Source organism: Scyliorhinus torazame, chromosome 2, assembly GCF_047496885.1.
Source record: "Scyliorhinus torazame isolate Kashiwa2021f chromosome 2, sScyTor2.1, whole genome shotgun sequence".
NCBI classification, from domain to species: domain Eukaryota; kingdom Metazoa; phylum Chordata; class Chondrichthyes; order Carcharhiniformes; family Scyliorhinidae; genus Scyliorhinus; species Scyliorhinus torazame.
Window position 1 is genome coordinate 360,617,013 of NC_092708.1, and position 288,358 is coordinate 360,905,370.

The 288,358-nt window shown below is 47.8% G+C and overlaps 2 protein-coding genes and 1 long non-coding RNA gene across 5 annotated transcripts in view; 2 read left to right on the plus strand and 1 right to left on the minus strand.

The window, feature by feature from the left end:
- Positions 1-5,651: 5,651 nt before the first annotated feature.
- Positions 5,652-39,314, plus strand: golga5 (golgin A5). The gene is made up of 13 exons (XM_072492402.1): positions 5,652-5,804; positions 7,821-8,435; positions 11,763-11,984; positions 14,866-15,085; positions 20,613-20,736; positions 22,796-22,999; positions 24,622-24,792; positions 27,007-27,135; positions 28,422-28,520; positions 31,147-31,369; positions 32,592-32,697; positions 32,841-32,904; positions 38,932-39,314. The coding sequence occupies exons 2-13, from the start codon at positions 7,859-7,861 to the stop codon at positions 39,016-39,018; spliced, it is 2,226 nt and encodes a 741-aa protein (XP_072348503.1). The 5' UTR covers positions 5,652-5,804; positions 7,821-7,858; the 3' UTR covers positions 39,019-39,314.
- Positions 39,315-45,558: 6,244 nt separating this feature from the next.
- On the minus strand, positions 45,559-139,978 carry LOC140407914 (uncharacterized). 2 transcript variants are annotated; one of them, XR_011939887.1, is made up of 3 exons: positions 139,770-139,978; positions 121,205-121,317; positions 45,559-46,218 (listed from the first exon to the last, which is right to left on the minus strand). It is a non-coding gene; the product is annotated as an uncharacterized lncRNA (long non-coding RNA). The 2 variants fall into 2 exon arrangements; XR_011939886.1 differs by lacking the exon at positions 139,770-139,978 and adding an exon at positions 122,382-122,508.
- Positions 139,979-279,032: 139,054 nt separating this feature from the next.
- chga (chromogranin A) overlaps positions 279,033-288,358 on the plus strand; it is a 20,334-nt gene continuing 11,008 nt past the window's right edge. Inside the window, exons 1-6 of one of the 2 annotated variants that reach the window (XM_072492413.1) lie at positions 279,042-279,364; positions 279,779-279,825; positions 279,962-280,055; positions 280,298-280,366; positions 281,869-281,970; positions 282,436-283,394. In XM_072492413.1, the coding sequence (XP_072348514.1) occupies positions 279,319-279,364; positions 279,779-279,825; positions 279,962-280,055; positions 280,298-280,366; positions 281,869-281,970; positions 282,436-283,394 (1,317 nt within the window). In that variant the 5' untranslated portion in view covers positions 279,042-279,318. Of the gene's footprint in view, positions 279,365-279,778; positions 279,826-279,961; positions 280,056-280,297; positions 280,367-281,868; positions 281,971-282,435; positions 283,395-288,358 lie in introns of both variants that reach the window. The other variant, XM_072492423.1, reaches the window with a different exon arrangement.

Consider the following 288,358-nt stretch of genomic DNA (forward strand, 5'->3'; position numbering starts at 1 on the left):
ATTAGCCACATGGAGAATTTGGGTTGATTCACAGAGCCAGCATGGATTTATAATGTTTAACTAACTTTCTGAAGTTTTTTGAAGCGGTCAGAGACAGGGTCGATGAGGGTAATGCTGTTGATGTGGCGTATGTGGACTTTCAACAGGCATTTGATACACTGTCACACAACAGACTTGTGAGGAAAATTATAGCTCATAGAATAAAAGGCACAGTAGCAATGTGGATACGTAACTCGCTGAGAGTGACGGTCAATGGATATTTTTCAGGCTGGAGAAAGGTTTGTAGTGGAGTTCCCCGGGGTTGGTATTGGGACCCTTGATTTTCCCGATATATATTAATGAGCTAAATCTTTGTTTGTAGGGTGAATTTCGATGTTTGCAGATGATATGAATCTTGGAAGCAGTGTGAACTATGAGGAGAACAGTGTAGAACTTCTAAAGGACATAGACAAGTTGGTGGAATGGGCAGGGAGGTGGTAGATGAAGTTCAATGAAGAGAAGTGTGAGGTGATATATGGAAGACATTATAAAATAAGGGGTAAATTTCTTAAGGGGAACAGGAGCAGAGCGACCGGCGGGACAGATGGAGAGAGTGGTTAATATAGCACAAAGTATCCTGGGCTTTATTATTATGGGGCTTGGAGTACAAGAGCAAGGCGTTTAGGCTGAGTTTATACAAAACACTAGTTTGACCTCTGTATTGCGTACAGTTTTAGGCACCAAAGAATGTGAACTAATTGGATTGATGCAGAAGAGGTTTACAAGAAAGGTTCCAGGGATGAGAAACTTCAGTTACTAGGATAGATTGGAGAGGTTGGGACTGTTCTCCTTGGAGAGAAGGCTGAGAGCAGATTTGTTAGATATTCAAAATCATGAGGGGGCTGGACAGAGTAGATAGACACTCTTCTGCTCATAAAAGGATTGAGAATGAGAGGGCACATATTTAAGGTGATTTGCAAACGAAGCAAATGCGATGTGAGAAAAAACTTTTTCATACAACGAGCGGTTCAGGTCTGGAATGCACTGCCTGGAAGCATGGTGGAGGCAGGTTTAATCGAGGAATCCAGGAGGGCTTCAGATCATTACTTGCATAGAAACAATGTGCAGGGCAATGGGGAAAAGGCAGGAGAATGGCACCAAGTCATGATGCTCATTTGGAGAGCCGGTGCAGATGTGATGGGCCGAATGGCCTCCTTCCGCACCCTAACAATTCTCTGATTCTGCAAAAACCCCTCACAATTCTGAGCAATGTAACATGCTGAATTTCAAGCCCCTCCCCACCCACTCCCCAACTGAAATATTGCAGCGATCATCATTCTTCTGGAGCTTCTCATTCTTCTCATTAACACTACACCCCTGTATGCTTCATCCGATGCCAGTGCTTATGTAGTTACATTGTATACCTTGTGTTGCCCTATTATGTATTTTCTTTTATTCCCTTTTCTTCTCATGTACTTAATGATCTGTTGAGCTGCTTGCAAAAAAACACTTTTCACTGTACCTCGGTACATGTGACAATAAACAAATCCAATCCAATCCAAGGTTCCTGCTTAGGTGGTCACATATAGAGGGAACTTAGCTGATTAAAATATTTCAAATTGGGATTCTATGATGTCAGTTGGAACTCAATGCTGGTTTAGGATCTAACTGCACTTGACCAAAAATTCTTACCTGCACCAAGGCTCTCATTGTCCTTCAATTTTAACTCTTTCTTCTAAATCTCCCACCTCTTTCAGTCTCGGCAAATGCTGCCCTTGGTGTATTTCAAAAACTTTCTAAAGACCTTTTGAATTTTGTCCCCTATTGTCTCCATTTGAATTATTCCTATCACCCCTAAATTTAACAAATGACAGTTTTCCTTTTACTCTGTTAATCTGTTCTTTAGATTTATTTTTCTCTTTGCTCTTGGGATATGGGTGTCGCTGGTTAGGCCAAAGTTTGTTGACCATACCTAATCGTCCTTGAGAAGTGGGTGGTGACTCATTGATTCATTGTAGTTCATGTGTTGTCAGAACACCCACAATGCTAATATGCGATAAAAGCAAATTACTGCGGATGCTGGAATCTGAAACAAAAAGAGAAAATGCTGGAAAATCTCAGCAAGTTTGGCAGCATCTGTAGGGAGAGAAAAGAGCTAATGTTTTGAGTCCAGATGACCCTTTGTCAAAGCTCTGACAAAGATTTGACAAAGGGTCATCTGGACTCGAAAGCTTAGCTCTCTTCTCTCACTACAGATGCTGCCAGGCCTGCTGAGATTTTCCAGCATTTTCACTTTTGGTGCTAATATGCGCCTGGTTATGCTAATGAGTTGTCCTAAGTATATTGAATGTAAGCATCCCACTTCTATTTCATTCATTCAGCCTAAAACTCATGTATAATTGTTTAAAATCCAATAGACACCAAACGTTTTTGGTTGAAGGATCCATTTACAGATGTCCATCGAAATTATATTAGAGATCGTGTAAGTGTTTGCTATCAGATCAATGAAAATGTTTGATAATAATCTTTATTGTCACAAGTAGGCTAACATTAACACTGCAATGAAGTTACTGTGAAAAGCCCCAAGTCGCCACATTCCGGCACCTGTTCGGGTACACAGGAGAATTCAGAATGTCCAATTCACCTCACAACACATCTTTTGGGACTGGTGGGAGGAAACCGGGGCACCCGGAGGAAACCCACGCAGACACAGGGAGACTCCGCAAGGACAATGCCCAAGCCGGGAATCAAACCTGGAACCCTGGCACTGTGAAGCAACAGTGCTAACCACAGTGCTACCGTGCCGATGGACAAGAACCCACCTAGTACTGTGCTCACTGACACTCCAACCCTGTTCAGTGAATACTGTTCTAGTATTCAGCACAGAGGTCAACAAGAATCGGGATGAAATATCCCACATGGGACTTACGGGGTGGGGAAGATCATCTTCCCCTCGGAATACGAGCTACCCCGCTGGAGGGCGGGGGAACTCCAATGAACAATGTATAAAAGGTTGGCCGGTAAGGCACCGACCTGAGAGAGACCCAGTAGGGATCAACCGTATTTGTAAATCAATCAAAGTTCTTTATTTTACTCGGTGTGGACTCCCCGTGTCCTTACTAAACAGGAGATAACCAGGTGGTTTTGTACATTGTAAATCTTGGTGTCGCCCCTTCATGTGCGCTTCCCTCCTCATATACGGTGACCGCACTCTGCTCCTGCCTTGCACCACACCTGCCTCTCCAGCCGCTTCCCATTTTCTTACCCTGTATCACTTTAGGGGTCATTCATTACTGGTCCAGAGACAAAAGCTGGAAAGCCAATTTCCTTGATGTCCCCAAGTTATTTCGAAAAATCCTTTCCTCTCAGAGTCTACGAACCTCATTCTTCAAGTTATTTGGAAGGCCACTGGAAAGTCTCTACAGACCTCCAACACCAGTTTGAGAAGCACGGTTCTAACCTACAGAAAAATGTTATGGGCTTCGTATGATTGAACAAGCAACCCGCGGTATATTTATTCCCCAAATTCATAATTTAACCAAAAGCGATGTCACAGGAAGTACTTTAGTATTGACATATACAATATGCACTTGTGTACATGGTTTATGATGCATCACTGACATCTAGTGGATTCAGGAGAGAATACATTAGCATACTGAAAGCATTACACTAACGTGGATGGAAATATATCGATCTTTGTAAGGAGGTTGAATGCATTCTTGTTGACTTAATGTAATTACTGTTCTGTTTGGTGTAGCAGATGCTGTCTTTTAGGAGTTAGTACCGAAGGCCAAAGAGAATCATAAAATCATTCAGCACAAGGAAGCCATTCAGCCCATTCCTCCCCTGCCAGAAAGCTGTTCCACTGCCTCACTCCTCTGGGTATACATTGGGTGGGGTTTTCAGGCCATTGCCAGAAGATCCCGCTAGCGGTGACACTCCGCCGTGAGTTTCCCGAGGGCGGAGGATGCGCATGACGGGAAACACCGTTGACAGTAGCGGGACCAGGAGAAGGCGAGGTTTCTGGCGGGCTGGCTCATTCAGAGCCCATCCACCAGCATGACATCGTGGGACTCACCTCCGGCCATCAGTAGAGCCAACGGGCTACACACTGCTTTTCCCGTTTGAGCTGGCATTTAGACTGACACATCTAAACTGTCTTACCCGGGCAGCACGGTGGCGCAGTGGATAGCACTGAATGTATGTTGCTTCCAGCAAGTCTAAATAAACCATGTTATTGTAATAGTGTAACAGTATCAAGTCAAACCACAATAAACTATTTTCAGTTGGTGTTCGACTTTTCATGTGGCACACTGTCTCTCCTAGCTTGAAAAGATATCAAGGTTATGAGTTCAACCGATTATCTTAAATTGGTTGGTAGTGTAGCTATATTAGCACAATTAGGATTGTTCAGCAGGTGCTGCCCAATTACGAAACATCTAACAGTAACTGTTTTGTTTTGCAAGCACAGGCTGGCTGAGTAAGATCTGGACTCAATGAACTCTAATGCATTTAGTCTTTTACTGCATTACAAGACAACAGCACTATCTGTAAAGTGTTTTGTGGAGCCTTGAGGTTGTGAAAGGCATGGAACAGAACAGCAAACTGACATTCATTCTGCAGCACTGAGACCATGCGCCATTTGTTAAGCTGCTTGATGTACCTGGGCCAGTGCTGGTCCCTCCCACCTCCAGCAGTTCACAAGGCTCAGCTTTTAATTTGTCCTTTCAACAAAAAAAACTAGAACTTAACATGTGTTTCGAGGTAAACCAGGCATTTTCAAAGCGGGGGTTGCGACCCGGGGTGGGTATTGGGAGGATATCGGGAGGGTCGCGGAGCCATCCACCGCGGTGTCCCCAATCGCGTGAATTCGGACGGAACGGCAGCAGCAACCGGCTTTTAAAAATGCTGGCTGCGAGCGGATTTAAAAATGACAGCCGCGACCGGCTTTAAAATGCTGGCGTGCTGCGCATGCATGCCCACTCATCTGTGTGCACGCCCGGAGCCCAGAGAGAAAAGTGTCTCGTCCTGACGTCAGCGTGCTGACCCAGGAGAAGATTTTTTAAAAATACAATTCAGTCTTCCTGCATCTGTCTTGAATATGCTCAATGGCTGAGCCTGCAGATCTCTCTTTGATAGTGAATTTTAGAGATTAAAAAGATTCACAACACTTTGAGTTAAGTAATTCCTCCTTACCTATGTCTAAAATCGTCGCATTGTAATTTGCCGACTATATCTCCAGGCTGTAAACCACCCATCTGAGGAAAGCTTACATTCTGCATCTGCTCTGTAGAGTCCTGAGAGAATAATGCCTGTTTCAATGAGGTCATTTCTCATTCTTCGCTACTCTAGACTACAGAATATAAGCCCAGGCTCACCTCTCGCAATAAAGGTAAGAGAAAATGGTGGGTCGCAAAGGTCGGCCGGCGTGGGTTGCTAGGGTCGGCCGGCGTGGATCGCGAAGATTGGCCGGTGTGGGTCTGGATAGATGGCCGATTGGTAAAAATGGGCCCCGGGCAAAAAAGTTTGAAAAACACTGAGGTAGACCATTTATAATTGGGGGGATAGGTGGGATGGAAGCTAGGACCTTGCGGCGTCATTTCGATTCTGCTCTGACCCTCTCTCGTGTCAGACGTACATGGTGCTGGTACGTCGGTCGGCTTTTCTGTCAGGCGGGTTGTGCGGCCACCCCGTTGCCGAGGTCCTGACCGGGAGGCTCCGCCTTCAGCTCCACGTCTCCGTCGAGGCGGAGCGTTTAACCAGCGGGAGCGGACCAAGGGTCCTTGCCCCTTCTCCCTCCCCGGGGCTTCGCCGCTGTTGATAGGGTGAGCCCAGCCTCTTGCAAAGCGGGTACGCGTGATGGTGGTCTTCGGGGGTGGGAAGAGTTCAACTCCATCGCCCGATCCCTGAGCCGGGGCCTGTGCTTCAGCTCACCGTTCAGGCCCCTGTCAAAGCGCCGCGCTCGCTCTCCTTTCACGGGCGGCTGCGCCACTTTACAACTCCCCCTGCCATCGTGCATACTGAGCTGTTGTAAGATTTGTATTCAGCAGAGATTCGGCCCTGTCTGTCATATTTTATGCGGGTTAGCTCGTCCTCCCTGTCCATTGTTATTGCAGCAGCCTCGCCCTGTTGTTAGGCATGTAAGGTGCCTGGTTCTGGGTGCTCTGTTTACACTGTACATCCTTGATGCAATATCAAACGTGGCAGGATGTACAGTAACTGCTTTCTGCCCTCACGCATGGCACCACAAAGCCAATCTCCAAACACTCCAGTGTGGCTTCAAAGTGGGGATCCAAGGGTGAGAGACTCGCCAGTGGCAGAAGTCAGAGACAGCAGAAGGTTGTGTCTGCCGCAGACCAATCGTTTCAACCCTGGGACTTGGCTGCAGGGCAGCTTCCTGGGTCCATCTATCGTCCACTGTTTCATCAGTGACTTTTCAGTCGGCATAAGGTCAGAAGTTTGCTGATGATTGCCCAATGAGGTAGTCAATGCCAACATGCAGGCAAAGTAACATTCATATAGAACATAGAACATTACAGCGCAGTACAGGCCTTTTCATGCCGTATAAATACTATGCAATAATATCTCCACTGAAACAGCTTAACAATTTATGTCAATCATATTCTGTTCACCAAACCTGTCACCAACAGCATTTGGCATTGCCATTGAATAATTTTTTAAAAATTTACAGTAAGTCTGCAAACATTGTAAAAAATATTCTATGAGAAAGCTCTTCTACCAAATGGCTATCTGCATAGTTGTATGCAGTGAGAAAATCCTTCATGTGAATAAAATAACTGTCATGTGAATAAAATAACTGCTGTCAAACCTGGTATTTGTGAACTCATTTTATACCATGTGTTTTCAGTAGTAGAACAACCCTGCCATCCAGAAAGCTATTGTCTTGTGATGTTGGACATGGTGCCCCCTGTGCTGTCTGCTGCTTTTGGTTCCTTGCTCTTGTTTGCTTTTCCTTTTAGAATCGGTTTGGATATTTATTCTTTACTGTGGTATTTTGATTTTATTGCAGTATTCTGTTACCAGATAACTGATTTCCATCACTATACCACATTAATTTAGTTGCACTATTTTTATTTTTCCTTGTTTTGAAAGCCCATGTTCAAATTGTCGGATCTTGGCCAGCTTGACTCCGTTTTTAAGTGTCTGGTCAGAAGACTGTTAATACAAATAGAGGTCATGCTCTTTCTTGCCAGTGTTATTGTAATACCATTCTAAAAGCAATATTAAACTAAGGTTCATCAGTCCATTCGGATGGATTCCGTGGTACTCCATTGCCCTGTTCCTCAAGTATCACCACTGGTGGGGAAAAAAATAGATGAACTAATCATTAATCTATGCCTGTTTATGGGATAGTGTTAGTGCAAACTATCTCCCAAAATAAACTTGTGTGAATTGCTTTGCACATTTGGTGAAAAGGTACAATCAATGGTAAGGAGTTCAAACCTTATGTGTGCATCTTTTTTTAAGCAGTACTCAGTTGAATTCGGGGGTCCGCTCTAACGTGCTTCATTATTATGGAGAATGGGTCCGATTGATATTCCCCCCCTTCATCCCAAGAGACTAATCACATTAATACCATAATCATTGTATAGTTTTTATTCTGTAATTTGGTTTTATTTGTATTGATTTAGTAATCAAAATGTTAGCACCCTGCTCACAGTTCATCTGAAGATTTTATAGCCTTGAGAAAGCAGAAATTGGCATGTAATGTTCGGCACTTGTGAAGCCACTGCTAATCTATTGGTTATTTTTATTTGTTTCTGTTAATTGTTTCTTGGTAATTGGATTAAATCTATGCTTTTTTGCTCTTTTGCAAATAGGTCACATTGTAATGCTTCAACTCTAACACCCGTTCAGGATGTCATGGTTGGCTGATCTTGCAGGGAAGGCAGAAGACTTCTTGAATAAAGTGGACCAGGGTGCAGCAGCAGCACTAACCACGTCCATTGACAATGTGGCTGCAACACACGCACTCAATGCTGAAGCCAGTTCTTCCAGGCAATATTCTGCCCTGAATCAGCTGAGCAGTAAACCTGATCACCAAGCCCACTCTGATATTAGTTATGTCTCCTCTGCTGCTGGGAACATTAAGAGACAAAAGGCCACCCTTCTTGCTGGAGCTTCCAATGTTTCCTCATCAGCACGGACCTTTGAATCTCCAGCCGGTGCGCCTGCAAGCTCTTCTCTAGGCAGACCCTCAATGCAGTTTGTAAGACCAAAAAAGATTGAGCCGGACGATGACCAACTCTTTGATTTCTTAAATAGTTCTGAAAAGTCATTAAATGGAAGGGCGGACAACAAACGAGAGACAATAAAGCCTTCCACACCAAAAAGTCATTCCCGAACTTCCAGTCTCAGTTCCATATCTGCTTCCACCGTTAATATGAAAACAACTGAAGAGAGCATTGTTAAGGAAGACTTTGCTGATGGACCTGGTATGGAATAGTCTGAATAAATCATTGAGTTTCTCTTTACTGATAACTTGCAATTTTCTGTACATAAGCAGTATTATAAACATGTTAAGTGTTTGGACTTCCTGTGATCGCACTGCACTGTAATTATGCTATTTTGCTAAATTTTGAAACTCGAAAATTGCATGCATTGTTGGCGAGTAACCTGGATGGTGTTATTAGTTTGCACATTGTCTTTTTAAAGGAATCTAACCAAATCCAATACAAAACCAATTGAATGAAATCCTCTTTCTGGTTAGTTGAACAGTTCTTACCTAAATTAGTTCAGACAGTCTCAACCAATTTCCACTTTGCATAGCGTAAAACTGCAATATTTAATCTGACACGGGTACCTATAGGCAGAGTTTGGAAATTAAGGCAGGCATGATCAAAAGTAGGGATTAATGCATTCTTGAAGCAAATTGTTGCTCTCTCTGTGCCTAAACTGGGTGAATGTTTGCAAGTGACAACAGTGGAAAGGCATTCCATTCCCCAAACTTTTAGAAGAAATAAAGCAAATTTAACTATTTTTGAGAACCTCCGAGAAAAAGGGCTCTTGAGTGTGTGTAGAGTTTGCACGTTCTCCCTGTGCTCCGGTTTTCTCCCACAGTCCAAAGAAGTGCAAGTTAGGTGGATTGGCCATGTTAAATTACCCCTAGGTGGGACAGGGTCAGGCCTTGGTAGGATGCTCTTTCAGAGGGTCGATGCAGACTCAATATGCCAAATGGCCTCCTTCTGCACTGTAGGATTCTATGACTGGAGATACTGCTTCACATTAGTCTTATTTTTGTCCCATGTTCCCTTGGAAAGAGGAAAAATTGATGAATATTAGTTCCATTTTAACCAGATTGCCTTGTCTGTTAGCTCTTGCCATCGTATCTTTTGCCTTCCGACCAGTATTCTCTGAATCAGCAAACTATTACCTATAATTTGGGTTGCATGATGATGAAGATACATTAGATCTTTCTTCCCCTCCCTGGCCTGGCCTACATGTGACACCAGGTCCACACTAATGTGGTTCACCCTTAATTGCCCTCTGAAAAGACGTAACAAGCCACACAGTTCAAGGCCAATTAGGGTTGGCCAACAAATGCTGACCTTGCCAGCAACATCCCATGACAGAACAAAATAAAACTTGGAATTTCAAAAAAGACAGTTAATATTATTAGGCACAAATCCTTTACGTATCTGTTTTGTCCACAATCTAATTATTTTTGTATGCCATTTTCATTACGAGATGACTTGAATATAATCCTTGTTGTATACCGAGAACTAAAAGCCTCTGCTTTCATTGGTAATCAGGAGAATAGTGCAATTAACCCAATTATTTACTAATTTAGTGGTCTACTCCTGTCTGTTGTATAATTCCTGCTGTTAAAAGTTCTCTGATTCAAGTCAGCTGAATGTCTATTGACTTGTTAAGAGGTACAGTTGAAACAATTGAAAAGGAGAAATTAGATAAATATTTGAAGCAGGAAATGGAAGAGAACGGAATAATTTTGAGCTACCCTAGGCCAGCAGTGCGAGACCAGGATCATCCTGTGCTGTGAATATCTCTCTTTCAGAGGCAGTCATTGATCAAGGGCTCCAGATGTCATGAACTTCTCAGTGAAGTTGAGAGCAATTCACCTGGTTATGGGATTGCATTGCAGCCTTGAATTAATTTTAGAAGTTTATAATATCAAGAATCTACCAGAAATATCCTGTGGTGCCTTCTATTAAGTCACGTATGAACTGCATATCTCTTTCAGTTAATGGACAGTCGCTCTCAATCTGCACACGTGATGTCATAGAATTTACATAGAATTTACAGTGCAGAAGGAGGCCATTCGGCCCATCGAGTCTGCACCGGCTCTTGGAAAGAGCACCCCACCCAAGGTCAACACCTCCACCCTATCCCCATAACCCAGTAGCCCCACCCAACACTAAGGGCAGTTCTGGACACTATGGGCAATTTATCATGGCCAATCCACCTAACCTGCACATCTTTGGACTGTGGGAGGAAACCGGAGCACCCGGAGGAAACCCACGCACACACGGGGAGGATGTGCAGACTCCGCACAGACAGTGACCCAAGCCGGAATCGAACCTGGGACCCTGGAGCTGTGAAGCAATTGTGCTAACCACTATGCTACCGTGCTGCCCTTTATTAAGGGGCAGCACGGTAGCATTGTGGTTAGCACAATTGCTTCACAGCTCCATGGTCCCAGGTTCGATTCCGGCTTGGGTCACTGTCTGTGCGGAGTTTGCACATTCTCCCCGTGGGTGCGTGGGTTTCCTCAGGGTGCTCTGGTTTCCTCCCACAGTCCAAAGATGTGGAGGTTAGGTGGATTGGCCATGATAAATTGCCCTGAGTGTCCAAAATTGCCCTTCGTGTTGGTGGGGTTACTGGGTTATGGGGATAGGGTGGAGGTGTTGACCTTGGGTAGGGTGCTCTTTCCAAGAGCCGGTGCAGTCTCGATGGGCCAAATGGCCTCCTTCTGCACTGTAAATTCTATGATGTAACTAAGGTTATCAAAAATTGATTCCCACATGACTGCCAGGAAAACATATATGTATTGTGCTAATCTGTGTACTTTGTTTCGAACAGCTACAGTGCAGAAGGAGGCCATTCAGCCTATCAAGTCTGCACTGGCCCTCTGAAAGAACACCCTACCTAGACTCACTCCTCTGCCCTATCCCCATAACCTCAACCTCATCGTGTGGGAACTAAGGGGAAATTCAGCATGGCCAATCCACCTAACCTGCACTTTGGACTGTGGGAGGAAATCCACGCAGATGCTGGGAGAAAGTATCAAACTCCACACGGTCACCAAGGCCGGAATTGAACCCGGGTCTCTGGCGCTGTGAAGCAGCAATGCTAGCAACTGTGCCACCTTCAGCATCTTAGAAGTGTTCTCGTCCATGGAGGACAATACGGTAGCACAGTGGTTAGCGGAGTTGCTTCACAGCTCCAGGGTCCCAGGTTCAATTCCCGGCTTGGGTCACTGTCTGTGCGGAGTCTGCACATTCTCCCCGTGTCTGTGGGTTTCTTCCGGGTGCTCCGGTTTCCTCCCACAGTCCAAAGAAGTGCAGGTTAGGTGGATTGGCCATTCTAAATTGCCCCTTAGTGTCCCAAAGGTTAGGTGGGATTACGGGGATTTGGTGGAAGCGTGGGCTTAAGTAGGGTGCTCTTTCCAAGGGCCAGTGCAGACTCGATGCACTGTAGAGATTCTATGAGAACTTGCATGTTACACATTTTTCCCCCTAGTTGAAAGTTGCAGGTTAGCAAATTTTGCAAGATTTCATTCCCATTGTTTCTAATATATACAGATGCCTCCGAAAGCTCTAATGCCAGTCAAGATGACCAACTGGAGCTTGCAAAAGAGCAGCCATTAAGTAATGCAGCTGGCTTAGGTTTTTCAGCTAAAGATGACAGTCAGTCACTGGAGCTATCGAACTTTCGGCTTGAAAACCAACTGCTCCGGAGCGAGGTATCCTCCTTGAACCAGGAAATGGCTTCTTTGATTGAGAGATCAAAACAAACGCAAGAAGGTATGACTGCAATAGTAGCCTGGGCTTCTCTGTTATAGCAAGGACATTTCTTGCAGACCACGTGTCCCTCGTGATTTCTTCCGCAATGTCCATGATCTTCACCCATCCCTGATTTCTCCTTTGCTCACTTCCTCCTCTTCACTGCCCTGCTGTAGATCTTACTGTTGAACAGGGAACCATGCTGGTTGTCAGACAGGATAGCTGAAAGAAAATTAAAAGCTGTCCTGTTACTTATTTCAAAAGATATCCAGGAAGTTTTTACTTCCAGGTTTCCTGTCCAAATATCCTTACTGTGCTCTCTTTCTGGCCCAAATAATTCACAATCCTCCATGGTCTTTGAAGAGCCTCAATTAGATTAATTGTACAGAGTACCATAATTGGTTTCAGCCAATGTTGTCTCTCGGCATCTTGACTTATTTGGCAAATTAATGACATTATGCGATGGGACTAATTGGCATTAAGCCAATTATAGCTTATGGGGGGGGGGGGGGGGGGGGGCTGCAGGTGGTGAAATTTGAATTCAACAAAAAAAAATCTGAATTTGAAAAGTCTAATTAAGACCAAGAAACCATTATCGTAAACATAAATCTGGTTCACTGATGCCCTTTAGGGAAAGAAATCTGCAGTCCTTATGTGACTCCAGATCCACAGCAATGTGGATAACTGTTAAATGCCCTCTGAAATGGAGGGCAATTAGGGATGGGCAATAAATGCTGGCCTAGCCAGTGCCACCCACATCCCATTAACAAAACAAGCTTTAATATTGTGCAGCATATTCTTACATCATATTCTTGGAAGTGCTGCCTTAAATTACTGTGATCGCTACAGTCACATGTGTTCGTATTATATATAGTTGGATTTCTGCCAACGCTTTGGGTGAGATTTTCTGTGCAGTCCCCTCCCCACGGTGTGTTCATGGCAGCAGAGGCAGCCCGACATTGGCCGGCGATGGGATCTTCTGATTCCACCGCTGCAAGGGGGTTTTCCGTTCTATGGACCCCCCCCCCAAAGAAAACTCATTGGCGGGGTTCGCTGTCGGCAGGGGCAGAGGATCCCACAGGCAAATACAGCCATAAAATTCCAGCCATAGTCTTTGTTTTTCACAGTTCAAATGGATGTAGGAAATATCACACACCGTTTAGCTTCGCTGCTATCCTAGTGATTGCACTGATCTCAGTATCCTTGGACTAGGAAGGGGAAAGACAGCTAGGTTTGCTGATTCTGAAGAATGGGATTAAGCTCAGCCACAATGTTTCTCCGTAGGCAACAGCACCCGAGTGCCTCGATTTACAAGTGATAAATAATCATACAGTAAAGCATGAGATCAAACCTCCAGGCAGGTAGAACCCACAGCTGGCTGCTGCTATCGACAAAGCCATAGTGTGAATTGAGCAAAATTCAAGAGTCTGTATGTCCTGACTGCAGTGAGTGAAAATACCATTGGACCTGTGAAAAGTGTAGAGAGAAGCAGTAACTTGGTTGATTTTTCTAACGGTGCAGCTTCTTTCCCTTGATGGACCAGTTCAAATGTAGGGAAGTAGCAGCTCGAGCCTGTGTCACAATATTTTATGCAAACTACATCTATAAAATAATTTTTCACAAGTTTGACTGAAGTTCCATTTACATTGTCCAATTGCCTTGCAACAACAAAACAGGACAAATGAAATGCTGAATTAGTTTGTTAAATCCGAGTGTAAGTTCACAGAATTGTTATGGTGCAGAAGGAGGTCATTCAGCTCATCGTGTCTGCACCTACTCTCCAAATGAGCAATATGCACATTGCCATTCTCCTGCCTTTTCCCCAAGCCCATGCGCATTGTTTCCATTCAAATAATCAAAAAAAGCCCTCTTGTATGCCTCGATTGAACCTGCCTCCACCACACCTCTAGGCAGTGGGCTCTAGATCGGAACCAATGTTTTTCTCACGTCACATTTGCTGCTTTTGAATATCATTTTAAATCTGTGCCCTCGCATTTTTGATCCTTTTATGAGCAGGAACACTTTCTCCCTATTTACTCTGTCCAGCCCCAGGGGGGCCCACATGATTCTGAACATCTGTACCAAATGTCCTCTTAGCCTCCTTCTCTCCAAAGAGAACAGTCCCAACTCCTCCAATTCATCCTCATCACTGAAGTTTCCCTGGAATCATTATTGTAAATCTCTTCTGCACTTCCTCAAATGCGCTCACTTGTTTATAGCATAGTAAGAAGTCTTACAACACCAGGTTAAAGTCCAACAGGTTTGTTTTGAATCACTAGCTTTCAAAGCACTGCTCCTTCCAAACCTGTTGGACTTTAAGCTGGGGTTGTAAGACTTCTTACTGTGCTCAACCCAGTCCAACGCTGGCATCTCCACATCTTGTTTCATAGCATGTCAGATTATACCTTGACTACTGTTCACTTTTGGCCTCCAGCATATGAGAAACATCCAAGTGATGAACACAGTGCAGAGTGCAGCAGCAGTGCTGACCCCTGAAACCCAGTTGTTTAAATACAAGACGAGATTGAAAAGACTGTGTCTCTTTAGATTTGAAAGGCGATGACCGCGAGTGCCTTCTATAGAAGTACTCAACATCTTAAATGATATTGATAAGTAAACCAGGAGCACTACTTTAAGGTAAACCAAGACACTAAAGGTTGAAATTAATAGGCTGAAAATGATGAAAGAACATTGATCCTATCTTCTCTTAATTTGGTCACACAAAAAGTGATATAGTCTTGGAAAGTCCCTCTACGTATTGTGAAGCTTTAGACCCTGAATTCATTCAAGATGCACATTTGGGGAGGACACAGATAGGGCAGTACAAATGGCTGGATAGCACAAATACCCTCCATCTGTATTTTGGTCTAATTGTTTCTTTTTAAATATTTTTGATTTCAAGAGTTAAATAAAGCCAGGAAGCAGATTGAGAAATGGAATTCTGAAAACTCGAAAACTGACAGGATAGGGAGGGAACTGCGCTCTCAGGTGGATGATCTGAACGAGGTGCTGGGTGCCAAGGATTCTCAGCTGGCTGTGCTAAAAGTGAGGCTGGAAGAGGCAGATCAGCTTCTGAAGACGCGTAATGAAGCACTGGAGCGACTGCAGAGTGAAAGAAGCAGGTTTAAATGAATTTATTGCCATATACATTTTTTATTGGACTCCACTAGGCTCATAAAAGGGACTGGAGTTTAGATGCAGCAAAGAATTTGAACACTGATTCTTTCAACTAGATTTTGATTTCAAATCCAGCTAGGGTAATTGTTATAAATTGATCAAATCTCATGACAAAATGCAATGAATTGGTATGACAGGATGTTCTTTAAAGGTTGGGGGTAGTGCCATATTACAATGGGAAATTCCCATCTGCTTTTGACCTTGACTATATCTGGTTCAGGATTACCTGAAATGAATTGCCTATCAAAAAAATCATCCATCGTCTGCTGACAACTTGAACAAACTAAATGCTGCAACAAAAAAATGGTGCCATATATTACAGAAGCTCTCTTTATATAGTATAATAAATAAAGAGGTCATTAGCCTTTTACCCATGAGCCTTGCAGCACATCGAGGGAGCCTCCTGTTTTCCTTGGATTAATATGTATTTTTGCAATGATATGAGTACTCAATCATAAAGAATATGTTTATAATTGTAATATTGACCCTGAGCCATTTAAATGAAACCCCAAAACATAATTTTACACTAAAATGTTTTAAACTTGCTTTCTTAATCACTCCATAAAGCTTAAAGAAGTTGTTTTATTCTCTAATACATCTATTCTACTAATTTTCTTGTTCCGGCTCCCTAATTCCATTGCTGATGACATTTTTTTTGGAAATGAGGGCAATCTTCTAACAGCCACTTTTTCAAACCAGTTGAAATTCCAAATTCTGAAGATTGCCATGGTTGTATCAAGGGTTGACAATTCTAGGCTATCCTCTTAGGCCTTTATAAACCTAAATACTTGTTACAAAATTTTGCCTCTTTTTATATATTTCACTCCCCCTTACTTGGCAATGAACAATTATAACAGCAACTTGCAATTATACAGTAAAAGATCCAAAAGCACTTCTCAGGAGTGTTAAGTTTGACACCGTGCTACATAAGGAGGTGTTGGGGCCAATTATCCAAAGCTTGGTCAAAGAGGTAGGTTTTACAGTATTAGAGGAGGAAAAAGAGAAATGGAGAGGTTTAGAGGGGCTGGGAACTCTAGAGCTCGGGGTCTTTGTAGCTGAAGGCATGGCTATCTATGGTGGGTAATTAAAATCTGGAGTGCTAAAGGCCAGAATTCGAGGAGTGTAAACATCTCGGACAGTTGTTGGGCTGGAGGCGATTACAGAGGTAGAAATGGATGAGGTCAAAGAGCGATTTGAAATCCAGGATGAGAATTTTAATATAAAATTGGTTAACTGGAAAGCAATGTAGGTCAGCAAGCACAGGGTGAACATGACATTGTGCAAGTAGGGAATGGAGCTTAAGGCTCTGGTATTCTCAATACTTAATTGAAAGAAAGGCCTGTCCATCCGATGTTAAATAAGCAATCTGGCAATTTGCAGGTAGTGGGATGATAGAGCTGGATGTTGTTGACATGAATGTGGAAACTGATGCTACATTTTGGGATGATGTTGCTCGGGTAGCATGAAAAAGAAATAGGAGGGGGAAGGTCATGGATGAATCCATGCAGTCACCAGTGTGAGAACAGAGGACAGAAAGACAAGTAATTTCATGTTACGTTGACTACAATTCCTTGATTTAGATTTATTGTCACATGCACCGAGGTACAGTGAAAAGTATTGTTATCCTTACAGTCCAGTTAGATTGTACCATACGTGAAAAACATAGGACATACTATAGATACATAATGTAAATACATAGACATCGGATGAAGCATACGGAGTAGTGCTGCACAGTGGAGAAGATATGTGGAGAGATCAGTTCAGTCCATAAAAGGGCCATGCAGGAGTTTGGTAGCAGCAGGGAAGAAGTTGTTAGTGCATGTTCTCGGATTTTTGTACCTTTCTGCCTGATGAAAGAGAGAATACCACAGGTGTGAGGGGTCTTTGATTATGCTGCCCGTTTCCAAGGCAGCAGGAGATATAAACAGTCAGTGGATGGGAGGCGGGTTCACGTGACAGACTGGGCTGTATTCGCTGTGTAGATTCATACGGTCTTGGGCCGAGCACTTGCCATACCAAGCTGTGGTGCAGCCAGATGGGATGCTTTCTATGATGCATCGGCAAAAATTGGTGAGAGTCAATTAGAGTGGAGCTAAGCATAGGCAGTTCCACACAGCTGAACATTAGAGGAGAGATGTTGGGGGAAGATGGCATGGTCAGTTTGTGTTGAAGACTTCAGATAGGCCGGCAAGAATGAGGAGGGAAAGTTTGATGCGGCCACAAAGAATGTAATTTGTGACTTTGATCAGGGCTCTTTTGTCATAGTGGAAGGACGGGAAACATGATTGGAGCGATTCAGATATGAAATTTTGGGAAAGATAGTCATGGGTTCGGGAGGCACCAACATGTTCAAGGATTTTGGAGAAGAGCAGGAGGCTGGAGATGGGATGGTAGTTTGCAAGCAAGGAGGGGTGAAGCGTGTTTTTAGTTTTGAAGAAGTGATGATGTTTAATTTGAGGAGGGTGTGGGAACAGTACCTGAGAAGAGGGAACCATGATCAATGTTAGCCAACATATGTCACTGGAAGGGAATTTCTCTTCTTTATTCTTTCATGGGATGTGGGCATTGTTGGCAAGGCTAGCATTTGTTGCCCTCCCCAATTGCCCTGAAATGCATGGCTTGCTATTTTAGGGGCAGTTAACAGTCAACCATATGGCTGTGGGTCTGGCGTCACATGTAGGCCAGACAAGGTAAAAATGGCAGATTCCCTTCCGTGAAGGACATCAGTAATCCACATGAGAATGAGATTGTTTCGTGGTCAACATTACTGAGACTGGCTTTATAATATAGATTTATTAATTGAATTTAAATTCCACCACCTGTCAAGGTTGGATTTGAGCCCATGTCCCCAGCCCATCACCCTGGTCATTGGGATTACTAATCCAGCAATATTACCACTGTGCCAGCATCTCCACCAGTGTTGTTGTTGAATAGGATTTTGGACAGGTGTCGGGCCTTACTGTAAAGATGAGCTCGCAGAGGGCAAGACCGAAGGCGAGAAAGAGAAAAACGTGAGTTTGGGCCTGAACGGTGGTGAGCATTAAGGAAAGTTGTCTATGGGAAGTGAAAAAGTTCATGAGTTACTCACTCTTGTTAGAAGAGGCAGGGAAGGGTGATTTATGAAGTAGCCTTGTGGTAGAAAAGAGAAGCCAGGGACTATCATTGTATTATTGGATATTTTTTTAATGGTGAGCAGATTGAGCAATGGGTAGCAAGATCCAATAATGCTCTACATGGTTCAGCCAGACCTGGTAGTGGATGGTGAGACCAGTTGTCCACCACAGATACTCAAATCAACATCTCTTAGACTTGAGATTGGCGATATGGTGTATACCAGAGAAAACAACTAGGCTGAGAGAGAGTAATGGTTTTAATGGGGGCCTCGAAGGTTTTGAGAGTTTGAGATTGAGCAAATTGATATGTTCAGAAATGTTGAGATGGATTCATGAGGTAGTTAGAAATTTGGAAGTACAGCATTAAAGATAATTTTTTTTCTGGGAAAGAAGTGCGATTGCGTAGGTGTAAGTGGGTAGATGGTGATCCAAGGAAATTGCCTTGTCAGTGATAGTTACAATGGGTGCGATTGTCTGGCCACGCTGCGTCGGGAAAGCATCTCGCTGCGGTGCAACGTGGCCGGTAAAAGCCAGGAGACTCTGCTCCCCCGGGATCCACCCGCCTCGCAACACCTCGTGAGATTCAACGCAGAGGTTTAGATTTAGCCGTGGTCCCCACAAAAGGGACCAGACGGAACGGCACTCGTGGGGGTCTCCAACGGGATCGGAGGCCCCCATCTGAATGCCCTTTGGGCATGGTGGTGCCACCTGGGTACTCTGGCAATGCCACCCTGGCACCCTGGCAGTGCCACCTGGGTGCCATCCTGGCACTGCCAAGGTGTCTAGGTGGCACTGCCATGGTGCTAAGATGCGATTGGGCCGGTTTGCCCACCATGGGTGTTAGGGGGGTCTGGGGGACCCTCCCATGTTACGTTCGGGCTGGGGGGGAGGTTTTTTTTTTTTTGTGGACCTTGGCGATCAGGGCGCGTTTAAAAATGGCATCTCGATCTCTTGCTACAACTGCCAGTTCCGGCGAGCAGAGCTCCCCATTGTAAAAAAACAGGGCTATGTGCTCTCGCTACAATGGGCAGTTCTGGCGAGCAGAGCTCCCCGTTGTAAATGTGTGGCCTCGGCTGTGCATTTCCCATTTAGGCCCCTTATTCAACACGGGTAATGTTGAATAGCCACGTGTGTCTCGGCATTGCTCTTTGGAACTTTGTTCCCTTTTGGGACGATCGCACCCAATAAGTGTAGCAAAGCCATGTGAAATGGCAGGAAGGGGAGTAATAAGCATGGAAGAAAGAGCAAACAGTATAAATGGAAGTTTAAATTATTGAGGATGAAGCAGAGAAGATAGAAAAGTGTAAAACTTGGTCTCATAAATTGGGAGGGGGGGTGGAGACACAGAACAAGAATTTTAAATGAGTGACGTGAAGAAACGCGGTAAAATGCTCAAAGGAGAAGTCGCTAGGGGTGTAGAAAGACAAACCAAGGAGTGATTAAGATAAAGGTTTGAGCAGAGCAAGTGGGAAGTGTAACTTCCACCTTTTCCTGTTTTTCCCTCGCCTTTGCTCCCCCTACAGCACCCCACTTGGGCCATCTGTTCCCTGTTCCTGAGCTTTGACAAAGGGTCACCTGGACTCAAAACATTATCTCTTTTCTCTCCCTACAGATGCTGCCATACCTGCTAAGATTTTCCAGCAGTTTCTCTTTGGTCCTTGTTCCTTTGACACACTGATTACCTTTGTTCTGCCATTAAGACATTTTGACCTCTTAATGTGCTACTATCAGCACTCTTCCTAGCCTTGATCATCCCCATTTACATTTCCTTTGTCTTTCTGTCCACGACATTTTGTCAATCTCCCCCTATCGCTGGCACTCTATCCAGCCCCATTGCTCCACCCCCACCCCCCACACAACAGTATAAATCTGATCCGATCTCCAGTTCTCTCTGGCTTTGAGTGAGAGTCACCCAGACTCAAAAAATTAGCTACCTTCTCTTGCCACAGATGCTGTCAGACCTCTGAATTTGTCCAGTATTTTCTGTTTTTGTTTCAGATTCTAGCATCTGCAGTAATTTGATTTCATTGGAAGTGTAGTTAGATGGGCAACGTGCATTAAGGGGAAAGGTGGTGTCACTCCTCAGCCATGTCTCCATCAAAGCCACAATGTTAATGTGATCTCCAGTAAGCTCGTGTGTAGCAAGGGAAATGGCAAACATAGATGAAACATACATTCTGGAGGGGGATGGGGAGAGTGGGGCGGGGGTTGATAGCCACTCCACTAGTATGGGGAGTCATGAGATATCAGTTCATAAGCAGATTTCCTTACTGTTAATCCCTTTAGGACATGCTGAGCTTGTTACATGTTACATCTGGAAATCGTAGAGATTATTTTATAATGTATTTTCTTTTGATAGAATACTGCAGGATCATAGTGAAGGGAGCAGCATGCACAACCAAGCCTTACAGACAATGCAGGAGAGACTCCTGGAAACAGAATCATCACTCAAACGAGAACAAGACAGTTACAATAAAATGCAGGTTTGTTTACCCGCGGTGGGGGGGAGGGGGGGGGGTCTAATACATGGCAGCTGAACATCATAGATAATGTCTTTTGAATATCTAGCATGCTGTGTTTTCCTTGTTTGCTCTAGGGATTTGACTTGGCCTGGTTTGTAATTTGCATAAAACAAGAACATGTATTTTGAAATTAATTACAAGTCACATTGTTTGCCATATGATGTAGTTCAAAGCTGAAAGCTTTTGAAGACCTATTTTCAGATAAAACTATTCACACCAGCCTTGCCTGCATTATTGTTTTACAAGCATCTACAACTCAAAACTTTAGAAATCCAGATTTGCGAGTTTTGGTAAGTGGGTTATCCTTGTGCACTTTAAGCCCTGTACCTGCCCTCTACCTTGTTTATCATTGCAAACAAGATGCCAAGCCATATATTTGAGATGCTGTAAATGCAAAGTAAATTGACTGGGATAGTGGCAGTTTACAAAGCGTGTAATGGTGAAAAAGTATGGTTGCCATCTGCTAACTTTACATTTTCTCGTTCGTGATTTGACCTGACCTGTGTGGATTTAAGCTCTATATTTTGTCATTGTATAATGGAGTAGGGAGAAAAATGTAAAAGAAACAGGGATATATGTGTTTTTTTAATTGCTCTTTCAAAGGTGTGGTAATTAATTGAGATTAATAATAGACTGGGACAATCAAATTGTCGAGAGTGGTCTAGAAGATGAGTTTTTGTGACAGTTTCATGGAGCAATAAGTTGTCAAACCAACTTGGGATAATGTGATCTTAAATCTAGTATTGTGTAATGAGGCAGGATTAAATTGGAATATCGTAGTCAACGATCTACTGGGAAATAGTGATCATAATACCATTGAATTCCATTCCATGATAAGTTTGAAACTGACATACTCCAATCACAAGCATGAATCCTAAACTTAAACAAGGCCAATTACATGAAGGGAGACCTGGCTACAGTTGATTGGGTAAACAGGCTTCCAAATGCATTTCATCAGGTGTCACTCTAAAAGTGTCACTCTAAAAGGCAAGATAAGGGAGTTGGGAGTAAAAGAGCAGCATGAATAGAAGATTGGCTAACAGGAAGCAGAGAGTGGGCATAAATGGCATTTTGAGTTGAAGGATCAGAACTGGAGCTTCAGGTATTTACAATCTATATTTTGATGTCTCAGGCAATTGAGGGATATGAGGAGTGGATGGCAAAGTGAATTGAAGTGCACAATTAGCCATGATCGTATTGAATGGCAGAGCAGGCTTGATGGGCTGTGTGGCCTATTCTTGCTCTTATTCCTTATGATCATTCCTGGAAATTAGTAGTTATTTACATCTGAATTAAGGAAAGTACCATAACTCTTGAGTATTTTTGTGGTAAGTTTATCTGCCCCAGTTCTTGTCTGACTTTAGAAACATTTAGTTTACCAGCCATGATTGCTGACTTTCTGGAGGCCTCCACGTTTATTGAATTTTCAAGGGCGGTCATGGAATGCCAGTACTTCACTTGGCCTCTGCTCCAGTTTGTCTTTGTACCTCCTGTCTTCTCAAACAACAGACAAACTTTATGTGATGACCTTAATGATCATCTTTTTCATATCTATAAATTTTCACTTCTCCAGCTATGGGCACTCTCCAGTGCCATGTCCAAAGGGCTGTCATTCATGTGTGATTCTGAACAATGAGTAGGAAATTGATACAAAGCTGCTTTTTTGTGAATACCCTGTGGTAAAGAAAATGCAAGGATTTAATGTTCCCTATTCCTTTTTGTAGAAGTTATTTGAAATGATACTGTATTCCCAGGCATTATTTAGCAATGTTTTATGCTTGCCTTTAAGCCACGGAAATTATTAAAATTTACCTGATCTTTCCTGGTGCTTGAGATGATCTGTAACCAATCACTATTTGTTGATGCACCACTGTCAAAGTACTCTGTCGATTATTCTTTTGTCTACTATGTACGTACTGTGTACGTTCCCTTGGCCGCAGAAATTACTTTTCACTGTACTTCGGTACATGTGACAATAAATATCAATCAATCAATCACCTCTTTTGTATCTTCTGTTCAGAATGAATTTGCAGCCAGGCTCAGTAAGGTTGAATTCGAACGCCAAAGTCTGGCAGAAACCCTGACAGCATCTGAGAAAAAGGCGATTGAAGAAAAGAAGAGGGCAGATGATCAGCAGCAACAACTCAAAGTTGCTAAGACCAGCTTGGATTTAACTAAACAGGAACTGATAGACTACAAACAAAAGGCTACCAGAATTCTTCAGGTGAGGACGCGAATGTGAAGAAGTACAGAAAACCTCTCCGTTTGCCTTTGGAGAGTATTGTAGAATTGGCCATGTATAATTTTTATGTAAGCAGGTTCTCAAGACAAATGTTTGGATTTGACGTTCTGGGCTCTGCAAAAGGATTCCTGGTCGGAATCATATTTTGAAAGCACCAAGAATCATTAATAATGGGAAATGAATCTGGAATTATACTGGAAGGGCAATGGGGGAATAGGAAGAAAAGTATTCACCAATGTTTGCAAAATGTTTAATTGAGGCTGAGATAATAACATTTATAGTCTTGGATTAGTATTCAACGAGAAGCCATCGAAAAGAAAAAGAGCAGGGTTAAAAATGTTAGCTGCAGTCAAGGCTATGATAAGCTGCCAGGTTTCCCTTAGGCTAAGAGGCTTTGATAAGTGTCCTTTTAAGTGTAGGAAAATATGTAATGCTTTAAAATGAACCTATTTGATTTTCATGATCACACTTGTGAGTGAAATATTTTTTTTTCAAAGATAATTTGCTCATTTTCTGTTCCTTTGCAGAGTTTAATCTTGGTAAAAGATAAAAGCGTGCTTTAGAGACAAATTAAATTGCGCTCTTTGAGTCAATTTCCATATTAGTATAGTCCTTAACTTTTTGAAGAGATTACTAATTTTTTAATGCAAAATCAACATATTGCCTTTGATATGAGCACTGATCTTATGATCCACTTGTACTGTTTTGAGCAGAACCTATGCCAAAGACCTATGCTGTTAAATCTAAACAGTGTGCTTCCTGTTTGAAGTAATGAATGTGTTTTGTTGTGGATTTAGGAGGTGCTGGTGATTTGACCTTATTTAACTGATATGCAATGAGGGGCGGCACGGTGCCACAATGGCTAGCACTGCTGCCTCACGGCGCCGAGGACCCAGATTCGATCCCGGCTCCGGTTCACTGTGTGAAGTTTGCACATTCTCCCTGTGTTCGCATATGTCTCACCCTCATGACCCACAGATGTGCAGGCTAGGTGGATTGGTCACGCTAAATGGTCCCTTAATTGCGTGTGTGGCGGGGGGGGGGGGGGGGGGGTGGATTGGGTACTTTAAATTTTTTAAAAATGATATGCAATGCATGTTTTTCTTCGTTATGATTCCAAAATAATCTGTCAGGTGAGGAATGATTAGCCAGCTTGGGTCTATATTCCTTGGGAGTTCAAAGAATGAGAGGTGCTATGATCAAAACGTATAAGATTCTTGGAAGGTTAGACAGGGTAAATGATTGGAGGATTTTTCCACTGATGGGAGGACCAGGGGTATCATTGCAGAATAAAGTGGGTGCGGGGTGGTGCTCATTTAAGACTGACTCTCTATGGTGAATCTTTGGAATCTCCACTCCAATCAGCTGTGAAGGCCGAGTCCTTGAACATTTTCAAGGCTGAGATGGGTAGGTTTTTAATCAGTAGATGAATTAAGAGTTACAGAGAGAATGCAGGAAAATGGATTTAATGAGTGTTAGATCAGACACAATCTTATAAAATGGTGGAGTAGGCTAGGAGGGCTGAATGGCCTACTGCTGTTCATATTTCCTATCGTCTAAAACAACTTGTTATTATGAAGTATTAATGCACATCTTTTCCTCAGTCCAAAGAGAAACTGATTAACAGCCTGAAAGAGGGTTCTGGAATTGAAGGTTTAGAAAGTCATGCTGTCACCACCATGGAACTGGAGGAACTGCGGCATGAGCGTGACATGCAACGTGAAGAAGTCCAAAAACTGCTGGGTCACATCCAACAGCTGAGAGCAGAGCTGCAGGTAATCAGTTGCCTACTTTCAATGGCTGTAAAATTCTCTCAAGAAACGTTCAATGATTGCCCAAGCTAGCAAAAAGGAAGCTGTCCAGACCACCGACAAGGACGCAGGTTGTGGGGGAGTTGTGTTTGGGAGGGCACAATTGTGTGGAGATTAGTCGCCCATGGGGCTCTGTTCTGAGGAAACAGGTGGCTTCAACAGGAAAACCTGAATGGTAATTTGGACACCCATTACATAGAAACTAGGAGCAGGTGTAGGCCATTCAGACCTCTAAATCTGCTCCGCCATTCAATATGATCACGGCTGATTCTCATTTGCCCAAGTTTCAGGAAAGCATTAAATTCACTCCTGACCAGCAAAGTATGGGCTGGAGCAGGGAGAAGTGTTTAGATACATGCAGGTTCGGGATTTTGCCAGGAAGGAGATAGAGAGCTTCCCGGAGGAACCGGCCTCCACATTGCTGGAGGAGGTGTTGACGACAAGGGGACTGGAGAAGGGGGCAGTGTCAGCGGTGTACAGAGCTATTCTGGAAGAGGATAAGGCACCACTGGAAAGGAACAAAGCAAAGTGGGAGGAAGAGCTGGGAGAGGTTATAGAGGAGGGGGTCTGGTGCGAGTGAATGCCTCCACCTCGTGTGCGAGGTTGGGGCTGATACAGCTGAAGGTGGTATATTGAGCGCACCTCATGAGGGCGAGGATGAGCCGATTTTTTGAAGGAGTAGAAGATGTGTGTGAGCGTTGCGGGGGAGGCCCCGCTGTGTATATTAAGGATGACTATGGGTAATCCCTGATTCTTTTTTGTCATTTGTTTATGTAAACATGCGGGCTGATGTTTGGGGGTTGGTGGGAGGATGGGATCGTTGTTATTGTTATGGGGATTGACATATCTGTTGCTGATTATTGTTTATTGTTGGTGGGTGTAAATTCGGGAGAAAATGTGAAAAAGGAGGAGCATAAAAATATAAATATTTTTTTAAAAATTCACTCCTGACCAAAATAGATAGGAAGGTGTTGGAATATGAAAATCAGACAACAGGACCAACCACCCTACTGACTGATCCAGAAAATAATTCTCTTGAGAGAAGGAAGCGTGCCATTCTTAACCTGCTCTAGCTAATAATGTGACTCCAGTCCCAAAGCAACTGAGTTGATGTTATCTGCCCGATGACGTTGTCTAGTGAGCCTCTCAGTTATATTGAACACTTAATAGTGATTAATGGGAAGGTCCACCAGCAGCTTAATCGGCTCAACTAGAGAGGAGCAACAAGTGCTAGCTTTTCCGATGATACCCACCTGGTGAGAATTATTTGTAAGTAAAGAAGCCAACCGATGGTTGCATTCAGCAGTTCATCAGCGAACTTCAGAAAAGTCACATCTGAAACTTTTACGCTGTGACCTAGAGCAGGCGTGCTGAACTATTGGGTGAAAGTTGAAAGCTCACCTTTTCCAGTGAATGAGTAGATAGGTTTTCAGGGATTGTTTTAATATCAAGTGAAAATTTTGTGGACACCAGATACAGGTTAGCTGGCATTATGGCTCCCTGTATTTTTTTAGCAATTGTATATTCCAGGTCGAAGACTTTATAAATCTCACAAACAGAACAATAATTTATGCCATCAGCCTAATCATGATATACTTGGCCTTTGCCACCAGGTGGTGCTACACAGTTGTATGTCAAAATGCAATTCTACAAAGCAATATTTGTCATCCATTTGGTGTATACAATGCTACCAAATACCTTGAATCAAGTATACAATAAAATTAAATTTCGAATTGTACTGCAATGTAGAAATTATTAGCAGTATAACATCAATCGATTGCTACAATTATCATGGGACAACCAAATCTTCGGTTGGTGAAAAGAGGAGACACTTTACAAAGAAAGAATAAGCACCACTTTACCAATGAGGGGGATAACGGTCAAATGCTCAAAACCTTTGATAACAAAAATCAGATAGATTTATTGCTGACTCTGGCTTCAATGTAAGTCTCATTTTCAGTGCATCATCTTGGGGAGTACCCAAAGATTTAACAAATAGGAATAAGTGAAAATTGAAGCTTTGGCTTCACAATGATATGACCTTAAAATTTAGTAATTGTACTAGTTTCTACTTGTAAGACATATGCAATTTATTTCAGGCTGAAGAACTATCTCATTTATTTTAAAAATGAAATTCTGCTGACTTGATTCAACTTATGTACCTGACATTCATGACAGGATGCAGAGACACAGCAATTGGGTGAGGCCGAGTCATCCAGGGAACAAATCCGAGAACTACAGGAACAAATCAACACACTTACAGGAGCCAAAAAGGAACTAGAGGCTGAACTGGAGCGGCAGAAACAGGCAAAGCACAAATCTTTATTGTTCCTGAACTTCATTAAAACTTTTCTATTTTTTTCCATGGGATTTGGGCATTGCTGACTAAACCAGCATTAATTGCCCTTCAGAAAGTGGTGGTCAGCTGCTTTCTTGAACCACTACAGTCCCAGTGTCGTAGGAACAACCAACAGCGCTGTTAAGGGAGAGAATTCCAGGATTATGACCCAGAAAACTGCTATGATCCTAACATTGATGTTGTCCTCTGTTATTTTGGCTTAGTTTCTATTGTGCAAAAGGTGCGCTGTATTATGGTTGTTGGAATTGTAGCCGGGCAGCAAGGTGGTGCAGTGGTTAACACTGCCTCCTCACGGCGCCGATGGTCCGTGTTCGATCCTGTCCAGGGTCACTGTCCGTGTGGAGTTTGCACATTCTCCCCGTGTCTGCGTGGGTCTCACTCCCACAACCCAAAGATGTGCAGGGTAGGTGAATTGGCCGTGTTAAATTGCCCCTTAATTAGAAAAAAAGAATTGCGTTCTCTAAATTTTAAAAATAAAATAAAAAGGAATTGTGGTGGTGAAAAAACCCTCCTCAAACAAGTGAAATATAAATATAAATGTGTTGATGCAAAAGTAAGATGGAAAAATGTTATAGAATATATTCGTTAAGCTGCAGTTTGGTATTCAAAACATTTACATCAGTGAAGAAAAGTAATTTGTCTTTCTAATTTAACATGACATGGCTGTACAGCATTGACTGAAAGGCAGTTCAGTCAGTTTTTCATTAGCAGACACTGGTATTATGAAGTAAACTATATTTTTAAATTCTAACTTTTTACTAAACTTTAAGCCATTTGTAAGTTTAAAAATTCTAAGCATGCAGATGTGGCCACATACGACTGCCTACTCCCAGGAGTGCAGCTTTCAATCGCTGGGCTAGTTAAAATGTAAAATTTCAAGACAGATTTGTAAATTGTCTGGATTTGAGGTAGTTTTTGGGGAGCCAATACTTAGAGGAAAGAGCTTTTCTTGAAATACGACTTGTGTTCAGACATAGCATTGCTTGAATATGAAAATATTTTACAACAATAGGCTCAGGAGCTGTATCAATCTGATGGGATTTGCCCAGTAAACCATATAGAATAGGTCAACTGTAGTATTCATGTGTATGGACATTCAGGTGTTTGTTTAGAAAGTATTCATATAACGAGATTTCGTACTATGATGTCTTGGAGTAATAATTCAGCTACTGAAGCTTCTATGTATTTTTATCATGCTTCTATTTACATTTATCACTCTGCGTTGAATTTACAGGAGTTTCAGTATACAGAAGAGGAGCTACACAGGATGAAGAACACACTGCAGACTAGAATCAAGGACCGAGAAGACGAAATCCAGAAACTCAGGAACCAGGTATTACTTCAAACATCCTTTGAGTAGCCAAGTCATACCATGTTGATAGCTGAGGAAGTTCAAAATGCGAATGCATGAACCTGAGGCCCAAGAGTTATAAGATGAAAATGGAAGAGAATAATGATTCAAAAGCTACTATTGTTCTAGGTGGGATGCTGAGAGAAAATGAAGTTTGGGTCAAGACGATCCAAGTCTGGAGACTACGGCGTCCTTTTGACTCGGGGGTATACACATGCAGTAAAAGTGTGGGCAGTATTTCCTGCTGCCCTGATCACAGAATCATGGAATTCTTAAGGTGCCTCAGGAGGCCATTTGGCCCATTGTGTCTGCACCTGCACTCCGGTTGAGTATTATTACTTATTGCCATTCTCCTCCCTTTCCCCTGTAACATTGCGCATTGTTTCTATTCAAATAATTATCTGATGCCCTCTTGAATGCCCCAGTTAATCCTTTGTCCACCACACTTCCAGGCAGTGCTTTCCAAACCCAGATCACTCGCTGTGTGAAAAAGTTTTTTCTCACATTGCATTGCTTCTTTTGCAAGTCACTAAATCTGTGCCCTTTTTCATGATCCTTTTACAAACAGGAACAATTTCTCACTATCTACTCAGTCAAGCCCCCTTATGATTTTGAACACCTCTATCAAATCTCCTCTTGACGACCACCTCTTCAACAAAAATAGTCCCAATTTCTCCAATCTATCTTCATAATTAAAGTTTCTTATCTCTGGAACTATTTTTGTAAACCTCTTTTGCACCCTCTCCAATGCATTCACATCCTTCCGAAAGTGTGTCGCCCAGAACTTTTACACCGTATTCCAGCTGAAGTGTAGCTAATGTCCTATACGAGTTTAGCATAACCTCCTTGCTCTTGTACTCTTATGTCCCTATTAATGAAGGCTTGGGTACTGTATTCTCTATTAAAACCTCCCTCACCACCTGTCCTGCCACCTCTAGTAACTTATGCACATTATGCACCCAGGTCCCTCTGCTCCTGCACACTCTTCAGAGTTGTGGCTCTTATTTTATATTGTTTTTCCATGTTCTTCCTACCAATATGAATCATGATGGCTTTCCATTTGAAAGTCAAGACCACAGCCATGTAGATTACCACACAACCTCACTGTGAAGTGGTTGTAGCTGCTTCAATAAAATTGAGTGACATTTTCTATTCAGGAAGAAAAGGCACAACCTTTGTCGAAAATATTTTGTGGATTTTAAGTACAGAATAATGGCACGATATTTTTTTTCATGTTTTTTATTCCAAACATATTCAAAGGTAGAAAAACATAAATAAATCAAAGAATATTCTCCACACCTCACAGTTCACAGTTTGTGCAAACTATCTCGACTTCAACCCTTTTATGCTATCCATCACCTCTCACCCCTAACGACACCTCCTGTGCCTGCCCCCTTTCCTCATCGAGCCTTGCGAATTCCAGCTTGTCCAAAAACCGCCCCATGTCCCCTTCCTCACCACCAGGGTCGACCCTATATGACTTCCCATAGTACTCCCTGAGCGCCTCATTAATCTTCCCCAGCTCCCATACTACGTGCCCCTTCCCTGTCCATGTACTCAAAATTTCCCTAGACGCAACCTGCCTCCGTAGATGATGGGCTAGTATACAGCTCGCTGTCTCTCCATATTCCTACTGAATCCCCCTCACCCTCCATAGCTGCCCCACTGCCTTCCCTATCATCAACCTATTGAACTGCCCCTGTAAGTTGTTTCTCTCCGCCAACTCCTCCTTGATGGGTGCCCTTGACTATCTTGTCCACCTCGACTATCTCGTCCATCAACCATCCATACTCCTCCCTCCTTCTATTCTGTGCGCCTTGAACAAGATAACCCCCCCCACAAAACCACCACCTTCAGTGCCTCCCAAAATGTGGCCGCCGATACCTCCCCATTCTGACTCAACTCCACACAGTCACTGATCACCAACCACACCTCCTCACAGAACTCCTTGACTGCTAGATGCCCCGAGTCTAACCTCCATCCCGGCCTCCGCTCCTGCCTCAAGCTAAGTATAACCTTCAACCAGTGTGGCGCATGGTCAGATTTCACAATTCCCACAAACTCCGCCCCCACCAACACCGCTTGGCTCACTACAAAAAAGTCAATTCTGGAGTGCACCTTGTACAGTTGCGAGAAGGAGTATTGCCTCTCTCCTGGGACAAGTGCATTTTCAACTCTGTTTAATTGTTGTGCTTTGTTAAGCAGAGCTTAGTAGAGGCATTTTAATTCATGGCAAAGCAGATAAATATTTGAAACCAAAAAATGCAGCATGGCTATGGGGAGAAACTAAAAATAAGTTAGTTCAGGTGGCTAGTATGTGGGTTCAGTCCATGTGTCAGCTATGGTTGTTCATGGAGGCCCGCATTGTTAATTTTCCCCTTGTCTAGTTTGGAGTAGTGCCTCTTCAAGCTAGCTAACCACTTGTCTTTCTCTAATAGAGAGATGCCTATCATGGCACTTGGACTTGACCTTATGTAGGGAACAGCAGGGCACTGTGACTAATTTTGGATTGGTGTAAAAGAGGTGTTTAAACTTCTGTGGTTGCTGACTGAAGTTTTGTCTACCCACTCTCTCTAACCCCCCCCCCCACCCCAACCATAACCTTCAGTTGACGAACAAAGTTATGAGTAGCAGCCACACTGAACTGGAAAACCGACTTCACCAACTCACCGAGACCTTGATCCAGAAACAAACCATGCTGGAAGCCCTCAGTACAGAGAAGAACTCACTTGTCTTCCAACTGGAACGTCTCGAACAGCAGCTTAAGAGTGTACAAGGAAGCAGTGTTAACGGTCCTGTTATAAATGTATCTTTATTAGAAAACAATGAAGGTAGGCAGCTATCACTTTCCGTGACGAGCTTACTTTGGAAAGTTGTTGGTTTAGAACTTTGAGGCTGGAAAATGGACTGCACTAACTTAAGATTGAGCCTTTGATTAGAATGGTCTTTATTCATATATGTGGTGCTTTTTAATAAAAATTTCAGTGAAATTCGCCCAGTTATATATTTTATTACCTCTCTGGTGGAAAATTGCTTCCCTGCAATCGTGTTTGTTTTGTGAGTTTTCAATAGTAATTGTGAATAAATGTAATGGCCTAATTTGAATAAATCTAATCTTTTAATGTTTTCCATTAACTGAAATGCTCAAGTTCCATTATGCATCACCAAGATGATTAGGACATGGTACCAGTGTGTAATGAGGTGTCTATGTTGCTTGATTGCTATTTGAGTGGCGTGACAAATGCTCCCCCACTGCACCATAAATCAGTAATCTTACCCTGCCTAAGAGAGACGCTCTGGCTAAAGGCCCAGATTTTACAGTTGTAATGATAGTAAAACCATTAATGATCGCCAAAATTGCTGGTATATTGACAGCAACTTCTGCCGTCGGCACCTGCATAGTTAGGTTGCTGTCATTTGACTGTTCCATAAGGTCTGCTGGAAATAGAAATCACTTGAATTGCTGTGAACTTTCACTTTTTGTGCTGTTTTATCTTGCGAGAGAAGCTTGAAAAGTTTACACCTTGTTGGGGTAACTTGTTGCAAGTTATAATTACTGATGATCAATCTCTCTAGCCCTGAAAATCTTAAATTTATCTTGGTGGAATAACAAATTTCTCCATTATGATAATTCCATAGAATTTAGAAACACCTTTTTTAAAGCTTGATATTTCCTCTTCCTTAATCCCATGTGTATGTCGCAATCTTTATTTTGGTTTATGTAAAATCATTTTAAAGAAATGAAAGACAATCGATGTTATTTACTTACTGCTTGTTTTCTCTGACGAAGCTTCAGTGTAACCTTCTAAGCCTGCTTGCTAGCATCTCTGCTGCTGAATGTTAGAAATCTCCTGTAGCTAATCCAGAATGAAACATTGGAAAAGGTGAAATCCATGCTTGCTGGATCTTTATGGGCTTGGCAGCAAGAGCCATCACTTTGTCATCGGCACAAAATTTGGGCCAATGTTTTCATTTATATTTGCGTTAGAAAAAAAAAAATCATGCGCCTGTGAACTGATTAAATACTTAACGAATGTATTGTACTTGAATTAGGTGCTCGCATGAGGAATGTTCCAGTTCTTTTCAGTGAAATTGACAGTGCTACAGCAGGAATGTACGGGAAAGTCCGCAAAGCAGCAAATACAATAGACCGGTTCAGGTAAATTTCTACTGCCAAATCCCTCTTCGACCTTTTACAGAATGTAATTGTGACTATCTTTAATTTTTTCATGCAAATGTTTTAATGTTCTGATTCTATTTTTATGGTGATGGCAGTGGAAATAATGATCCTGTCTTTTACAGCATCCGGTTAGGAATCTTTCTGAGACGGTACCCAATTGCAAGGGTATTTGTAATTATTTATATGGTGAGTTTCTTCTTTTACTAGTTACAATGTATGCCTGACCTATTCTGGCCTGATGGTATGTCTCAGCCTTCAGATGTTAGTTTAATTTTAAAGCCGCCATCAGAACCAGTTCAGCGGGGTGGTGCTGTGGCTTTCAATGATCTCTTCTAGGGGTACATTAGGTGGACCGTAGGCCAACTGCAGCTTTTCAAGCTTCTGTGACTGCGCTGAGTTTAGTCCTGCATTTCTAGCTGCTTCGCCAGCTCCAATGCATGCTGCTGCTGTCACTTAATCTCAATGTGAAACTAGCCATCCTTTATGAAACACATTGTTACCCCCCCCCCGCAAACCACACCCACCCATGTGCACACGCATGCGCGCACACATCCCAATGGCATATGAGTGGTCAGTAGAATGATCTTTACATATCTGCAGTCCGTTTGAGTGACCATATAAATATTGCTTAACATTATATCAGCCCATTTGCATAGACTAATACAGCTGTGAGAAGCACAGTGAACTGTTCTCATTACAAAATGCAGGCTGATGGAAGAAAAGGATGCACAAAGGCACACCATATAAAGATAAAGTCTACATCTCTGTAATGTATTTTCATAATTCACTTTTTATTCTGATGTGGGGCATTTGAGGTAGTTTGACCTTATTTGTCCCCGTTCAAATATTTTACTCTGTCGAAGAACACTGGCAAGAGATGTAATACTCTGTAGCGATATCTCCGCTTACTTGCAAAAGTAAAGTTAGTCATGGATTGTAATGTAGAAGTGCCCAACACATTTTTTTTAAAGTCAGTACAAGACCGTTCCTAAATTTTCCAATTTTAAATAGTTCTGACTGGGAATGAAAACTGAAAAGCTGGTTGAATCAAACAGCATTGTTCCATTGGGTTTTGGGGCTTCATGTTCTTCCCACTATGAATTTAATGACTAAATATGTTTTGTTTTTTAAAGTACCTAATGATACTCACCTGATAATTACAAAAAATCAAAACTCAACATTTTAAATCTTAATTGAGAGGGGAGGGAAAGACAATCTGTACAAAGTAAGCTGCTTACTCTTCTGACTTGTCTTTGCCTTGGAGTTCAAGGAGAGTAAAGAAATAAAACTTGTCAACGGATTTCGCTGTGACTAAGGTTTGTAGTTGTGGAAATGAGATCTTCATGTGACAGTTGCAGGTTTAGCCATACTTTCAGCTTTCTGCCTGTACTGCTCCTTCGGGTGGTGAAAAAGGCATATGGTACACTTGCCTTTATCATACATGTCATAGATTACAAAAGCAAGGAAGTCATGCTGGAGTTATATAGAATATTGGTGGAGTACTGTGTGCAGTTCTGGTCGCCACATTATAGGAAAGATGTGATTGCACTGGAGCGGGGGCAGAGGCGTATCACCAGGATGTTGCCTGGGATGGAATATTTAAGTTAATAAGAGAGGTTGGATAGGTTTGGGTTGTTTTCACTGGAGCAGAGAAGACTAAGGGGTGACCTGATCAAGGTGGACAAGATTAAGGGGCATGGACAAGGTGGATAGGGAACAGCTGTTCCCTGTAGTTGAAGGGTCGGTTACGAGGGGACACAAGTTCAAGGTGAGGGGCGAGAGGTTCAGGGGGGATTTGAGGAAGTACATTTTTACCCAGAGGGTGGTGACGGTCTGGAACGTACTGCCTGGGAGGATGGTAGAGGCGGGTTGCCTCACCTCCTTTATAAAGTATCTGGATGAGCACTTGGCATGTCTTAACATTCGAGGCTATGGGCCAAGCGCTGGCAAATGGGATTAGGATTGGCAGATCAGGTGCCTTTCATGCGGCGGTGCCGACTCGATGGGCTGAAGGGCCTTTTCTGCACTGTCATTTTCTGTGTTTCTGTGAACTCCACATGTTGACATATCCTTTTCTGTTGTTCCTCTTTTGGAGAAGTGGCTTCTCTTTGCTCACTGTCTTCCAACGCAACGCAGACAACACTTTTAAGAATGAAAGGCTCAGTTGTTTCACCTATGTGCTTTTGCTACTGTCTCTAGATTATTAATGATCTGACTCATTATTATCACAGTTTTTCAGATCAAATTTTGCAGCTATTACCTGCTGTGTTAAAGTATCTAGTGCCTTTTACTGCTATGTATATGGATTTTGTTTACAGCAAGGAAGGTGGTTAAATAGCAGTGCCAGCAAAACCATTTCCTCAGTTGTTGGTACTGATGCCTGAAGTGTATTAAATATAATTAAACCTGACTAACAGAAGTATTTAATTCTCACAAATCTGAAGTTTTGACTTGACAGATGCACTTGTGTTTGCTTGCATAATTTAGAGAGTTTGGCTTCATTCCGATCAAAGCATGAAATTGTTTGCCGATTGTGATTGTCTTTCGTTGCTTTGTGCTTGACCATCTTTCATGCAACAAGAACAAAGAAAAATTACAGCACAGGAACAGGCCCTTCGGCCCTCCAAGCCAGTGCCGATCCAGATCCTCTATCTAAAACTGTCACCTATTTTCTAAGGATCTGTATCCTTCTGCTCCCTGCCTATTCATGTATCTGTCTAGATACCTCTTAAATGAAGCTATTGTGCCCGCCTCTACCACCTCCGCCGGCAATGCATTCCAGGCACCCACCACCCTCTGCGTAAAGAACTTTCCACGCATATCTCCCTTAAACTTTTCCCCTCTCTCCTTGAACTCGTGGCCTGTAGTAATTGAGCCCCCCACTCTGGGGGAAAAAAGCTTCTTGCTATCCACCCTGTCTATACCTCTCATGATTTTGTAGACCTCAATGAGGTCCTCCCTCAACCTCTGTCTTTCTAATGAAAATAATCCTAATCTACTCGACCTCTCTTCATAGCGCACTCCATACCAGGCAACATCCTGGTGAACCTCCTCTGCACCTTCTCCAAAGCATCCACATCCTTTTGATAATGTGGCGACCAGAACTGTATGCAGTATTCAAAATGTGGCCGAACCAAAGTCTTATACAATTGTAACATGACCTGCCAACTCTTGTACTCAATACCCCTTCCGATGAAGGAAAGCATGCTGTATGCCTTCTTGACCACTCTATCGACCTGCGCAACCACCTTCAGAGTACAATGGACCTGAACTCCCAGATCTCTCTGTACATCAATTTCCCCCAGGGCTTTTTCATTTACCATATGCTTTGCTCTTGAATTAGATCTTCCAAAATGCATCACCTCGCATTTGCCCGGATTGAACTCCATCTGCCATTTCTCCACCCAACTCTCCAATCTATCTATATTCTGCTGTATTCTCTGACAGTCCCCTTCACTATCTGCTACTCCACCAATTTAAGTGTCATCTGCAAACTTGCTAATCAGACCACCTATACCTTCCTCCAGATCATTTATGTATATCACAAACAACCGTGGTCCCAGCACGAATCCCTGTGGAACACCACTGGTCACAGTTCACCATTTTGAGAAACTCCCTTCCACTACTACTCTCTGTCTCCTGTTGCCCAGCCAGTTCTTTATCCATCTAGCTAGTACACCCTGGACCCCATGAGACTTCACTTTCTCCATCAGCCTACCATGGGGAACCTTATGAAATGCCTTACTGAAGTCCATGTATATGACATCTACAGCCCTTCCCTCATCAATCAACTTTGTCACTTCCTCAAAGAATTCTATTAAGTTGGTAAGACATGACCTTCCCTGCACAAAACCATCATTGATAAGCCCATTTTCTTCCAAATGGCAATAGATCCTATCCCTCAGTATCTTCTCCAGCAACTTCCCTACCACTGACGTCAGGCTCACCGGTCTATAATTACCTGGACTATCCCTGCTACCCTTCTTAAACAAGGGGACAACATTAGCAATTCTCAAGTCCTCCGGTACCTCACCCGTGTTCAAGGATGCTGCAAAGATATCTGTTAAGGCCCCAGCTATTTCCTCTCTCACTTCCCTCAGTAACCTGGGATAGATCCCATCCGGATCTGGGGACTTGTCCACCTTAATGCCTTTTAGAATACCCAACACATCCTCCCTCCTTATGCCGACTTGACCTAGAGTAATCAAACATCTATCCCTAACCTCAGCATCCGTCATGTCCCTCTCCTCGGTGAATACCGATGCAAAGTACTCGTTAAGAATCTCACCCATTTTCTCTGACTCCACGCATAACCTTCCTCCTTTGTCCTTGAGTGGGCCGACCCTTTCTCTAGTTACCCTCTTGCTCCTTATATATGAATAAAAGGCTTTGGGATTTTCCTTAACCCTGTTTGCTAAAGATATTTCATGACCCCTTTTAGCCCTCTTGATTCCTCATTTCAGATTGGTCCTACGTTCCCGATATTCTTCCAAAGCTTTGTCTCTCTTCAGTCACCTAGACCTTATGTATGCTTCCTTTTTCCTCTTAGCTAGTCTCACAATTTCACCTGTCATCCAGGTTCCCTAATCTTGCCATTTCTATCCCTCATTTTCACAGGGATATATCTGTCCTGCACTCTAATCAACCTTTCCTTAAAAGACTCCCACATATCAAATGTGGATTTACCTTCAAACAGCTGCTCCCAATCCACATTCCCCCGCTCCTGCCGAATTTTGGTATAGTTGGCCTTCCCCCAATTTAGCACTCTTCCTTTAGGACCACTCTCGTCTTTGTCCATGAGTATTCTAAAACTTACGGAATTGTGATCACTATTCCCAAAGTAATCCCCGACTGAAACTTCAACCACCTGGCAGGGCTCATTCCCCAACGCCAGGTCCAGTATGGCCCTGATAGTCCTTGATAGTCCTTTTGTGGCACTTACCTTGGCAATGTGTTCATGTTTAGTATCAAAATTCAGATATATAAAAGCAGCTCTATGGAATTACACATGTGTTTACATTGAACTATTGGTGCTAAGGTTTTCCTGCATGGTTTGTGTACAGTAATACTGAAAAAGCTGCTCTGCAGAACCCCCATCATGGCAGGTTTTCAGGGCGGCTGCTTTTGGTGAACCCAAGTAGTTCTTCATTTAGCTTACAGCCGCCAACGCGATACCCCTACCCTTAGGAAGCCTAGTGAGGCCACTGTAATATAAAAGCACCTCCAGATTAATATGTTAAAAGTTAAATTAACCACTCATGCGGGTTCATAGCTGGAACATATAAGAAAGAAATGAGAGCATATCGCTTGAATCAGTGCCGGGCGTGGACCTCTATTTGGTCAGACACCCAATTCTCCACCTGATCACGGTTCGCGTTTGTGGCGTCGCAAATTTAGGAGTCGCATCATTGTGCACCAATATAACAGATGGTTCTGCAGTCATTTAAAGTAGTGGTCTCAACACTTGAGTTGAAATGCTCATTTTGTGGTAAATCCGTTTTCAGCAGTATTACTAAAGCTGCACTACCTTTAAATGTAGGATGAAATTCTTGCTAATGTTTTAAATGTTGTTCTAAAACACCTTGATTTCCACTGTCATGACATTTTACATTCAGCAATATCCAAATTAATTTGAGCTTAAATTGGGGCAGGGGGGTTTTAAAGACACTTATCAAAACTTGAGCGATTTTGAAATCAAATTATGCCCGAAGCAAAACCTTAGAGCTGCTTTACAGATGCAGGCACAACACTGCTGATTTCAGTGTAATGTTAGCAGTTAAGTGATAATATGAAAGATCCTCCAGCCCCTCCATCCAGTCACAGCATTCATTATTGTGAACAGATTTTTGTCCTCATTCTAGCCAGAATCCCATTCTACATTTTTAGCATCTTTTGATGCGACTCCTAAATTTGCCTTTCATTGTTTACAACCTGCGTCTCAATTTTTTACTGTTGTGGCTTAGCTTGAAACAGTAGTTCTCATCCACCATTATCTATCCAATTAATATTTTGAATACTTCGAGATGCCGCTCTTAGTCACCCCTTTTCATGGTAAGTTTTTTCTGTTGAGTGTGTTTCCTTATTGCTGGCAATCAGTGTACCTTTGAAAAGCAGGCAAATGCCCTACTCCGCATCACAAGAAGAAACTTGATGTCCAGTGTGTGTGTTCTTAGAAATTGCATGCATGTTTACCACAAATATTTTGTGCTACAGGTGCTGCTACACCTCTGGGTAATGATAGTGCTTCTGACGTACACACCCGAGGTACACCATGATTTCTCCCGACCAGGCGGCCAATGAAAAGAAACAGCCCGCAGTCCATCAAAGCTGGATCCAGACCGTTAAATATATTTATGTAGCATATGACTACATACCGACAAGTCTGTATATACTGTAAAACTTGCTTATGTTGACTATGATCATGAGAATAAGAAAGAGTTTAAAAAATTTAATTATTTTCTGCATTTTATCGTGGCACTTTCCCACCTCCCCTCTCTTCGAGTCTGTACATACAAATGCAGATATGTAGTTATATTGGTGGACAGATATGACTTGAGTTGTGCAATATCTTTTAATAAACTCATTCCAAAAATGTTGACTCTGTATGGCACTATATTTGGTACTATAATAACGGAATGCACAGGAATGAGAAATAGTTGTGCAGCTCCCTGCCTTCCACATGCTAAACCATGATCCAACCTGAACATTTTTCAGTGTTTATAAATCATAATAATAAGCAGCAAAGGAGTTGGCAGTTCAGTGTGTCATAGAATTTACAGTGCAGAAGGAGGTCATTCAGCCCATCAAGTCTGAACCGGCCCTTGGAAAGGGCACCCTACTTAAGCCCACACCTCCACCCTATTCCCGTAACCCAGTAACCCCACCTAACCTTAGAAAGAGCACCCTACTTATGCCCAGTAACCCTACCTAACCTTTTGGGCACTTAAGGGCAATTTATCAGGGCCAATCCACCTAACCACTTCTTTGGACTACGGTTGTATGCTGGTAAACCTCTTCTTTACCTTTTTTCCTCAATATGAACTGTGGGAGGAAACCGGAGCACCCGGTGGAAACTCACGCCAACGATGGGAGAATGTGCAGACTCCGGACTGACTGTGTCCCAAACTGGGAATCGAACCTGGGACCCTGGAGCTGTGAAGTAACTGCTAACCACTGATACCATGCCATGCCTGCCTGTACTGGCTCTTTAAGAGCGATCGTGCTTAGTTTGTTTCCCTTGTTCTTTTCCATCTCTGTAACCCTGTAAATTCCTCGAGCACTATCCAACTCCCATTTTAAAATTATTTGTGGAATCACCTTCCATCACATTTTCAGGTAGAGCATTTCCTATCCTGAGAGCCCTTTGGAAAAAGCTTCTGCTCATCTCCCCTCTAGACTTTTGCCAGTTATTTTGAATCCATGATCTCTAGTTATTGACCCATTTGCCAGAGGGAATACCTTTTCCCTATTTTCACTCTCAAAACCTCACGGAACTATTTTTCTTAAAAATGGTATGCAGAATTGTCCAAAATACTTCTGTGGAGGCCTAACCAGTAATTATAAATTTATAGTAATCAAGAGATTAGTATGATCCCTTAGCTTCATAAATAGAGTACACGAACAAGTTGCCCAAATTTTAGCCATCTCGTCAATAGTCGTGCCTCCTTCATGGATTAGCGTACTGGACACCTTTTTAAAAGTGTGTATTGTCACTTTGTATTATACCTATCACAGTGCATCATTTCACTGTTCTCTGCATTGAATTCCATCTGCAAAGCTTCTCACTTTGCAATGCTTTCCCTGTCATTCTAAAGTCTATGGCTGGGATTCTCTACCCCGACCGGCCAGCGGGATTCTCCGTTACGCCGGCCAGTCAATGGGGTTTTCCATTGTGGAGCAGCCCCCGAGTGGCAGCAAAATGGAGAATCCCGCCGGCGCAGAATCCCGGCCAATAACTTTCCTTATCGTGACATGAAACTTGGCAATGTAGATCATCTACAAAATGTATATGCAACTCTCTTCACTGAGTCCAGTTGGAATGAATGGTGCATCTAAAATTGCCAATGGGGAGCATCACTACAGACCCCCTCCCAGTTGACAACATCCAACTACCACCATCTTTTGCTTTCGGTCACTTAGTCCATTTTGTATCCATACTGCCATTTCCCCTTATTTCCATGGGATTCTATCTTAGTAAGCCTGCCTTCCAATTTGTCGCATGACTTCTGTAAATCCACATATTCAACATTAACGCAGTATCTTGATTAACCCCACCAAATAATTCAATCGTGTTTGTCAGTCATGGCAAATCAAGGCTGTTTTTGATTAACCAAATTAAAGACTTCCCAAATTAAAAGTTTATTTTGTCTCTGACAAATGGTTTCCAGTAGCTTCCCTACCAGAGTGACTGTCCTGGAAGTTCTTGGTTTATTCCTCTCTTCAATAATGGTATAACGTTAGCAACTGTCCAGTCTTTCAACACCTCTCACCGCCAATGGGGATTGACAGATGGTGACCATTACCTCGGCAATTTCTACCTTTGCTTCTTTCGGTATCCTAGGATGCATTTCATCTGGCCCTGGTGACATACCAGCTTTCAGTAATATTGGTTCTTTTAATATATTGTCTCTTTATTATGACCTTAACTTCACTCTGCTCATTTAGTGTAATCTTTACATCATTTGCTGCTTTTGTGAAGACTAACATTTATTTAAGACTTTTCCATGACCTTTGCCTCAATTTGAAATTTTATTTTTGTGTCTTTAAAGTGTCGTTTCCCTAGCAAACCTTAGCTGTTTGTAAAATATTTTAGGGTTTCTTATTCAAATACCTATCTGCCTGTTAGTTTCCCTGTTGGTTATTATAACCGTAGGTGATAATTAGGTGATGGTTTATTCCACAAGTCAAAGAGTTGAGTGGAAACTTTTTCTGGGTCTCTCTTACAGTGCAGTGCTCCTTGTGTAGATCTCCACACTGACCTCCATACACTAATTCACAATCAGATGAAGTTACAGATCTACCCTAAGGTTTTAATTTGAGCTTTCTTCCATTTATCACCATGGCCTCTGATTTGTCTATCCTATTTTGAACAAAATCTTTTAATTTTGAAAACTTATAATTTGTATTTTCTCCCAAAATACCAGAAGGAGGCCATTGGGCCTATCGAATCTACACCGACCGTCTGAAAGAGCACTCTAACTCTACCCACTCCCCCGCACTAGCCCTGTAACCCCTAACCGTTCGACACTAACCCCCATAACCCCAAACCGTTCGACATTAAGGGACAATTTAGAATGGTCAAACCACCTAGGGGTAGCATGGCGGTGCAGTGGGTAGCACTGCTGCCTCACGGCGCTGAGGACCCAGGTGCGATCCCGGCCCCGGGTCACTGACCGTGTGGAGTTTGCACATTCTCCCCGTGTCTGCATGGGTCTCACCCCCACAACCAAAAAAGATGTGCAGGGTTGGTGAATTAGCCACGCTAAATTGCCCCTTAATTGGAAAAAAAATTGTACTTCACAACTTTGGATTGTAGGAGGAAACCCTTGCAGACACAGGGAGAATGTGTAAAATCGACACCGTCACCCAAGGTGAGAGTTGAACCCTGGTCCCTGGTGCTATGAGGCAGCAGTGCTAACCGCTGTGCTACCATGCTTTGGAGCAATTCTGCAAGCTATCTTCCCCCTCCATTGTTGCGCAAACAACAACTTACTGTCAACCAACACTTTGGCAGCACATTGCAGCTTGTTCTGATTGGCTGAGAATTGAATGTCCTCTTCAATAAAAGTCGTCAGCAAGGTCAAACCAGACTGCATTCTCCTTCTGCTATCTTCATGCTGAGGCTAATGATATCGCAGCTATTGCCTCATTCGGGTAAACCGGCACAGACCATCTTTGTTTTGTTGTATATCTCGGCCTCAGGTGTAACATGTTGACCCTTTTGTTTTGTCTATTAGCAGCATGATCACAACAGGACATTGAAGAATCTTGCCAATCAATAGTTCAAACTTGGGGTGCTTATTTCACAGCAACTGCATCAAAGCAATTTAGAAGGCAAATGGCTTGAGTCACTCTTATTACAATAATCCCTGCAGGCAAGTCTAGCTTGCCAAGGCCAACGGAGTCGTGTACATTTCCATTCAATGTTGCTCGTTTTAGCCTTAGTTTAATTGCTCTTGTTCTGTCACTTTTGCTCTTGAGTCGCCAGGTATCTTTCTGATACCGCCACGTGGTTCAAGTCCGAGTAATGATCAGTAATCCAACACACCGCTTAGTAAGAGTTAAATCAACGCACATTTATTATATACAGCAATCAATACTTATACAGTCATTCTACTTCTAAGCTACTTCCTACAACTAACAGGCCAATACTTAACTTTGGAAATTGCCCACCAGGTCAGGGAAATGAATGGCCTTTCGTATGGGTTCTGAGCCTGCGGGATTCAAAGCTGGTACAGGTCGATAGGAGTGCCTATCATAGCGAGCGTTGGAGTATGACTTGCGTTTCGGCTGTTGTAGAAGGTCAGCAGAAGGGTCTCCAAGGGTGCCGGGAGAAGACAAAGGGAAGAAGGATCGATTTGAACTTGGCCCCTATTATAGTCCCCAGGGGCTTCCCGCCTCTCGGGGCGGACCTTGTACCTGGTTCCAAGTGATTGCACTTGGTTCAATATTCTCCAATGCTGGAGCGATTCCTTGATCGAGGGGTGGTCATTCACCTCTTTGTGTAAGCTCCTGCTGGCGCCGAAAAGTCTGGGTTGGCTTTGTGTTACTAATTTGTAGCATATTGTTCCCGGGATTGCTACTTACTATGCAGATGGCTGGTGTGTTGTTGTGTTGATAGCTGCAGGTATCGATTTGGTCTGGCTTCCCCAGAGGCGAATACGCTGTTTTACCTGCAGCTGTCTGTTTGAGTCCTGTTGGCTGATTTTCCCATCAGCCTCTTCCGTTCGCCATTTTAAATCGGGGTTTGGCCATTCTAATCGGGAGTTAGCCATTTTACATCGTGACATTAACCAGGCAACATGCAAAGGGGTTGCGGGGAATCTGGAAACATGCTTCATTTGAAGCAGTCACTAGTCAGGCATGGTTTAAATCAAAATGTTCGAATCACTGCTTGCATAAATTCTTAAGTCATATTCATTTGTCACTTATTCCATGAGATGCTGTATATTCAGTTAAAATGTCAGGTTTGGATTTAACATCCATGTGCCTGCCAATATGCCAAAAAAACAACTTTAAACTTCAAAGGCTTAAGGTAAAATGGGTATTAAGTATTTTAAAGAACATGTGCATGTCTGAGATTGTGAAAATGACTGTACTAATTACACATGGTGTAATTTTGGCTTTGGTTGATAGTATAAGGTGGTACTGATTAAACTGCCATTATACATCTCTCCTCATTTTTATTTCCGTTAACTTTCTGTATCAGTGTCTTGGTTGTAAATGGGGTGGGGGTGGGGGGTGGTAGCAAGCATAAGTGATGAGATAAAACAGATATTTAGAGCCGTTATTTTGCACCCAAGCCCCACCCCAAAAATAGCCTCCGGTAGTTTAGTTTCTTTATCTACCAGGCTGGTGTGGCATTTGAGATAATCTAAAACTTGGTTGCCTGTGCCTAACCTTTAGGATGTTCTTGCTCTTGAGGGAGAGCAGTGAAGGTTTACCAGACTGATTCCAGGAATGGTGGGACTGTCACATGAGGAGAGATTGACTATGCTGGGATTGTTCTTGCTGGAGTTCAGAAGAATGAGCGGGGATCTCATTGAGACTCTAAAATTCTAACAGGACTAGACAGGGTAGATGCGGGAAGATGTCACCAATGATGGGTGTGTCCAGTACCAGGGGGGTCAGTCTGAGGATTCATGGTAAACCATTTCGGACAGAGATAAGGAGACATTTCTTCACCCAAAGAGTGGTGAGCCTGTGGAATTCATTACCACAGGAGGTAGTTGATACTAAAACTTTGATTATATTCAAGAGGTGGCTGGATACAGCACTTGGGGAGAATGGGATCAAAGGCGATCAGGAGAAAGCAGGATTAGGCTATTAAATTGGATGATCAGCCATGATCGTGATGAATGGCGGAGCAGGCTCAAAGGACCAAAAGGCCTCTTCCTCCTATCTTCTATGTATCTATGTAACCTGCATTAAGTCTTCTGCTGTGCCTTAGCCCGAAGCTCCCGGATTTCCTTCTAAACCTCTATGACTCTTGGCCTCTTAAAGTCCTTGGCCAAGACTTTCGACATTTGCACGACTATCTCCCGTGGCAAATTCTGTCATAACACTGCTGTGAAGCACTTTCGGATGTTTAACTAGGAGAGGAGCAGAAATAAAATATAGATTATTGTCGATTTCTGTGTCTATGGTTGGTGCTGGCTGAAAGTCCATCAAAATCTCTCAGTTTTGTGGTTGTGTATGTTGAAATCCTTCAGATAGGCCACTGCGTCTGTGTTTTATCCAGTACAAGCACTCAACCATATAACCAGCGAGGTCCAGGTGTCAGTCCCTGTCGCTTGCTGAGCTGGTGCAGCAGTAGACACTTCAGTTGGCTTCAGAGTCCCTGACTATTAGAAAAATCAGATTGGTATCTGAAGAAAATAAATCCCAGCTTGCATTCTTAAGTTAAAACAATGGCTGTGGCATAGAACTTGGTGATAGAGAAACCACTGGTCAGCACTCCTGTTTTATTTATTTTGCATGAGGTGGAGCTGCTCAACATCCTCTATTAAAACTAGACATTTCAAATACTGAGGCAGGGTTTCAGCTCCATAGCTCAACAATGAAGCGATGACCATAGAGACTGATATCTTAAAAAGAGATGAAAGGAAATGCATGAGAAGATTTGACTTTTTAAGACGTTTACTTCAACAAACTAAAATCAACATTGACCAAACACTATTTAATTGGCACTAATACATTCAACCACGGAAAAGGTACTTTCCCCATTAACTAATTAACACAACCAAAAAACCCTTGTTTGTAGGTTACGCCACACTCTCAGCAGATCAGTCGAGATATTGATAAGATCCAAAACTCTTGCAGATTTTCAACAGGTTCTCTTCTCCCTGCCGCACCATATTGAGTCTTCCAATGTTCTTTACATTCAAGTTTGTTCGCTCAATTTCTGAGTATTACCAAACTGACTTTCAGCAATAAGGTACCCATTGGCAGTTCCTGGGTCTTTAAACAACTCCATGTTCTGTCTCTTCAAACATAGAATCTGTTCTCACCGGCATTATTCTTAGTGGTCAACAAAAAACGGTCACTTCCTCTGCTTAGCGCCACAGCAGCTGTTTTCAGTTTACCTCTCCAGGTTTCTCCGAGTCTGAGAGTCTGTGTCCATCAAGGCCAGCAGCCCCCTTTTTTTTTGTCAAGGTGTGAAAACTGGCACGAGTTTCGACCTGCACCTCTGTCCCCTTGACGACAAAATCAAATGGACCTTTCTCCGGGCAGAGTTCAGCATGATTTCACCATCACCCATTCTGGGACATCCTGTTTTACCTTAAATTAAAAGAGACAGTTTAAAAGATAATCATCTTAAAAAGTCTTGCATTTGTAATGATATAAGCAGGTTAATTGTATACAAGTTATTTATTTCCTTGCTAAGGGTATCTTTATGCAGGAAAGTTTGCTTAAAACCATGGGATTTTTGATGGCATCAGGGTCTAGGGGGCTGAAGAAATTTGCTGCACACTTACAGATATTTATAAAGGAAATCTTAGGAAGCAAAAAAGACTAATTGTTCTTATCTTGCATTCCAGCCTGTGAGATTGATTCTAATTCAGAAGTGATTTCTGTTACACATCCTGCACTGATTTTTTGTTGTTGTATTATTCGTTCATGGGATGTGGGCATCGCTGGCCAGCATTTATTGCCCATCCCATCCCATCAAATGCCCATCCCATCCCTGAGGGCAAGTCAACCATATTGCTCCTATAGATCTGGAGTCACACATAACCAGACCACCAGATGAGGGCGACAGATTTCCTTCCCTAAAGGACATTAGTGAACTAGATGGGTTTTTAACAACAATCGACAATGGTTTCATTGTCACCTTTTAGACTTTTAATTCCAGATATTTTAGTGAATTCAAATTTCCCTATCTACCATGGCGGGATTCGAACCCGGGTCCCCAGAACGCGACTCTGGCTCTCTAGATTACTAGCCCAACGACAACACCACTATGCCACTGCTTCTGCTGTCACTAAACCTGGTTTTGCATTGGCTCATTTGTATTGTCGCAGAACGTGAGTACGATTGATGAATATTGAAGATGTAGGATGAAGATGAATAAAGAGATTAAAAGGGAATATGAAAATATCTGGCAGATAATAGAAAATGAAATTGTATGGGTTTTATAAGCATATTAAAGTGAAAGAATAATTAAAGAAAGTAGTGTTAATGAGGGTTGGGAGAGAATCTGTTGTCAGATCAAAGTATGGCAAAGATATATTAAATATTTTGCATAAAATCACAGGAGGCTGAAGGGTTGGAGGTAGAGAGAGACTGGGAAATAGGAGTTCTGGAAAAAAAGGAGACTGGGGACTCAAAAAAATCTAATAGCTCATGCATAGGTCATGTGATCTTATTTCATGTGATCTACCATCACATGATCTGGTGTCATGGGCAGCTGTCTTGTGGTCAAAGTGCCACATGATCCAACCTCGAGCAATGTTCCCAACCAGTAATAAAAACAGAAAATGCTGGATAAACTCAGCAGGTCTGGCAGATACTGTGGCAAGAGAGTTAACGTTTTGAGTCCTTATGACTCTTGTTCAGAGCTGAAGAGGATTAGCGATGTGATGGATTATATGGTTGGAGAGTGGGATGAAGCAGGTGGAGCAGAATAGAAGGTCAGGGATACAGAGAGATTGACAAAGAAGTCATGGGCAAAAGCCAAAGGGAGTGGTAATGATAACATTAAGGACTAAAGAAGGTGCTGATAGTGGCATGTGTTAATAGAATAAAGGCCAGTGCTCAGCGAAAGTGACAGATGGCCCGCTGGAAGAGGGTGTGGTTTGCAATGGAACAAACAAAGAAAATAAGAAACAGAAATAGGGTAGAGATTGGGGAGAAAGTTCACAGTCTAAAGTTGTTGAGTCCAGAAGATAGTAATGTGCCTAATCAGAAGATGAAGTGCTGTACATCCAGCTTGCATTGGGCTGCACTGGAGCTTTGCAGCAGGCCAAGGACGGACATGAGAGAAAGATGGTGAGTTTTATCATAGATTATCATAGAATTTACAGTGCAGAAGGAAGCCATTCGGCCCATCGAGTCTGCACCGGCTCTTGGAAAGAGCACCCTACCCAAGGTCAACACCGGCACCCCATCCCCATAATCCAGTAACCCCACCCAACACTAAGTTTAAATGGCAAGCAACAGGAACACTGGTGTCATGCTTATGGATTGAGCTGTCCTGCAAAGCGGTCACCCAGTCTGCGTTTAGACTCCCCAATGTCGATGAGACACCATTGGGAGCAGTGAATAGATTAGATCAAATTGAATGAAGTGCAAGCCCCCTCCCACATTGCTCACAGTCATCCCCACCGCCTCGAACAGCCGGCTCATCATAGACTTTGTGACATGCACCCAGTACAATACCCTCAGCTGTATCAGCCACAGCCTCTCACACGTGTTTGTGGAATTTAACCTCTGCAAACACCTCGCACCACAAACCCTCCTCCAGCACCACCCCCAACTCCTCCTCCTACCTTGCCTTAACCCGCTCCATGGACACCCGTTCCTCCTTCAAGATCCTCCCATAAATTGCAGCGAACGACGGTAGAATTGTGGATAGCACATTTGCTTCACAGCTTCAGGGTCCCAGGTTCGATTCCGGCTTGGGTCTCTGTCTGTGCGGAGTCTGCACATCCTCCCCGTGTGTGCGTGGGTTTCCTCCGGGTGCTCCGGTTTCCTCCCACAGTCCAAAGATGTGCAGGTTAGGTGATTGGCCATGACAAATTGCCCTTAGTGTCCAAAATTGCCCTTCGTGTTGGACTTGGTTATGGGGATAGGGTGGAGGTGTTGATCTTGGGCAGGGTGCTCTTTACAAGAGCCGGTGCAGACTCGATGGGCCGAATGGCCTCCTTCTGCACTGTAAATCCTATGATAAAATCTATGATAAATTGCAGCGAACGCCCCCTCTTCAACTCCCTGCTGACAGCACCACCTCCAACAACGAGGAGTTGGACACAATTGGGAAGGTCGGAAAGACCTTTCTCACACCTGCATATACCTGCTTTCACCTGCCCTAGCCCAAACTTCTCACCCAACTCCTCCAAGCTCGCAAATTGCCCTTCTAGAAACAAATCTTTCATTTCCTTAATCCCCCTCTCTTCCATCCACGCAACCTTTCATCCATCCTCCCTGGCTCGAACCCATGATTGCTCCTAATCGGTATCCCCACAACTCACCTCCCAACCTAAAATGCTATCAAAACTGCCTCCAGATCTTCACCGTGGCCACCACCACCTGAATCACCGTGTACTTATCTTGGGCCATCGGGAGCGGCACCGTTGCCAGTGCCCATAACTCCGACCCCCTGCAAGTGCCCACCTCCATCCTCATCCCTGCTCCAGCCCCGCATCTTCTCTGCATTTGCTGCGCAATAGTAATACAACAAATTTGGGAGGCCTAACCCGCCCCCCCCCCCCCCCCCCCCCCCGCCCCTGCCTGCAGATCCCTCTGCAGTATCACCTTCTTCATCCTAGCCACCTTCCTTTCCCAAACAAACTGAGGAGATCAGCCAATCCACCGCCTTAAAAATGCCTCGGGCAAAAACACCGGCACTGAAACAAGAACAGGAATCGCAGCAAAACGTTCATCTTTACTGCCTGCACCCGGCCCACCAACAACATAGGGAGATTGTCCCACCTCAGCAAGTCAGCCTTCAGCCTCCCCGCCACGCAAGTCAAGTTAAACTTCCGAAGTTCTGCCCAATCCCGGGCCACCTGCATCCCCAAATATTTAAAATGAGACTCCGCCAGGAAAAATGGCAGCCTCCCCACCCCCGCTCCCACTCCCGGAGCAGAGACCACAAAATACCCACTTTTCCCGAAATTCAATTTGTACCCTGAAAACGTCTCAAATCTCTGGAGCAACCCCATTATACTCGCCCTCCGAAATATACAGCAACAAATCATCTGCGTATAAGGACACCCCGTGTTCCATCCACCCCCCCCCCCCTCACTATCCCCTTCCACAACCCCGTGCTCCTCAGCGCAATAGCTAAGGGTGCTTGCAATTCAAAACAGAAGGGGGAACATGGGGTATCCCTGCCTCGTACCCTGATGTAATGCAAAATGCCCTGAGTTCATACAATTTGTGCGGACGCTTATAGATCAGCTGCACCCATGTCACAAACTTCCCAAATTTCTCCAGTACCGCCATCAAATAACTGCACTCCACCCGATCGAACACCTTCTCCGCATCCAGCGCCACCACCACCTCCGTCCCCCTCCCCACTGCCGGAGAAAGCATCACATTCTACAGCCTCCTCACATTCAAGGACAACTGTCTTCCCTTTACAAACCCCGTCTTGTCCTCCCCAATCACCTTTGGGGGACCCCTTCCAACCTTAATGCGAGCACCTTTGCATCTACATTCAGAAGAGATATAAGCCTCTACAACACACACTCCACCGGATCCTTGTCCTTCTTTAGCAACAGTGAGATCGAAGCCTGCCCCATTGTTTGCGGCAAGACACCCCTAAATCTTTAAATCGTTTATAACATTCGACCGGAATTCCATCGGGCCTCGCCTCCTTCCCTGCCTGCATCCTCCCAATCGTCACCTTCACCTCCTCCTCCCCCACCGTTTCCCCCAACCCTGCTGTCTCCGCCTCCCCCAACCTCGCACACTCCTGCCCACCTAGAAACTCCCTCATCTCCCGCTCCTCCTCCGGTGGCTCCTACCTACACAAATCCCTATAGAACTCCTCAAACGCCTTATTATTCGGGCGTCACCACCAACTCACCCGTCCTATCCCGTACCAAAACTATCTCCCTTGCCACGGTTTCCCTCTGGAGCTGACCTGCCAACATACGTCCTGTCTTCTCCCCTTACTCATAGATAACTCCCCTCGCCCTTCTCAGCTGATGCACCACTTTCCCTGTGGACAATAGGTGAAACCTCGGCAGCAACTCCTTCTTCTTGGCCAGGACACCTGGGACCGGGTCCCCCACGTATATCCCATCCACCTCCAAAATCTCTTCTCTCTGTCGGTGTTCCACCCTATCCACCTTAGCCTTAAACAAGATCATCTCCCCCTCATCACAACCTTCAGAGCCTCCAAGTCCACTGACCGTGAGACCTCCCCCATCCAATTAAACCACAATCACCTCCCTATCTTGTCACAGAAGCTCCGATCTGCTAGGAACCCCAAATCCATTCTCCACTCGGCCTCTGGACTGCCGCCTTCTCCAAAACCGCATCCATCCAATGCAGAATGTGATCCAAGATCACAATTGCTGAATACTCCAACCTCTTAGCTCCAGCCAACAGTGCATTTCCCACCACAAATAAGCCAATCCTCAAATACAACTTATGCATTGGGGAGAAAAACGAATACTCCCGATCCCTTGGGTGTAAAAGCCTCCACGGGCCCGCCCCCTCATCTCCCTCATGAATCCAGCCAACACCTTCACCCATCCCGACTGGGTCAGCGAGCGCGGCTGGGACCTGTCCACCTTCGGTTCCAACACTATGTTTTAATCCCCCCCTACTATCAACTCATGGGTGTCCAGATCGGGGATGGCAACCCATGCTGTCGTCACGAACCCCTGTATCATCCAAATTGGGGACAAAAACACTTGCCATCACCAACAACCTCCCCCCTAATACACCTTCACTATCACGTACCTGCCCCCCTGATCCACCACCACCTTCTCCATTTGAAACTTCGCCCTCTTATCGCCAATATCACCACTTCCCAAGCCCTATTATCTAATCCCAAATGAAACACCTGACTCATCAGCCCATCCTAAGCCTCACCTGGCCCTTCACCCTCAAATGGGTCTCCTGCAACATCACCACATCAGCTTTTAAACTCTTCAAGTGCACGGAAACTCAATCTCTTCACCAGTCTCCCTACCCCTCACGTTCCACGTTATTATTCTGCCCGTGGGTCTCTTAGCCCCCCCCCGCCCCTCCCCCTATCCGCCAGCACCATAACCCCGGGTCCTGCCCATCCGGCCAGGCCCACCCCATCATTATGTTACCATCAAACTCCACCCCCCCCCAGAATACACATTATCGATACCCTCCCCCCCCACCATTCACACCTCCTGTGGTAAACACTGTTGCACCTGTATTAGGTGATGTACGGTAGGACCTGTACTACAGGTTCGCCAGTAGTCCCTGCCTGCTGGCTCCGCCCAGGAGGTGGGGTATAAATATGCGTGTCCTCCAGCCAGCAGCCATTTCGCCAGCTACTGTGGGAGGCCACACATCTGATAGCAATAAAGCTTCAGTTGGATTCAACTATCGTCTTTGTCCAATTGATCGTGCCTCAATTTATTGCTATCAGTTTCTAAGGATGCACCTCGCCTGCAGCTGGATCTGTACTCAAGCGACGCCAGAAAGGACTTCCAGCACTGGCTAGCTTGCTTCGAGGTGTCTATCAACACGGCACCAAACCCTGTTCCGTAGGCTCAGAAGATTCAGATGTTATATTCCAAGTTGAGCTCCAAAGTCTTCCCGTTAATCCAGGATGCGCCGAACTACGTCAAAGCCATGACTCTACTCAAGGACAACTACGCACAGAAAATGAACACGCTCTTCGCCAGGCACGCACTCACCACTCGGTGAGTCCATAGAAGACCTCTGGCGGGCCCTAATCCCACTAGTCGGGGACTGTGACTGTCAGGCCGTTACGGCCACGGAACACTCAGACCTCCTTATGCTGGATGCTTTTGTGACTGGAATTGGATCAGATCTCATACGCCAGCGACTCCTAGAAGGGGCCACGCGCGACCTCGCAGAGACTAAAACGCTAGCGCTCTCCATGACGGTCGCCCTGTGCAACGTCCAATCCTACACCCCCAGCCGCGCGGCCCACCGCTCCTATGCTTCGTGGACCCCACAGACAGCCGCCCCAACGGGGGCGCTGCCCACCCAATATGCCTGCGCTGCACGCCAGCCAGTGAACCCCGGGGGCCCCCAATGCTATTTTTGGGCCAACAGAAGCACCCCCGCCAACGCTGACCGGCCCGCGCTGCCCTTAGTAAAGCCTGCGGGAAGAAGGGCCGCGGCGTGCCAGGCCCGCTCAGAAGCCACTAGCGCCCCCACACCCCTCAGTCACGGACAATGGGCGCCGCCACCCCCCCTCAGACAACGTGTGGCCAGTGGCCGCCACCATCTGCCCCTCCGTGCAACACGTGCGTTCCATGGGCGCTGCCATCTTGTTCCACCCCCACAAAGTGCGTTCCATGGGTGCTGCCATTTTGTAACCCTCAAATCTTCGGGTGCCACCATCTTGTCTACCCCTCAGCACATGGGCACCACCAGCGTTCCCGGTCCCGGGCTCACCAGCCACACCATTATCATAACGGCCAACCAAGACTCGCCTCCATGTCACTCGACCAGTCTCGTCCACATAACCTGACCAACGCATCCACCAGCGTGAAAGTCGACGGACATGTAACCTCCTGCCTGCTGGACCCCGGGAGCACCGAGAACTTCATACACCCGGATACGGTAAAGCGCTGCTCCCTCACGATACACCCCACCAACCAAAAAAATCTCCCTGGCCTCCGGATCCCATTGCGTAGCGATCCGGGGGTACTGTACGGTCACGCTCACAGTCCAGGGCGTAGAATTCTGCAGCTTCCGCCTCTACGTCCTCCCTAACCTCTGCGCTGCACTAATCCTCGGCCTGGACTTCCAGTGCAACCTCCAGAGCCTAACTCTGAAATTCGGCGGGCCCTTACCACCCCTTACTGTGTGCGGCCTAGCGACCCTAAAGGTCGACCCACCTTCCCTCTTTGCCAATCTAACTCCAGATTGCAAACCCGTCGCCACCAGGAGCAGACGGTGCAGCACCCAGGACAAGACCTTCATCAGGTTCGAGGTCCAGCGGCTGCTTCAGGAGGGCATCATCGAGGCCAGCAACAACCCCTGGAGAGCTCAAGTAGTAGTGGTTAAATCTGGGGAGAAACACCGAATGGTCGTGGACTACAGCCAGACCATCAACCGGTACACGCAGCTTGACGTGTACCCCCTCCCACGCACATCTGACATGGTTAACCAGATTACGCAGTACCAGGTCTTCTCAACGGTAGACCTGAAATCCACCTACCACCAGCTCCCCATCCGTAAATCGGACCGTCCATACACCGCCTTCAAGGCAGACGGCCGCCTATCCCACTTCCTTAGGGTCCCCTTCGGCATCACAAACGTGGTCTCGGTCTTCCAAAGGGAGATGGACCGAATGGTCGACCGGTACGGTTTGCGGGCCACGTTTCCGTACCTAGACAACGTCACCATCTGCGGCCATGATCAGCAGGACCACAACACCAACCTTGCTAAATTTCTCCACACCGCTACTCTCCTAAACCTCACTTACAACAAGGAGAAGTGCGTGTTCCGCACGAACCGCTAAGCCATCCTCGGCTATGTGGTCCAGAACGGAGTTCTGGGGCCAGATCCCGACCGCATGCGCCCCCTCATGGAGTTCCCCCTCCCCCACTGCCCCAAGGCCCTCAAACGCTGCCTGGGGTTCTTTTCATAATACGCTCAGTGGGTTCCAAACTATGCAGACAAGGCCCGCCCACTCATACAGTCCACTCAGTTTCCCCTGACGGCTGAGGCCCAACAGGCCTTCGCCCAGATCAGAGCTGATATTGCCAAGGCCACAATCCATGCTGTAGATGAGACACTGCCCTTCTAAGTAGAAAGCGACGCATCAGGTGTTGCCCTTGCCGCCACCCTCAATCAGGCAGTCAGGCTCGTGGCATTCTTTTCTTGCACCCTTCATGCCTCAGAAATTCGGCACTCATCCGTCGAAAAGGAGGCCCAGGCTATCGTTGAAGCTGTGCAGCATTGGAGGCATTACCTGGCCGGCAGGAGATTCACCCTCCTCACTGACCAACGGTCAGTAGCCTTCATGTTCAACAACACACAGCGGGGCAAGATCAAGAACGATAAAATCTTGAGGTGGAGGATCGAGCTCTCCACCTACAATTAAGAGATTATGTATCGCCCCGGCAAACTCAACGAGCCCCCAGACGCCCTATCATGAGGTACATTTGCCAGCGCACAGGTAGACCGACTCCGGGCCCTGCACGACAGCCTTTGTCACCCAGGAGTCACACGGTTGTGACTCTGCCCTACTCTGTTGATGAGGTCAGGACAATCACCAGGGACTGCCAGGCCTGTGCGGAGTGCAAGCCGCACTTCTACCAGCCGGATCGCGTGTGCCTGGTGAAGGCCTCCTGCCCCTTTGAATGCCTCAGTGTGGACTTCAAAGGCCCCCCCCCCTCCACCGACCGTCACACATATTTTCTCAGTGTGATCGATGAATACTCCAGATTCCCCTTTGCCATCCCATGCCCCGACATGACGTCTGCCATCGTCATTAAAGCCCTCAACACAATCTTCACTCCGTTCGGTTTCCCCGCCTACATCCACAGTGACAGGGGATCCTCATTCATGAGTGATGAGCTGCGTCAGTTCCTGCTCAGCAGGGGTATCGCCTTCAGCAGAACGACCAGCTATAACCCCCGGGGAAATGGACAGGTAGAAAGGGAGAATGGGACGGTATGGAGGGTCGTCCAGCTGACCCTACGGTCCAGGAACCTCCCGGCCTTCCGCTGACAGGAAGTCCTCCCTGTGGTGTTGGGTGCTCTGGTGCACAGATGAGCCAACACAGTTGTATGTGGTACAACTCTATTTTATTTTAACTCTTATATACAGTTCGTTCTGGATACTCTGCACGTGCTGTCTCCCTGAGTGTGTCGTGTAGCAGATCTGTCCTTGTCCTTGTCTCCAGCTAATACTGTCCACCAGGTGTCGTGTTTGTGCTTTTATATGTTTCCTGTCTTTGTCTGTGATTGGTTGTGGTGTTGTGTGTTCTGATTTGTCTGTTGGTGTGTCTATCATGATGTGTGTGTTTGAATATCATGACACTCCCTGATGCACTCCACTCCATTCGCTCATTACTCTGCACTGCCACTAACAATACACCCCATGAACGTCTTTTTGCCTTCCCCAGGAAGTCCACATCCGGGGTGTCGCTCCCGACTTGGCATGTAGCTCCGGGAACAGTGCTTCTCCGTAAGCACATCCGACTCCACAAGGCGGACCCGTTGGTGGAGAGGGTGGACTTTCTCCACGCAAACCCCCAGTATGCCTACGTGGCGTTCCCCGACGGCCGCCAGGATACTGTCTCCCTCAGGGACCTGGCACCAGCAGGTTCCACCCCCACAACCCCTCCGTCCCCGGCGCCACCCTCCCCTCTCCCGTCGCTCCCAACAGCAGCCCCCCCCAGGACCATCCGTCCTCCCCCTGCCCACGCCCGACGATGAAGAGGATTTCGGCACGCTCCCGGAGTCATCATCGACCAGATCAGCACCAACATCGCCGACACCACTGCGTCGCTCCCAGAGGAACATCAAGGCCCCGGACCGGCTAAACCTCTGACCGGTCCACCGGACATCAAAGGACATTTGTTTGCTCAAATCATGTAAATATTAACTCATTGGTGTATATAGTTATCCACCACCCCCCCGGACTCAATTTGTAACAGGGGGTGAATGTGGTAAACCACTGTTGCACCTGTATTAGGTGATGTACGGTAGGACCTGTACTACAGGTTCGCCGGTAGTCCCTGCCTGCTGGCTCCGCCCAGGAGGCGGGGTATAAATATGCGTGTCCTCCAGCCAGCAGCCATTTCGCCAGCTGCTGTGGGAGGCCACACATCTGATAGAAATAAAGCCTCAGTTGGATTCAACTATCGTCTTTGTCCAATTGATCGTGCCTCACCTCCCAGGTCCATCGAAACCTGTTCAACCACCGCAGCCTGTCCCTCCACCACACTTCCGTTCACTAGCCAACGTTTGTTCGTTAGTGCGGTGACCGTGTCAGAGCCCCCTCTCCTCCCCAACTCTTCCTCAGTAACCCGGTCCCAAATTTCCCCCAAAAAACCCACCTCCCTTAAATCAAAGAACAATACAAAACTGCACCCTTGGAAAAAAATTAAAATCCCAAACACATATAAACAAATGTAAACAAACCCCCCTCCCATCCAAGAAACAGAGAAAGAAAACCCCATTCAAATAGAAAACTCTCCACAAGAAAAAACACCATCCCCGTCCCCAGCAGCCAAGTCCAAATCCAACCCTCATCTCAGCCTTAGTCCTTCTGCCTCAACGAACGCTCCCACCGTCTCAAAATAAAAATCCCTCGAGTGGTGCATCACTCTCAACTTCGTAGACCACTCCCAATCTCATCCGCTGCCATACAATGCCACCTTCACCCGTCCAAAGACCGCCCGCCTTCTCGCCAGCTCCGCCGTCGTATCTTGTTATATTTGTATACCAACGCCTTCCACTTCACCTCTCGTCTCTGCTTTGCCCAGCTCAAGACTTTCTCCTTCACGTGGAACACGTGAAGCAGACTATAATCACCCTTGGTGTCTCATTTGTTTTAGCTTCGGTCTGAGCGACCGATGTGCCTTGCCCAATTCGTAGCGGGAGGAATCTTCCCCCTCCCCCATCAACTCCGCAAACAGCTTTGCAAAGCACTCGGTCGGCCGCGGACCTTCAACTCCCCAGGCAGGCTCCTGATTCTCAGATTTTGTCTCGACCTGCTCTCCAGGTCCTCCACCTTCGCTCTCAGACCTTTGTTGGCCTCCGCCACCCTCCGCAGCTCCTCATCCATCGAGGTGAACTGGTTGCTATGTTGTGACAGGGCCTCCTCCGCCTCCTTCAGCTTCTCTCCCTGCTCCAGCACCTCGACTGACGTCTTCATCACTGTCGCCTTTACCGGGGTAATCGCCTCCTCCACCCACTCTTACATCGCAGTCGTCATCTCCCTCCAAAGCACCTCCATATGCTTGGCAAACCTCGGCTGTCGAACTCCGCCGACATCACCTTGGTCAGAGTTTCCACCTTGAGGGGAGCGGCACCACCCGTCGACCCAATCACCGCCATCTTTCTTCCTGCAGGACTCACAGCCTCGCTTGACGGTGGACGTGTGCTCGCCCCCTTTTTTCAAGCACCCTTCTTCTGGGTCTTCGACATTTCATGTCTCCTTTATGACTTCCCACATCAACGCTTTCACCAACTACCCCTGAAACGAGGCAGAAAAGTCCAAAAACCATAGACTCTAGCAGGAGCCACCTAATGTGCAACATGTCGCCACCAGAGGTTCATCAGGCATATATCCTAGTCCCATTGTCCAGCACTTGGTCTGTAGCTTTGTATACTATGGCATTTCAAGTACTCATTTAAATGCTTCTTAAATGTTGTGCGGGTTCCTGCCTCTACCACCCTTTCACAGGCAGTCAGTTCCAGATTCCCACCACCTTCTGTGGCAAAAAGGTTTTCCTCAAAGCCCCTCTCGATCTCCTGCCCCTGACCTTTAATCTATGCCACTTGGTTACTGACCCTTCTCCTAAGGGGAAAGGGTTCTTCTTATCTCTCTTATCTATGTCACTATTTTGTGCACCTCAATCATTTCCCCCCTCAGCCTTCTCTGTGGTGAGGCAGTGGTATTGCCGCTGGACTAATAATCTAGAGACCCAGAGTCATGCTCTGGAGACCCGGATTCGAATGCAGATGGTGAAATTGGAATTCAATAAAATATCTGGAATTAAAAGTTTAATGGTGACCATGAAACCATTGTCAATTGTCGTAAAAACCCATCTGGTACATTAATATAATAATATAATATAATAATAATAATGTCCTTTAGGGACACCGGACAGGTTGAGGAATGGCAAAATTAGTGAAAGTGTTCTATCAGATACCACAACACCTCAACTCTTGTATGTAAAGGGAATAAAAATAAAAGATATAAGATAAAGATCCTTTGTTGTCACAAGTAGGCTTACATTAACACTGCAATGACGTTACTGTGAAAAGCCCCCAAGCTAACAAATTTTTAGACACAGTTGGGAGTACACCAGACGACATGGGATAAACACAAGCTCAACGAAAAAACAGTCTCCTGTGAGGATGACATCGGAGCCTTTGACTCGTGCTTCAGTCTTCTTAGAAATATTGTTGTTGGGTGGGGGGGGGAAATTTAAATTGGTACAGTCGAAAACAGGGTGAAGGGTTTTGACCCATTCTTCAATGACATGTGTCACTCAGCTGATGATTGTGAGTATGGAACAGTAAACGACAACCTGATCAGAGATCGAATAGTGGTTGGCGTTTTAGTTAAGAATCTCTCTGACTTCTTACAATTTCAGGAAGATTTAACTTTAAGCGAAGCCATATAACTGGCCAACCAGGTGGAATAGCGGAGGCTGAATAAAACTTTTTGTCAGAGATGCTAGAGAAATTTCCCAAGAGCAGTCCGATGAAATCATTCAATTTCTGAGTTGTAAAACCAAAAGTGTAGCATGGCAGCAACCAAGGAATTATCTTGAAATAGTGCCAAGCACCATTTTCCAATGTCCCCTGTGGCAGGGAGAAGGTCCACTGGCAAAAACAATGCCCGACCTGAATTGAACTATGTTATCATGGCTGTGGTAAGTTAGGTCATTTTAAATTGGTCTTTCATTCCAGGAAATCTGTCTTTACCAGATAGAAGGAGAACCTCCATTCAAGAAACTCAAGATCTTGATGGGTGACACGGTAGCACACTGCTGCCTCACAGCGCCAGGGACCCAGGTTCAATTCCCGCCTAGGGTGACTGTGTGAAGTTTGCACATCCTCCCCGTGTCTGCGTGGGTTTCCTCCGGGTGCTCCGGTTTCCTCCCACAGTCCAAAGATGTGCAGGTCAGGTGGATTGGCCTTGGTGTCCATGGATGTGTAGGTTAAGTTAAGGGATTAATGGAATAGGGCGGGGAAGTGGACTTGGGTGCGGTGCTCTTTCAGAGGGTCGGTGCACACTCGGTGGGCCAAATGGCCTCCTTCTACACTGTCGGGATTCTATGATTCTATGACAACGACAAAATCATCTTCCTAGGAGGAATAAAGAAAAATAAAACCAAGTAATGTAAAAGGGCATCCGACTGAATTCAAGCTAGACACAGAAGTTTATGTCTCAGTATTATCTCATAGAATTTTATGGCTGTATAAAGTGACACTGCAATCGTCCTCTATTCAACTCCCAGGTCTAGAGAGGGTTCAAGTTAAATGGCGAAGGCCAACAAGAAACAATAGTAAATTACGAAGAGGAATTTCTGAAATATTGTACATTATCAAGAATGTTTTTTTGTTGAGCAGAAAAGTCTGCAAAGCTCTGATCCTGCTTCTATAGGTTGGTATGGTCAACACAGAAACATGTGATAATGAATTTAGGACGAATTCCCCACACATTTTACAGGCTTGGGTAAGGACATTTATCATATCACACCCAAGACAAACGTCTAAGCCACACCAAGAAAGGTCCCACAAAATTGAGGCAATGCTGCAACAAGGGATCATTTTGCCAGTCACTAAACCAACCAGGTGGTGCTCTGGTCTGGTACCATCCCAAAACCCAATGGCCCCATTCGAATCTACATTAATCTGACACACCGCAACAAGGTAGTTGAAAAAAAAATACATCCAATGGCATTGGTGAATGAGAACTTGGCCAAACCTGCAACAAAAAAAAGCACCATCTTCACTAATATTAAACCATCAGCGGGTTTTGGCAATTGCTGTTGGACCAGCAGAAAACAAAGGCAATAAAGGAATTCCTGCCCTCTAGAAGTTTAATGGAGCTACAAAGGGAGGCAAATTCCTGCCTCGCTTAGCCCACATAAATTAACCCTTCAGACATCTTTTTACGACACGGCCAGACATGGTGCTGGAGTGAAGGTTGTCATAGAATTTACAGTGCAGAAGGAGGCCATTTGGCCCATCAAGTCTGCACCGGCTCTTGGAAAGAGCACCCTACCCAAGGTCAACACCTCCACCCTATCCCCATAACCCAGTAACCCCACCCAACACTAAGGGCAATTTTGGACACGAAGGGCAATTTATCATGGCCAATCCACCTAACCTGCACATCTTTGGACTGTGGGAGGAAACCGGAGCACCCGGAGGAAACCCACGCACACACGGGGAGGATGTGCAGACTCCGCACAGACAGTGACTCAAGCCGGAATCGAACCAGGGACCCTGGTGCTGTGAAGCAATTGTGCTATCCGCAATGCTACCGTGCTGCTGGTCAGGAGCTGTCATTCAGAACATGTATAATGATGCCACAATCCTCAGAGATCCTAGGCTACTACGATCCAAATATTCCCACATTTGTGGCAGCTTGATACCTTTGCAACAGGACTGGGAGCAATGCTATTCCAGGACCACAGCGATGGCAAAAGAAGACCCGTTTACTACACATCCAGATCATTAAACTATGGGTAAACAGCACTAGGCCATGATCAAAAAGGAAGCACTCGCAGTGACTTGTGCATGTGAGAAATTCTCTGGTTATGTATAGGGCCTGAACTTCAAGATTGAGACCAATCAGGTCAGCACGGTGGCGCAGTGGGTTAGCCCTGCTGCCTCACGGCGCCAAGGTCCCAGGTTCGATCCTGGCTCTGGGTCACTGTCTGTGTGGAGTTTTGCACATTCTCCCTGTGTTTGCGTGGGTTTCGCCCCCACAACCCAAAGATGTGCAGGCTAGGTGGATTGAACACACCAAATTGCCCCTTAATTGCAAAAACATTAATTGGGTACACTAAATTTACTTTAAAAAAAGATTGAGACCAATCACAAGCTATGAGATGCCACCAGGATTCAGTGATTCTGATTTCAATTCATGCATTGCGACGTTACTACAGAATGTGTGCAGGGTAAATATGAGACTATGGTTAATACCCTGTCCAGGACACCCACCACTTACCCAATACAAGAAGACAAAACCTTCAGAGCAGAAGTTGAAGCCATTATAGCCTTGACAACAAATACTTGAAGGCAAAAGACCAGAAAATGTGCAAATTTCGAAAGAACCGGAGACAAGATTACGAGTGCACCCAAATTTCCATGTGACGTATGGCCACAGTACATCCCAAGCAACCCCTTATGTTTTTGAACAGTGGCACCACTTCAATCTCCTGCTTTGTGATGCAAAAATTGAAACATGAGCTCTCCACCTGGAAGCCCTCTAGATGATCCACGAAGGGTATCTTGACGTAACCAAGTATTGTGCAAGGACACAGTAGTCTGTATTGTGTCCAGGGATTTTGCACTCTGTCGAACCAATGGTCTCCAGCTGTGTCGCCCATACCATCTATAAGCAAGAGCAAAAAGAGCCACTTCTGCCCTCCTCCTACCCATCGAGGCCTTGGGAACACCTTGGCATTTATGTGTTTGACTATAAATATTTCTTGTAGTGGTAGCCTATTATTCCCATTGGATAGAGATGCAAAAACTGGATGACCTCACCTCTGAAACTGCTATTACCTCCTTGAAGAAAACGTTCTCTACACATGGCATTCCCGATGTCATCTTCATTAACCAGCTACAATTCACCAATATGTGCTTTCAATCTTTTGAAAAGTCACATGGATTGGTATGTGCCACAAACTCCCCAAAATACCCACAGTCTAATGGAGGAGCTGAGTGAGGAGTGCCCATTGCCAAAGACCTCTTGAAGAAGAATGATAAGAATAATGATAGCTCACTCTACTTAGTTATCGTTCAACACCATTTCATAATGGGTTTGCCCTCTGACAGCTTCTGATGGGCTACAGGCTATTGATCCAACTTCTCTTCCTGCCCCACACCTTATGACTAAATATCACGGTGGAAGACTATCATGAAGCTAGGAAGAAGGAAGAAACTGAGTGAGCAAGTCAAGCTTGGATGTTTAACCAGAGGCATAGACCTCAAGATCTTCCAATTCTTGGAATAGGGAGGGAGAATGGATGAGAAACCGGAACTATTCAGGTACAGTAATAGAAGCTACGGCAACCATATAGAACATAGAACATTACAGCGCAGTATAGGCCCTTCGGCCCTCGATGTTGAGCCGACCTGTGAAACCACTCTAAAGCCCATCTACACTACTCCATTATAGTCCATATGTCTATCCAATGCCCTTAGTGTTGGCGAGTTCACTACTGTTGCAGGCAGGGTATTCCACGCCCTTACTACTCTCTGAGTAAAGAACCTACCTCTGACATCTGTCCTATATCTATCTCCCCTCAATTTAAAACTATGTCCCCTCATGCTAGACATCACCATCCGAGGAAAAAGGCTCTCACTGTCCACCCTATCCAATCCTCTGATCATCTTGTAAGCCTCAATTAAGTCACCTCTTAACCTTCTTCTCTCTAACGAAAACAGCCTCAAGACCCTCAGCCTTCCCTCATAAGATCTTCCCTCCATAGCAGGCAACATTCTGGTAAATCTCCTCTGCACCCTTTCCAATGCTTCCACATCCTTCCTATAATGCGGTGACCATAATTGCACGCAATACTCCAAATGCGGCCGCACCAACCAAGATCATGTCTGGTCAAGGTACAGCCAAGCATCATTCGAAGGAACAGATCTGCCCTAATCTCAATGGACAAAACACCATCGCGAATATGGGCAGAGTACCCTGAACTTTAAGAGAGCACCACAGCTACAGAATCACAAATGAGAGTAACTAGGAGCTACAACCTCGACAAACAGACTTCAGAACAACAGGATTCACGCCTACTTCAGAATGAACTCCGCACAAGTTCAGAAGACTGGTGAAACCATCAAAACGACTGTTATCATCGCAAAGGTGCTGGGAAATCTGTGTATAATAGTAGAGGGATAAAGCGGGAGATTTAGAGTAAAGGGTTAATTCGAATGGTAGCTGTTGAGCATGTGCATCAGGAGTCATGTTACAGTGATGTCACCCACCGAAGGAAGAGGACTGAGAAGCATCTTAAGAGGGTAGCTCCAGACCTGTCTTGCTCTTACTTAGACCGGAATTCTCCGATATCGCAGCCAAGTGTTCAAGCCAGCGTCAACAGGCCTACAGGCCCAATAATTCTCCTGTTCTTCAGGGGCTAGAACGGCGCCGGAGTGCTGTGCGCTGCTCCGGCGCCGAAAGCTGGCCCTGCACGGCCGGCGCGGGTCCGCGCATGCACGCGGGGGCCGTCTCCGCGGCGGCCCCCGGGCAACATGGTGGAGCCCTACAGGGGCCCGGCGCGGAGGAACATACGCCCCCCTAGAATGAGCGAGCCCACCGATTGGTAGCCCCCAATCACGGGCCTTGCCACCGTGGAGACCCCCCCTGGAGTCAGATCCCCATCCCCACCAGGACTGCCCCCGCAGTCAGAACGGGGAGGTCCTGCTGGGTGGGACCATACGTAAACCACGCCGGCGGGGCTCGGCGGGCACTCAGCCCGTCGAGCGCGGAGAGTCGCCGAGGGGGAGCTTTCAACGGCCCCCGACCGGCGCCGCGGCGACCGCACGGGTGCAATTGGTGCCAATTCTCCGGACGGCGGAGAATCAACGGCCAGGCGTCGGAGCGCGTGGCGGGATTCTCACGCCCCCTCCGCCGATTCTCCGACCCAGCGCGGGCTCGGAGAATCCCGACCTTAATCTTTTCTAAGTAGTTAGGATGTAAATGAATGTGTTTTCAACAAAAGACCATTGTCCCTCACAAGATCCCTTCTACAGTAAGAAGTAAAGAACCCTGAGATAAAACCATGATAACAGAGTTGCCAACTGGCCATGAAACTCCGACTAATAACCAATTAGTGACAATTCTCCCTGAGAGGAGAGATAGGCATGACTACTTAGAGATTGATGTAGTTGGTGATGGAAGTTTGGAAGCAAATGAGCACACTAGGGAAATTAAATACCTCAAGAAAGAGGGATAATCTACCTACTCGGAAGCAGGGTTAATGATTGACTGGCAAGTCTAGCTCTGTAATGGAGGCTGAAGGGGGAATCTAGGAGGTGACAACTAGGTTTCTTGTCACCTGTCTGCAAGGCAATTGCCTAACTGGTTCGATTTTTTTATGGGAACATTGCCCAATTTTAGCTGATTAGATTCCAATGATATTTTGGTTCTGGTAATTGTGTTTAAAAAGTGTGGACATAGCCCTCAGGGCAGAACACGATGCAAAAAGATACTCTACCTAGATGAATTTCTCAGTTGCTTAGTTTGAATACTTTTTAAAAAAGGATGATTTGCTTCCACAAGTTTCAACAACTTGCTGTCCCAAAAGGCGACACACTTTAATCATGGTCTGCAGTTAATTTGTTCATGTTAATGTGGTAATACATAGATACATAGAAGGTAGGAGCAGGAGGAGGCCTTTTGGCCCTTCAAGCCTGCTCTGCCATTTATCACGATCATGGCTGATCATCCAACTCAATAGCCTAATCCTGGTTTCTCCCCATAGCCTTTGATCCCATTCTCCCCAAGTGCTATATCCAGCTGCCTCTTGAATATATTTAATGTTTTAGCATCTACTACTTCCTGTGGTAACTAATTCCACAGGCTCACCACTCTTTGGGTGAACAAATGTCTCCTCACCTCTGTCCGAAATGGTTTACCCTGAATCCTCAGACTGTGACCCCTGGTTCTGGACACACCCACCATCGGGAACATCTTCCCTGCATCTATCCTGTCTAGTCTAAGTGAGTCCTTTTCCGAGTGATTCAATTCCTGAGGACTCACAGATCACTCCAGCGCATTGATTGATAACATCATCAAATCTACTTCTGATGTTTAATTCATGAAAATCTTCAACTTTAAGTAAACCAATACCTTTGTTGTATTAAGAGACAAAGCATGATCAATACATGGAACGCACACACCGATAAAGTAATGGAGACAAAAACCCTGAAATAATTAAACCTGGAAGAACCAATGGAGCAAAGTCAGTGCCCTTGCGAATGGGTAATTAATACAGGCCAAATGGTCACCCTCAACCCGTATTAATTATAATCTTTATTAGTGTCACAAGTAGGCTTGCATTACACTGCAATGAAGTTACTGCACAATCTTGTGAAATAGCCACATTGCTTTTCTTTTGCCTCATGAATTAGATTTTAATCTCCACATTCCTGTTGATTTGGTTTGTGAAGCCAAATAATTCTTGTCTCATTTTTCCACCCAATCAGTCAGATGTCAATCATGAAGATTAGGACAGTTTTATAATGTCTCGACCAGGTCACAAATCCGTATATCACACAGGAGCAATGGAGACCGTAAATTACACATATGGAAAACCTGGGGTAAAAAATATAATAACCTCAAATATTTCTCCATATAATACACAAAGGAATCTGCACCAGTTTTAGCAAGCGTTTCCCTGAGGTAAAGGAAGCTTCAATATTTTCCAAATTGAATTTTATTGATTACAAGGAGAATAATAGCGTCAGTTCATTCCAGTTTTTAAAAGTGATTGTGATGAAGTAGCCAAATAGCTTCAGAGACCTCCAGCAAATTGCACAGTCTATTGATTTTGTTGTGGTTTGTCTTTGTTTTTTCAACAGTAAGCAGTGTTTAATTAGATTCCGATTAGGAATGTAAAATTGTTCTCTTAAAATTTTCTGCCAAATCCGATGTCTCCTTTCTTCTGTAGCTAGTGTTATGATCGGCCCCAGGTGAGTTGTTGATCCGACAAGACCCCTCAATTTGTCAATGTCTGGCTGGGCTTCCCCCCCACCACCAAAATACAAACCTGGGATGACTGGCACTGTGTCTTTATTCGACCTGGTAGCAACAAAGGTTTAATCTAACTCTTAGACAAATCTTCCAGACCCAAAAGACATGGTTAGAAAGGAACCAGGTTAACCAGGCTTTCTTGAGTCAAGAGATAGTAAGTTTATTTACTACTAAAAAGGTCGGGAGAAATGGTAAAACACATGCATCTACATTCATACGGTTTATAAGTAAGAATTTAGCCCAGGGATGATGGAAATTGTGAGCGGAATTAAATGAGTCGAGGTCTTCAGACCGTATGAAACTTTAACAAAATAGCTTTATTTGCCACGTGCATACGGGAGAGCTAAAACTCAGTGTCTTAACTATAGCTCCATCCAAGTCACTCTTGATATAAGACATAAAGCAGTCTTATATATCTTATACAGTTTGGATAGTACGGACTAATTCAAAAGAATACAAAGTGATTCAAAGTACTACAATACAACCGATTATCGATACCGGCAGGTTACAGTCACTCCCCTGATTAGATGACCTGGATACATCATCTGACATACTCTACTTTTAATTGTTCGGTGGACACATCTTGTCCATCTGCTTTGCAATACAAAGGAAAGTCTTTTAGATAATCGGCCCATAATGAGGTGGTGAGTGCTCCGTTTCCCTGATACATGTATATGGGTGGGTCCACAGTGCCCCTTCCAGACATTCAGGAGCCAGGCTGAACGATTCTGATTTGTAGGCTATGAAATGTGTTACCTGAGATATGCCTGCATTTACTATGCTAATTTGTGTTTGTTCATATTTATCCAGCAGGAGCTCCTGATGGATGCCTTGGAGGAGAGGCGGGCCATCCTGTACCCTGGGGTTGGAAGGAGGCTGCTACACGCCACCTTACACCAGGTAGGTGGCAGAGGTTGTGAGCATCGTGGGCCCCACAGCCAGGAACAGCCAGCAGTAATGGAAGAAGTTGCACAACCTGCTCAGAGTGGCCAAGGTGAGTAGTCAGCACCATGTCCCTGGCACCAACCCTTCCGACCCTCACACCCATAACCACCCCACCTCCAACCGGAGGGTAACCGAACCCCACCCTCCGGCAGTCGGCTCGCACCCTGCACCACATGCCAGCACCCATACTGCCCGCCATGGCTGGGTGACCTGACCACAAAGGCCACCAGCTGCCCTCCCCCCTGTGCCGCACACGTCCGGCTGCCTAACTCTTTTCATTTTCTGTTTCCTCCTCACCCGCCAGGAGAAGACGGCGCACACTGCAGGGAAATAGAGAAGACAGGAGGGGGACCGCCAGACCTGTGGCCTATCACCGTCACAACCTGCTGTGCACTAGGCCTGTTCGGTGGGCCCGGAGAGAGGGCAGTCGCCGAGGCGGAGGTCAGCATCAGGCAAGCAAGTGAGTTGCGGTGTCCCAATATTGACTGGGACTCACTTAGTGCTAGGGGCTTGGTTGGGGCAGAGTTTGTAAGGAGCATCGAGGGGGGCTTCTTAAAATAATATGTAGATAGTCCAACTAGGGAAGGGGCTGTACTGGACCTGGTATTGGGGAATGAGCCCAGCCAGGTGGTAGAAGTTTTAGTAGGGGAGCATTTCGGGAACAATGACCACAATTCAGTAAGTTTTAAAGTGCTGGTGGACAAGGATAAGAGTGATCCTAGGGTGAATGTGCTAAATTGGGGGAAGGCTAATTATAACAATGTTAGGCGGGAACTGAAGAACATAGATTGGAGGCGGATGTTTGAGGGTAAATCAACATCTGACATGTGGGAGGCTTTCAAATGTCAATTGAAAGGAATTCAGGACCAGCATGTTCCTGTGCGGAAGAAGGATAAATATGGCAAATTTTGTGATCCTTGGATAACGAGAGATACTGTAGGCCTCATCAAAAAGAAAAAGGAGGCATTTGTCAGGGCTAGAAGACTGGGAACAGACAAAACCTGTGTGGAATATAAGGAAAGTAGGAAGGAACTTAAGCAAGGAGTCAGGAGCGCTAAAAGGGATCACGAAAAGTCATTGGCAAATAGGGTTAAGGGAAATCCCAAGGCTTTTTACACGTACGTAAAATGCATGAGGATAGCCAGGGAAGGTGTTGGCCCACTGAAGGACGGGGAGGGAATCTATGTGTGGAGCCAGAGGAAATGGGTGAGGTACTAAATGAATACTTTGCATCAGTATTCACCAAAGAGAAGGAATTGGTGGATGTTGAGTCTGGAGAAGGGTATGTAGATAGCCTGGGTCACATTGAGATCCAAAAAGACGAGGTGTTGGGCGTCTTGAAAAATATTAAGGTGGATAAGTCCCCAGGGCCTGATGGGATCTACCCCAGAATACTGAAGGAGGCGAGAGAGGAAATTGCTGAGGCCTTGACAGAAATCTTTGGATCCTCACTGTCTTCAGGTGATGTCCCGGAGGACTGGAGAATAGCCAATATTGTTCCTTTGTTTAAGAAGGGTAGCAAGGATAATCCAGGGAACTACAGGCCAGTGAGCCTTACGTCAGTGGAAGGGAAATTACTGGAGAGAATATTTCGAGACAGGATCTACTCCCATTTGGAAGTAAATGGTCGTTTAGCGAGAGGCAGCATGGTTTTGTGAAGGGAAGGTCGTGTCTCACTAACTTGATAGAGTTTTTCGAGGAGGTCACAAAGATGATTAATGCAGGTAGGGCAGTGGATGTTGTCTATATGCACTTCAGTAAGGCCTTTGACAAGGTCCCTCATGGCAAACTGGTATAAAAGGTGAAGTCACATGGGATCAGAGGTGAGCTGGCAAGATGGATACAGAACTGGCTAGGTCATAGAAGGCAGAGGGTAGCAATGGAAGGGTGCTTTTCTGATTGGAGGGCTGTGACTAGTGGTGTTCTGCAGGGATCAGTGCTGGGACCTTTGCTTTTCGTAGTATCTATAAATGATTTGGAGGAAAATGTAACTGGTCTGATTAGTAAGTTTGCAGACGACACAAAGGTTGGTGGAATTGCGGATAGCGATGAGGACTGTCAGAGTATACAGCAGGATTTAGATTGTTTGGAGACTTGGGCGGCGAGATGGCAGATGGAGTTTAATCTGCACAAATGTGAGGTAATGCATTTTGGAAAGTCTAATACAGGTAGGGAATATACAGTGAATGGTAGAACCCTCAAGAGTATTGAAAGTCAAAGTGATCTAGGAGTACAGGTCCACAGGTCACTGAAAGGGGCAACACAGGTGGAGAAGGTAGTCAAGAAGGCATATGGCATGCTTGCCTTCATTGGCCGGGGCATTGAGTATAAAAATTGGCAAGTCATGTTGCAGCTGTACAGAACTTTAGTTAGGCCACACTTGGAGTATAGTGTTCAATTCTGGTCGCCACACTACCAGAAGGATGTGGAGGCTTTAGAGAGGGTGCAGAAGAGGTTTACCAGGATGTTGCCTGGTATGGAGGGCATTAGCTATTGAGGAGAGGTTGAATAAACGGTTTGTTCTCACTGGAACGAAGGAGGTTGAGGGGCGACCTGATAGAGGTCTACAAAATTATGAGGGGCATTGACAGAGTGGATAGTCAGAGACAACTTCCTCCTCGGTTTTGAATAGTGCCTTGCAATCCAGCAAAACGCAGATATATTCGGACTTGGTTAAGACTTCCACCAAAGGACAGCATTTGTAACAATGCTGTAGTTCACCAAAAATGTACTGGAGTGTCAATCTAGATGTGGCTTAATCCAATAACCTTCTGATCCAGACGCACGAACATTACCAACTAAATCAAGACAACGCTATAATGAAAACACAAAACCAGAATTTGCACAGGGCTTTGAAACTGTGGATGTCTTGGTGTTCCAGTACTTTACACAAACACAGACATTAAACCTTCAAGGACCTTAGTAGTCCCATATTGACATGAATTTTTATTCATTAAGCTGTGCTGTACTGGACAAGTCTGTTACACATTCAAAGATAAAGTGACATTAGAGTGACATTTTCTTTCCCAGTAATGAGAAATTGAATTTAATGATGCCATTTACTAGCATCTGGCAAAAGGGTATGATCGTGACTAACTGGGAACTTGTTATTACAACCTGGTCCGCTTGAAAGTTGAATATTACATGTGGTCACGAATCTTGTCACACAGGCAGATTGTGACCTAGGAATGAACCGTTCGCCACTGAGAATGAGTAGTATCGAATGGCGGAGAGCATTAATAGTTAAAGAAAAATAACTGGGTAGAGTTTTCACACAGTCGTCTCTTATGCCGTTCATCTGGGGATTCTGCTGAAATTCTGCCAAAAAATCTCAGGAAAATTACTGCCAAATGTCACCATCCATCACAAGGTTTGATGCACCGTGAAGTTGCCAAAGAATTGTGTCAAAGTTATCATGCACAATCAGTGTAAGCCATTCTTACTGTGCAGATATTCCAGCAAATTCTGGTGTGTGCAATTTGTGGTATTACTTATGACCCTGACTGTAAAGGTTGAGCAGCTAATTAGCATAATTCTACTTCGACATTAAAATCAATGGTGAGTTGGAGTTTGCTGCATTAACAGCATAGCCACTTAAATCATAGCTGGGTGGAGCTGGAGGATTCCTAGTCAGGAGAGTATTCAATCAGCTTCTTGTACAGGTACTCCATTAAAATCTCAATCCTCGACTCTGAAATATAATAGGTGTTTTTACATCCAGATGTAATGACTTGGATTTTGCAGCCAGCAACAAAACAATGGGCAGAATTCTCCGTTCTCCGACACTGAAATCGCATTCAGTGATCGACCGGAGAATCCCCGTTGGCGCCGAAATCGAGGCCCGCACCGCTTTTGCGATGCTCCGCCCCCTCCAAAACGACATACTCTGTGAATACGCCGCACGCTGTCGGGACGGCCTCAGGATGTTACCTGAGGCCCTTCCTCGATGCTCCGACTCCGATGAGTTCCTGACGGCGTGGGGCGCGTGTGTTATTTATTTTCGGGAATCCAGTGTGGTGACTGCGGACTGAGTCCAACGTTGCCAGAGTCGGGGGGGGGGGGGGGGGAGCTGACGCGCGGGCAGGGGGGCTTTTGCGGGGACTGAGGGAACTGGTGTGGGGTGGTCCGGGGGTGGTGAGCCTGGCCAAAGGGGGGCACTATTTGGCAGCCTGGGTCTGTCAAATAGGGGGGCAATATTTGGCACGGCCGTGCACATGCGCGGCCACGGAACTGGCAATTCTCCGGCTGTATCCGCAGCTAGAACCGGGGGATTTACGCTGCGTGCCTGTTAACTACCCACCAGGTGGAGGATCGGTGGAGGTTTTGCGATGTTTTTTCGTGCGTAAAACGCCACTGTCAGCACATAGTCTCCCAAACAGAGAATCCAGCCCAATATTTTTGTATTCACTGTAGTGGCAGCTGCCCGCAGCATTTGCTTTGGCTTCTGAGCAGCGACTTGCTTAAATCCAGCCATTGCAGCACCCGAGGGGATCTGTGATGTCTCCTAGCAGGTCAAGAGACGGTGAGGCTAGTCAACATATTCGATTCAAGAAGCCTCACTGAGCCGTGCAGAGTCTAAACCAGGAACTATAAAGTAGGAAAGATAATTTTGATTTAAAATGTGTGGAGGAGACTTCCGGTGGCGGCCATGGAATGAGTGGTCGCATATTTGGCAGCTCCTGCTCATGGTGGTCTTTTTGTGGCCTTCACAGGAATTTTGTCGGAAAAATGTGCAGAAGTGAGAGTAGAAGAGAGTGACCCCTAGTTTATGGAGCTGCGGTCCAGAAGTGCCCAGAAAAAAACAAACTAGTTGGCTGAGGCGAGTGAGGAGCGGACAAGGCACGCGGAGATGGTGGACGGGCAGGGTCTGTCCCTGCCGGCTCAGTGGTCGATGGACCAGTTGGTGAGCTTCCTGAATGAAAAGTTCACCCAACGGCGGAAGGAAAGTTTGGAGTGGCCCGGGTGGTGGAATCGGTGGTTGATCGCGTGGAGGCGAGACTGTCAGCCCAGGGACAAGCGATCCAGAGGTTGGAGGAGCTGACAGGTAGGAGCATCAGGAACAGTCCGCCTCGATGGCAGCAGAGATTGGGCTAATGCGTAACCAGCAGATGCGACTGCTGGAGAAAGTAGAGGAGCTGGAGAACCGTTCTTGGAGGCAGAACATCCGGATCGTGGATCTGCCGGAGGGAATCGAATGATCGGACATAAGAACATAAGAACTAGGAGCAGGAGTAGGCCATCCGGCCCCTCGAGCCTGCTCCACCATTCAATGAGATCATGGCTGATCTTTTGTGGACTCAGCTCCACTTTCCGGGCCGAACACCATAACCCTTAATCCCTTTATTCTTCAAAAAACTATCTATCTTTATCTTAAAAACATTTAATGAAGGAGCCTCTACTGCTTCACTGGGAAAGGAATTCCATAGATTCATAACCCTTTGGGTGAAGAAGTTCCTCCTAAACTCAGTCCTAAATCTACTTCCCCTTATTTTGAGGCTATGCCCCCTAGTTCTGCTTTCCCCGACCAGTGGAAACAACCTGCCCGCATCTATCCTATATATTCCCTTCATAATTTTATATGTCTCAATAAGATCCTCCCGCATCCATCTAAACTCCAATGAGTACAGTCCCAGTCTACTCAACCTCTCGTCATAATCTAATCCCCTCAACTCTGGGATCAACCTAGTGAATCTCCTCTGCACTCCCTCCAGTACCAATATGTCCTTTCTCAGGTAAGGAGACCAAAACTGAACATAATACTCCAGATGCGGCCTCACCAACACCCTATACAATTGCAGCATAACCTCACTAGTCTTGAACTCCATCCCTCTAGCAATGAAAGACAAAACTCGATTAGCCTTCTTAATCACCTGCTGCACCTGCACACCAACTTTTTGCGACTCGTGCACCAGCACACCCAGGTCCCTCTGCACAGCAGCATGTTGTAACATCTTACCGTTTAAATAATAATCCATTCTGCTGTTATTCCTCCCAAAATGGATAGCCTCACACTTGGCAACATTGAATTCCATCTGCCAGACCCTAGCCCATTCACCCAACCTATCCAAATCCTTCCGCAGACTTCCGGTATCCTCTGCCCTTTTTGCTTTACCACTCATTCCCAAGGTATTTTTTAGGAAGATGAACGCGGCGATCCCGGGTTTTATATGGGCCGGGAAAGCCCCGAGGGTGAAGAAGGCCCTTCTTGAGCGGGGGCGCAGGAAGGAGGGCTTGGCCTTCCGAACTTTATTAATTACTACTGTGTGGCTAATATATCGATGGTTAATAAAAGGGTAGTGGGGGAGCGAGTGGAGGCGGCATCTTGTAACAGCACGAGTCTGAAGGCTTTGTTAACGGCACCTCTGCTGTTCTCGCCGGCTCGGTACTCCACAATCCCAGTGGTAGTGGCAGCCCTGAGAGGGTGGGAACAATGGAAGTTGCACATGAGACTGGAGGGGGCATCGGTGTGGCCAGGGATTTGTGATAATCACTGGTTCGCTCCGGGGGAGCTGGATGGGGGATTCAGGAGCTGGCAGCGGGCAGGGATTGAGAGATTTGGGGATCTCTTCATTGAGGAGGGCTTTCCGAGCCTGGAGGGGCTAGAGGAGGAGTTTGAGTTGCCGGGTGGGAACGGGTTCCGGTACCTGCAGGTATGGGATTTTGTTCGGAGGCAGGTCTTGAGCTTCCCTCGCCTCCCTCTAAGGGGGCTACAGGATAAGATGATGTGTAAAACAGGGGTTGAGGAGGGGAGGGGAGGTTCTCGGAAATATATAAGGAACTGATGGAGTGGGAAGGGGTTCCAATTGGGGAGGTGAACAGGACGTGGGTGGACGAGTTGGGAGGGGAGTTGGACGTTGGGCTATGGGAGAAGGCCCTGAGGAGAGTCAATGCAAACTCGTCATGTGCCAGGCTTAGCCTGATCCCGGGCTCATATGACTGTGGCCCAGATGAGTAGTTTATTGAGAAGGTGGATGACAGGTGTGGGCGGTGTGGGGGGAAGTCCTGTGAACAATGTATCTTTTGGGTGTGTCCAAGGCTGAGGGGATTTTGGCAGGGATTTTCAGATGTCATGTCAGAGGTCCTGGAAGGGAGGGTGACTCTGAGTCCAGAGATGGCAATGTTTGGAGTGTCGGAAGATCCGGAAGCCCAGGGTGGGTAGAGAGGCCAACGTTTTGGCCTTTGCCTTCCTGGTGGCCCGGAGACGGACTTTGCTGGGATGGAGGGACTCGGAGCCTCCAAAGTCGGGGGTTTGGGTCAGTGACATGGCAGGGTTTCTTAGGTTGGAGAAAATTAAGTTTGCCTTAAGGGGTTCATTACAGGGGTTCGCTCGGAGGTGGCAGCCGTTCATCGACTTCTTAAAGGAGAATTAATCGTCGGGGGGGGGGGGGAGGCATGGAAGTGACAAATAAGGGCAGGGAATCTAATGTATAGGTAGTTAGGGTTGAGGGCTGGGGGGAGTTGGGTGTGTTATTGTGGGGGTTTTGCGTGTGCTGGATCTCTGTTGATTAAAATGTTAAAATTATAAATACCTCAATAAAATATTTTCTAAAAAGAAAATGTGTAGAGAGAACAAAGTAACAATTGAGAGTTTTGGAGATGGGATTAAGGGAGAGAGATTGAAGCGACAGCTAGAAAGGCAAAGAAATTAGTTTAGTTTGAATTTTCAACACTACTTACTTATGAGGGAATGTAGCACCAGGCTTGTAAAATTAAACCTTCAGGATCAGAGACCTTGCCAGTAATTGGCGTTTAACATGGTGTTAAATATTAATTTACTCCTGCATGCACCAGCACTTTTCTGCATCTTTAATGGGAAACTAGTGCACCTCTACGCAGGTTCATGTCATTGCACTGATTTCTGCGTTGAGTCAAATCAATGAGGACTATTGACAATCCAACAGCAGAATCTAGATTTCTGCATTTAGCAGCTCATGTGTGGACAATGGTCCTCAATGACTTACCTCACCATTGTCATCTATGCAAAATCCAAGCCAATCTGATTTTCCCCAGAGTGATTTGAGCAGGGAAGTAGCTGTTACCTTCACACCAAGTTGTAACAGGTTGGCAGAGAGGTTAAGGACATGAGGTATGTATTTTTTTTTGTCAAGCCAGACGAAGCAAAAATGCCCCTCTGGGTCACACAGAAAATCTATGCCTCATCTGCCACCTTTTCCACATCTAAAGTTAAATGGAAGTAAAGTCGCCATACTCCCAGATGACCATAGGCTGCTTTCCCCTTGGAAGGAGAGAGGTAACTTGTGGCGATTTAACCTGAGGATCAGCACACCTCAGGTGAGGGGCAAGGTTGAGAAGACGGGCCTTCTTGAATAACCTCAACGAGTACAGAAATTGAACTCACGCTGTTGACCTCGCTCTGCATCACAGACCAGCTGTCCAGACTGAGATAAACCGACCCCTCATCTATCTGACTAGTAGCAGGCTGGCATTCGCTATCCGATTTACCAGGCACCAGCAGCATGTTGATAAGGTGCAATGGTTAAAATCATTGCAGATCCATGACTCTCACAATTTGCCTTTGGAAATCCACCAGAAGTTGAAATTGACGCCATATACTTGCGCAAATCTGTTCTCCTCAAGTAACAGCTATTTTGGGATAACATTGTATTCTGCTTAAAGCACAGATTCCAAGGCAAATATGAATTAAATTCCTTCATTAGTGACGGAAGGAGCTCTGTATTATCCTCACAGAACAATGGCCCAGCTACAATTTCAAAGGCACTTGATAAAATATGGAAAGACTTTAGGCTTTGACGGAGGATGAAGTACGCCTCCCTCATGCTGTGTAATCTTCATGTTAGTTATCCTTATATAATGAAGACAGCAGCCAATCCTTGCTTAACAAGTGGCAAAGGCTGCATTTAATGGGCTGCATGGCAGCACAGTGGTTAGCACTGTAGCTTCACAGCGCCAGGGTCCCAGATTCGATTCCCGGCTTGGGTCACTGTCTGTGCGGGGTCTGTACATTCTCCCCGTGTCTGCGTGGGTATTCTCCAGGTGCTCCGGTTTCCTCCCACAAGTCCCGAAAGACGTGCCTGTTAGGTGAATTGGACATTCTTGATTCTTCCTCTGTGCACCCGAACAACAGGCGCTGGAATGTGGCGACTGGGGGCTTTTCACAGTACTTTCATTACAATGTAAGCCTACTTGTGACAGTAAAGATTATTATTATTACTACAGGCCCAAATTGAGACACTTTTATAGTCACTGCGTTTTGTGCTCAAGAAAGAAAGAACCAGAGGCCCATTGTTTTTCCATTGACTCAAGTGCATTTTGTTACAATAGTTAAGGATTGTCACATTGGTGTCGTGTTGGGTGTTGAAATTAAATGAAATGAAAATCGCTTATTGTCACAAGTAGGCTTCAAATGAAGTTACTGTGAAAAGCCCCTAGTCGCCACATTCCGGCGCCTGTTCGGGGAGGCTGGTACGGGAATTGAACCGTGCTGTTGGCCTGCCTTGGTCTGCTTTAAAAGCCAGCGATTTAGCTCAGTTCCGATATACAAACGAACCAACACGGTTATAGATGGTACATTCACTTTGACGCTGAAGTGTTAATCAAGTTTTAGAAGGACCGTCTTGTACTTCGTCTTGTCCTCGCCTTCCGCGAATGCCAGGGAGTTGTAGATGTGGATGGCGTATTGCCCTGCCGTGGAGAGGAGGAGGGCGATCTTCCTGGTGTCCGATGCATTCTCCCTGTCTGTGGCTTCTAGGAAGAGCTGGAAGCGCTGTTTAAACAGCTTCCAGTTGACGCCGAGATTTCCAGCGACTTGGAGCGGCTGCGGCGGGCTGATGGTGTCCATGGCGCAGGATGCTGGATCTCTGAAGAGGTGCAGGTAGGTCTCACAGTTGCTGGCGAGTTTCCAATCCTGGTACCATGTCGTGTTGGGTGTTCCGATATACAAACGAACCAACACGGTTGTAGATGGTACAACTCTGTTTTATTATACTGTATAATAATGACTGTTAACTTCTGGCTGTGGTTCGTACTTCACCAGTCAACCTGTGGACCCAGCCCTAGCACTATCTTAGAGAGGCACTCAGCACATGGTGTATGTCTGAGTGGCACGCTGTGAGCTCTGTGCTCTGAGCTATCTCCTGGTGGAATGAGCGGGAACTGTGGTGTTCCCTGATGTTGCGTGTGTGTTGATTGGTCCGTCGACCTGTCCATCAGTGTGTGTGTGATTGCACCATGATATGTTAATATGGAAATCATGACAATTAGGTCTAACAAGTTTTCAATTTCAGTATCGGAAATGAAAGATTTGTAGCTAAACTTGCAACTAAGATGTCGGGGCAGATGAGAGAGACAGAGAGGGAGAATGAAATGCTCCAGTTGCTTTTGTGAGGTGTAACTACAAACTTGTTCTGTTTAAGCACTTTTACAATGTCACTGCACATAGTAACTCACAAATGTCAGCAAAAAGGCTTTACAAACCTACAGTTATATTGTGTATTTATGTGGATAATGCCCAGCACAACAGGTGATTCACAACATAATGGTGATTCTCACGAGTGTCAAGATAGTCACAACAGACCACAATGTTTACTTAGGCCTCATTTAACTTACTTCTCTGGACATGTTTGCCCAAAATGTAATTGTTAAAGTGAATAGTCCTTCCTTGGTTTCCTTCCTCCATTTTGAAATCGCATTTATGGAATTTGTTTCTTTTTTTTCTGTTGCAATGCAGTCCAAGGATTGAACTCTGGAATGAATGAATCGATACTTTCATTTTCTTGCATTGTTAAGCGACGCTCTTTTTCTCTGGGCTTGCTTTTTTATTAGCCCAAGCAATATGATAGGAGCTCCTTACCAACCACATGGCTTAAAGCAAGCATAATGAGTTATTAATTCGTTGGGCTACAATGGACAAACAAGAAATTGAACAGTTAAAGGTTTCTTCCATCTTTACTGATACAAAGAAACCAGCGATATACAACACCCTACAAAAAATAAAAGCAAATTACTGCGGATGCTGGAATCTGAAACCAAAGAGAAAATGCTGGAAAATCTCAGCAGGTCCGGCAGCATCTGTCGGGAGAGAAAAGAGCTAACGTTTCGAGTCCAGATGTCAAAGGGTCATCTGGACTTGAAACTGATGTGACCATCAATTCACACAAGAGTTGAAGTGAACAGTGGCTGCCTGCGACTGCTCTGCAATGAGAGCCGCCTACAGGGCAGCTGCTCTTTATACCTCCACTCGAGGGGGCGGAGCCCACAAGGGCACCAACATGATACAATCAGTGTAGTACAGTACAATAGTCCATAGGTGGAGCCCACATGGGCGACAGCGTGGTACAGTGTAGTACAGTGGTGAATGGTTAGTATAATACGTTCACCACATTCACCCCGTTAAAAAATTGAAGTCCGGCAGGGGTGAAAGGCTCACAGGTTCACTCTGTCCAGCGCCCTGATCGTGTGCTGCGATCGCCGGAGCTCTGGTGTCGCAGCGGGCATGGGTGTCGAATACGTCGGTGCGGGTATGGATGGTGAACTCGTTGATGCTGGCACAGGTGTGGACCCCAGGAGCGTATCTTCAGGAGCTTCATTCCTGTAGGTCGGCGAAGGGAGGAGGGGGTATAGGTGGGGGTGTGGAGGCCATGTAGGGGCGGGGGCGCTGTTCAGTGTAGCTTGGGGGGGTAGGTTGGGGTGATGGTAGGGGATCCTGCGGGTGCCAGGTCATGGAGGGAGACCGTATCCTGTTGGCCGTCGGGGTGCTCTACGTATGCATACTGGGGGTTGGTGTGAAGGAGCTGGACCCTCTCAACCAGGGGGTCAGACTTATGGCTCCTTGCGTGTTTGCGGAGTAGGACGGGCTCCGGTGCCGTCATCCAGGATGGAAGCGAGACCCAGGAGATGGATTTCCTAGGGAAAACAAACAGGCGGTCATGAGGGGTCTCGTTCGTGGCTGTGCAAAGGAGTGACCTAATGGAGTGGTGCGCATCGGGGAGGACCTCCTGCCAGTGGGAAACTGGGAGATTCCTAGACCGTAGGGCCAGGAGGACGGTCTTCCAGACAGTCGTGTTCTCCCTCTCCACCTGTCCGTTTCCCCGGGGGTTGTAACTGGTAGTCCTGCTCGAGGCGATGCCCTTCCCGAGCAGGTACTGATGCAGTTCTCGCTCATAAACGAGGAGCCCCAGTCACTGTGGTCGTAAGTGGGGAAACCGAACAAGGTGAAGATATTATGTAGGGCCTTAATGACGGTCATGTTGGGGCAAGGGATTGCAAAGGGGAAGCGAGAGAACTCGTCAACGACGTTGAGGAAATACGTGTTGCGGTTGGCAGAGGGGAGGGGCCCTTTGAAGTCGATACTGAGGCGCTCAAAAGGCCGGGATGCCTTCACCAGGTGTGCCTTATCCGGTCGATCGAGGTGCGGCTTACACTCCATGCAGATTTGGCAGTCCCTGGTCATGGCCCTGACTTCGTCGGTGGAGTAGGGCAGGTTTCGGGCCTTAATGTAGTGGAGAAGCCGGGTGAGCCCCGGGTGGCAGAGGTCATCGTGGATGGCCCGGAGTCGGTCATCTTCCGCGCTGGCGCATGTGCTGCAGGACAGGGCATCTGGCAGCTCGTTGAGCTTCCCAAGACGATATACTATATCGTAGTTATAGGTGGAGAGTTTGATCCTCCACCTCAAGATCTTATCGTTCTTGATCTTGCCCCGCTGTGTATTGTCGAACATGAAGGCTACCGACCAATGGTCGGTGACGCGGGTAAACCTCCTACCAGCGATGTAGTGCCTCCAGTGCCGTACAGCTTCCACGATGGCTTGAGCTTCTTTTTCGACCGAGTAATGTTGAATTTCGGAGGCGTTGAGGGTACGGGAGAAAAATGCTACTGGCCTGCCCGCCTGGTTAAGGGTAGCGGCAAGGGTGACCTCTGACACATCGCTCTCCACCTGGAAGGGGACGGACTCGTCCACCGCGCGCATCGCGGCCTTGGCAATATCTGCCTTTATGCGGCTGAAGGCCTGGCGGGCCTCAGCCACCAGTGGGAAGATGGTAGCTTTGATCAGTGGGCGGGCTTTGTCCACATAGTTGGGGACCCACTGGGCATAATAGGAAAAGAACCCGAGGCACTTTCTCAGGGCCTTGGGGCAGTGGGGAAGAGGCAGTTGCAGGTGGGGGCGCATACAGTCGGGGTCAGGCCCTGGAACTCCGTTTTCCATGACATAGCCGAGGATGGCTAGTCTGATTGTGCGGAAAACACATTTCTCCTTGTTATAAGTGAGGTTGAGGGCTTGGGCGGTTTGGAGAAACTTCTGGAGGTTGGCGTTGTGGTCCTGCTGATCATGGCCGCAGATGGTGATGTTGTCCAGATACGGAAATGTGGTCCGCAGCCCGTACTGGTCCACCATTCGGTCCATCGTTCTTTGAAAGACCGTGACCCGTTGGTGACGCCAAAGGGGACCCAGAGGAAGTGGAAGAGGCAGCCATCTGCCTCAAAGGCCGTGTAGTGGCGGTCCTCCGGGCGGATTGGGAGCTGGTGATATGCAGACTTCAGATCCACCGTGGAGAACACCCGGTAGTGTGCGATCTGATTAACCATCTCGGCCAGCTGGGGAAGGGGGTACGCATCGAGGTGCGTGTACCGGTTTATGGTTTGGCTGTAGTCTACAGCCATCCAGTTCTTTTCCCTGGAACTGACGACCACCACCTGAGCTCTCCAGGGGCTATTACTGGCCTCAATGATCCCTTCCCACAAGAGTCGCTGGACCTCGGACCTGATAAAAGTCCTGTCCTGGATACTGTACCGCCTGCTCCTGGTGGCGACGGGTTTACAGTCGGCGGTGAGATTTGCGAAGAGCGGGGGAGGGTCGACTTTCAGGGTCGGGAGGCTACATACGGTGAGAGGGGTAGGGGTCCGCCGAACTTCAGGGTCAGGCTCCTGAGGATGCACTGGAAGTCCAGTCCCAACAGAAGAGGAGCGCAGAGATCGGGGAGTACGTATAGCTTAAAGTTTGCGTATTCGACACCTTATATCGTGAGGTTCGCGACAGTGTACCCCTGGATCTGCACTGAGTGCGATCCGGAAGTGAGGGAGATTGTTTGAAGTGCGGGGGAGATTTGGAGCGAACAGCGCCTTACCGTGTCTGGGTGAACAAAGCTCTCTGTGCTCCCGGAGTCAAACAGGCAAGGCGTTTCGTGTCCATTGACCCGGACGGTCATTATGGAGTTCCGGACGTGCTTTGGGCGTGACTGGACGAGGGTGACCGCGCCGGGTTGCGGGTAGCCGGTGTGGTCAGAGGTGATGGCGTGGTCCCAAGATGGCGGCCCCCGTCGGTCGTACATGTCGGGCGGCATTGCAGATGGGGGCCAAGATGGCGGCTCCCGTCGGTTGTACATGTCGGGCGGCATTGCAGATGGGGGCCAAGATGGAGGCTCCCGTCGGTCGCACGTGTCGAGTGGCGAGGAAGATAGCGGCCCCCATGAGTCGCACATGGCGGGCCGCCTGGGAGACGGTGTCCAAGATGTGGCCCCCGTGAGTCGCACGTGTTGTGCGGAGTCGAAGATGGCTGCTCCAAATTGTCAACACGAGACAGATGATGCGTCCAAAGGGGGCAGAGCCGTCAGGCACGCGGGGTCTGTGGGCCTGTGAGTCTGAGAGTCGGGCCTGTGGTTTGGAGGACTTGGACCTGGCCAGGCAAACTTTGGCATAGTGTACTTTCTTGCCGCAGTCGCTACAGTTCGCGTTTCGAGCCGGGCAACGCTGCCTGGGGTGCTGGCCGCAGAAATAGCAGGGTAGCCCCCCGGGTTGGGCGGGCAGCTGCACGGCACAGGCCTGGGGTACTCTCTGGTCGGGAATCCACGAGGGGGTTGCGTGAGCGGAAGGGAAAGCGTTGAGGCTTTGAAACACTACTTCTAGGGAGGTGGCTAGTTTTACTGTCACTTCCAGGTCGAGGGCGCCCTTCTCGAGCAGGCGCTGTCTGACATAGTTGGACCAGACCCTAGCCACGTAGGCCTCCCAGATGGCGAGTTCCAAGTGTTGGGAAGCCGTGACGGCCTTGTAGTTGCAGCTTCGCGCGAGGACTTTGAGGTCACGTAGGTACTCCTCCAGTGATTCCCCGGGGCATTGGCGGAGAGTGGTGAGGAGATGCCGCGCGTACACTTCGTTCACCGGCCTCGCGTATAGGTGCTTCAGCATCGCGAGGGCGTCGGCGTATGTGGGTCGCTTTCTCGAGTTGCATGGAGATTTGATGGCTCACCCGGGCATGGAGGAGGCTCAGCTTCTGTTCGTCGGTTACGGAGGGCGAGGAGGAGGCAGAAAGGTAGGCCTCGAATCATCGGAGCCAGTGTGAAAAAATCCCTTTGACCACCGCGGCCTGTGAGTCGAGTTCCAGTCAATCAGGTTTGAGGGCTGCTTCCACTGCGATGTTGTAGTTGATTAAATTGATGCGACCATCAATTCACACGAGACAGAGTTGAAGTGAACAATGGCTGCCTGCGACTGCTCTGCAATGAGAGCCGCCTACAGGACAGCTGCTCTTCATACCTCCCCTCATGGGGGCGGAGCCAGGGGCAGAGACCACAAGGACACCAACATGATACAATCAGTGTAGTACAGTACAATGGTCCATAGGTGGACCCCACATGGGCAACAGCGTGGTACTGTGTAGTACAGTGGTGAATGGTCTCTATAATACATTCACCACAGAAACGTTAGCTCTTTTCTCTCCCTACAGATGCTGCAAGACCTGCTGAGATTTTCCAGCATTTTCTCTTTGACAACACCCTCCAACACCATCTTGACTTGGAACTATATCGCTGTTCCTTCACTGTAACTGGTTCAAACCTCTGGAACACCCTTCTGAAGGATTTGGAATTTTGTTTATCCTCCATTTTGGACTGTTCCTCCACTTTGAGTTGGTCAGAACAGAACAGACTGTCTGTTAATTCAGTTGGACTCTATTTTGGACAATACATGCAAACCAGGCATAACCTAAGGAGACTGGACCGTTACCTGCTGTGCTCACTCCCAGGAATAATTCATGGCCATCCTATGGTGAACGTATTGCTGCTACAATTCACCACTGTATCGTATTATGTTGATGCCCTTGTGGGCTTCGCCTATGGCTCCGCCCCCTCTGCAGCCTGGAGGCGGCACTCAGTACAGAGCAGTCGCAGGCAGGCACAGATCTAGCTTATTAAAACCACTGTTCACTTCTACTAATCGTCTCGTGTGAATTGATGGTCGCATCAATTTAATCAGCTAAGATATCGCAATGGAAGCCGCCCTCAAACCTGACCGACTGGAACTCGACCCACAGGCAGCTAAAGCCAAAGGAATCTTTCCACACTGGCTCCACTGCTTTGAGGCCTACCTCACCACTTCCTCCTCGCCCACCGTCACCGAGGCACAGAAGCTGAGTCTCCTCCACGCCCGGGTGAGCCACAGAATCTCTGTACTAATCGAAGATGCAACCACGTACGCAGACGCGGTCGTGATCCTGAAAAGACATTATGTGAGGCCGGTGAATGAACTGTTCGCGCGGCATCTCCTCACCACATGTCGTCAATGCCCCGGGGAATCGCTGGAGGACTATCTGCGCGACCTGAGGGTACTCGCTCGGAACTGTAACTACAAGGAGGTCACGGCCTCACAGCACATAGAACTCGCCATCCTGGATACCTATGTGGCTGGAGTCCCGTCTAACTACGTCAGACAGCGCCTGCTCAAAAAGGGCGCCCTCGACCTAGAAGAGACGGTAAAACTATACACCTCATTAGAGGTAGCCTTCCAGAGCTTAAATGCCTTCCCCTCCGACCACGCAATTTCCTCGTGGGGGCCGGAGGCGCAACCATCACCCGACCCGAGGGTGTCTCAGGCCTGTGCCGCGTGGCTGCCCGCCCAACCCGGGGGGGCCGCCCTGCCATTTCTGCGGTCAGAACCAGCACTCCAGACAGCGTTGGCCAGCTCGGAACGGGACCTGCCGCGACTGTGGCAAGAAAGGACATTTTGCCAAAGTCTGCTTGGCCCGACTCACAGATTCACAGGCCCGCAGACCCCGCAGCATGGCTGCGTGTCTGCCGGTACCGCCCCCTTCTGACGCGTCATCCGCCTCATGCTATCCGTGGTGGCCGCCATCTTTAACCCTACCCGACACGGGCAACTCATGAGGGCTGCCATCTTGGCTGCCATCTTCAACGCCGACCGACACGTGCGACCGACGGGGGCCGCCATCTTGGCCGCCCCGCTGCCACCGACCATGCCGGCTACCCGCAGCTTGGCGCTGTCACTCTCGACCAGTCACAGCCCAAGCACCTCAAGAACTCCATGATGACCGTCCGGGTCAATGGGCACGAAACGCCCTGTCTGTTTGACTCTGGGAGCACGGAGAGCTTCATCCATCCGGATACGGTAAGGCGCTGTTCCCTCCAGATTTCTCCCGCATCCCAAATAATCTCCCTTGCTTCCGGATCACATTCAGTGCAGATCCGGGGGTACTGTGTCGCGAACCTCACGATACAGGGCGCCGAGTACGCCAATTTTAAACTCTATGTCCTTCCCCATCTCTGCGCTCCTCTTCTGTTGGGACTGGATTTCCAGTGCAACCTCAGAAGCCTGACCCTGAAGTTCGAAGACCCCTAGCCCCTCTCACCGTATGTAGCCTCACGACACTTAAGGTCACCCCTCCCTCGCTCTTCGTGAAACTCACCGCCGACTGTAAACCCGTCGCCACCAGGAGAAGGCGGTACAGTGCCCAGGACAGGACTTTTATCAATTCGGAGGTCCAGCGGCTCTTGAGGGAGGGGATCATCGAGGCCAGTATTAGCCCCTAGAGAGCGCAAGTGGTGGTCGTCAGGACCGGGGAAAAGAACGGGATGGTTGTAGACTACAGCCAGACCATAAATCGTTACACGCAACACGATGCGCACCCCCTTCCCCGCATAGGGCATGGTCAATCAGATTGCACACTACCGGGTTTTCTCCCCGGTAGATCTGAAGTCTGCAAACCACCAGCTTCCAATCCACCCGGAAGACTGCCACTACACTGCCTTTGAGGCAGGCGGCCGCCTCTTCCACTTCATCAGGGTCCTCTTCGGCGTCACCAATGGGGTCTCGGTATTCCAAAGAACGATGGACCGAATAGTTGACCAGTACGGGCTGCGGGCCACATTCCCGTACTTGGATAACGTCACCATCTGCGGCCATGATCAGCAGGACCACGACGCTAACCTTCAGAAGTTCCTCCAAACCGCCCAAGCCCTCAATCTCACCTACAACAAGGAGAAATGCGTTTTCGGCACAACCCGACTAGCCATCCTCAGCTATGTCGTGGAAAACGGAGCCCTAGGGCCCGACCCCGACTGCATGTGCCCCCTCCTGCAACTCCCCCTTCCCCACTGCCCCAAGTCCCTGAAAAGATGCCTGGGGTTCTTTTCATATTATGCCCAGTGGGTCCCCCCCCAACTATGCAGACAAAGCCCGCCCACTTATCAAAGCCACCACCTTTCCCCTGACGACTGAGGCCCGCCTTGCCTTGACTACCACTGAAGTTCAAGCCATTATGGAAGCTGTGCGGCATTGGAGGCACTACCTGGCCGGTAGGAGGTACACCCTCGTCAGCGACCAATGGTCGGTAGCCTTTATGTTCAACAACACTCAGCGGGGCAAGATCAAGAATGATAAAATCTTGAGGTGGAGAATCGAACTCTCCACCTATAATTATGATATTGTGATTTGTCCTGGGAAGCTCAATGAGTCACCAGATGCCCTGTCCCGCGGCACATGCACAAGATGACCGACTCCGGGCCATCCACAATGACCTCTGTCACCCGGGGGTCACCCGGCTTCTCCACTTCATCAAGGACCGCAACCTGCCCTACTCCACCGAGGAGGTCAGGGCCATGACCAGGGACTGCCAAATCTGCGCGGAGTGCAAGCCGAACTTCTATCGGCCAGTCAAGGCCCACCTGATGAAGGCATCCCGCCCCTTTGAGCACCTCAGTGTTGATTTCAAAGGGCCCCTCCCCTCCACTGACCGCAACATGTATTTTCTCAACGTCGTTGACGAGTACTCCCATTTCCCCTTTGCCAACCCATGCCCCGACATGACCGCGGCCACTGTCAGTAAGGCCCTGCACAGCATCTTCACCCTGTTCGGTTTCCCCACTTACGTCCACAGTGATCGGGGCTCCTCGTTCATGAGCGATGAGCTGCGTCAGTACCTGCTCGGTAAGGGCATTGCCTCGAGCAGGGCTACCAGCTACAACCCCTGGGGAAACGGAAAGGTGGAGAGGGAGAACGTGATGGTATGGAAGGCCATCCTTCTGGCCCTACGGTCTAGAAGTCTCCCAGTTTCCTGCTGGCAGGAGGTCCTCCCCGACTCGCTCCACACCATTCGGTCGATCCTCTGCACAGCCACAAATGAGATCCCTCACAACCGTCTACTTGTCTTCCCCAGAAATTCCACCTCCGGGGTCTTGCTTCCATCTTGGCTGACAACACCGGGGCCTGTCCTCCTCCGGAAGCACATGAGGAGCCATAAGTCCGACCCCCTGGTCGAGAGGGTCCAGCTCCTTCATGCCAACCGTCAGTGTGGCGCACAGCGACGTCCGACAAGGTACAGCCTCCCTCCAGGATCTGGTACCCGCCGGTTCCCCAGCGACCATCAACTACCCCCACCCCCCCTCTACACCAAACACCGCCCCCCCCCGCCCCTACACGGCCTACACCACCCCCCCCTCCCCCCATCGCCGACCCACCGTGATGAAGCTCCAGACGACACGCTCCCGGAGTCAACGAGTTCAACACCCGTGCCCGCAGCGATGAGTTCAACACCCATGCCCGCAGCAAAGCCGGAGCTGAGGCGATCACAGCGAACGATCAAGACGCCGGACAGACTCAATTTGTGAGCCCACTTCACCCCCGCTGGACTTCAATTTTCTAACAGGGGGTGAATGTGGTGAACGTATTGCTGCTACAATTCACCACTGTATTGTATTGTATTATGTTGATGCCCTTGTGGGCTCCGCCTATGGCTCCGCCCCCTTGGGGGTGGTATATAGATCTGCAGCCTGTAGGCGGCACTCAGTACAGAGCAGTCTCAGGCAGGCACAGATCTAGCTTATTAAAACCACTGTTCACTTCTATTAATCGTCTCATGTGAATTGATGGTCGCATCATATCCGAAATTAGTTCCTGTTCGTTAACAATTGTTGTTCCATTTGTCTCCAGAGATAACTCATGGTTTTCTGACAGAAACTTCATTAGATCCTGCTTCAGTAATATTTGTCCTATTGGCCAGTGAATATAACTCAGAGGTAACGGACAGGGACCTCCGCTTGGAATAACAGAATTTATGGAAGTTTGCAGGAAACATATTATCTGAATGGCCTAGGTGAATTAGGCTATTGTTAAACCAAAATGCTGTTTGTCATAACCATTGATTTAAGGCCTGAGAGCTAACAAAGTGTAAACAATCATCACAGCAGCGTCAATCTGTCAAGGCAACTGGACTGTTCTGCATTTGTTATCAGCAGGAGGAGCAATTAGCAGAAGACTGTGTGCCAGAGAACATCAGCAGGATCACAGATGTTCAAATAATAATCTATCTTTTAAGTATTACAAAGAAGTAATTACTTTCAATTTTGTATTAGACTTTCGAACAGTATATGGCTTGGTTTGAAATAAGTTCTAGCTTATTATTATTATTATGCAACGCTATGTATTTACTAAAGATATATAGGGGCGGCGCGGTGGTGCAGTGATTAGCTCTGCTGCCTATGGCACTGAGGACCCGGGTTCGATCCCAGCTCCGGGTTGCTGTCCGTGTGGAGTTTGCACGTTCTCCCCGTGTCTGCGTGAGTTGCACCCCCATGATGCAGGGATGTGCAGGGTAGGTGGATTGGCCACGTTAAATTGACCCTTAAAAAAAAGAAAAACTAAAGATATATAGAGAGACTGGTGTAGAATGTCACATTATAGACTGTGACTAATGCCATACGCTTATATTGCATCTTCCTTTATAAATTGTGATTATGGGGGCGGCACAGTGGTTTGCACTGTTGCCTCACGGCGCCGAGGACCCGGGTTCGATCCCATCCCTGCATCCGTGTGGAGTTTGCACATTCTCCACGTTTATGCGTGGGCCTCAGCCCCACAATTCAAAGATGGGCAGGGTAGGTGGATTGGCCACACTAAATTGCCCCTTAATTGGAAACAAAAAGAATTGGGCACTTTTAAAAAAAATTTTTTAATTGTGATTATGGCTACACACTTATATTAAGGATGCACCTTGTATAACCCTAAGTATAATTTGTATTGTAATCTTTCTATACCAAGCATTATGAAACGTTCTGTGAATTAGCAGCCGTGACCATATTTGCACTAAAAGTAAAATGATCTAATGCAGCTTTTAAGACCTGCAGTAAGAAGCTAGTTGAGGCCTCATGGCTGGATAACATGTCTTTGTTTCTGTAGCAATCCAAGCTGCTGGCATCAGCCGTTATTGGAGGAAAGGAATTGGCAGCCATAAAGTCCTCTCCTATAAGATGAAGGAGTCTCCGGCTACTAAATGACTGGAAGTGAGACCTATTATCAATTCTAAAAGTCACGGGAGACTCCTTGGACATTAGGAATAATAGTGTTACCATGTAAACATTAAGGGTCTTGAATAAACATTACTTGTAGGAAATGGCCGGGATACAGAATAATGGGAAGAGTAAAGAGGAGTGGTAAAAAAGGTCTAAAACGTACATAACCTCTGTTCACGTGTCTATAAGCGGAGATGATTTTTGTCTGACTCCTTGCGTGAAGGATAAGGCAGACTTCGTCTCCAGGATATTTCTAAGATCTTCAATAAAGCCTATGAACAGAACTTTTCACACTTGTTCCATGTCTACTTTTTTGAGCCTAACATTACCGAACATCTCTTTAGTGTGTACCTACACTCTGAGGACTGCAGTGGTTCAAGGCGGCGACTCACTACCACCTTCTCAGTGGTAATTAGGGATGGGCAATAAATGCTCACTCAGCCGGAGAGGCCCACATCCCATGAATGGATAAAATAAAAAGTTTATTGGGGAAACATTTCACATTCTGCTGGACCTGGACACCTTGGCCGGGATTCTCCGACCCGGCGTCGGCATCCCCATTCTCCGGCGCCGTTTTCCGGGTGCCGGCAGGATCGCCGCCACGCCGGTGGGGGGCCGTTGACAGCACCCCCCCCCCCCCCCCCCCCCCCCGGCGATTCTCACGAGTTTGGCCGTGTCCCACAGGCGTGGATTACTCACCTCCCACATGGCGGGACCTGGAAGGTGAGTGTGCAGGGCTGTCCTGGAGGGCAGGGGAGGGGTGTGGGGATCTGATCCTTGAGGGGGGGGGCCTACCGAGCGGCGGGCGGGCTGGTTCCGCGGGGGACTACTTTACTCCACACCGGGCCCCTGTAGGGCTCCGCCATATTGCCCGGGGACCGGCGCGGAGAAGGGAACCCCTGCGCATGCGCTGTATCATGCCGGCCGTTCCGCACATGCACGAAAATATGCCGGCTGTTCTGCGTGTGCGGGCCGTTCCGCGCTGGCTGGAGCTGCGGGGACCACTTCGGCGCCAACCTAGCCCCCTAGAAAGGTGAGAATTCCTCACTTTCGGGGGCCGTTGACGCCGGAGTTGTTGCCGCCGGTTTTCACGCCGGTGTGGGGACATAGCACCATTATTAGAAAATCCCGCCCCTTTTGTTCATGGGTAACAAGGAGGACGTTTGGCTTGGTCAAACATTTGTTTTAATGGAACTCTGAATACTATACTTCTTTATTGGTGTAATTTCAGCAATGCTTCAGGTCAGATCCAATTTGTCATTAATTCAAAAGGAACAACGTTATTCTCCTCGAGAACAATCTTGTTGCCCAGGCAAAAAACGTTGAACGAATGTTGAACAAATCTTCTTTCCCTCCCCCTTGTTTTTTTTTAATGAATGTGTCATTCATTTTGTAACCTGAACTATGTCAATAGATTTATATACCAACCATTTTCCTCTTTGCTGCACCTGGGCAGTGTTGCTACAGTGCAGAGGATTCAGGCGCAGAAACTCTTTCCTTTGTATTTCCACCACTAGTTCTACAATCCGATTGGTACCAAAAAATAAATAAATAGAGAGAAAATTAAGATTGTATTAAGAGAGAAACAATATACAGAAAAGGGATTTTATTTTCCAAGTTCACCAGCTGCCACCATCCCAGTCTAGCAACTATGTCCTTTAGGACCCAGTCAGTTTAGTTTGTGGTGATACTACTGAGCCACTCTTGGTGAGAGACATTGAAGTCCCCCATCCAGAGTACATTCACCCACTTTCCATCCTCAGTGATTCATCCAAGTGGTGTTTAACATGGAGGAGTACTGATTCATCAGCTGAGGGGGTGGTACGGTGGTAATCAGCAGAAGGTTTCCTTGCCCATGTTTTACCTGGTGCCATGAGACTTCATGGTGTCTGGAGTCAATGTTCCCAACTGTTTATCACTGTGCCTCCATCACCTCTGCTGTCCTGTTGGTGGGACAGGACATACCTAGGAATAGTGATGGTGTTGTTTGGGACATTATCGGTAACGTATGATTCTGCGAGAAGGACTCTGTCAGGCTGTTGCTGACTCTGTGAGACAGCTCTCCTAAATTTTGGCACAAGCCCCGAGATTTTAGTAAGGAGGACTATTTCCAGTACCTAGGTCAATGCCGGGTAGTCTGTCCGGTTTCATTTCCTTTTGTTCTTCTTCTTAGTTATTAATGCTCTGAGCGCTAAAATGCAATATTTAGACGATAACAAATTTGTGTATACATATTAATAACTGTAGACAGGGATCACTGTCTACAGCGGTTAGGCTTTCAACTGGGAGGCCATTGGGTAAAGTTAACTTATTGCCTACGCAACTAATCCCTGACTGAGAGACTTGACTTCAGTGGAACCTAGCTTACTCAGCAGTTAAGTAGCTTTCTGCATTACTGGGAATTCAATAGATATTCTGCTTAAAAACATTGGCCCTTGACTGAAAAAATAGTATACCCTGGTGTTTGGCAATTGTAGAGATTTGGCTGAGGTCAACTTTGATCCATAGATTATGACAGACAGCGATCTACTAGGCAGTGAAATATTCAAGCTGCGCAGGTTCTTGGTTCATGATCAGGCAGCAGTAACTCAGGATTGAATTACAGCCTTAAACACAATGCCAGCTATAGATTATTTATACTAAGAGGAATTATATGTGTTTGCAGCTTCCCTTACCGTGATGAATGCGAGAGTTAGAAAGCTAGTAACAAACAGAAATACATCGGTTACTTTGAGTGCCTGACAATGATACAAATTTGGTTTCCTGCAATGATCAGTACGTTATGCAGCTACGATATGTCTAAGAAGCTGTTTTGTTAAGAATTCAGCAGGCAGGTCCATTCTTGAATATTGATCTCTCTGGAGTCCACTTACCTCATTTTTTAACATCTGCCATCAATAATAAAATGACGAAGAAAAGGGATTTTGAACAGCTAAGCCACTGAGACTCTAATATGTTGGTATTGTCTACTTCTTAAGCATATGGCATTAACAATCTGAACTTAATTCTCCCTCAGGACATTATGTCCTATGCTAACAAAACTGCACACAATACTCTATGTGTGGCCTAACCAATGCCCTATATAATTGCAGTAAAACGTCCCTATTCCTATACTCTAAACCCTCTCACTATGAAGGCCAACTTTAAGTCTAGGCCTATACTCGCTGGCGTTTAGAAGAATGGAGTGGCATGGTGGTTAGCACTGCTCCCGTACAGCGCCAAGGACCCGGGTCCAATTCCAGGCTTGGGTGACTCTCTATGTGGAGTTTGCACATTCTCCCCCTGTCTGCGTGGGTTTCCTCCGGGTGCTTCGGTTTCCTTCCACAGTCCAAAGATGTGCAGGTTAGGTGGATTGGCCATGATAAATGCGCAGGTTTGGGGTAGCACGGTGGCACAGTGGTAAGCACTGCTGCCTTCAAGGCGCTGAGGACCTGGGTTCGATCCAAGCACCGGGCCACTGTCCGTGTGGAGTTTGCATATTCTCCCCGTATCTGCATGGGTCTCTTCCCCACAATCTAAAGATGTGCAGGGTAGGTGAATTGGCCACGCTAAATTGCCTCTTAATTGGTAGCAGGATGAAGGGTTATGGGGAGCGGGCAGGAATGTGGCGATCAGGCCAAGATCAGCCAAGATCATATTGAATGGCAGAGCAGGCTCAAGGGACTGAATTGCATACTCCTGCTCCTAGTTCGTATAAATACAAGGGTTACAGCAAAATGCTTGCTACATTGTTCCACTTAAAAATTCCAGTTTGAATTTCAGAAATATGTATTCAGAGAGCCCTATGGTTTTTGACGTGAGGGCAAATAGCACATTCTTTTTATTGTTGATTATATCCAAAAGATATCTTCAAAGGCATTGACTCTTACATCTATTACTGCAGATGCATAGCATTAGGAAATGGTGCTTACACACCTGGATCGCCTAATGCATATCTGTTGTTGCAGCTTCTTACAACGTTGGAACATTTATTGGCTCTTGTGCACTCTAAGGAATGATTTTGTTTCTGATACTTTCAAGTTTCCTTCAGCTGAATGAGCCACCGTGTCCACACAGGCTGTGAAATTTGGAACGTCTGCCAACGCCTTGAGGGTGATTTTGACTTTGGGTGATACTGTAAATCAGGAGATCTTGGATCAGTCACCTGTCATTTTTCTTTCCGTTGAAGTGAATGGAAATGCAAATTAGGAGGGATGCCAACAGCTGAATGATCTGATATACGGTAGCACAGTGGTTAGCACTGTTGCTTCACAGCACCAGTGTCCCAGTTTCGATTCCTGGCTTGGGTCACTGTCCGTGGGGAGTCTGCACATTCTCCCCGTGTCTGCGTGGGTTTCCTCCGGGTGCGCCGGTTTCCTCCCACAAGTCTCGAAAGACGTACTGTTAGGTCATTTGGACATTCTGAATTCTCTCTCCGTGAACCCGTACAGGCGCCGGAATGTGGCGACTGGGGGCTTTTCACAGTAATTCCATTGCAGTGTTAATGTAAGCCGACTTGTGACAATAAAGATTATTATTATATCAGCCATTTTACTCCAAATCTTTATACAAATCAATTACAGGTGACTATCAATTAACTGAAGGTAAGGAGTACCCACTTTTTAAAAGGCACGATCAATGAACTAGAACGAAAAACAAAGATGTAAAGGAAACTTAACAAATCAAATTAAAATTAAATTCCCACCTGTTTCACTCCATCACCCAAGGCCACTGCCATGCAGTCCCTCAAAAAAGCTAATGCGAGATCTTGCTATAAGATGAGGCAATTGTGCTGATCTATCCTTCCCTTTGGAAGGAAACATTGCAGAGGGATGAGTTCTTGAATTAATAGGTTTGTAATAGAATCATAGAGGACAACAGCACACTCAGGTCCTTGCCAGGTCTCCCCAGACCAGTCCAATCAACCATATTCCCCACTCTACCCACATAACCATGTAAATCTATCTCCCTCAAATGGCCATCCATTTTTCTTTTGAGAACTAACAAATGTTATTAGTGACAGACAACTGGATGTCAGTTTTTTAACAGTGAGAGGTTTGCACTGGAGCCAGGTCGAGAATTCAAAATGGTTGAATTTCCAGTGGTGTCCTCTTGATCATTCACCAATCGTGATGTTTCCCTGCAGCTTCCCCGGATTTTCCCTCCAAGTTACAATGGGAAATTGGACATGGAAATTCAATACCAGAGCATTTATAATGGCTGGACTGTTGCTACATCTCCAAACACTAATTCCCCAGTATCCACTTTGATGAAGTTTCAGAATTATTAACGCAAAGCAAGATACTGGAGGTGCTGGAAATTGGAAACCAGAACAGAAAATGCTGGAAGTAGGTTAAGCAGCATCTACGAAGAGAGCAGATGAGTCATTAGGAGTACCTTCAATCAGTAAAACCTGACCTGTGTCAGAGGCTGAGAAGCAACTCTCCAAGGTCACACTCAATTCATGCAATGAGTTTTTCCTTCTCCCACTTCACTGTATTCTGGGCAGGTAGTAGAAACTATAGTTCTCCCTCCTTAACTCATGACATGACCATAGTGGGTTGGATCTGGAACAATGGTTAGTACAGGAGGGAGATAGAGAGCCTAGTGGAGTGGTGTAACGACAACAATCACTCCCTCAATGTCAGCAAAACTAAGGAGCTGCTCATGGACTTCAGGGAGTGAAGTGTCATAGACATCCCTGTCTGCATCAATCCAAGGTGGAGATGGTTGACAGCTTCAAATTCCTAGGTGTGCACATCACCAATTTTTACAGATGCACCATAGAAAGCATCCTTTCTGGCTGCATCACAGCCTGGTGTGGCAACTGCTCGGCCCAAGACGGTAAGAAACTACAGAGAGGCATGAACACAGCCCAGTCCATCACACGGACCACCTCCCAACCATTGACTTTGTCTACACCTCCTTGGAAAAGCAGGCAGCATAATCAAAGGCCCCTCCCACCCGTTTATTCTCTCTTTCAACCTCTTCCATTGGGCAGAAGGTACAAAAGTTTGAGAACACGCACTAACAGATTCAAAAACAGCATCTTTCCTGCTGTTACCAGACTCCTGAATGGCTCTCTTATGGACTAAACTGATCTCTCTACGCATCTCCTCTACTGTTGTAACACTATATTCCATATGCTTCACCCAATGTCCATGTCTATGTATTTACATTGTATATTTATCGTATGTTATGATTTTTCATGCATGGAACGAGCTGCCTGGATTGTGCGCAGAACAATACCTTTCACTGCACCTCGGTACACGTGACAATAAATCTCAATCTAAATACCACTGGTACTGCAACAATGCGAGGATAATAAAGATACCAATATTGCACTATGAATAATAACAAAAATCAACAGGAGTGATAATGTTATATTGCAAGAAAGCAAGTCATGCTTCTATTGGTTAATTTCTTGATCCTAGATTTATATCCTGATGCCAAACAATATGTTTCCATTGACATGGAAAATAAATCTGCTGCTAGCTCATCCACCATTCACATGTAGATAGAATTCTGTCCCTAACAGAAATAGCAACGCCGGTGTCGTGTTAAGCACACTGAGATAACACGGGCTGCAACTGGATGCAGCTATAACTCAAATATACACCAGACCTTGAAGTTAGTTCAATTTGATTTATTGAACCTGTCACACAGTTAGCTCAGCTCTCTGTGTGTTCGAGTCTTTGCTAACCTATGTGTGATTACTCTGTCTGACTGAACCAGACTAGCTCTTAGCCACGTGCTGTAGGCGTTATGTGATATATACGCCTGACTCACTCTGTAAATGTCCCCAGTGGAAAGAGATGGAGTGTGAGTGCCTCGTGCCTTTTAGAGTGGGAAACCACCCTCAAGTGTTCTGCCTGCTGATTGGTTATGTCCTGTTCTCTGTGTTCATCAGCTGGCTGTCTGTACCTCATTATGTGCATGTCTGCATATCATGACAGCCAGCATCTCCACATCAGAAACTGACAGGGCTTGGCATTGATGTCAGACATTTCCAGAACACTAAGGATGAGGGACCGCAGAGTAATCGTTACCGTTCTGCAACCAACTGTAACATTTTGGTCCAAAAACAGAAAATGCTCGACAATCTCAGCAGGTCTGACAGCTTCTATGGAGGTAGAATAGAGATAACAGGCTGCATTCTCCGCAGAAACGCTCCGAAATTGTTTGGCGTGGGGACGGAGAATCCAATTTCACGCCGAAATCAGGCCCGGCACCGGTCCGGCGGTTCTCCAGGACCCGGGATTCGACATGTTCGCGGAGTACTCTGAGCGCCTGGTGGGCCAGTGCCAGAGGCCCGCCCAGCTCCTCTGCTCCTGACCGGCCGCATTCCCGACGGCGTGGTTCTAACCACGTATCGCCGTTCGGGAAGCTCGCGTGGCGGCTGCGGACTGAGTCCGCGGCCGCCCTGGTGGGGGCCGGGGGGGCGGGGATCAGACACCGAGGGGGGCCTTATGGGCGGTCGGGGGGCAGATCGGACCTGTTTGATCTTCGGGCGCGCTGCCGATCGGGGGTCTGACATTTTTCAGCTGCCTCCGCGGTCCGAGTCCGCCCGGGGCCCGCTGGAGTCCGCCGCTGTGCGCATGTGGGGGTCTGAAAACCAGAAGTGCGAGGGCCTGTATCCGCAGCTGAAGCTGTGTGAATCACTCGGGGTCCCTGCCAGCCCCCTGCAGGTTAGTGAATTGGCTTATCATTTTTATAGGAAATTCTGGAATGAAACAAACGCCAGTGTTTTTACGCCGGTGTGGGGACATAGTCCCATTTTAGGAGAATCCAGCCTAACATTTTGAGTCTGGATAACTCTTTGAACGGGATTCCCTGGTCTCCGACGCCGAAATCGCGTTTTACAATCGGCCGGAGAATCCACGTTGGTGCCGAAATCGGGGGCGGCGCCACCTTTGCGATGCTCCGCCCCCTCCAAAACGGTGTACTCTCGGAGTACGCTGCAAGTCGTATGGACGGCCCCTGGACGTTACCTGAGGCCCTCCCCCCGATACTCCACCCCCGACAGGACGAGTTCCCGGCAGCGTGGGTCTCTCATGCTACTTTCTTTTGGGAACTCGGCATGGCGGCTGTGGACTGAGTCCAACACAGTCAGGGGAGAGCCAATCCGCGGGCAAGGGATTGACAGGGGCTGGGGGCATTGGTGGGGGTGGTCCGCGGATGGCGAGCCTGGCCAAAGCGGGGCACTATTTGGCAGGCTGGGTCCGCACACAGCCGGTGCAATGGTGCATGGCAGGGCTGCTGCAGGCCGCCGCCTTGCATACGCGTGGCCACGGACCCGGCAATTCTCCGGCCGTATCGACAGCTAGAGCCGGGTGCTCTACACTGCATTCCTGCTAAACCCCAATGAACGGAGGATCGGTGGCCGTTTTGCATTGATTTTCTGGTCGTAAAATGCCACCATTCCCACGCCGGTGTCAGGATGTAGGCCGGGATTCTCTGAAATCGCGGCCAAGCGTTCACACCGGCATTAACACCGAAATGTTTCACACCGGCGTCAATGAGTCTCCTGGTCTAGCGATTCCGTGGCCCATAGGGGTCCAGCACGGCGCCGGAATGCTCCACGCGGCGCCGCCGATACATGGCCCTGCACTGCCGGCTGCGGTTCCGCACATGCGCGCGGCGGCCAGCCACTTCCGCGCTGGGCCCGTGCAACATGGCGCAGCCACACAGTGGGCCGGCGCGGAAGATGATAAGCCCCCCACCGGATCGCACACGCCCACCGATCGGTGGTCTCCGATCGTGGGCCTGGCCGTCGTGGTGGCCCCCCCCGGAGTCTGATCCCCCCCCCGGCCCCCACCAGGATGGCCACCGCGGTCGTGTGTCCGAGCTCCCGCCGGGTGGAACCATACGGGAACCACGTCGTCGGGAACACAGCCAGTTTACCGTGGAGAATTGCCGCCGGGGCCTCTTTCTTTTTTTTTAATAAATATTTTATTGAAAATTTTTGGTCAACCAACACAGTACATTATGCATCCTTTACACAATATTATAACAACACAAATAACAATGACCTATTTTATAAACAAAAAATGAATAAATAATAAATAACAAAAATGAAAACTAGCCCTAATTGGCAACTGCCTTGTCACAAGTAACACTCTCCAAAAATATAATTTAACAGTCCAATATATAATTATCTGTCGCAACGACCTATACATATTATACAGTATATATTAACAACCCTGAGAGTCCTTCTGGTTCCTCCTCCCCCCTCCCCCCACTCCCCCCCCCCCCCCCCCCCCCCCCACCCCCCACCCCCCCCCCCCCCCTCCCCCGATCCTGGGCTGCTGCTGCTGCCTTCTTTTTTCCATTCCATCTATCTTTCTGCGAGGTATTCGACGAACGGTTGCCACCGCCTGGTGAACCCTTGAGCCGACCCCCTTAGAACGAACTTAATCCGCTCTAGCTTTATAAACCCTGCCATGTCATTTATCCAGGTCTCCACCCCCGGGGGCTTGGCTTCTTTCCACATTAACAATATCCTGCGCCGGGCTACTAGGGACGCAAAGGCCAAAACATCGGCCTCTCTCGCCTCCTGCACTCCTGGCTCTTGTGCAACCCCAAATATAGCCAACCCCCAGCTTGGTTCGACCCGGACCCCCACTACTTTTGAAAGCACCTTTGTCACCCCCATCCAAAACCCCTGTAGTGCCGGGCATGACCAAAACATATGGGTATGATTCGCTGGGCTTCTCGAGCACCTCGCACACCTATCCTCCACCCCAAAAAATTTACTGAGCCGTGCTCCAGTCATATGCGCCCTGTGTAATACCTTAAACTGAATCAGGCTTAGCCTGGCACACGAGGACGACGAGTTTACCCTGCTTAGGGCATCTGCCCACAGCCCCTTGGGGCAACCCATATTTCTCGGTCAGCGCTCCCAGACTCGCGAACTTCCCATCCACAAACAGATCTTTCAGTTGCGTTATTCCTGCTCTTTGCCACATTCCATATCCCCCATCCATTCCCCCCGGGGCAAACCTATGGTTGTTTCTTATCGGGGACCCCCCCAATGCTCCAGTCTTTCCCCTATGCCGTCTCCACTGTCCCCAAATCTTCAGTGTAGCCACCACCACCGGGCTTGTGGTGTAGTTCCTCGGTGAGAACGGCAATGGGGCTGTCACCATAGCCTGTAGGCTAGTCCCCCGACAGGACGCCCTCTCTAATCTCTTCCACGCCGCTCCCTCCTCCTCTCCCATCCACTTACTCACCATTGAAATATTAGCGGCCCAATAATACTGACTTAGGCTCGGTAGTGCCAGCCCCCCCCCTATCCCTGCTACGCTGTAAGAATCCCTTCCTCACTCTCGAGGTCTTCCCGGCCCACACAAAACCCATGATGCTCTTTTCGATCCTTTTTAAAAAAGCCTGCGTGATCACCACCGGGAGGCACTGAAACACAAAGAGGAATCTCGGGAGGACCACCATCTTAACCGCCTGCACCCTCCCTGCCAGTGACAGGGATACCATATCCCATCTCTTGAAATCCTCCTCCATTTGTTCCACCAACCGCGTTAAATTTAACCTATGCAATGTGCCACAATTCTTGGCTATCTGGATCCCCAGGTAACGGAAGTCCCTTGTTACCTTCCTCAACGGTAGGTCCTCTATTTCTCTACTCTGCTCCCCTGGATGCACCACAAACAACTCACTTTTCCCCATGTTCAATTTATACCCTGAAAAATCCCCAAACTCCCCAAGTATCCGCATTATTTCTGGTACCCCCTCCGCCGGGTCTGCCACGTATAGTAGCAAATCATCCGCATACAAAGATACCCGGTGTTCTTCTCCTCCTCTAAGTACTCCCCTCCACTTCTTGGAACCCCTCAACGCTATCGCCAGGGGCTCAATCGCCAGTGCAAACAATAATGGGGACAGAGGGCATCCCTGCCTTGTCCCTCTATGGAGCCGAAAATATGCAGATCCCCGTCCATTCGTGACCACGCTCGCCATCGGGGCCCTATACAACAGCTGCACCCATCTAACAGACCCCTCTCTAAAACTAAATCTCCTCAACACCTCCCACAAATAATCCCACTCCACTCTATCAAATGCTTTCTCGGCATCCATCGCCACTACTATCTCCATTTCCCCCTCTGGTGGGGCCATCATCATTACCCCTAACAGCCTCCGTATATTCGTGTTCAGCTGTCTCCCCTTCACAAACCCAGTTTGGTCCTCGTGGACCACCCCCGGGACACATTCCTCTATTCTCATTGCCATTACCTTGGCCAGGACCTTGGCATCTACATTTAGGAGGGAAATAGGTCTATAGGACCCGCATTGTAGCGGGTCCTTTTCCTTCTTTAAGAGAAGCGATATCGTTGCTTCAGGCATAGTCGGGGGCAGTTGTCCCCTTTCCTTTGCCTCATTAAAGGTCCTCGTCAATACCGGCACGAGCAAGTCCACATATTTTCTATAGAATTCGACTGGGAATCCATCCGGTCCCAGGGCCTTTCCCGCCTGCATGCTCCTAATTCCTTTCACCACTTCTTCTACCTCGATCTGTGCTCCCAGTCCCACCCTTTCCTGCTCTTCCACCTTGGGAAATTCCAGTCGATCCAAGAAGCCCATCATTCTCTCCCTCCCATCCGGGGGTTGAGCTTCATATAATTTTTTATAAAATGTCTTGAACACTCCATTCACTCTCTCCGCTCCCCGCTCCATCTCTCCTTCCTCATCCCTCACTCCCCCTATTTCCCTCGCTGCTCCCCTTTTCCTCAATTGGTGCGCCAGCAACCTGCTCGCCTTCTCCCCATATTCGTACTGTACACCCTGTGCCTTCCTCCATTCCGCCTCTGCAGTGCCCGTAGTCAGCAAGTCAAATTCTACATGTAGCCTTTGCCTTTCCCTGTACAGTCCCTCCTCCGGTGCTTCCACATATTGTCTGTCCACCCTCAAAAGTTCTTGCAGCAACCGCTCCCGTTCCTTACTCTCCTGCTTCCCTTTATGTGCCCTTATTGATATCAGCTCCCCTCTAACCACCGCCTTCAACGCCTCCCAGACCACTCCCACCTGGACCTCCCCATTATCATTGAGTTCCAAGTACTTTTCAATGCACCCCCTCACCCTTAGACACACCCCCTCATCTGCCATTAGTCCCATGTCCATTCTCCAGGGTGGGCGCCCTCCTGTTTCCTCCCCTATCTCCAAGTCTACCCAGTGTGGAGCGTGATCCGAAATGGCTATAGCCGTATACTCCGTTCCCCTCACCTTCGGGATCAACGCCCTTCCCAGCACAAAAAAGTCTATTCGCGAGTAGACTTTATGGACATAGGAGAAAAACGAGAACTCCTTACTCCTAGGTCTGCTAAATCTCCACAGGTCTACACCTCCCATCTGCTCCATAAAATCTTTTAGTACCTTGGCTGCTGCCGGCCTCCTTCCAGTCCTGGACTTCGACCTATCCAGCCCTGGTTCCAACACCGTATTAAAATCTCCCCCCATTATCAGCTTTCCCATATCTAGGTCCGGAATGCGTCCTAGCATCCGCCTCATAAAATTGGCATCATCCCAGTTCGGGGCATATACGTTTACCAAAACCACCGTCTCCCCCTGTAGTTTGCCACTCACCATCACGTATCTGCCCCCGTTATCCACCACTATAGTCTTTGCCTCGAACATTACCCGCTTCCCCACTAATATAGCCACCCCCCTGTTTTTCGCATCTAGCCCCGAATGGAACACCTGCCCCACCCATCCTTTGCGTAGCCTAACCTGGTCTATCAGTTTCAGGTGCGTTTCCTGTAACATAACCACATCTGCCTTAAGTTTCTTAAGGTGTGCGAGTACCCGTGCCCTCTTTATCGGCCCGTTCAGCCCTCTCACGTTCCACGTGATCAGCCGGGTTGGGGGGCTTCCTACCCCCCCCCCTTGTCGATTAGCCATCCCCTTTTTCTAGCTCCTCACCCGGTTCCCACGCAGCTGTATCTCTCCCAGGCGGTGCCCCCCCCACCCATCCCCTCCCATACCAGCTCCCCCCTCTCCCCAGCAGCAGCAACCCAGTAATTCCCCCCCCCCCGCTAGATCCCCCGCTAGCGTAATTACTCCCCCCATGTTGCTCCCAGAAGTCAGTAAACTCTGGCCGACCTCGGCGTCCCCCCGTGACCTCGGCTCGCACCGTGCGACGCCTCCTCCTTCCTGCTTCTCTATTCCCGCCATGATTATCATAGCACGGGAACCAAGCCCGCGCTTCTCCCTTGGCCCCGCCCCCAATGGCCAACGCCCCATCTCCTCCACCTCCCCTCCTCCCCCCATCACCACCTGTGGAAGAGAGAAAAGTTACCACATCGCAGGATTAGTACATGAAACTCCTCTTTCCCCCCTTTTTAACCCCCCTCTTCGCCCCCCACATTCGCCCCACCACTTTGTTCAAACGTTCTTTTTAATAACCCGCTCATTCCAGTTTTTCTTCCACAATAAAAGTCCACGCTTCAGCCGCCGTCTCAAAGTAGTGGTGCCTCCCTCGATATGTGACCCACAGTCTTGCCGGTTGCAGCATTCCAAATTTTATCTTCTTTTTATGAAGCACCGCCTTGGCCCGATTAAAGCTCGCCCTCCTTCTCGCCACCTCCGCACTCCAGTCTTGATAAACGCGGATCACCACGTTCTCCCATTTACTGCTCCGAGTTTTCTTTTCCCATCTAAGGACCATTTCTCTATCCTTAAAACGGAGGAATCTCACCACTATGGCTCTGGGAATTTCTCCTGCTCTCGGTCCTCGCGCCATCACTCGGTATGCTCCCTCCACCTCCAACGGACCCGCCGGGGCCTCCGCTCCCATTAACGAGTGCAGCATTGTGCTCACATATGCCCCGACGTCCGCTCCCTCCGCACCTTCAGGAAGACCAAGAATCCTCAGGTTGTTCCTCCTTGCGTTGTTCTCCAGTGCCTCCAACCTTTCCACACATCGTTTCTGATGTGCCTCATGTGTCTCCGTCTTCACCACCAGGCCCTGTATGTCGTCCTCATTCTCGGCTGCCTTTGCCTTCACGACCCGAAGCTCCCGCTCCTGGGTCTTTTGTTCCTCCTTTAGCCCTTCGATCGCCTGTTGTATCGGGGCCAACAGCTCTTTCTTCATTTCCTTTTTGAGCTCTTCCACACAGCATTTCAAGAACTCTTGTTGTTCAGGGCCCCATGTTAAACTGCCACCTTCCGACGCCATCTTGGTTTTTGCTTGCCTTCCTTGCCGCTGTTCTAAAGGATCCACTGCAATCCGGCCACTTTCTCCTCCTTTTTTCATCCGTATCCAGGGGGGATTCCCTTCTGGTTTACCGCACAGTGTTTTTAGCCGTCAAAATTGCCGTTGGGGCTCCTATCAAGAGCCCAAAAGTCCGTTTCACTGGGAGCTGCGGAAACGTGCGACTCAGCTGGTCATCGCCGCACCCGGAACGCCGGGGCCTCTTTCAACCGCCCCCGACTGGCGTCACATCAATCAAGCGCGCGCGCGCGACTGGCGGCAATTCTCCAGGCGCCGGAGAATCACGTCCCGCCGTCGGACCGGCGTCACGGGCTGTCCAGCCGTCAACTCCGATTCTCTGAGCCGGCGAGGGCTCGGAGAATCCCGGCCATAATTTCCAAATCAGAGAATCTGGCCCATTGTCTCTTTGATGCTTTGTCATCCAAATTCAAAACCTGTGCTCTGTTTTCTCCACAGCTGCTGTCAGACCTGCTGAGATTGTCCAGCATTTTATGTGTTTGTTTCAGATTCCATCATCCGCGGTAATCTGCTTCCGGCAATTCTATAGGAGCTGAGGTTTTTCTTGTTTTGCGATCAGCACAAGTGGCCTTTGGCTTTCCAGCCTCAAAGCTCTGATATCCCCTTCCTCCTCCTCTTCTCTATCTCTCTCTCTGCCTCTTTGACCAACCCTTTGGTCCACATGACCTAATATCTCTTCAAGTGTTTCTGTGTCAAATTGCATTTGATAATGTACCCTTGAGGTACCATAGGACATTTATAATAGGCCAAACTGTGTAGTTAATACAGAGGAAGACCGCGCTAAAATACACGAAGGTACTAATCAGCATGCAGAATGGCCTGTAATTGGCAAATGGCTCTGGAATAGATAAATGTGAGCTGGAACATTTTACTAAGAAGAACAATGAGGTCACATATTCCTTGGGAAATAAATACCTAAATGGGATAAAGGAACAAAGGGATCTGGAGACACAATTACACAAATCCCTAAAGGTAGTAATCCCTTCATAGCCTTTGAAGTGCAAATCTTCCATTTAATTTCCCACAGCAATACATTGCACTAGCCAATGATTGACAGTTTTATTGGCCCAGGCCACAGCTGCTTAGGAGGTTTGTTTATTTGTCTTTTCCTTCACCTTTGAATGCAGCTCAATTAAATGCTCTGATGCTAACCATAAGTTTATAAACACTCTTACTATGATTGACAGTTCCTCACCACATCAAAAGGAGCTAAGTACTTTCTTGAAGGTGGTTCACCACCACCACCTTCGCAATTAGAGATGGACTATAAATGCTGGCCAAGCCCACATCCCATGAAGGAATAAAAAAATGATAATTGAGACCGTAGGTGTTCTCATGCAGCTGGCCACTTACACATGGAAAAGGACAGGCTCCGAGTTCTGTGCAAGGCCCTGTCCCAAGTTTGTGCCAGTCGCCTCCACGCTCCTTGACATTGATCAGAGCTTTTGTGGCTGACATGCCGATGCACCTGTTATTTCTGTGGGCATGCCATCAGCATGTTCCTGTACACTATCTCATCGAATTCCTCAGCACCAGAACTCGTGTGCGACCTCACTCTCCAGGGGGGCTGGCTACCATGCTATCCTTCTTCACATCTCGGACAGCAGCTCACTCACACCTGGTGACTCACAAAGGGCAGTTACTGCCTCTGTGCTGTGCTTAAATCCATGCTGTACCGGTATCTGAGATGGTGGCTGAGAGGGTAAGATTAGGTGACCATGGGCCGTAACTACCTCGGAATGGCAATCTGAAGTTGAGTGCCACTCTATGCCCAATTACTTGCATGAAATGTCTTCTGTGCCTGTCTCGTCCGACCTTCCAACTCAAGCGGGACATGATCGATGCAGCAGTGCAGATCCAGAGGCCCAGCATCAAAGCACAGAGTGAAGGAGGATGTGCCCTCTTCTATACAGCACTAGCTGCCGTAAACCAGGTGAAGTTTAATATCTATTGAAGTTGATAGGCCAGGAGGAAGGTTGGTGGATAGGATTTGGGGGGGTGAAATGTCGGGGTACGGGGAGGTCAAACATCGGGAGGGGGCACGGTGTCAGGTCTGAAATGTGGGTGTCAGACATTTGGTTGGGAGTGCGAGGTGTCAGATCCCGGGTGGGAGGTGTCAGACATCTGGTGGAATGTCGGATCTTGGGGGGTTGTGAGGAGTCGGACCTCGGGGTGGGGCGGGTCAGACCTCAGAGTTGGGGCAAATCATCAGCGTGGGGTGCGGTAGTGGATGGTTGGATTGGGCATGGGGTTGGGGGATTGGGCATGTGGTTGGGGAGAGGGAGGATTTGGGGAATACTGTGAGGGATAGCGAGCATGGTCAGATTCCTATAACGCAACTGGACCCATCGAAGTTTACAATCCAAGGCTATTGCCACGGGGAAGTTAGCACTTCTGGGCAATTGCCATGAAAACCCTCAACTTTGACCCTCTGAGAAGGATTCCCCAGTGCACCGTTTGGGTACCTATAAAATCCGACACTGTGGAACTCAAAAGTTATCTCCGATATCTCTTGCCTTTCCTGAACTTCAGGCACTTGCACCTGGTAACAATTCTGCGGTATCTGACAAGATAAAAGTTCAAGGGCAGAGTTTAGGCGAGGGAATAGGGAAATGTGAGAAATCCATGGTCAAATGATATCCAGCTTGTAGGTCAGAAGAGATTGTGGGCTGAGGGGGGCGGGGGGGGGGCTAGATGTGAGGAGGTGGATCAGGTGGGAACATACTGTCATACTAGATGGTTTCAGCCCCACCAATGGCCACACCTCAGTCTTGGCTGCACGGTGTTCGCCAGCAGCCTCTCCCCCATCAGTGTGAGGACAGCCGTGCCTGTTTCTCCATCTGTTGACTGCTGCTGCTTCTGATTATGCCCCCCCCACCCGCCACTCTGTCCTGCAAGAGAGAGACAAGTGTATCTGAATAGCTGGCATTGTGTGCAGACTGCAGCAGTGCTATGTTTGAGACAGTGCAGTGAGGCTGTGGTCTTTGGGTTTGGGACAGTGTAAAGTGCACTGGGAATGGTGGATAATTGGCCAGTATTTTTTTTTAATTTGTTCGTGGATCGTGGGCGTCGCAGACTATGCCAGCATTTATTGCTCATCCCTAATTGCCCTTGAGGAGGCATTTAGGGGTCGACCACATGGCTGTGGGACCAGAGTCACATGTAGGCCAGACCAGGTAAGGATAGCAAATTTCCTTCCTGTTATAATGTGTGGGGCTAGTAGTTCCATTTGTAAATATATAGACTGTGAGGATGAATTCATTGACCATGACCACTCTGATGTCATTGAGCTTTTGAGGCGCTCAGTCCAGATTCTCAGGACCTATAGTTCATCTTTGTCTGGAGGGCCTCGTGGAAGGTATCCTCCTGTCCACTTCCTGTACTAAGGTCTCCAGTGTTGCATTGGAGAATCTTGGAGCATTCTCTCTGGTCCATTGCACATTGTCCATTAATCATCCAGCTCAGGGACTCTCCCCCAGCCACCTGCTGCAACCAGAATACACATTGCCTTCAGGAAGGGCGGCGTGGTTTTAAGAAGTAGAAGCTAATTTTAAGTGGCGCCAGCCTTTCAAGAACTTGAACCCTCCACTGAAGCATGCAGTCACTAAGCAGTATGCTTAGCTGCACGCCACTGTCATTTAAATTAGCAGGCACCACGGCATTTGCATGCTGCCTGCATTTCCAGAAATGGGCAGGGGTTAATCACGCATCATGATACTTGCATCCAACTACTGACCTTATTCAATTATTCCCCCATTTCGTCTGACAAAATCAAACGTCCTAAACCATGCACCCATTCAATGGATTGTTGTTTTTAAAGATGTACTAAAATCTCCTTGCCAGGGCAGCATGGTGGCACAGTGGTTAGCATTGCTGCCTACGGCGCTGAGGACCTGGGTTCGAATCCTGGCCCTGGGTCACTGTCCGTGTGGAGTTTGCACGTTCTCCCCGTGTCTGCGTGGGTTTCACCCCCACAACCCAAAGATGTGCAGGATAGGCGGATTAGCCACACTAAATTGCCCTTTAATTGGAAAAAATAATTCGGTACTCTAAATTTTTTTTTTTAAATCTCCTTGCCCATCAGCAAGAACAATATCACAATGTGCTCCCTTCAAAGAGTTCCCCCTTTTATCTTGTGCCAGCTGCAGGAATAGACACAGGTCAAAATCCGGTCATGGGGGTTGACATCTTTCTGTGGTCAAGTTTATGATCGGGAAGTGATGGAAATATATATCGCATTTAGCTAGTTGAATTGGACGTTCGTGCTTATGGAGATTTAGAGGAAATATTCTCCTTTCCCCACTATCACCTTACTGCAGAAAACAATCTCAAAATGTCCGCAAAAATCTACATTCATCAGTATGGTTTTGCTTGTTGTGTTATCTTCTTGTATTTTATAAGACTCCACTTCTAATAGACCACGGTGGAAATTAGTTCCAAATGGTTGCTACGTGATCACTTGCATGGAGCTTGTTAAAGTCCACAAAAACACTACTGCGGTTCTTTAATAATTAAATGACTTTCAGCATCATGACCAGCTGTTATTTGAACAATCATCTGCAGAACATTCAATTATCTTCAATTGACCGTACTTCATTTCAGCTCATTATGATATCTGAATTGACTCACTCTCAATGGAGTCATATTGATTGAACAGAAATAAAGTCACTGCGTGTGGAATTGTTGCTGGTATCATGTGCTAACCTTTTGGAGTTAATGAACATTCAATTTAATTTGTGATAACTGTAATAAAAGAACAATTTCAAAGCCTATTGTCCTCATATTCAACAGCACATGTTGCAAAGATATCCCTTATGTATAGGTGAAGACATTTTAAAATTTACTTAAAGGTACCAAAACTCATTATTCATGTTTCCGGCCAGGTTTCTAGATTAAATATTAGACCAAAATTAAATATTAAACTTACATCCGTTGAAGACCATGCTTGGCTTGCACTTTAGTGCCATTTTGTAAGTATGGACCCTCCAAATGATCCATTACCTTTCGTGCAAGATTTCAGTTATATATATTGCTCCCCCAAAAGACTTTGTATTTGAACACACACTTAACATAATATTTCCAGCACGGATAGAACATAAGGCCCAACAGGTCACTGCCAGGCTTTAAGCACCACATGAGCCTCCTCCAACTTAACTTTCTCTCACCCTATCACCATAAACCTCACTTACTTTCTTCCTCAAGTGCTCAGATAGCTTCCCCTTAAAGGAGCTTATTCGCCTCAACCATTCCATTTGGCAGCAAGCTCCACAATCTCTCTCGCTCCGAGTAAAGAAGGTTGTTCAACGAAACCAAGAAAACAACAATGTGAAATTCTAGATTTTGTATTCTCTGTGTGGCGAGTAACTCACCTTCTGACTCCCTAAAATCTGTCCATCACCTACAAGGCATAAGTCAGGAGTGTGATGGAATACTCCCCACTTGCCTGGATGAATGCAACTCAAACAACACTGAAGAAGCTCAACACCATCCAGGATAAAGTAGCCCACTTGATTGGTATCCCTTCCACAAACATTCACCTCTCCACCACCGATAAACGGTGGCAGCTGTGAGAACCATCTACAAGATGCACTGCACAAACTCACCAACGTTCCTTAGCCAGCACCTTCCAAACCCATGACCACTGCCATCTAGAAGGACAAGGGCAGATACCTGGGAACACCACCACCTGGAGGTTCCCCTCCAAGTCACTCACCACCCGGACTTGGAAATGTATCACTGTCGCTGGGTTAAAATCCTGGGACTCCCTCCCTAACAGCACTGTGGGTGCTACACCACATGGACTGCAGCAGTTCAAAAAGGCAGCTCACCACCAGCTTCTCAAGTGCAATTAAGGATGGGCAATAAATTCTGGCCTAGTCAGCATTTGTGTGTGGGAGGGGAGGATGGGGTAGTGGGAAGGGTGGGAGGTGGGAGTTAGAGTCTGATCTCCAAGCCTGAAGTTGTTTAGCTAGATTTTGAAGAGAAAGCTGCTCCTTCTTCTGGTGAGGTGGTGAAACAAATTCTAAGTGTGGGCTAGCCCCTCAGAGCCCCAGTATGGTTAGATAGCAGTGGTGAACCAAATCCGTCTTAAATTATGCTTAGAAATGTTTCCGTTAGATCGCGCCCACTGTTTCTGTGATTGGAAGAGGAGGATATTTTGATCGACTTCCAAAATGGGTAGCACAGTGGTTAGCACTGTTGCTTCACAGCGCCAGGATCACAGGTACGATTCCCAGCTTGGGTCACTGTCTGTGCAGAGTCTGCACGTTCTCCCCGTGTCTGCGTGGGTTTCCTCCGGGTGCTCCGGTTTCCTCCCACAAGTCCCGAAAGACGTGCGTGTTGATGAATTGGACATTCTGAATTCTCCCTCCATGTACCCGAACAGGCGCTGGAGTGTGCCGACTAGGGGATTTTCACAGTAACTTCATTGCAGTGTTAATGTAAGCCTACTTGTGACAATAAAGATTATTATTATTATGAAGGCATTTCATTTCAATGTATTTTCATTGTTAAATTGCGAGAACAAGTTGAAAGTCATTGAGCGCTGTGATGAAAATGAATAATCAGAAAACTGAATAAAGAAACTGGAAGACCGTGGGCGCGATTCTCAGGAAAGGTTCCTAAGTTTTGTAGGGAGTGGGATTTGCCACGAGCAACCTTGTGCTCAGCCCAGTGAGGCCGGCAACGCTATTCAATGTTAATTGGTTCACTTAACGAGGCCTCACAGGCTTCTCGCCGCAAATGAAGGCCCATCAGCTGATTCGTCGGGTCCGCTCTCGCCAGCCCCCCGCCAACAAGGTCGAGCTGCACTTAAGCTGCACTTGCTCAGCCAACCCCAGCCAGCTCGCAAAAATCATCATCATCATAGAATTGACAGTGCAGAAGGAGGCCATTCGGCCCATCGAGTCTGTACCAGCTCTTGGAAAGAGCACCCTACCGAAGGTCAACACCTCCACCCTATCCCCATAACCCAGTAACCCCACCCAACACTAAGGGCAATTTTGGACACCAAGGGCAATTTATCATGGCCAATCCACCTAACCTGCACATCTTTGGACTGTGGGAGGAAACCGGAGCACCCGGAGGAAACCCACGCACACACGGGGAGGATGTGCAGACTCCGCACAGACAGTGACCCAGCGGGGAATCGAACCTGGGACCCTGGAGCTGTGAAGCAATTGTGCTATCCACAATGCTACCGTGCTGCCGGTAATGGCGTCGAGGAGACCAGCCCCAAGATTCAGGGACGCTGACCAGGGGAGGCTGCTAGACGCTGTTGAGGCCAGGAAGGATATCCTGTTCCCCCAAGGGTCCAGGAGGGTCAGCCATAGGGCAGCCAGTGCTGCCTAGGACGAGGTGGCGGTATGAGTGTGACCAGGAGAACTGGCCTCCAGTGCAGGAAGAAGGTCAATGACCTACACCGGCAGCATGAGTGAGAGACAGCAACGCACCCTCCAAGCCTCCCCCCCCCCCCCCCCCACCCCGAGACCTCTTCTCCCCTCACTGGAGCGTCTACCCTCCTCCTCCTTCAACTCCCTAACACGTCCTCCACCCCTCCCCCCTTCAAAACCCCCAATCCCTCCTTCACACCCTCCCTCCCACCACTGTGAACCACGTTTGTGGCTAACGATGCCTCCTCTGTGTCTCCTCAGGAAAAGCTCTCCCACAATCGCCAGGAGAGGGCACAGGCTGGCGGTGGGGTGCCAGACATAAGGATCCTCACCACCTTCGAGGAGCGGGCCCTGGAGGTGGCCGGTGGGACTGAAGACAGAACGGTTACCAACGCGGAGGCTGGCAAACGCCGCAGAGGTGAGGAACCAACGGGCTTTGCCCGAAGGACCTGTCAAATGTGAGTTGTTATTGCCTTACGGACTGACCCATCCATCCCACTGACCACATGTCCATTCCCCCGCAGGTCCTTCAGCCTACAACGCCGGCCCATCCCGGCGGCCCCCTGTCTAGGCTCCCAGGGGAACACCTCGGAGGCGAGCTCCGAGGATGTCACCGCTATAGTCGCAGCATAGTTGCCATCCCCACCCTCCACCAGCGCATATACAAACACTTTGGTGGTAAATGCAGGCTTCTGGAGCACAATCTGGTGAGCACCACACAGCTGCTGATGCACATCAGGTGGAGGCAGGAACCCCCAGGCGAGACAGCAGTCAGAGGTCTGCTGGATCTCAGGACCCAGCTGGGTCCCAGCCTGATGCTGAGCCTGTGGAAGAGGTCATCCCGGAGCTGATGGAGACAATAGGGAGCGGCCAGCACATTCAGAGGGTGATATCAGCGACACTCCAGCAGATCCATAGCCGATCGGAGGAGTCCCAGAGGCTACAGGCGTAGGAAGTGTCACCTGCAATGCGTGGCACCGAGGCCAATACTGCCACCCCAGTGCATGACGTTGGCACAATTAGTGAAGTTGTGCAGTCCATGGCTGAGGGTCTCGGCAGAATGTCCGCCTCGCTCGGGGGTTGTTACCCAGTATCAGGCTGACCTTGATGAGGTTCCGCGGGACATGTCCCACTTTTCGATGGGCCTGGCGGGTGCGCTGTGGAGCTTGTCCAAGTCGCAGGTAGGCATTGGCAAGGCACTGCAGAGCATGTCCCAGTCAATGAGGAGCATCGCCGAGGGCAGCAACACCATGGTGCAGACCATGGGGAACCACCAGGGCTAGCAGAGCCAGATGATGCAGGGGCAGCTGGGGCTTGAACCAGCTGCCCCTCCACCCCAGGTGAACCACAGAACCCTATGGGCAACGAGCGGCAGGAGGGGCACTGGGTGCCAACCGGACCCACCAGCTCCCCCGAATTCCACCCCTCTGATGAGGCCGCGTCTCACAGTCAGCACACGGGACAAGGTGGCACGGCTGTACATGTGTTGCCGACAAGTGAGCCGGAGCCCTCTGGCCTCAGAGCCCCCAGAGGGCACGTGCCAGGGGCATCGAAGGCCACGCGACGAAGTAAGCAGCTGGCTGCCTCCACCTCAGATGTGCAAACTGGGGACACACCTAGACGTAGTGGTAGAGCTAGGAAGGCCAAGCACATCGAGGATCACTGAGGGCACCAGGGGAGGGGGTAGGGGGGTGTTGGGTTGATAGGGGTGAGTAGGTGGGTGGGGGGGGGGGGGGGGGGGGGGGGGGGGGAGGGGGACGGCACCTACTCACGGGAAGGTGGAGAATTGTCAAACACAACAAACACCTTTATGCACAACCAGTATTAATGCCTCCGTCACTTTCTTCTGCAATGGGGGCCGACCTCCAAACCCTTGGCCCATCTCTCCAGGCATCTCCCTCTCCGTGTGGCACTCCACCCACCCTCTGGCCGTGGACATGTCCCTGGAGCTGTGCCCCATCCCCTGGGTGTTCGGATGTTGGCTGCTGTGTGTGTGGTGTTGCCTCCTGCAGTGTTCAAGCACAGTGTCCAGGCATCAAGGTGTGATCCGGATGCTACACAATAGCCCCCACGTGTTACATGGCCTGCCCACCCACAGGAATCCACTTGGGTTGTGTAAAGTGCTCAGTTAACCACGATTGACAATTCTCTATTAGTGATAGCTTCAGCCGCACGGCCAGAGGCCTCGGCAGCCGGTGGGAGTTGTGGGTGGTCGGTGGGGCAGACAAGCAGGGACAAGGGTTGCCCCAGGAACGGGTACATACAATCCAGGGGTTGGCATGGCGTGCCGCGAGCGGTGTCCCCCCCCCCCCCCCCACCCCCGGTTGCCCCCCCCCCCCCAGCGCCTCTCCTCCACCTCCCATGGTGGTCCAGCCCCCGCCGAGCACAGGGGTAAAATGCCCAACGCTCCCAGGCTTTTTGCCTGTGAGCAAAGATGGCTACTCACCTCCTCGACTCCCCACAGAAGCCCTTCTGCCAGGTTCACGTTTTTAAAAAAAAGAGTACTAATCGGCACTAGCATGACTACTTGCTGGGGAGGCCGTTGGATATGGGGTGGCTCTCATTATTTGTATGGAAATGGGTTTTGAGTGGTGATAATTGGTTTCACCTACGGGAGCGGGCCGGTTGCATCACAAACTGTTTGCAGCCTGGCCTCTCCCGTTACGCACCGGCCTCGTTTCACTTGAGCGAGAGCATAACAAGGCCGAAGAATCATGCCCCGTGTCCTTGAAGCTGGTGAGAAGATTATAGCAAACTGAGCCCAAATTATGCACCTAATAATAATATTTATTGTCGTAAGTAGGCTTACACTAACATTGCAATGAAATTACTGTGAAAATCCCCTAGTCGCCACATTCCGGCACCTGTTCGGGTGCACTGTGGGAGAATTCAGAATGTCCAAATCATTAACAGCACGTCATTCAGGACTTGTGGGAGGAAACCGGAACACCCGGAGGAAACCCACACAGATACGAGAAGAACTTGCAGACCCGGCACAGACGGTGACCCAAGCCGGGAATCGAACCTGGGACCTTGGCGCTGTGAAGCAACAGTGCTAACCACTGTGCTACCGTGCCTACTAGCGAAAGGCTGCAAAATTGGATGGCCTTAAGAAAAGCATCCAGGTCTCCATATTTCCAAGAAGGTCACAGAGAAATTGGGCAATCCTCTTCATCCTGGAAATTCACAGTCTCCTTTATTAGACCAGGATAGTCGAGTGGGTCTGACTCTATCATGTGCTTATAAAGCTTTACCAACAATGCCAAAAAAAGCTGGTGGTGTGAGTCCAGAATTTTCAGACAAAAGAGCAAAGGATGTCATGGGCCAGGATAGCTTTGCCACACTCTACAAAATCTGCTAAAAGAACCCCTGTGGAAACACAAGCCTTCAATCGTAATCAGCTCATTTTAATACAGCAATAACTTCACACATCCACTACTGTGGTGGAGATTGTCCTCCTCAAGGCATATATTGCTTGAGGCTAATTGGGCATTCATGCCTTATCTAGTTATGCATTCGTATTCCAAACCAGTATGGAAGCAATTATATTATTCACACTCCTCAGCACGTTAAAGCACAGGATCATGTCTCCCTGCAGTTTTCTTAAGAGATGGAGTGATTCGAAAGCTAGCTGACTCAACCTAGTTACTTGGCGATCAGGTGCATTACATAAGGGCCATGTTTCAGAGACATGGACTGTTCATCTAATGGGTAACATTGCAGTCCTGCTAGATTCGTTTTCACAAGTAAAGGGAATAACTGTTCCCTCACTTTGAGCAGTAATGTTGAAGAGGTGTGGGCTGCAGTTAATAGATGAAACTTGTCACGTAGCTAATGCTATAGTTCTGCAGAGAAAAAATCACAGCTATCTGCATCTATCTTTGTGGTAAACCACTGTTGTACTTATATTAGAGGTTGTACGGTAGAACCGGCACTACAGGTTCGCCTGTGGCCCCTGCCTGCTGGCTCCGCCCAGGAGGCGGGGTATAAATATGCGTGTCCTCCAGCTCACAGCCATTTTGCCAGCTGCTGTGGGAGGCCACACATCTGATACCAATAAAGCCTCAGTTTGGATTCAACTTTCGTCTCTAAGTCAAATGGATCGTGCCTCAATTTATTGGTATCAGTTTCGAAGGATGGACCTCCATTTTAAACCCGATCGCCTGCAGCTGGATTCGCACTCAAGCGGCGCCAGAAATGACTTCCAGCACTGGCTAGCTTGCTTTGAAGCGTATATCAACCCGGCGCCGACCCCTGTTCCAGAGGCTCAGAAGATCCAGATCTTATACTCCAGGCTCAGCTCCAAAGTCTTCCCGCTGATCCAGCATGCGCCAAACTACGCCGAAGCCATGACTCGACTCAAGGACAATTACGAGCAGAAGACAAACACGCTCTTCGCCAGGCACGCGCTCGCAACTCGTTCTCAACTACCTGGTGAGTCCATAGAAGACTTCTGGAGGGCCCTAATCCCACTAGTCCTGGGCTGTGACTGCCAGGACGTTACAGCTAAGGAACACTCCGGCCTCCTTATGAGGGATGCCTCTGTGACCGGAATAGGGTCAGATATCATCCATCAGCGGCTCCTAGAAGGGGCCACGCGCAAGCTCGCAGAGACTAAAATGCTAGCGCTCTCCATGACGGTCGCCCTGCGCAACGTCCAGTCCTACGCCCCCAGCCGTGCGGCCCACCCCTCCTATGCTTCATGGACCTCACAGGCAGCCGCCCCAGCGGGGGCACTGCCCACCCAATACGCCTGCGCTACACGCCAGCCAGCAAACCCCGGTGGGCCCTGATGCTACTTTTGCGGCCAGCAAAAGCACCCCCGCCAACACTGCCTGGCCTGCGCTGCCCTTTGTAAAGCCTGCGGGAAGAAGGGCCACTTCGCCGTGGTGTGCCAGGCCCGCACAGTGGCTGCGATCACCCCCACCGCCCCCCCCCCCGTCACGGACAATGGGCGCCGCCATCTTGTCCTCCCCCCCAGACCATGTGCGATCAGTGGGCACCGCCATTTTCCCCTCCGCGCAACACGTGCGTTTCATGGGTGCCGCCATCTTGCTCCACCCCCGCAACGTGCGTTCCATGGGCGCCATTTTGTAAGCCCCAAGATCTCCGGGCGTCGCCATCTTCTTGTCTACCCCTCAGCACATGGGCACCACCAGCGTTCCAAGATCTGAACTCAACAGCCGCCCCATTACCCGACGACCAACTAAGGCTCGTCTCCATGTCACTCGACCAGTCTCGCCCGCATAACCTGACCAACGCATTCCACCGGTGTGAAAGCCGACGGCCATGTGACCTCTTGCCTGCTGGACTCCGGGAGCACCGAGAGCTTTATACACCCGGATACGGTAAGGTGCTGCTTCCTCACAATACACCCCGCCAATCAAAAAATCTCCCTGGCCTCCGGATCCCATTGCGTGGCGATCCGGGGTACTGTACGGTCACGCTTACGGTCCAGGGCGTAGAATTCCACGGCTTCCGCCTCTACGTTCTCCCTAACCTCTGTGCTGCACTTATCCGCGGCCTGGATTTCCAGTGCAACCTCTAGAGCTTAATCCTTAAATTCGGCGGACCCTTACCACCCCTTACTGTTGGCGGTCTCCCGACCCTAAAGGTCGACCCACCTTCCCTCTTTGCTAATCTAACTTCAAATTGCAAACCCGTCGCCACCAGGAGCAGACGGTATAGCACCCAGGATAAGACCTTCATCAGGTCCGAAGTCCAGTGGTTGCTTCGGGAAGGCATCATCGAGGCCAGCAACAGCCCCTGGAGAGCTCAAGTGGTAGTGGTTAAATCTGGGGAGAAACACCAAATGGTCGTGTACTACAGCCAGACCACCACCAGGTACACGCAGCTCGACGCGTACCCCCTCCTACGCATATCTGACATGGTTAACCAGATAGCACAGTACCGGGTCTTCTCAACGGTGGACCTGAAATCCGCCTCCCACCAGCTCCCCATCCGTAAATCGGACCGTCCATACACCGCCTTCGAGGCAGACAGCCGTCTATATCACTTCCTTAGGGTCCCCTTCGGCGTCACTAACGGGGTCTCGGTCTTCCAAAGGGAGATGGACCGAATCGTCAACCGGTACGGTTTGCGGGCCACGTTTCCGTACCTAGACAATGTCACCATCTGCGGCCATGATCAGCAGGACCACAACGCCAACCTTGCTAAATTTCTCCGCACCGCTACTCTCCTAAACCTCACTTACAACAAGGAGTAGTGTGTATTCAGCACGAACCGCTGAGCCATCCTCGGCTATGTGGTCCAGAACGGAGTTCTGGGGCCCAATCCCGACTGCATGCGCCCCCTCATGGAGTTCCCCCTCCCCCACTGCCCCAAGGCCCTCAAACGCTGCCTGGGGTTCTTTTCATATTACGCGCAGTGGGTCCCAAACTATGCAGACAAGGCCCGCCCACTCATACAGTCCACTCAGTTTCCCCTGACGGCCGAGGCCCAACAGTCCTTCGCCCAGATCAGAGCTGATATTGCCAAAGCCACAATGCACGCTGTAGATGAAACACTGCCCTTCCAAGTAGAAAGCGATGCATCAGACGTCACCCTTGCCGCCACCCTCAATCAGGCAGGCAGGCAGGGGCATTCTTTTCCCGCACTCTTCATGCCTCTGAAATTCGGCACTCATCCGTCGAAAAAGAGGCCCAAGCTATCGTTGAAGCTGTGCGGCATTGGAGGAATTACCTGGCCTGCAGGAGATTCACTCTCCTCACTGACCAACGGTCGGTAGCCTTTATGTTCAACAACACACAGCGGGGCAAGATCAAAAATGATAAAATCTTGCGGTGGAGAATCGAGCTCTCCACCGAAAGTTACGAGATTAAGTATCGCCCGGCAAACTCAATGACCCCCCAGACGCCCTATCCCGAGGTACATTTGCCAGCGCACAGGTAGACCGACTCCGGGCCCTGCACGACAACCTTTGTCACCCAGGGGTCACACGGTTGTACCACTTCATTAAGGCACAAAATTTGCCCGACTCCGTCGAGGAAGTAAGGACAATCACCAGGGACTGCCAGGTCTGTGCGGAGTGCAAGCCGCACTTCTACCAGCCGGACCGCACGCATCTGGTGAAGGCCCCCCGCCCCTTTGAACGCCTCAGCATGGATTTCAAAGGCCCCCTCCACTCCACCGATCGTGACACATATTTCCTCAGTGTGATCGATGAATACTCCCGGTTCCCCTTCGCCATCCCTTGCCCCGACATGACGTCTGCCAACGTCATTAAAGCCCTCAATTCAATCTTCACTCTGTTCGGTTTCCCCGCCTACATCCACAGTGACAGGGGATCCTCATTCATGAGTGATAAGCTACGTCAGTTCCTGCTAAGCAGGGGTATCGCCTCCAGCAGAACGACCAGCTACAACTCCCGGGGAAACAAACAGGTAGAAAGGGAGAATGGGACGGTATGGAGGGCCGTCCAGCTGGCCCTACAGTCCAGAAATCTCCCGGCTGCCCGCTGGCAAGAGGTCCTCCCTGATGCACTACATTCCATTCGCTCGTTACTCTGCACTGCCACTAACAATACACCACATGAACGTCTTTTTGCCTTCCCCAGGAAGTCCACATCCGGGGTGGGGTCGCTCCCGACTTGGCTCACAAGGCGGACCCGTTGGTGGAGAGGGTAAACTTGCTCCACGCAAACCCCCAGTACGCCTACGTGGCGTTCCCCGACGGCCGCCAGGATACTGTCGCCCTCAGGGACCTGGCACCAGCAGGTTCCGCCCCCACACCACCCCCGTCGCCCCCGACGCCACCCTCCCTTCCCCGTCACTCGCAACACTACCCCCCCCCCCCCCCAGGACCGTCCATCCTCCCCCTGCCCACGCCCGTCGACGAAGAGGATTTGGGCATGCTCCCGGAGTCACCCTCGAGGTCAGCACCAACATCGCCGTCACCGACTGAACCTCTGACCAGTCCACCGGATGCCAAGAGACATTTGTTTTGCTCTGTAAATATTAAAATCATGATTCTATATAGTTATCCACCACTCCCGCCGGACTCAATTTTAACAGGGGGTGAATGTGGTAAACCACTGTTGTACTTATATTAGAGGTTGTACGGTAGAACCTGCACTACAGGTTCACCTGTGGACCCTGCCTGCTGGCTCCGCCCAGGAGGCGGTGTATAAATATGCGTGTCCTCCAGCTCGCAGCCATTTTGCCAGCTGCTGTGGGAGGCCACACATCTGATACCAATAAAGCCTCAGTTTGGATTCAACTTTCGTCTCTAAGTCAAATTGATCGTGCCTCAATCTTCATGCTATGCCAAATGTGAGGAGCATGTGCTTTATTAATAGATTTGCAGCTTTTTCCTATATCTGCTTTGTGTCAGTGCTATTAAGAAAGTAAACTATTGGTTGCTCTTTGACATGGAGTGCAGGTGGACGTTTTTTGATAAAAAGTTAAGTATGATGAATCACCATTACTGATCCTTCAGAATCTCTAAATTAAAAGTGGTGTCGTTAAATGGGCCTGAACTTTAACCAAACATAATTATCACGAATAACCAGTGCACAACATTATGCTCCATGTTATAATTGGAGTGAATTATGCACAGTTCTCAGCCAATTGCTCAGGCGTAATGTGAAAACTCAACTGTTCAGAATACACATCAGCAATTTGGGAACATGACAAGCCGCAATTTGTGAACATTAAGATGAATGTTCAGAAAATCACACGCAGTGTGCCCCAATCATGCCACGTATTATGCTGCCAAAGTCCTCTATCAGCAGTACAAATCTGGAAAATTACTTCTTCACTTCCACGTTCGATTTGTGATTTGTGCAATACATTCCGACAATTAATGTGGCTCTTATTAAGTGAAAACCTGGTGCAATCACCAATTGGAGGCACAGTCACACAGTGGTTAGCACTGTTGCTTTGCAGCGCCAGGGTCCCAGGTTCGATTCCCGCTTGGGTCACTGTCTGTGTGGAGCCTGCACGTTCTCCCCGTATCTGCGTGGGATTCCTCCGGGTGCTCCGGTTTCCTCCCACAAGTCCCGAAAGACGTGTTTGTTAGGTGAATTGCGCATTCTAAATTCTCACTCTGTGTACCCGAACAGGCGCCGGAGTGTCGCGACTAAGGGGTTTTCACAGTAACTTCACTGCATTGTGTTAATGTGAGCAGAGTTAAACCCACTTACGTCTGCTCTGAGTACAGCTTTTAGATTCTGAAAATGCTTATAAGAACATTTTCAAAGCAGTTTTTAAATCATCAGCCTCACGATGATTGGCACAGCTAACTAAAAACAATTAGAGAAATCCATCTATCTTTCTTTTTTCCAATTTTGTTCCTTTTCCTCTTCTCCTGAAGGAAGTGTTGAATCGTTACTAGGGGCTTTTCACAGTAACTTCATTTGAAGCCTATTTGTGACAATAAGCGATTTTCATTTCATTTCATTTCAAATAGCCTCTGTGAACCTTAACAGGCTCCTTCACAATGGAGAATGTCACAGCGAGTGTCAATTCTGCCTTCACTTGATGCTCAGAAACACAGACTTCCTCTATTTCCCAAGCTTTGAATCCCATTTCTATCCTTCCCCCTGGTGTAATGTTCATCTCATCTCTCAAATCATAGAGGCGCAAATGCAAATGGGTCTCGCTCACTACTAGCTTGGTCTTCAATTGCCAGAACCGGCCTGGCCATGTTAAGCATTGCCACGCATTGCATTCCTCAGCACAACATCTTACTAATACAGAATGATTCTCATAGATAACATTATGTCCAAATTTCTCATTTCCACAATCAGCCATCTCCTTAATTCACTGACGCTTAATTCACATTCACCTCCAATGTCTAAATTCAAAAATCTCAGGAATTTCTTAATATCGGAGATTAAGTCAATCTATGCCAGCACCCCCATTACATCACCTTCTTCCTGATTTGCCAACCTATTCCCCTGTCTTCCAGTTGGTCTGATCTTAATCCAATTTCAAAATTTACCTCAGCAGCTTTTCCTCATTACCGCCCCTCTATTGAGCACATCCAGCTCCTCCCTGATGCTCACCTCCTCCTCTCTTGGCTTCCTTCACACTGAACCTCAGCGTGGATTACAATAGATAGTTGCTTGATGGCTAGTCCAACACAATGGGCTGAAGGGTCTCTTTTTGTGCTCTATGACTCTTCGAATTATTTTCAATCTCTTCCTTCAGCATTGTACGCAGTTCACCACACCATCCTCCTTCAATGTTCTTTGTCCTCCATTTTCAGTTGGTCTGCCAATCCTCTGGTTCCAGAATTCCTGTCAACCCAAATTCATCTCCAGAAATGCCGTCCCCCCTCTCTCTCCCATGCTCTCACTTGCAGAGATCCCTAAAGATCCACCCCCTGCCCCACTTCTTCCTTATGCGCATGTTCCCCTTTGGCAATATAATCTGCAGCCGTGTGGTCAGCTTTAATATGTATATACACCGTCGACACTCAAGTTATATCTCTCCTTCAATTCGGTTTGTATCCAGCCTCATAACCTAAGGTGGATTTCAGGATTCTGAGCTTACTTAGAAATATTTGATTCCTACCAATCTTGTGCTACTTCACAAATACCCCGCCATTCTCTCCCATCAGCCAGAGTCCCATCAAGCTCAATTCTGACTTACCTCAATGCCCTGTAATTCGCATCAGCTCCAGGGTACTCATTTGTTTTCCAGCCTTCATTAACTTTATCAGTACCTTTGTCACACTGATCTTAAAAGCTTCCATGCTCTTTAACCTATAATTACAATAGTGCAAAGTATTTGTGGTTTCGCTTCAACAGGAAAATAAGTTTGGAAAATATCTGTTGCGTTTTTTGACAGTCATGAGGTACACTTCCGTGGTAGTCACCACTGTTTGTATAATACGTATATGAGAGGTAATACGTAAGGCTACAGGTACGGGGGTAGATCCCTGCCTGCTGGCTCCGCCCAGTAGGCGGAGTATAAATGTGTGTGCTCACCGAGCTGCAGCCATTTTGGCAGCAGCTGCAGGAGGCAACACATCTCTGCTTAATAAAGCCTCAATTAATCTCTACTCTTGTCTTGTCGTAATTGATAGTGCATCAACTTCCCACTGACCTCCTCCTGTTCCTACCTTCTATGTTTCTATTTATGGGGAGAAAGCAGGATTAGGCTATTGAATTGGACAATCAGCCATGATCGCAACAAATGGTGGAGCAGGCTCAAAGGGCTGAATGGCCTCTCCCTGCTCCTACCTTCTGTATTTCTACTGACCATTTTAGATTTGCCACCCATTGTAGAAACTACCCAATTATTCTTTACACGAGAAGCAAGTTTCCTTTGCATGTGGCTTCCCAGCTGGGAGACTGGAATTGCGGAATCAGGTCTTATGGTGTAAAAGTTATAAGCAGTTGAAAAGTGTCCAATTCATGATCTCCTAACAAACAGCACCAGCTTAATAGTGCACGTTATATAACTCAGTTAATTTGAATCCAAATAGTGACAAGCCGTTAAACATCTGTCTATAAATAGATGACATTGCAAGGTAGTATTGCTTGAAAAACAAATGATTAACTGTGAGTATCTCATTTCTTTCCAACAGTAACTAATATTCTAATCCAAAGGGGCTTTGGAATAAAGTGGAGACCTTATGTACTTTCAGTCATTATCACAGAAGGAAGGAACATATGAAAACGATGTGTCATTTTCTGAAGACATCTGAAATTTAGTTTCAGGCTTGCCTGCAGTTTGCATCACATGAATAACAAGAGACACATTCTTCGACATTAAAGTGTGACCACTAAAATATTTTTAATGTCAGCCTAATGTAAGTACCCACCGAGACGTTGTAATTAAAAGTGACTGACAGGCGGTGACTTTCCACGCATTCTCTTTTTATACTGCTTCGCTCGACTTCACTCTGCAGCCGTAGGGATCGATTTTAACTTGTTTCACCTATGTTAGAAAGGCAATAACAGACTCATGGTAGCACGGTAGCACAAGTGGATAGGACTGTGGCTTCATAGCGCCAGGGTCCCAGGTTCGATTCCCCGCTGGGTCACTATCTGTGTGGAGTCTGCACGTTCTCCCTGTGTCTGCGTGGGTTTCCTCCGGGTGCTCCGGTTTCCTCCCACAGCCCAAAGACGTGCAGGTTAGGTGGATTGGCCATGAGAAATTGCCCTTAGTGACCACAAAGGTTAGGAGGGGCTTATTGGGTTACGGGGATAGGGTGGAAATGAGGGCTTAAGTGGGTCGGTGCAGACTCGATGGGCCGAATGGCCTCCTTCTGCACTGTATGTTCTATGTTCAAAGCCGGGGTTGGTAGCCTGATTGCAGCTGCTAACCTTAACAACACTGTGGGCACTATTTGAAAGGGGCCTATCGCTAGGTGGTCAATGCACCTGCCTGTTTCAGATCAGGGGCTTCATTCTCCGACGCCCCGCCGGGTCGGAGAATGGCCGTTGGCCGCCGTGAATCCCGCCCCGCCGAAGTCTCCGGTACTGGAGATTGGGCGGGGGCGGAATCTAGCCGCGCCGGTTGGCGGGACCCCCCGCTCAATTCTCCGGCCCGGATGGGCCGAAGTCCCGCCCAGAAATTGCCTGTCCCGCCGGCGTAAACCAAAGCTGGTATTTACCGGCGGGACCAGGCGGCGTGGGCGGGCTCCAGGGTCCTGTGGGGGGCGCGGGGCGATCTGACCCCGGGGGGTGCCCCCACGGTGGCCTGGCCCGCGATCGGGGCCCACCGATCCGCGGGCGGCCCTGTGCCATGGGGGCACTCTTTCCCTTCCGCCTCTGCCACGGCCTCCACCATGGCGGAGTCGGAAGAGACTCTCCCCACTGCGCATGCGCGGGAAACTGTCAGCGGCCGCTGACGCTCCCGCGCATGCGCCGCATTTCCGCGCCAGCTGGCGGGGCAACAAACGCCATTTCCGCCAGCTGGCGGGGCAACAAACGCCATTTCCGCCAGCTGGCGGGGCGGAAATCCCTCCGGCGCCGGCCTAGCCCCTCAATGTTGGGGCTCGGCCCCCAAAGATGCGGAGCGTTCCGCACCTTTGGGCCGGCGCGATGCCCGTCTGATTGGCGCCGTTTTTGGAGCCAGTCGGCGGACATCGCGCCGTTGGGGGAGAATTTTGCCCCAGGTTCCTAGGATCCTCTGATTCTTATTTCATATTGAAAATGGTCAGCGAGACATTGGGGGAGATGATGGTGCAGCGGTAATGTCAGGCTAATGCCCTGGGGATCATGGGTTCAAATCTCACCAGAGCAGCTGGTGGAATTTAAATTCGATATAATAAATCTGGAATGTAGGGGGCGATTCTCCAATATGGAACCCAAGTGTTCGCAGCGTCGTGAACGCCGTCTTGTTTCCCGACGGCGCGAACCGGGCCCGGGTACGACTGATTCTGGGGCCAGCATGGCGCTGGAGCGGTTCACGCCGCTCCAGCCTCCTTTCGTGGCGCCAAATGGGCGCCGAGCCAACCTGCGCATGCGCAGGGGACTTCTCAACATGGAGTCGATGTTCAGGGGCCGGCCGCGCCAGAAAGTAGGCCCGGGAGGGGGTAGAGGCTGGCCCGCCAATCGGTGTGCCCCAATCGCGGGCCAGACCGCTTCGGAGCCCCCCCCCCCCCCCCCGGTGAAGGAGCCCCCCTCCCCACCCCACAGGCTGCCCCCCCACCCTTTTGCGCAGAGTTCCTGCCGGCAGCGACCAGGGGTGACGGAGCCGGCGGGACTCTGTCGTATCGGCGTGGCCGCTCGGCCCATCCGGGCCAGAGAAACGGCAGCCCCGCCGATTCCAGCGGCCCGCGGCCGGCACCGCACCAGCGCAAATGGCGCCGATTCTCCGCACCTCGGAGAATCGCGCGCCGGCTTCGGGACGTCGTGGTGCGGTTGAGGCGATTCTCCAGCCCGGCACGGGGCTCAGAGAATCGCCACCGTAGAGTTTGGCCCAGTAATGGTGGCCATGGCAACTGTCATTAATTGCTGTAAAAACCCCACCAGGTTCACTAAATCCGCCATCCTTATGTGGTCTGGCATCCACGTGACTCCAGGTCCACAGTAAAGTGGTTGACTCTTATCTACCATCTGAAATGGCCTTGCCACTCAGTTCAAGGGAAATGAGGGACCTTGTTAACCTTGCCACTGATGCAAACATCCTGAGATAGAATAATGAACAAAAAAAAATCTGCCGTGCACACTCTGACCATTCCCAGGAGAGATAGAGGAAAAGGAGCCCATGAAAGTAAGTTTGATTATTCGTTTGGGGCTTTGTGGGACTAGGAGAAGCAGGAATGTTTCTTTCTCCAGTCCCCACAAAAATAATCTGGGCTAATGGGGCAGCACAGTGCTTAGCACTGCTGTCTCACAGCTCCAGGGACACAGGTTCAATTCCGACCTTAGGTCACTGTCTGTGTGGAGTTTGCACTTTCGCCCTGTGTGTGCGTGGGTTTCCTCCGGATGCTCCAGATTACTCCCACAGCCCAAAGATGTTCAGGTTAGGTGGATTGGCCATGATAAAATTGCCTTAATGCCTTAGTGCCTTGTGATGTACAGGTTAAGTGGGGTAATTGGGATAGAGCGGAGGAGTGGGCCCGGGTAGGGTGCTCTTTCGGAGGGTCGGTGCAGACTCAATGGGCCGAATGGCCTCCTTCTGATCTGTTGTGATTCTGATTCTGCACTGCTGCCCAGGATCCCTTGTCCATTATCATGGCACCCCAATCACCAAACACCAAACCTGCCTCCCCCACTCCCTGCCCCCTGACCCACCCCCCCCTCTGTTTCTATCACCACAATGGTAAGACTCAGACCTTCAACGTGAATCCCCTTAAGACGTGGATCAGTTAGATCTCAGTGTCTTTCACCCACGAGTTCCTTTAATCTCATAGAAATTAAGAATGGTAAACCTACTGTGGGTGGGATTGCCCAGCCCTCTCCACTGGCACAATCTTCTGGTCCCGTCGAAGATGCCCCCCCCCCCCCCCCCCCCCCCCCCCACTACACACACACACGGTGTGTTCCCTGGTGGCAGGATGGGCGAGACACACTGTAGACATCAGCGGGCCAGAAGATCCCACTGAGGAGTGTTCGGGGCTTACGATTAACACAGGATTAGATTAGTAGCCAGTTAGACTCATTAAGATCTTTTTAACCACCTAATAGGGGGCAACTAAAAAATCTCTGTCCACCTCCTGTTTCCCAACCCGATAGGAGGGGGGGGCACTTAAACTGCCAGGAAGTAGGCACCCAGTGGCCTAGTGTTCCAGGGTGCATGCAGGCCAAAGGCCACCCAGTAGAGGGACTCTCCACACCAACCCTACCCTCCTAGCCTAGTGCATCTGTTTTTTACGTACAGCTTTCAAAGGCTAATGAGAGGGCACATTCATGTTGATGCACCCTCTCAGCTACTTAACCTGTGCTGAAACGTTCTTTCCTCCCACGTTAGGAGGCCTCTTATTGGTACTCTAGCTTTAAGAATGTGCCTGCCTTAATTGGATAGTGAGCCATGCCAATTAAGGGGGCAACTTCATGACAATCCCAAAGAGTGGCGACCCCTCCCCCCTCCGGACCCCCGAGGGATGATTCAGGGCCCAGACACAGTACCCTCATGTCTTTCACACCTTGGAGGGAGAATCCAACATCCTGTTTTCCTGTTAAAGCTAAGCTCATCTGAATAATTTCAATAAATTGTTGAGTTATGGGTGGCACGGTGGTGCAGTGGTTAGCACTGCTGCCTACGGCGCTTAGGACCCAGGCTCAATCCCGGCCCCGGGTCACTGTCCGTGTGGAGTTTGCACATTCTCCCCGTGCCTGCGTGGGTTTCCCCCTCACAAAGGTGGGCAGGTTAGGTGCATTGGCCACGCTAAATTGCCCCTTCATTGGAAAAAAATAATTGGGTACTCTAAATTATCAAAAAATAAATAAATTGTAGAGTTGTAATTAGGCCCATTTAGGAACTAGCTCCAGAACAAGTGTTTTCTAATCACCAACCCCTATTTTTCTTCTGTAAAATTTTTTACTTTTACCGAGGAACTTAGAAGAGCTCAGGAGACCCAAGAAGATTTATTTATTTATTTTTGTGTATTTATTGGGTTTTATGATATACATAACAAACAGGTCCTGGAACAGCCGAATGAATGGCTCCCACGTTCTGTGGAAGCCCTCCTCCGCCCACGGCTGGCAAATTTGATTTACTCCATTTGTAAAAATTCCGACAGGTCGGACAGCCGCCTGCAGCTTTAGGCGGCGGTGCCAACCGCTAGCTGAGCAGGATTCTCCGGCGGGCAATCAGGGAGGCAAAGGCAAGGGCGTCGGCCCTCCTCCCCATGAAGGGATCTGGCTGTTCTGATACCCCAAAGACTGCCACTCTCGGGCATGGCTCCACCCTCAACCCCACCACTTTGGACAGTGCCTCGAAGATGGCTGTCTAGTACCCAGCAAGTCTGGGGCAAGACCAGAACATGTGGGCATGTTGGTCGGGTCTCCTTGGCACCGTTCACATATATCCTCCATCTCCGGGAAGAACCTGGTCATTCAGGTTCTGGTCAAGGGGCTCTATGTACCCTTGGTTGAGCCTTGCGCATGTGCAGGTGGTGTTTACCCTGTGCAGTGCTTTGCTCCAGAATCTCCACCCTGTTTGTAACACCAGGCCTTCCTCCCATTTTTCATTTGTCTCGTCCAGTTGGGTGTCGGTCGCCCGTACGTGTCGCTACAGTTCCCTTTGCCTAAAATGTTTGCGTCCAGCAATTCCTCTAGTAGTGACTGTCGTGGTGGTTGCGGCTACGTCCTTGTTTCTTTTCGCAGAAAGTTTTTAAGCTGTAGGTACCTACATTTTTTTCAAAGAAAGGGGGATGTGACATTATGTCTAGAATATGTAATATCATAATTGACCACAAGATGGAGCTTGCTTGAGGGCCTTTACCTTATCCTCTACCGATGTGAACCTTTTTAATCCACTCGGTAGCTAAAGTAGGTCACTTCATTTGCTTGAGAAACACATTTTCCCTGTTCAGCTGTACCCCAGTTCTCGAGAATCTCCACAAGTCTCCTCCTAAGTTTGCCAGGTGTCGGTCGAGAGATCAGGGTACCAATTCTCAACACCCTACCACAGCCTCTGGACACCTCCCGCCAACACACCAATTTACTCATTAGGGACTTCTCGAGGTCTGGCACCTCCTCGCATAAGGGTAGGGCACCTCTGGGCCTAGTCCCTGGCATGGACAAGATGCCACGCTAACAGTGCCCCTGCTAGCCTACCCAGGTGGCACTTCCAGCGTGCCAGGCTGGCAATGCCAAGTTGCCTGGGTAGCATTGGGGTGCTAGGGTACCACCCTGTCCAGAGCCCAACCACTCGGGGGCCCCTGATTGCCATGGAGACCACCCAAGAGCCATCAGGTCTGGTCCACGATTACGGAAACCAATGCCAAACGGCACCACAGGGAGGTCTCCTAGGTGAGGCCGTTTAATCCCACCCTTTGGATAACCCCAGCCTAGGCATATACAAGTGAGGTGAACTAGTCACTTGAATATGCAAACCTGGATCATACACAGTGAGGGCCAGATTCAGATCGTGACGTCCCGCGAGATCTCGTTAGATCTCGCAAAGCATAACGGGCATCCTAAATCTCCCGAGAGACCTCCTGCAAGATTTACCAGCCTCACCGCGTCACCGCGGGGTATCAATCTAGCTTGGAAACCTGATTGACCATTAACTTATATTCTCCACAGTGGCGGAGCAATTTGTCTAGCTTAAGGAGGGGGACAACAGGCACGGCTCACTCTGCACTGCCAACCTGGAAGGAGCAAGGGTGCCTGGGTACCAGGGTGGCACTGCGAAGGCTCAGGGGCCGAGGGGGGCCATCCCAATGAAAGGAGGATGCAGGAGGGGTATGAAGGGTGGGGGGTGCAGGGCAGATAGGTAGGGGAGGTTGGGGGGTGACGGGTGGGAGTCCTGGAAGGGGGAGGCTCACTTGCGGGGGGTGTAGGGTCGTGCACCTGTGTGTAGGGGGGTGAAATTGTCCATGGGTGGGGAGTGTGCGGGACCCCCAATCTCACGTTGAGATCGGGGCACTCTTTCAAAATGGCCTGATCTCTGACTTCAGCTCCCCAGTGCTGAAACAAATTCTACGTATGGGCGAAACCAGAGAGAAATTCCCCAGGGCCCAAAAAAGTGACTAAGGTGTGATCGAACGGCCGCGCTGCACCCAGAAAGCAGCCCACCGCGGCACAGTGTGGCCATTGAAAGACGGGAGGCCCTCCCCCGGGATTTACCTGGCTTGCAACGCCTCGCGAGATTCAACACAATATCGCAAGACGTGATGCGAATTCCGCCCACAAGCGGGTTCGCTTTTTAGCAAATCTGCATATTAGATTGAGGCAGTAAGCCTCACTCTAATGTGCAGATTCCCGAGGTACCTGAGGCTTTGGGATTCATCCCCTTCACCTCAGAGACCTCAGGAGAGGGCCATTCAGCACTGGTCCCCAAATGGGGATGAGTCAGAACGGCAGGATTGCAGGCTCCCATCTGCATGCCCTTTGGGCAGGGTGATACCCTGGCACTGCCGGTGCCACCTAAGCACCCTGGTAGTGCTATCTTTGCACCCAGGCAGTGCTGGCCTGGCAGCCACCTGGGTGCCAAGCTGGCATTTTTTGTGCACGCACGATTGGGCCATGGTTGCCCGGCATGGGTGTTTGGGGGGGGGGGGGGTGCTCGGGGACCCTCCTATACTGCATTCGGACTACAGTGGGGGAGGAGGTTGGGGATAGTTTTGGAGACATTGGAGATCAGAACGGCCACGATCTCTCGCTACAATGGAGAGTTCCGGTGAGTAGAGCTCCAAATTCTACAAAACGGGGCTATGATTGGCCTCGGCTGCAAGTTCCCTGTTCAGGCCCCTTGTACACCACGAGCCTTGTTGAATAGCCATGTGTTTCTCTGCACTGCGAGCGCCGGGAAACACGCGGCTAAACGTGCTCACTAGGGTACTTTGTTCCCTTTTGGGAGAATCGCGCCCTAAGTGTCATTGAATAGCGGTGGGTAGCTCGCCGGCAGCGCCGGTGGGAAATTCCCTGAAAAACCCGCCACAGATGAACTTCGGAGTTTTTCCGGAGAATCGCGCCCAGAGTAATCGAAGGTCAGGAAGGGTGAAACGGAAGTCAATTCAGACACTGCCAATTGTGTATATGACGGGTTCAGTTGGAAGCAAATGTCTGAGTGAAACAGGTAACCACAAAAGCATTTGGAAAGTTGACTCAACTCTCCAAAATCTTAAGGAAGGAAGGGGATTGATTCAACCGCACCATGTGTCAGGATGAGGCTGTGTAAGTTCTGAACTTTCATGGAATCACAAAGATTTTACAGCACAGAAGCAGCCCATTCGGCCCATCCCATCTGTGTCAGAACATTAATCACCTACAGAGACTAAAGGCACTTAATGGACTGGCTATTCAAATTCACCAGCTCATTAAGAAATGTATGTAATCTCACTAATTTATAACCTCAGACTCTGGTTACCATAATAAATAAGTACTTGGCACCCATTAGTGTAGATTTACAGTGATGCACTAAATTGCCTCTGCAACCTTTGCTACTTGTTGGTTCAATAATTCTGTCCAGTATTTATCTGCTACTCCCTGGCACGCTATGTCTGATGATACTAAGGCATGTCTATTGAGTGTTGTCTACACAACTTTAATTTAAGGTGTGATTAGTAATCAATTGATAGTGTTTAGTACATGATGTGTGGCCAGGCTTCCTCCTAAATGGTCTGAGGGTAATCTGATTGAAAGTTGGTAAATTAAAATCATTTTCATCTGAACTGGCTAATATAAGACCGTTTGGAGAGTTCAGTCAGGGGTCATTCATTCACAGACCTAGACTGAGAGTTTCCTTAGTTCGAGTTAAAGAAGGGAATGAGGGAATTGGCTGGTCCATCAGCATACTAACAAAGGTTTCTTACAATCATATTGTTAATCTTTATTTCAGCAGTTAGCCAACATTATAGAGAGTAATGAAAAGATTCATATTTAGTTTGTTGCACCTGTTCCGTATTAAATCTAAATCACTCCACATAAAACATACAGTGCAGAAGGAGGCCATTCAGCCCATCGAGTCTGCATCGACCCACTTAAACCCTCACTTCCACCCTATACCCATAACCCAATAGCCCCTCCTAACCTTTTTGGTCACTAACGGCAATTTATCATGGCCAATCCACCTAACCTGCACGTCTTTGGACTGTGGGAGGAAACCGGAGCACCCGGAGGAAACCCACGCAGTCACGGGGAGAACGTGCAGACTCCGCACAGACAGTGACACAGCGGGGAATTGAACCTGGGACCCTGGCGCTGTGAAGCCACAGTGCTATTCACTTGTGCTACCTTGCTGCCCGATAACCGAGTTGGGGATTTGGTAAATCTCAGTTCCTGGAACAAATCATTCATCGCCCACTCCAAACGATAGCTGTGTTGGCTGCAGGTGGACGTTTTGCTCTAATACCTGTGACAAAACAAACTTTCTGCGTGTTTTATTTTATGTTTTTTAATTAAGGTTTCTAAGCCATAGTCAGCAAATATAATTGGTGATATAACATTATCATCATCTTACCTCACTGCATTCAACCCTGGAAAGATGTCTCACAAAATGTTCTCTCAGATGGCAATGACCCCCTTAAACCAAACCAATGTACCCAATTATTTTATTCATGAGACATGAGCATCGCTGGCAAAGTCCATTCCTAATTCCCCTTGAGAAACTGATAGTGAGACACAGTGCCATTAAGAAGAGGTTCCAGGAACCTTTTTTATTCGTTCATGGGATGTGGGCATTGCTGGCTGGGCCAGCATTTATTGCCCATCCCTGAGGGCATTTAATAGTCAATCACATTGCTGTGGATCTGGAGTCACGTGCAGGCCAGACCAGGTAAGGATGAGAGATTTCCTTCCCTCAAGGACATTAGTGAACCAGATGGATTTTTACAACAATCGTCAATGGTTTCATGGTCTACACTAGACTTTTAATTCCAGATTTTTTATTGAATTCAAATTTCACCATTTGCCATGGTGGGATTCGAACCCAGGTTCTAAGAACATTACCCTGGGTCTCTGGATTCTAGTCTAGCGATATCACAATGCCACTGCCTCACCATAGAATAAAACTATTGACGTCAATAGTTTTATTCTATGGAAGATTATTCTATGGAATAAAATTAATACTCAAATAGGAAGACATGGTCCTGAATTTTATGGATGTTGTGGCGGCTCGATGTCCACTATCCGGATAGTTCGGTGGGGACCACATCCCCAACGGCTCTGATAGGCCTGTTACATTTTATGCCCCAAGACGCGTTGATTGGCAGAAGGAGGGATAAAGACCTGCCTTGGAGAGTTACCATCCAATCTGACTGGCCGGACTTCCAGGCTGGAAGAGGCACTGCATTAACGTGCCTGGGGATAAGTGTCAGGACATGGAGGCCAGGTAAGAGGTAGGATTTCAGGGGAAGGTAAAGGACACCTGTGGGGATTGTGAAGAGGGGGCATTAGGTCCAGGGGGATAGGACAGGGGGAGGGAGTTGTGGAGGTCTCTGGGTTTTTTTGGGAGGGTGTCCACCATCATGTGGGGGCTTACGATGGAGGCACTCCCCACTTTCCTGACCGAGAATGTAATTTTTAAAACAGTTTTATTCTGCAATCCCCCAGATCTGTCATCTGCCTTCCAGCGTAAAAATTAAATTTGGGCAGGACAAAGTCCTTAGGTGGCCACTTAAGGGCCTTAATTTGGGCAAAGGTGGTCCACCTCACCAAGCCCTTGCCCGTCCCACTGTAACATTGCTTCCTGATTGTGAAGAGGGAATCCCATCCAGGCACCTTTATGCTCCCCCTCCCCAGCCCCCATCTCCCCCCAACACCTCAAAACCTCTGGGAGGCCGGGGGAGCATATTCTGTCCATGATTACTTTTGGATTAGGCTTGTGACCAACCAAAATGGAAAAGGTTTATTCGGGAAGGCCCCGAGCACATCGAGAGACTTCACCAGGAACACGCAGAGGAAAGTTGAGACATCGGAGGGCATGCACAAATCCTTCCAAACATGTCACCTACCCTCCCAAAGTACCAAATGCTCCTCATGTGGCAGAGCCTGCAGATCGGACATTGGATTTAGCAGCTGTCTCAGAGCCCATTGAACCGGAGTGGAAGCAAGTCACCCTCAATCCCAAGGGACTGGCGGAGAAGAAAATTCTTGGACCACTGACTGTCATGATATTCAGATAAACATCATGGTGCAAACATACATACACACTGATGGACAAATCAACGGACCAATCAATACACACACAACATCACAGCCAATCACCAGTGAGAGCATACACACTATAAAATGGGGAACACGACACTTCCCGCTCATTCCAGCAGGAGCCAGCTCAGGGCACAGAGCTCACAGCAAGCCACTCAGACATTCAACATGTGATGAGTGCTTCTCCAAGATAGTGTTAGGGCTAGGTCCACAGGTTAGAGGGTAATGAGTGAACCACAGTAACCAGTTTACAGATGATGTTATTGCAAGTAATAGAACAGTTGTACCATCCGCAACCGTGTTGGTTTGTCTATGTAGCAGAGCACCCAACACTACATAGTACCAGGTGTGGAACCCAGTAACTGTGAGACCTACCTACGCATCTTAAGGAATCCGCCATCCTGTGCCATGGACACCATCAGCCCGCCGCAGCCGTTCCAAATCGCTGGAAACCTCGGCGCTTCTAGTTCTTCCTAGAAGTCACAGAAAGGGAGAATGCTTCAGACACCAGGAAAATCGCCCTCCTCCTCTCCACGGCAGGGCAACACGCCATCCACATCTACAACTCCCTGGTGTTCGTGGAAGGTGAGGACAAGATGAAGTACAAGACGGTCCTTCTCAAACTCGAGCAACACTTCAGCGTCGAGGTAAATGAGAGTTTCGAGAGGTATCTCTTCCAGCAGCACCTGCAGGGTAAGGATGAACCTTTTCAATCTTTCCTCACACACCTCCGTATCCTCACGCAGTCCTGCGATTACGAGGCTACCTCCGATTCCATGATTCGGGACCAGATTGTTTTTGGGGTCCCCCCGTGGCACCCTACGCCAGCAGCTCCTCAAAATTAAAAGCCTCACCCTAGCCACCGCCATCGAAGCCTGCATCCTCCATGAAAATGCGACCAGCCGCTACTCCCAATTCCAGGCGGCCGAATCAGCACGGCAGGGGTCCTACACGGCCGAATCGGCAAGGCAGGGGTCCTACGAGGCCGATCAGGTCCAGGCGATCGAGTTCCTCCCGGCACACGGCCCGGACGAGGGCGGCCATTTCGCGCACTTTCCGCGGCCTCCCGCACTTGTACGCGGCAAAAGAGACTCGACGCAGAGGGACGTGACGCGCAGGCGTGCTCTACGCAGGACCGAACTGCGCATGCGTGATGGCGCAATGAACGCCATGACGTCACGATGTGCGGCAACTATGGATCTGCACATTTAAAGCGGCAGTGTCCGGCAAAGAACCGACAATGCCTCCGCTGTGGCAAGATGGGCCACTACGCTGCCTGCTGTCGAGCAGCTCAACCTGCCAATGCTCCCCAATTCCGACAGCCTCACAGGGACGTGCAGACCATTCAGCCTCCGTACTCCGAGTCATACCCGGACGATATACAAACGGGTGATACAGACGATCGGGAAGCCTTCCGTGTTGCGGTCATTGACAGGAACCGGTTGTCTCTAAGCAGGATCCACCAGCCGATGCCAGTGAACAGTGTCAATCCGGGTGATGAGTGGTGTGCTTCCGTTTAGACACTGGTGCCTCTGCCAACCTAATAGCATGGTCAGCCTTCTACGCCTTGAAGGTCAGACCACCAATTCGGCCATCCCGTTGTAAGATGGTCGACTACAACGGAAACGTTATCCCGGCCATGGGATCCTGCCAGCTCCAGGTGACACACAACACATACACGGCCACACTCTCCTTCGAGATAGTTGGATCATCGAAGGACTCCCTGCTAGGCGCACAGGCATGCGAGGTTCTCCACCTCGTTCAGCGGGTACACGCTCTGTCTCCAGAAGGCACATCAGACTTCCCGGATGCGGAATTTAGGGCACAGCTCCACTCGCTCCTCGCCCACAACCAGGAGGCATTCAAGAGCATGGGCACACTGCCCTATACCTACAGAATACGGTTCAAACCGGATGCCACCCCGGTCATTCACACACCTCAGGGTCCCAGCACCACTCAAAGACCGCCTCAAGCAGCAGCTGCAGGATCTCCAGGACCAAGGGGTGCTATCCCGGGTCACAGAGCCCACACCATGGGTCAGCTCCATGGTGTGTGTTAAGAAGCCCTCTGGCGAACTCCGGATCTGCATCGACCCGAAAGACCTGAACAACAACATCATGAGGGAACACTACCCCATACCCAAATGGGAAGAGATCACGAGCGAAATGGCCCGGGCTAAAATTTTCACAAAACTTGATGCCTCGAAGGGTTTTTGGCAGATCCAACTGGATCAGTCCAGCAGGAAGTTGTGCACCTTCGACACTCCTTTCGGCAGGTTCTGCTATAACAGAATGCCGTTTGGCATCATCTCGGCCTCCGAGGTATTTCACAGAATCATGGAACAGGAGATGAAGGGCATCGAAGGGGTGCGTGTCTATGTTGATGACGTCATCATCTGGCCCACCACACCACAGGAGCACATCAGTCGTCTCCAGCGTGTCTTTGCACGATTACGGGAACACGGCCTGCGCCTCAACCGAGCCAAGTGTTCTTTCGGCCAAACTGAGCTAAAGTTTCTGGGGGACCACATATCCCGGTCAGGGGTCCGTGCAGATGCCGACAAAGTGGCAGCTATTGCAGCCATGCCACAGCCGGCAGACAAGAAAGCAGTGCTACGCTTTCTATGCATGGTCAACTTCCTGGGGAAGTTTATTCCCAACCTAGCCTCCCACACAACGGCTCTTCACCACCTAGTAAAGAAGTCCACGGAGTTACAGTGGCTGCCCGCACACCAGAAGGAATTAAAGCTCACCACAGCCCCGGTATTGGCGTTCTTCGACACCTCTCGTGATACGAAGATCTCGACTGATGCCAGCCAGTCCGGCATTGGGGCGGTACTCCTGCAACGGGATGACACTGCATCATGGGCCCCGGTCGCCTATGCCTCGCGGGCTATGACCCCCACAGAACAGCGCTATGCGCAGATCGAGAAGGAGTGCCTGGGTTTGTTAACCGGCATAGACAAGTTCCACAACTACGTGTATGGTCTCCCCCAGTTCACCGTGGAAACCGACCATCGGCCCCTGGTCAGCATCATACATAAGGACCTGAACGAGATGACCCCTCGCCTCCAGTGCATCCTACTCAAGCTCCGGAGGTACAACTTCCAACTGGTCTACACCCCGGGAAAGGACCTCATCATTGCGGATGCCCTATCCAGAGCAGTGAGCACACCGCCCAAATGGGGGGGGATTCGTATGTCAGGTCGAAGCGTAGGTGGTCTTCACATCGGCCAATCTGCCAGCTGATAATTCAAGTCTGGCCCGTATTCGGCAGGAGACTGCGGCTGACCCCCTTCTACAATGTGTGATGCGCCACATGACGGGAGGGTGGCTCAAAGGTCAGTGCCCACAATTCTACAATGTCTGGGACGACTTGGCCGTCATTGACGGTATCCTCCTAAAGCTGGACCGGATTGTGATTCCACACAGCATGCACAAGCTGGTCCTCGACCAACTACACGAAGGCCATCTGAGGGTTGAGAAGTGCAGACGGAGGACCTGAGAAGCTGTATATTGCTGGGCATCAGCGACGATATTGCCAACATGGTGCTCAACTGCCCCACCTGCCAAAGGTTTCAGCCGGCGCAACACCCTGAGACGCTTCAGCCCCATGAGTTGGTGACATCCCCCTGGCAAAGGTGGGTGTGGACCTTTTTCACGCGCTCGGCAGGGACTACGTCATCATCATAGATTACTTTTCGAATTATCCAGAGGTCATACTCCTGCACAATTTGACATCGTCCGCTGTCATCAGGGCATGCAAAGACACCTTTGCTCGCCATGGCATTCCGCTTACTGTCATGTCGGACAATGGGCCCTGTTTTGCAAACCAAGAATGGTCTTCTTTTGCTGCTTCGTATGGCTTCACATACGTGACGTCCAGCTCTCTGCATCCCCAGTCAAATGGGAAGGCGGAAAAGGGAGTTCACATCGTCAAGCGGCTCCTCTGCAAGGCTGCTGATGCCGGATCGGATTTCTGCTTAGCCCTGCTGGCCTATCGCTCAGCCCCACTAGCCAGTGGCCTCTCACCAGTCCAGCTGTTGATGGGTCGTGCCCTCAGGACCACTGTGCCACCCATTCTGGTCCCTACACCCAACTATGCTCCAGTACTGCAAGGGATGTGACAGCAGCGTGCTCAGCAGAAGGTGGCACATGACACTCGGGCAACTGATCTTCCTGCCCTGGCACCCGGAGACAACGTCCGCATCCACCTACCAGAGGGTGGCTGGTCGGCAACTGCCGAAGTTCTCCGACGCGTGGCTCCCCGCTCGTTCCTGGTTCGCATGCCTGATGGCTCCATTCGCAGGCGCAATCGCTGGGCTTTTCGCCTGCTTCCGCGCTCGCAACGTGATCATACACCGGTGCCACGCCCTCCTGTTGTTCCTGATGTCGACTTCATGGAGCTTCCTGTCACCATGCCCATTCCTCTGTCGCCTGTGGCCAGGCCCATTCCTCAGCTGGTGGATCCTGACCCACCTTTGAGATGGTCAACCCGAATTTGTCACCCACTTACTAGGCTGGACTTATGAGCCTGTTTGAACATTGGACTCACTAAAGTGTTACGCCACAATGTTAATATGTTTCTCTTTTTGTCGTTACAGGAGTTCGTTTTGATGCTTAATGTTTACACGTGTTTTGTTTATGGTACAACCTCGTTGCTATGTTGCACCTGACACCTTCCTATGTATATAGTTTAGCCTCATGTATATGTTGTAGATATTGCACACACACATTCAGCTGCACTCAGTACACATCTATATTTATTACCACATTGACACATATTCTTGTAAAAACGGGGGGATGTCATGATATTCAGATAAACATCATGGTGCAAACATACATACACACTGATGGACAGATCAACGGACCAATCAATACACACACAACATCACAGCCAATCACAGGCAAGAGCATACACACTATAAAATGGGGAACACAACACTTCCCGCTCATTCCAGCAGGAGCCAGCTCAGGGCACCGAGCTCACAGCAAGCCACTCAGACATTCACCATGTGCTGAGTGCTTCTCCAAGATAATGTTAGGGCTAGGTCCACACGTTAGAGGGTAATCAACGAACCACAGTAACCAGTTTACAGATGTTGTTATTGTAAGTAATAAAACTGAGTTGTACCATCCGCAACTGTGTTGGTTCGTCTATGTAGCAGAGCACCCAACACGACACTGAGCAGGTTTGAAGCCAATGGAGACTAAAATTGAGGGAGGCGTGTAACATGTGGCTGCATTGATATCCCTCGTTTTACAGTCAAAATAACTCTTGCAAAGCACATTGCGGCCTCTAGGTGTCGCTTCAAATTCAGCCTGGGCTGACGAGATGTAAATCGCTGCTAGTGAATGTGAAGTGAGTTCAGTACATCCAGGTGGAGTAGGAGACAAAGCACAGCACAAATCCCCCATCAACAAACAATAATGGGTTCGAAATTAAACTTTCACTCAGAGACCATTAGACACACTACTACGCGGAACATACCTGTTGCATTTTCCTATGTTTCTGTTACTGAGCAAAGTTATAAGACCATAAGACATAGGAGCGGAAGTAAGGCCATTCGGCCCATCGAGTCCACTCCACCATTCAATCGTGGCTGATTTCAACTCCATTTACCCGCTCTCTCTCCATAGTCCTTAATTCCTCGAGAAATCAAGAATTTATCAACTTCTGTCTTAAAGACACTCAACGTCCCGACCCCCACCGCCCTCTGTGGCAATGAATTCCACAGACCCACCACTCTCTGGCTGAAGAAATTTCTCCTCATCTCTGTTCTAAAGTGACTCCCTTTTATTCTAAGGCTGTGCCCCCGGGTCCTAGTCTCCCCTGCTAATGGAAACAACTTCCCTACATCCACCCTACCTAAACCATTCATTATCTTGTAAGTTTCTATTAGATCTCCCCTCAACCTCCTAAACTCCAATGAATATAATCCCAGGGTCCTCAGACATTCATCGTATGTTAGGCCTACCATTCCTGGGATCATCCGTGTGAATCTCCGCTGGACCCGCTCCAGTGCCAGTATGTCCTTCCTGAGGTGTGGGGCCCAAAATTGCTCACAGTATTCTAAATGGGGCCTAACATATTGCTTTATAAAGCTTTAGAAGTACATCCCTGCTTTTATATTCCAAGCCTCTTGAGATGAATGACAACATTGCATTTGCTTTCTTAATTATGGACTCAACCCGCAAGTTTACCTTCAGAGAATCCTGGACAAGGACTCCCAAGTCCCTTTGCACTTCAGCATTATGAATTTTGTCACCGTTTAGAAAATAGTCCATGCCTCTATTCTTTTTTCCAAAGTGCAAGACCTCGCACTTGCCCACGTTGAATGTTACAGTTATAATGTTATAATGTTACAGTTGAGTGTAACTCCATATTCATCCCATGTAATATCTGACCTCAGATTAATGAATGATAACACTGGGCTCAAAAAACTCAAAATGATTTACTTTCTCTAGCACTAATATCCATTCAGTTGAGGAGCACACTGATTCACAATATCAAAAAGTAACTTATTAAAAAAAAAAGGTAGAATAATATTGCCATGTAATTTTGTAAAAAGAAAGCTTGCAGTTGTAAAAAGAGTGAAGAAACAAGTGAGGAGCAATACTGTAATCATTTTAGTGTTAAATTTAACATACTTTTTAAAATCCCATATTTGAGATAATAATTGCAATATTATTTTACATTGGGAGTTAAATTCACATGAGTACAGAAACGTATGAAGTTTTGCTGTCAGCTTTATTCAATCTTCGCCAATGTTCATTTATATCGTAAAAAGACTTATCAAAAATCCCCTGCTACAAAAAGAAAGTAATAAGTCCGTTGAATTGGAAATGAAAATTACTTTATTTTTAAAGAGGCAGATGGTAGTCGAACACTTGATAAAATTCAGGAATTAACGAAATATTCATAAAGTGAAACACATAACTCACCTGGAGAAAATATGTTTTAATGTTCACATTCATTTGTTGCCTATTTTGTTTCCATTGTAGTCATGGGATTCTGAAGGCAAAATGCAACCCCAATCTGAGATTTGTGATGAATTAGCAGACTGTCACCCATCAGTGGAACTGTTGCCAAATGCTTGGCACAGTCCACAAGACACGACCCAGTGTGATACGTGGAGCTCTGTGCACTATTCATGGACACAACAGTAAGGCAGGTTTGCTCGGCATGGGGCGTTATGGTTACCAGCACCACGCACAAACAGCTGATGGGTCATTGGGTCGAGACTAGTCCAGAGTCAAGTGTCAGGGGTCATTGCCCTTTCATGGGGCTTAAGGGGAGATTATGTGGAACTGTTTTCCAGCTTAGAACTACTCTTATTTTGGTGGACCTTATAATACCAACATCATCCAGTAACTGCCCGTTAATCTATTTGTGTACGTTTAATAGATCTAGGATTAGGCATGCACTTACCCGTGTTGTGCAAGTTGGGCAAGAGCAGTACTTGAGTTAGGCTTCATTAAAAAATAAATCTGTTAACAAAAATAACCAACATTTATGGAACACTCCACATATGGAAGGGTATTTTATCATAACACACAGGGTAGAGAGTTAGACTCTGAGCAGAAAATGGAACATTTGAACATATAGAAAGAATAGCAAGGAAAACCCCATAAACCTAACCCAATCAATAGGTCCATTATCTTTATCAAATTTTGGGCAGCACTGTGGCGCAGTAGTTAGCACTGCTGCCTCACGGCGATGAGGACTCCTTGTGGAGTTTGCAATTTTCCCCCTGTCTGCGTGGGTCTCACCCCCACAAGCCAAAGATGTGCAGGTTAGGTGGATTGGCCACACTAAATTATCATAGAATTTTCCGATCCCCTGGAAGGCCCCCACGAGTGCCATTCCATCTGGTACCTGTTTGTGGAGACCAGTGCTGAACAGCACTCACCCAAGGTGTCCCCAGGTGAAGGGGATAGATCACAGCACCTTGGGTATCTCGGGAAACTGCATATTACAGTGATACTAGCTGTCTCGCTCTAATGTGCAGGTTTGCCACAACGGGCGAGATTCACATCGCCACGTCTCATGAGACCCGGTTAGAACTCGTGAGACGCTGGGAGCTGGGTAGATCCCAGGAGCGGGGCCTCCCGGCTTCTATCAGTCAGATTGTGCCACGGGGCGCTGCCTTTCAGGGGCAACATGGCTGTTCAAGTGCTCCATTAGAATTTCTTTTAGCACCAGGGAGCAGGTCAGAGATCGGGTCGCCATTTTGAAAGGTGCCCCAATCTCTAAGTGAGCTTGTGGGTCCCCCACCCCCCACCCTTGAGCAATGTAACCTCCATGCACATGGGCATTACCCCACAGCACCCCCCAAGTTAGGACACCCCACTATGGGGTCTCTGGGGGCCCCCTCCAGGTCCCCCATCTGTCACCCACCCAACATCTAATAGAGGCCCCTTCCTATCTTCCCTGCATCCCCCCCCCTCCATACCCCTCCCACCAACCAGAGCCCCCCCCCCCCCTCCTTTCAAGGGCATGGCCCACCATGAGCCCTGACCCTTGGCAGTGCCGTCCTACCACCCGCTCACCCTTACACTGCCACTCTGGCACTCTGTCAGTGCTCCTGTCGGCATTGCAGTGCCACCGGGCATCTTGGCAGTGCCAGGGTGGCAGTGCCAATGTGCCAGCTTGGCAGTGCCAAAGTGCCCACATTCCTAGGGGAGGGCCAGTGGGCCACCTTGCCCTATACCTGACCACCCAGGGGCCTCCGATGGCCTGGGAGATGCACCAGGTGCTGTTCCACCTGAGCCCATGTTTGTGTGGACCAGCACTGAACAGTGCCCGGCTGGGAGCTCCCTGGGGAGGCCAGGCTGTTAGATGCCGGTGAGTAGGCCTTAGTAGGTTTAAGGCCTACTTACCCGAGCGCGGCTTGGTCACGGCCATTGTGGGCGGGTTCCTGATCTCGACGTCTCACGGGTCTTGGGCTTCACCCGGCCTTTACTGGCCACACCGTGCTCCCGTTCCAACGCGACGCAGTTGGCAGATCACGCCCCTAGTTTTCTCTCCACCTTCCGGCCAATTTAGGAAACGTCAGGCTAAGATGGGTTCACAGCCTTCAGCCCATCAGCAATTCTGCTGGTGCTATCCCAGTCATTATATGCGGTGTGGTCCGATAGCTAATCAGGAATCGCGCCAATTGTGTCTCCATGGACACTGTGGCTTGTTTCTTTAAGCCCCTCTTCACAGTCTGTACCACCCGCTCAGCCAGGCTGTTTGAAGATAGATGGCATTGGGCAGTTCAAATGTGTTTTACTTCATTTGCTTGCATGAACTGATAAAAGGAGCGCCATTATCAGTAATGAGCACCTCTGGGATACCATGGACACTAAAGGACTGGTGTAGCTTCTCAATGGTTTATATGAAGTGGTGGACAGCATCTGGTAAACGTCCATCCTTTTTTAGTGGGTGTCAACGAGCAGCAAAAACATTGAGCCTAAGAAAGGTCGGCATTTAACCGTACTCAGGGCCAGCCTGGCCACCCTCTGGGGTGAAGAGAAACTGATGGTGGCAGCTTTTGATGCACCTGACATGCCGTACATTGCTTCAAGTGTTTGATGTCGCCATCAAGCCCCAGCCAACACACATAACCTTTGGCAAACATCTTCATTTTGGACACTCCCGGGGGCCCACTGTGCGGGTCCTGCAATATGGCTTACCTGCCTTGCCTCTGGACCAGTACACGGGCGCCTCACAGGAGAATGTCGTCCTCCACTCTAAGCTCTTGTTGCTCAGTCATGAAAACCCGCAGCTCCTCAGGCAGGTTTCCCTGTTGTCCCCCATACAGGACGATGTGGCACAACATTACCAAGATCGTGTCCGCTCACGAATGTACGAGGCTGTGACTGGCAAGGTGTCCATAAAATCTAGTGCTAACAGGACTTTGACTGCTTTTGGTGAGAATGGGGTGGCATGTCGGCAATGGGAGTCAACTCAGGATATCCGCTTGTGCAATGTGTGCCCGGGCGATACTCAAAAGTATACTCATATGCCGCCAACAATAGTGCCCATCCCTGGATCCTGGCTGTGTAACTCAATGGACCCTGAATCATAACCCTGCATCATCTGAGGAAGATGGAAGAAGACACTGCTCGGAGATGGGAAATTGAATGGGCAGGTCATTGCGAGTGAATTTGTCCAGCCTGTGTTCAACAGCCTGTGGTATTAGCATAACTATCAGCATTACAAGGGTTAATGTAGTGTCGAGAGTAGCCATTGTAGGGACCTGCAGTTACAACTATATAAGGCAGTGATGCTAGACCTTAGGGGAGGAATATATGTAGGAGATAGCTAGTGAAGGTCATCAGAGCAGATAGAACAAAGAACAAGAACAAAGAACAAAGAAAATTACAGCACAGGAACAGGCCCTTCGGCCCTCCCAGCCGGCGCCGATCCAGATCCTTTATCTAAACCTGTCACCTATTTTCCAAGGATCTACTTCCCTCTGTTCCCCGCCCGTTCATATATCTGTCTAGATGCATCTTAAATGATGCTATCGTGCCCGCCTCTACCACCTCCGCTGGCAAAGCGTTCCAGGCACCCACCACCCTCTGCATAAAAAACTTTCCACGCACACCTCCCTTAAACTTTCCCCCTCTCACCTTGAAATCGTGACCCCTTCTAATTGACACCCCCACTCTTGGAAAAAGCTTGTTGCTATCCACCCTGTCCATACCTCTCATAATTTTGTAGACCTCAATCAGGTCCTCCCTCAACCTCCGTCTTTCCAACGAAAACAATCCTAATCTACTCAACCTTTCTTCATAGCTAGCGCCCTCCATACCAGGCAACATCCTGGTGAACCTCCTCTGCACCCTCTCAAAAGCATCCACACCCTTCTGGTAATGTGGCGACCAGAACTGCACGCAGTATTCTAAATGTGGCCTAACCAAAGTCCTATACAACTGTAACATGACCTGCCGACTATTGTACTCAATACCCCGTCCGATGAAGGCAAGCATGCTGTATGCCTTCTTGACCACTCTATCAACCTGCGTTGCCACCTTCAGGGTACAATGGACCTGAACTCCCAGATCTCTCTGTACATCAATTTTCCCCAGGACTCTTCCATTGACCGTATAGTTCGCTCTTGAATTAGATCTTCCAAAATGTATCACCTCGCATTTGCCTGGATTGAACTCCATCTGCCATTTCTCTGCCCAACTCTCCAATCTATTTATATTTTGCTGCATCCTCTGACAGTCCTCCTCGCTATCTGCAACTCCACCAATCTTAGTATCATTTGCAAACTTGCTAACCAGACCACCTATACCTTCGTCCAGATCATTTATGTATATCACAAACAACAGTGGTCCGAGCACGGATCCCTGTGGAACACCACTAGTCACCTTTCTCCATTTTGAGACACTCCCTTCCACCACTAAATGAATGAAAATTGCTTATTGTCACAAGTAGGCTTCAAGTGAAGTTACTGTGAAAAGCCCCTAGTCGCCACATTACAGCGCCTGTTTGGGGAGGCTGGTACTCTCTGTCTCCTTTTGCCCAGCCAGTTCTTTATCCATCTAGATAGCACACCCTGAACCCCATACGACTTCACGTTTTCCATCAACCTGCCATGGGAAACTTTATCAAACGCCTTACTGAAGTCCATGTATATGACATCTACAGCCCTTCCCTCATCAATTAACGTTGTCACTTCCTCAAAGAATTCTATTAGGTTTGTAAGACATGACCTTCCCTGCACAAAACCATGCTGCCTATCACTGATAAGTCTATTTTCTTCCAAATGTGAATAGATCCTATCCCTCAGTATCTTCTCCAACAGTTTGCCTACCACTGACGTCAAGCTCACAGGTCTATAATTCCCTGGATTATCCCTGCTACCCTTCTTAAACAAAGGGACAACATTAGCAATTCTCCAGTCCTCTGGGACCTCACCCGTGCTCAAGGATGTTGCAAAGATATCTGTTAAGGCCCCAGCTATTTCTTCCCTCGCTACCCTCAGTAACCTGGGATAGATCCCATCCGGACCTGGGGACTTGTCCACCTTAATGCCTTTTAGAATACCCAAAACGTCCCCCTTCCTTATGCCGACTTGACCTAGAGTATTTAAACATCCGTCATGTCCCTCTCCTTGGTGAATACCGATGCAAAGTACTCATGAAGAATCTCACCCGTTTCCTCTGACTCCACGCATAAATTCCCTCTTTTGTCTTTGAGTGGGCCAATCCTTTCTCTAGTTACCCAATTGCTCCTTATATACGAATAAAAGGCTTTGGGATTTCCCTTAACCCTGTTAGCCAAAGATAATTCATGACCCCTTTTAGCCCTCTTTATTGCGCGTTTGAGATTTGTCCTACTTTCCCGATATTCCTCCAAAGCTTCATCAGATTTAAGTCGCCTAGATCTTATGTATGCTTCCTTTTTCATCTTAGCTAGACTCACAATTCTACCCGTCATCCATGGTTCCCTAATCTTGCCATTTCTATCCCTCATTTTCACAAGGACATGTCCGATCTGCACTCTAATCAACCTTTCCTTAAAAGACTCCCACATTTCAAATGTGGATTTACCCTTAAACAGCTGCTCCCAATCCACATTTCCTAGCTCCTGCCGAATTATGTTATACTTGGCCTTTCCCCAATTTAGCACTCTTTCTTTAGGGCCACTCTCGTCTTTGTCCATGAGTATTCTAAAACTTATGGAATTGTGATCGCTATTCCCAAAGTAATTACCGACTGAAACTTCAACCACCTGGCCCGAATCATTCCCCAATACCAGGTCCAGTATGGCCCCTTCCTGAGTTGGACTATTTACATACTGCTCTAAAAAACTCTCCTGGATGCTCCTTACAAATCCTCTCCATCTACGCCTCCAACACTACATGAGTCCCATTCAATGTTGGGGAAGTTAAAATCTCCCATCACGACCACCCTATTGCTCCGACATTTTTCGATAATCTGTCTACAGATTTGTACCTCTACTTCATCCTCGCTTTTGGGAGGCCTGTAGTAAAGTCCCAACAATATTAGTGTACCCTTCCTATTTCTTAGCTCTACCCATATTGCCTCAGTGCTCGAATCCTCCATCGTGCCCTCCTTAATCATAGCTGTGATATCATCTCTGACCAGTAATGCAACTCCTCCACCTCTTTTATCTCCCTCTCTATCCCTCCTGAAGCATCTATACCCTGGGATATTTAGTTGCCAGTCTTGCCCTTCCCTCAACCACGTCTCAGTAATACCAATAACATCATATTCCCAGGTACTAATCCAAGCCCTAAGTTCATCTGCCTTACCTGCTACACTTCTCGCATTGAAACAAATGCACCTCAGACCACCTGTCCCTTTGCGTTCATCATCTCTTCCCTGTCTACTCGTCCCCTTAGTCACATTGAGTTTATTATCTAGTACCTTACTGGCTTTAGTTGCTGCCTCTTTACTGACCTCTAACTTCCTAATCTGGTTCCCATCCCCCTGCCACATTAGTTTAAAACCTCCCCAACACTGTTAGCAAAAGCACCCCCGAGGACATTGGTTCCATTCCTGCCCAGGTGTAGACCATCAAATTTGTAATGATCCCACCGCCTCCAGAACCGGTTCCAATGTCCCAAAAATCTGAACCCCTCCCTCCTGCACCATCTCTCATGCCACGTATGCATTCTGACTATTCTTGAATTTCTACTCTGACTGTCTCATGGCACTGGTAGCAATCCTGAGATTACTACCTTTGAGGTCCTACTTTTTAACTTATCTCCTAACTCCCTAAATTCTGATTGTCGGACCTCATCCCATTTGTTACCTATATCGTTGGTGCCTATATGCACCACGACAACTGGCTGTTCACCCTCCCTCTTCAGTATGTCCTGCAGCCGATCTGAGACATCCCTGACCCATGCACCCGGGAGGCAACATACCATTCGGGAGTCTCGTTTTCGACCACAGAAACGCCTGTCCCCTTACGATTGAATCCCCTATGACTATAGCCCTGCCAGTCTTTTTCCCGCCCTTCTGTGCAGCAGAGCCAGCCACGGTGCCATGAGCCTGGCTACTACTGCCTTCCCCTGGTGAGTCATCTCCCCCGACAGTATCCAAAACGGTATACCTGTTTTGGAGGGAGATAACGGCAGGGGACACCTGCACTGCCTTCTTGCTCTTTCTCTGCCTTTTGGTCACCCATTCCCTGTCTCCCTCACCAACCCTAATCTGCGGTGTGACCAACTCACTGAACGTGCTATCCACGACCTCCTCAGCATCGCGGATGCTCCAAAGTGAGTCCATCCGCAGCTCCAGAGCCGTCATGCGGTCTAACAGGAACTGCAGCTGGACACACTTCCTGCCCATGAAGGAATCAGGGGCATTGGCCGCGTCCCTGAACTCTCACATTAAAAAATATATATATTTTTATTAAACGTTTTTAACAACACAATTTTTTCCCCTTACAAACAATAACTCCCCCCCACCCCCCCCGAAACAAAATAACGCAAAATCACCCTGAGCAAGATATATACATGGCAAGATGGTATATTTACATAGCTTTATACACTGGCTCTTGGCCACACATGCCATTTCTCCCCACCCTCCATGCCATCTCCCGCTCGTCCATCCCCTCAAACAATCTCTCGTTCCCCCCTCCCTCCTCCCCCCCCTCCCCCCAGGGTTGCTGCTGCTGCTGACCGACCTTCCTCTAACACTCAGCAAGATATTCTAGGAACGGTTGCCACCGCCTGTAGAACCCCTGCGCAGACCCTCTCAAAGCAAACTTGATTCTCTCCAATTTTATGAAACCCGCCATGTCGTTTACCCAGGCCTCCAGGCTGGGGGGCTTTGCCTCCTCCCACAATAGCAAGACCCTTCGCCGGGCTACTAGGGACGCAAAGGCCAGAATGCCGGCCTCTTTCGTCTCCTGCACTCCCGGCTCGTCCACTACTCCAAATATTGCTAGTCCCCAGCTTGGCTTGACCCGGACTTTCACCACCTGAGATATTACTCCCGCCACTCCTCTCCAGAACCCCTCCAGTGCCGGGCATGACCAAAACATATGGACATGGTTCGCCGGGCTCCCTGAACATCTTTCACATCTGTCCTCTACCCCAAAGAACCTACTCAACCTCGCCCCCGTCAAGTGCACTCTGTGAACCACCTTAAATTGTATCAGGCTGAGCCTGGCACACGAGGAGGAGGTATTAACCCTACCCAGGGCGTCAGCCCATAGCCCTTCCTCAATCTCCTCCCCCAGCTCCTCCTCCCATTTACCTTTCAACTCTTCTACTAGTGCTTCCCCCTCTTCTTTCAGCTCTTGGTGTATTTCCGACACCTAGCCCTCCCCGACCCATACCCCCGAGATCACCCTATCTTGAACTTCTTGTGCCGGGAGCAACGGAAATTCCCTCACCTGTCGCCTCACAAAAACCCTCACCTGCATATATCTAAAGGCATTTCCCTGGGGTAACTCAAACTTCTCCTCCAGTGCCCCTAGGCTCGCAAATGTCCCGTCAATGAACAGGTCCCCCATTCTTCTAATCCCCGCCTGATGCCAGCCTTGGAACCCCCCGTCCATCTTCCCCGGGAAAAAACGGTGGTTACCCCTGATCGGGGACCACACCGATGCTCCCATTGCGCCCCTGTGCCGTCTCCACTGGCCCCAGATCCTTAGTGTTGCCGCCACCACTGGGCTTGTGGTGTATTTTGTCGGCGAGAGCGGCAGCGGTGCCGTTACCAACGCCCCCAGGCTCGTTCCTTTACAGGACGCCATCTCCATCCTCTTCCATGCCGCCCCCTCTCCCTCCATGACCCACTTGCGGATCATCGCCACGTTTGCTGCCCAGTAGTAGCTCCCTAGGTTTGGCAAAGCCAACCCTCCTCGGTCCCTATTGCGTTCCAGGAACCCTCTCCTAACCCTCGGGGTCTTATTTGTCCACACAAACCCCATAATACTCCTACCTACTCTCTTGAAAAAGCCCTTGGTGATCACGATGGGGAGGCACTGAAACACAAACAAAAACCTCGGAAGGACCACCATTTTATAGAACATAGAACAATACAGCGCAGTACAGGCCCTTCGGCCCACGATGTTGCACCGAAACAAAAGCCATCTAACCTACACTATGCCATTATCATCCATATGTTTATCCAATAAACTTTTAAATGCCCTCAATGTTGGCGAGTTCACTACTGTAGCAGGTAGGGCATTCCACGGCCTCACTACTCTTTGCATAAAGAACCTACCTCTGACCTCTGTCCTATATCTATTACCCCTCAGTTTAAAGTTATGTCCCCTCGTGCCAGCCATATCCATCCGCGGGAGAAGGCTCTCACTGTCCACCCTATCCAACCCCCTGATCATTTTGTATGCCTCTATTAAGTCTCCTCTTAACCTTCTTCTCTCCAACGAAAACAACCTCAAGTCCATCAGCCTTTCCTCATAAGATTTTCCCTCCATACCAGGCAACACCCTGGTAAATCTCCTCTGCACCCACTCCAAAGCCTCCACGTCCTTCCTATAATGCGGTGACCAGAACTGTACGCAATACTCCAAATGCGGCCGTACCAGAGTTCTGTACAGCTGCAACATGACCTCCCGACTGCACCCTACCCGCCAGCGAGAGCGGGAGCATGTCCCATCTTTTAAAATCCTCCTCCATTTGCTCCACCAAACTCGTCAAATTCAGTTTATGTAGGGCCCTCCAACTCCTGGCTATCTGGATCCCCAGATACCGAAAACTCCTCTCCGCCCTCCTCAGCGGTAGGTCCCCTATCTCTCTTTCTTGGTCCCCTGCCTGTCATACAAAAAGCTCACTCTTCCCTACATTAAGCTTGTAGTCCGAGAACTCCCCAAACTCCTTCAGAGTCTGCATGACCTCCACCATCCCCTCCATTGGGTCCGCCACGTGTAGCAGCAGGTCATCCGCGTAGAGCGATACCCGATGCTCTTCTCCCCCACGGACTATCCCCCTCCATTTATTAGACTCCCTAAGTGATATGGCCAAGGGTTCGATCGCCAATGCAAACAACGGAACAGGGGGCACCCCTGCCTCGTCCCTCGGTACAGCCGAAAGTACTCCGACCTCCGCCGGTTCGTCACTACACTCGCCACCGGGGCGCTGTAAAGGAGCTTAACCCATCTGATAACCCCTCCCCCGAACCCAAACCTGCGCAATACCTCCCAGAGGTACTCCCACTCCACTCGGTCAAAGGCTTTTTCCGCGTCCATAGCTGCCACTATCTCCGCCTCTCCCTCCTCCGATGTCATCATTATCACGTTTAAGAGCCGCCGCACATTGGTATTTAACTGCCTGCCCTTTACGAATCCCGTTTGGTCCTCATGAATCACCCCCAGGACACAGTCCTCAATCCTGGTGGCCAATACTTTTGCCAATAGCTTAGCATCCACATTGAGGAGCGAAATCGGCCTGTACGATCCACATTGCAGTGGATCCTTGTCTCGCTTTAGAATCAAGGAGATTGTCGCCTCCGACATTGTCTGGGGCAGGGTTCCCTCCTCTCTTGCCTCGTTAAAGGTCCTCACTAGTAGCGGGGCCAGCAGGTCCACATATTTTCTATCGAACTCCACCGGGAACCCATCCGGCCCCGGGGCCTTCCCCGCCTGCATGCTCCCCAAACCCTTACTCAACTCCTCCAACCCAATTGGTGGCCCCAAACCAACCGCCTCTTGCTCCTCCACCCTCGGGAACCTCAGTTGGTCCAGGAATCGTCTCATCCCCCCTTCCCCCCCTGGGGGCGGGGATCTATACAGCTCTTCATAGAAGGCCTTGAATACCTTATTTATTTTTGTTGCACTTCGAACCGTGGCTCCCCTTCCATCTTTGATTCCCCCTACTTCCCTCGCTGCCGCCCTCTTACGGAGCTGGTGCGCCAGCATCAGACTAGCCTTTTCCCCGTACTTGTAGGTCGCCCCCTGCGCCTTCCTCCACTGTGCCTCCGCCTTGCCCGTGGTCAGCAGGTCAAACTCCGTCTGGAGCCATCGCCTTTCCCCAAGTAATCTTTCCTCTGGGGCCTCTGCGTATCTCCTGTCCACTCGCAAGATCTCCCCCACTAACCTCTCCCTTTCCATGCCCTCTGTCTTCTCCCATTGAGCCTTGATGGAGATCAGCTCTCCCCTGATCACCGCCTTCAACGCCTCCCATACCACCCCCACTCGCACCTCCCCGTTGTCGTTGGCCTCCAAGTACCTTTCAAACACCCTCTCACCTTCCCACACACCACCTCATCAGCCAGCAGTCCCACATCCAGCCGCCACAGCGGGCGTTGGTCCCTCTCCTCTCCCAGCTCCAGTTCCACCCAGTGCGGGGCATGGTCCGAAACGGCTATAGCCGAATACTCCGTCCCCTCCACCCTCGGGATGAGCGCCCTCCCCAGAACAAAGAAATCTATCCGGGAGTAGGCTTTGTGTACATGGGAGAAGAAAGAAAATTCCCTGGCCTGCGTCCTTGCAAACATCCATGGGTCCACTCCCCCCATCTGGTCCATAAAACCCCTGAGTACCTTGGCCGCCGCCGGCCTCTTTCCCGTCCTTGATCTGGAGCGGTCCAGTGCTGGGTCCAGCACTGTATTGAAGTCCCCTCCCATTATCAGTCCTCCTACCTCCATGTCCGGAATGAGCCCCAACATGCGCTTCATAAATCCAGCATCAGAGGTGACTTCCGGTGACGGCGGGCGGGAGGCGGCCGCACAATGAAGGGCTCCCGTTCGGCAACGGCATTTTCTGGGCTTTAAGCCCGGTCCCAGGGTCCATGGAGGCGGCAGAAGCAGGGAGAAGGCACGGAGGAGGCACAGTGAAGACACAGGAGGAAAAAAAGAACAAAGAAAAATGTCGAGGGTGAGCAAGAAAACGGCCGGGAAAAAAACAGCTGAAGGTCCGTCAGGGAGTGGAAAGGTCACCGCGGGGTCACCAAGGAAAATGGAGGCTGGAGCACCAGGGAAGGCCGCACTGCTTACGGCTGAAGAAATAACTAAGGTGATGGCTGCGGAATTTGAAAAGCAGTTGGCGCAGATTGCGAAATGCATGGAGACGGTGAGGAAGGAGATGAGGGAGGTTTTGAGTGTGCTGGTGGAGGAGGCGGTTTCCCCGGTGAGGACAGAGGTGGCGAGCGCAGTGGCGGAGGTGCGAGATCAAGGGGAGGCACTGAAGGAAGTGGAGGAGACGTTATTGCAGCACGGTGATCAACTTGCCTCGATGGGGAAAGAGATGCGGAAGGTGATGGATACTAACAAGGATCTGCGAGGAAAAATGGAAGACCTGGAAAATAGATCCAGGTGGCAGAATTTGAGGATTGTGGGGCTGCCCGAAGGAGTTGAAGGACCGAAGCCGACTGAGTATTTTGCCGCGATGTTGGCAAAACTATTGGGGGAGGGGGAGGATACCTCCCGATATGAACTGGATCGGGCTCATCGGTCGTGGAGGCCGGTACCAAAGGCGAGTGAGCCGCCAAGGGCAGTGACTCTGTGCTTCCGTAGGTACAGTGTGAAGGAGAACGTCCTGAGCTGGGCCAAGCAGAAGCGGGTGGTGCAGTGGGCTGGAGCTGGTATACGTGTATACCAGGACTTAACGGTGGAGCTGGCAAGGAGGCGGGCTGCCTTCAACCGGGTGAAGAGGGCACTGTACATTAGCAAGGTGCGGTGCGGCATTGTATATCCAGCGAAGCTGAGGGTGACTTACAAGCTCCGGGACTTTTATTTTGGAACGGCGGAAGCAGCGGAGGAGTTTGCGAAAGCAGAAGGACTGTGGCAGAACTGACAAATTGAGGAATGGCCATGTGCCGATGTAACCTCATGACTGTATTTTCTTCTTTTTTGTATCACTGCGCGCGGGTGTAGAGGCTAAAGGAGCCAATGTGGTATATATTTGGACAAGGGAAGGGACGGGACTTTCACTCGAAATTAGGGTTCTTTGGGATGTAGGTGGATATGCGGGGTTTGTGTGCTAAAAGGGGATCTTTAGGCTTTCCTGGGGCCGGGCAAGTGGGAAAGGGACCCAGGCGGGGGCCTCCACGCTGGCCGGTTTAAGCCGGCCAGTGAACGGGAGTGAGGTGGGGGGAGGGGCTGCGGCCATCGGAGCCTGGCAGAACAGGGTCCGAGTGGTCTAGCCGGGGTGGAAAGTTGGGGGGAAAGAACCGAGGTTGGGGGGAGGAGTTTTACAAGAGGCAGTGGACGGGAGGGTGACTACGGGTAATCCCGGATTCCTTTTTGTCATTTGTTTATGTAAACATGCGGGTTGAGGTTTGGGGGTTGGTGGGTAGATGGGATCGTTGTTATTATGGGGACTGACATATCTTGCTGATTATTGTTTATTGTTGATGGATGTAAATGTGGGAGAAAATGTGAAAAAGGAGGAGAATAAAATGAAAAACAAAAATCCAGCATCATCCCAGTTCGGGGTGTATACATTTACCAACACCACCCACATCCCTTGCAACCTCCCACTCACCATCACATATCTACCTCCATTATCCGCTACGATAGTCTTGGCCTCAAATGACACATGCTTTCCCACCAGAATTGCCACCCCTCTATTTTTCGCGTCCAATCCCGAGTGAAATACCTGTCCTACCCATCCCTTTCTTAACCTGACCTGGTCCGCCACCTTCAGGTGCCTGAACTCCCACATTGAGCACGAGGAGCATAACACAGGTCTGGGATCTCCTGCCATTTTTACACTTCAGTGTGAGCAAGGTTATATTATAGTTTACCAGTAGTGAGATTAGCAGTAGATGAGTGCAGTTAGATGTTATTGATCAGTTGTGTATTCTTAAGGACTAAGTGTCGAACCCCAGTTTAGTAGTGTAAATAAAATCATAGCTTTGTTTTAAGTTAAAGCTATTCTGTGGTCTTTGTGAACACTACGCCAACCATCCTGAAATAAGCAACACAAAGAACACCTCACAGCCCAGAAATAAACCTGTCGAAGAAACCATTTGGTGCTTTTGTACAACATTTTTCACAAAGAAAAACACAATGTCCAGTGTCCCCCATTCTCACCAGAAATTAATTATGTGACAATGCCAAGGCTCTGATGAACAGTAATGTGGGCCAGTTGATTGGGAACATCGTGAACTCTTTAATTTATGACCAATCACTTGATGTTCTCAGATGCTCTGCACTTTCTTTGTGATTTATGAATTAGTGACAGAGATGTCTGCTACAACGCTGACAGATCCAAACTTTGGCTGCAAGTAGGGAGACACCTCAAGTCTGCGTAATTTTGTGAAAATAAAGCATTAAAACGCAACAATCTGACATGACACGGAGCAGACAATCCGATTTCTGACTCCATTACCGTCTGAACAAAGCTTACCCGCAATGTGCAGCGTAATGACATACCCAAGATCTGTTTTACATTCCATGTCCATCTTATCTCCAGCACATTACTGTTTCTTAAGCAATGCATGTTCCAGCTGTGTCTGCTGTGCCTCAGTTCGCAGATGCTGCTGTTGCTGTCTTTAAGTGTACGAACAGAAAGAGAAACATGCTTTACATTTGTGAAAGGATTGACATGGAAACCTGCCTTTTGACTGCTGTGATCGCCATAGGCCAGCACCATTTATCTTTCGCTGATGTGATTAAATAAGAAGCACAGTTCTCGAGGAGAGGAGGACACAAGAGAGAAATGGAGACATTATTGTATTTTCTCAGTAACATGTGAGACATAGGTCACAATAATTCTAGATGTAAATACATCAATCGATAGACTGCCACCAAACTAAATTAGTGCAGGGATTGGTGTAAGTGACCCAGCAACCACATTGCCAAAATGTTTAATTTTACTGCAAATTTAATCAACCTTATCATGTTTACAGCTACATAAGGTGATAACATTTAACTGTAACTGCTAGTTGCTTCCATGCCAAACACATTGCTACGTGATTAGTTTGTCTATTTGTCTATTTTATAACAGGGAGGTCATTGATAATAGCTGCAGTTTAATTTTATTCCAGCTTCCGTTATCTTGGCTGACATTACCCCTCTCGTCACTTCTTTTTCTCCTTTTTGTCTGCATTTGTCTCTGATATCTGGTTTGTAAAAGTGCCTGATGGAACTGAGGGTCCCTTACATTACTTAAAGAAGAAACAATGGGGTTGCGGGGAAAGGACTGAAGCTCAAAACTAATCTGAAAAAAGAAAGGGAAGATCCAGTTTCATGTTGGTTGCAAAGGATACATCTCCACGCTGTGTAGCTTTAAAATTCACACACTATTGTTAAGTTGGAATTTCAGTACATTCCAAATGCCCCAACCACTCACTGCTACTGACAGCTATAGATTGGTCCTAGCCCAGAAAGGTCATGACAATGTAGTCACATTTTCTAACTCTAAAAGAGGAAAACGGGATTGGAATAAATAAGTTAGGGTTAGGGTTAGGGTTAGGGTTAGGGTTGATGGCTGGTTCAGACACGGTGGACCGAAGGGCCTCTTTCTGCGCTGTAAAGCTCTATGACTCTATGATTTCTCTTTGCAAATTAAGTATGGTCTATAACAAAGTGTATCACATTGTTTTGTACATGACTGTATTAAACTCTTCATACCCGGTTGCATACTCTTATTTCAGCATCTCCATTTAATGATCCTCAGTGCTGTCTGTAGTTGTACATATTTAACATTAGATACCGCTTCCTATCACTACACCCACACTGTCATGAACACACACCGAGGAAAATTCGTAACTTACCAAACTATTGGGGGCACCTAATAGAGATCCTTAAGATTATAAAAGCTTTTGATAAAGTAGGCACAGAGTGCTTTCACTTGTGGGGAAGACTAAAACCTGAGGTCCATCCTCAACATGAGATGGTCACCAAGAACTCGAATAGGCAATTCAGAAGAAAAATCTTTGCCTGAGATTAATGATATTTCATCGATCTTTGAAGTTGGCAGGACTTATTCAGGGAGTCGTTAGCAAAGCATATAGGATATTGGGCTTCATAAATATAAGCATGAGTGCAAACCAACAGGGCTGGTTTAGCTCAGTGGGCTAGACAGTTGGTTTGTGATGCAGAACAAGGCGCGAGTTCAATTCCCGTACCAGCTGAGAATTCTGAATTCTCCCTTTGTGTACCCGAACAGGCGCCGGACTGTGGCGACTAGGGGCTCTTCACAGTAACTTCATTGCAGTGTTAATGTAAGCCTACTTGTGATAATAACAAAAAACAGCAGGGAAGTAATGGTGAATCTTTGCAAAGTTCTGGTTCAGCCCCAACTTATTGCATCCAGTACTGGCCACCACGGGGATGTGAGGGTCGTTGAGAGGGCGCAAAAGAGATTTACCAGAATGGTTCCAGGGGATGGGGGATTTTAGTTACAAGGTTAGGTTGGAAAAGCTGGGATTCTTCTTCTTGGAGGAAGGGAGATTTGACAGAGGTGTACAAGACTGACTGTTTTGGTTAAGGTAGACAAGGAAAATAATTACTCCCATTATCTGATGGTACAAGGATCAGGAAACACAGATTTAAAGATTTTGGGCAAGAGATGCAGGGGAAATATGAGGAAGAACATTTTTACAGCATGAATAGTAATGACCTGGAACCCATTACCCACGAGGGTGATGGAAGCAGAAACAATCAATGAGTTTAACAGGAATTTGGATGGGTACTTGAAGGAAATGAATGCAGGGTTACGGGTATCCAGTGGGGAAGTTGAATGGATTGCTCTACCAAGGGCCAACATAAGCTTGTTGGGTCAAATGGCCTTTTTCTGTGCCATTAACATAAGAACTAGGAGCAGGAGTAGGCTATCTGGCCCCTCGAGCCTGCTCCGCCATTCAATGAGATCATGGCTGATCTTTCAAGGACTCAGCTCCACTTTCAGGCCCAAACACCATAACCCTTAATCCCTTTATTCTTCAAAAACTATCTATCTTTATCTTAAAAATATTTAATGAAGGAGCCTCAACTGCTTCACTGGGCAAGGAATTCCATAGATTCACAACCCTTTGGGTGAAGAAGTTTCTCCTAAACTCAGTCCTAAATCTACTTCCCCTTATTTTGAGGCTATGCCCCCTAGTTCTGCTTTCACCCACCAGTGGAAACAACCTGCCCCCATCTATCCTATCTATTCCCTTCCTAATTTTATATGTTTCTATAAGTTCCCCCGCATTCTTCTAAATTCCAACAGTACAGTCCCAGTCTACTCAACATCTCCTCGTAATCCAACACCTTCAGCTCTGGGATTAACCTAGTGAATCTCCTCTGCACACCCTCCAGTGCCAGTATGTCCTTTCTCAGGTAAGGAGACCAAAACTGAACACAATACTCCAGGTATGGCCTCACGAACACCTTATACAATTTCAGCATAACCTCCCTAGTCTTAAACTCCATCCCTCTAGCAATGAAGGACAACATTCCATTTGCCTTCTTAATCACCTGTGGCACCTGTAAACCAACTTTTTGCAACTCATGCACTAGCACACCCAGGTCTCTCTGCATAGCAACATGTTTTAATATTTTATCATTTAAATAATAATCTCTTTTGCTGTTATTCCGACCAAAATGGATAACCTCACATTTGTCAACATTGTATTCCATCTGCCAGACCCTAGCCCATTCACTTAACCTATCCAAATCCCTCTGCAGACTTCTGGTATCCTCTGCACTTTTTGCTTTACCACTCATCTTACTGTCATCTGCAAACTTGGACACATTGCACTTGGTCCCCAACTCCAACTCATCTATGTAAATTGTGAACAATTGTGGGCCAAACACTGATCCCTGAGGGACACCACTAGCTACAGATTGCCAACCAGAGAAACACCCATTAATCCCCACTCTTTGCTTTCTATTCATTAACCAATCCTCTATCCATGCTACTACTTTACCCTTAATGCCATGCATCTTTATCCTATGCAGCAACCTTTAGTGTGGCACCTTGTCAAATGACAGCAATGTGGAACTCACTACCTCAGGGAATAATTGAGGTGAATAGTTTAGATGCATTTTAAGGAAGGCTAAATACACATATGAGGAAGAGGTGAATAGAGAATATTGAGTTCATAGATGTAGAATGATGGGAAGAGGCTCGATTGGAGTATGAATGTCACATTGGACCTTTTGGGATATGTGGCCTGTTCCTGTTCTGCATATCCTATATAATTCTCTGTAAGAATGTTCATTTTTCTAATTGGCAAAACATCAAAACTATACACCATATAATTTAAAATGTCAATTGGTTGCATAATTCTTAGAAGTTATTCAAAATATGCCGTGGAAACACTCAATAATATTTAGATTGCAGAATACAACTTTTCTGAGGACATTTGACAGTATTAATAATTCTTTCAAAACAAAATGTAGAGAAAAAATTGTTTGAAAAGCATTAAAGGCTACAGAATGAAAGGCTAAAATAATGTCTTCAAATACAAAGAACTCTACAGTTAAGAATTGACTAAACGTCTTCACCTCATAAAACTCAACTTATGGGCAATAATTTTGACCACCGAACACACTTTAATAAAACAGAATTACTGTGCTACACATAGAGCTAGAACTTACAGGATGAAAGTCCCTTCTCTCAATGATCGCTGGAAGGGTCCTCACAATCTTGCCCCTCGTTTAATAATCTGACTAAAATTGTTTATAATTCACCACTTAAGAGTAGAAGTTTTACTCTGTCAATTCATGGAATAACCAGGAACACATAGCTAAAAATTGCAGACTCCCTGCCCATGCTTTCCCATCCATTCAAGTTAATGAATGCAATACTGGAGGTTGGGTATGCGCAACCTTGGAATGATATACATTGCAGGTAGTGCCGGTTAGCAGCTCAGCAGAACGTTTAGCTTGTCATCCAGAGTCTATAAAGCTGGCTGGTGTTGGAGCCAGATAATTACAGCAAAATTTGGCTCCGCAGCTTCTGTGGTTTCAATGCTACAAGTACCCTTTCAGTACCAAAGTGGGGTCTGCGTTCTGTATGCACACTTACAACTAACGTATTACCATGGGTGTTAGGATCCATAGGATTTCTACAGTGCAGGAGGCGGCATTTGGCCCATCGAGTCTGCACTGGCCCTCTGAAACAGCACTCCACTTAAACCCACTTCCCTGCATTATCCCCGCAACCCCAGCTAACCTGCACATCTTTGGAAACTAAGGGGCAATTTAGCACGGCCAATCCACCTAACCTGCACATTCTTTGGACTGTGGGAGGAAACTGGAGCACCCGGAGGAAACCCACGCAGACACAGGGAGAATGTGCAAATGCCACGGAGTCACCCAAAGCTGGAATCAAACCCTGGTCCCTGGCTCTGTGAGGAAGCAGGGCTAACCACCGTGCCACCGTGCCACTGGAGCGTACACCAGAATTATGCAGAATAGAAAGAGCACGCCTCAGTCATTTTGACGTCAGTGCTGCCATTTTCAACCTCATCTCTTCAGATAATGCCTTTTCCGAAACGCACATACAACTGAATGTGTTCATCTGCAAGAACACTCCACCAAAGCTCTTGAAAGGGATCAGCAACTATTATTGGGTTATTGCTTATTGAGTTTAACTGGCTGCTGCTAAGTTTGTAAAAGCGCTATGAGTTTTCTAGTGCTGTTTCGAATTAGAAGCCTGCAGGGAGCGATGTACATATCATATGATAAGGTCCTTGGCTCTGGCTTCAAGGGTTCAGCTCAGATCCCTTGCTCTCCTTCACAGATGCTGTTATAATCCCCTAATCCTACAGCGGGAAAGGAAAACTGAGGAGAGGCAGCAGTCACACGGGTAAATGCTCAGGATCCAGGCTGCAGTCATTATTCCTTTTTTAAATTCCTTCCTGGGATGTGGGCCATTTAAGTACCACTCAACCAACCACCTTAAACATTCCCTCCCTTCATTACTGCCATCATGTGGTAGGAGGAAATACACTGCAGCAACTCACCAAGGCTTCCTTCATAGCCTCTCCCAAATTCCTAACCGCTACGTCAAAGAAAGAACAGAGGCAGCAGACACAGGGAGCACCTCCAGCAGCAAGTCTCCCTCCAATTCAGACATCTTCCTGACCTGGAATTCTATCACTCTTCCTTCACTGTTGCTGGGTAAATATCCTGGAATCCTCTCAATAACGGTGTTATCTACACCACACTGATGGTAGTGGTTCATCACCATCTTAAGGGCAATTAGGGATAGGCAATAAATGTTGGCATTGCCAGCAATGCTCACAACCATTAATTAATTCATAAAGAAAATCACTATAAATAATGAACAGAGGGAATCGATTCCTTTGTTAAAACAGTTAATAGAGCTTTACTCTGCACATAACCTGACTTTCAAATCAGAAGGAATACAGCTGTATTAAGTTTCAAAGGAGTAAGACCAGGCTGGATGGTCTCTACTTAATGCCAGAAGCATTACAGGTAAAACAGATGAGTTAAGGGTGAGGATAGACACGTGGAATTGTGATATAGTAGCCATCACGGAGACGTGGTTGAGGGAGGAGCAGGATTGGCAACTCAACATCCTGGGATATAGAATCTTCAGGTGAGACAGAGGATAACTAGGCAAAGAGAAGCCTATTCTCTAAGCCTATTAGAGACCTTAAGAGGGCAATTTGTGGCTGGAGCCAGGGGACATTGATAGGGTGTTGAACAAATACTTCACATCTGTCTTCACCCAAGAGAATGAGGATGTTGGTATGGAACTCAGGGAGAGAGACTGTGAGATTCTTGAACAAATTGACATGGGGAGTGGCAAGGTATTGGAGGTGTTGGCAGGTTTAAAAGTGGACAAATATCCAAGTCCAGATGCATTGCATCCTAGGCTGCTGTGGGAGGCCAGGGAGAAAACTGCAGGGGCTCTGACCCAAATTTCTAATTCCTCTCTGACTATACGGGTGAGGTGCCAGAGGACTGGAGAACAGCCAATGTGGTTTCACTATTGAAGAAGGGCTGTAGATATAAGCTCGGGAACTACATACCAATGAGTCTCATGCCAATGGCAGGGAAACTATTGGAGAAAATTCTGACGGTGATTTGGTGAGGCAAGGTTTGATCAAGGGTCATCAGCATGGCTTTGTCAGAGGGAGGTCATGTCCAACAAATTTGATGGAATTTTTTTTGGAGGTGACCAAGTGTGTAGATAAGGTAGTGCAGTTGATGTGGTTCATATGGATTTCAGCAAAGTCTTTGACAAGGTCCTCATGGGAGACTTATAAAGAAGGCAAATGCACATCGATACAGAATAACCTGATACAATGGATTCAAAATTGGCTTAGTTGTAAGAGGACAGATGGTTGCTTTAGTGACTGGCAGGCAGTGTCCAGTGGTGTACCACAGGGATCTGTGCTGGATCCCCTATTATTTGTCATTAATATAAACGGCATAGATGATCATGTGGGGGGGGGGGGGGGGGGGGGGGAGGCGGGGTGGAGGATCAGTAAGTTTGCGGATGACACAAAGATTGGCGGGTGGTTAACAGTGAGGTTGAGTGTCTTGGGTGACAGGAATATTTAGACGGGATGGTCAAATGGTCAGATAAAATTTAACCCTGAAAAGTGTGAGGTGATACACTTTGGGAGGAGAAATTTGACAATGAAGTATTCAATGAATGGTCTGACACTGGATAGTTCCAAGGAGCAAAGGGACAGGAGTGTTTGTCCATAGATCTCTGAAGGCAGATGGGTTGGTTAATATGGTGGTGGGATATGGGACACTTGCCGTTATCAATTGAGACATAGAAAAACGGGGAGGTCATATTGGAGTTGTATCGAACTTTGGTGAGGTCACAGCTGGAGTACTGTGTGCAAGTCTGGTCATCACATTATAGGACGGATGTAATTGCACTGGAGCGGGTGGAGAGGCGTTGCACCAGGATGTTGCCTGGGATGGAACATTACGTTATGAAGAGAGGTTGGATAGGCTTGGGTTGTTTTCACTGAAGCAGAGAAGACTGACGGGGAGCCTTGATCGAGGTGTACATCGAGGAGCATGGACAGGGTGGATAGTGAGCAGCTTGTCCCCCTTATTTGAAGGGTCAGTCACTAGGAGCCAAAGTTCAAGATGAGGGGCAGAAGGTTTAGGGGGGCTGTGAGGAAAAACTATTTTACCCAGAGAGTGGTGATGGTCTGGAATGCATGGCCTGGGAGGGTGGTAGAGGCAGGTTGCCTCACATCCTTTAAAACGTACCTGGAAGAGCACTTGGCACGTAATAACATTCAAGGCTATGGGCCATGTGCTGGCAAATTGGATTAGGTAGGCAGATGAGGTGTTTTTCATGCAGACTCGATGGGCTGAAGGGCCTCTTCTGCACTATATTTTCTGTGGTTGTGATTCTACTTGACATGGGATGAAGAAAGGAAAGCATTAAGTACTAGATGAATAAAGCTGATAAACATGTTATTCTCAAATATCTTCCAGATGAATAGAAGCTAAAATTTACTCCTCTCAAGAACAAATGTTCCCGCAGCTTATGTACTATTGAAATTTGTTGCAGTATCTTCAAAAGGTTCACTGATTTTCCAGCAGATTAAAAGATGGATGAGTGAGACATACCATACTGAGACACTGGAGTGGCATGTAAATTTGGCTGGAGAAATTCTTTTCAAATTTCACAGTTATTAATTGCTGCTAAACACTTCAGGAGATGTGTGTACGGAGATGAGCTGAATTAAAAATAATCAAGGGTGGGTTAAAAGGAAGGAATGAAAACAAGAGTGTTATGATATCCAGACACACACATAATGATATGCAGACAAGCAGCTAATGGACACAGAGAACAGGCCATGACCAATAAGCAGGCAGGACACTCAGGGGTGGGATCTGACTATAAAAGACATGAGGCACTCACACTCCGCCTCTTTCCACTGAAGAACATCTGGAGAGTCAGTCAAGGGTGTTGTTACAATCTCACACCCCCACCACGTGGTTAAGAGGTCGTCTGGTTCAGTCAGAGTAACCACACTTAAGTTAGAAGAGAGTCGAACTCACAGAGAACTGTGCTAACTGTGCTATTAGTTCAATAAACCTGATTGAACTAACTTCAAGGTCTGGAGTATCTTTCTGATCAAAGCTGCATCCAGTTGCAGCCAGTGTTAGACCAGTGTACCTAACACGCCAAAGAGGTTCCTGACCATATCAGGGAAGCAATTCAAATGATTCACGCCTGGGTTTTCCTAATGAGCCTGTCTCGTGGCAGTAAGTGAAGTGGAGGGATGTGGCATTCTCCTGCAAATCTTGCAGCAATAAAAGGCATCTTTGAAAAATTTACACTGGGGATGCAAGTGTCACTGGCAAAGTCAACATTTATTGTCCATGTCTTGTTGCTCTTCACAACAAGACTTGTGCTACCGTACTTTAGGGCAGCATGGTACCACAGTGGCTAGCACAGTTGCTTCACAGCTCCAGGGTCCCAGGTTCGATTCCCGGCTTGGGTCACTGTCTGTATGGGTTTCCTCTGCGTGGTCCGGTTTCCTCCCACAGTCCAAAGATGTGCAGGTTAGGTGGATTGGCCATGCTAAATTGCCCTTAGTGTCCCCCCAAAAAAGGTGAGTTGGGGGTTACTTGGTTACGGGGATAGGGTGGATGCGTGAGCTTAAGTAGGGTGCTCTTTGTAAGAGCCGGTGCAGACTCGATGGGCTGAATGGCCTCCTTCTGCACTGTAAATTCTATGATCTATGATCCACAGTTTTCTTCGGAACACTGTGGCCAATGGGCTGAAGGCATTTAAAGATATTTCTGTAAATGAGAAGAAGGCACTCTTCTGCCTTATGCTGCTCCCGACAGTTGTAACTACACAGAAATGATGTCAACAAGTGTAATTGCACCTAGTTACAATTCATTAGCACTCAACCTGCTTATGTGCTTGTGACTGACGGAAGCGCGCATGTAACTGTGCCTGGGCACAATTTCTGGAACTTGTATAACAATTTGTCTTCCACAACTCTTTCTTTTTTTGGTGAAATGTAAAACTGGGATGAAAACAGAAAATGTTGGAAAGTCTCCGCAGGTCGTTCAGCACCTGTGGAGAGAGAAAGAGAGTTAAGGGTTGGAATTTAAAGCTCCCCCGGGTGCCTGGCTGGGAGGCAGGGGGAGGGCTGTATAATGATTTGATTTGATTTATTGTCACATGTACCGAAGTACAGTGGAAAGTATTTTTTCTGCGGCCGAGGGAATGTACACAGTACGTACACAGTAGACCAAAAAAAAGAATAATCGACAGAGTACATTGACGAATGGTACATCAACAAACAGTGATTGGTTACAGTGCAGATCATGGGGCCAAACAAAGCAAATACATGAGCAAGAGCAGCATAGGACGTCATGAATAGTGTCTTAGAAGGAACAGATCAGTCCGAGGGGGAGTCATTGAGGAGTCTTGTAGCTGTGGGGAAGAAGCTGTTCCTATGTCTGGATGTGCGAGTCTTCAGACTTCTGTACCTTCTGCCTGATGGAAGGGTCTGGAAGAAGGCAAAGCCTGGGCGGGAGGGGTCTCTGATAACGCTGTCTGCCTTCCTGAGGCAGAGGGAGGTGTAGACAGAATTAATGGGAGGATAGCAAGCTTGTGCGATACATTAGGATGAGTTCACCACACTGTGTAGTTTCCTGCGATCTTGGACCGAGCAGTTGCCATACCAAGCTGTGATGCAGCCGGAAAGGATGCTCTCTATGGCACATCTGTAGATTTTTTTTTTAAAAATAATTTTTATCAAAGGTTTTCATAAAATATCAATAACAAAATGAGAAAGAAAAAAGAACCCAACAGGGTTAAGTACAAAACACAATCTAAAAAAGCAACCCCCCAAACCCCTCCCCCCGTACATAAATAATAAATTAACATTAACACCCCGACTTAACACAACAGGTGTATACACCCCCTCAGACCCTCCAGTGTAAATAACATAAACAAAAATAAAGTAACACCCCCCCCCCACCCCCCGAGCTGCTGCTGCCATTGACCAATGTCTATCATTCTGCCAGAAAGTCTAAGAACGGTTGTCACCGCCTAAAAAACCCTTGTACCGACCCTCTCAAGGTGAATTTCACCCTCTCCAGTTGAATGAACCCTGCCATATCGCTGATCCAGGATTCCACACTTGGGGGCCTCGGATCTTTCCACTGAAGGAGAATCCTTCTCCGGGCTACCAGGGGCGCAAAGGCCAGAATTCCGGCCTCTTTCGCCTCCTGCACTCCCGGCTCCTCTGCCACCCCAAATATTGCGAGCCCCCATCCCGGTCTGACCCTGGATCCTACCACCCTCGACACCGTCCTCGCCACGCCCTTCCAAAATTCCTCCAGCGCTGGGCATGCCCAGAACATATGGGTGTGAGTTGCTGGGCTCCCTGAGCACCTAACACACCTGTCCTCACCCCCAAAGAACCGGCTCATCCTTGTCCCGGTCATGTGTGCACTGTGCAGCACCTTAAACTGTATGAGGCTGAGCCTCGCGCACGAAGAGGAAGAATTCACCCTCCCTAGGGCATCTGCCCACGTCCCCTCTTCGATCTCCTCTCCCAACTCCTCCTCCCACTTACCTTTCAACTCCACCACCGAGGCCTCCTCCTCCTCCTGCATCACCTGGTAAGTTTCCGAGATCTTCCCCACTCCCACCCACCCCCCCCGAGAGCACCCTGTCCTGTACTGTGTGTGGCAGTAGCAGCGGGAATTCCACCACCTGCCGTCTGGCAAACGCCCTTACCTGTAAGTACCTGAAGGTGTTCCCCGGGAGGAGCACGTACTTCTCCTCCAGCTCACCCAAGCTCGCGAACTTCCCGTCCACAAACAGGTCCCCCAACTTTCGTATCCCTGCACTGTGCCACCCCAAAAACCCTCCACCTGTTCTTCCTGGGGTGAACCGGTGGTTCCCCCGTAATGGGGTCCAAGCCGAGGTCCCAACTTCCCCCCTATGCCGCCTCCACTGCCGCCAAATTTTGAGGGCCGCCACCACCACCGGGCTCGTGGTATACCTCTTGGAGAGAGCGGCAGCCGTTGCCAGCGCCCCCAGATTCGTACCCACACAGGACGCCGTCTCCAACCTCTTCCATGCAGCCCCCTCCCCCTCCATCACCCACTTGCGCACCATCGTCGCATTGGCGGCCCAGTAGTACCCACAGAGGTTGGGCAGTGCCAGCCCCGCCCTATCTCTACTTCGCTCCAGGAACACCCTTCTCACCCTCGGAGTCCCTCGCGCCCACACAAACCCCATTATACCCCTGTTAACCCGCCTGAAAAAAGCCTTCGGGATAAACACGGGGAGGCAGTGGAACAGGAACAAAAACATTGGGAGCACCGTCATTTTGATTGACTGCACCCTACCCGCCAAGGACAGCGGCAACGCGTCCCACCTCTTGAACTCCTCCTCCATTTGCTCCACCAGCCTTGTAAAGTTAAGCCTATGCAGAGCCCCCCAGCTCCTGGCCACCTGGACCCCCAAATATCTGAAGCTCCTCTCCGCCCTTTTTAGTGGGAGCTCGTCAATCCCCCTCTCCTGGTCCCCTAGCTGAACTACGAATAGCTCACTCTTCCCCATATTGAGCTTGTACCCCGAAAAGTCCCCGAATTCCCTAAGGATCCTCATTACCTCTGGCATTCCTCCCACCGGGTCCGCCACATACAGCAGCAGGTCATCCGCATAAAGCGACACCCTATGCTCCTCCCCACCCCGCACCAACCCCCTCCAGTTCCTCGACTCTCTCAGTGCCATAGCCAGGGGTTCAATCACCAGTGCGAAGCGCAGGGGGGACAGGGGACACCACTGTCTCGTCCCTCGGTGCAACCGAAAGTACTCGGACCTCCTCCTATTTGTGGCCACACTCACCATCAGACCTCATACAACAGCCTAACCCACCTGACAAACCCCTCCCCAAACACGAACCTCTTCAGCACCTCCCACAGGTACCCCCACTCTACCCTATCGAAGGCTTTCTCAGCGTCCATCGCCACCACTATCTCTGCCTCCCCCTCCCTCGCCGGCATCATGATAACGTTCAAAAGCCTCTGCACATTCGCGTTCAACTGTCTCCCCTTCACAAACCCCGTCTGGTCTTCATGGATGATCTGCGGCACACAATCCTCAATCCTCGTGGCTAAGACCTTCGCCAGCACCTTGGCATCTACATTTAGCAAGGAAATCGGTCTGTAAGACCCACATTGCAGGGGATCCTTGTCCCGCTTCGAGATCAAGGAGATCAGTGCCCGCAACACCGTCGGGGGTAACGCCCCCCCCCCCCCCCCCCCCCTTGCCTCATTAAAGGTCCTAATTAACAGTGGGGCCAACAGGTCCATATATTTTTTGTAGGATTCGACCGGGAAACCATCCGGCCCCGTGCCTTCCCCGCCTGCATGCTCCTTGTCCCTTTGATCACGTCCTCCAGCCCAATCGGGGCCCCCAATCCCGCCACCAGTCCCTCTTCCACCTTTGGAAACCTCAATTGGTCCAGGAAACGGCCCATCCCTCCCTCCTTCCGTGGGGGCTCGGATCGGTACAATTCCTCGTAGAAGTCCCTGAAGACCCCATTGATGCCAACCCCACTCCGCATCACGCTCCCTCCCCTGTCCTTTACTCCCCCGATCTCCCTAGTGGCGTCCCGCTTCCGAAGCTGATGCGCCAGCATCCAGCTTGCCCTTTCCCCATACTCGTAGACCACCCCCTGGGCCTTCCTCCACTGCACCTCCGCCTTCCTGGTGGTCACCAGGTCGAATTCGGCCTGGAGGCAGCGCCTCTTCCTCAACAATCCTTCCTCAGGCTCTTCCGCATACCTCCTGTCTACCCTCACCATCTCCCCCACCAGCCTCTCCCTCTCCCCCCCGCTCCCTCCGCTCCTTGTGGGCCCTAATGGAGATCAGCTCTCCCCTCACCACCGCTTTCAGTGCTTCCCATACCATCCCCACTTGGACCTCCCCGTTGTCGTTGGTCTCCAAGTACCTCTCTATACTTTCTCGGACCCGCTCGCTCACCTCCTCGTCCGCCAACAGCCCCACCTCCAAGTGCCACAGCGGGCGTTGGTCCCTCTCCTCCCCCATCTCCAAGTCCACCCAATGCGGGGCGTGGTCCGAAATGGCTATTGCCGAATACTCGGTATCCTCTACTCTCGCTATCAGCACCCTACTCAAAATGAAAAAGTCGATTCGAGAATAAGCCTTATGGACATGTGAGAAGAATGAAAATTCCCTAGCCCCCGGCCTTGCAAATCTCCAAGGTCCACCCCTCCCATTTGGTCCATAAATCCCCTCAACACTCTAGCCACCGCCAGCTTCCTACCCGTCCTAGACCTGGAGCGATCCAGTGCCGGATCCAACACCGTGTTAAAGTCTCCCCCCATTATCAGGCCCCCCACTTCCAAGTCTGGGATCCGACCCAACATACGCCGCATAAAACCCGCATCGTCCCAGTTCGGAGCATACACATTGACCAGTACCACCCTCTCTCCCTGCAACTTACCACTTACCATTATGTACCCACCGCCATTATCTGCCACAATGCTCGACGCCTCGAATGACACCTTCTTTCCCACCAAGATCGCCACCCCTCGATATTTGGCATCTAGCCCCGAGTGAAACACCTGACCTACCCACCCTTTCCTCAGTCTTACCTGGTCTGCCACCTTCAGGTGTGTTTCCTGAAGCATAACCACATCCGCCTTGAGCCCCTTCAGGTGCGCGAACCCGCAGGCCCGCTTAATCAGCCCATTCAGTCCCCTTACGTTCCAGGTTATCAGCCGGATCAGGGGGCTACCCGCCCCCCTCCCCCGCCGACTAGCCATGACCCCTCCTCGGCCAGCCACGCGCCCGCAACCCACACCCGACCCGTTCCCGACAGCGGCATACCCCAGTCTCGACCCCCCCCCCCCCCCACTCGCTCCAGCTCCTCCTTGACCTTAGCAGCAGCAACCCGATTTCCCCCCCCCCGGCTAGGACCCATCCTAGCTGGTTTACTCCCCCCATTGCACATCCGCAAGTCAGCTGACTCCTGCTGACCCCGGCCACTCCCACCTCCCCTTCGACTCCTCCCATTGTGTGGCACACCCTCTTCTCCCGCTCCTCATCCACAGGCTCTCCCCCTCCCCCCTCCTTTCTAAGCGCGGGAAACAATCCTCGCTTCCCCACCCCGGCCCCGCCCCCCCCAGTCTTCGGTGCGGGAAAACAGCCCGCGCTCTCCACCTACCAGGCCCCGCGACCAACCAAAACAGTGCCCAACCCGCCCTATCCACCCTCCCCAACCCAAAAGAGAAAAACACAGAGAAAAAGAAACCCAAAACAATGCAAAGGGCCCCCCCACCCCGAACCAAAAATAGGCATAACATATCCACCGCAGTCCCCAATCGCCCATCCCGACCCTCAGTCTGTGTCCAGCTTCTCGGCCTGAACAAAGGCCCACGCCTCCTCCGGAGACTCAAACTATTGGTGCCGGTCCTTGTAGGTAACCCACAATCGCGCCGGCTGCAACATGCCAAACTTCACCCCCTTCCTGTGCAGCACCGCCTTCGCTCGATTGTACCCGGCCCTCCTCTTCGCCACCTCCGCACTCCAGTCCTGATATATCCGAACCTCCACGTTCTCCCACCTGCTGCTCCTCTCCTTCTTGGCCCACCTGAGCACACACCCCCGATCGACGAACCGATGGAACCGCACCACCAGTCCCAGATGAGACTTATGTGCTGTAAGCCGCCTTGTGGCCTTTACTTTTGATTTTCTAAAGAAACCTTTGTTGTTTTCCCTTCTCAGGACTCCTGAAGACATCATACTGGTGATGAGGAACAATTATAATTACGATTCTGGTCATCAGGACCACATTCGAATTCCTCAGCACACGGGCAAGGTCAGAGAAAGTTTAAAAATGGCACTTTTTGGGAGACTTGAGGGATTAGACGTAAGCTTGGAGGATTGGGCCCAGTATGCCGAACGGATACGGTATTTGGTTCAGGCGAATGCAATTACGGGAGACGACCGACAAAAGGGAATACTTCTGACCGTCTGCGGAGCGCCAACCTTCAGTATGATCAAAAGCCTTGCTTACCCAGCAGCTCAGATTCAAGACCTTTGATGACCTGGTAGCACTTGTTGCAGACCATTATGATCTCAAAACATTGGTGAGGTACAGGTTCAATATGGCTGGGCGAACTCCCAGGGGAGTCGATCACGGAAATCCTGACGGGCCTACGCATGTTGCCGAGCATTGCGACTATTGGTCATCCCTTCCAGAGATGCTGTGGGACCACCTCATGCATAACATTAGCAACACGGCGACCCAACTCAAATTGTTGGCAGAACCTTCTTTGGACTTAGAAAAGGCCATAGGAAAAAGCCTCTCGCGTGAAAACGTGGAGAAGGGAGTCCAGGAACTCCAGGGCTCCATGCATATGTAGGTATATAGCATTGGGCACCCCCCAAGAACAGATCATATGGGACCCAGTACGCCACCCGAGCAACATCGTGGTCAGACAATGTGCCGAGTACCACTGCAGCCCGGCGAGACATCTCTCCAGGGGGATGACTCACAATGACGCTGTACTTGTGGTCGCAGGAACCATGGGGGCTGGGAATGCTAGAGCCGTCAGCGAGCGCGTCGCCCTGGTCGGGGGACAAATCTACCCAGAGCCAGGGCTTTATACTTAGCACAACCTGAGGAGGATGACTGAATGTAACTAAATTGCCTTACGGCACCATAGGTAACTCCCATCAAGATCACCATTCAGGGACTTCCGGTGGCGACATGTAGGTGGAGGCCGCACGTTGGGTGGCTCCTGCGACAGCTTTTGTTTTTTGTCCCTTCTCACCCAGTTTATGGGGAGAAATTTGAATGATTATTTGTTGGAAAGTCTAAGGCAACCAAAGGATGTTGAAAATCCAGAAGAAGAATCCGAGGAAAAAGGGGGTGAGTGTAAGTCCGCCAGCGAGTTCGGCGGAGAGTCCAGCGGGGGGAAAGATGGCGGGTGCAGGCCTGTCGAGTGGGACCGCACCCGTTATGGTGATAAACTGGCCAAAGTGATGGCGGGGGAGTTTGAGCGGCTGTTTTCTAAGCACCTTGACAAGCATCGCAAGGAGATGATGACCTCGCTCAAGGAGAGGGTGGATGAGACTCTTGCCCCAATGAAGGAGGCTTTGGCAAAGATGTCGACGGCGTGCGGGAGCAAGAGAGATGATGAAAGGAGTGGAGGAGGCATTGTCGCAGCACAGCGACCTGCTCACCTTGATGGGTGAGGAACTGCGGAGGGTGGTGCAGTGTAACAACGGGCTGAGAGCCAAGGTGGAGGACCTGGAGAACAGATCTCAAAGGCAGAATTGGAGGATCATGGGACTGCCTGTGGGGCTGGAAGGACGGAGTATTTGGCCGCGATGTTTGCCAAGTTGCGGAGGGCCCCTCCCTCTACAAGCTGGACAGGGCTCACCGGTTGCTCCGGCTGAAACCAAAGGCGATTGAACCACTAAGAGCTGTGATACCAGGAGAAAGAAAAGGTGTTGAAATGGGCGAAGCGGAATCGAGAGGGGAGGTGGGTAGGCGGTGGTATTCGTTCATACCAGGATCTCGTGGCAGAGCTGGCAAGAATGCGGGTGGTCTTTGGTTGGGCGAAGGCGGCATTGCATAGAAGCAACGTGAGGTTTGGGGTGGTCTACCCGGCATAGCTGAGGGTCACACAACTCCAGAGACTACTACTTTGAGACAGCGGAAGTGTTCGTGAAAGCTGAAGGACTGGGACTGAAATGAGTTTGGACTTTGGTGGTGTTCATCTTTTTTGTTCTGTCTTTTTCCCTTTTTTTGTTTTTGTTCTCTCTGCTAAGTCGTATTTGGGAAGAGATAGTTTGGGGCTTCATGGTGATTGGTTGGGATTTGTTTCTTTTGGGTCTGAGGGATGACTGAGTTCGGAAGATTGGGTGTGGGGGGGGTATTGATGTTGTTTTTTTCTATGTGGGGAGGGGGTCTGGCAGGTACCCCACTAGTAAACGGTGACTGGGGGGTTAGGGCTGGGTCCCGCCTGTTGTGCGGGGCCAGGAGTAGCAGCTGTGATTGATAGGAAGGGCAGGAGGAGTGAGAGACCCCCGGCTCGGGTGGTGACGTTGACGGGCGAGGACTGGGGAGGACAGGCGAAGCGTGCGAGAGTTTGCTCGCATTTGAAGAGCTTGAAAGCCAATGTGGTTCTGCTGCAAGAGACGCACCTGAGGGTGAAGGGTCAGGTCAGGGTTCGCAAGGGCTGGGTGAGACAGGCGCTCCACACAGGCTTTGATAGCAGGGCCCTGGGGGTAGCGATTCTGGTGGGTAAGAGGGTGAGGTTCCAGATGGAGAAGGTGGTGGCTGATCAGGGGGGTAGGTACTTTATTTGGAGGAGAGGTTCGTAGTGTTAGTTAGCAAATAGCCCCAAATTGGGAAGACATAGGATTTAAGAAGACGTTGGTTGCTATAGCGAATTTGGATCCAATTAGTTAATACGGGGGGGGGGCGGCTGAGAGGCGTTCGTGGAGGTTGGACGTGGTGTTGTTGGCAGACCCACATTTCTGTATTAAAATGGGAAAGGTGATTGAGGATTACATAGGGTTCAATAGGGATGGGGAGGTTTCCCCTCCCGTGTTATGGGAAGCAATGGAAGCAGTAGTGAGGGGCAAGGTCAGCTCGTTTAAGGTTCAGTTGACAGAGAGGCAAGAGAGGAGAGGCAGCGGTTGGTAGAGGAGATTTTGGAGGTAGATGGAAGGTATGCGGAGAATCCAACTCCGGATCTTCTGGTGTTGAGGAAGGAGTTAAAGGCGACGTTTGACCTTCTGTCCACGGGCGGTTCGGAGGTTGAGGCGGGCGAGAGTGCTGTGTATGAGTATGGGAAGAAGGCCAGCCACTTGTTAGCGGGCCAGTTCCACCGGCAGGCAGCTGCGAGAGAGATTGTTCGGCTCTGGGATGGGACTGGGGAGCTGGTTGTGGCACCGGAGCAGGTGGACAAGGCTTTTGAGGAGTTCTATCAGGATTTTTATAAGTCAGAGCCTCTGGAGGAAGAGTCAGACATGAGGGAGTTTTGAGGGGATCGGAGTGTCTCCAAGTAGAAGGGAAGGAGAGGCCAGGGTTGGAGGAGCCAGTGGGGATGGTAGCGATAGGGAAAATGCAAATGGGTAAGGAACGGTAGCACAAGTGGCTAGCACTGTGGCTTCACAGTGCCAAGGTCCCAGGTTCGATTCCCCGCTGGGTCACTGTCTGTGCGGAGTTTGCACGTTCTCCCTGTGTCTTTGTGGGTTTCCTCCGGGTGCTCCGGTTTCCTCCAACAGTCCAAAGACGTGCAGGTTAGGTGGATTGGCCACGTTAAATTGCCCTTAGTGTCCAAAAAGGTTAGGAGGGGTTATTGGGTTACGGGAATAGGGTGGAAGTGAGGGCTTAAGTGGGTCGGTGCAGACTCGATGGGTCGAATGGCCTCCTTCTGCACTGTATGTTCCATGTTCTAACCCAGGCCGGATGTTTTCCAGTAGAATTTTATAAAAAGTTTATGGATAATTTGTTGATGGAGAGATTTGAGGAAGCTGTGGCTTTGGGGGCACTGCCAGAGACAATGGGTCAGGCATCCATTTTGTGGCTGCTTAAAAAGGTCAAGGACCCGGTGGAGTGTGGGTCGTATAGGCCAATATCTCTGCTGAATGTGGATGGCATGTTATTGGCTAAAGTGCTGGTGTTCAGCTAGGAGGAGTGACTCCTGAATGTGATTGGGGAGGATCAGACAGGGTTCGTAAAGGGCAGACAGTTGTCATCAAATGTGCGGCGTCTGTTGAACGTGGTGTTTTCTCCGGCAGAAGGGAGCGAGTTGGAGGTGGTGGTGCTGGTTGCGGAGAATGGGCTTGATCGTGTGGAGTAGAGCTATTTGTTTGGAGTGTTGGAGAGGTTTGGGATTGGGCCTAAGTTTGTGGCGTAGGCAAGGGCAGCATGGTGGCGCAGTGGTTAGCAGTGCTGCCTCACGGCGCTGAGGACCCAGGTTCAATCCTGGCCCCATGTCACTGTCCGTGTGGAGTTTGCACATTCTCCCCGTGTCTGTGTCGGTCTCACCCCCACCATCCAAAGATGTTCAGGGTAGGGGGATTGGTCACGCTAAATCTCCCCTTAATTGTAAGAAAATGAATTGGGTAATCTAAATTTATTTTTTTTAAAGTTCAAATTTGAATAAAAATACTTTAAAGAAAGAAAGATCACCTTCCAGTAAATGGCCACCCACTAAAGATGGAAATAGGCATAGGGGTTGCTGTCTCGGTCATAGAATCATAGAATTTACAGTGCAGAAGGAGGCCATTTGCCCATTGAGTCTGCACTGGCCCATGGAAAGCGCACCCTACTTAAACCCACACCTCCACCCTATACCCGTAACCCAGTAACCCCACCTAAACGTTTGGACACTAAGGGCAATTTATCATGGCCAATCCACCTAACCTGCACATCTTTGGACTGAGGGATGAAACTGGAGCACCCGGAGTGAAACCCACGCAGACACGAGGAGAACGTGCCGTTCGACAAACGTACTGGAAAGTCTGTACAGGGATCCAACACCTGGACTTAAGGGACTCTAAGGCACGATTGGCGACATACACCAGAGAGCAATTGGCCATCATTGGACCAACAATGTCTCCGGTCGCCTATGGGCAGCAATCAGTTTGCCTGCAACTCAGTGGTTCAGGGGCCTAGACCCAGTCTGTTGGGCTGTGACTGGTTGCAGAGGCTCTGCCTAGATTCACAGCAGATCTTTAAAAGGATACAGTTGAGTTGTACGAGGCCTGGAAAAATACCTGGAAGATTTTCAAGATGGATTGGGGAAAATAAAGGGAGCCATGACCAAAATGTACGTGGACCCAGAAGCCCAACCCAAGTATTTTAGGGTTGATGCACGATCAATAACCACTAAAGCCAGGTTGTAGTCCAACTGAAGGCTTTAATATGCTAGATGTTTCCCCCAGCAGCTCAGGTACAGGATGAAGGCTGCTGGGGCGGCACGGGCTCTTATGCCCCGCCTAGCAGGGTGGAGCTACCATACAGCTTGACCAATAGGAAGCATACAATATCTACCAATGGTGTTCCAGCATTACCAGGTACCGTAGTACCTCTACACAGACTACCACATTCACCCCCTGTTAAAAAAGAGTCTGGTGGGTGTGGTGGCCTGATACCACAACATGGTAACGTGGTAGAATTATAGTTATGGAGGAACCGTAATACCGCCGTACAGCATTTTGTAACTATTTACAATTCTATTAACTATTTACAATTTATGATTCATAATTAGCGATACACTTTAAAATGAAGCAGTCGATCGGGGGCCCTGGTCCTCCTCTGTGATCGTCGAAGCTTCGGTGGTGACTCCAGTGGAGGCTTGGGCGACTGTGACTCCGGCAGCGTGGCCTCGATCTCTGCAGCAACTTCGACACCCCAAGACGGCGCTGGTAGGGAAAACGGTTGACCTGGGGAAGGGAGCGTCTGCGGGGTGCGTCAGTGACTGGGGGGGCCTAGACGGGGCCGGCGGGAGGGCCAATCCTCTGTAAGGTGCACTGGTGGAAGGGAGGGTGGGACTGGTGGCTGGGGTGTACGTGGGGCTCCGGTGGGCGCCAGGTCTCGTAGGGAGACTATCTTGTCGGCCGTCGGGGTACGCCATGTAGGTGTACGCCACGTAGGCATACTGGGAGTTAGCGTGGAGAAGATGGACCCTCTCGACCAACGGGTCCGACTTGTGCGCCCCAACGTGTTTTCGGAGCAGGATGGGTCTGGGAGCTGCCAGCCAGGTCGGGAGCGAGGTCCCGGAGGAGGACTTCCTGGGGAAGACAAGGAGACATTCGTGAGGTGTCAGGTTGGTTGTGGTACAAAGCAGTGACCGGATGGTGCGGAGGGCATCTGGGAGGACTTCTGCCAGCAGGAGACTGGAAGATTCTTGGACCGTAGGGCCAGTAGGACGGTCTTCCAGACCGTTCCGTTCTCCCTCTCTACTTGTCCATTACCCCGGGGGTTGTAACTGGTCGTCCTGCTCGAGGCGATGCCCTTGCTGAGCAGGAATTGACGCAGTTCGTCGCTCATAAAGGAGGCCCCCCTATCACTATGTATGTAAGCGGGGAACCCGAACAGTGCAAAGATGCTATGGAGGGCCTTGATGACGGTGGTTGCGGTCATGTCGGGGCAGGGGATGGCGAATGGTAACCGGGAGTACTTGTCAATCACATTCAGGAAGTACGTGTTGCAGTTGGTGGAGGGGAGGGGGCCTTTGAACTCCATGCTGAGGCGTTCAAAGGGATGGGAAGCCTTTATCAGGTGCGCTTTCTCTGGCCAATAGAAGTGCGGTTTGCACTCCGCGCAGATTTGGCAGTCCCTGGTGGCTGTCCGGACCTCCTCGATGGAGTAGAGCAGGTTGCGGGTCTTGATAAAGTGGAAAAGGCGGGTGACCCCCGGGTGGCAGAGGTCCTCGTGGAGGGCTCGGAGGCGGTCCACTTGTGCGGTGGCACATGTGCCGCAGGACAGGGCATCAGGAGGCTCGTTTAGTTTCCCGGGACGATACAAGATCTCGCAGTTGTAGGTGGAGAGTTTGATCCTCCACCACAAGATCTTATCGTTTTTTATCTTGCCCCGCTGTGCATTATCGACCATGAAAGCAACCGACAGTTGGTCAGTGAGGAGAGTGAATCTCCTACCGGCCAGGTAAATGCCTCCAATGTCACACAGCTTCTACTATGGCCTGGGCCTCCTTTTCGACTGAGGAGTGGCGGATTTCGGAAGCATGGAGGGTACGTGAGAAGAAGGCCACGGGTCTGCCCGCTTGGTTGAGGGTGGCCACCAGAGCCACGTCAGACACGTCGCTCTCGACCTGGAAGGGGAGGGACTCGTCAATGGCGCGCATCGTGGCCTTTGCAATGTCCGTTTTGATGCGGCTGAAGGCCTAGCGGGCCTCTATCGACAGGGGAAAAGCTGTGGATTGGATCAGGGGACGGGCCTTGTCCGCATAGTTGGGGACCCTAGGCAGCGCTTCAGGGACTTGGAGGGGGAACTTCATAAGGGAGCGCATGCGCTCAGGGTCGGGGTCTATAACTCCATTTCGCACTACGTAGCCAAGGATGGCTAGGCGGTCAGTGCTCAACACGCATTTGTCCTTGTTGTATGTAAGGTTAAGGATCCTTGCGGTCTGGAGGAATTTTCGGAGGTTGGTCTCGTGGTTCTGCTGATTGTGGCCGCAGATGGTGACATTATCGAGATACGGGAATGTTGCCCGTAAACCGTACAGGTCAACCATTCGGTCCATCTCGCGCTGGAAGACCGAGACCCCGTTAGTGACACCGAAGGGAACCCTTAAGAAGTGATAGAGCCGCCCATCTGCCTCGAAGGCAGTGTATTTGCGGTCACTAGTGCGGATGGGGAGCTGGTGATAGGCGGACTTAAGATCCACCGTGGAGAAGACCTTGTAATGAGCGATCCTGTTTACCAGGTCGGATATGCAGGGGAGAGGGTACGCGTCCAGCTGTGTAAACCTGTTGATGGACTGACTGTAGATGACCATCCTATGCTTCTCCCCAGTCTTTACCACCACTACTTGAGCTCTCCAGTGACTGTTGCTGGCTTCAATGACTCCTTCCCTCAGTAGCCTTTGGACCTCTGACCTAATAAAGATCCGATCCTGGGCACTGTACCGTCTGCTCCTGGTGGCAACGGGTTTTCAATCCGGGGTGAGGTTCGCAAACAGGGAAGGCGGGTCGACCTTGAGGGTCGCGAGGCCACAGACATTGAGGGGGGTACAGGGCCGCCGAATTTGAAAGTTAGACTTTGGAGATTACACTGGAAGTCTAAACCTAGGAGTGTGGCCGCGCAGAGGTGGGGAAGGATGTAGAGCCGGTAATTTTTAAACTCCCTTCCCTGGACTGTGAGGTTTGCTGCACAAAACCCCTTTATCTCTACTGAGTGGGAACCGGAGGCCAGGGAGATTTTTTGATTAACGGGATGGCCGAGGAGAGAACAGCGCCTTACCGTGTCGGGGTGTATGAGGCTCTCCGTGCTCCCAGAGTCGATTAAGCAGGATGTCTCATGCCCGTTGATTAGTACTGTCGTTGTAGCAGTTGAGAGTGTTCGAGGCCGGGACTGATCCAGAGTCACTGAGGCTAATCTCAGCAGTTGAGTGTTCTCTTCAGGCGGTGTGTGGTCAGCCGAGCTGGGGTCCTGGGAGTCCATCCAAGATGCCGGCTCCCATTGGTCGCACATGGCTCGGGGTTCACAAAATGGCGGCACCCATCCATCGAACGTGCATCCGTGGGACAAGATGGTGGCGCCCAGGGGCCGCACGTGGCCCTGGAGTAGGAAGATGGCGGCGCCCACTGGCCGCACGGGGACCATGGAGAGGTTTGTGGTGGCGGTCCGCATTCACCGCCGGAGACCGCGGCGACCGCAAGGGCCTGGCATACCACCACTAAATGGCTCTTTTTACCGCATCCCTTGCAGGTGGATGCGCGGGCCGGTCAGCGCTGGCGGGGGTGCTTGGCCTGCCCGCAAAAGTAGCAGCGGAGCCCCCGGGGTTGCCAGGCCGCCTTGCAGCACAAGCTTGTGGGGGGATGGGGGCTGTCTCGGGGACGGCTGCGGAGGGGTTGCACGCTGCCCAGGGGGCTGCCGCGTGGTCGGGAACGTAAGCGCGGGCGTTTCTGGAGGCCACGTCCAGGAAGCCGGCAAGGGCCCATGCCTCCTTGAGGCCTAGGTTGTCTTTTTCCAGCAATCGCTGGCGGATCTGGGAGGACAGCATACCTGCCACGAAAGCGTCCCGGATCAAGAGTTCTGTGTGGTCGCTCGCCGAAACTTGCGGGCAGCTGCAATTTCTCCCCAACACCAGGGGTGCACAGTAGAATTCTTCCAGCGATTCCCCATGGATTTGTCGCCTCGTTGCTAGCAGATGTCGGGCGTAGACCTGGTTTACTGGGCGGATATAATGTCCTTTTAGCAGCTCTATTGCCACATCGAAGTCTTCCGCGTCCTCGATGAGGGTATACATTTCTGGGCTCACTTTCGAGTGCAGGACTTGCATTTTCTGTTCCCCCGTGGGTGTGTTTTCGGCCGTTCCGAGATATCCTTTAAAACACGCCAGCCAGTGCTTGAAGATTGCCGCAGAATTCGCCGCGTGGGGGCTGAGTTGCAGACACTCCGGCTTGATTCGGAGCTCCATCCTTTTAAATCTAACTTATTAAATTGATGCACGATCAAAGCGAGGTTGTAGTCCAACTGAAGGCTTTAATAAGCTAGATGTTTCCCCCAGCAGCTCAGGTACAGAATGAAGGCTGCTGGGGCGGCACGGGCCCTTACACCCCGCCTAGCAGGGCGGAGCTACCATACAGCTTGACCAATAGGAAGCAGACAATATCTACCAATGGTGTTCCAGCATTACCAGGTACCGTAATACATCTACACAGACTACCACAAGGTCCAATCAGTTCCATGAGCCCTGCTGTTGAAAGTGGATGTCCAACTCAGTCTGCTGGAAAACGTGGGGATTATTCCCCCAGTTCAGCTCACGGAATGGGTGCTGAAGCCAGAGAAGACCGTCCACCTGCATAGTATTTATAAAATGACGGTGAACACGGCTGGATGGGTATCCGTGCCTTGCATGGAGGGCCTTTATGCAAAGTTGGCTGGGGTTGATTCTTTTTCCAAGTTCGACATGAGCCACGTATTTGTCCAGCTGGAGTTGGATGCGTCCAGGAGATATGTGACCAGCAGTACCCACAGGGGTCTGTCTGAATACACCAGGCTCCTATTTGGAGTATCATCTGCCTGAACGATCTTCCAGTGGGTTATTGAGAGCATCTTTCAAGGGCTCCCAAGGGTGGCAGCCTACTTAGACAAAGTTGGGTGGCACGGTAGCACAGTGGCTAGCACTGTTGCTTCACAGAGCCAGGGTCCCAGGTTCAATTCCCAGCCGGGTCACTGTCTGTGCGGAGTCTGCACGTTCTCCCCGTGTCTGCGTGGGTTTCCTCCGGGTGCTCCGGTTTCCTCCCACAAGTCCCGAAAGCCGTGCTGTTAGGTGAATGGGACATTCTGAATTCTCCCTCTGTGTACCTGAACAGGCGCCGGAGTGTGGCAACTAGGGGCTTTTCACAGTAACTTCATTGCAGTGTTAATGTAAGCCTACTTTGACAATAATGAGGACAAAGTCAAGATTATTATTATGTCTTGATTAACGGAGATACTGAGAAGGAACATCTAGAAAATTTAGTGGAAGTTCTCCGCCATTTCTCTGAGGCAAGTGTCGATCTACAAAGGGGTAAGTGCATTGCCCAGGTGAAGGTCACATACCTGGGGTACTGTGTAGACAAGGACGGTTTACACCCTGTGGAGGAAAGGGTTCGAGATACAAAACAGGACCACACGCCATCGAATGACGGAAATACAGGGGGGCGATTCACCGAGCCCCGCACCGGGCCGGAGAATCGTTGCAACCGTGCCACGACACCCGACGCCGGCGCGCGATTCTCCGCGGTGCGGAGAATCGGCTCCATCTGCGCTGGCGCGTTTGCTGCTGGCCGCTGGAATCGGCAGGGCCGCCGATTCTCCAGCCCGGATGGGCCGAGCGGCCGCCCAGATACGATGAGTCCCGCCGGCGCCGTTCACCCCTGGTCGCTGCCGGCGGAAACTCTGCGGGAACGCTCGGGGGGTGGCCTGTGGGGGGGGGGGGCTCCTTCACCAGGGGGGGGGGACTCCGATGGGGTCTGGCCTGCAATCGGGCCCACCGATCGGCGGGTCGGTGTCTCCTCCCCCTCGGGCCTACTTTCCAGCGCGGCCGGCCCCTGAACACCAACCCCATGTTGGGTCGGGGCCGGCGTGCATATGAAGTTCCCCGCACAGGCGCAGGATGGCGCGGCCCAACTGCGCATGCGCGGGTTGGCGTGGCACCCATTTGGCGCCACGTAAGGAGGTTGGAGCGGCGTGAACCGCTCCAGCGTCGTGCTGTCCCACTGTGGGGGTCAGAATAGGTCGTGCCCGGGCCCTGTCCATTTTAAAAATAAATGGGCATGGAGGGCGCCACAATAAGAGGCGTTTGTCAAAGTAAAGCGACAACTGTCATCCTCTAGGCTGCTAATGCATTATGACCATTCCAGACCGCTCCCAATCAAATACCACGGATCCCCATATGGTATCGGAGCGGCGTTGTCCCATTGGATGGATGACAGGTCAGAGATGCCAATAGCCTATGCATCGAGTAACTTTGCCACCGCAGAGCACAGGTACGCTCAGATTGAAAAGGAATCTTTGTGGTCAAAAAGTTACATCACTACCTTTATGGTTGGCACTTTGCAATCATCATGGTCCACAGCCTTTTCAAAAATACATGGCGATACAATCGATAGCGCGGCCAGAACCCAGAGATGGGCACTATTGTTGGCGGTGTAGGAGTATGCTTTCGAGTGTTGCCTGGGCACACAGTTTGCACAGACGGATAAAAGCAAATTACTACGGATGCTGAATCTGAAACTAAAAGAGAAAATGCAAGAAAATCTCAGCAGGTGTGGTAGCATCTGTAAGGAGAGAAAAGAGCTGAAGAATGTTGTACATCCTGGAGGTACCTGTAATCCTGGAGGTTACATGCAGGGTAGAATTTAAGTTGAAATCCCATGGGGTAAGTTGGGTGGGGGGGGCGCGGAGTATGTAGAGGTCAGAGGTCTTCTGGAGAGTTCAGAGGACCAATGGGAGAGGAGGAGGTGCAGAGGCCAGGGAGGGGAAGCAGAGGCCTCAAATTCCGGCCAGAGGCCTAGGGCTAAGGGTTCAGAGCCCTGGGAAGTGGGCGGACGTTGGTGGGCTGGATGGGGTATTGTCAGAGGCTTGGGAAAATACTGGAGGAGGTGGAGAGGTTGGAGGCCTCATGGTGAAGCTTGTGGGGATCAAAAGGTTTGTAGGAGCATGTCCTGTTCTAGGACCTTGTCCAGGCAGTCGTACTGGATCAAACAGCTAGGTAGAAAGGCACTTGGATTTGACAATCCACACCTGGGTTTTGCTGCCAGACTTCCAGAGGCTCGGAAAACCCAAGAGTCCAGAGTTGAAAATCGCTTATTGTCACAAGTAGGCTTCAAATGAAGTTACTGTGAAAAGCCCTGTGAAAAGAGTTAAATTCAAAATGGTGAATAAAGGTGACACTGCCATCTTCTCAAGGGCGATTAGGGATGGACAAGTCAGTGAACACTCACATCCCATGGAAGAATTTGTTTGAAAAGAGGCAAGCAGCCTCATTACATTATCAAAAATGCTAACCCACTTCCTGTAGCCGTTGATACCAGATGTGGGAAGTTTGGAGTGAGGTTGAAGACAGAATTCAGATTCTTTTACACTTTAACCTCCCACTTGAACGCAAACCCACCCGTTTGTTGGGGTTGAAATTCCCACCCTTGCCCCTGTTTCCACAGCCATGCTGAGAGGCTCTACCTCCACGAGGAGACCTTTCCTTTTAGTTCAGTTAGCTCTGATTGATGGGCACTTAATTCATTTGCATACCTTATAGTCACTCAGGGATATTGCTGAAACCAACAAAATCACCCACTGTACAGGAACACGATGTGAGAGGAATGCCAACTGTACAGAATTGACAGGCCAATAAACAAGCCAATACAAAAATAAAACCACACTCAAATTTAACCATCCACCTGAATTGTAGATGGTAAAAATCTATGTTCTCAAGAGACATGCTTAAAGTAATTCATTATTTAATGCGTTGTGATTCAACGCTGTAGTACTAATGGCTAATTCCACTTATGGAAATAAGCAATTCATTTAGAATTCTTCTTATTGCAACCTACTTCCATTATAAGGATTGGAGTTTTATCGATCAGCTCTAATAGGGCAGGCCTTTCTACTCTTCTATGTGTGTTATTTATTACTTAAAAGAAAGATTTTATGCCTGGGATGAAAAAGACAGAGTTTAATTGAATCATGAATTTCTTTGCCTTTTATAAAGGGTACTTTTATTGCTAACACGTGAAGGAATAAAAGTGAAGAGATGAACTAAATGTGGAATTCTAATCATTCTAGAAAGTTCTGGTCATTTCTGAAGCGGGCGCCCTCACCGCACAGGCCCTGAAATCAGGCCTCTGCTTCTCTTACTGCTGTTGTCCAGGCCCTGGGTTCACCATTGACAAGTCTTGTTTCCTTACATTGCAACACTGACCAATTTCAAAAGTACTTCATTGGCTATCGTCTCCAGGGGATCCTTTTTCTTTCCATTTCTTTCTGATTAAAGAGGCCCTTCTCTTTGTATTTGTGAGGAAGAGCTTCACTGAGCTCATCAGTACCATTGGGTCACTTTTCCCATAGATTATTGACCGTGATGTGCTAATATGGCAGAGAGGAATTGAGGAGCTTCAGGGTCTTGGGCAGCATTGTGGGCTCCACACCCACCAGCATTAATGTGATGAAAATAGTCATCAACAGTGGCATCACGTGGCACATTCAGTCACAAGGTGGGAATTGCTATTGTAATGCCACCAAGGGCGTTGTTGTGATATTTGCTGTCCTCTTCACTGTTCTCCTAACCGCAGTCAGCCCACTGTTGATTGTTGTGTGAGGTTCACCTGCATGAGTTGTGGCTTTTTCTTTCTTTTCCCGACATAGCCTATGTCCATATTCTCCACCATTGTATCACTGCCAAGGGAGTTATGTCGTGCTTGGATTTTGAGGGCAAGGAGTTTTAGCGCACTATAACATGGAGGTTCAGGTAAACAGCACAATCACTGTATTATTGCCCAAACGTCTGTTTCAAATATGTGAGGCACTTCAAAATAAAACACAAAACAAAAACTCTAGCTCTTCGTTGAGCTCTATGTTTACGTTGATTATCTTTCCTATATATTTAACCCGATAAATAAGCTATTTAGTGCTGCAATCAAACTAAAACAGAAAGAGAATCTCTTAGTCGGTGTTTGGAAAGTTAATGTCCTGCCAGGGTCTCGTTCTCAGCCAGTCCAATTCGAGATCGCATGCCAAACAAGGTTCACAGCCAGGTAGTCAAACAAATATTTCCCCAGTTGGCACACCAGCTACCCTCCACTTCCATTTAACTCTGCAGACACTCAGCCAGACAACTCTATTCAAGACTCCTCTTTACACCCGCCCCTGCTCACTTGTGCCTGTTCCTGTTTCAGTGTGATGGCTTCTGGGAAATGTAGTACAGGTGACCTGCTGTGAAGTTCCAGTGATGGAATAACCCCCATTGTCAGGATGGGTGTGCTAACAACAAATGTGAAGAAGCTCAACATCATCGAGGACAACGGCATCTTCTTGCTCAGCACCTCATCCACCAGCAGAAACAACTACCATTTCCATTATCAACAAGCCGTGGCTGCAATGCGCTCTATTTACCAGATGGATTGCAGCAACTCACCAAGGTTTCCTTTGGAGCACCTCTGAAACTTGCATCCTCTTTCACCGAGAGTACAAGGGCAGATGCACGGGAGCATCTGATTTGTACACTGAGTTGGAGGTAGTTGTGGACTGACAGCCCCATGGCAAATGGCTCAAAATCTGCTGAGAGAGTAGTTGACAACAACAGAACAAAAAATCATCAACACTGGGCCTTCTCCCTCGAATATGTGCTCAGTAAGGGTAATTGTCCCAGAGTTTACCACCTACCCTGGCAGTCTTTACAGGACAAGGGCAGCATGGATGAAGGTCATGAAATCAGCTGAAACCTCCCTCCCCACCTTCATTTATATTCAGCCAGGCACTGAGGGTGCAACCATCAGCCTTCTCTGTTGAGATGGAAGCAAGTAAATTCAGGAGGGAGCAGCAAGCCTCCAGGCCTAATCTCCCCACTGTCCCATTCAATTTGAGATGGGATAACAGAAGAAACAGCCAGCCAGACTGGCGCCCTCGCTTGGCAACCTTATATGTAAGAAGCCACCACTCAAAAAAAATGACATTCCAAAATGGGATAGTCGCTAACATGGGTTCCAACAAATCAGAAACTCTCTTGCATTTTTCTGTAACATCCAGTTGACTTACACCAACATAACATCTGACCAGGAGCAAAGAATGCAGACTTCTGTCTTGAGATAAAAGATGGATAAAATGGCAATACTTGAGTTGAATTTTTGTAACAAGTTCCTCCAGAAGCTGAGCTAGTATTAGCCTTGCTCCAATAAGCTACCCTAAATAAACATAGATTCAACGCTCCACTAAGATGTGAGTACTGGAAGCAGGAATGGTATTTTACATGTAGGAACTGATGTGTTGGGTGTTCTGCATCACAAACAGGTCACCAATACTGGAAGTGGTGCAACTCTATTTTATTATAAGGTTAACTATATTAACATGCTTGAACTGTGGGTAAATGCAATACCAGCTTTAACTGTTGACCCTTTCCTAGTCCTAACCAGGTGACGCACTCAGCACATGGCGAATGTCTGTGTTGCAGGCTGTGAGCTCTGTGCTCCGAGCTGGCTGCTACTAGAATGAGAGGGAACTGGTGATTGGCTGCGGTGTTGTGTATGCTGATTGGTCCCACTGCATGTCCATCAGTGTGTGTGTGTGTGTGTGTGTGTCTGCACCATGATATACTGGTGTATATTACGACATCCCCCCCTTTTATATAAAGAATATGTGCCTGCATGACAATAAATATCGTGTAGTGAATGTACCTGACTATGTGTGTGCGTGTTATTTACATGACTATGTACATGAGGCTAATCTATTTACACGGGAAGGTGTCTGGTGCAGAGAAATAGGGTGTCACACCAACAACGAAATGAACATTATATACAAACTACTGGAACGATGAAACAGGATAAAAGAACAGATCAAAGAGTCCAACATCGTAAAACTCATAAGTCAAGTCTCTGAGGTGGGCGACGAATTCTGGTCGTCTGGATCAATGCTGTGCACCAACAGCGGCTGGTGGTTTTGATTCGGGGACAGCCTGTTCTTTGTTATAACAGCGACTCGAAGAGGCTCCCTCGGGTCCTCGGTGTCACTGGTCTGCGGGAAGTCGGAATCGGACTCGGTTTTGGGGTAGGTAACTGCTTGTTGCAGGGTTGTTCGGAGGTTTATTTCATTTCCTGGTTCAATTTGAGGCATTGTGATGTCATTCCAGGTGACGGAAGGTTGTTTTACAGCTTTAACAGATTTTTTCTTTGATTTGGGATGTTTCCCCTTTAAATGGGCGTGATCCGGGGCCTCTGACGTCATGACGCGCGCGACGTAGCACGTAGGAGACGTTTGCACATGTGCAGATCGCGGTTCCTTTACTGATGGCCGTTTTCGTGATCGCGCATGTGCGGCGTCGCGCAACTGCACAAGTGCAGTCCCTTTAGAAAGATGGCCGCCGACCCAAATAGTTCTCTGCTCCGGGATTTCGGCCTCGAGGTAAGTAGTGCCGCTTCTCTTACCTTTCCTCGCTGGTTGGAATGTGTTTTCCTCACAGTATTTGCCGAATTTGTCCAGGACTGCCTGGAAGTCGCTCCTGTTTTGCCCCTTGGAGAACTTGAACTTCTTTTTTAAGATTTCTTCTGCTCTGGCACCGGTGATGGTGAGGAGAAGCTCTGTTTTTTCAGGATCGGCCAGGTCTTCTAGTTCGGCTGCCAGCAGGAAGATTTCAAACTTTTGCCGGAATGCCCGCCAGTTTTCGCAGAGATCGCCGTGGCACTGGAGCTGCTGCGGAACCCGGATCTTGAACATCTTGCCTGGGTATCGTTGCTGGTTGTCACTGTTCGCTGAGGTGCCGGCGATGCGGAGCGGCGGCGGCGGGTTGATGTTCTCCATACTGCAGGATGCCGGAATGCTGATTAGTTGCAGATGGGTCTCAGAAGTGCTAGTATGCAACCACTCCTTGTACCATGATGTGTTGGGTGTTCTGGATCACAAACAGGTCACCAACACTGGAAGTGGTGCAACTCTATTTTATTATAAGGTTAACTATATTAACATACTTGAACTGTGGGTAAATGCAATACCAGCTTTAACTGTTGACCCTTGCCTAGTCCTAACCAGGTGATGCACTCAGCACATGGTGAATGTCTGTGTTGCAGGCTGTGAGCTCTGTGCTCCAAGCTGGCTGCTCCTAGAATGAGCGGGAACTCTCCTGTCCCCTGTCTTTATAGTACGTGTGCTCTCACTGGTGATTGGCTGCGGTGTTGTGTATGCTGATTGGTCCCACTGCATGTCCATCAGTGTGTGTGTGTGTGTCTGCACCATGATATACTGGTGTATATTATGACAGGTACCCGCAAGGAGGGGGCAGGAATTAAGCCGATGTGTGAAAGAAGACAACTTTAATGTTGGCGAGTTCCTAATTTGATGAATGGATATGAGTGATTGTTTTCCACACTGCTGTACAATCGCTGACACTTAGTGCGTATATATATTAATAGCTGCTTCTATGTGAGGGCTGCAGCCAGCCAAGAGGTCCCACGCAATCTGTGTAAAGCCCAATACCTGCAGGTTTCCACAGCTCGGTAAAATTACTCAGGCACTTCTTCAACTTTGCTTTTGAAGCGTCCGAACAACATAGTCTAATGTCATTTTGAACTTATTGCAAGGGCGCAAAATAGACGTCGCGATTAATTCGTTCTCCAGAAAAGATACTTTATAAGTTTTTAATTTTTGTGCTTTGCGTCCCGTAAGAACATAATTGCAGTCAAGGAAAAGAAAAGGCTTTGAGTTCCAAAAGTGTCATATTGGACTCTGAATGCTAACTCCGGTTTTTCTCTCTCCACAGATGCTGCCAGTCCTGTTGAAACTTTCCGGAATACTCTGTTTCTTATTTCAGATCTTCAATATCCGCAGGATTTTGCTTTTATTACACAAGAAAAAAGCTTTTTTTGAGCCATTGCGCTGTAACTCTCAAAGTACAACATGAAATAGATCACATGGAATTACATGGAAACTACCAGCTAGCAAAGGAACAGACTCAGTGTCTGTGCTGCATTCAGGCCTCCTTCCACCCTACTTCACCTTACCCAAACCACTGATTCCTTTCTTCCTCTTGCACTTATCTAGCTTCCAGTTAATGTGTCTATGCTATTCATCCTGACTACTCCATATATGTGATAGCAAGTTCCACATTCTCAACATTATCCGGTTGAAAAAGTAACTCCAGAAATCCATCTGGATTTATTAGTGATAATTGTTTCAATCCCCATGGGCTGATAATTTTTCCAAAAGAAACAAATGTCCATGGTGCCAATTAAAAGAAAACCATTGGACAAGATTTCACTTTTTAAAGCTTTTACTGTAACAAACCAAATAAAATCAACAAATTTCAAACATTAATTAACGGTCCAAGGATATTTCAAACAAAGAGGCTAATTTCCTGTTAATAGTCAATACAACATAGATACACCTCATGCAGTTACAAGCACTCGCATTACTTGCGACACTAATGTGGCACCGCGTGCAAGTCAGCCTCTGCTTTATAGGATCTCTCTCTTCCCCTCAATCATTTCAGCACTTGAGTCATATTCACCAGCAGTCATAGTCCATCCAAAGTCACCAGGCGCAGTTACTACTGACAAGCCTCTCTCACTCAGGTCACCAAATTCCTAATGGCACAGAATCCCCTTGGACTCCCTTCTCTAATACGTCTAAATGGCCTGGTGGCCTCTGGCAAAACAAAACAGCAGCAATGGGTCTCATCCAAAAATTAATGCCTTGCCCTTCCTGTCTTCATCTCTATGCTCCTTCCAACTGTTTAACACACAGAAAACACTGTCTCTGCTCTATTCTTAGAGACCTGTTTCAACACCAGGATCATTTCAAATACAGCAAAACAGAAATCTGCTCCATTTGGAGCGGTCCTTGCCCATTTCCTTTTTGCATGCATTCTTAGTGTGTTACGAATTGCCAAACAAAAAACACAGTCTGACCTAATCCAATTGCAATTACCTTTCTAGTTACCCTTTGCTTCTTAACTGTGTATCTCCATGGCTATCTCAGGTCACATGAGAACACAATAATGTCATAACCAGGAAAGCAATGAGCCATCTATCACAATACTCGCCAGCTTACCTGATCTTAAAGGGGGCATCACACAAAATAAAATACATGTTTTTCCCGAAGCACATGGGTCATCATACATGATGTTGTGACTTTAGTTTATCATAACAAAGCCCAGACAGAGATAACTGACATGAACAGATGCCTCTTAAAGTATGTTCTGGGCCACTGCTGTGAAGAGAGGAAAGTTTGAAGAATGTATAATTTGGCGCGAATGCAGACGTTGTGGAATTCCCACAGCTTATCACATCCCACATCAACTATCAATCAATTAGGAGCAACTAATTTTACATTTAAACGTTTACATGCAAAATCAATGCGAGAGAATAATTTACCCTGCGCTAGAACCCAAAGTGCACTGTGAGGTTGCAGCAATTGCAGTTCCTCATCTTTATTCCTTGGTGTAATGTTTGCTTGGAATATAAATCGTGATAGTTAAGAAGAGGATCTGCTGTCAGATTTACCATAAACACATATAATCCCAGCAAAAAGCCAGTTCTTCCAAGATACTTTGTAATCACGAGATGAGCATCGAGCACCAGATCTATTACTCTGCTGAAGCCAAGGAGGAAATTGATTTTCTCTTCTGTGCAGTCAGATTTATCGCATGAGCTCCTGTTAAGTGTATAACAACACTGAGTTCATGATGAGCTCCCTCATCTTGATGAACTCCACGGAAATGAAAAATGTGACAAAGGTATTTAAGGATAATATAAAGACTACAGATCCCAACACAACAAGTTGACTTAAAATATGCAACATAGTAACCATGCTCTATTACTCTCAACATTCCCACCTATTCCTATTCTTACTTGATATGCTCATAGCATCACCAATGTCATGGCCAATAAAAGAGATTGAGATATATGGCCAGCTCTATTCCCCAAGCAATCAGCCAGTGATGCCAGTGAAGTACAGCTTCTTAAGATCAACGTGGATAAGATCTGATTTTAGTTTCAATTATCTCCGACATTGCTAAACTATTCCTATTCATTCCAATGGAATTTCCGAATGATGTGGTGAATCCTCCCCTTAATTAAGGCTCACGCAGCACAGTCGGTCGCAATGCCCTCAACTGCTGCCCGAGCAAACATCAGCACACTGAGCACAGACCTCAGCCAGGGTTTAGGCCCTTCCCACCCGGCATTGCCGCCGGGATAAACAGCAGTCTAAATGGCCCGCCGCATGTTCCGGGAGGGGGGAGGTCACGCAGAGGCGGGACTGTAAATACTGACCCAGGAATCTAAGCCAAGACCACATTCACTGACCAAAACTCTCTGGCCTTTCCCGCCAGTGAGATTTTCCTACGACCCTCCCCGACCCCTCCCCCTAGTGGCGGAGGGTACAAATATCAAGAAAACTCATTGACAGTGACTGGACTGGAAGATCCCGCCGCCAGCCAATGACGGGCGGTCACCACAAAACATACCGCATCGGGGGGGGGGGGGGGGGGCAAAAATCCCGCCCACTGTGTCAGACCCTCCAAAGTTAAACACCTCAGGAGCTCGGTGTGATAAATTGCATGTTGTACTTAAGATCAAATAAATAATTAATCTATAAGAAGAATTGAAAGCTATGAATCTTAATGTTCTGTCTCATTCCAAATATTCATAGAATGGTAAGAGCCCATTGTTCCCATGAAGATACTTTGAAAAGGTTATCCAATTAGTCTGCACCCCTGAGGTGTACATTAAATCTTTGACACTATGGGCTCGATTTCAACTAAAGGGGAACAAAGTCCCATGACGAACACATTTGGCCGCTTGTTTCCCGACTCTCGCAGCACCGAGATACACATGGCTATTCAACATGGCTCGCGTTGTATAAGGGGTCTCAGCGAGGAACGCACATAGTCCCATTTTGCACGTTGGGGAGTTCCACTCGCCAGAACTCCAGAGCATAACAAGAGATCGGGCATCCCCGAGGCGCCTGAAGTGATCCCTGATTCCCCCCAGCACGAACGTACTATGGGAGGTGTAGCCATCTGGGATGGCCACTTACAACAAGAAACATGGACGTTCGCAAAGCCTAAAGGGAAATATGGACAATGTAAGATTCAGGCAGGCACAGAGCCTGAATGTATATTCATGAGCAGAGAATACAGACAGCATCGAAACCCCCAACCGATTAGCATTTAATGGCCCACTTCCGTAAGACAGAGGATTAATACTCAGGTAACCGATACAAGCCCAGACATTTCGGCGCTACTCCCTTTACTCAGGAAGCATAAACAGTAGGGTCAATGACCACTTGGGACATGCCCAGCCATCAAGGCACCCGTCCCTTTATTGGCTCAGATCGAAGGCAGTGATCGAGAACTGCCCAATTAATTGGGTCCAAACCTAAGGACCGCCCAAAAGAACGCGAAACCGCCCCAAGGATAAAGAGAGACACCGCCATGTGTTCGATCTCTTTTGGACCTGGCGCTCCGGCAACATCTATCTCCAACTGCAGCATCACCAGAAGCAAGTTCAAGTTCAACGCTTTCTACCAGACGGATGATCCTAGCCGAACCACAGTTACTTCTCCAGATCCAGCATACCCAGGTTCGAACAAAGGCCACTGTTCCTCTGACCTAAGCTGGGTGCCTGAAGTTAAGTACAGGTTGTCATATTTGTTAGGTGTAGTTTAGCTCGTAGTGTTTATGTTGCATGTGTAAGTTAATCTTGTGTGTAAATAAAGTACCATTGATGTTGAACTAACTAACTGGTTGTTTGGCTCTTTGATCGATACCCGGTTGAACCTTGTGGCGATATCATTTGATACCTGGTGACTCTGAAAGCATATTAGATCAATATCTAGATAAAAGAAGGGCAACCTTATTGACTGCCATATTTATAGCAAGTAAATATAGCAACATTTATTGGCGACCTCTGACGGGACTCGACCCAGAAGTGATTTTGTCACTGCGAGAGAACGCACAAAACGTTTGAATTAGAAACCCAATTAGAAAAGTGAAATAAACCACAAGTGTAAGACCAGTATCGATCAAACCTCCAAGATTCGGAAGTATGTAGTAATTTCATGTGTACTAACAGGGATATAATGTAAACTCGTTAGATTTTGTTGCGTAAAACTTTCGGGAGTTGTGTGAACCGGAAAATAGCTTAAGCCGTACCCGCTGTTTGCATCACCGCTTTATTCCCCTCTGTCCCAAATTCACGGTAGAAATACAGAGACATAATCGTAGAAATGGCAATGAAGGCAATGGAACGCCTTATGTACCCACAGGAACCCGAGGTCGCAGCGACCGATAGAGCAGAACACTGTCCCATATGGGAAGAGGAAATTAGGAAGTACCGAAAGGGGAAAGGATGGCCCCTGTGGTCTGAGTTTTGTGCAAATTAAAAGACAGGTCCTGGTAGTATAGGACAAACTTGGTGGGATAACCTGACCGAGATCCATAAAAAGAGTTTAGGTAGAGTTCGTAAGCCGATGGTAATCATGTCCTGTTTGGCACAATTGCGAGGCACAGAGGAGGTTGTGAGGATGCTTTACAGACAGCTTGAAGAGAAAGAGAAGTGGAATGAGGGAAACGTTAGCGAATGCGAAAAAGTAAACGAGCAACTCCGAGGGCAGCTAACGGCGAAGGACAAGGAAATGGCAGATGTCAAACGGGCACACCGATCTTGGCTTGCTCACCTAAGTAGCTTTCAGTCACAGTATGATAAGGACATGCAGCGCGCGGTCTCAGTAAGAGAGGAAACAATTGAAAAAGCAATGTGAGCACTTAAAGGCAGCCCTACGAGCACTCCACAGTTCCACCACGGAACAGAGGCAGAGTTCGATAGACCATGCCAAATGCAGGCAGCAAATTGCAAGATTGCAATCACTGCTCTCAGTTCAAAATGGGTTCAGAGATACCTTTGGACCAAATTTAAATCAGGAAGGTGGCCCCGATTGGCAGGAACTTAATGTAACGGTCCACTGATATGTAAATGAGACAGAAATTCAGAATAGAGTCCCCCAGGCCCCGAAAAGGAAAGCACCCGCACCACCGACTGCACAGGCAGCACCCAACCCTATGAATCCAGTCACCACGCAGCTTAGAGTACCGACAGAAGACCAACCCGATTTTGTGTACACCGCCCCACTAACCATCACCCAGTTAAGGGATGCCCATGATAAAATAGAAACCTTTCACCCCACATCAGACCCACACCATTTCTTTGAGCGAGTTAGACAACAGACCGTCATGTACGGCCTGGACGATCAGGAAGAAGTGAAACTCATAGTGATGAGCCTTGACCCGTCTATTAGCTCAGCCCTTCCCGACCCACAAAATGTAGGAGGAGGTAGCCTCCAGGATATGAAAACAGCCATCCTAGATGCAATTGGCTATAATAGAGGGGACCCGTAGAAGGATTCAATCGATGTAGGCATAAAAAAGGAGAGCATCCAACAGTGTTTGCTGGACGCCTCTGGATACGCTTCACAGCAGTATTTGGAGATTTAGCCCGCGCCCATTTAACTGCAGGGATAGATTTCATGAGCTCACACAACCTTTCTTTCGACCCCGCAAATAAGTTTGCGTGGAAAATGGCTAGAGCCGCACGAGCCCCCGTCACGCTCACAGTAGGAGACTACGAACACAGGATTAGCTCAGTGGGAGATAACTGGTTTGATCCACAAACCATTACCACGGACAAAACAATTAGGGAAGTCTTGAAGAGACACAAAGCATCTTTTGCCCAGCACAAGCACGATTGCTGTAAAATTCCAGGAATGGTCACCATTACAGGTCCCGATCCTAAGCCCCAGAAACAATACGGTTTCCCACTGCAAGCCGAAGGAGAAATAGCTAAAGTAATTCAAAGTTTACTGAATCAAGGTGTAATTCGGCCCGAAGCCTCAACAAACAATGCCCCGATTTGGCCCATAAGAAAAACAGATGGTTCATGGAGACTGACCATCGATTATAGGGAATTAAACAAAGTAACTCCGTTAGCAGCCCCCACCATTGCCACGAGTCCCGAGACCATGTTAAAGCAGGGACTACAGTCAAAATCTTTCACGGTTCTGGACATTAGCAATGGCTTTTGGTCCATTCCATTGGATAAAACGTGCCGGTATAAATTTGCGTTCATCTTCCAGGGACAGCAGTGCACGTGGACATGCCTTCCACAAGGCTTCCACAACTCCCCCTCCATTTTTCACAGGCAACTGGCGAATGGATTATCAACATTTTCCTGATCCGAATGCCTCATTCAGTATGTGGACGACTTGCTCCTACAGACTGACACCAAGGAAGAGCACAATTCGCTTCTTTCTGAACTATTAGGTCTCCTAAAAGAAATTGGATGTAAAATCAACCCCAAAAAATCCCAAATTCTCCAAGAAAAGGGTCACTTATTTAGGTACAGTCATAACGTATGGTAAGCGTGAGGTCGAGCAAAAGCGTATCGATTCGATTGCTAAATTGCCCTTGCCCCGTAGCGTCACAGCACTCCGGTCATTTTTAGGACTGGTTGGTTATAGTAGGAACCATATAGACGGTTTCGCCACAAAAGCAGCCCCACTTTCCGAACTCCTTAAGATACAGGCCCCATGGAAATGTCTCCAACAACACACGGATGCCGTAGGTGCATTGAAATGCCCTAAGTACAGCTCCTGCTTTGCAGGCACCTGACCCACACTCCCCATAAGCAATAGAGGTAGCGACCACCGACCAAACCCTTTTGGCCGTACTTCTCCAGGAAAGGAACGATCATTTAGTACCCATAGCCTATGCCTCACGAGTTTTAGATCCGGTAGAGCAAGGATTTTCTGCCTGCGAAAGGCACATGCTCGCAGTTTTTTGGGCTGTTCAGTACTTCGCGTATATAACAGGACTCAACCCCGTAACCATTTTGACCGAGCACATCCCAACACAGCTACTGTTAGACGATAGGCTAAAAGACGGCACAGGAAGCCAAATTAGAGCAGCGCGCTGGACCCTACTCCTACAAGCACGTGACATTACAGTGAAGAGGACAAAGACGCACACGTTTCTGGCTGATAATTTACAATACGCAGGAACCCCACATGAGTGTGAGATCATTGCAGCAAAGCACAACACAGGAACCTTTATCCCCAAATCGTTACCAAAGAAAACAGACATCAGACCACCGAGAACCCAGCCCACAGATAATTCTCTAAAAATTTATGTAGACGGCTCCTCCACCATTCTAAATGGAAAAAGGATTACAGGATGTGGCATTTATGTAGAGGACGCACAGGGACGCGCATTAGAGGAAATCTTGTTACAATTGCCAGGACATTTAGGTTCACAGGCAGCCGAATTAGCAGCCATTGCATACATTGTGCAGAACCCAGATTCGTTCTCGACCCTAGCAGACATATATTCGGACAGCTTATATGTTTGCAACAGCCTGACGGAATTCCTGCCCCTGTGGGAATCTAGAGGATTTGTATCCGCCGATGGTAAACCCCTACCCTCAGCGCCATTACTAAAGCACATTCTCAAGAAAGCTAAAGATCGGAAATATGGCATCATAAAGGTTAGAAGCCATCATTGTTTCTCCCCACCCGGTAACGTGAAAGCAGACGCCCTAGAAAAAGCAGGCTCAAGACATGGTCACTTTTGGCACCCCACCGAGAGTGCCCCAGTACACGCAGTCCAGGTCTCACGGACCAATATTCAATATTTGGCACAGGCACAAAAGGCAGACGACACGCTTAAGGCAATTTTAAAAGGAAACTTCCCAGCTCTCTATGATAGGTTCAAAGACACTTTAACGATACACGAGGGAATCATATTAAAGGATGGTATTTATGTGGTCCCCACCCAGGACAGGAACCAGATTATTTGTCAATTCCATGATGGACACGGACACCAAGGGATAGAATCCACCCTTGCCCACCTCAGACCTCTCTGCTGGTGGCCCGATTTAAAAACTGACGTAACCCACTACGTTGAGAATTGTTTAATTTGCGCCCAGAACAACCCAGACAGATACGCAAAGAAAGGTCAGCTAAGACTCACCCGCCCTGTTAATGGCCCATGGATGAACTTGCAATTAGATTACATTGGTTCCCCCCCCGCCCCCTGCAGAAATGGATTTAAATATGTGTTGGTCGTAATCGACACCTTCACAAAATGGGTGCAAGCATTTCCTTCCAGGACAAACACGGCTAAAGCGACAGCAAAAATTCTAACCCAGCAGATATTTACTAGATAGGGACTCCCCCATAGTATTGAGTCACACCAAGGTTCACACTTCACAGGAAGAGTAATGAAAAACGTCCTAACAATTTTCGGAATTAGACACAAGTTTCACATTGCCTATCACCCACAATCCAGCAGCATTATAGAACGCATGAACTGAACCCTAAAGGCAACACTTAGGAAGATGGTGCAACAGCACAACACAACATGGGACACAGTTCTCCCATTCGCACTGATGTTTATTAGAAACACGGTGTCGAGTTCGACAGGATACACCCCCCACACCCTCATGACTGGATGACCCATGAAGGGTACTAAGTATTTATTTGGACTTGATTTGGCCAGCCCCACAGTCACCGCCCTTACCCACGAAAAAGCGGTCACGATCTCCCTGTACAATCTGAGTTCATTCCTCTCCCCCAAATTTGCAGGACCCTACTCAATTTCTGATAAAGTAAGCCCCTCAGTTTATAAGATCACATATCCAAATGGAAAGTCAGGATGGTTCCATATAAACCAGCTTAAGATTTATGGAACGCAGTGCAGCCACTCACACCACATTTCGCTGGCAATAGCAGACAACGAAGACTCACCCACTGGCAACCTAATCCAACCCTCCCCCAGCCAGGACAGCACATCCACAGACACGACTTTGACTCCGCCCCCAGAGACGAGTTTCCACCTCACACTTGATTTGGCCGCTAGCGACAGCCAAAGCACTATGGACGTACTTGAAATCCCCGACCAATGGCAAAACAGACCAGGCCCCAGTCACTACGGCCCCTGTGACACCGACCACGACATGTTCGGCCCCTCAGAGACCATTTATTTGTCACTACTGGAACCTGACCCACCGCCCAACGATAGCGACCCCCCCCCCCCTTGCCTCTACCGCCCTACAGGATAAGAAACAATGGCACCGCGATAACACTTATAGACTGCTAAGAAACGAGATGGATCCCACATCGGCCTACGCCATATTGGCACAAAAACTCCAGTCACGAGTTTGGCAACCAGGAGATGGTGACGACTCAGAGTCTGACTCCCACCATGCTAACCCCTTTACGACCCTTTTCGGAATGGGACCCTGAGGTGTCCAGATGACGAGAGAAAGGAACCGATTGAGATTTACGGTGAGACTTACTCTGATGGAGCCTGCCCGCTTTTTTGTTAGTTTGTTTTAAAATGTTGAATGTTTGTCTCTTGTATGACTGTGTGTGTCGATCTCACTCCAAAATTCTTGATACAGTCATAACTACCCCTTTGACGCCACATGGTAGTTAAAGGAACAGGTTTGTCGGAAGTCCATATGCATTCAAATTCTTTCCGTTCTTCTGAGGTCACCCAGGCAGTGGAGTAGTGGCACTAATTCCCACCCTGCCTGAGGACCCCCTATGTATTTGGTCAGCCAACCCCAGTTAGTGTAGCAACGGCACTGATCACCGCCCTACCCGGGGATTCCACCCATTCTTGCCCTGCCGTGGTTCATACGCACCCCATTCGGAAAGTTCTTTTCTAAATTCTTTTACTGTTCTTTTCATAGCGTGGTTTAAAGAATGCACTTTGCCACAGATTTTGTTTGCTTTCTGGCGACCCTTCGGTCACTAACCCCCAACTACTATTTACGTGTCCAAACACTTGGTTGAAACAAATCTGCTGCTAGAAAAAAAAACTACCTCAACACTGGATGGAGAAATTGTCCGCACACTCAGTGCATCGACCACAGGCTGCAAAATTGCTCGCACTGTGACAGAATTTCTTTCTCGGATGTCTTGTCTCCCAAATGGTTGGTTTTTAAAAAAAATGAGGGAGTCACGTTTGGTGACGATTCTAAACGGGAAATTGATGTTGAGGAGAACCAGACAGACAAACGAGATATTAAACAATCAAGATAATAACACATATTATGCTTGTACCCCCAGGAAAATACGAATATACCAGGAGACAGAGGAAGACAAAGACAAAATGAAGACAGACCTGATGACCTGCATCATGATTGTCATTGGATCACTACAGTTGCGCGCGTTATCAGCCCCTATATCCTCCACCACACAGGCCCTAAACATGACCACCCAACACGATACCCCTAGCCCGGACACTACACCACACATAGAAACAGCCACTGACACCCACGCATGGTGTGATACCATCATAAAGTGGTATTCCCTTTCTTACACGGTAGAAGCCTATTGATTATAGCAATACTTTGCAGTGTCGTTCAGACACTTAGACTTCGGAAATGGCGATGGAGAGCCTTCCGCTCCCCAGTATACACACTCAGAGCCCCTTTTCTTGGACTTCAACAGACCCCACACTCTTTCTGAACCTTTTTCTGCTTAATAAATTCCGCAGTTTTCCAAGACAAATTACTCTCTGCAAATGGCATAAGTGTTAAGTAGAAATGTGGTGCTGCTATCGTTTATTTTGTACTGTAATATAAGTTCTTTGGTTATTAGCTAGCAGCATAAGTGTAGTTAAGATAAGGACAGTTAGAGGTTCCCCTGTTTGTGTAAAGAAGTTGAAAATGGATGATTGAATGTGATAGTGCCCCCTTAAAATCTTTTATAGATGTGTGATGTATTAAAACTTAGGTAAATGCTCCAATCCATAGGACAGAGTTGTATAGAACCTGTCCTTGATTAAGGGTACCCGGCGCACCAGAGAACAGGAGAAGATTCAGTAGCGTGATCCATCACGCTTCGCGCTTAGGATCAAGAGGACGGACTGTAGCCATCTGGGATGGCCACTTACAACAAGAAACATGGACGTTCGCAAAGCCTAAAGGGAAATATGGACAATGTAAGATTCAGGCAGGCACAGAGCTTGAATGTATATTCGTGAACAGAGAATCCAGACAGCAGCGAAACCCACAACCAATTAACATTTAATGGCCCATCTCCTTAAGACAAAGGATTGATACTCAGGTAACCGATACAAGCCCAGACATTTCGGCATCACACCCTTTACTCAGGAAGCATAAACAGCAATGTCAATGACCGCTTGGGACACACCCAGCCAAGGCACCCACCCCTTTATTGGCTCAGATCGAAGGCAGTGATCAGAGCAGAAGATCGAGAACTGCTCAATTAATTGGGTCCAAACCTAAGGACCTCCCAAAAGAGCGCGAAACTCCCCAAGGATAAAGAGAGTCACTGCCATGTGTTTGATCTCTTTTGGACCTGGCGCTCCGACAACGTCCACCTCCAATTGTAGCACCACCAGAAGCAAGTTCAAGTTCAACGCCCGCTACCAGACGGATGAGCCCAGCTGAGCAGCAGTTACCTCTCCAGACCCAGTAGATCCAGATTCGAACAAAGGCCACTGTTCCTCTGACCTAAGCCAGGTGCCTGACGTTAAGTACAGGTTGTCATAGTTGTTAGGTGTAGTCTAGCTCGTAGTGTTTATGTTGCATGTGCAAGTTAATCTTGTGTGTAAATAAAGTACCACTGATCTTGAACTAACTAACTGGTTGTTTGGCTCTTTGATCGATACCCGGTTGAACCTTGTGGCGGTATCATTTGATACCTGGCGACTCTGAAAGCATATTATATCAATATCTAGATAAAAGAAGGGCAACCTTATTGACTGCCATATTTATAGCAAGTAAATATAGCAACAGAGGGTCCCTCACACTCCCCTCGCACTCCTCCCAACACGTACACAGGGCAACCCCGGCCTGATCGCGTATGCAAAAAATGCCAGCTTGGCACCTTGGCAGTGCCCATGCCAGCTGACAGTGCCACCCAGGCAGTGCCAGGCTGGCACCCCACGAGTGCCATTCCATCTGGTCGCCGTTTGTGGGGACCAGTACCAAACGGCGCTTGCCTGAGGTCTCCAAGGCAAAGGGGATAAATCCCAAAGCCTCAGGTACTTCGGGAATCTGTACATTAGAGTGAGACTAACTGTCTCACTTTAATATGTGGATATGCCAAAAGGTGATCCCACCCACAATGGGCAGGATTCACATCGCAACGTCTCGTGAGATCACATTGGATCTTACGAGGTGTTGCAAGCCGGGTAGATTCCGGGAGCGGGATCTCCTGGCTTTTATTGGCCACGCTGCACCGCAGTGAGCTGTTTTGCGGGCACAGTGTGTCCATTGGATGCCGTTCATAGATCCTGAGGTGCTTGTTTAGGAAATAATGACAACATTTTCTAAGACGTGTCTGAAATATATTACTGTCCAAGCAAAAATCACAAACCACACCGAATGGTAGAAAATCTGTACAAACAATGTTCTTTTTTAAATCACGATCAAATTCTACTTTGAACATATTTTCCCCCTCTGGTAAGTTTTGTGGAACAACTAAATAAACAAAACAAGACAGGGAGAAATTGTGCTTATTTCCCTTGCTTATGAAGAGATAGGGATTCATTCATGCAGATCGGTGGAGCTAACTCCTTCAATGAATAGCCGTATTTAGTATAAAGGTCAGTGACGATGTCTGAAAAGTTGCTTGGATAGGAGTGCCACCGGCTCATTTTCAGTGATCCAGGAAGTGGCTGTTTTAACTCCTTTAAAGGTCATGCTGAAATAAAGGATGCTGATTCTGATTGGATTCGGCACCTGCAGTTCTCCTCCAAGAACAGTACATTCCTCCAACTTGGGCCTCTTGCACATCCTGCACTGCCTTTGCAACATCATTGTTGAGTGTAATTTTAAATATGTAGGCCCTAAGTTATGGAATTCCCTTCCTAAACTGTTGGATTTCTCTACCTTCCGTAAAAGCTATCACTTTAACCGAAATCCGCTAGTCAATATGTTTTTCCACAAAATGCCGTGAAACGTTTTCTGACGCCCTCCTTATGGACTGAACTGATTTCTCTACACATCTGCTTCACTGTTGTAGCTCTACATTCAGTATGCTTCACCCGATGTCTATGTCTTTACATTGTGTATTCATCGTATGACTTATGTTTTTCATGTATGGAACGATCTGCCTGGACTGTACGCAGAACAGCATTTTTCACTGTACCTCGGTACATGTGACAATAAATCTAAATCAAACCAAATGTTCAAAGCAGAGGTCGATAGATTTCTAGATACCAATGACAGCAAGGGACACGGGGATTGTGCAGGGAGGTGGCATTGAGGTAGAGTGACAGCCATGATCTTTGTTAAATGGTGGTGCTGGCTCGAGGAGCCGAGTGGCCTACTCCTACCTTCGTATTTCTTCAGTATGTGTGCCGGTTTGGAGCGCTCTAATGGTTGTCCCAATGCCTGTTTCAGGTTAGCATACAAATGAGTCATCTGTTGCAACAATTACCGTACATGCATTCTAATCAGAAGGTAAAGGACATGGAAATTGATGCCTCTGTTCATATAACAAGCTGTTTCAAACTGACAATGCTGCATTGCATATCAAATGTCGGGTTTTGCAATACTCTGCAAATTCATTAAACATAAGTTAATAAAGTAAACAGTAAATCGGGTTTAATAAGCTGCTTCCCAGGTGTACATCCTGTTAATAAAGATCTGTTTGACTTGCACGGTTTGACGCAGAGGAAAGAAACATGATTTCTAGCCATATGGATATTTTTCCATTCCCTTTGTATTTTTCATACCTATCAACATGGAAAAGGACGCCTGATTGGAATCACACATGCACAGCGACCAAGTAGCTAATTAAATATCAGGTGGCTTATCTAGCATTTGAAATAAGCCAAGCAATTTGCAGTACAAGGTTTCGTAGCTAGACAAAGCAAATATATCAGCGGCTATTTACATGATTGGCAACCATTAAAACTATTAAAAGTGATGGTTGCAGTAATAAAGGAGAAGGACTATTTACTTCAATGCATTAACCTTGTGGGTCTGAATCCCAGTTGAAGGCAGCACTGTTCCACCATAGCATATTTGACCACATTAGGATGCATAAGTAGATTAGGAGCGTCTGGAAAACTAATCCATACAGAAATGTTACAGATGATGCATTTCATTATATTAGTAAATATCTACTGGGGGCTCAACTAATGCTTAAAATTGTATGATTTTAGAAATTAGGTAAGCACTTCAATTATTTTTTCTCAAAAAGGCTTCTATAATAATCTTTAGTGTCACAAGTAGGCTTACATTAACACTGCAATGAAGTGAGTGTGAAAACCCTCACACTCACTCGAATGGTGAGCAAGCCTTTTACTGCAGTGAGATATTGTAAATCTAGCTGCAACGAGCTTTGAGACATTCTCCATCTCCATCTTTCCCCTCCTGGTTCTGCCGCCGATCATCCGCTCTCTCTTTCTCCACTTTCTGGGTGTAAGCCTAACTGGGAGGAGGGGGTGTGAAGGTGGCTGAAAATCACAGATCAACGCTGAATTGAGAAACCTGCGCCAACCCATCGAATTCCACATTTAATTGCAGCGAATTAGGATGGGTGTGGGAAAGGCCTCTGGAGAGACGGGCTCCCCAGACCTTCGGGAACTCACCACTGAAAGCAATTTCGAGAGCCCGGCGGCAATTGAGGGGGCTGAAGAAATGACGGGCAAAGCTCCCACTGCTGTCTTGGCTAATTGTGTGAAAGGCCTTTCCTCACACAACGTGTTCTGAGAATTTACTACTTTGGATCTGTTATTTGATTTGTTGGGGTTGAAGTTGCAGGAATGGAGGAACATGACTCCCCCACAATCTGCCACTTCACAGGACAGAGGACTGGGGTTGAAAACCCTCCAGCATTGACCTGGAGTCGCCAACAATTGAAGATCAATATCCAGGATACAGCTACGTACAAACCTGGAGAAAAATCATCAGGACGTTAAAAATATATATTTTTGTCATCTTCTTTGAACATCTTACTTTATCAGATACAAAAATTTTGAGGGGCAGCATGGTGGCGCAGTGGTTAGCACTGCTGCCTCACGGTGCCGAGGTCCCAGGTTCGATCCCGGCTCTGGGTCACTATCCGTGTGGAGTTTGCACATTCTCCCCGTGTTTGCGTGGGTTTCGCCCACAACCCAAAAATATGCAGGGTAGGTGGATTGGCTATGCTAAATTGCCCCTTAATTGGAAAAAATGAATTGGGTACTCTAAATTTTTTTTTTAATTTTAAATTTTGAAAATGGGAAATGGAGGCTGTTTGGCTGACAATCAGGTGTCATCCAATTAGGTAATGAGTCATTTTGATTTCCACTTTGCGTTGGAAAGCAGTACACCACTAGAATGGATGTGTTAGCTGACTAATAGCTGGAGCTTGCTGGCAAGTCATATGTTAAAACCTCCAGGAATACATTTAATTACAGTTGGCAACCTTAGAATGGAAGTGAACAGAAAGTTGCGGCTCGCAGGAAGTAACTTTCAAAATGGGCAGAAGGTCAACATTCTGAATATCCCTGCAAACCAGTGCCTCAGAAGGTTCCGGGTTTTAGGTCAGGCCATAGAATTTCATAGAATTTGCAGTGCAGACGGAGGCCATTCGGCCCATTGAGTCTGCACCGGCTCTTGGAAAGAGCACCCTACCCAAGGTCCACACCTCCACCCTAACCCCATAACCCAGTAACCCCATCCAACACTACGGGCAATTTTGGACACTAAGGGCAATTTATCATGGCCAATCCACCTAACCTGCACATCTTTGGACTGTGGGAGGAAATCGGAGCACCCGGAGGAAATCCACGCACACACGGGGAGGATGTGCAGACTCCGCACAGACAGTGAACCAAGCCGGAATCAAACCTGGGACCCTGGAGCTGTGAAGCAATTGTGCAATCCACAATGCTACCATGCTGCCCTGCCATGGCATACACTTGTGGCTGTCTGGGAGAAGATCTACTGCCAATTGGGCCTATTGGGGACAGTTTACAAGGGGCTGTCAAAGAGATGACAGCCCTCAAACCTCTTTGTCTCAGGATCCTTCCAGGGATCTGCAGGAGACATTTGCAAGATTTTGCAGTCAGCCATCCACAAATATATTACACCTGTCCAAGGTCATGCTTGCCAGGCAGGAAGTTCTGTGTACCTTGGCATTGAAGACGCCAGTCAGAATGGACATCCCCCCAGGTTTGTGTCTCGCACCAGTGCCGCACAGGTGCAGGATCTCATCGGCTGTACACATGTGGCAATTGAGGCACCTGAGCCACAAGGGCATGCCAAAGTACATGCAACCACAGAAACAGGATTATCTAGATGTATGCAAGAGTTTCAAGGAACTGTCATGATGCATTCATCCTACCAATGAATCCTACATTTCTGTATGGATTAGTTTTCCAGATGCTCCTAATCTACTTATGCATCCTTCTGTGATCATATATCCTACGATGGAACAGTGCTGCCTTCAACTGGGATTCAGGCGCACAAGGTTAATGCATTGAAGTAAATAGTCCAAGTTGTTTATTACTACAACACTTTTTTATAAAAATCCATTTTGTAAAACCATCACTTTTAATAACAGTTAGGTCGTTAATACTGGCAAAGTGATTAGCACCGCTCCCTCACAGGGTCAGGGACATGGTTTCAATTCTGGCCTTGGGTGGCTGTGTGTGTGGAGTTTGCACATTCTTCCCGTGTCTGCGTGGGTTTTCTCCGGGTGCTCCGGTTTCCTCCCACAGTCCATAGATGTACAGGTTAGGTGGATTGGCCATGCTAAATTTCCCTTAGTGTCCAACGATGTGCAGGTTACGTAGGGAAAGGGAGTAGGCCAGGCAGATCCAATGGGCTGAATGACCTCCTTCTGCCCTGTAGAGATTCTATGCTTCAATGCCAGACTGCTTACTCTCACTGAACCCTTCGCAACTCAGAACAGGCTGACTGGCTAGCTGCTTGGGGACAAGGGCTACTATCTATTTAAAATGTGGCAGATGACATTCTTGACAGAACCAAGCAATGAGGTCCAAGGGCACCTTCATCAAAGACATACGACGACAACCCATATCATTGAGCAAGTGATTGGCATGCTGCAGATGCCTCAACAGAGTTGGAGATAGCTTTGAATATGCCCTAGCCTGAGTTTCCAGGAGAATCATAGCACAGCAGCGAGGATTGAACCTTCAAGAGAAGGAAGATGCAGAATGTTGTGCCTCTTCAGAACAGGACAAAGAGAAATATGATGCAGCCATTACTCCAGCAACAGTACACATTTCTGCTCAGGATGCTGTTATAATTGCTAGGTAGTTATGTTGTACTGGTGCAGCTATCAGTCAGCCACATACTAAACACACTTGGCCCCCATCCTTCCATCATTACAACAAAGCATCCCTTTCACAAAACACCCATTGTTTGGTTTTATGTCTTACCTTACCATTCATCACCAGAGAGAAGGCCACCGGGCACACAACAGGCAAGAGTGGGCAAGAAAAGGAAGTGGTTCAAACTAATAATATTTATATGGCTCACAAATTAAACAGGCTGAACAATGTACCATTGTATAACACATCCTATGATATTGCATTCTGCACTTCAATACGGTCCTGGACCCGACTCTGGACCGGTCTAGGTCGAGGTTGGGTAAGCGGCCGGCAGCGGCCTAGGTCCTGAGGGGGTTGATGGACCAGATGGGGGGAATGGATCCATGGAGATTTGCCAGGCCAAGGGCGGGGGAGTTTTCCTTCTTCTCCCATGTACACAAGGCTTACTCGCGGATAGATTTTTTTGTGCTAAGCAGGGCACTGATCTCGAGGGTGGAGGGGACGGAGTATTCAGCCATTGCGATCTCGGACCATGCCCCGCACTGGGTGGAGCTGGGGGTGGGGGAGGAGAGAGGCCAACGCCCGTTGTGGCGAATGGACGTGGGACTACTGGCGGACGAGGAGGTCTGTGGGCGGATCCGGAGGTGCATCCAAAGATATGTGGAGGCCAATGATAATGGGGAGGTGGCGGTGAGTATGGTCTTGGAGGCGCTGAAGGCAGTGGTCAGGGGGGAGTTAATCTCAATCAAGGCCCACAGGGAAAAGAGGGAGAGGTTGGAGAAGGAAAGATTGGTGGGGGAGATACTGAGGGTAGGTAGGAGGTATGCGGAATCACCCGAGGAGGGGCTGCTGAAGGAGGGCCGGAGCCTCCAAGCGGAGTTTTAATTGCTAACCACGGCTGAGGCCCAGTTGAGGAAGGTACAGGGAGCAGTGTATGAGTATGGGGAGAAGGAAAGTCGGATGCTGGCGCATCAGCTGCGGAAGAGGGAGGCGGCTAGGGAGATTGGGGGAATTAGAGATGGCGGGGGGGGGCGGGGACACGGTGCGGAGTCCGGTTAAAATAAACGAGGTCTTTAAGGACTTCTATGGTAAACTGTATGAGTCAGAACCCCCGGAGGGTGGGGAGGGGATGAGGCAGTTCCTGGACCAACTGATGTTTCCAAAGGTGGAGGAAGGGTGGATAGGTTGAGGGAGCTACCGCTCAAGGTGATGGAGCAGAGCTTTCGGTACTTGGGCATCCAGGTGGCCAAGAGCTGGGGGGTCTTGCACAAGCTCAACTTAGCGCGGCTGGTGGGTCAGATGGAGGAGGACTTTGGGAGATGGGACATGTTGCCACTCTCCCAGTGGGCAGGGGGCAGTCCGTAAAGATGACGGTCCTCCCTAGGTTCTTGTTCGTGTTCCAGTGCCTGCCCATTCTCATCCCCAAGTCCTTTTTCAAGCGGGTAAATAGGAGTATCACAGGATTTGTGTGGGCAAATAAGACCCCGTGGGTTAAGAGACTGATTTTGGAGCGCAGTCGGGGGTTGGGGGGGGGGGGTGTTGGCACTGCCGAACCTGTGCAGCTATTACTGGGCAGCGAATGTGTTGATGATTCGGAAATGGGGAATGGAGGGAGAGGGGGCAGCGTGGAAACGGTTGGAGGCGACGTCCTGTATAGATACTAGTTTGGGGGCACTGGTGACGGCACTGTTGCCGCTTCCGCCGACGCGGTATACCACGAGCCCGGTGGTGGCGGCGACACTGAGGATTTGGGGGCAGTGGAGACAGCATAGGGGGGAGGTAGGGGCCTCAGTTTGGAGCCCGATACGGAACAACCACAGGTTCATTCCAGGTAGGATAGACGGCGGGTTCCTAGGCTGGCACAGGGCGGGAATCAGAAGGATGGGGGATTTGTTTATCAATGGGATTTTTGCCAGTGTGAGGGCGCTGGAGGAGAAATTTGGGCTACCCCCGGGGAACACCTTTAGGTACATGCAGGTTCGGGCATTTGTGAAAAAACAGGTGGGGGAACTTCCGCTGCTGCCTGCCCGGAGGATACAGGACAGGGTGGTCTCGGGCGTGTGGGTGGCAGATGGCAAAGTATCGGACATATACCAGTAGCTGCAGGAGGCGGAGGAGGCCTCGGTGGTGGAACTGAAGGGTAAGTGGGAGGAGGAGCTGGGGGAGGAGCTGGGTGAGGGCCTGTGGGCTGACGCCCTGGGCAGTGACAATTCCTCCTCATCTTGCGCCAGGCTTAGCCTGATTCAGTTTAAAGATTTCATTTTATTTGTAAGGGGCGGATGCCCTACTTTGCTTTGTTTTTGTTTATTAAATTCTTAATTGGTTAGGGGGTTAAGTTGTTTTGTTGGCGCAGTGTTTTGCCTTCTTTGCATTGTATTTTCTATTGTAGTGTTTTGTAAAACAATTATGGAAAAATCTTGAATAAAAACATTTTTAAAAAAAGATATTGCATTCTGCCCTTTGAGCAATTCATCTACTAGAACACCCAGGTCCTTTCCTCGCCCAATAGCTTTAATTGTTAGCCCTCCCTACATGTATGACCCTGCATATATCTACATTTAATTACGTCTATCAGATGTAGGTCTAATTCCCACATCGCATCTCGATCCGATTATTTTCTCCTATTAAGTTTTTTTGTGGGTTGCTGGTTAGGTCAGCATTTATTGCCCAATCCTAATTGCCCATCTGTAATTGCTCTTGAGAAGGTGGTGGTGGGCCACATTCTTGATCCGGTGCAGTCCATGTGGTGTTGGTGCACCCATGGTGCTTTTCGGGAGGGATTTCCAGGATTTTGACCCAGGCACAGTGAAGGAACGGCGATCTGGTCCCGAGTCAAGAAGGTGTGTGACTCGGAAGGGAACTGACAGGTGGTGGCACAATGCCTCCGCAGCTCTCTGTTTCATCTGCAAGCTTGAGGGTAATACCCACCCCACGTGATCCAGGTCCTGAATAGTGATAGCAAAGAGTAGCCATTCCAACATTGGCCCCTGTGGTACTCCACTAGCACCCGCATAGAGCCACTTCTATAAATGATAACCATTCCCTGCAAGAACACAACCAATTCCGTGTAGCACCAGCCAGAGGTGGTGTCACAGTGATATAAAATCCGAAGAGGGTGGCCTGGGTGTCCTCAATATTAATTCTGGATCCCACACGGTCTCATGGCATCAAGTCAAACTGAAGGAAGGAAACCTCTGCTGATTCCCACTTACCTTCCTCAGTACTCCTCCGCGTTGAAAATCACTGGGAGGAAGCACTGAGGGTAGTAACGGCACAAAATGTATTCTGGGTGAGGGACATCAATGTCCATTAAGAGTGGCTCAGTAGCACCTCTATTGCCCAAGTTGGTTGAGTCCGAAAGGATACATCTGCCAGATCGGGCCGTGACAGGTGGTGAGAGAAGCAACAAAAGGGAAAAACCTACTGACCTGATCCTCACCGATCTACCTGTCACATGTGTCTGTCCATGCATGGAGGAGTGTCGCTATACAGTCCTTGTAGAGATGGAGTAGTGACTTCACACTGAAGATACCCTCCATCATGTTGTGTGGTAGTAAAACCAGGCTGATTGGGATAGATTTCGGACAGATCAAGTAATTTAAAACTGGGCATCCATGAGTGGCTGTTGGGGCATTAGCAGAATTGTATTCAGCCACAAAATGTAATCGCAGTTCATTTCTCTCATTCTACCATCACCAATCCTTGGTCAATTAGTGGTGTAGAGAAGCTTGCCTGGAGCAGCGCCAGGCACATCTAAAAGTGAGGTGCCAACCAAGTGAAGCTGCAACGCAAAATTGCATGCATGCGGAACAGTGGAAGAGGACAGATAGAGGTGAGGAATCCCACAACCCACAGATCAGATCAAACTCTGCAGTCCTGCCACATCCAGTGGTGAATGGTGGTGGTAACTAAACAGCTAACCAGGGGAGGAGGTTCTACAAATATCCCCAACCTCAACCCAGCATGTCAGTGGCAAAGGCAAGGCTGGAGCATTTGCAGCCACCTTCAGCCAGAAATGCCGAGCGGATGATCCATTTCAGTCTCTTGTTGAAGTCCCCAGCATCACAGATGCCAGTCTTCAGGCAATTACATTCACTCCACCTGATATCAGGAAATGGCTAAACACACTGGACACAGCAAAGGGTAGGCACCCTGACAACATTACAGCACTGCTACTGTCGACTTGTGCTTCAGGATTAGCCAGGGCCCTCAACAAGCTATCTCAGTATGGCTACAACAGTGGCATCTCCCCATCAATGTGGGAAAGTGCCTAGATGTGTCATTTCACAAATCCAATCGGTCAATTGCAGCCCCATCAGTTTACTCTTCATCTTTATCAAAATGATAGAAATTGTTATCCACAGGTATGTGTTAGGTGCTCGGGATCCATGGAACACATACAGGCCACCAACACTTAAAATAGTGCAACACTATTTTATTAAGTCAGAAACTGTTGAACATACTTTCACTGCGGGTTAACATGATATTAGATTGAACTAAAGACCTATGCCTTGTCCTAACCAGTCTATGCACTCAGCACATGGTGAAGAACTGTGCTGCAGGCTGTGAGCTCTGCCCTTGTAGGAGGCTGCATCCCGAATGAGCGGGAACTCTGATGCCCCTGTCTTTATAGTGAGTGTGCTCTAACTGGTGATTGGCTGCGGTGTTGTATGTGTTGATTGGTCTCACTGTGTGCCCATCAGTGTGTGTGTATCTGCACCATGATATACTGGTGTATATTATGACATCCCCCCTTTTATAAAAGAATGTATGCGTGTGGCAATAAATAATGTGTGGTGAGAATGTTCCTAACTACACGTGGGGTGCGAAGACATATTTACAGGACTACGTACATGAGAACTAAGCTATTTACATGGGAAGGTGCCTGGTGCAGAGAAGCAGTATGCAACAAGAATAACGAGATGAACATAATATACAAACCAGGGAAACGATCAAACAAAGCAACGAAACAATTCAAAAAGTCTATAAGTCCGCAAAGTTCATAAATTAAGTCTCTGAGGTGGGCGACGAATTCTGGTTGACCGTCAGGGTGGCACACCACTCATCATCTGGATCGATGCTGTATACCGACAGAGGCTGGATTCTTTGCTTCGGGGACACCCTGTTTTTTGTAACGATACCAACTCGAAAAGGCGCCTTCGGGTCCTCGGTGTCAATGTTGGGTAGCAGGTCCGCATCGGACTCGGTGACCGTGGGTTGAATGACCCGGACATTCCTGCGAGGCTGGCTGAAGCGATATGAGTTGGCAGGCTGAGCTGCTCGGCATAAGGCAGCATAGTGGCCAGGTTTGCCACATCTCAGGCATTGTCGGGATTTGGCAGGGCATTGCCGCTTTAAATGGGTGGAGCCACAGTTGCCGCACGTCATCGCATCAGTACGCTCGCTGCGCCACCACGCATGCGCGGTGCGGTCGTACGTGGTGCGCGCATGTGCATTACGTTCGTCACTGTCCCCTCGTTTGGTGCGCACAAGCGCGGGAGTCCGCGAAAAGCATGCAAAATGGCCGCCCTCATCCAGGCTGTGGCCCTGGAGTTGCTCGATTGCTTGGACCCGTTCCGCCTCGTGGGGACCTTGCTGTGCCGTTTCAGCCGCTTGAATGTGGGAATACCGACTAGTGGCGTTTTCGTGCAGCACGCAGGTCTCGATGGCGGTCGCTAGGGTGAGCTGCTTTACCTTGAGGAGCTGCTGGCGTAGGGGGTCCGACTGAACACCGAAAATGATCTGGTTGCGTATCATGGAGTTGGAGGTGGGCCTGTAGCTACAGGACTGCGCAAGGATGCGGAGGTGGGTGAGAAAGGACTGGAAAGGTTCATCCTTACCCTGCAAACGTTGTTGGAATACATAGCGCTCAAAACTTTCATTCACCTCTATGCTGCAGTGAGTGTCAAACTTGAGGAAGACCGTCTTGAACTTTGTTTTATCTTCATCATCCGCAAAGGTGAGAGAATTGAAAATGTGGATGGCATGGTCCCCGGCCGTGGATAGGAAACGAGCGATCTTCCTGGTGTCCGAGGCATCCTCCCGATCTGTGGCTTCAAGGTAGAGCTGGAAGCGTTGTTTGAATATCTTCCAGTTGGCCCCTAGGTTACTGGTGATGCGGAGCGGCGGCGGCGGGCAGACGCTGTCCATTTTGCAGGATGACGGTGTGCTGGCGGAAAGCAGTTCACTTGCAGGTAGGTCTAAGAAGTTCTAATATCCCTCAACTCCTGGTATCATGATGTGTTGGGTGCTTGGGATCCGTGGAACACATACAGGCCACCAACACTTAAAATAGTGCAACACTATTTTATTAAGTCAGAAACTGTTGAACATACTTTCACTGTGGGATAACACAATATTAGATTGAACTAAAGACCTATGCCTTGTCCTAACCAGTCTATGCACTCAGCACATGGTGAAGATCTGTGCTGCAGGCTGTGAGCTCTGTCCTTGTAGGAGGCTGCATCCCGAATGAGCTGGAACTTTGATGCTCCCTGTCTTTATAGTGAGTGTGCTCTAACTGGTGATTGGCTGCAGTGTTGTGTGTATTGATTGGTCCCGCTGTGTGTCCATCAGTGTGTGTGTATCTGCACCATGATATACTGGTGTATATTATGACACACAGTGCTGTGAAGCTGCATTTAATCAGCAAGATCCGGTCACTGATGCTCAGTTTGGGTTCTGCCAGGGACCCTCAGCTCCTGACCTAATTACAACCTTCACCCAAACATGGGTAACATCAAGGCAAAGAGGTGGGTGGTGCGCATCCCTCACATACTCCCTTTCCTGATCAGCAGCGTCTCCCAAGGTCTGTCCCATTGGGTGATACTCTACCCCCCACCCCCACCTAACCTCTGGCCCAGCGAACCGAGGTGCTATGTACCCGAATGGAAACAGAGTCTCATAACGAGCACCTTTAGCCGGTTGTTTCCCGGTGCTCGGAGTGCCGGGAAACCCCACGCTATTCAAAGGGGCTCTGTTCCAATTCGAGTAGATTCGGGGCCTCAACAGGGAACTCCCCAACGAGGCCGCACTTATCCCGTTTTCTGCACTGAGGAGCTCCACTCCCCTGAACTCCTTCGTGCAGGAGATTGGACACTCCAATGTGACCCCCCTGACCCCACTCCCCAAGCCCCAACCTATTTGGGAGTCCTCGCGTCTGCCCCTACCCCCCCCCCCCCCCCCCCGGCACCCACACAGCACACCCGCGTAATGAGTAAAATGCTATCTTGGCACCTTGGCACTGCCAGGCAGGTATCCTGGCAGTACCCTTGCCAGCTGGCAGTGTCACCTGGGCATCTTGGTAGTGCCAGGCTGGCAGAACCAAGGTTCCCGGGTGGCACCAGTATTGTCAGGGTGCCACCCTGCCCAGACGGCAAATATCTGTAAGCTTTAAATCCCCTGGGAGACCCCACGAGTGCCATTCCGCCGGGTCTCTGCGGGGACCAACACTGAACGGCGCTCGCCCGAGATCTCCAAGGCGAAAGGGTTAGACCCCAACACCTTGGTTAGATCGTGGGAGTGCATATTAGAGCGAGACTAGCTGCAAATTTGCTAAAAATGATCCGCCCACAATGAGCAGGATTCACATCTCAACTTCTCATGAGAGCACGTTAGACCTCCCGAGGCGTGGTGAGCCAGGTAGATCCCGGAAGAAGGATCTCCCAGCATTTACCGCTGCGTCACACCGCGCCACGCTGCCTTTTAGGCGCAATGCGGCCGGTAGATGGTGCCCATGGATGCTGTCACTGGTATGCAAGACCTCCCTTGATGTAAAATCTTCCCACTCTTTTACTTCGTTTTTTTTGTTTTTTTTTAATTTAATGTATCCAATTATTTTTTTTCCAATTAAGGGGCAATTTAGCTTGGCCAGTCCACCTACTCTGCACATCTTTGGGTTGTGGGGGTGAAACCCACACGGACACGGGGAGAATATGGCAACTCCACACAGACAGTGACCCAGGGCCGGGATCGAACCCGGGTCCTTGGTGCCGCCACGCTTTTATTTCAATCTTTAATTTCCTGCCTTTGTCCTTCATTGACTGTTTCTGCCTTCCTCTGCCAAATAGCTCTGCCTTTCTTCATCACCTGCCTCTTTCCTTCTCCCCGTTCTCCTTTCATTATTTCCCATCTCTTTCAGCCCTACTCCATGCTGTGACTATTATGAAAATCAATAGGAAAGTAGAGTTCGACTTGAAAATTGATTGACTGTTATTTACTTCACAACAAGCATTGGGAACTCATCTTGCCAGTTACGTTACAGAAGCACTTGCATATTTTAACAGTGTCAAAATGATTTCATGATATGGAGATGCCGGCGTTGGACTGGGGTGAGCACAGTACGAAGTCTTACAACACCAGGTTAAAGTCCAACAGGTGTGTTTCGATGTCACTAGCTTTCAGATTTCAGATTGGCCAACTTTCCGCACCATCGGACCAATTTACTTTAGTCACAATTTGTTTGAATCGTTTTAGGGGTGAAAAGTTGCTAAATTACCTTTCATCTGTGAGATGGGATGGAGAAGAAACGTTAGAAGTTCCTAAACAAAATGCAGGTTCACACAAGGCGGAAATCCGTGCCACCACTCGGTGTGCTGAGACCATCCTGTCCTTGGGCCACAAGAGGTAGGCTGCCACTTAGAGTACGTAGGGGGCCAATTAGAGCAAAACTGAGAAACTTTTCCAAAATAAACAAAGCTGAGATGTTTGTTGTGCTCTGGCATTACGTTAATTTGTTATAGTCTAGGGTACATTGCCATTAGGGTGATGGACGCAGATGTAATGGTGGTTTTCAGAGGAGAATTAAATGGATGCTTGGGGGAGAGAATTTGCAGGGCTGTGAGGAATTGAAAAGCGCAAAAGTCATGTTGAATCTTCATCAGACCACACTTAGCGTAAAGGTAAATGTAAAGTCGCCATAGTCCCAGCTGACCATAAGCTGCTTTCCCCTTTGAGGGGGGGAGCTGACTGGTGGTGATTTAACCTGAGGATCACCACACCTCAGGAGAGGGGCAAGGTTGAGAAGGCAGAGCCTTCATAAATAACCTCAGATGGCACGGGAAATTAACCCGTGCTGCTGCCCTTGCTCTGCATCACGAACAGCTACACTGAGAGTACTCTGCACAGTGCCATCATAAATAAGGTATAGAATGTGGGGGAGGTACAAAAGAAATGAAAAGCATGATACCAGAGTTTGGAAAGATTGAAAACCTGAGGCACTTTTCTCTTAAACAAAAAGGATTCAGTATGACCTGATAGAGGTGTTTTAAGTTTTGGAAGGGACGTGATAGCAAATGTTTCCAGTTGCAGAAGAGAATAGGACCGGGGATCATAAACATAAAATAGTCACCAATAAATTAGACAGAAAGGGTGGAATTCTCCGTTCCAGCGCCAACGGACAATCCGCAGATGGTTCACGACGGGAAAATCAGTGCAAACCCCCCCCTTATTCCAGTACAGGTGAAGGGCTAGCACCGACGCCGCGTGAACCACGCGCGGATCGCACGGAAAACGGTCAGAGCAGCGGCAGGTCCCGGGCCGCGCATGGGCAGGGCTGATGGCCTGCACCAGTCGCACCGGAAAACATGGCACTAGCCGTGCTGGAACCCAACCCACCCACCCTGATCCCACAGCCCTAGCAGATGCTCCCCAGCCAGCGGCACGGATCCTGGACGAGTGTGGTGGCGCTGGACACTGTCCGCAGCCGGCACGTCGGGTTCCCGACCGCTGGGACCACATGTGGCCAACGCCATCAGGTACTCGGCCCATCGGAGGCAGCCGATGATATGCCAATGGCGTTGCAACTGCGTGCGGCACGCGTCCCGATGACATTAACTTAGAGGGGCGGAGCATCGCGAACCGGCGTCAAACCGGCGGCTGCCCCGAATCCGGCCTCAGGAGCCATTCTCTGCCTGATTGCCGATCCTGATTTTGGCGTCGGACTACGGAGAATTCCGCCCAAAATTCTTTACTCAGAGGGAGGTTAAAATGTGGAACTCACTATGACAAGCATTGGTTGAGGTAACTGGCATAAAGGCTGTTAAGGGGAACTCAGATTAACACATGAGATAAAAAGGATCTATTGATGGGGTTGAATGAAGAGGGGTTGTATGGAGCATAATTACTGGCTTGGACCAGATTCTGAGCTCTACATTTAAAGTAATACCACCAATATTATTCAATGCGAATAGATTGTGATTGAAATATTTTTTTTTAAAAGGAACTTTATTGACAATTTTACACTTTGAATTATTCAGCAGTGAGCTGTATCTTAATTCATGTTTAGATGATATTGAGAAGGATTTATGTTTGTCGCAACCACTCAAAGTTTCAACACATCTCTATTTCTCTATTTTTCTGCCTCCACTTACAATTCTTTAGCACCAGTGGGTGTGAAGCTTTCATGCAACACATTTTCTTCACACATGTGGATTGAGTATCAGCATTCATCTTTCTCATTCAGTGTGAAGTAAGAGTGTGGTACACCCTTTCTAACGGCACATTTCTAATGTGGCCCACAGTGAACAGCTGTAAACCGAGCTGATTCCAGCTTCGGGATCCAGGTCTCTTCCCGAGGTGTGAGGTGGGGAAAGGGGTGGCAATGGTGCGTAATTCTCTAGAGAAACACAAACAATGGATGAAAAACATTCCGATTCAATCTCAAACGTTTTCGAGAACCCCAGCAAATCTGAGATGCTCTGGTGACAAAATAGGGCTCTTTCTGCAGAATTATTTCCAATAATATTAAACGCGAAAAAAAATTCCGTTTCAGTCAATGGGTTGAAACTGAAACTCCACATTTTCATAATTGCTTATTACTGGTATTTATGCCGATGCAAAACTTGTCACTCATAAACAATAGTTCAGTGCAAATGCTGTCTTTTGCATCCCCAGCATCATCAAAAATGACGTACATGTTTTATTTGAACAAAGACAGCCAAGAGTAAGAAAATATTTATAGGGACAGCAACAAAGAAACGTTTTGCAATTTCCTGTTTGTCATTGACATTAATCGTTCCCTGTTTCTTTGTGCGTGCTGCGTTTCATATTATAGGCTTTGTTTGTTCTCTGATCCATTATTTTGTGCATGTGTGATGGATTACCTGACCAGGAAAGCAGAGCTGTTTGTCTCACTAGAGAACAGCTCTAGCCAATTAATGCAGGTAGTCAATGCCCTGGGCACTCACAAGGGACTACCTCAACTGCATCCTTAATCTCAAGAGCATTGGCCAGCAACAAGCAAGAGTAAATCTGTCATAAGTTACTGTGGCGCTGAGGAACGTGGGCCTGTGACAGTGTGCTGACATTATATCCCGTGTGTATCGTGCAAAAAAGTACCACACATCAAACAACTTTAGCAACAAGCCACCAATTTAGAACATAGAACATAGAACAATACAGCGTAGTACAGGCCCTTCGGCCCACGATGTTGCACCGAAACAAAAGCCATCTAACCTACACTATGCCATTATCATCCATATGTTTATCCAATAAACTTTTAAATGCCCTCAATGTTGGCGAGTTCACTACTGTAGCAGGTAGGGCATTCCACGGCCTCACTACTCTTTGCGTAAAGAACCTACCTCTGACCTCTGTCCTATATCTATTACCCCTCAGTTTAAAGTTATGTCCCCTCGTGCCAGCCATATCCATCCGCGGGAGAAGGCTCTCACTGTCCACCCTATCCAACCCCCTGATCATTTTGTATGCCTCTATTAAGTCTCCTCTTAACCTTCTTCTCTCCAACGAAAACAACCTCAAGTCCATCAGCCTTTCCTCATAAGATTTTCCCTCCATACCAGGCAACATCCTGGTAAATCTATCTGCACCCGCTCCAAAGCCTCCACGTCCTTCCTATAATGCGGTGACCAGAACTGTACGCAATACTCCAAATGCGGCCGTACCAGAGTTCTGTACAGCTGCAACATGACCTCCCGACTCCGGAACTCAATCCCTCTACTAATAAAGGCCCACACTCCATAGGCCTTCTTCACAACCCTATCAACCTGGGTGGCAACTTTCAGGGATCTATGTACATGGACACCTAGATCCCTCTGCTCATCCACACTTTCAAGAACTTTACCATTAGCCAAATATTCCGCATTCCTGTTATTCCTTCCAAAGTGAATCACCTCACACTTCTCTACATTAAACTCCATTTGCCACCTCTCAGCCCAGCTCTGCAGCTTATCTATATCCCTCTGTAACCTGCTACATCCTTCCACACTATCGACAACACCACCGACTTTCGTATCGTCTGCAAATTTACTCACCCATCCTTCTGCGCCTTCCTCTAGGTCATTGATAAAAATGACAAACAGCAGCGGCCCCAGAACAGATCCTTGTGGTACTCCACTTGTGACTGTACTCCATTCTGAACATTTCCCATCAACCACCACCCTCTGTCTTCTTTCAGCTAGCCAATTTCTGATCCACATCTCTAAATCACCCTCAATCCCCAGCCTCCGTATTTTTTGCAATAGCCTACTGTGGGGAACCTTATCAAACGCTTTGCTGAAATCCATATACACCACATCAACTGCTCTACCCTCGTCTACCTGTTCAGTCACCTTCTCAAAGAACTCACTAAGGTTTGTGAGGCATGACCTACCCTTCACAAAGCCATGCTGACTATCCCTGATCATATTATTCCTATCTAGATGATTATAAATCTTGTCTCTTATAATCCCCTCCAAGACCTTACCCACTACAGACGTGAGGCTCACCGGTCTATAGTTGCCGGGGTTGTCTCTGCTCCCCTTTTTGAACAAAGGGACCACATTTGCTGTCCTCCAGTCCTCTGGCACTATTCCTGTAGCCAATGATGACATAAAAATCAAAGCCAAAGGTCCAGCAATCTCTTCCCTGGCCTCCCAGAGAATCCTAGGATAAATCCCATCAGGTCCCGGGGACTTATCTATTTTCAACCTGTCCAGAATTGCCAACACCTCTTCCCTACGTACCTCAATGCCATCTATTCTATTAGCCTGGGGCTCAGCATTCTCCTCCACAACATTATCTTTTTCCTGAGTGAATACTGACGAAAAATATTCATTTAGTATCTCGCCTATCTCTTCAGACTCCACACACAATTTCCCATCCCTGTCCTTGACTGGTCCTACCCTTTCCCTAGTCATTCGCTTATTCCTGACATACCTATAGAAAGCTTTTGGGTTTTCCTTGATCCTTCCTGCCAAATACTTCTCATGTCCCCTCCTTGCTCGTCTTAGCTCTCTCTTTAGATCCTTCCTCGCTACCTTGTAACTATCCATCGCCCCAACTGAAACTTCACACTTCATCTTCACATAGGCCTCCTTCTTCCTCTTAACAAGAGATTCCACTTCCTTGGTAAACCACGGTTCCCTCGCTCGACGCCTTCCTCCCTGTCTGACCAGTACATACTTATCAAGAACACGCAGTAGCTGATCCTTGAACAAGCCCCACTTATCCAGTGTGCCCAACACTTGCAGCCTACTTCTCCACCTTATCCCCCCCAAGTCACGTCTAATGGCATCATAATTGCCCTTCCCCCAGCTATAACTCTTGCCCTGCGGTGTATACTTATCCCTTTCCATCATTAACGTAAACGTCACCGAATTGTGGTCACTGTCCCCAAAGTGCTCTCCTACCTCCAAATCCAACACCTGGCCTGGTTCATTACCCAAAACCAAATCCAACGTGGCCTCGCCTCTTGTTGGCCTGTCAACATATTGTTTCAGGAAACCCTCCTGCACACACTGTACAAAAAACGACCCATCTATTGTACTCAAACTATATCTTTTCCAGTCAATATTTGGAAAGTTAAGGTCTCCCATAATAACTACCCTGTTACTTTCGCTCATATCCAGGATCATCCTCGCCATCCTTTCCTCTACATCCCTAGAACTATTTGGAGGCCTATAGAAAACTCCCAACAGGGTGACCTCTCCTTTCCTGTTTCTAACCTCAGCCCATACTACCTCGGAAGAAGAGTCCCCATCTAGCATCCTCTCCGCCACCGTAATACTGCTCTTGACTAGCAGCGCCACACCTCCCCCTCTTTTGCCTCCTTCTCTGAGCTTACTAAAACACCTAAACCCCGGAACCTGCAACATCCATTCCTGTCCCTGCTCTATCCATGTCTCCGAAATGGCCACAACATCGAAGTCCCAGGTACCAACCCATGCTGCCAGTTCCCCTACCTTGTTTCGTATACTCCTGGCATTGAAGTAGACACACTTCAAACCACCTACCTGAACACTGGCCCCCTCCTGCGACGTCAAATCTGTGCTCCTGACCTCTATACTCTCATTCTCCCTAATAATAATGCCCTTGGCGAGTTGGAAACTTTTCAAAGGGCAGATTTTCTTTTTCATTCATTCAAGGTATGTGGGCTTCGCTGGTTCAACCAGCATTTAGTGCCCATCCCTAATTGCCCTTGAGAAGGTGGTGGTGAACTGCCTTCCTGAACCGCTGCAGTCTATGTGGTGTAGGTACACCCATAGTGCTGTTAGGGAGGGAGTTGCAGGATTTTGACCCAGTGACAGTGAAGGAACGGTGATATATTTCCACGTCAGGATGGTGAGTGGCTTGGCGGGGAATTTCCAGGTGATGGTGTTCCCATGTGTCTGCTGTCCTTGTCCTTCTAGATGATCATAGGTTTGAAGGTACCGTCTAAGGAACCTTGGTGAATTCCTGCAGTGCATCTTGTAAATGCTACAGACAGCTGCTACTGTGTCAGTGGTGGAGGGAGTGAATGTTTGTGGAAGGGGTGCCAATCGAGTGGGTTGCCTTGTCCTGGATGGTGTCAAGCTTCTTTGAAAATTGTAGAGATTCACGATCCTGGCAAGGAGAGAGTATTCCATCACTCCTGACATCTGCTTTGTAGATCATAGAATCACTACAGTACAGAAGGAGGCCAGTCTGCCCATCAAGTTGCATTGACCCTCTGACAGTGCACCGTACCTAGGTCCACGCCCTCACACTATCCCCGTAACCCGGTAACCTGCACATGTTTGGACACACTAAGGGGCAATTTAGCATGGCCAGTCCACCTAACCTGCACATCTTTGGGCTGTGGGAGGAAACCAGAGCACCCGGAGGAAACCCACGCAGACATGGGGAGAACGTACAAAACCCCATGCAGTCACCTAGGCTGGAATTGAACCTTGTTCCCTGGCGCTGTGAGGCAGCAGTGCTAACCACTGTGCCACCGTGCCACCATGATGGACACACTTTGGGGAGTCAGGAGGTGAGCTACTCGCTGCAGGATTTCTAGCCTCTGACCTGCTCATGCAGCCACAATGTTGATATAGTTAGTTCAGTTCAGTTTCTGGCCAATGGTAACCCCCAGAAAATTGATAGATTGCACATAACCATCACTAAAAGTAGAGCTAAATTCATATGGTCTTTTGAAAATCTCCCCTAAGTAGATTAACAATTCTAACATGTGTGTTGTAAATTATACTTTAGTTCACTTTTTCTTGATTTTCTTCAGATTTTAGAATCAAATCTGGCTTCTGAAGACCCAGAATTCATGCATTGGTAATTTCTAATGTGAACCCAGGTTTCAAATATTAAAGCAATGAATGATGGTTGTTTTCAGTCCATGATTGTTGCCATAAATGTAATCTTATAGAATGGTTTATCTGCTGCTTAGAATTGTGGGTTAGAACTGCCACCATTTTTATCTGTGTTCCATTTTTATCTGTGTTCCATGCTTTTGACAGGGGCAGTATTTGCACATCCTCCTCAGTGGAGTGTCAGGCCATTTTAATGTTGGATTATCAATTCCATTACCAACTAAATCATTAACAATTGTATAATGCTCTGCCTGGATCCAAAAAACCTTCACTCAATCGTGACTTGTCAGGCATTATTATTTTTTACTTATTTTTACAGCAATTTACTTCATTCAAAAATTACTTTATTTTTGTGGCTCAAACTGTTGGTGATAATTATATGCGCAACGTCTGCCATTATAATGACCAAATTGAACCTTCATAAAAGTAGCCAGTGCTACTTTGATTAATTCCTTTAAAAGGCAGCTGGGCACAGGGGTGGGAGCAGTTACACAAATTGAATTTGGCCCGGCTGGTGAAGCAATGAAGGGGGAGTTGAGGAGGTGGGATGTGCTCTCATTGTTGTTGGCGGAATGGGTGCAGTTTATGAAGATGACGGTTCTCCCGAGGTTCCTATTTGTTTTCCAGAACTTCCCGATCTTTATTCCGAAGTCTTTTTTGAGGAGGGTCAATGCACTGATTTGGGGGTTTGCGAGGATGAGTAAAGCCCCACGAGTAAAGAGGTGCTGATAGAGTGGGGACAAGAGAGGGGACCGGCCGGCTCTGCGGAACTTGATGAATTACAACTGTGCAGCAAATATAGCCATGGTCAGGAAGTGGGTAGCGGGGGAGAGGTCAGTTTGGGAGCGGATGGAGGCAGCCTCTTGAAAGGACTCGAGCTTAGAGGCACTGTTGACGGCGCCTCTGCCATTCCTGCCGGCCAGGTACTGCACAAGCCCGGTAGTGGTGGCGGCCCTGAGGGTGTGGGGGCAGTTGCGGCAGCACCTGAGGCTGGAGGGGGCTTTGGTTTGGGCACCGATCTGTGGGAATCATAGGTTCGCTCCGGGTGTGCTGGATGCGAGATTCCGGGGGTGGCGGCGGGTGGGGATTGAGCGGTTTGGGGACCCATTCATCGGGGGGCAGCTTCTCGAACTTGGAGGGGTTGGTAGAGTGATTTGAGCTCCCCAGCAGGAACGGGTTCAGTGTTTGCAGGTGAAGGATTATGTTAGGATGCAGGTGCCGACCTTTCCTGTCCTGCCTCCCCCGGGGCTGCAGGACAAGGTGGTGTCAAAAAGGGGGTGGGAGGGGGCAGAGTGTCAGAAATCTATAAAGAGCTAATGGAGCGGGAGGGTGCCCCGATAAGAATAGTTAAGCGTATGTGGGAGGAGAGCTTCGAAGGGAGTTGGAGGCTAGGCTGTGGGAGGAGGGTCTGAGGAGGGTGAATGTATCCTCTTCGTGTGCGAGGTTTAGCCTTATTCGGTTCAAGGTGGTTCACAGGGAACATATGTCGGTGACCAGGATGACTACGTATGTCAAGGGAGTGGAGGATAGGTGTGGGCGGAGCACGGGTGGGGCCGCGAACCATGTCCACATGTTTTGGGTTTGTCTGCAGTTGGAAGGATTCTGGCGGGGGTTTGTCTGAGGTGTTGAGGGTGAAGGTAATCCCAAGTCCAGAAGTGGTAATTTTTGGAATGTCGGAACATCCGGGAGTCCAGGGGGCAAGAGAGGGCGACATTTTGGCCTTTGCCTCCCTGGTAGTCCAGAGGTGGATCTTATTGGAGTGGAGGGACTCGGGGCCACCGAAACCGGGGGTTTGGGTGAGCGACCTTGCGGAATTCCTCAGTTTGGAAAAGATCAGGTTTGCCTTGAGAAGGACTGTGGAGGGGTTTGCCCGGAGATGGCAGATGTTCATCGACTACTTCGAAAATAGTTAAGATGCACTGGTCCCATCCACCAAGGCTATGTGAATGTTATCTGTGGAAATCAATCTGCTAGGACCACAAGATTAGGTTGCTATCCTGAAGAATTCATGGGCCAGAACCCTGGGTGGGCTATGAGGCTTTGGGGGAGGGGTGGGGTGGGGGGAAAGTTGTAGCACGGTGGAGGAAACCTATAAATAATGCCCGGTGACCTCCAGATTTCCCTCCACGACCACACACCCCTGCCCAGGCCAACCCCCAAGACTGCGATCAGCCACTTTGTGACCTCCCCCAGGTCTTTCCTACCCTCCCTGGCTGCCTTAAGTTCTCTTACACTTACCTGGGTCTCCAGTGCCCAGGGCTTAGTCACAGGCTGGTTGCTGCAGTTCCTCTTCTGCCACTGCAGCACTGTTGCTGGAGGCCTGCTGACCAATCTAATTGGCTGGAAGCTCTGTAAGGTACGATTTCCTCCCAATTGAGGGGCGAGAATCCTACCTCATGCCAATCAACGCTTGTTGGGGTGTAAAATGGCATCAAGACTGGCGGAGTTGGTGGGGATGTTCCTCGCTGACTCTTCAGCACCCGCTATCCTAAAAATGCAGGCCAGGATTGTGTAACTGTACATGGGATATTGGAAAGACTGAGATTGACATACCAAATAGACTTGATCAGGTTAAATAGGGGCTGATTTCAACATCTTGCCTCCTCATATTTTGGCAAGAATCGAGTTATAATAGCTTGAAAATTATGGGGAGGGGGAAACGGAGGGAATCAGTAATTTTCTGCTGGAGATCTGGACGTTCTGATTTTTGCGTGCGGCCTCGATTTTAGGACAGTCACCCAGCAGGAGCTTAATAAATACATTTAAATCAGGATACCCTGACAGAATGAGGACCTGGTCGTGTGAATTAGTGCTCCCAGCTCTGCTTCCTAAGGCCAACCACAGTTCACAGGCATTTCCATTTCAATGGTCGCTCACTTTCTTCAATTCTTTAATTTCACTGTGCAGAATTGTCAGAAACGTGTTCACATTTCTTGGTGACTGTTGGGTGTAGAAAAGCTCCCAAGGATCACTAGTCTTTTTCTCGTGGTGGTTAAACAACATTCAGGAAACTTAGGGGAGGGAGTCACTGGCATACGGCTTTTTCTGAAGGTGGGAATTATTTTAACCATTCTGTATGAACTAGAGAAGGAGGAGGAGAAACAATAGTTGGCCACATGATGCTACAGAGGCAGGGAACATTCTGACCTTCATAGAAAGGGTATGGAGGTTCACTGTTGAATTGGTGCACCATCAGAGTAGTGTTTAAGGAGTCTGTAATCCTCTAGTGACACTCTCAGTGTCCTGTATTATCATCTGCAAATGGCCTGTAACTCACTGCCACAGCATGCACTTCACTGCCTACTACCAATACCCTCAACCTCTTTGCCACCAGTTCCTTCAGGCTACAGCAGAAGATACTAGCACTCAAGTGTTCAGTTCATGCCTGCATTAAGCAGGTGACTAATGCCACATTTACTAAAGCAAATGATTTTGTCACATTCCCGATTGATAGATAGAAACAACAGGTTTAGGGCTCTGGGATTTGAGCAGATTGTAATCATCCCCCTTAGTCCACAGTAACATTGACAGCAGACACATTGCCACATGGGCTCCTGTCAGTGAACCATCTGCCTTAATGAATTCCAAGGGCCTCCAATGCATAAAACGTACAACTGATGTCTGCTCACCCAGCAAAACAGCATGTAGGCCGACACCTTACCAGCGGCTGTCATGATGCTTTCATCTTGTGCCAATCCTGTGCAGCATGTGAGATGCCAGCTGCTTGTTTGATAAAGAGTTATTGCTACATGCATGGTTTGCGGCTTTCCTCTGAAATCCACACTCGATAACTAAATACTGTTACAGCCATTTCCATAAACCAGGGCTAAATCGCTGGCTTTGAAAGCAGACCGAGGCAGGCCAGCAGCACGGTTCGATTCCTGTAACAGCCTCCCCGAACAGGCGCCGGAATGTGGCGACTAGGGGCTTTTCGCAGTAACTTCATTTGAAGCCTACTTGTGACAATAAGCGAATTTCATTTCATGACTGCATCCCTTGTCTGAAGAGGCCTGGTGGCTTCCTTCAATACAGCTCAGGCAAAGGGCAGCATTTTAAATTCCCATCAGCGTGGCACTGGAGGTGGGAATGCCTAAAAGTTGGCATTGGAGACTGACATGCAGGGTTGTTGGCATGTTCCAACCACCAGGCCACTTCTGTCCTACCAGGAGTATGGGGGATGACAGCCACCTGCCACTTACAGGCCCATTGCCTGTTAAACAGCTTATTCAGGCCACTCGCAGAAGCTATTTTCCAGTCTGAGACCAAAACATGGCCAGGGGCTGGAGGCAGTCTCCAATGGAGGGGCTTCATGCCAACACTGCAGGTGGGGTGCGGGGTTACCTAAGCACAATGATGGTCTGTAAGCTGTGCCCTTTTAAAATGGAATGCTTTCGTTTATTCTCAGGCGATCTTGGGAGCCTGCCTGCCACCTTCAATTGGATGGCAAACATGTTCCCTAGTAACCCACTGGCCATCACTACCAAGGTGGCATCGGGCATCTGATGCTGACGCAATGCGGGGTCGGGAGCCAGAAATTCTCCCGAGTCCGAAGACTCAACCCCAAAATAAAAACCCAGCCCATGGATTCCCTGGTTTGCTGTACGCTGTCGACAACATGAGGAACCACCATATGAGGAGCACCATCAAGCACACAAGATGCTGGGAGGTAGAAGCAGCAAGTGTCTGCAACAGGGAATGGGGAAGTCATTGAATGAACCAAGGAGTTTTAAGTGTCAACGAGCTTACAAAGATTTTGAGAATTTATCCAAGTCCAAATTAAGTAAAAGCAGAACCTATGGTTTCTGACAGTCTGAAGATCAGTGGCAACTGTTGAACAATATCAATGGAGCAGAAGCAGGTGTAGCAAAGTGTCCAGTTGTGATTGGAGGAGAGGCGTGTGCAATAGGGAAGAGAGGGACTAATAGTTCTCAGGGAAACTGCACTTTTGCAGAATAACAGGTGTGAAAAGGAGTCTTATTTTGCCAGCCTTGGTAAGGTCATTAAACCTTCAGTGGCTTTACCGCCAAGCACTAGAAATGCTGCGACTGCCACACCTGCTCAAGTCACTTCTCTCCATGTGTTCCAGCTTATTTGTTGTGGTACACACCTGCCATCTAAGAAAGAGGAACATCATCCTGGTCTTTCTAATAAGCACTTCCACCACAGTGTCAGAAAGTTAGGGCACGTTCCACACACCATCTGCCCTTTAAGAGGTGCAAATTGGCTTTCGGAAGGGGCTAGTTCCTGCCCTCCCAGATGGTGAGACACCTGTAAGCAGTGTGCTCAGTACCAGTAGCTTGCCAATCATAATTAAGGAAACTTAGTCATCTTCCACTGACCTTATTGGATGAGCAAAGCAATTGTCCCGATGAAAATCAATCCCTTGCTTTCTTATATATGGTCCTAATTTGACCCAGTATTGATGCAATGGACCCTCAATCAAAGTGCTGTGAACTTGGTTTTCATACAAACGTTGCTTCCCACATTCAGTGAAGTTTGCAAGTTCTATTTCTACAATCTTCTTTCACCACCCTAGATAGAATGCTCCCCTTCTATGTATTGCTTCTTGGTTCACTGGGCAGCAATGGTTCATATGCTCCTATATACTTCAGAGATTTGGGACAATCTACAACGGACACCTCAAAGCATTGGAGAACTAACACCTTCAGAGCTTTCGCAACATCCTCCAAATCTGGTAACAAGTAAGGTGGCCCAACATGGGCAGAGTATGTCCGTATGCCTAACAACCCCTCCTGAAGGAGCAGTGCTAATCGGGACTCGGCCATGACAGGAGCCTCCTGGGGGGCAGTGGGAGTGCTTTAGGGATGTCCTCAAGAGCTCAAATATCCCCACTGACTCATGAGAGTCCCTAGCCTGTGACCAACCGAAATGGAGAAGGTTCATTTGGAAAATCAAGGGACTTCATCAGGAACATGCAGAGGTGAAGTCGAGATGACAGAGAGAACACACAAACCTCCAAATGCCTCCTCTACCCAACTCTTCAATCACTACCTGTCCCACATCTGGCAGAGTCTGCAGATCGCACATTCAACCTACCAGTCATCTCAGAACCCATTGTACCCATTTGGAAAAGGGTCATCCTCAATCCTGAGGGATTATCTAAAAAGAGGAAGGCTTTATTGGTGGCACAGGTCAGAACTTGCAAACTTCGCTGAATATGGGAAGCAATGTTTGTATGAAAACCAAGGCCTAATTGAGCTGATCAAGTCTCTCTCATAAGTTAACTAAAAGGTGATTTACAATAACTCTTGTTGACCAGCCTCGTTTTATTTTTCCACAATAACAAAACACCCCATTGGGCTTCCAGAGCAGTTTTCTTAAATATTCCCTTAAGCCTTATTAACTCCAAAATCTCAGACTGAAATATCTCTAATAAGGATGTGGAACGGCAAATTCCTGACACAAAGTGGGAGATGGCATGACAGAGGTTCTAGGGAAGTCCAGAATCTGGGGAAATAATTTTTAAGGCATATGATAGTAGCAATTTTGTTGTCAAAATTACAATATTTAAAGGTCTTTGATAAAATATCTGGCAAGATAACGTAAGTTGTCTTGTTTCCCCTGTGAACCATTGGATAAGGAATCTTCCAATTTAGAGCTCCCAGCAGGGAGCTTTAAACACCAGAAGGATATAGTAGAAATATGGGCACATGTTGTGTATGGTTTTCCACTTATTAGAGTGAGTGTTGAGGAAGGGGTCATGGTGGCAATTTGGAAAGGTAGACGGTCAAGGCTTGAGCAACTGGAACCTTCAACAATAGTTTGAAGCTTGGGAGGTTAATCGGGGTAGGGTAGGTAATTGAGTAGTCGGGAGTTGAGTGGCAAGATGCTTGACTGAACAAGGGATTAGATAAAGTTGAAGAATGTACCACGGGAGAGAATGTGCAGAGTGACACTGGGCCGGTAGGACAATGAGTGGGAGACGGGAGTAAAACAATTGAAGAAGAGATTTGGGAAGGGTGGAAATCAGCTCAGAAGAGGCATTTCCAAGAGAGGCTTAATCTTAGCGATGAGAATTTACAGAAACCCTTGGTAATGGATGGTGGGGAAAAGAAGATTACGGAGACAGTGTGTCATGGGGGAAAAAGGAATCCAATAATCCTTGTTTCTGAGGACAATCCCAGAGTTGTTTGAAAATTTGACTGAAGTAAACAAGGTCTGGCTAAACACTGACATGGTTGAACCAAATCTGGAAATAAATGACTAAAATAAAAACAGAAAATGATGGAAAGACACAGTAAATCAGTGAATCATCTGTAAGGGCAAGTTAACATCAAAGGTTCCTCATTAAGAACTGAAAGCTGTCAGATCAGCAAGCATCTCATTAAGGTGTGATATGAGAAAAAAGGGGGTGGGAAAGGGCGGCATGCGGTGCAGTGGTTAGCACTGGGACTGCGGCACTGAGGACCCAGGTTCAAATCCCAGCCCTGGGTCACTGTCCGTGTGGAGTTTGCACATTCTCCCCATGTTTGCATGGGTTTCACCCCCACAACCCAAAGATGTGCAGGGTAGGTGGATTGGCCACGCTAAATTGCCCCTTAATTGGAAAAAAAATAATAATTGGGTACTCTAAATTTTTTTTTTTAAAGGGGATGGGTGAAAAACAATAGGCTCCAATCACAGAAAAGGAAGTTAATGTGTACAGGCACATCCCCACAAGCTGCCACTCCAAAGGAAAACATTGAAGGACCAAATATTCAAAGATTGTATCTCCATGCATGGATTATATCAGCATTTTTGTAAAAGCAATTGATTCCCTTTGAAATCAATTACTTACCTCCTTTGATATCTTGGGGCCTTAACTAGGGGAGACTGGAAATCAAGACACTTCCCAGCCCTTAACTTTTTAAGCAATATGGTGGGCAGCACGGTAGCATGGTGGATAGCACAATTGCTTCACAGCTCCAGGGTCCCAGGTTCGATTCCGGCTTGGGTCACTGTCTGTGCGGAGTCTGCACATCCTCCCCTTGTGTGCGTGGGTTTCCTCCGGGTGCTCCGGTTTCCTCCCACAGTCCAAAGATGTGCAGGTTAGGTGGATTGGCCATGATAAATTGCCCTTAGTGTCCAAAATTGCCCTTAGTGTTGGGTGGGGTTGCTGGGTTATGGGGATAGGGTGGAGGTGTTGACCTTGGGTAGGGTGCTCTTTCCAAGAGCCGGTGCAGGCTCGATGGGCCGAATGGCCTCCTTCTGCACTGTAAATTCTATGATATCTTTTCTTTCAATGAAGAGGTTGCAATCCTGGTCTGGTGTGGTGATCCTGTACACCTACCTTTTCCTTTTACACAGCACAAATCTGCGTGGATGTTCACATCATAACACCACACAGGCAGTCCTCAACTTTATGGCATTCGAGTTACGGCCAACGGCACTGACAACGTTTGTAAATTGACACCCCGTTTCGACTTTACAGTGTTGGTTTTGACTTTACGATACCACACTAACATGTTCATAGGCACTCATTGTTGTTCTGTGGCCACCCTCCTGTATGACTGGTCAGATCAAACTGCCTTTATTAGTTTAGAAATACGGGTTTTATTGTGTTAAATTTCTCGGGCACAACTGTCACGATTTTACTGCATTTAAATGTTTCTGTTCTATTTAACATGCACCTCTGACTCGGGGGATTTCAAGGTTAAATAGGCAATTGACAGTGATTGAATGGCTTCATTATATCCTCCAGTTTAACCGGGGAACTTGTGCTAGCGCGTGGAGACATCAATAGTCACCTCAGCCACTTGACAGGGCAAGAGTTGAGATCATTTTACACCACCCCGCGAGTGATTTCGGCCCTGGTTCAGGAACCAATTCCCATTTCCGGTGGGAAACGTGGTTCCGACTTACAACATTTTGATTTAACATAAATTTAGAGTATCCAATTCATTTTTTCCAATTAAGGGGCAATTTAGTGTGGCCAATCCACCTACCCTGCACATCTTTGGGTTGTGGGGGCGAAACCCACGCAAACACGGGGAGAATGTGCAAACTCCACACGGACAGTGACCCAGAGCCGCGATCGAACCTGGGACCTCGCCGCTGTGAGGCAGCAATGCTAACTACTGTGCCACCGTGCTGCCCCTGTAAGTCTGCCTGTATTAACACAGAGATGTTTGATGCTGAAACTGGGTATAGAATTAAAAATAAAAGCTATTCACAACAATACAGAAAATAACCTACAAAAACATCACAAATAAATTGTCATTCAAGTGGCAAACCATTTCTAACTGAGTTATCCTTTCATATATAATTGAGATTCGTTCTAGCTCTATTAATGACTCAATGTCACTAATTAAGAATGCAATGGCATTAAAGAGAAGGGCCTGAAAGCTGATCCATTGAACCAAAACGCAACCAAATTTGTCAGAGAAAATTAAAGGGCGGCCCTTCTTGTCCCAAGGTTGTCACTTATTTATTGCTGAGCCACTTGGTGAAACAGCACTTTCCTGTTCGAACCACATTGCTCCAGCTTTAACATTTGGAGAGGAGGGTCACTGTTGCACTGGCGAAATTAACAGAATCGATTCATCGTGACACCTCCATCAAGATGTTAAATGCAGTTCAGATGATTTAAGGATGAGCATTAAATGAGGTATTGAACTGGGCATAATCTTCACTCATGGTTAATCTTTTTTAAAAATTATGCATGATTCATTTGTACACTCCAGCTGGCACTGTGCCAGTAAAGATGTTAAAAATGTTGTCTGATGCTGCTAATTGCTCAGATACTATCAGCAGCACTTGTGCCAAACCCAATTGGAACTATCCCATTAGTTGTTCGTGTTCATCATCGACCTGAGCTGTTGACCTTGCTTTTTCTCCGCAGGTGTTGCTGACCTACTGAGTATTTCCAGCATTTTCAATTTTTATCTCAGACATCCAGCATCTGCGGTATTTTATTTTTGGATGTAGGGCCCAGAACTGCTCACATATTCCTGGTGTGGTCTAAAGAGGGCTTTTGTATAGCCGTCGCATGACTTCTAACCCTTTGAACCCAGTGCTCTAGATGTAAAGAGCTGCATTCTATAAGCTTTCTTGAGGAGGGCCGGGCTGTGTGAGAGAGCGGGAAGGTGCAAGGTGGAGATCCCATACTTTCCAGACTCCCTCCGATACGTGTGGGGTGGGATGGCTCAAGGGCAGCCTTCCCGTCCAGAGTCCATTCAGGCCTTTAAGTAGCCACCTAAGGATAGCGCAAGGGCTTCATCATACTGCTGCTGGTATACAACCAGCAGCGGACAAGGGCCATTTCATGTGAGTCTACTGCCAGAAATACCCTGGTGGGTAGGCCTGAGGTCTTTCAGGTGACCCACTTTGCCATGGACTCTGCAACAGATGTATCCGCTGGTGGGAACAGAGGTATCTGAAATAAGACCTTCCTCTACTCTTCAAATTGCCCCTCTTCCCCCTCCTCGTTGACCCTCTGAAACCAGGGCCCTTAATTATTTTGGATTGAACTGATCCAGCAGATGTTGCTGTAGCTCTGAATAAAAATTGTCATTTTTTAGTTTATTAGGGTGAATTTCTATTTTTTAGTGCCTTAATAATTATTAATTCAGTAATTACATCAAAAATGTATCAATTATACTTCATTTATTGTCAGGTGACCAAATAAGGACTTGTTTATTGGCAACTGGTTATGGAAATTGTTACCGTGTATGTGTGGTCACTTTTGAGCAAATTAATAGTGCAATATCCACTTCCTAGTTATTTGTTAATTTCACGCAACCAAAAATTAAATAGTCAATATCTGTGTTGATTTAGAAATATTGCTCTCACTAATGAGCTGCTTGCAATAAAATAAGCTTTGAGTTCTTCCTTATTTGATTACCATGTATCCAAATCGAATTGCTAATGGCTGTTTGACTGCTGTCTGACTTCAACCTTTAAAACGAAGCCTGGAAGAGAAATAGAGACAGGCAAACACCATGCACCCCCACCCCCCGCATCAATGTGGCCAGGTGTTTGCTGCAGCTTATAATGCAGCATAAGGAAGGCACTGGATTTTCCTGGCCTAATGGAGACAGGGTTGAAGGCGGGAGTGCTGGCAAATTAGCACCGGGACCATTCCCCAATGCATTCCACGTCCGGCACACATTCTCCTGGGAACCTAATCCACTGCCTCCTCCATGGAGGAGAGCTGTCAATTAGTGCATTAAGGTCACAATTAGAAGTAACTTTGAGCCCCTTTGCCAAGTCCAGAGGGTGGCAGTTCAAGCGAGGTGGTAGACCGGAGGGCATTGGAGCCAAAGATACCGTGACCAATGACCAAATCGCAGGGATGAAAGGTCAACGTCCCATCACTTAATAGGCTTGCAGAGGGCTTTCCCCTCAAACACGATGTTCTTACCAGCTTCAGGAGCCTTCAGTGCTGCCCTGCTGTGTTGGCTGGTGAGGGTGCCCCCATATTGAGATGTCCTTGGGGCCACATCTGGCCTCAGCTGTGCCCCCCCCCCCACACACACCTCCCTTCCAGTAAGGCTGGCGTTGCTCCAGAGCTGTTGGCATTCTGATTGGGCAGCAGAATCAAGAGTCCACCCACCACCCTTAATAGGATGTTGAGTGCAGAGGCACAGGCTGATGGGGTGGGGGTTCTGGTCACAGGCTAATGGAGGAGGGTCTCTGATCACAGGCTGATGGGGGGTCTCTGGTCACAGGCTGATGGAGAAGGGGCTCGGATCACTGGCTGATGGGGGGGTCTCTGATCACAGGCTGATGGAGGAGGGTCTCTGATCACAGGCTGATGGGGGGGGTTCTGGTCACAGCTGATGGGGTGGGGGTTCTGGTCACAGGCTAATGGAGGAGGGTCTCTGATCACAGGCTGATGGGAGGGGGGTCTCTGATCACAGGCTGATGGGGGGGGTCTCTGATCACAGGCTGATGGGGGGTCTCTGGTCACAGGCTGATGGAGAAGGGGCTCGGATCACTGGCTGATGGGGGGGTCTCTGATCACAGGCTGATGGAGGAGGGTCTCTGATCACAGGCTGATGGGGGGGGTTCTGGTCACAGCTGATGGGGTGGGGGTTCTGGTCACAGGCTAATGGAGGAGGGTCTCTGATCACAGGCTGATGGGAGGGGGGTCTCTGATCACAGGCTGATGGGGGGGTCTCTGATCACAGGCTAATGGGGGGTCTCTGGTCACAGGCTGATGGAGAAGGGGCTCGGATCACTGGCTGATGGGGGGGGTCTCTGATCACAGGTTGATGGAGGAGGGTCTCTGATCACAGGCTGATGGGGGGGGGTTCTGGTCACAGCTGATGGGGGGGTCTCTGATCACAGGCTGATGGGTGGGTCTCTGTTCACAGGCTGATGGGGGGGGTCTCTGATCACAGTCTGATGGAGGAGGGTCTCTGGTCACAGGCTGATGGGGGGTCTCTGGTCACAGGCTGATGGAGGAGGGTCTCTGATCACAGGCTGATGAGGGGTCTCTGGTCACAGGCTGATGGGGGGTCTCTGGTCACAGGCTGACGGGGGGTGTCTCTGGTCACAGGCTGATGGAGGAGGGTCTCTGATCTCAGGCTGATGGGGGGGGGGACCCTGATCACAGGCTGATGGGGGGGTTCTGGTCACAGGCTGATGGGAGGGTCTCTGGTCACAGGCTGATGGGGGGTTCTGGTCACAGGCTGATGGGGGGGTCTCTGGTCACAGGCTGATGGAGGAGGGTCTCTGATCTCAGGCTGATGGGGGGGGGACCCTGATCACAGGCTGATGGGGGGGTCTCTGGTCACAGGCTGATGGAGGAGGGTCTCTGATCTCAGGCTGATGGGGGGGGGACCCTGATCACAGGCTGATGGAGGAGGGTCTCTGGTCACAGGCTGATGGAGGAGGGTCTCTGATCTCAGGCTGATGGGGGGGGGACCCTGATCACAGGCTGATGGGGGGGTCTCTGGTCACAGCTGATGGGGGGTTCTGGTCACAGGCTGATGGGGGGGTTCTGGTCACAGGCTGACGGGGGGGGTTCTGGTCACAGGCTGATGGGGGGGTTCTGGTCACAGGCTGATGGAGGAGGGTCTCTGATCACAGGCTGAAGGGGTCTCTGGTCACAGGCTGAAGGGGTCTCTGGTCACAGCTGATGGGGGTTCTGGTCACAGGCTGATGGAGGAGGGTCTCTGGTCACAGGCTGATGGGGGGTCTCTGGTCACAGGCTGATGGGGGGTCTCTGGTCACAGGCTGATGGAGGAGGGTCTCTGATCACAGGCTGAAGGGGTCTCTGGTCACAGCTGATGGGGGGGTCTCTGGTCACAGGCTGATGGGGGGTCTCTTGTCACAGGCTGATGGAGGAGGGTCTCTGATCACAGGCTGAAGGGGTCTCTGGTCACAGGCTGATGGGGGGTCTGGTCACAGGCTGATGGAGGAGGGTCTCTGGTCACAGGCTGAAGGGGTCTCTGGTCACAGGCTGATGGGGGGGTTCTGGTCACAGGCTGATGGGGGGGGTTCTGGTCACAGGCTGATGGAGGAGGGTCTCTGATCACAGGCTGACGGGGTCTCTGGTCACAGGCTGATGGGGGGGTTCTGGTCACAGGCTGACGGGGGGGGTTCTGGTCACAGGCTGATGGAGGAGGGTCTCTGGTCACAGGCTGATGGGGGGGTTCTGGTCACAGGCTGAAGAGGGGTCTCTGGTCACAGGCTGATGGAGGAGGGTCTCTGGTCACAGGCTGATGGGGTCTCTGGTCACAGGCTGATGGGGGGTCTCTGGTCACAGGCTGATGGAGGAGGGTCTCTGGTCACAGGCTGATGGGGGGTCTCTGGTCACAGGCTGATGGAGGAGGGTCTCTGATCACAGGCTGAAGGGGTCTCTGGTCACAGGCTGAAGGGGTCTCTGGTCACAGCTGATGGGGGGGTCTCTGGTCACAGGCTGATGGGGGTTCTGGTCACAGGCTGATGGAGGAGGGTCTCTGGTCACAGGCTGACGGGGGGGTTCTGGTCACAGGCTGATGGGGGGTCTCTGGTCACAGGCTGATGGGGGGTCTCTGGTCACAGGCTGATGGGGGGGTTCTGGTCACAGCTGATGGGGGGGTCTCTGATCACAAGCTGATGGGGGGGTTCTGGTCACAGCTGATGGGGGGGTCTCTGGTCACAGGCTGATGGGGGTTCTGGTCACAGGCTGATGGAGGAGGGTCTCTGAACACAGGCTGATGGGGGGTTTTCTTGTCACAGGCTGCTGGGGGGTTCTGGTCACAGGCTGCTGGGAGGATCTCTGGTCACAGGCTGACGGGGGGGTCTCTGGTCACAGGCTGACGGGGTCACAGGCTGACGGGGTCACAGGCTGACGGGGAAGGGTCTCTGGTCACAGGCTGACGGGGATCACAGGCTGACGGGGAGGGTCTCTGATCACAGGCTGACGGGGTCACAGGCTGACGGGGAGGGTCTCTGATCACAGGCTGATGGGGGGGTCTCTGATCACAGGCTGATGAGGGGGTCGCTGGTCACAGGCTGACGAGGGTCACAGGCTGACGGGGAGGGTCTCTGCTCACAGGCTGACGGGGGGTCACAGGCTGGTGGAGGAGGGTCTCTGGTCACAGGCTGGTTGAGGGGGGTCTCTAGTCAAAGACTGACTGGGGTCCCTGGTCAAAGGCTGATGGGGTGGCCACATGCTGATCTGGTCACAGGCTTCTTGCTGGTGGCCCTTTGAACAAGCTGTCTATACTTCCCTCCATGTGAGGTGAGACCATTGCCTCAAGACTCACACCTATAAACTGAGTGATTAACTGCTGGCAATTAACTATCCAGTCAGCGCGAAATCACACTGTGAATGGAGGTCAGAATAGGGGGGCTTTCACCACCCACTTCCATCCCCGCTGGCTACCAAAAAAATCTGGCCTTGGCACATGGCAGGTAAAATTCATGCCATATAAATGCCTGGGAATAACCAAATGATACCAGGGAAAACCTCAACAATGTCTTTCTGCACCAGCAACCACCCTTCTTTCCATTGCACTCCATCCACATTACTCACCCATCAGCAAGCTCTCTTATTCAGGGCTCATGATTATGAAACAATTCATGTTGCTGTGAGGTTGTGATTGGATTGGAATTAAGGTTACCTAAATTTTCAGTCTGTTTCACGGATTTTTCTGTTTCACAGGAAGAGGATTTCCAAGGAGAAATTGAGCTGGTTCAGCACGGTGGATATGTCGGTTATTATCTTGTGATGATGGTTTGTGATATTCGTATAAACCATTTGTCTCGTTCTGAACTGTATGGCAATAAAAAACTGGTCATTACTGTTAGATGATTGCTTTCAGGATGTTTATTTTTAGAGAAACAGAATAATAGCTGGCAGTTTGTACATCTCAGCATGTTAAATAGGAGCAGCCAACTGGGCTAAATATATCACCAGCCCCTCTGGTGTATTTCTGTCAGATCCTGGTCTTTCTCAGTCCTCAGCCAGTCAACCATCACATGTCAATCTGCTGTCTGCTTGCTCCCCTCTCGCTAAAATCCCCGACCCCTGGAACTGGAGGAGGGAAGGGAAAATTCTTCAAAGTGATGAATTTAGAAAGCTGGGGTCAGGGCACAAATCAGATTTGTAACGTCCCTCCATCTGTTCCCGCTATTCATTTAGATCTACCTTGTTTCAATAATACACCGACATGCGTATTCTCCAGCAACAATCGCTAAATTAGTTTTCCGTAGGTTTGAAGATGTTGCATCAGAAATTCATTGTGAATTTTTTATTTATCACAGAATGACTGTATTGTTATGGTGCAGAAGGAGGCCATTCAGTGCTCCAAATCATCATCATCATGTCTTAGTGCCACCCTCCTGCCTGTTCCCCATACCCCTGCACATTATTTCTAGTCAAATAATCACCTAATGCCCTCTTTTTTAAAAAAAAATTTAGAGTACCAAATTCATTTTTTCCAATTAAGGGGCAATTAGGCGTGGCCAATCCACCTAGCCTGTACATCTTTGGGTTGTGGGTGCGAAACCCACGCAGACACGGGGAGAATGTGCAAACTCCACACGGATAGTGACCCAGAGCCGGGATTGAACCTGGGACCTCGGCGCCGTGAGACTGCAGTACTAAACACGGTGCCACCGACCTAATGCCCTCTGGAGTGCCTCGATTGAACCTGCCTTCGCCACACTGCCAGGCAGTGAATTCCAGACCCGGACCACTCGCTGTGTGAAAAGGTTTATCTCTCACGTCACATTTGCTTCTTTTGAAAATCACTTTAAATCTGTGCCCTCACGTTCTTGATCTTTTTACGAGCGGGAACAGTTCCTCCCTGTCTACTCTGTCCAGTTCCCTCATGATTCTGAACATCTCTGTCAAATCTCCTGTTAGCCTTCATCCCTCCAAGAACAGTCCCGATCATTCCAATCCATCCTCAACTCAAGTTTCTTATCCCTGGAACCATTTTTGTAAACCTCTTCTGCGCTCTCTCTCTCCAATGTGTTCACATCCTTTATCAACAGCATGGGACTCACAGGAGCTGGCATGTTTCCCCCAACAGCTGATGCAGCCTCCAAACGTGACCCTCGGAATACGAGAATCAGAATACATTACTGACACTGCCCCCACTGTATCTGCATCGCTGCGTGTATTGATTCCCCATGACTAGAGGTAAAACTGTGTACCCAGTTTCCTATAAATCGCTGATGATAACACTGGCCATATTGTTTCAGGGTGTCAGGCTCTGACTGAAACCCGCCGTGTAGCTCGCCAGCTGCACAGCTGAGTTTTTACTCCAGATTTTGAGTCTCTCTTGGGCATGTTTTACGCTGTCACTGTGGTGAGTTGGGGCCTGATAGAGCTGGGGAGGCCAGCTCCACAGAGATCAGCACAGAAAGAACTCCCCCCCACCCCCCACACCATAATTCAGATTTGTTTTTTCCCCCGTGTGGCTCGAGGAGTATGAGCTCCCCCGCAAACTACGGGGGTGCTAACCATATTGTATAAAAGGTCAGCCAGTCAGGAACCGACCTGACACAGAAAGAGGACCCGGTGAGGGTTATTTTTTATTCGTTCATGGGATGTGGGTGTCTCTGGCTGTGCCAGCATTTGTTGCCCATCCCTAATTGCCAGACCAGGTAAGGACGGCAGATTTCCTTCCCTAAAGTGAACCAGGTGGGTTTTTACGACAATCGACAATGGTTCCATCGTCATCATTCGACTTTTAATTCCAAATTTCTTTAATTAAATTCAAATTTCACCGCCTGCAGTGGTGGGATTTGAACCCGGGTCCCCAGAGCATTACCAAAGAGAAAATGCTGGAAAGTCGCAGCAGGTCTGTCAGCATCTGTCGGGAGAGAAAGGAGCTAACGTTTCGAGTCCAGATGACCCTTTGTCAAAGCTAAAAGACAGAGGAAGTGGGAAATATTTATATCTGGACTCAAAACGTCAGCTCTTTTCTCTCCTTACAGATGCTGCCAGACCTGCTGAGCTGTTCCACCATTTTCTCTTTGGTTTCAGATTCCAGCATCCGCAGTCATTTGCTTTTTTCCCCAGAGCATTACCCTGGGCCTCTGGTTTACCAGTCCAGTGACAATACCCCTACGCCACCGCCTCTCCTGGTATAAATGAGCCTCATGCAAATAGTTGTTCTTATAAGTAAACGTCTTCTTTTGTTTAGTCATCAGATTCCCCTCGCCTTTATTAAACTGGCGATGAGAGTTAAACTGGAACTGTCGATGTGCAACTCTGACGACTGAGCCACCTCTCCGTCACTTTGCTTCTCCCTTGGACTAAAGTACGACGTTAAGTGCTTCATTATGCCTTTGCTTGGTCGACTGGATGCTTTTGACCCTGCTGTTGAAAACTTGAATCAGTACGCAGAATGCCTGTGTTATTTCTTTCAGAGCGACATTACTGAAAATGAGCGCCAGACAAGGATTCTGTTGACGGCCTGTGGGGCCCACACGTTCGGAGTAATTAGGGGCCTTACATTTCCAGCAGCACCAGATACACTAGCATTCAACCAGCTTATTGCATTTGTGGGACACCATTTTAACTCGACTCCATCCATCATTGTGCAAAGATGAAGGTTCAATACAGCAGAAAAGTCAGACATTGAGTCCATTGCCAAGTATGATTCCCGTTGACGGAAAATCACTGAATATTGTGAATATGGCACTGTGTTGGCGGACATGCTCCGTGACCGCTTGGTTTGCGGTAATAACAACCTTGAAATCCAAAAGAAGCTGCTGAGAGTTCACTAACATTCCAGCAGGGTTTGCAAATTTGTCTTTCACAGGAGAGGCCACTCGGGGCATACCGGAACTCCTGGGAATGGAGGTAAATGTCGTCCGGCGCCGCCCCCCTTGCCATCCTTTTGCAACTATAAAAGGACCGCCGCGATGCTTCGGGCCTGTAGTCTCGAAGCCCTGGGCCGCGCCGCAAACTCTCTCCGGATTCTGGAGATGCTGACCCCGCCCCCTGTGAGAAGTGTGGACGCAGGCTCGATGAGGCCACCAGCAGCTTGACGGGAAATGCCTTGGCCGCCCAGAACGAGGCAGGTGTCGGAGCCGTGCTAGGACCCTACAATTGGATGACCCTGAAGAAGCTGGAGACGAGTTAGAAATATAGCTGAATTGTGTGTCGAAGCCCTGGGTGGCCCCTACACGTAACCCTGTGCGGGTCAATGGACACTTAATCCAAATGAAATTGGATACGGGTGCTGCCACCTTAGTTTTCCCACAACACGTGTTCGACCGGATCCAACATGGTGTGAGACAATTGTCGCTGGCAGATACAGCCACTCGCCTTGCCACGTACACTAGGGAGCATTTGGCTATAGTGGTCTACAGATGTCAGTTCCTGCACCTTTCTCTCAATGTGGTAAATGGGGATGGCTCAACCAGCTGGGCCGGGATTGGCTGCATCATTTGCGGATCGCCTGGCAATGTGTCCTCAGGTGGAGGCGGGAAACGTATAGAACATAGAACATAGAACAATACAGCGCAGTACAGGCCCTTCGGCCCACGATGTTGCACCAAAACAAAAGCCATCTAACCTACACTATGCCATTATCATCCATATGTTTATCCAATAAACTTTTAAATGCCCTCAATGTTGGCGAGTTCACTACTGTTGCAGGTAGGGCATTCCCACGGCCTCACTACTCTTTGCGTAAAGAACCTACCTCTGACCTCTGTCCTATATCTATTACCCCTCAGTTTAAAGTTATGTCCCCTCGTGCCAGCCATTTCCATCTGCGGGAGAAGGCTCTCACTGTCCACCCTATCCAACCCCCTGATCATTTTGTATGCCTCTATTAAGTCTCCTCTTAACCTCCTTCTCTCCAACGAAAACAACCTCAAGTCCATCAGCCTTTCCTCATAAGATTTTCCCTCCATACCAGGCAACATCCTGGTAAATTTCCTCTGCACCCGCTCCAAAGCCTCCACGTCCTTCCTATAATGCGGTGACCAGAACTGTACGCAATACTCCAAATGCGGCCGTACCAGAGTTCTGTACAGCTGCAACATGACCTCCCGACTCCGGAACTCAATCCCTCTACTAATAAAGGCCAACACTCCATAGGCCTTCTTCACAACCCTATCAACCTGGGTGGCAACTTTCAGGGATCTATGTACATGGACACCTAGATCCCTCTGCTCGTCCACACTTTCAAGAACTTTACCATTAGCCAAATATTCCGCATTCCTGTTATTCCTTCCAAAGTGAATCACCTCACACTTCTCTACATTAAACTCCATTTGCCACCTCTCAGCCCAGCTCTGCAGCTTATCTATATCCCTCTGTAACCTGCTACATCCTTCCACACTATCGACAACACCACCGACTTTAGTATCGTCTGCAAATTTACTCACCCACCCTTCTGCGCCTGCGCCATCCTCTAGGTCATTGATTAAAAATGACAAACAGCAACGGCCCCAGAACAGATCCTTGTGGTACTCCACTTGTGACTGTACTCCATTCTGAACATTTCCCATCAACCACCACCCTCTGTCTTCTTTCAGCTAGCCAATTTCTGATCCACATCTCTAAATCACCCTCAATCCCCAGCCTCCGTATTTTCTGCAATAGCCTACCGTGGGGAACCTTATCAAACGCTTTGCTGAAATCCATATACACCACATCAACTGCTCTACCCTCATCTACCTGTTCAGTCACCTTCTCAAAGAACTCAATAAGGTTTGTGAGGAATGACCTACCCTTCTCAAAGCCATGCTGACTATCCCTGATCATATTATTCCTATCTAGATGATTATAAATCTTGTCTCTTATAATCCCCTCCAAGACTTTACCCACTACAGACGTGAGGCTCACCGGTCTATAGTTGCCAGGGTTGTCTCTGCTCCCCTTTTTGAACAAAGGGACCACATTTGCTGTCCTCCAGTCCTCTGGCACTATTCCTGTAGCCAATGATGACATAAAAATCAAAGCCAAAGGTCCAGCAATCTCTTCCCTGGCCTCCCAGAGAATCCTAGGATAAATCCCATCAGGTCCCGGGGACTTATCTATTTTCAGCCTGTCCAGAATTGCCAACACCTCTTCCCTACCTACCTCAATGCCATCTATTCTATTAGCCTGGGGCTCAGCATTCTCCTCCACAACATTATCTTTTTCCTGAGTGAATACTGACGAAAAATATTCATTTAGTATCTCGCCTATCTCTTCAGACTCCACACACAATTTCCCATCCCTGTCCTTGACTGGTCCTACTCTTTCCCGAGTCATTCGCTTATTCCTGACATACCTATAGAAAGCTTTTGGGTTTTCCTTGATCCTTCCTGCCAAATACTTCTCATGTCCCCTCCTTGCTCGTCTTAGCTCTCTCTTTAGATCCTTCCTCGCTACCTTGTAACTATCCATCGCCCCAACTGAAACTTCACACCTCATCTTCACATAGGCCTCCTTCTTCCTCTTAACAAGAGATTCCACTTCCTTGGTAAACCACGGTTCCCTCGCTCGACGCCTTCCTCCCTGCCTGACCGGTACATACTTATCAAGAACACGCAGTAGCTGATCCTTGAACTAGCCCCACTTATCCAGTGTGCCCAACACTTGCAGCCTACTTCTCCACCTTATCCCCCCCAAGTCACGTCTAATGGCATCATAATTGCCCTTCCCCCAGCTATAACTATTGCCCTGCGTTGTATACTTATCCCTTTCCATCATTAACGTAAACGTCACCGAATTGTGGTCACTGTCCCCAAAGTGCTCTCCTACCTCCAAATCCAACACATGGCCTGGTTCATTACCCAAAACCAAATCCAACGTGGCCTCGCCTCTTGTTGGCCTGTCAACATATTGTTTCAGGAAACCCTCCTGCACACACTGTACAAAAAACGACCCATCTATTGTACTCAAACTATATCTTTTCCAGTCAATATTTGGAAAGTTAAAGTCTCCCATAATAACTACCCTGTTACTTTCGCTCTTATCCAGAATCATCTTCGCCATCCTTTCCTCTACATCCCTAGAACTATTAGGAGGCCTATAAAAAACTCCCAACAGGGTGACCTCTCCTTTCCTGTTTCTAACTTCAGCCCATACTACCTCGGAAGAAGAGACCCCATCTAGCATCCTCTCCGCCACCGTAATACTGCTCTTGACTAGCAGCGCCACACCTCCCCCTCTTTTGCCTCCTTCTCTGAGCTTACTAAAACACCTAAACCCCGGAACCTGCAACATCCATTCCTGTCCCTGCTCTATCCATGTCTCCGAAATGGCCACAACATCGAAGTCCCAGGTACCAACCCATGCTGCCAGTTCCCCTACCTTGTTTCGTATACTCCTGGCATTGAAGTAGACACACTTCAAACCACCTACCTGAACACTGGCCCCCTCCTGCGACGTCAAATCTGTGCTCCTGACCTCTATACTCTCATTCTCCCTTACCCTAAAACTACAATCCAGGTTCCCATGCCCCTGCTGCATTAGTTTAAACCCCCCCCAAAGAGCACTAACAAATCTCCCCCCCAGGATATTTGTGCCCCTCAGGTTCAGATGTAGACCATCCTGTCTGTAGAGGTCCCACCTTCCCCAGAAAGAGCCCCAGTTATCCAGAAATCTGAATCCCTCCCGCCTGCACCATCCCTGTAGCCACGTGTTTAAATGCTCTCTCTCCCTATTCCTCATCTCACTATCACGTGGCACGGGCAACAACCCAGAGATAACAACTCTGTTTGTTCTAGTTCTGAGCTTCTATCCTAGCTCCCTGAAAGCCTGCCTGACATCCTGGTCCCCTTTCCTACCTATGTCGTTAGTGCCAATGTGGACCACGACTTGGGGCTGCTCCCCCTCCCCCCTAAGGACCCGGAAAACACGATCCGAGACATCACGTACCCTTGCACCTGGGAGGCAACATACCAAACGTGAGTCTCTCACGCTCCCACAAAATCTCCTATCTGTGCCCCTGACTATAGAGTCCCCAATTACTAATGCTCTGCTCCTCTCCCCCCTTCCCTTCTGAGCAACAGGGACAGACTCCGTGCCAGAGGCCCGTACCCCATGGCTTACCCATGGTAAGTCGTCCCCCCCACAAGTATCCAAAGCGGTATACTTGTTTCTCAGGGGAACGACCGCAGGGGATCCCTGCACTGACTGCTTTTTCCCAGTCCCTCTTACAGTTACCCACCTATCTCCAATCTCTGGTGTAACTAATTCCCTGAAGCTGCTATCTATGACCCCTTCTGCCTCCCGAATGATCCGAAGTTCTTCCAACTCCAGCTCCAGTTCCCTAACTCGGTCTTGGAGGAGCTGGAGATGGCAGCACTTCCTGCAGGTAAAATCAGCAGGGACACTAACTGCATCCCTCACCTCAAACATCCTGCAGGAGGAACATTGCACTCCCTTCCCTGCCATTCCTCTAACTTTCTACCAAGATCTGGCTAACAACTAAATTAAATTTTTTATAAAAAATAATAATAATATAATAAAATATGGTACTTACCTCAGACCAATGGGTTTTATTATTAGGTTAGAGGAGGAGGGCGGGTGGGAGACACTACACGTGTAGTGTCTCGGGTTTCCTCTCCACCAGAATTTATTGGTGAGGGTCTTCCCAGACGTCCGCGGGTCGACTTCCTGTTCCCGCCTAAAACACTAATTTTAAAAAAAAAATTCTCAGCTCCTGCTGAAATTGACTAACCAGCCAGCTCCACTCCTGCCGAAATCGACTGGCCTGCCCCTGCAAAGACAAGTGCTTTTAAAGGACAGACTTACCTCCCAGCAGCCACTTCCGCACTGCTTCCGCTGAAACTGACTCACCAGCTGTTCTCACGCCGAAATCAACTGGCCTGCCCCTGCAAAGACAAGTGCTTTTAAAGGACAGACTTACCTCCCAGCAGCCACTTCCGCACTGCTCCCGCTGAAACTGACTCACCAGCTGTTCTCCCGCCGAAATCGACTGGCCTGCCCCTGCAAAGACAAGTGCTTTTAAAGGACAGACTTACCTCCCAGCAGCCACTTCCGCACTGCTCCCGCTGAAACTGACTCACCAGCTGTTCTCCCGCCGAAATCGACTGGCCTGCCCCTGCAAAGACAAGTGCTTTTAAAGGACAGACTTACCTCCCAGCAGCCACTTCCGCACTGCTCCCGCTGAAACTGACTCACCAGCTGTTCTCACGCCGAAATCGACTGGCCTGCCCCTGCAAAGACAAGTGCTTTTAAAGGACAGACTTACCTCCCAGCAGCCACTTCCGCACTGCTCCCGCTGAAACTGACTCACCAGCTGTTCTCACGCCGAAATCGACTGGCCTGCCCCTGCAAAGACAAGTGCTTTTAAAGGACAGACTTACCTCCCAGCAGCCACTACCGTATACACGGTATTGCACAAGTTCTCTGATATTTTCCAGCCTGGCCTTGGCAGTATTAAGGGGGGTCATGGAGATTAGGAAGATGCCCCCAAAACACCTCCTTGGGAGTGCAAGTGAGAAAGAAATATGGCGCTGAGCGAGATAAGGAGATATTTTGCAGGAGCTCAGTATGGAAGCCCTCCCCTCCGGGGAATAGATCGTGGCAGCCCTCAATCATCAAAGCTGGGCAGGTCACCAAGATACCAGATCATTGGGGCCCTGTGTATTACATTTAAATCCATGGTAGATAGATTTTTGTTAAGCAAAAATATTATGAAAAATGGGCCAACGGCAGAAATATGGAGTTAGGTCACAGATCAGCCATGATCTCATTAAATGGCCGACATGCTTGAGGGGCTGAATGGCTTACTCCTGTTCCGATCATCCTAGGCTGGCACATTCCCGGTTCTTGTACAGAACTATGCCTCATGCTGTGACTGGGGTGGCCCTGGCTGAAATGTTGATGGGTTGTCAACTCCAGACCTCGGTTGAGCTTGTTGCTCGCCGACATTGACGCAAAAATGCGCCGTACACAAGAGTTACAAGGGCGTTGCCCGACCCTGCATCATCACCTTCAATGCTTCACACCTGACAAAGCGGTCTACACCCGTAACTGTGGTGAAGGTCCTCGCTGGCTCCCAGAATGTGGCGTTCACCAATCCGGTTCCGTATCATTTCAGTTTCGCGTTCGAGGTCAGCTAACGAAGCGCCACTTGGATCACCTCCATGCTCGGAGGCTTGTCACTCGGGCGGTTCCACGGGGGAAATTCACCCCGGTCCTGCCAGTTATTCCAGTTCCACGGCCAGTGCATTCGACTACTTTGTCTTCTTTTCCTCGTGGTACGGAGATGCCTGATGTCATGTTGTCTGATTCAGATAGGGAGACATAGATCTCTGGGGTCTCTGACTTGGGCGTCGTAGTTCATCGCCCAGATGTTCCAGCTGCAAGCATCATTCTCTGGCTAGGTATATGCCGGCTGACCCAGTCCCACCGTCTGGCAGTGATGTGCCGAAGCCGGGGAATCCACCCACCGGGACTGTGCCGGTTTCTTCTCCTTCCTAGTCATCGGTGTTTTTGACTCCTCGTCTTCATCGTCCTCATCGTTCCCCTGGGGGTCTTCGGACATTTGGGGGTAGGGGTGTAGTAACCTGCACAGGACACACGGGGCAGGGTTGAAATTTTTCACCGTGTGATTCGAGGAGTATGAGCTCCCATGCTGAGTACGGGGCTGCTAACTATGTTGTATAAAAGGTCAGCCAGTCAGGAGACGACCGACACAGAGCGAGGACCCGGTGTGGTATAACCGGCCCTCATGTAAATAGTTGTTCTTAAAAATAAACATCTTTTCTTTACTCGTCGGACTGCCCTCTCCTATATTAAACTCCCCCCCCCTCAGAAACCACCTGCCCTCATAAGCATTGGGAGCTCCCCCATCTCACATGCATTAGCAGTGGGTATTCCACCCCCCCCCCCCCCAACCACAGCATCGGTATTGGAGCTCTCCCCATATCCCCACCAATCAAACACAATGTGAACCCCTCCCCAATACGGCTCTCCAGAAGATCTGCCCCTGGCACTGCCCCCCGGCACAAGTTGACACGGTCAGGTTTGGGCACTGCCAACCTGTGCTGAAGGGCAGTGCCAACAGGTGGTGCCAGCAGGCTGTGCCAGTGCAACGCCCTGCCAAGTCCCTCTCCCTCCCGAGGGGTATACTTGCCTTTCCGCACCGCACCCATGGGGTTCCCCTCGACTGATTCACGTTTTTAAATAGCTGATGTAAACCTCGCCAATCTGAGGTTTGAATATTCAGTGAGGGGATCGTGTGACGGGCTGGCTCGCGAATTGTATAAAAATGTCTGTAAAAACATTAAAATGACGTTCTCTCCCTCTGAGCATGGAGCTCATTACATCACCGGCGTGGAGTGGGGGAAATCAGGAACTGAGATCATGCCGGAGAAAATTTCATTTCCCGATTCCCATGAGATTTTGTGCCCATGCTGCCATTCTCGCTGATGGCGGGCACAAAATTGCCCCCACTGTGTGCACCGTTTCCCATCAAGTGACTGTTATACTCCTATGCTCTGTGCCTTGTCAATATCCATATTAAAAACACTGCTCCTTCATTGTGCCAATTTCACAAGTGAAGTAGCAGTTTTTGAAACACCACAGACCCATAAAGTTCAAAAACCTCAAGAATAATCAAATATGAAAAACACACCAGCAATGTCCACCTGCTCCTGGGACCTGCTCTGTCAGCGGGATGGCCCGTCCCCATCGGATGGCTATCCTTCGAGATCAGTGATCCGTGAGAAGGAAGGATCATTTGGTCTGACATGAACAACTCACATGAAACAGGTCATCCCAGTGAAGGGGCAGTGGATCCTCACCTCTGCGATGCAGGCCAACATTGTTGCCAGTGACCGCTCTGTCCTGACCTCCTGCGATCTCCACGGCCCGCTCCTCATAGTGGGTGAGGACTCTGATGTCTGTGACACACTGCCCATCTGTTATGGGCTAACCTCCTGCGGGAATGAACATAAGACATTGTGAGTCGCACCACTCCTGGGCATGGGTGGGTTGTGATGGTGGGTACCAGGGTGCACTGGGGCATGGGTGTGGTACAATGCTGGTGGGGCGTGGGGGGTGCGAGGTGCCAGCCATGACCTGTTGTGAGGAGGAGGGAGGGGGGGGCAGAGCCCAAGGGATGGCAGGCAGGACCAAGCCAGTGTTAACTTGCCCTTGTGGCCCAGTGGAGGTCGTTGGTCTTCTTCCGACATTGGATAGCGGTCCTCCTTGTGGTGCTTCCCGAACTGACAGCCGCTGCCACTGCCTCCCATGCAGCATTGGTGGCCCTGTGGCTGGTCCTCTGACCCCCTCGGGGGAACAGGATGTCCCGTCCAACCTCCACAGCGTCCAGCAGCCTGGCCAGGTCAGCATCGCCAAACGTGTGCCAGGTCTACATGGGGCCATGGTCGTTACTGACTGGAGTGTGCTTGGAGGGAGCATTTATGAACAACGCCCCTTTGTTAGTGGGGAGCTGTCAAGCGAGGTCCAGGTGAATCAGCTAACAGGATAGCCACTAAGTGCCATTAAATACCGGCCACAGTCTCACCGGCTCGGCAGTCGGGAAGCACCCAGCAACTCCTGCCCGCCATGGCACTAAGAACTATCCCGTTAAATCGCACCCATGGTAACTAATATCACCTGTAGTAACCTGCACGCAAGTGTTTCTTGTACAACTTGAGACAAAACAAACACTTTCCCATTACTGGATGAAGACAGGGGAGTGACTTCAAAACAACAGGTAAAAGAAGAGTCTATGAATGGCCAATCTTGCTAGAATTTTTTTTTTAATTCTTGGTATATTATTTATCTTGCATCCCCCTGTCTCTCGCATGTGGCGGTGTTCATTTGACGCAGATTTCTTGCGAAAGGACATTGTTCCGTTCTGAAGTTGTAGTCTGCTGTAGCTTTGAGGCTTTGCATTCAGCTGTTAGAAGGCGAGCTCGGGCAAACCCTTAAAGGCAAGTCCCAGGATTCCTAGTGAGGGAACCAGCCTCCAACATAAAATGTTACAGACATTTCCAAATGCACAAAAGGGTATGGATAAATGGAATGATCTTCCTCTGAAATATGTAACTGTTAGCCCTTTATGTTAGATCAATTCCTGGAACTCCCTCCCCAACAGCACTCTGGGTGTGCCTACACCACAGGGACTGCAGCGGTTCAAGAAGGATGCCCACCACTGCCTTCTCAGGGCCATCCAGGGATGGGCAATAAATGTTGGCTTCGCCAGCGGCACCCTCGTCCCCACCTTCCAGCAGCTTCTGGAGCACAATCTGGTGAGCACCACACAGACACCGATGCACATAAATTCGAAAAAACTTAACAAATCAAATTTTCTCCTGAGGTCTACTCCTGGCCACTGTCCAGTAGTTGTTCATTGCATCTTCATTAATTAGGCACCATTTACTGCTCCATCTGAGGTGGCCCAGGTTTCCAAATGGTTCCGGTTAAGAGGATAAAATGTGCGCCCACTTCCCACATCAACTCGCAAAACCTGGCGGTACTTCCGATAACAAGGGCCGATTACTCTCTCGGAGGCATAGTTGTGATCATGCTTCATTTGTCATCACACTTGCCCCTTGAGCTGTGCTCTGCAGAGCACATTACGCAAACGGATTAAGTTGTGATCGCTAATCCTTTTGAAATGATCAGCCTTCAGTGTCCTGTTGATGGCTCAGAAAAAGAAACAGGTTTTTCCTTCAGCTGTTTTTGAGTGATGCCTTGTGTATCCCTGACACGCACCTTTCAATTTTTAAACTGAAAGGTGACTCCTTTGTTTACACAGATCATTAAAGCAAATTAACTTTGTGTGGGCTGACAGGTTAGTACATTAAAAGAGCTTTGTTGGGTTCATTAGTTTCCTGACTAGGAGACCCACTTCCAAATCCACCGCTCAGTTACTTTTAGCAGGCAGGTGTTCCCTGGAAGAGAGGCAAGGTGAGATGCTTTGGTTCCTTCTTTCCAGTTGTCTGAGGGGAGGACAGTAAACCAGTCCAAACCCCTATTTGTGTCTCAATCAGGCATATCTCTGACTGAATTATTTGCTTTGGTTGCTATTCCTATGGAATGAGGAATAATTAACAAGCATAATAACACAATCACTGGATTTGGGAAGCACTATGTGAAAGGGTGGTGCACACAGATTCGGTAGTAGCCTGCTACAGGGAATTGGGTAAAATACCTGAAGAAGACAATAATTGCAGGGATAAAGGCACAGAGCCAGGGAGTGGGACAAACCAGATTTCTCTTTGATAGAGATGACACAGACTTGATGGGCCTTCCGTGCTCTACTATTCCATGATGTGATGAAAAATGTGTTTCTTTACATTCTCTTGCGAACACGCGATTGATAACACACTCCAGAATGCTTTTCAGTGAAATATATTCATGGGTTGCACATTAGGGAAGGGTGAATGGACCTCCCCCTGTCGCCCCTGGAAGGAAAGTCCGCTTCGCTCCACACCAGCCCGTCACATAGGCATATCGCGCTGCGGGTGGGCTAAACTGGCTGACAGTGGAACCTCCGCCCCTCACTGGTGTGCCGGCCCTGCCCTCGGGAGCTGCCGGCCAATTGGATAGGGAAGCAGTTCCAGGGGTCCCAGCAGAGCCAAGATCTTATTAGTGGGCGCTGGCGAGACTGCGACCAGTCACAAGATGGCAGCCCAACAGATCCCAAAGTGAAGTAATCCTGGCGTATTGGGCAGAGGGGGTTTGGTCAGCTTAGGGGGGAGGGTGGGAACGTTGGGCATGATTGAACGGCCGTAACATTTTACTTTTAGAAGGAAACGTAGAGGAATGGAATCACAGACCAAAGAGAAAATGCTGGAAAATCTTAGCAGGCCTGGCAGCATCTGTCGGGAGAGAAAAGAGCTAATGTTTCGAGTTCAATGACTCTTTGTCAAAGCTAAAGACAGAGAAAGTGGGAAATATTTATACTGTGGTGTGAGAATGAAGATGAGTCATGGCCACAGCAATCCAGGGAAACCGGGTGCTAATAGCCACAGAAACCAAGAGGAAAGAGTGCTAATGGCAGTCCCCAGAGAGAACAATAGGTGTGAAAGGCCAAACTGCAGAGAAACTAACATCCGAGGGTAAACTGTGACAGATGTAGATGTGGGAAGGAGAAGGGAGAAGCAAAGGGGAGAAAGGGTAAGGAAAGGTGGATAAGATGGGGGGGGGGTTAAATATATATTAAGAAAGATAAGAACGAAAGAAATGGTAAAAGCCAGTTAAAATGAAATGGGATGAAAACAAATGGATCGAGGTGGGGTAGAGCTAATCATCTGAAGTTGTTGAATTTGATGTTGAGACCGGAAGGCTGTCGCGTGCCTAATCGGAAGATGCCTATTGAAACACCGCTGTCCACTGGAATTTGTTACTCTTCTTGAGCAAGTCCGTCAGTGGAGCAACCACACTGCTAACATTTCGCACAAATGTTCGATCAAATTCACTCATGCCAAGAAATTGCATTATTTCCCTTCGTGTCGAGGGTATTGGAAACTCCTCAATAATTGTTGCTTCACATCCCGTGTGACCATTCGACCCTATCCATTTGTATGGCCAAGGAAAGTGACTTGGGCTTTTCCAAATTCACTTTAGGCTAGGTTTATCACCAAACCCGCCTCCTGAAGTTGATCGAATAACTCCATCAGATGTCTTAAATGTTCTTTCCATGTCTGGCTGAAAATTACCAGATCGTCGATGTATACCGCACAATTGGGTAATCCTGAAACAACTTTGCTAGTTAACCGTTGAAATGTGGCTGGGGCGTTTTTCATGCCAAATGGCATAACTTTGAATTGGTATATACCATCTTGAGTCACAAAAGCTGAAATCTCCTTCGCCCTTTCGGATAAAGGTACCTGCCAGTAACCTTTAAATAAATCCAATTTGGAAATAAAAGCGGATTGTCCCACTTTCTCAATGCAATCCTCCAAACGTGGGATAGGATAAGAGTCCTCTCTTGTAACTGCATTAACCTTTCTATAGTCCACACACAACCATTGGGTGCCGTCTGGTTTAGGTACCATCACTATGGGTGAGCTCCATTGGCTGTAACCCACTTCAATTATGCCAATTTTAAGCGTACTCTCAATCTCTTTGTTAACCTGTGCCAATTCTAAAGGGTTAAGTCTATATTGATGTTGTTTGATTGGAACAGCATTTCCCACATCTACATCATGCATAACCATTTTAGTACTTCCCAATTTATCTCTACAAACTTGCCCATGTGACATCAATAACGCTTTCAGGTCAGTTTGTTTTTCCTCTGGAAGTTAACTCAACAATTTATCCCAATTTTGAAGAACATCCTCATTTTCCAATTTAATTTGAGGTATGTCAAATTCAAAGTCATCTGGATTTGGTTTGTCACTTTGAGCTAGAATCATTAAACCTCCCCCTTTTTCTCTCCTTCCCTTTCAAAGCACCTTTTAAGCATATTCACATGACACACTTGGTGAGTCTTCCTTCTATCTGGCGTTTTTACCACATAATTCACCTCACTGTAGTGATGTCCATATCTGTGTGTATATATATATACATATAAAACAGGAGTCAATGTAGATGCATTACAACTAAGCAATCACTAGAGGGAGCACGGGAGATGTATAAATATAGACAGACAGGAAGTCAGGGCACTCGTCACAGGAACGGCAACTGGTGAGCAGGACACAGACAGGCAGCTCAGATGTAACATAGTATAAGCGCTTGAGAGAGAAGAAACTCAAAATAAAGCATCTATTTCAACTGTAAGACTATGAGCTTTATTCAGTAACTTCAGAACGCTTACTAGAAGATTACACAAGATGCAGACACAGAAACATCGTAATGACAAGAAAACACATACCGGACATTCGACGTGGGAAGACTTTGCTAATTTAATGAAATTTGTTGGAACTCCACCACCGCTGAACACAACCGGTAATTTAAGTCATAGCTGGAAAAGTTTTAAACAAGTGTTCGACATATATATCATAGCTTATGGTTTGAAAGCAGCCTCAGAAGAATTGAAAATAGCACTGCTCCTCGCAGGACATATATAACGGCTTTAAATACTTGAAAGGTGATGACAACACCAAATTAGAAGTAATACTGAAAAAAATTGAAGAGTGCTGTAACACCAGTAACAATGCTGTTTTAAGACATACAATGATGCTTGGAGACCAAATTGCACAGGGAATGAGTGATGCAAAACTCAACCAATCATTACCAGAACAGAAATGTTTAACGCTGGAAATCGCGACTGAAAAGTGCAAATTACAACAAAAAGATAACTTTAAGTGCTTACCTAGAAAAAAACGGCGATAAAGTTCTTTTCCACGGGTTGAAGGCAGTTAAAATGGCGTCTCAGCATATTTCAAACTGCCCGGGGAACAAAAGACGCAAATCTGGGTCTGCGCATGCGCACGAAACTGCAACCGCGCATGCGCAGTTGAAAAAGTCATTTTGGATTCTTATCGTTCTGCGCATGCACAATCCACACACGCGCAATTGAAAAAAAGAAGTTTTGGGCACAGATCATCTGCGCATGCGCAAGCCGCGCATGCACGGTTTACAAAAAAGCACACAGTAAAGGAAACTCAATTTGCGCATGCGCAAATGGTTCCTATGCTTTACGTCATGAGCGTCATGACGTCAGAAGACTCAGACCACGCCCACTGAATGGGGAAATGCCCGAAAATCACAAACAAGACATTTAAAGGCACAAATTTAACCTCAAAAGGCAGAACAATGCCTGAACTTCTACCAGCAGTTGCAAATAACTTTCCCAGCACCCTGGAACCAGCGGTTTGCACCACCCAAAGTGAAGAGCACAATGACACATCCAAAACCAAAGAAGATGATTTGTTCATTGAACAAGAAGAGAACGATAACAACTCTGAAACAGAAAGAGATGATTTGTTTATCGAAAAATACTACTCAGACATGGCTGAGTTATTCAGATATGCTGATCACAGCATCAGCAACACACTTGCAACGCTCAACACGACACTACTCATGGTAGATGAATCCAATACCATGATGCAGTGGCAGATCGTCAAATACCCAAGAAGAATACAACGCCACACAGCAAGTACTGACCGACTCCATTGAGAGAGCAGATTGACTCCATAGAGAGAACACTGCGCGACTCCACAGAGAGAGCAATGAAAGACTCCACAGAGAGAGCGATGAAAGACTCCACAGAGAGAGCGACGCAAGCCTCCACAGAGAGCTCATTCACAGACTCCAAAATGGAAGCAATTAAACACTCCATAACGAACGCCATGCATGATCAAGACCATGAAGGTCTACCCACTGTATCTGAGCAACCAGAAGCAGACTATGAAAGTCTACCCAGCTCACATAATCAACAAGGAGACAATGTAAGTCTACCCACTGTATGTGAAAACAGTGACAATGTGATCACAATCGACATACAGGATCACAGTGAGAATGACAGATCTCAGCTCGCCTGTACAGAAGCACTCAACAATCAGAGTAGGGCTACTCATGAGTCTAGAGAGACCACGTCAATTGAAACCTCATCCACTCTAAACGACCCACAAGAAAATGAAATCTTGAAGATCTTGACTCCAGAAGAGGAGCACCAAGACCCACAAGAAAATGAAACCTTGAAGATTTTGACTCCAGAAGAGGAGCACCAAGGAAGCAAAGAAGAGTAATCGAATCCACCACAGATGCCTGATATTACCAAGATCAATGCAACATCAGATCATTCTCACAATCCTCAAGAAGAAACGCTTAATGAAACAGCAGATACCACAGAGGATACTGACACCAATAACTTGCAAATTACTCAAATTATCCACATGGAACAGTCACTGAGCGCAACAAGAACAACAAAAACCACAACAAGCACAAAATAAACAAGAACAACACCAGCAACAACAAAAACACCAAGAAGCACAACAAGAACAACAACATAAACTACAAGCACAAGAACAAAAACTACAAGAACAACAACAAGAAGCAGAACAAAGACAACAACATCAAGAACAAGCATGACAAAAACAACAATAAAAACAGAAACAACAAGCACGACAAAAACAACAAGAACAACAACAAAAACAACAAAGACGGAAACGACAGAAACAATAACAATGAAACAACCTGTACAACATGGTAAAACTCTGCACATGAAGGACAATGCAACAGCACAATCCAAAACGGTAGCATTGTGGATAGCACAATTGCTTCACAGCTCCAGGGTCCCAGGTTCGATTTCGGCTTGGATCACTGTCTGTGCGGAGTCTGCACATCCTCCCCGCGTGTGCGTGGGTTTCCTCCGGGTGCTCCGGTTTCCTCCCACAGTCCAAAGATGTGCAGGTTAGGTGGATTGGCCATGCTAAATTGCCCTTAGTGTCCAAAATAGCCCTTAGTGTTGGGTGGGGTTACTGGGTTATGGGGATAGGGTGGAGGTGTTGACCTTGGGTAGGCTGCTCTTTCCAATAGCCGGTGCAGACTCGATGGGCCGAATGGCCTCCTTCTGCACTGTACATTCTATGGAAACAATGACAAGGGTACACACATACCATGGCATGACAATGAATCTCACAAATTCACATTTGCTCCAGAACAATTACACCAGCTTTCAAGGCAGATGACGCAATAAATCAATACCACAGGCACGGAAAGAAGTCCACGTCAGTCAACATCAGTGGTTCGACAATTCGAACACCTGATGATGACTTGTTGGCTACTTAAAACACAAGAACACTGACGACATTCACAAAGAAGTTACAATATCAATATCACCACGACAACAATAGAAAAAAAACCTCAGCCGCACAAATTCATGAAGTTTGGACTCATAAATGTTTTTATTAAAATTGGACTCATAAATATTAATTAGCTTTGTATAATAACCAATATCATCACCACTTGTACAGATATACAAATCATAATTAACCTAGCTGTTTTGTACAATATTCTTTAACACCCTACAGAAAATATGTTAAAAAAAAAAAAAAAAAGGGGGGGATGTAGTGATCTGCATATCTGTGTGTGTATATATATATATATATATATATCAGGGGTCAATGTAGATGCACTACAATTAAGCAACCACTAGAGGGAGCAAGGGAGATGTATAAATACAGACAGACAGGAGGTCAGGGCACTTGTCACAGGAAAGGCAGCTGGTGAGCAGGACACAGACAGGCAGCTCAGGTGCAACATAGTACAAGCGCTGGAGAGAGAACAAATTCAAAATAAAGCATCTATTTCAACTGTAAGACTACGAGCTTTATTCAGACACGAGGAATAACACACTCACTTAATTTCCTTTCAACCTGATAAGGTCCACAAAACCTAGCTTTTAAAGGTTCACCTCCCACTGGTAACAATACTAAAACTTTATCTCCACTGGCAAAACTACGAATTTTGGATTTCTTGTCCGCTACCCGTTTCATCACATGTTGTGTAACTTTTAAATGTTGTCTAGCCAATTCACCTGTTCCATTTAATCGTTCCCTAAAATTTGACACGTATTCCAATAATGTAAGTTCCGTCTGCTCACTCACCAATTTTTCCTTAATCAATTTAAATGGTCCTCTTACCTCATGACCAAAAATTAGTTCAAAAAGACGGAATTTGGTTGACTCATTGGGTGCATCCCTAATTGCAAACAGTACGAATGGAATTCCTTTATCCCAATCCTCTGGATAATCATGACAATAAGCCCTCAACATTGTCTTTAATGTCTGACGCCACCTTTCTTACGCTCCCTGCGATTCTGGATGGTACGCAGTTGATTTAAATTGTTTTATTCCTAAGCTATCCATAGCTTCCTTGAATAACCTTGAGGTAAAGTTTGACCCTTAATCCGATTCTATTTCTGTGGGGAGTCCATATCCAGTAAAGAATTTAAGTAACTCCTCCACAATCTTTTTAGCTGTAATATTACGTACTGGAATGGCCTCTGGAAACCTAGTAGACACATCCATTATCGTCAAAAGATATTGATTCCCATATTTTGTTTTAGGAAGCGGTCCTACGCAATCAATTAGGACCCTTGTAAAAGGTTCCTCAAATGCTGGAATGGGTATTAAGGGCGCTGGTTTTATCACTGCTTGAGAATATAAGAACATAAGAACATAAGAACTAGGAGCAGGAGTAGCCATCTGTCCCCTTGAGCCTGCTCCGCCATTCAATGAGATCATGGCTGATCTTTTGTGGACTCAGCTCCACTTTCCGGCCCGAACACCATTACCCTCAATCCCTTTATTCTTCAAAAAACTATCTATCTTTATCGTAAAAACATTTAATGAAGGAGCCTCTACTGCTTCACTGGGCAAGGAATTCCATAGATTCACAACCCTTTGGGTGAAGACGTTCCTCCTAAACTCAGTCCTAAATCTACTTCCCCTTATTTTGAGGTTATGCCCCCCCTAGTTCTGCTTTCACCCGCCAGTGGAAACAACCTGCCCGCATCTATCCTATCTATTCCCTTCATAATTTTATATGTTTCTATAAGATCCCCCCTCATCCTTCTAAATTCCAATGAGTACAGTCCCAGTCTACTCAACCTCTCCTCGTAATCCAACCCCTTCAGCTCTGGGATTAACCTAGTGAATCTCCTCTGCACACCCTCCAGTGCCAGTCCGTCCTTTCTCAAGTAAGGAGACCAAAACTGAACACAATACTCCAGGTGTGGCCTCACTAACACCTTATACAATTGCAGCATAACCTCCCTAGTCTTAAACTCCATCCCTCTAGCAATGAAGGACAAAATTCCATTTGCCTTCTTAATCACCTGTTGCACCTGTAAATCAACTTTTTGCGACTCATGCACTAGCACACCCAGGTCTCTCTGCACAGCAGCATGTTTTAATATTTTATCATTGAAATAATAATCCCTTTTGCTGTTATTCCTACCAAAATGGGTAACCTCACATTTGTCAACATTGTATTCCATCTGCCAGACCCTAGCCCATTCACTTAGCCTATCCAAATCCCTCTGCAGACTTCCAGTATCCTCTGCACTTTTTGCTTTACCACTCATCTTAGTGTTGTCTGCAAACTTGGACACATTGCCCTTGATCCCCAACTCCAAATCATCTATGTAACTGTGAACAATTGTGGGCCCAACACTGATCCCTGAGGGACAGCACTAGCTACTGATTGCCAACCAGAGAAACACCCATTAATCCCCAGTCTTTGCTTTCTATTAATTAACCAATCTTCTATCCATGCTACTACTTTACCCTTAATGCCATGCATCTTTATCTTATGCAGCAACCTTTTGTGTGGCACCTTGTCAAAGGCTTTCTGGAAATCCAGATATACCACATCCATTGGGTCCCCGTTATCTACCGCACTGGTAATGTTCTCAAAAACTTCCACTAAATTAGTTAGGCACGACCTGCCCTTTATGAACCCATGCTGCGTCTGCCCCGCTATTTCATCCTTGATGATAGATTCCAGCATCTTCCCTACTACCGAAGTTAAGCTCACTGGCCGAGAATTACCCACTTTTTGCCTACCTCCTTTTTTAAACAGTGGTGTCACGTTTGCTAATTTCCAATCCGCCGGGCCCTCCCCAGAGTCTAGTGAATTTTGGTAAATTATCACTAGTGCATTTGCAATTTCCCTAGCCATCCCTTTTAGCACTCTGGGATGCATTCCATCAGGGCCAGGAGACTTGTCTACCTTTAGCCCCATTAGCTTGCCCATCACTACCTCCTTAGTGATAACAATCCTCTCAAGGTCCTCACCTGTCATAGCCTCATTTCCATCAGTCACTGGCATGTTATTTGTGTCTTCCACTGTGAAGACCGACCCAAAAATCTGTTCAGTTCCTCAGCCAGTTCCTCATCTCCCATTATTAAATCTCCCTTCTCATCCTCTAAAGGACCAATATTTACCGTAGCCACTCTTTTTTGTTTTATATATTTGTAGAAACTTTTCCTATCTGTTTTTATATTCTGAGCAAGTTTACTCTCATAATCTATCTTACTCTTCTTTATAGCTTTTTTAGTAGCTTTCTGTTGCCCCCTAATGATTTCCCAGTCCTCTAGTCTCCCACTAATTTTGCCACTTTGTATGCTTTTTCCTTCAATTTGATACTCGCCCTTATTTCCTTAGATATCCACGGTCGATTTTCCCTCTTTCTCCCGTCCTTCCTTTTTGTTGGTATAAACCTTTGCTGAGCACTGTAAAAACTCGCTTGGAAGGTTCTCCACTCTTCCTCAACTGTTTCACCATAAAGTCTTTGCTCCCAGTCTACCTTAGCCCACTTCTCTCATCCCACTGTAATCTCCTTTGTTTAAGCACAAAACACTAGTGTTTGATTTTACCTTCTCACCCTCCATCTGTATTGTAAATTCCACCATATTGTGACCGCTCCTTCCGAGAGGATCCCTAACTATGAGATCATGAATCAATCCTGTCTCATTACACAGGACCAGATCTAGGACCGCTTGTTCCCTCGTAGGTTCCATTACATACTGTTCTAGAAACTGTCGCGGTTACATTCTATAAACTCCTCCTCAAGGCTGCCTTGACCGACCCGGTTATACCAATCGACATGTAGATTAAATCCCCCATGATAACTGATGTACCATTTCTACATGCATCCGTTATTTCTTTGTTTATTGCCTGCCCCACCATAATGTTACTAATTGATGGCCTATACACAACGCCTACAGGTGACTTTTTCGCCTTACTATTCCTGATTTCCACCCAAATGGATTCAACCTTATCCTCCATAGCACCGATGTCATCCCTTACTATTGCCCGGATGTCATCCTTAAATAACAGAGCTACACCACCTCCCTTACCATCCACTCTGTCCTTCCGAATAGTTTGATACCCTCGGATATTTAACTCCCAGTCGTGACCATCCTTTAACCATGTGTCAGTAATGGCCACTAAATCATAATCATTCACGATGATTTGCGCCATCAACTCATTTACCTTATTCCGAATACTACGAGCATTCAGGTAAAGTACACTTATGTTGGCTTTTTTTACCTCTGCTTTGATTCTTAACACCTTGATCAGTAATCTCTTCTCAGTTATATTTCCTCTTAACTTTTCTCTTAATTTTCCTTGTCGTTGAACCCATATCTTCATGTAACAACCTGCCGCGTCGCTTACCATTAATGTTTTTACTTCCCGTTTTATTCCTTTCAGTATTACTGAGCCTATTCACTGAGCTCCCCTCAGTCACTGTACCGTGTACTGTCACACTTTTTGATTTCTGACTATGGCTTCTCTGCCTTACACTTTCCCCCTTACTGCCTTTTGTTTCTGTCCCTGTTTTACTACCTTCCAACTTCCTGCATCGGTTCCCATCCCCCTGCCACATTAGTTTAAACCTTCCCCAACAGCTCTAGCAAACACCCCCCCTAGGACATCGGTTCACAATGGACAGCCAGCAGCATGTACACCGACATGGCTGCCTTGCAGGCTCCGTGCCCATCCACCCTGACCCCAAAGCCCACCCTGGCCCTGGCAGATGCCCCCCAGCCAGTGGCACAACTGTCAGCAAACTATGGCGATGTTGGACACTTTCCGTGCCCCCTCTCTCTCCCTCAGCAGCCTTGGCGCCTGTTTCATGATTTTTAAAAACACAAGAGAACCTCGCCGTTGGGAATTTGCCCCAGTGGAGGCGGAGAATTGCGGAGGCCCCGGAGAATACAGGATCAGGCCCACTAATGAAATGCCAATGGCTTTTACTGTACATGAGTCCTGAAACGCATTGACTCCACCGCCGAGGCAACGTGGAATCGCGTTTCCCGATTCCAGCGTCAGCCGATGTAGAACCCCACCCCTTGTCTTCATTTAAAGTCTGCCTCTGTTTGGGGTGTGAGGTTCGTGAAACATGATGCAAATTTGCACGGCACTGAAACCGCCCAACAAAAGCAGTTAAGTCCATGGGTTTGGCTGCCGGGTTGTCTTGTGAGGTCATGGATGCGGTTCCCCCTATCAGCAGGAAGCTGCGATTGCAGCAGGTGTAGGATAAAGCTGCCTGGTAGGGCCTGGTAGAATATCTTTTCTCCTGCTCAGCTCGCAAAGAATCTCTTTTTAAAAATGTGAATGCACCTTTTGGCACCTGTCCTGGTGCCAATTCTCACTGGATCGGTCTGGCAGCTTATTCAATGTGTTAAGTCGCTGGTATTTCGGGCAGCACGGTGGCACAGTGGTTAGCACTGCTGCCTCACGCCGCCGGTTCAATCCTGGCCCCAGGTCACTGGCCGTGTGGAGTTGGTACATTCTCCTCGTGACTGCGTGGGTCTCACCCCACAACCCAAAGATGTGCCAGGTAGGTGGATTGGCCAGGCTAAATTGCAATCTTAATTGGAAACCAAAAGAAAATGGTACGCTAAATTTATTTTTAAAAGTAGCTGGTATTTCATCTGTGCATAGCTACCCCATGCAGCCAGAGTTAAAACCACCCCCCCCTCCCAAAAAAAACATTTAAGCCTATGGTTAACTATGGGGCCCATGTTTCATGTTTTGTTTTCATTACTCCCATCACTGAGTGAATAGACTGAATACAGGATGATTAATTATCTGCGGACACTAACAGTTTAGCATTGCTGTGCTTCTTGCTGCACCAGCAGATTGAGTGGTAGATGTGCGGTTCTCCGTGAAAGATGTTGAAGAGAATAATTTATTGCCAGATCCGCTGGGAATTAACCTTCTTTCACATTTGAATACATTCCATGTCCCTACATCAGGTTGCGAGCAATGAACGCTGCACAATAAGACAACATTTTAATCTCATATAAGCAGTGAGATTCAATAAAAATACATGTCCAGCTTATGTTGAATTAAAATACTGTTTGGTTCGATATCAACTTGCAATTAATGGTAAATGTTTTTGATACCTGCTGGCTTCTTTAATAAATTATTGGCAGAATGCTGAAGAGGCCAAATGTCATGCAGCAAAAAGCTTGGGATATAAATAAAATATATGGCGTTGGGAGTCTGAAATTTTAATATAATGAGAAAGCAGAGCTCCTATGCCACTCCACAACCAGTGAGTCGCTCAGCCGTATCAAGAATGTATCAATCCACTCTGTCGAGTTAGCTGAAGTCAACTGGGACAGGGGGAAACTAGTTACCAATGGAGTCCGAGTCCTCGGATTGGGGCCCTGTCCAAATATAATTGCTGATGACTGTATACGCATAGCTATTACTGCTTCCAACGTTCTGATTTTGGTTTTAATTCTTTCTGCATTCACAAATGTGCCACTCAAGCTATCCTCTGCCCCTTTATTTTTACCTCTCGCCATCTCATAGCTTGCTTTTCCACCAATCTTCTGGTAATATGTTCTCTGCTTATTCCCACTGTTTCCACCAGCTTTACTAATCCTATTCTCCCTCTTCAGTCTCGAACATAAGCTATGCCTACCCCCTGTATTAGTTTAGATTGCTCCCACTGTTATTTCAGCCATCTCAACTTGGGCATATTTTGCCATCCCTTCACTGTTGCTATTTTCAAATGCCTAGAACTGGTTACCTAACAGCATTAAAATAAACCTTACATTTAGAAAGCACCTTTCACAACCTCAGTATGCGTCAAAGCATATTACGACCAAATAGGTACTTTTAAAGACACAGTTATAATGTCGGAAATTGTGGCAGTGCATTCACCACACATCATGGATAGGGATAAGGTTCACCACCAGCTTCTCACGGGCAACAAGGGACGGACAATGAATAGGGGCTTTGTCAGAAATGTCTATATCCCAAGAATCAACTGTGGTGATATGCATCACTGTAGGTACACAAGGGGTTAATCTAAATACACTAAGACTGAGTAAACACTAGAGGGAGCACCAGAGACATCATGACGTGCAGACATACAGCTAATGAACACATAGAATAGGACACGACCAATGGGCAGTCAAGACACCCAGAGGTGACACTACCACAAGGGGGCAACCCATATAAAAGGACAGGGCACCCATCCTCTTTCTCCTCCCACAGGCAACACTCAGAGAGAAGCACAGGGGCAGATCGGAAGCATCACACCCACTGCATGGATCAGAGCAGACTGGTTAGTTAGATTGAGTTACTAGAGCAAGATTAGCAGGAGAGTCAAACTCAAGTAGGAGAATTGTTAACTGTTCAATAAATGTGTTAAACCTATCACCAAGTCTGAACCTTCCTTTGTCAGAGCATACATCAAGGAAGCAGCTTATGCTACATGAAGAAGCATAACACATCAACCTTTAAAAATAATGCCACCTGCAATGATATTATTGCTAGTTCTTCTACGTTAATGTCATCCCTTCTGTGTAGCCCACCCTTGCTCTGGAACTTTTTAAAAATTTGTTCATGGGTTGTGGGCGTTGCTGGCTGGGTCAGCATTTATTGTCCATCCCTGAGGACATTTAAGAGACAACCACATTGCTGTGGACCTGGAGTCACATGTGGGCCAGACCAGGTAAGGACAACAGATATCCTTCCCTAAAGGACATTAGTGAACCAGGTGGGTTTTTACGACAATCGACACCTTTAATTCTTTTTTTTTTTCATTGAATTCAAATTTCACCATCTGCCATGGCGGGATTTGAACCGGGATCCCCAGAGCATGATTTGGTGCCTCTGGAGATCAGCAATAATACCACTAAGCCACTGCCTCTCCTCGCTATAATTCACTATAATGCACCATGACTATCTCACAAAAAATGATTTGACAGCCAGGAATCGGGACTCAGGTGTGTCGGCATTCCAAACACAGGCCTTCAGCTTTATTTTCTTAATTCAAATTGGTTGGTGTGAGAAATGGGATTTTCCAGCCCTTCCAGGGAGGGGGTGGGGGTGGGGGGGTGATCTTCCGGCCCTGACAAAGGCGACCTCCCCCCAACTTCCTCCAGCCGAAGTGAGTTCCCCGACAGCAGAGCCAACGCGCAACGCAAATGGTCATTGACTTTGGAGGGATTGGAAGATCTCACCGGTGGCCAACGGCAAGATGCCTCTGCCACTGAAAAACCCATCACGGGTGGGGGGGGGGGGGGGGGGGGGGTCCCGCCGGAAAATCCACAACCGGGAGTGTGCTGCTAGCGGGAACAGAGAATCCCAACGGCCAGAGAATTGGTGCCAATGTGTACAAAAGCTGGAGAATTAATACAATGAAGAAAATAAATAAGATAGAAAATAAGATAATAAGATAGCCTTTACCTCATTGAATAGTATAGCAGGCATGAAGGGCTGAATGGCCTACTTCTGCTCCTAAATCCTATGTTCCTATAATTTGTGCACAGCCGGGTCCCACTAACAACAAATTAGCTAAATATCAAGATAATTTGTTTGGCGGCGTTAGTCGAGAGAGCAGGCAATGATGAATCCCTGCTCCTTTTCGAAATAATACCATGGAGTCATTTTTACCTTCATCATAACAGGCAGGTGGGCCTCAGTATGTCGACAATTGCAGAATTCCTTCAATACACAAACAACAACAACTTACAATCAGCTAGCACCTTTATCGCAATGAAACAGCCCAGGGTGCTTCACAGGAGTATTCTAAAACTTTTGTGAGGGCCACGAAGAATCCAGCATGGGTTTGTACAGTCAAAAGAAAATAACTTTATTTATAATTTTATATATACAGCAGCAGTAGTACTTCACCACTGCTTTACTCCTCTAGCTGGTACCACACTGGCCAGCTCTATTTATCAGGTGAAACTGCTAATGATTTCCTTACCCCCCTCATTGGGGAAGCTCATACTCCCTAAGAGTTATGGGATACTGTAGCCATCTCAGATGGCCACCTGCAAAGGACCATGGGAGTTGTGGCCAACCCAGGACTCAGACAGACTCAGAGCTTGTGTATGTATTTGTGACCCAGATAGCTAGACGCGATCGAAACCCCCGCTCGTTTGTATTCTAATGGCCCATGTTCCCAGAACAAAAGAACTGTACTCAGGTAACCGATACAGATACAGACTAATCGGCGCCACTCCCTTTACTCAGGGAACCAAAACAGCCAAGGTCAATGACCGCTAGGGACACGCCCAGCCATCAAGGCACCCGCCCCTTTATTGGCCAAAATCGAAAGCAGTGATCGAAGCCTGTCGAATTATTGGGTCCAAGTTAAGGACCGCCCCAAAGAGCGCAAAATCCCAGAGGGATAAGAAGAGACACAGCCATGTGCTCGGTCTCTCTTGGATCTGGCCTATGCCAACCCAAGTGCAGCATAACGACCAGACAGACAAGTTCAAGACCAACGATCGCTACCAGACGGATGAGCAGAAACAGAGCCACTTCTTCCACCCAGCCACGCAAGATCCAGACAAAGGCCTTGTCCATCTGCATAGAGCCGGTTGCCCTGAAGTTAAGTATAGGTTATTATAGTTGTTAGGTGTAGTTTAACTTGTAGTGTTTTGTGGTGCGTGTCGAAGTAATCCTTATGTGTAACTAAACCATCTTTGAACTTGAACTGACTAACTGGTTGTGTGGTCCTTTGATCAATATCCGGTAAAGCCTTGTGGTGGTATCATTTGATACCTGGCGACTCTAAAGAGCATCATTATTAATTGGCAACATTACTCCGGTGCCAATTGGCAACATTATTGGTGACGCTGGTGGGATAGTATTCCATTAAATTGGCAAAAATACCCACTTCCGTGCTCGGTGGGCACCGCAGGGGTTGGACTGCCTTATCGACCCCGGTTTTCACATTTTGATCTAATGTTTTTAAGTTTCCATTCCTCTTTGTTCTTTTTGGGCTGGGCTCCTTTTTGGAGCAGCCCCTTTTAATTTATCCATCAGTTAATTTCTGTTCTTCTATTTAGTTGATTGGCCCGAAAACACATTATGGGATACCCAGTAGTCACCAGCCAATGATATTCAGGCAGGTTATAACAAAAGCAAAATATGACACTGGGTCACATGGGGAAATATTAGATCAGGTGACCGAAAGCTTGGTCAAACAGCACGGTGTAAGAAGTGTCTTCAAAGGAAATGTAGAGAGATAGAGGGGTGTAGGAAGGGAAATTCACAACTTGGGGCCTCCGCAGCTGGAGGCACACCCACCAAAGTTGGAACAATTAAAATTGGGGATACACCAGAGGTCAGGTCTTGGAGAAATTTACAGAGATAGGGAGGATGAGGCGGAGGAGGGATTTGAATATAAGGAAGAGAACTTTAAAATCAGAATGTTGCTTGACCGGGGGCAATGTATGTTAGTGGGCACAGGGTGTGATAGGGAACCCGGAGTTGGTGCAAAATGAGACAATGGCAGCAACACTTTGGTTAACTTCAAGTTTAAAGAAGGTGGAATATGGATATCAGGCAGGAGTGCATTGGAATAGTTGAGTCTAGAATTAACAAAGAAATGGCCGAGGGCTTCAGCAAGGGATAAGCTGAGACGAGGGTGAAGTCAAGTGGTATTCTGGGGTTGCAAATACACGGTCTTAGTGATGGCATGAAAATGAGGGCAGAAACTCATTGTGGGATCAAATGTGACAGACTGGCTGAATCTCAAACTGTTGCCAGGTAGAAGAATGGAGTCAATTGTTGGGGAACTATGTTTGGAGCGGGTATCAAAAACAATGATTTCAGTCTTCCCAGTGTTCGATTGGAGGCTATTCCTACTCCTCCAGGACCAGATGTCAAATAAGCAGTTTGCAACAACGGAGGAGTCAATCGGTGGTGGTGAGGTGGGGCTGGGGGGTCTTCAGCATATATGTGAGGACTAACACCACGCTTTCAGATGATGTCACCGAGGTGCAGCATGTAGATAAGAATTAGGTGGGGGCACCAAGGATAGGCCCTGGAGGACTCCAGGGGTAACAGTGCGGGAGCAGGAAGAGAAAAGTCATTGCAAGTTATTCTCTAGCTGGAAGGTGAACCTAGTTTATCTATTTAAATAATGGAGTAGAGCTTTGTATCCATTGTCTCTTAAGTCTCAGAGGCAGGAGCTCTACAAAGAGAAGTAAAGTTGAGCTTGTTCCATTTCAAAAGAAAGTTTGATTTCATTGGCTGAGGAACGACAAGTAAATGATGCTGCTGGTTCGACTGAATGCTTCAAAAGCCATTATGTTCACAGAAGAATTAAATGTTTAGGTGTTAACAATGAAAGGTTTCCATAGAGAAGATATTTCCATTACACCAGTGGCTGCTTTTTAGCCATCATGAATGCAGAACCATAGTCCCATTGAAGCAACCTCTATTCAAAACTCGCACGTAAAATCTCACGCATTACATTTGCATCAAAGTCTTTTAGAATAGGCTTTGAATTGCTGAGTGGTCTACTCTTTTGCCCCGTAGAAATGTAATCATGTCTTTAAAAGAAGGCAGTCTGTATCATATCTCATTAAAATTCATCCATTTACTGGCAATACAAAAGTGTTTTGCATGTTTAAAATCCATTATTTTGTTTGCATTAATTCACAAGCTGAAACAGGTTACTTTCTAGGCTCTGATTATGAATAAAGGTATTCAGAAGGCAGGCCATGTTGAATGTGTGCTTGATATTTTTTGTCGAATAAAACGACACAGAACCTTTGGTTAGTTATTCACTGGCAACATTCTGAAACTAAGGGCAATCACTATAAATGGGCAGTTAATTATTCCAATCATCCGTTGCGTTCTAGGCTTTGTGCCATATGAAATTAATCATATTTGTTTATAGGATATCTTCAAGAACTGATTCATAACTGCAGAAATCTAGCTGTGTGCCCAACCAGAAGAAATGTTTTTTTAGGGATTGCAGTGCGGTGACAGAAGAAAAAATGCTTTAGTCAAAGGGTCGTAGATTTAAAATACCAATCTTACCTCAGAAATCACAGATGGGTAGTACGCGATGATTTTTCCTGAGCTTTTTTTATAACATTAAGATGTCTTGTTGCGTGTTATATTGCAAATATGTTTACCATAGGATTCTGAAACATCTGTATATATACATAGCATTGTGTTGATTCAACACATTTGGGATTTCCCCCCTCCCCCGACCGCTTTTTAAAAAAAAATACAAACAAGAGCTTCTAAAAATAGAACATTAGGAAAGAAACATTCTGTTTTTTTGTGATAAAGGGAACCATAATATTGAAGGCCATTCTATGTCTGGGAGCAGAGAGAGGCAGTGGCACGGTGTATTGCCACTAGACTAGTAAGCCAGGGACCCAAGGCAAATGGTGAACTTTGAATTCAATAAAAATCTGGGTGACCATGAAACCATCAGCGATTGTGGTAAAAACTCATCTGGTTCACTAATGCCTGCCACCCATACCTGGTCTGACCTACATGTGACTCCAGACCCACAGCATTGTGGGTGACTCTTAAATGCCCTCTGAAATGGACGGCAGTTAGGGTTGCGCAATAAATGCTGGCCCAGATAGTGATGGCCATATCTTGTAAATACTTTTTTTTTTAAAAAGCCATGTCTGGGGAGACGAGAATAACTGAGGGCCGGATTTACCGCGGGAAATTGCGATCCCACACCGGCTTCTCGGCGACGAGGGGTGCTGTCAATCGGAAATCCCGTTGACTACGGCGGGACCAGTAGATCCCGCTCGCGAGCCGCCCTCCCTCGCCAAAAAACATCCAGCAGGGTGGTGGGAAATTTCCACCCGAGGAGTACTGTTGAGTCAATTCTAAACCTTTCCAAATGAATTCTGGGTAGTTCTGTTCTTTTCATGTTATCTCAGGTGCTATTTTAATCAGCCTTGTAATACTTTCTCTCTCACTAGGAAAGATTTTCACTTTCACCCATGCTCTCTGCTAATATCCAGAGCTTGGCTCAAAATGTTCCATCTAGTGTATGGTCTGTTTCAAACCACTCTCTGCAATATCTGGCTCTGGATATTGTCAAATGCACTTTGTGTGTGCCCACTGGGTGTGTTTTTGGCAGGGGTAGGCCATGTAAAGTAGGGCGAGTGCCCAACCCACCAACGTCCTGCCCACCCCTGAGCTCAACCTCATGATACTGGGAGAGGGTGCTAAAATCAGAAACCCACCCGCCCGTATAATAATAAATATTAAATAATTAATCAAGGGTCAATAGGGCATTTTATCGGGCAGCACGGTGGCGCAGTGGGTTAGCCCTGCTGCCTCACGGCACCGAGGTCCCAGGTTCGATCCCGGCTCTGGGTCACTGTCCGTGTGGAGTTTGCACATTCTCCCCGTGTCTGCATGGGTTTCGCCCCCACAACGCAAAGATGTGCAGGGTAGGTGGATTGGCCACGCTAAAATTGCCCCTTAATTGGAAAAGACGAATTGGGTGCTCTAAATTTATTAAAATAAAATAAAATAGGGCATATTATCTGTGCCAACCTCCCGGAGGGGGTGGGAGATCTTCCAACTCTCCACTATTATGCCCAATATTTCACAATCAATTTAGAACAACTTCTTCACAGGTACAATGAATTCTTGACATTCTGCCAAGTTTCCTGTCTCAGCCGTACCAGGTGCTGAGTGAAGCCACGTACTTCCCCCACCTGGTGAGAAGGTAAGCTCAGAGAAGTAGAAAGTTACTGCTAACCTGTGATCTTTGAGGTGGCTCAGACAAGAACACCAGAGGGTGGAGGTCTGGGAGCACGCCATCTACTGGGTCCAAGCAGCACTGCAGAGACCAGAGAGACGAGGAACAGGTGGGGGAGAAAACAAAAGAGGCAAATGTAGCCAGTAACATTCTACCCAAAATAAATTAAAATTCTGCATCATTTCTTGGGCTTGGTTAATTTTGCAGTACATCATTTATTTATAGTGATTTATTAATAATAGATATTCAGAAAATCTGGGACTGGTAATTGCGGTTCAGGTTTTCAGTTAGGCAGCAACCGGCTGACAATAAAATAACAAGAAGGAAAAAAAACTACAATTGTTAAAAATCTGAAATAAAACACGAAAATTCTGGAAACGCACAACAGGTCAATAAGAGAATCCGAGTTTGCCCCTTCCATCAGGTGCTTATTTAGAGCATTTTCTTTGCTGTTTTAAAATCTATATATTTATGCTACCTGGCAAACCTCAAATCTTTATTAGTGTCACAAGTAGGCTTACATTAACACAGCAATGACGTTACTGTGACAATCCCCTAGTCGCCACATTCCGGCGCCTGTTCGGGTACACTGAGGGAGAATTTTCAATGTCCAATTCACCTAACAAGCACGTCTTTCGGGATTCGTGGGAGGAAACTGGAGCACCCGGAGGAAACCCACACAGACACGGGGAGAATGCGGAGACTCCGCACAGACATCTGTTACCCAGGAGGGAGATTAACACTTGTCTGCTAACTGCGCATGTACAGCTCAGTGTGGAGAGCAGCATTGGAATCTAGACATTTATACCAGTATGTCACCTGATCCATGTCCTGATGCATTCTCTGACAATCTTCATCACTATCCGCAAATCCTACAATCTTAGTATCATCCGCAAAACTGCTAATTGGACCAGCTCCGTTTTCATCCAAGTTGCATATATTACAAACAGAAGAGGTCCCAGTACTGATTCCTGAGGAACACCACTAGTTACAGACCTCCATTTGGAACAACACCCTGCCACTGCTACCCTCTGTCTTCTATGGCCAAGTCAGTTCTGAATCCATCTAGCTAAAATTCACCCCTGACCCCATGTGATTTAATCATTTGCACCAGCCTGCTGTGAGGGATCTTGTCAAATGCTTTACTAAAGTCCATGCAGACAACATCCACAGCCCTTCCCTCGTCAATCATTTTTGTCACCTCCTCAAAGAAAATCAATAAAAGTAGTGAGACATGACCTCCCTCGTACAAAACCATGCTGCCTGTTGCTAGTATGTGCATAGATTCTGAGAATCTTTTCCAACAATTTCATTGTGACTGACGTCAAGCTCACTGGTCTATAATTACCCGGATCATCCTTGCTGCCCTTCTTAAATAACGTTGGCTATCCTCCAATCCTCTGGAACCTCACCTGTGGCCAATGAGGAAACAAAGATTTCTGTTAGAGGCCCAGAGATTTCATCTCTTGACTCCCTCAGTAATCTGGGATAGATGCCATCTGGCCCTGAAGAAAGTAGCAGTGCTAATGTTATGACTAGTAACCTGCTTGCATCAATGTTCATCATTTAAAAACAAACTTGGGGTGGCACAGTAGCACGGTGGTTAGCACTACTGCCTCACGGTGCTGAGGCTCCGGGTTCAATTCCGGCCCTGAGTCACTGTCCATGTGGAGTTTGCACATTCTCCCCGTGTCTGCGTGGGTTTCACTCCCGCAACCCAAAGATGTGCAGAATAGGTGGAGTGGCCATGCTAAATTACCCCTTAATCGGAAAAAAATAATTGCGTCCTCTAAATTAAAAAAATTAAAAATATAAATATAAAAACAAGCTTTTCACACATAATAATAATCTTTATTAGTGTCACAAGTAGGCTTACATTAACACTGCAATGAAGTCACTGTGAAAAGTCCCTAGTCGCCTGTTCGGGTACACTGAGGAAGAATTTTCAATGGCCAATTCATCTAACAGCACGTCTTTCGGGATTCGTGGGAGGAAAGCGGAGCACCCGGAGGAAACCCACGCAGACATGGGGAGAATGCGGAGACTTACAGACAGTGACCCAAGCCGGGAATCGGACCCGGGTCCCTGGCGCTGTGAAGCAACAGTGCTAACCACTGTGTTACCGCACATGCAGAAGCATGTACTTAGATGAGACCAGATGCAAAGATAGATGAACATAAGGATACAAATATTGTGTATTTTAATAGGCTATTGCATGCATATTGTTTCATACTGAAGCCCTTCTCTATGTGTGCATGAGTAAGTCTATCTGTACACCTACATCTTGGTTGGTGCATGCCTTTGCATCGATGTGTATGTTTACCCAAATGCAGTGGTGTATATTTATCTCTGCATATGTGTCTGTGTACACACATGCATATACATGTACGTGCATGTCTGTATGTTTGTACATCTATATATGCGTATGCACCATGGTTCCAAAAAAGCAACTTCGACCACTTAGAAGGCCAAGGACAGCAGACGCATGAGAACACACCCGACTGCAAGTTTCCCTCTGAGGACGTACCATCCTGACTTGGAACTCTATCACTATTCATTCACTGCCACTGGGTCAAAATCAAGGAACTCCTTTCCGAACAGCATTGTGAGTGTACATACACCACACAGACTGCAGTAGTTCGAGGAGGTGGCACACAATCACTTTCCAAAGGGCAATTAGGGAGAGACCACAACACTGGCTTGGGCCAGCAATGTCTACATCCTATGAAAGAATACATTTTGTAAACATTCAAATTTTCCTTATGCAGAACTATGTAATGTATGGGATTCCCACACACATCATAACCATGTAGTCAGAAACCTTTCACTCATATTATTGGAAAGTGATAAGATTCCAAGTGAATTAGTGTGATAAAGAACACATCTAATTGTGCAGTCACTGGGGGATATTTTACACAGATACATTAGGTGCTAATGCGCCTCCAAGGTGGCCATGTTTGGATCTTGAGCCGAACAGCCCCTTTGGCCCATGATTTTGCAATTTTGACCTCCATCCGCCAGATGGAGCCTCTATCGCCCTGAAATATTACTGGAGCTTTATACCTGAGAATTTTTTACAGGTTTTACTGTTCGCCTGATCTCTGTGCAGCAACACGAGCTGTATTATAAAGCGAGTTCTCAGTTTGGGTTCCTCTCAGCCATTCAGACAGCGGATTAAAGAATCACAGACCTGGTGTGAAACTGCTGCAATCTTTCACTCCAGACGTTTCCTTCACAGTTCTGACTGCTGTCTGTCTTTTAAACAGGAGTGCCTTCCCAGGTCTGACTAGGAGTTTTTTTAAATCACCTGGCAGAGAGCAGAGCGAGAATGCCTTCCAGCTGCTTCCAGGATGAATCTCTTCTCATAGAATTCAGGAAAAAATGGATCTCTTCACATGACCCGCCTTTCTTCCAGAAGATTCTGAATGGCTCCACCAATCACAAGCAACACCAATCGATGGAATGTTTGTACATCTATATATGATGTACAAACAGACTGCACACAATTCCAGACTCACTGATTTATCAAATTGATTTCACAGGCTCTGCCACAGAACCTAAGGGTCTTGGCGAGTCCATTAGACCAGGGGTGTTGCAGTTTGTTCAGAATCTGTAGTTTAAGCAAAAATCTCAGTGTAGCAGCAGACAGCAGGAACTGTAGATTAACGGCAGCCAGCAGGGCAGGGATTACGAGGGAAGATAAGAAGGAAACACAGAACAGACAAAGGGTTTACAACAATATCCCAATACTATTCCTCTGAACGGCCCCCATCAGAACATCCAACGCCCCTTCTAAGAACCTGTGTTCCTTCTCCTACTGTCTCTGAGACATGCTGAAATATATCTTTATATATCAACCAGCATATTCCACAAAATGAATACATGAGGCCCCCTTACACTTCCAATCAGCGCTTGGGCATCTGTTCCTCTGTCTCCATGCAAGTTCAAACTGTGGTGGTCAATAATTAAGTTCAAAATGACATGCAAAAAGGTTCAAAATGACAAGCAAAAACAGACTTTCACGGAGGCATGCCTTTTCATACAACATATGATGAATCCCTGTTTGTGACCTTTCATTAAAATTATCCATATTGTCCAGTTTATTTTATTTTTAGTACACACCCAGACATGATCCCTTGATTTTGTAGATTCACTCTCTGATCCCCACTGGAATTTTCCAGCTTTTGCACCACATGGAGAAATCCAGACAGAACCAGGTTTTGCTTCATTTTCTTGCACAAGTATTGCATTGAGGAGCAAACTAAACCCAAATTAAATGTTAGTGCAATATCTTCATTATATCATTGCTTATCATTTAGTGTACAAAGTATTGCACATTTCTCTGAGTGCACATTACACTGAAGAGATGTGACGTGAATATAGCACCTTTAACCTCATTGTCTGAGATTTATAGACATAGACAGAATTTACAGTGCAGATAGAGGCCATTCACCCCATCGAGTCTCTGCCAACCCTTGGAAAGAACCTATCCCAGTAACCCCACCTAACCTTTTTTGACACCTCCACCCTATCCCAGTAACCCCACCCAACCTTTGTCGATTTCAGCGGGAGCGGAGCAGGTTAGTCAATTTCAGCGGGAGCAGTGCGGAAGTGATTTCTGGGAGGTAAGTCTCTCCTTTAAAAACACTTGTCTTTGCAGGAGCAGGCCAGTCGATTTCAGCGGGAGCGGAGCAGGTTAGTCAATTTCAGCGGGAACAGTGCGGAAGTGATTTCTGGGAGGTAAGTCTCTCCTTTAAAAACACTTGTCTTTGCAGGAGCAGGCCAGTCGATTTCAGCGGGAGCGGAGCAGGTTAGTCAATTTCAGCGGGAGCAGTGCGGAAGTGATTTCTGGGAGGCAAGTCTCTCCTTTAAAAACACTTGTCTTTGCAGGAGCAGGCCAGTCGATTTCAGCGGGAGCGGTGCGCTAGTGATTTCTGGGAGACCTTCACAGGAGCAGGCTAGTCAATTTCAGCGGTAAACACTTACCTGGTCCCGTTTTCAGTCCCTCTTTGCTGTTTTTTTTTTAAATTTTAGTGTTTAAGGCGGGAACAGGAAGTTCGACCCGCGGATTTCTGGGAAGACCCTCACCAATAAATTCTGGTGGAGAGGAAACCCGAGACACTACACGTGTAGTGTCTCCCACCCGCCCTCCTCCTCTAACCTAATAATAAAACCCATTGGTGTGAGGTAAGTACCATATTTTATTATTATTATTACTTTTTTTTAAATTCAATTTAGTTGTTAGCCAGATCTTGGTAGAAAGTTAGAGGGATGGCAGGGAAGGGAGTGCAATGTTCCTCCTGCAGGATGTTTGAGGTGAGGGATGCCGTTAGTGTCCCTGCTGATTTTACCTGCAGGAAGTGCTGCCATCTCCAGCTCCTCCAAGACCGAGTTAGGGAACTGGAGCTGGAGTTGGAAGAACTTTGGATCATTCGGGAGGTAGAGGGGGTCATAGATAGCAGCTTCAGGGAATTAGTTACACCAAAGATTGGAGATAGATGGGTAACTGTAAGAGGGACTGGGAAAAAGCAGTCAGTGCAGGGATCCCCTGCGGTCGTTCCCCTGAGAAAGAAGTATACCGCTTTGGATACTTGTGGGGGGGGGGACTTACCAGGGGTAAGCCATGGGGTACGGGCCTCTGGCACGGAGTCTGTCCCTGTTGCTCAGAAGGGAAGGGGGGAGAGGAGCAGAGCATTAGTAATTGGGGACTCGATAGTCAGGGGCACAGATAGGAGATTTTGTGGGAGCGTGAGAGACTCACGTTTGGTATGTTGCCTCCCAGGTGCAAGGGTACGTGATGTCTCGGATCGTGTTTTCCGGGTCCTTAGGGGGAGGGGGAGCAGCCCCAAGTCGTGGTCCACATTGGCACTAACGACATAGGTAGGAAAGGGGACCAGGATGTCAGGCAGGCTTTCAGGGAGCTAGGATGGAAGCTCAGAACTAGGACAAACAGAGTTGTTATCTCTGGGTTGTTGCCCGTGCCACGTGATAGTGAGATGAGGAATAGGGAGAGAGAGCAATTAAACACGTGGCTACAGGGATGGTGCAGGCGGGAGGGATTCAGATTTCTGGATAACTGGGGCTCTTTCTGGGGAAGGTGGGACCTCTACAGACAGGATGGTCTACATCTGAACCTGAGGGGCACAAATATCCTGGGGGGGAGATTTGTTAGTGCTCTTTGGGGGGGTTTAAACTAATGCAGCAGGGGCATGGGAACCTGGATTGTAGTTTTAGGGTAAGGGAGAATGAGAGTATAGAGGTCAGGAGCACAGATTTGACGTCGCAGGAGGGGGCCAGTGTTCAGGTAGGTGGTTTGAAGTGTGTCTACTTCAATGCCAGGAGTATACGAAATAAGGTAGGGGAACTGGCAGCATGGGTTGGTACCTGGGACTTCGATGTTGTGGCCATTTCGGAGACATGGATAGAGCAGGGACAGGAATGGATGTTGCAGGTTCCGGGGTTTAGGTGTTTTAGTAAGCTCAGAGAAGGAGGCAAAAGAGGGGGAGGTGTGGCGCTGCTAGTCAAGAGCAGTATTACGGTGGCGGAGAGGATGCTAGATGGGGACTCATCTTCCGAGGTAGTATGGGCTGAGGTTAGAAACATGAAAGGAGAGGTCACACTGTTGGGAGTCTTCTATAGGCCTCCAAAAGGTTCTAGGGATGTAGAGGAAAGGATGGCGAGGATGATCCTGGATAAGAGCGAAAGTAACAGGATAGTTATTATGGGAGACTTTAACTTTCCAAATATTGACTGGAAGATATAGTTCGAGTACATTAGATGGGTCGTTTTTTGTGCAGTGTGTGCAGGAGGGTTTCCTGACGCAATATGTTGACAGGCCAACAAGAGGCGAGGCCACGTTGGATTTGGTTTTGGGTAATGAACCAGGCCAGGTGTTGGATTTGGAGGTAGGAGAGTACTTTGGGGACAGTGACCACAATTCGGTGACGTTTACGTTAATGATGGAAAGGGATAAGTATACACCGCAGGGCAAGAGTTATAGCTGGGGTGTAGCGAGGTTTACTATCGAGCTGCGGGGGGAACAGACACGCTTAATAAATTGTAGCGCACAAAGACGCCATGAGACGAATAGAGTGAAGTCGATGAGGCTTTATTAAGCGTGTCTGTTCCCCCGCAGCTCGATAGTAAACTGGCCTGCGGGGGAAGACTCCGGCTTCTTATACTCCGCCTTCAGGGCGGAGCTTGAGGTCAACGGCCAACCAGGACCCGGGATCTGTCAGCCAATGACATTAGGGCTTCCAGTCCCACATGACCCCCAATACATACTACCACATTGGGGAAGGGCAATTATGATGCCATTAGACGTGACTTGGGGGGGATAAGGTGGAGAAGTAGGCTGCAAGTGTTGGGCACACTGGATAAGTGGAGCTTGTTCAAGGATCAGCTACTGCGTGTTCTTGATAAGTATGTACCGGTCAGGCAGGGAGGAAGGCGTTGAGCGAGGGAACCGTGGTTTACCAAAGAAGTGGAATCTCTTGTTAAGAGGAAGAAGGAGGCCTATGTGAAGATGAGGTGTGAAGTTTCAGTTGGGGCGATGGATAGTTACAAGGTAGCAAGGAAGGATCTAAAGAGAGAGCTAAGACGAGCAAGGAGGGGACATGAGAAGTATTTGGCAGGTAGGATCAAGGAAAACCTAAAAGCTTTCTATAGGTATGTCAGGAATAAGCGAATGACTAGGGAAAGAGTAGGACCAGTCAAGGACAGGAATGGGAAGTTGTGTGTGGAGTCTGAAGAGATAGGTGAGATACTAAATGAATATTTTTCGTCAGTATTCACTCAGGAAAAAGATAATGTTGTGGAGGAGACTGCTGAGACCCAGGCTAATAGAATAGATGGCATTGAGGTACGTAGGGAAGAGGTGTTGGCAATTCTGGACAGGCTGAAAATAGATAAGTCCCCGGGTCCTGATGGGATTTATCCTAGGATTCTCTGGGAGGCCAAGGAAGAGATTGCTGGACCTTTGGCTTTGATTTTTATGTCATTATTGGCTACAGGAACAGTGCCAGAGGACTGGAGGATAGCAAGTGTGGTCCCTTTGTTCAAAAAGGGGAGCAGAGACAACCCCGGCAACTATAGACCGGTGAGCCTCACGTCTGTAGTGGGTAAAGTCTTGGAGGGGATTATAAGAGACAAGATTTATAATCATCTAGATAGGAATAATATGATCAGGGATAGTCAGCATGGCTTTGTGAAGGGTAGGTCATGCCCCACAAATCTTATTGAGTTCTTTGAGAAGGTGACTGAACAGGTAGGCGAGGGTAGAGCAGTTGATGTGGTGTATATGGATTTCAGCAAAGCATTTGATAAGGTTCCCCATGGTCGGCGATTGCAGAAAATACGGAGGCTGGGGATTGAGGGTGATTTAGAGATATGGATCAGAAATTGGCTAGCTGAAAGACAGAGGGTGGTGGTTGATGGGAAATGTTCAGAATGGAGTTCAGTTACAAGTGGAGTACCACAAGGATCTGTTCTGGGGCCGTTGCTGTTTGTCATTTTTATCAATGACCTAGAGGAAGGCGCAGAAGGGTGGGTGAGTAAATTTGCAGACGATACTAAAGTCAGTGGTGTTGTCGATAGTGTGGAAGGATGTAGCAGGTTACAGAGGGATATAGATAAGCTGCAGAGCTGGGCTGAGAGGTGGCAAATGGAGTTTAATGTAGAGAAGTGTGAGGTGATTCACTTTGGAAGGAATAACAGGAATGCGGAATATTTGGCTAATGGTAAAGTTCTTGGAAGTGTGGATGAGCAGAGGGATCTAGGTGTCCATGTACATAGATCCCTGAAAGTTGCCACCCAGGTTGATAGGGTTGTGAAGAAGGCCTATGGAGTATTGGCCTTTATTGGTAGAGGGATTGAGTTCCGGAGTCAGGAGGTCATGTTGCAGCTGTACAGAACTCTGGTACGGCCGCATTTGGAGTATTGCGTACAGTTCTGGTCACCGCATTATAGGAAGGACGTGGAGGCTTTGGAGCGGGTGCAGATAGATTTACCAGGATGTTGCCTGGTATGGAGGGAAAATCTTATGAGGAAAGGCTGATGGACTTGAGGTTGTTTTCGTTGGAGAGAAGATGGTTAAGAGGAGACTTAATAGAGGAATACAAAATGATCAGGGGGTTGGATAGGGTGGACAGTGAGAGCCTTCTCCCGCGGATGGAAATGGCTGGCACGAGGGGACATAGCTTTAAACTGAGGGGTAATAGATATAAGACAGAGGTCAGAGGTAGGTTCTTTACGCAAAGAGTAGTGAGGCTGTGGAATGCCCTACCTGCTACAGTAGTGAACTCGCCAACATTGAGGGCATTTAAAAGTTTATTGGATAAACATATGGATGATAATGGCATAGTGTAGGTTAGATGGCTTTTGTTTCGGTGCAACATCGTGGGCCGAAGGGCCTGTACTGCGCTGTATCGTTCTATGTTCTATGACACCAAAGGCAATTTATCATGGCCAATCCACCTAACCTGCACATCTTTGGACTGTGGGAGGAAACCGGAGCACCCGGAGGAAACCCACGCAGACATGGGGAGAACGTGCAGACTCCACACAGACAGTGACGCAAGCCGGGAATCGAACCTGGGACCCTGGAGTTGTGAGGCAACTGTGCTAACCACTGTGCTACCTTGCTGCCCACACAGATCTAAGAACTAATCTTTTGCAAACTTACAAATGGCATTCTGATAATCGCACCAAAGTGCAGCCATTTTGCTCCTTTGCCATGAATGGTTCAAGTTATATTGTTGAATTATCAGACCAGGGAGAACAAAGAACATTTCAGGCGTGGTCCTTGCCCATGCACAGTTATTAGCCTTTTGAATATTCCCAGCGTTTTGAGTTCCTTTTTTCAGATTGCCAACGGGTGCAGTATTTTGAATAACATCCCACTCAAGGATATGAGCATCAAAATCAAGGCTGGCACTCAGTTGCACGACTGATGGAGTCCTGCACTGTCAGAAGTGCTGGCTTTTGGATGTTACAATGAGGCCATGTCTGCCCTCTCGGGTGGATGTCTTTGAAAGTAGCACAGGGGCATCATGTCCAGTGTGTGAGCCAACCCAACATCACAGAAACAAATGATCAGGTCACCATCAACATTGCTGTTTGTGGGAGCTTGCTCTAGCTGCTGTACAAAAGTGACTGCACTTCAAAAGTGTCTCATTGGCTGTAAAGCACGCTGAGATTGTGGTCTCTGGTGGTTGGGAAAGGCGCTATATAAATGCAAATATTACTTCTTTAATAACAAACATTTTGGATAACAGGGTACTTTAAAAACGCTAATGAATGGAGGGGAGGGTTGGAATACTCAAAAGCCATTAAAAAAACATACATAACAATATTCTCTACATAAAAAATTACATTTTAACCCTGATGCAGAAACTCAGAGCTAAGTCTCCAAGTGTTGACAACTTGTATTCCACCCTCACAAGTTTTGATCCCGGGATGCTTCAGATACAATTGGCTTTTTGTTTTCTCGCGGTGAACCTTCTGGCGACCTCCCCCCCCCCCCCGAGCTAACCGGCCATCAGTGAGTGCTTGGGCACAGGGAGAGAGAGTGGCTTTCCTGGAAACCTTTTTTCCCCTTTGTCTGCCAGAGTCAGAAGCTGCTGGGTGCCAGGTGGATTGTGGACGGTTTTGCTTTTTCCTCACCTGGATTGGCTCCTGCCTTGGACGCTGCTGGGATTTCAGTCGATTCTGTTCGATGTCACATCCGGCTGCTGGGATTTAAAGCTGGAATCGCTGCTGCTGCGGTGCACGCTGTTCGCAGGAGTGCTGCAGCAGCCAGGCAGCACAGCTCAGCACAACCAGCCCTCCAGCCCTCCAGCCTCTCTCCCCCCCAAGTCATCCCATCGGGACATTCTCTGGTCTTTTTTTTTGTTTCATTCTTGAAGGGCAGAGAGAGGGGAGTGCTTCACGAGAAAGCACGCTCTGGGCTGTTTTTTGTTTAATTTGCTGTTGTTGCATCTATTGAGAATCCTGCAAAAAGGGGGAGGTTTAAAAAAAAAAGATGATAGCATTGGCATTTTTCAATGTTCTTTTACTTGCGATTCAAGGTAAGGACGATTAATTAGTTTCCTCTTTCTGGATAACTATATGGTAGATATAGAGTGGTTATATATGTATATATAAAGGGAAAATAAGTGGTTAGGAATTAGGAGTGATGGAGAGACGGGAATGACCCCTTTCAGCACCAAGGACAGAGGAGGATTGAGAGAGGCGAGGAGCTGGCCCCGTCTCTCTCTCTCCCTCTCTGCTGCAGGCTCCAAATACCCAGTTTGCCGCCAGTGGCTTCCAGATCGGTCGTTGGTGTAGGAATAAAGTGCTCATAAGAAATTGCATGTTTATTTCGCTCTTTCCAAACTCCCAAGTCTTGACCCTCCCCCACCCCGCGCAGGCAGGTTCTGAAATTCCTTTCACATGTACATTTCCCCTTGTGTTTTTGTTTCCTCTCTCTCTCTCTGTTACAGCTTCCTCCTCTCCTGTGCCCATTGAGCCATCGACAGCCGACGCCAAGGTAAGATAGAGACAAGTCTCCGTGGGGTGTTGTTGTTTGACCTCTTTTTGACCTTGGACGCCTTTCCCTTGGGTGGGGCTGGGAACTTATCCCCCCCAAAACAACACTTAACGGATCCCTGCTCTCTCCTGTCTAGGTGATGAGGTGTGTTGTCGAGGTCATCTCCGACACTCTGTCCAAACCCAGCCCTTTGCCAATCAGCCAGCAATGCATGGATGTTCTCAGGGGAGGTAGGTTGATTTCATCACATATCATTCTCTATTACCCTTTCCTCGTTAAGTTAATTTCCAACGCCAGTATCACTGTAAATCAATTAATCTTTACTAGTGTGAGATAAATATAAAAATTATATAGCTATTTACAGGTTAACAGACTGAAATCTACAGTTCACCTTGCCATGAAAATGCAAACTAGGACAAAGCGGTCACATTCTGGGATTTTTAATGCTGATTAGCTTTCCTATTCTGTGCAGATGAGAGAATCATCTCTGTGCTTCGACATCAGAATCTGCTTCGAGAATTGCAAGAGATTGCGGCCGAAGGTACTGTGTAACTGTAAACCAGGAGACTTGTAATGCTTAAGACTTGAGTCTGAAATAGTGCCAGACTCGCTGGCTGTGTGCCCCACTAAACACCAATCTGACACCCACGGTACATTACCCAGATCCTCCATAAACCACTGCCACCCCCACCGCCCCCCCCCGCCCCCCCCGATTGGAAAAAAAAATAGTTTTGCAGCCATTGTTTCCCTATGATGACTGTTACCTTCATTTAATTAAAACCTCTCTAAGTGACTTCTTATAAGTCGCTGTGACTGCTGCAGTGAACATGTGGTGTGGAAAAATTTACACAGATTCAAATCAAACTTGACCCAGATGCGCATTTGACTCTAATTAAATCAGGTTTCAATAAAGCACTGGATAACCTGCCATAGTGGGTAGCGATCAACTTTGAAGAAGTTTTTTTTTTGGCTGCTGCATTTCTAGAAAAAACCATCACTATATTTAGAAATCATAGAATCATAGAATTTACTGTGCATAAGGAGGCCATCCGGCCCATCGATCTGCACCGGTCCTTGAAAAGAGCATTCGACTTAAGCCCACACCTCCACCCTATCCCAGTAACCCACCTAACCTTTTTGGACACTAAGGGCAATTTAGCATGGCCAATCCACCTGACCTGCACATCTTTGGATTGTGGGAGAAAACCGGAGTACCCGGAGGAAACCCACGCAGATACGGGGAGAACGTGCAGACTCCGCACAGACCGTGTCCCAAGTGGGAATCGAACCTGGGAACCCGAAGCTATGAGCAACAGTGCTAGCCACTGTGCTACCAGGCCACCCCAATCAAGCCACTGACGAATCTGCAAATGTCTGTCAGAGTTCTGTTTGTTCCCAATATTGAGTGCGGACTCTCTCCTTGAGGACAAATCATGCTGAACCCAAAAGCGTAAAGACATTTGGGCAGAGTTCCTGGGGGTCTTAGCAGCGAAAACAATGATTTTTACGACAGCTGTAACTCCAGCCAGGCCCATTCTCATTGTTGGAGCACTGGTTTGGAGGATCAACTTCAACGAAATAGATCATTATTTCAAAATAATTACCAATGTTTGAAACGCTGAGCCAGCGTTTGCCATGGAAGTTAATAGTCATCCATACTTTTCAGTGCAGTCTGCACAATTAAACACACAGACGGCAATCTAATGCTATTAGGAAGATTTTATCTATAAAGCCATCGCCACAAACTCTATTGAAACCTGATAGTCCGTAATAAAAGGTCTTCTTGGGTTACTGTGAAGTTCTATATTAACTGGAGACATAATAAGCTGCGAGTAATGCCATCCTCAAGGTGAGGACAATTTTTGAAACGGATATGATCAAGGACACAGTAAATGGGAACATCTGGAAAAGGTCATGTGAAAAAGGATGATATGCCCAACCACTCATACAACCCACCCTGCCTAAAAGTCCAAAGCTCTGGATAAGGTCATAAGGTTCATTACTTTTTTCTAATAATGCCTTTTCTTTGACATTTTGGTGCAGGGGCCAATGAGAAAGAGCTACATAAAAAGCAGAGCAGTGATTTCAATGACAACTTAGCTGTTGCTGTCAAGAATCACATTGACAAAACAATATCATCAGCAGGTTAGTGTAGAGGTAACCCACCTAATCCTTAGCGCATGTTGGAGAGTCTCGGTGTAATCCAAATGCCTATTGAGTTGCAGACCATCTGGTTGTTTGGAAGTAATGTAAAGTTGGCTAATAATATTTGTGGCGCATTGCCAGAATCAAGTTGCATGTCACAGCAATTTTAGTTTACAGGTATCACCGAGGACTGTTTAAAATCGATTATATTGCATAAACGTGGCATCGGTGATATCCTGATTTGCGCAGTTGCTATGTGTACATTGTTTAAAAAAATGAAAGTAGCATTAATTTAACATAATAATACTCATTAAGTGATTATTCAGCAAGCTTTAGTCTGTCTTTGCTCCCCTTAGAAATCAATGTTTGAACAAGAAATTTGTGCCCCTGAGTGCTATTATGAGTAAAAGCAATTAATCCAAATGAATTCTTGAAAGTTCACTCGCCGTATTGATTACTCTGCAGATAAATCACATGAAACCCCCACAGAGGAACAGCAAGGATCATCTGCTGAGACATTGGAAATAAAGGACAAAGAACAGGACAGCATAGAGGGAACACAGCCAAATGTCAGTGGATACAGCTTTCTGACAAAGAAGGATAAATCTACCGATTCCAACAGCGATGTAGCTGACAGTAGAGATATGGCAACAGAAAAGGAAGAGGCAGTAAGAGAAGCGCCAGTGAAGAATGACTCCTCTGAAGAGGAGTCCTTTGTGCAGCAGTCCCAGGATCACAGTCGAAGTGAGGAGCATAGTCCAGAAGAAAGTGAACAAATTGAAGACGTGTATGCCCAGGAAGAGGAAGTGGATGAAGGTAAAAGCAAAGAGAGTGGGGAAGAGCTTGAGGAAGACCACAGTGATTACAATGGCAATAAGAATGAGGCACTTTCTAATGATGAACAACGTTCACAAGAAGATGGAGAAACCAGGGAAGTGGACAGAAACCAAAGTGAAGACAAGGATCTTTCAGAGCTGGAGGGTGATGGAACGGTCTCCGAAGAAGACATAAGGGCCAATGAGAACAACATGAGCCACCAGAATTCAGAGGATGAAGATGTGGAAGAAGATGAATACTCAAATATCAGCGATGAAAAGGACGGGTTATCTGAAGAAGAGTGGGAGGAAAGAAAAAAATGGAAGAAGATGGGTGAACTGGCCCCAGAGCGGAACTCAAAAAAACATGGAGAAATGAGTGATGAAGACAGAGGTGTGTTAGAGAGAAAAAGTAAATTTACTGGACGTGCAAATCCCAATCCACACAACAAATTGAGTTATTCCCAATACTCATGGGGGAACAGAAGATCTCACTCCGAGGAAGGTATAAGGAAGAAGAAACCCATTCCACCATACCCACGTAAAAGGACGGAAACGGAAGATAAGAAAGAGAAAGAAGAGGAGGGAAGTGCCAATCGGAAAAATGAGGTTTGTATCATTTTAAGTTTATTTTAACTCTGGTGCTTCCCATTGGTGGTGATCGTAGTCATGGGTGTGTGGTGAGCTGCTAAGGAGGTGTAATCTCGTAATAAGTTAGTTTCTGTAAGCCACTACTTCCTCTGGAGTGGGGGTGGTGAGTGACCCTCCAGTAGATGTGCAGCTACTTGTGAGTTCCCAATCTCTGCCCTTGGGGAGAAGCCAGCTCATCAAGGCAATGACTGTCTTTCGTTATGATGCTTTTCAGCATGACAAGACTCAGACCCCAGGAGCAAGACCGTGGGCAGCACGGTAGCATAGTGGTTAGCGCAATTGCTTCACAGCTCCAGGATCCCAAGTTCGATTCCCGGCTGGGTCACTGTCTGTGTGGAGTCTGCACGTTCTCCCTGTGTGTGCGTGGGTTTCCTCCGGGTGCTCCGGTTTCCTCCCACAGTCCAAAGATGTGCGGGTTAGGTGGATTGGCCATGCTACATTGCCCTTAGTGTCCAAAATTGCCCTTAGTGTCCAAAAATTGCCCTTAGTGTTGGGTGGGGTTACTGGGTTATGGGGATAGGGTGGTGTGGGCTTGGGTAGGGTGCTCTTTCCAAGAGCCGGTGCAGACTCGATGGGCCGAATGGCCTCCTTCTGCACTGTAAATTCTATGAAAGACATGTCTAGATTGTTATTTGCAGGATTCATATGGCATTGCCCAGCCAGAAGATATGGGTTGTAATTTTGGAAATCAATGGCAATGAATCCATGTGAGTTTATGATGGGTAATCCATCTGTTCTACCCCAAATGATGAATGGTGTTTTATAATAAGAGTAGTGTTAAAAACAAAATGCATGGCAGGGAAATCAGAGAATTGTCACAGCGCAGAAGAAGGCCTTTCAGCCCATCATGCCAGTACCAGCACTCCGAATGAGCAATTCACTTAGTGCCAGCCTCCCACCTTCTCATCGCAGTCACACACATTCTTCCTTTTCATATAACACTCTAATTCCCTTTCGAATGTTTCAATTGAGCTCTCAGGCAGTGCATTCTAGCCCTTAACCATTCGTGGGGTGAAAACTATTTTGCCAGTTACCTTAAATCTGTATCCCCCTCATTCTTGATCCTTTCACAAGTGAGAACAACCTATCCCCATCTACCCTGCCCAGACCCCTCATGATTTTGAATACCTTAGTCAAATCTCCTCTCAGGCTTCTTTTTTCCAAGGGAAATAGTCCTAACTTCTCCAGTCTATCTTCGTAACTGAAGTTCCTCATTCTCTTGAAGCTTTCCTGCACTCACTCCAATGCCTTAATATCCTTTCTGAAGTGTGGCACCCAGGATTGTAGACAATGCTCGAACTGAGGCCAAATGCCTTATACAAGTTCAGCATAACCTCCGTACTCTATGCCCCTGTTAATAAAGCCTTGGATACTGTCTGCTTTATTTACTATTCTCTCAACCTGTCCTGCCACCTTCAATGACTTGTGCGTATAATCACAAAGGTCACTCTGCGCCTGCATCCCCTTTATTTTATATTGTCTCTACATGTTTTCCTCCCAAAAATGAATCACTTTACAAAATGAATCACAAAAATGAAGGCACCTTCGATCACTACAAGTGTAATGTGGTGTGGCATGGAATTCACAACATTAATTCTGAAGTAATATGACAAGTGACTGGGCTCACCTATAGCAATAATGCATAAATAGAAGTAGGAGGTCTTATGACATAGTGGGTATCATCCCTGTCTCTGAGCCAGAAGCTCCGGGTTTGAGTCCCACCCCAGGGTCATAACGCGGTCAAACAGGTCGAATGTCAACCTGCAAATCCTTCCAACACACCAATGGGTGGTGGTAAGAGCAAGAGAGACTCCTGGTCAGCCACACTTGATGTGGAATGGAGCTATAAGCTCTGGCGACAGACCAGCGACCTGTTCCAGGAATTGCTAGCCTATGGAAACAGACAAAAAGTCTGCTTTAGTGCACCACTGAGTGTGGGAAGGGAATTGGCATAAATAGAGGTACAGTGAAAAGGGGCGAGAAAGATTAAGAAATAAAGTACAAAATACTGAACAAAAATTATAAAAGTTAAAATAGACACCATAAATAAATATCTATTTTATAATTTTAAGGCTTAATCTTGCAATTCTTTTAGATTATAATGGAAAGCTCAGTTATCCATAGTCAATCGTAGCAATACTTGCTTTCAATCTACCATGCATTAACGTGTAAAAGAAGCTCGCAGTTAATTTTTTAAAAATCATGTATGGTTTGACTAGCTAAAGTGGGTCACTTCACCCTGTACATATTATTCTAAAAATAATAACCAATTTATTAAGTGAGTTAAGCCATTTCTAAATATAGTAACCATTACCATCAAACATTGAAGGGTTTCCATAGTGAGAGAAAAGCTAGAACACCCAGTGCTGTCAAGGCCGTCCATTCAGTTTTGTTTACCTGTGGATGCTTACTGAAGTCTTTATCGTATTGTCACTTACCCTTAATGTGATGGCTGGTCACGCCATGTCAGGTGGTAACAATGGTATTGGATAACCCACAGAAGCAGACAAAGATCTTGGCAAAATTCTGCGCCTTGCGCCGGCAGTAGTGGAGTTCACGGTGAGGCGGAGAATCCAGCGCGGGGAGAAAACGTGATGGACGTCGATCCATTCCCAATCCTCCGGTGGTGGCACGATTGAGGTTCGCACTCATGTGCCAACTGGAGAATACAAATAGGTCATTAAGACCCATTTAACGGGCTGGGCACCATATTCACCGGGCTCGCGTGATTCTCCGGTCTTCTGGGCTGGAACCACGTGGGCGAGAAATACTACCAGTATGGGCAAACATGGACCTTGTGGTGGGCCAAGGAGGTCATTCCCCAAAGTCCATCTGAGGGCCACCCCCCCCTCCCCCCAATAACGTAAGACCTGCCCACCCCAACCAGATCACCCCACTGCCCCCCCCCCCACCCTGAGACCCCCTAAATAAAGAGACCACCCCCTAGATAAAGAGATCACCCCCTAAATAAAGAGACACCACAGAAAACCCCTGTCTAGAAGCCCCCCCAGAAAAGAGAGGTGCTAGAGAGCAGTCCAGACAGAGGCAGTGAAACAAATTACTGTTGTAACACTCACTTGGGCAATACACCTGCTGGCTCAGACACAGGAAGCACCAAGTGTCAACTCCTGGAAAGAGAAAAGCAGTCAGTTATGTTTCACCACTTCAGATCCTTAAGCTGCGATTGACAGCTTCCACACACACACAGCTGTCATCTTTGCTCCATTCACCTCCCTTCATGCTCGAGTATCTCTGACGTGCTCTAGGCAATTTTTAAAAGCATCAACCACTTCAAGCAGAGTTAAGTGCTTTTCAGTCATCTCCCTTCAGGCTTGAGTGATTTTGAAGTGGTCAGCTGGAAATTGACAGCACTTTACATCAAACAAAATGTAATGTATGGCCACATAAGGAAATATTAGGCCTGAAAGCATGGTTAAAGAGATAGGCTTAAAAGAATGTCTTAATGTCTGGGAGAGTGAGGTGGGTTGAAGGAGGGAATGCCAGAGCTTAGTGTCGAGGCAGCTGAAACCATGGCTGTCAATGCTAGAGCATTGAGCATGGGGGATGGATAAGAGGCCAACATCACTATTGCCAAGAAATAGTATTTATATGTGGCTGTATTTTGTCCCAGTTATCTCTCCTCCTCAAGGTTTTAAGTCCCGCTGGAGGAAGTTGCTTTGCACTGTCCTTTTCTCAATGAAAGCAATGCGACCAAGATGATATTGTTTTCAGCTGATGTCCACAAATGGGTATGACTGACATGGACTCCTGGACACTGATCAGGAGCAGAAATGATTATTAGCAAGGCCAATTGTAGTACCCCAGACCATTAACACAACTATGATCTGCTAACCCCAGAGACCAAGGATTGAACTTGGTCCCCTTCGGATGTGCATAGTTTAGATGCTCACTGAATAACAGCATTGATTCATCTGAGATGCTTTTAACCCTGATAGTTTCCAGAAAGTGCATATACTAGAGAGCGTAGACACCGGGAAAGAAATTGACTTAGCTCATTACCTGATACAATTCCAGCTTAAAAAGAAATGGTGGTGAGTTCATATCAAGTTTATGGATGTATTTAATCACAAAATAGGCATACAAACATGTAATAAATGCATGGGTGCGTTTTGCAATTTCAGAATTTTCCACCTCACTTGCTTCATAAATGTGGTGAGGTGCTACAGCAAGGAATCATAAATGCAAATCCAAGAACAAAAGGCACATCATTTCAGGGAAGCAGCATGCGTGTACGCAGAACCTGATTTAAAATGTGTGATTAAGGATAAAGTCCAATTAACGCTGCCAGTTTCGTGTTGATGGAAAACACTTTCAGCCTTGCACCAATGTTAAACTTGTGAAATACAAATCTGGCATTGCGTTTAAAGTGCCTCTGAAGCAAAGTGAAGTGAGACCACCAACTCATTTCACTTTGTTCTGGTGTCAGATTGAGGCCCGAACCCCAATTTCTGGCTGCATTAACACAAACTACAAGCTTTGGCTCAAATCAAAACCACTTTACAACAATACTAGAGTTGAATGCAAACTAAATTACTTGTGATTGGCTAAATAAATTGCATTCCAACATCAATGGCATTGCACTTGAAGATCCAAGAAAAGCATGAGCACCAATTTGGAAACGTGGCTACTGTATAATGAATTTCACTTCCTCATTTGCACCTTTATACAAATGCACCAATAGAACTTCTATTGGGTGCCCTTTGTCAATTAGCTACATTTGGCCTACATTGGGTGTGCTGAGGGTTAACCTGTATTCCTCATCCACGGTTTCCTCATTCCCCCTATCCAATGGTTCAGCTGAGATTCAGATACAATGGCAGCATGGCAAGAGTTGGTCCTTCTGTGTCAAACAGTTCATCAATGCTCCACTAGCGAACTTTATGTAAGTTTTTTTAACCGCT

Excerpts from the sequence above, each read along its gene's own strand:
- golga5 (XM_072492402.1), top strand. The coding sequence starts at position 7,859 with ATGTCATGGTTGGCTGATCTTGCAGGGAAGGCAGAAGACTTCTTGAAT. Across the intron at positions 23,000-24,621 it reads AGGCTACCAGAATTCTTCAG|TCCAAAGAGAAACTGATTAA; the intron begins GTGAGGACGCGA and ends TCTTTTCCTCAG. Across the intron at positions 32,905-38,931 it reads TATTTGTAATTATTTATATG|GTGCTGCTACACCTCTGGGT; the intron begins GTGAGTTTCTTC and ends TTTGTGCTACAG.